The sequence below is a fragment of the Moschus berezovskii genome, chromosome 18 (assembly GCF_049115385.1).
Source record: "Moschus berezovskii isolate FMDL1 chromosome 18, NW_MosBer_1.0, whole genome shotgun sequence".
In the NCBI taxonomy this organism is placed as follows: Eukaryota; Metazoa; Chordata; class Mammalia; order Artiodactyla; family Moschidae; genus Moschus; species Moschus berezovskii.
In genome coordinates, this window is record NC_142477.1 from 40,940,175 (window position 1) to 41,201,939 (window position 261,765).

Below are 261,765 nucleotides of genomic sequence, written 5' to 3' on the forward strand. Positions count from 1 at the left end.
TGACCTCTGCTTCTCCAAACACATGAATTCTTGTGAGATATGAGTCCCATAAACTCTTCATCAGCACAGTTAGCCCACAGAAACAACCTTTACTGGGCTCTAGGACTCCATCTGTCTCTCATCAATTCTTGCTAATGAAAAGCTAGGAGAGCACACGTTTGAGAAATCCATGCACTGTCCATGCATCTCCTTTCAGCAAAATGAGTGTTTATTTGCTTGCCTATTAAGTTCATAAACGACAGATGTCAATCTTTTTGCTTCCTGCCTTCCTCTAAATGGGGCTTCCCAAGTGGTGCAGTGGTAAAGAATCTGCCTGCCAATGCAGGAGACACAGGAGATGAGCAATCAGATGCGGGCTTGATACCTGGGTTGGGAAGATCCCCTGGAGAAGGAAATGGCAACCCACTCTAGCATTCTTGCCTGAAAAGTCCCATGGACATAGGAGCCTGGTGGGCTACAGTCCATGGGGTCGCAAAGAGTCGGACACAACTGAGCATACACATACACACATGCTTGCACGCACATACACATTCCTCTAAACATCTGTGAGCAGAAGTGTTGAACAATTGAAGAGCTGAGAAGTTGGTCAGGGAGCAAACTAAGATGGAGCCTAATCCCTGCAACCACTATCACCCCAATTTTTCATTCATCATCAAAGATCTTGGTCTAATCGTCTCCCATCAACCCACGTAGGCCTCACGTTTACCAGCTGTGTGACCTCAGGCAAGTTACTTACCCTTTCTGTGCCTTAATTTCCTCTTCAAAGAAAGTGGAGATATTTAATTTTAATACCTACTTCATAGGGTAATTTTGAGAAGTAAATGAGTTAAAAAGTATTAGAAAAATACTTGATACTTCACAAGAACAGGATAAATGATAGTTATTGTTAGTTATTAATAAAAATCCTCCATTCCAGTTAGGCCATTTGCACTGTCCCTCAGCCATGCACAAATATTCCCAAATTTTATTTTGCAGTTCTCACCAGCTGAAAAGCTTTCCTTTCTCCCTCCAACTAGGAAGTCCATATAGAACAGCACTGTCCATTAGAAAATGCAAGCCTATATGAAATTTTAAGTTTTTTAATATGGTCATTTAAAAAATAATATGAAACAAAGGAAATTAATTTTAATAATGTATTTTTTAACCCACTGAATCTAAAATATTTTCATTTCAACACATAATCCATATAAATATTAATGAAATATTTTACACTTAAAAAAATCCATTGTCCATTTTGCACTCATAGCATTTCCCGATTTAAATGAGCCGCATTTCAAGTACTGATTAGCCACCAGGCTAGTGCTACTGTATTGAAGTTCACAGGTATATAGAGTTAGCAGGTGGCCCAGGGCTGCCTGTCAGCTGTGAGCTGGGTACATCCCTTACATAATGCTGATCCATGCTGAGTGTTTACTATATGATGATGTTACCGAACCACACGTGAGTCCTCTTATTGGGCTCAGTAAAGCCAATCCACTGCTACTGGGCTGTGGTGAAGGGAAGTGCAATGTTTTTTGCAGGAGCCAATCAAGGCATCCAGGGTAGCTAGTGTTTAAAAGTCCTGAAGACTTTCAGGGAAAGGTTTTTAAACATGTATGGGAAGGGGTTGTAGGGTGTGTGCCCAGCTCCTGGACATTCTTCTGATTGGTTAGTGGTGAGGTAATCAGGAGTCAATATCATCAACCTTCTGGTTCCAGATGGTCTTGGATCTGTGTGCTTGTGGGCAGCATACAGTTAACATCTTCGCCTGGTGAGGGTTTCAGTTGCTGCAAAACAGCTCAAAAGACATGGCTCAGGATATTATCTATATCCCCTGAAGTGAAGTGAAGTGAAAGTCGCTCAGTCATGTACAACTCTTTGCAACTCAATGGACTATATGGTCCATGGAATTCTCCAGGCCAGAATACTGGAGTGGGTAGCCGTTCCCTTCTCCAGGCAATCTTAACCCAGGAATCAACCCAGGTCTCCCACATTGCCGGAGGATTCTTTACCAGCTGGGCACCAGGGAAGCCCTTGAGGGGGAACTAAAATTCCTTGACTTTTTAAAATGGCTTAGCTACTATTATTTTATCTTGTTTGACTTTTTTTTCTTTCTTTCTGCATTGTCTCACTTCTCTGATTACATTTATTCTTTGACTAAAATTTTTCTGGGCTTCCCAGATGGCTCAAGTGGTAAACAATCTGTCTGCCAATGCAGGAGATTTAGGAAAGAGACATGGGTTCTATCCTTGGGTCAGGGAGATTCTCTAGAGGAGGAAATGGCAACTCACTCCAGTATTCTTGTCTGGAAAATTCCATAGACAGAGAAGCGTGGTGGGCTACAGTCCATGGAGTTACCAAGAACCAGACACAACTTAGTAAATGAACACACACACAGAGTTTTTCTACAGCCAGAAGGCAGGCTGAGAACATTAGGGAGTGGGGGTCTTGTACTGGGAAGGTCCCATGAGGTCCTGCTCGGTTACAATGCCAGGCACCGTTGCTGAGGATACAGAGCTCATTTCTCCTTTATGACGGCCCTCTTAAGTAGGTACTTTTATCACCCCATTTTACAGATGAGAAACTAGAGACTTAAAGGGGAGAAATAGCAGCTAGTGAACAATAGAGGCAGGATTTGAATGGCTCAGTCTAGCTCCAGAACTTGTTCTCTTAACCCCTGTATATTGTCCCTTAGGTGGAAGCTCTAAGTCAAGGTCTGCACTCTATAGGGTTCTCAGAAGGACGTGTGAACGTTCAGCAAGTTGGCACAGTTGTGCAATTTTGTGAAGAGTAAGAATGGCTGTGAACAGAGTCTTCTTGGGTTTTCCCATGGCAGTTCACACAACTAGTTGCCCTAAAAATTTATATTTGTTTATTTTGCAAACAGATTGTGAATAGATAGAATATGTGCTCTCCTGACCCCTGGGAACAGGGACTGTCAGGGGAAGGCTTGTTTATGAAACATCTGGCAGGCAGAGTCCTTGAAAATGAACTCCTATATGGGAATCTTTTCACCACAGTCAAGGCCATGCAAGGAAAAGCCAGTTATCTTTAAACAGCACTGAACACTGGCCCTAAAAATGATCTGCTTGCTTTTATCAGCAAGGACCTGCAAATTTTTCCCTGTGATGTCAAATCAAGATGACTTTCGGCAGGAAATGTTCACTCATTTTTATAAATCTTGCTTCCAGTGTTCAAACGCTGTTAGTTTGCATAGCCAGCAAGCTTCCGTTTTTTCCGCTGTTCCTAAACTACTGTTTTTCATTCAGCTTTCCTTTTTTTTTTGTTTTAATCAATAAAGGCCAGATTTCGACAAGAGTTGGACCTCAATCCAAGAACAGATCCAGATGGATTCCATGGTTATCAAGGGCCTCGATCCTGATACCAACTACCAGTTTGCTGTGAGGGCCGTGAATCCGTATGGTCCCAGCCCTCGAAGTCAGCCCAGCAGCACCATCCGAACTGCCCGTGAGTACCGCAGCCCCTCTGAAGGACAGACAGACAGACAGACACAGCTGCCTTGCTGGGCTTGCCTCCTGAGGACCCGATTGGCCGAGGTTTCTTAGCTCCCCACAGCAGGGCTGCCTGCGGTGGGGCTGTCCTCAGCCTTTCATTCTGCGGTTTTCTCACCCCTTTGGAAGTACGAGGCACTCAACAGGGCCAGGCTGCTTCTATGTACAGGAGGTCAGCAGAAGGTTTATTTTTGCATTATCCTTAGGGAGTTTGAGGTCAGTTTCCTTTCATGAGCACAGAACAGACTACATACCAAGACGATGTGCAGCCTCCCCAGCCCCACTCCCTTTTCATCTTGTAAAAAGATGGATTTAGCTTTGAATCATAGGAGAAAAAATACTGATCCAAGACCAATCAGGGTTAGTCTTCACCAGGAAATCAAAGATGCCCAAGTAAAATCGGTCACTCTGAAGGATGGTCAGGGAGGATGCAAGCTGGCTAGCAGGCTGACGTGTAGCTGGGGGTCCTGCCAATGGCATAGCCCCCTCTCTGGGAGGCTGGGGAAGGCTTGGGCCAGTCCATCACATCATCTGGAAGGTCTGTGAAAAGTCAGAGTCTGATTATGGTCTGGGGTTTAAGAAGCTCCCACATGATTCAAGAACTCCATTTTGATTGCTTAGTCCACCTTGCCAATCTGGCTAGGAAACCTTTGTCTTTTGGAAGTGGGGGGTACACGTACATAAACCTAGTACCCTATGTCTTGGGGAGATCTCAGAACTATTGCACTTCTTTTGTCTGAAGACGTCTCATCAATTTTGCCAGTTAAGTTCTTCCAGGTTTTTGTGTCTAAAGAGCCCTATTATCATCCCTGAGAACATCCCATTCTTTACCCAAAAATGGTGCTCTCCGAAAAGAAGCTGACTTAACACTTTCACAGGCTTGCCCCTGGCCAGCACAGAGCCCTGTGTTTATTGATTAGTTCATCTGAATAAAGTCCTCCCCTCTCCCCACACAGCAGTCCAGTAATGGACTTCCTTGCCCACCTGCTGTTTCCAGGGGTGGTGATTCACCAAGTTCCCTAAGCCCCTGGGATTCTGGCTCTTCTGAAAACAGCTTTTACCTTAATCTTGAACATGAGGGCTCTTTCAGATTGAATTGTTGGGGGATATGGTGGGGCCACAGCCTCCACACACCCTACATACAGTATGACAACAATCACCCAGCAATTGTTCCCCTGCTCTTCTTTAGAATTTGGAAGCTAAAACCCCCCAGTTAGGTGGTAAGGATGGAACTTCTCTCTAGAAGAAAGGCTAACAGTTTTATTTCAAATTGAAACAGGGCCACCTTCCACTCTTGCTGGATGAGATCTATGCTGTAATCTTTGGTTAAACTTCGTGATGCATGGCCAAAAATTGGGACAACAGTAGCTGAGTCAAGCCTCAGGGTCTGCCTGTGCTTTGAGACAGGTAGTTTGTCTTTTGGTGTTATAAACTGAGGAGGCACTCTGTGCTGTGCGCCCACCCACCCTTCCCCAGCGTCCAACTCTTCTGCTTCCATTTTGTGAGCTGCCCCATGCTCACTTCTTTCCTTCCATCCCTAGTATCTCCTTCTCCACAGAGACAAGAAAATAGAAGAATGAGCTAGAACAACTGGAGTTGGGAGGGGGCATGAGTGGGGCATCTCTTGAACTTTTTTTTTTAAACTGAAACACTAGACTGGTCTTTGAGTTTTTGATAATTATTTCCCCGTTGGTGGATGCCAGCTTTGTGAATTAAGTGGGATAAGGTATGTGAAAGTGCTTTACAGATGTATAACATTTTGCAACAATTGGTCTCCCATGTGCAGTAAAATTTTATCATTTCAAAGTAGTTGTGTGCAGGAAATGTGGCTGATTGAGTGAAAACTCAGCTGTGAAATAGTCTTAAATCCAATTTAGCTGTTTTTACATAAATATGGTTACTCAAATCAGAATAACAGAAATGGAATTTATTAAATGGCCTGTTTCATGATATGTAAGAATGTGCTGTAATTGGTATTTCAGTTATGATATTTTTGTTGTGATCATTTTTAGTGTTTTAGAAAACTCTGTATTCTGGCACATTCATACTTCTTATTCTGCTGTTTGTCTGGACTATTATTTTACCTCCAAACCCACTATTCCATATATAAAAATGCCTAATTACCAAGTAGCCCTTATTGGAATTACAATAAAGTCCGACCAGCAGAGGTACCACTGGGAAAGCCTCCTAAGAGCTGACGCCATCTGGAGCACTTACCTAGGAAACCCTATTTTAATCCTTGCAAAAATCCTGTGCTTGAGGAATAGCATCCCTTTTTATAGATTTTCAAAAATTGAGTCTTTGAAAGATTATGTATTTAGCCAAGAATTATAATTGCAAAGGCAGGATTTGAACTTGGGTTTGGCTGACTGCTAAAGTCACTTCCCTGTGTGAGATTCAAATTAAACAAGGTTCTTATTCTTCTAGTGCAGAGTAGCATAAGAAAGGTAAGGTTTGCAATTCAATAAAACACAAGGACAGTCTTTGTAGAATCTATGGACTAAGAAGTTCTGACAGCGCAGAACAAACCTCTAAGGATTTTTTTTCTTTCAAAACCTGTAAGGTATATTGTACATACCAAAAGGTAAGTAAAACATTCATACAGGTCTGAAATTCTTCCGGTTAGGCATGGGTATAGCCCTGGTAGTTTACAGCTGGCAGCCCTTGTAATTGGTTAGACCCAAGCCAAGAAGCTATTAAACATTTTGAACACCTCTTAAAGGAATCTGTGAGATGAGTATTTCCACATGTTGGGCTTCCCTTTCTCACATTTCCTGCTTTTCCTCACCTCTAAATCTTTCCTGTGTGGACTTTTTCTTGGTTCACGCCCACTTTGCTCCCTGAGCAGTGAACCTCAGAATGGACATTCAAGTTGACTATCAAGGATCAGAAGACCCCATGGGAACCCCTAGATCCCCACCCCTCTACACCACCACTTGGTGGGTTCCTCTGTCATCTTTTTCATGCTTGCATCCACCACCTTTCCTAAAAAAAATATAACACATCGCCCCTATTAACTTTCAAAATGTTGGCTTCCTCTGGACCTTTTAGTGCAGGACCCTGTTAGCGGCTTAGTTGCTTAACTGGGGTCAGTTGGCAGGTCTCGGGTGCTCTGAGTCTGTAGCTCAGAGCCAGGACCAGTGTTTTCCTTCACTGGTGCACAGCCTGAATGAGGAAGATGGAGGGTTTCGATGGCTTCACCAGGGAATTGTGATGTGTGTTCAGCATCCACACCTTAGCTCCACAACCTTCCAAGTAGGACAGGAAGGAAAAATCCAGGTTCTCTACTGAGAACTAGATCATTTCAGACCTTGAATGACAAAGATGCCAGCCGTATTGAGTCCATGCTGTCAGCAGGGATTTGTCCACACGTCAGCTCCTAATTCTGTTCCTCTAAGGAAATACAGAGATGATGATCACTCTGCCTCACTCTTTACCCCGTCCTATGATACCTGTCTTCTTCAAGAAAGAAATACCATCAGCCATTGTAATTTGCCTATTGTTCCATGGCATTCTTTTTTCCCTTGGTTGATCTTATAAATGAGCCAGTCAGAACAGGGGGCTCATGGAACCTCACGGACACCGGTGCACAAGTGTGACATTGTAATATGTCCTGTATTCTCCCTGTCTGGTGGTCACTTATTCTCTGGGATCCAAGCTCACCTTGGATTAAGAAGGATGGGACAAGTAATAAAGGATATGAACCGTAAACAATAGAAGTGGCAGAAGTCATGTGTTTTCTTTTTTTTCCCATCGACAAATGAAACGAAAAGTCACTTACATGTGTAACCAACTCTAGGATTGTATAACCTTCCCTGGGAACAGAACTTGGTGCTACCACCCTAAAGCATTTAATTTCTCGTATCCTATCCTCATGATATAAGCAGAGAAAGAACCAGTAAGTTTTTTGGTGACGTGAAATTGATATCCTCAGGGCAGTCCCTAGTAAAAGGTGTTCTTCTGTTCCCAGCAAAAGTCATTTTACTTCGTTCTGCCTTGAGGCCTATGCACCTGCTGTTTTCTCTGATTGGAACTGTCTCTCCCCAATCTTTCCGTGTCCCCATGACCTCCCTGCCTTTCTTCTTTAAGACCATAGCTCAAATGTCACTTCCCCAGACAAGCTTCTCGAAACTTCTCACCCTGTTTCCTCAGCCCCATTCCCTGCTTCTCTGCAGCCCTTTCACTGCCCGAAACGATGCAATGCTGTCTCCTCCTCCAGGATAAGCTCCATATGGAGTTGCAGTGACTTAATCAAGGTCGTGTTCCCAATACCCTGTACAAGTTCAGTCCAGTCCAGTTCAGTTCAGTCGCTCAGTCGTGTCCGACTCTCCGTGACTCCATGAATCACAGCACGCCAGGCCTCCCTGTCCATCACCAACTCCCGGAGTTCACTCAAACTCATGTCCACAGAGTCGGTGATGCCATCCAGCCATCTCATTCTCTGTCGTCCCCTTCTCCTCCCGCCCCCAATCCTTCCCAGCATCAGAGTCTTTTCCAGTGAGTCAACTCGTCGCCAAAGGTGGCCAAAGTATTGTAGGTTCTTAATCAACATCGACCGAGTACGTGAATGACTGAATTCCACTTCACCAGCCAAGAGCCTGTGACTGCTTTGGAGACTGATAGCTTTCTGCTGCTGCCATCCGGGAAATTCAAAGGAAGATGTGAGGAGAAAGTTGGTCTAGAGGCCCAGCAGGCCAAAAGCGGGTTTCCCCATTGGCCAGGTTCATCGGGAAAGTCGAGCTCCCGGAATTGCAGTGAGACGCAAGTGAGAACAAAGTGGAGTCAGAGAGCGAGGGAAGGAGGAAGACGGGAAGAAAGGAAGGCCGGCAAGGAGGAAAGGCGGGAGGAAGCAAAGCGGGGGAGTCTACGTTCAAGGCAGTGACTCTTTCAGATCAAGTCCTTACTTCACGCCTGTGTTCCTTCTTAATCATTAGAATAAGCTTTAGCGCTTCTATGCTAAATCAGAGTCCATTTTCCTTTTGGTGCTCACATGTCTCATTGTGGTCTCAGATCCTCAGAGACCTTGTAGGGAGGTATGATGGTGTTAGGTCGTTGCCATACTCTTCTCCCCACCATCCATGTTCTTCCAGTTTCAGAAACTTCCTCTTTTGCTGAACCGAGACAGTCTAACCTGGCCCCAATCAATCAGCTTTCTGCAACACTGTCCACCTGACTCCATGGTGTTCCTCGCCTCCCCACCAACCCATCTCGCCCTTCCTGCCGCGCTGACCTGCTCACTCAGACATCGCTGTGTGTTCAGTTGTTGCTGGGTGTGTATCTGTTGGGGGGGCTTTCCTGATAGCTCAGCTGGTAAAGAACCGGCCTGCACTGCAGGAGACCCCGGTTGAATTCCTGGGTTAGGAAGATCCCCTGGAGAACGGATAGGCTACCCACTCCAGTATTCTTGGGCTTCCCTTGTGGCTCAGCTGGTTAAGAATCCGCCTGCGCTGCTGGAGACCCGGGTTTGATTGCTGGGTTGAGAAGATCCCCTGGGGAAGTTTGCGCCTTTTTGTCATGCAAGAGTCTTCTGGCTTTTGCCTAGTTTTGCTCTGAGATTAGAACCTTTGTAATTACCTGATTCTCTTTCCAGAGACCAGCTCGGCATGCTGGGGCTCCTGGGTACGTGGTCTCATATATGTAGCCACAAAACAGATGTCCATCATCCCCAGTCACTAGAAGGGCTTGTGTTTGGTGGCAGTGCCTTGCATTGACCGTAGTCGTGAGTAGCGAGGAAGCCAGTAGAGGCAGAGCCTGTGGCACCACTGGGGTGGTAGGAACATTAAGGAAGGGCCTGGAACCAACTTTTTCCACAATTTCCATGACTTATCATCCATCACCCTCTGGCAGCTTTCATACAACCTTCGGTCAGTGTCTATGAAAAGTTCCCACCAACCATTGAAAGCTCCTCAATGCCCACTAACACTGTACCTTTGCACAGAGCAGAATCTGGCAGCCATGGCTGTGTCTGAGGGCCAGGGGAACTGTCCTTTCATGACCTGGTTGTGAGACCTTCTTGGAAAATCATTTAATCTCCCTGGGCCTCAGTGTCCATATCTCTAAAAATGGGTACAGTAATGTCTGAGGCAGGTAATATTTTCTACTTCTCAAGATTATTTTGAGGAAATACATGTGAAACAGACATTATGACATCTGCCCACCTTTTTCAAAATGAAGGTGAGGTTGATACTCATTTCCTCCTTGCATAGTTACTGAAGGATGGTGTGACTCACGTAGGTGCCCACCAGCTGGTGTGTCACTTTTTTGTTATGACTCTGTGCCCTGAGCTGTTCTCCTAGGACTTGAAGTCACTGGATCTTCAAATTTTTCTTCTGCAGCTTCTTCACTGTCAGCCTTGTTCTAGGTTAGATTTTGGCTTAAGGAAATGTTGTGGCTGGTATAATCTCTCTAGGAATCAACCTTATTGCTGATATGAAGTATGTTTTAGTGGTCTGAAGTAAGTTTTGAGGTCAAACCAGCAAGATTTACCAAAATCTGACACAAAGTAAGCAAATTCTTTTGAAAAAATTGTGCCAATAGACTTGCTCGACATAGGGTTGCCACAAGCCTTCAATTTGTAAAAAACACATTATCTGTGGAGTATAATAAAGTGAGGTGTGCCTGTAGACTGTATATTTGGTCAAGTGGAACATTTTCAGGGATATGAAAGTTACCTTAAGTTTGGCGTTGCTGATGTAGAAACCCTGGCAGAATTGGCTTCATCATACGCCTAGAAATTTATTTCAACAATCATGTGTTTTAGAAAAACAGGTAGCTGTCCAGATTCGGCCTATGGGATGTAGTTTGCTGATCTCTGTAGTATAATGCCGGGGTTTTCCCCCAAAATTTTAGGAGATTCTCCAGGAAGTTTAAGAAATCCTCTATTTTGTAGCAATTTTGTCAAAATTGCAATGGATTAATTAGTGCGTCCAATACTTTGGCCGCCTCATGCGACGAGTTGACTCACGGGAAAAGACCCTGATGCTGGGAGGGATTGGGGGCAGGAGGAGATGGGGACGACAGAGAATGAGATGGCTGGATGGCATCAGCGACTCAATGGACATGAGTTTGAGTGAACTCTGGGAGTTGGTGATGGACAGGGAGGCCTGGCGTGCTGTGATTCATGGGTTGCAAAGGGTCGGACACGACTGAGCGACTGAACTGAACTGAAGGGAATTGTCCCCTTGATAGAAATTCCGTGACGTAATTTTCACAGGAATATTCTGAGATAAAGAGACCTGGAGAGCCTGTAACCTGTGTTTGGACAGGTTTGCACTGTTGTCAACAGAGAGGGTAGGGGGAGAGGGAGAGAAAAAAGAGGCTTTGCTTGGCATCACTCCAGGATTTGGGACAGGCCTGTAAATTGGTGAGCTTCACTGATTTGTAAATCTTTAGAAGGTAAGATGAAAAAGTGAACAGGAGGAGGAAGAAATCGTTTGCTTCCCTCCTCGCCTAGACATAGCTGCATGTTAAATGTGCAGTTTGTGCATAAACATAATTTCAGGTGTGATTTTACACTTAGGTGCCCTTTGAGGTAATCGCTCCATTGATCTGCTAATGCCTGTAAAGCTGAGCAACACTCATTTGTGCAACTTTATTGGTTCTAAAGGGAATGATTCACTTTGCTGCTTAAATACCTGCTACCTATTAATTGCTCTTCCGAGGCCTTTCTGCATCCTACATTACCATCCATTTACTTATAATCGGCACACCGATGTTTTACCCCCTCCGGCTAGAGCCAGAAGAAAGACTGAAACAAATTATAAGAAAACCTAATTTTCCAAAGAAATGGCACTGATGATGCTCTAGTTTCAGCTGCAGCATCTCTTCGATCAGTCAGCTAGAGTTTCTCAACCACACGGTGAACAACCAGATACGACTTATTCCACTCTGGCTCAGTGGATTTCGAAACATTAATATGTTGACATGAGTAACACACAGATGTTCTTAACTATTTTTCCTTTGTTTCTGCCTATTTCCTTGTTATTCCTCTTGTTCTCTTTCCTTTGTACTCATCATTTCATGGTTCATCTTTTCTGCTCTTGGGAGCACTCCTTGCTCTTACACAATTCTTCATAGGGATTGTTTCTTAGTATTTAGACCTCTGAATCACTTAGATGCTTTGATGAGTGAGAGCTGCAATCATGGTTAGGCACAGAGAAGGAAGTAGAAGAAATCAGCTCGACCCAGTGACAGACACATGGGAGGGACACAGTTCCCACTGGCTGAGTCTGATGGGGCTTGTCTGATTCTGCCACCAAACAGGAAACAGATATGTGCAAATTAGAAGGAACCTAGGGAGAAGGATGACTTTTCTAATGATCTCAGGTGTCTCCCACCTCCCAGCAGGAAACAGAGGCTGTGCGTGCTCAGTTGCTAAGGCGTGTCGACTCTTTGCTTCTCCGTGGACTGTAGCCCACCAGGCTCTTCTGTCTGTGGGATTATCCACACAAGAATTCTGACGTGGGTTGCTATTACATCCTCCAGGGGATCTTCCCAATTCAGGGATCAAAACTGCATCTCCTATAGCTCCTGCATTGTCAGGCAGATTCTTTACCACTGAGCCACCTGGGAAGCCCAACAGAGGCTATGTAATTGGGTAATTTGAAGTGAGCTTAGTGAAGGGACTGTTTGCAAAAGTTTGAGTAGATGTAAGGAAATCAAGAGGGTGCAATTACCAGCTTCTAGAGATAGGGAGATCAAGTGTTGTGACTTTCACACATGTGTCCCATAATAACCTCCTAGGAAGGAAGTTGGAGAGCAAATACTCTGACTCTTTTCTTCTTTCCTTCACTCCCCTGCTAGTGTCCCGGGATAGGCAGATAAAGCAGGAAGTCAGACAGGCCTGCCTCCCAGGACCCAGAGCAGAGGTAGATTAGAGGGGGGACGCTTTCACAAGAAGTAATAGTATCATCTCATATAATAAGAGAATGGTACCTTTTCCATGGATTGCAAAAATATGGATTATTTTTGATCTTTCACTCAGAGAGCACAGATCTTATCTCATTCTTCTTTGCCTATGTAGCTTTGTCAACTGAGAAAAAATGCACGTGGGTGTTGGAGTTAAGTTTTATTTGGGTGCAAAACGAGGACTATAGCCCAGGAGACAGTATTTAAAATAGCTCTGAGAAACTGCTCCAAAGAGGTAAGGGATATGGGATTTGGGGAAGGGAGAGTACATGCAATCAAGCACACTTTTTTTTTTTTTTTTTGCAGAAAGTTGGTGCTAGTCACAAGGAGTAGATGCTACCATGAAAAATTTTAGTGCTTTTGTAGATATGAAAAGATAAAAGAACTGGGCTCATAAAATCTTCCGAAATTATCTATCTGAAGACCTGGTCTGCCCATTTTTCCCAAAGCACAGGGTGTTTCATTCCTGATTTCCACCCTGAACTCTTTTCAGGGGATGAGGGAGGTCAGCAGAGGCCATGATTCATAATTTAATCCTTTAGAGGTAGATGGCCAGTGCTGATTTGTATTAATAGCTTGTGGTTTATTTCCTTGAACACAGGAGATAATGAGGTCTCACAGCCAATATTCATTTACTGAGGGTTTGTAAACTCAGCCCTCAGTGGTGATGCTGGAAAGCACCACCTCCACATTCAGCACCTGAGGGAACTGAGGTGACAGATCCTGGGCAAGATCCCAGGTTGGTGACTATCTTGTTTTCAACTTGATTCTTAACATCCACGGGATTCCTAGTTTCTAAAAAATATCGGCTTCTCAAGTTATTTTGTGATATATCCATTTACTCTTTCAAACAAAGATTTCATGCCCACTATGTGCCAGGCACTGTTTCAGATGCGGGGATTCAGTAGTGAACAAAATCGACAAAATGAATCCCTATGCTCACGGACCTTACAATATAGTCAGGGCAGGCAGAAGGTGAAGAGATAACATTAAAAATGTAGATAGCATGTCAGATGGTGAAAGAGCTGCAGAGAAAAATGAAACAGGGAAGCCTCTGTACAGTCAGAATATGCCTCCTGAGAAGGTGACATCTGAGTGAGAAGGACTGGGTGAACTCTCTGGATAGATCGATGTGTATCCATTGATCTATCTATTGTCTATCCATCCACCTGGAGGGAGAGCTCCAAGGTAAATGCTAAAGCCCTGATAAAGGATCATCCTGGGGTGTTCATGTTCGGGCAGGGGTGACTGTGTGGCTGGGTTAGGGGGTTGTGAGGGTGAAGAGTGAAAGGACATGAGGTCAGAGAGAAAGGGAAGTCACAGTTGGTGGAGGCTGATTAGGACCTTCAGTTCAGTTCAGTCACTCAGTCGTGTCCGACTCTTTGCAACGCCATGAATCGCAGCATGCCACGCCTCCCTGTCCATCACCAACTCCCGGAGTTTACCCAAACTCATGTCCATCAGTGGAGGCCATTGGACTTTGAGTTTTCTTGGAAAGAGATGGGAAGACTTGGATGGAGGGCAGAATGGACTTGACCAGAGGGGCAAAAAGACCTTACTTAGGTTTCAACAAAATAGCTCTCATATACAAGAAAGGACTCTAGATTGCCAAGGATAAAAGCAGCGAGATCATTAAGGAGACCATTGCAGTAATCCCAAAGCAAAATAGCTTTTTTAATTGTCTCTAAATAATAAAAGTAATCCATACTTACGATTAGAAAAATATATGAGCAATATGTGGAAAAGTGAAAAGTCAAGATGAAAATGTTCTCTAATCTTCGCATCCATAACCATTATTAACATTTTGGTCCATAATCATCCAGAATTTTAAAAAAACCAACATGAGATCACAGTGTGTATACTGTATAACAAAAAATTATTCTGTTACACAGGAAAGGGCAACAAACTACTGTGAAAGTGTTAGTCGTTCAGTCATGTCTGACTCTTTGCAACCCTGTGGGCTGTACCTACCAGACTTCTCTGTCCACGGAATTCTCCAGGCAGAAATACTGAAGTGGATTGCCATTCTCTTCTCCAGGGAGTCTTCTTAACCCAGGAAGTTAGAGGTAGATGGCCTCTGCACTGCACTGCAGGCAGATTCTTTACCATCTAAGCCACCAGGAAAGCCCCCAAGTACTGGATACATCTTTAAATATAAATAAGTATAGATCTACATCATTAATTTTAGTGACCACAGTGTATATTACTGTAAAACTCTACCACATTTATTTAATTCATTCCTTATTGATGGACTTTTTGCATTGCTTCACTAAAATATATAAAACTGGGCCACTTGATGGTTCTCTTACTTAACTTTTGGCTTGTCCAAGTTTGCTACCCCTTGGATATCTCTATGAAGGAGGGTAGGTCAGGACTGGTGGTTATCTCTCCCTATGTTTATCAATGGAGAGACCAATGTGTGCAGTCAGTTCATAATATGGATGGCATTTGAAGTCCAACTTTCTTCCTGCTATTCTAACTGTTATTAATAGATTTTTTTGATACATAGTATCCATGGGGCTTCCCTTGTAGCTCAGTCGGTAAAGAAACTGCCAGCAATATAGGAGACTGGGGTTCGATTCCTGGGTTGGGAAGACCTGGAGAAGGAGATGGCAACCCACTCCAGGATTCTTGTCTGGAGAATCCCATGGACAGACGACTCTGGGGGACTACAGTCCATGGGGTCGCAAGAGTTGGATTCGACTTAGTGACCAAACCACCACCATCCATATTAAAGCATGGTGTTCATACACAATTTGGGGACAAAAATCTTAACAAAAATCACCTGCTATGAGGATGTAACTATTTTTGAAGTTCAGGTCTCATAGGAGAGGTTTTGGTGATTACAGCTCCTCCTTCCCACTTGCATGGAGGGTCGTTAGTGTTGCCAACTAAATCTAACCATAAATCTAACCATGCTATCTACCATATTTCCAAATGTAAGTGTATGTCCATTATGGCCCAGTGAAATGTTTTTCCAAACATTAATTTTGATCCCATGGTTATGAAGGGATTCCAAAAACCCGTAGATTCTGAGGATCACAAACATTAGGGAATGACCAACAATTGCTTCTCAGGAGGATGAGTGAAGACTGATCCCCAGGTGGTAGTAGTTCAAAAGTCACCCAGCAGATGGCGATAGTTCACAGACTTTCAGAGCCTGAGAGCCCTCTAGCATCATCGGTTTGAAGTCTCTTGAGGTGATTGAGATGAAGACGAAACAGAGATGTTCCCTAAGTTGCTTCAGATGATTGACTTCTTCCATGGTTAACTAGTTCCACTGAAATGAGAGAAGGCAGCTAATTTTAGCTTTTAACAGTAATGGAAAGAAAAGTCTACAAGCAGAAAGTGAAGTCTCCTGTAATCTGAGACTTTGATAATATTTTACTTATAATCAATGCCAAGCCCTAATGATAAAAAGGACTGATTCAATAAGTTTATCTCTAAAATAAAATGAAATAAAGGGCTGTGAAATTCAGAGAGAATTAAAACAATGAAAAATGGAAGAGTGCGAGATAAGAAAAACTACAAACAACTGGAAATTAAGTCAGATTTTTCTTGATTGTTTTCACATCAGACCTCACCATTGGTCATTCCCTACATTAATCTGGAGACTGTTTTGGTGATGTTCAAGAAAGTAAAGAATTTAGTTTCTGAGCCTACAGTGATTATGTCTCTTGCTTAAACATTCATTTGCAATTCATTTTTTAAAAATGTGTATTAGGTCTTAGCAGTAAGTAGGATACTGGATCTTATATGTGGGAGAATCAGTCCCTGTAAGGAAGTAGAGAATGAAGTAAATAATTATTATATCAGCCCACATGAATAATGGGCTTCCTTTGTAGCTCAGTTGGTAAAGAAACTGCCTGCAATGCAGGAGACCTGGGTTCGATCCCTGAGTTGGGGAGATCCACTGGAGAAGGAAGTGGCAACCCATTCCAGTATTCTTGCTTGGAGAATCCCATGGACAAAGGAGGCTGGCAGGCTACAGTATATGGGGTCGCAAGTGTCGGACATGATTTAGTGACTAAGCCACCACCACCGCATGAATAATATATCTTTAATGTTATGCATTAAGAGGAAAAGAGAGGGGCTGAGAGGGCATGGAGGGTTCAGGAGATACTGTTAGGGATAGGCAACCAAGGAAGTCTTCTCTTCAAGAGAGATTTGAGCAGAGCCCTTCCTTGTGGAAGGAGCAGCATGTGCAAAGGTCCTGGGGTGAGAGCAGGCTTGAGATGTTCTCCAAGCAATAAGGAATATAGTAAGTGAGACGAATGATAGGGAAGTGAGGTCAGAAAGGTAGTCAGAGGCCACAGTCAGATCATGTCCTGTTTTGTTCTGGTGAGGACTTAGGGTTTTATTCTAAGTTAGATGCAAAGATCTTAAAGTGTTTTGAGCAACAGAATGGTTGGTCTGATCTACCTTTAAAACGGGATCACTGGCTACAGTGTGTGGAAATCAGCAGAGAGGAAGGGAGATGAATAGAGAGACAGTATATTGTTTGAAGGAGAAAGAAAAGAGAATCAAACCCAAATTGTGGGATTTGGGGACCCACAGGTTGTTTAAGGACCCAGCCAAGCTTCCACTTCCATTTTCTGATAAGAAACTATCACCAGATCATATGACTAGTTCTAGGTCACTGTTAGTTGCCGCGAGTGTCAGATTCACGGCACTTTCTGTCCGGCGCTCCTGGCATTTCCCTCCCTCCCCTCTGTGTGGAGACCCCTCTTGCATGCATGATCGGGCCTTTCCATGTAAGAGCAGTGTCACTTCTTACCATCTGACGCTTCGTTTCTCACCCATCTCCTGGGGATTTGTAGCTCCTTTTTAGAACTGAGGGACTTTTGTTTCCATGATCCCAAGTGGGGACCTTCCACGTGAGTTTCCTGAGACGCTTCCTCTATTGCAAGACTTTATGTCTTTCAGCCGGAAGTTCTAGGATTCCTTCTCTTCTCTTGGTGCTTCCAAGAGCACCTTCTGATTATGAACATGTACTGAGTCCTGCTGCACACCCGCCTCGTGAAAACCCTGCGCTTAGACTGATAGCATTGTGTGCAGTCAGACAGTGATCTCGAGGGACCTGATTGAAAACCTGATGGAGATTAAGAATCTTTGGGGATCAGTGTTTCCAGATCTTCTGTTGCAATAGGCCCCTGCAGGATCTTTGTTTCAGATCTTTCTCATGCATTTCTTAAATCTGCCTGAACGCTCAGCTTAATTTTGGGCACCATAGGCCATGCTTCTCAACTAAGGGAGATTTGGTCCCTTATGGGGCACTAGGCAGACTCTGGAGACATTTTTGACTGTCTCAGCTGGGTAAAGGTGCTACTGGCCCCTTAGAGAGAGAGGCTGGGGATGCTGCTAAACACCCTACAATGCACAGAAACTCACCCTCAAAACACACGCACACACCAGAAAGTGATTCAGCCCAAACTGTCAGTGGTGCTGAGGCTGAGAAATCCTATTACAAGTCGAAAATAAAATGAGAAAATCTAAGCCTTGCTCAAAATAAAATGGCAATCAGGCTGGAAAATTAACTGACGTTCAGAAAAGCAACTTGAGTGAAGAATTTTTCCCAAACTTTTTTGGATGGCAGCCCACAGTAAGAATATACAATTCTCACAGCAGCCCAGAGCACACAAATATATCTCAAAATACGTGTGTGCGCGTGCAAACGCCTCACAGAGCAGTACTCACGGATGCTAAAATCAGAGCTTTATGTGTTTCATTTGGTTCCGTTTTTGAAAACTGTGGTCAGGTCCCAGTGAGTTATTTTTACTCTCTGCTAATGGGTTTAAAATGTGCAGCTTGAATAATACTGAATCAGATATATAAGGAAATTGAATACAGTTTCATATAAACGACGTATCAGCTCTTTAAGGCACAGAGTGAGGGTGGATTCTCTATCGAAGTCACCAAAAAGGATCAGCCCTTAATTCCACAAATATTTTTGCCACATCCTTGTCAAAGAGAGTTGAGCCAAGCCTTCCCTTCCAAGGTTCAGAACCCAGTCCAGGGAACAGACACATAGCGGGCAGCATTCAGAGGGGCTCTGCCGCATGGGGAGGGGAGTATTTGTTTTGTGGAGCTGGGAGCTGGGAGGTGGGTTGGCAAAGATTCCACGGTGATGTGTTGTTGGGCATGGCTGGGAAGAGTTGAGTGGGACTTCTCCAAAGAGGATGGGAAACAGGAGAATACAAGCAAAAGGATTTCTGGCTTGAGTGATGAGGGAGATCTTCAGGGGTGCAGGAGCCCAAGAGACAGAGGGGCAGAGAGTGAAAAAGTAGAAATCCCCTGCACTCTGTTAGTACGTGTGTGCTCAGGCATGACCGACTCTTTGCCACCCCGTGGACTGTAGCCCTCCAGACTCCTCTGCCCATATGTTTCTCCAGGCAAGAATACTGGAGTGGGTTGCCATTTCCTCTTCCAGGGGATCTTCCTGACCCAGGGACCTAACTCGAGTCTCTGGCGTCTTCTGCATTGCAAGCGGGTTCTTTACCACTGAGCCACCTGGGGCTAATGTAAAAGCGTCTCCATTGGCTGTTACTCTCCTGATCCTCACTGTTTACAGTATCAAGGCCACACCCCTTAGCCCAACATCCAACATCTTCCATGGTCTAGCCCCACCAGCCTCTCTACCTTGTTGTCCTTGGCCTCATAGCATGAAGCCTCTACCCTGGCCGATGGGTCCTAGCTCCGCTCACCGTCCCCAGGAGTCTGCCTGCTCAGTGGTGGTTTAGTCGCTAAGTCGTGTCTGACTCTTGGGATTCCGTGGACTGTAGCCTGCCGGGCTCCTCTGTCCATGGGATTCTCCAGGCAAGAATACTGGAGTGGGTTGCCATTTCCTTCTCCAGGGGATCCTCCTGACCCAGGAATTGAACCCGGGTCTCTTGCATTGCAGGCAGATGATTTACCAACTGAGCTAGGAGGGAAGCTTGCTCTGTCCCTTTCTCTTATTCCCTTGCTCAGCAGATTCTAGATGATATTTTCTCAGGGTGTAGGTTTCAAATCCCTGCAGAAATTCTTCCCTTAGAAAGCGACCCGTGGTGAGTCCACTGGATAATTCCATTTAGACAGTGAATTCTCGGTGTTGGTATGTCATGATTTTCTTTCTGGTGGAGAAAGGCTTGTGAGGCTTCAATGCTTGGAGACCCTCAGTGGCACCCCTGGTTCCTCCTCTATTCTCTGTGTCTTGATTTAATCAATATGCCACAATATCTATTTGAAAACCAGACCAGATGACTCTTGTTTCCATTCATTTTGAAAATCTTTCTTGGGCACATTTAATCTCATGTCTCAGAGAGAGACTGGCTTGCTCCTGCCACAGACTCTCTATGGAGTTTGCAATGAATTGTTGGGCAGGATTGGGGGTTGGATTGATGGCCAAAACCAGCCTCCCTTCCCTGATTTAAGACTGGCTTTTACGACAATATTTACAAGCAGGAGTTGTTTTCATCATGATAGGACACTAATGGGCCCTCCCTGGCTCAGTTATCACCAACTCTTCCACAATGCGGCTGTCTTCTGGGGCCATGCACGCTTTGGGGATGTGCGTTTGCTCAAGATGGTTGAATGTATTTTTCATGTGCTTTTCCTTCCAGTTTCATTGAGATCTAATTGACATACCACACTGTAAAAGTGGAAGGTGTACAGCAGAATGATTTACCACAAATACCTCATGAAAAGATTATCACAGTAAGTTTAGTGAACATCCGTCCTCTCATATAGGTGCAAAATTTAAAGAAATAGAACAAGTTTTTCTTGTGATGAGAACTCATGATTTACTCTCTGAACAGCTTTCATATATAATAAATAGATTGTTTATTATATTTATGATGCTTACATTATATCCCTGGTCCTTATTTATGCTTTAACTGGAAGTTTGTACCTCTTTACTGCCTTCATCTAGTTTTCCCTCCTGCAGTCCCCATCTCTCGTAACCACAAATCTGACGCCTTTTTCTGTGAGTTTGTTTTTCTTTGCTTTGGAAGTAGAATTGACTCACGACACTACGTTTGTTCCTGATGTGATTCCCAACATAGTGATTTCTATACATTTCAAAATGAACACCAGTTATGATATGTCTCTGTAGAAAGCTGTTACGTGACTTAGAGGGTATTCTGTGAAGTGAAATAAGTAAGGCAGGGGAAGATGGATACTGTATGATCTCATTTATATGTGGACTCTAAAAAGCAGAAACAAATGGACAGACATCACAAAGCAGAAACAGAGATGTAGACAAAAAGAACACACAGGTGACTGTCAGAGGGGAGGGGGTGGGTGGGGAGGAAAGAAGTGAGTAAGAAAAGTGAAGAAGAGGTACAAACTTTTATTTGCAAAACAAACGAGTCACAGGTGTGAAGTGGACGGCAAAAGTATTTTTAAATCATTTCTATTTCACTTATGTACAAAGTTGTTTGAGAAAATTTATACACACACACACTCATACATATTAATTAAAAAGAAATACTATGATCAGAAACCAAATAGGTGACACAATTGTTATGAGATGAGATAGTTAAGTCCTGGATGTCACTAAACTCTCAATTTCCTATTAGCAAAGATGAGAAAGAAACCAAGTTCTGAAAGAACTCTCCATGTGTGACCAAACGATGCAAACCAATATTCCAGTGAAAATAATGTTTTTTTTTTCTGGATACAAATGCAGGAAGAAATTACCAAAGGAATCATTATATAAGGAATATTGAGCAATTGTAATGAATACTGACTATAATAGGAAAAGGAGTACTTCAAGGCTATATATTGTCATCCTACTTATTTAACTTACATACAGAGTACATCATGAGGAACCCTGGGCTGGATGAAGCACAAGCTGAAATCAAGATTGCTGGGAGAAATATCAATAGCCTCAGATATGCAGATGACACCACCCTTATGGCAGAAAGTGAAGAGGAACTAAAGAGCCTCTTGATGAAAGTGAAAGAGGAGAGTGAAAAAGTTGGCTTAAAACTCAACATTCAGAAAACTAAGATCATGGCATCCTGTCCCATCACTTCATGGCAAATAGATGGGGAAACAGTGGAAGCAGTGGCAGACTATTTTTCTGGGCTCCAAAATCAGTGCAGCCATGAAATTAAAAGACTCTTACTACTTGGAAGGAAAGTTATGACCAACCTAGACAAAAATGGCAACCCACTCCAGTGTTCTTGCCTGGAGAATCCCAGGGATGGGGGAACCTGGTGGGCTGCCGTCTATGGGGTCACACAGAGTCGGACACAACTGAAGTGATTTAGCAGCAGCAGCAGCAGCAGACAATATATTAAAAAGCAGAGACATTACTTTGTCAACCAATGTCCAGTAGTCATGTATGGATGTGAGAGTTGGACTATAAAGAAAGCTGAGCACAGAATTGATGCTTTTGAACTGCAGTATTGGTGAAGACTCTTGAGAGTCCCTTGGACTGCAAGGAGATCCAACCAGTCTATCCTAAAGGAGATCAGTCCTGAGTGTTCTTTGGAAGGACTGATGCTGAAGCCGAAACTCCAATACTTTGGCCACCGCATGTGAAGAGCTGACTAAATTGAAAAGACCCTGATGCTGAGAAAGATTGAGGGCAGGAGGAGAAGGGGATGACAGAGGATGAGATGGTTGGATGGCATCACCAACTCAATGGACACGAGTTTGGGTAAACTCTGGGAGCTGGTGATGGACAGGGAGGCCTGGCGTGCTGCGGTTCATGGGGTCGCAAAGAGTCAGACACAACTGAACGACTGAACTGAACTGACTATAATAGTGGTTTGAATCGTGGTTTTATAATGAGAAAAAAAATTTTTTGCATGACTCATCTCAGTCTCCCTCTTCTGCCTCCTGATTCTAATTGCAAGATCTGAACCAAGCCCTGTCTGATGCTAAGCCAATTGGAGATTGCTACCTGCACCCCACCCCATCTCCCCACCCCAGTCTCTCCCACACAATCCATTTTTCACTCTCTGCTTTTCTAGATCATTCCCATCAGCATGCAAACATGTATTCCATACTCACAGAAAAGACTTCCTGAACCCCTCAGCCCCTCCACCTACTGTCTCATTTCTCTGCATTCCTTCAGACTAGAGTTATTGAAGCATCTACATTTACTGTTACTACTTTTTTCCAGCCTTCCATTAACTCAGCTCACTCCAATCTGCTTCCAGTCCCACCACTCATGGGAAGAGCACCAAGGACTCCATATGTCCAAGTATAAATTCACCCCATGAACATAGAACATGCCATTAAACTTGTTAAAATAATGTTTTAATGATAATGAATGTTTTTATACATCTATTTTCTTAGGACAAATTGCTAGTAGTATTATAGAATAACAAAATCAGATAAACACTTGATGAAAGTGAAATTGTTAGCCACTCAGTCATATCTGACTCTTTGTGACCCCACAAACTGTATAGCCCTCCAGGCTCCTCTGTCCATAGGATTTCCCAGGCAAGAATACTGGAGTGGGTTTTCACTTCCTTCTCCAAAGGATCTTCCCGACCCAGGGATCAAACCCCAGTCTCCCACATTGGAGGCAGATTCTTTGCTGTTTGAGCCACCAGGGAAGCCAAAACACTTGATATACATCTTGCAGAAAGAGAAGAGTTCTCACTTTTTAAGCTCTGTTATCCTCCCAATGCTATGGACGATGGTCTTCTGTTACTAATAGTCAGTTGAGAATTACTGCTAAACTCCCAGTGAAAGCGAATGATTAGACACTTAGAACATTGCCACATACCAGATTAAAGCTGGTCTTTCAACAGACATTTTACTTCACATTTATCATGTGCAGAGCACTCTGCAAGAAGATCTGGCTCTTACAGAAAACATTCAGTCATTCTCTCACTCTCTTATTTAAATGATAACGAGCCTGCTGTATATGTATCCCTGCCAGACACTATTGCTTGCCTATCTAAATTGTACACTGCCCACTCCACCTCAGGTCCTGAGTAGCCCCACAGAATGTGGTCAGTAAATTAGTATTCATTATTCTCTGAAGTCACAAAGGTTCCACACTTGAAATTTTCAGCACACCATGATGAAAACATGGCCTGAGGTTATACTGCTGTGTTCACAGCCACCTCGCGCATCATGCTTTGCCTATGTATCTCTGCCATCAGCAGGTAGTAGAGAAGCAGGTACCTAATACCTTGGTTTCTGGCCATCTGCTTAGCTTTCCACAGCCCCATTATCTTTAGAAAGGGAGACTCCAGGGGAGAAGGATACAGTGGGTTGTCCTTGGTTGACTGGTTTATGTTCTTCAAAAGACAGCTCTCCACAGGGGTAATGCAATGGGCACCTCCTCTGTGTGTGCCGGCATAAAGATAAAGGAGTCGGGGAAGCTTTGAGGTGAGGGCTCTCGTGGTCATCTGATGCCTGGCATGCCATTCTTGGGCTGTAGTCAAATAAGAGTTTCATGAAGCATGATGAATGGAAAAGAACAAACATATGTGCCTATGGCTGGTTCTTTAGAGCCACTGTCTCCCAACCACCCCATCCCTACCACCATAGAATTGTACCCAGGGATTACTTTCATTTAGGTGGAAAGGAAAGAACCAGAAGATTGTTTGTGGGACAGGGAGGAGTGAAGGAAACCATTCAGCATTCTTGCAGACCCTCTGAGTCCCTATGTCGCCAAGGCTGATGTTGGGGTTTTGAGGATGCTCAGTGATTCACACTTCCTCTCTTTGTCCATTTTCTGAACCAGTTGAGAAATAAGAAATAAACTCAGAAGATACAGAATGGAATATCTTCCATAATTATGATAAAGGCTGGATCAGAGAAAATTGTTTACTCTTAAGGCACAAGCTCACTTTTGCCCAATTCAACCTATGAAACCCACCTGAGGGAAAGTTTGGGCTTGCAGAGAGGTCAGTTTTAATATCTGCCCAGGTCACTGCTTTCCGCTTGTCGAGGCGGAGAGGGAAGGTGGGGGTAACGCATCTGCCCCCAGTTCCTCCCCGCCTCCCAGGTCCTTTGATAGATTAGCTTCACTATATTCGGAAGTATGGACCAAATGCTACTGAGCATCTGTCTCTACATCTGTAGGGAGGTGAAAGTTTGGCCAAGCATCCAACAGTATTCAGGAAACTCTTCTCATGACTGCAGCTTCAGGAGTGGAGAATGAGTGTTCCTTTCTCCTCCTTCATAAGAGTGGTTAAGAAAAGGGTCCCAAATACAATCTGGTTCTTATGAATGAAGATGAACTCTGATAAATGATAGCTCACATCATCTAGGAGGCTTGTAATATTGAGAAAAGTTACAATCCCCAAGGTGTGTAACTTCTGTGCTGAACTAACTCCTTTTTTCTTTTTTATCCACATAAGTGAAATTCCCTAGTTGTTTCTTTTTCAAACTTTCTTGGAGTAACAGATGCCCGTAATATGTCTAAATCAAAAGTGTAAACTTTAGGGTCATAGAATGTTAGTGCCAACAGGTCATCAAATCCAATTCCATTCTTTATTTTATTAGAAAACATGAGACCCAAGGAGATTAAATGACTCATTCAAGGTCACACGGTCACTTATGTCAGTCTCTTTCCCAATTATTGGTTTTCATGACTAGGGTATTTCCAACTATATCATGTTGCTACATCAGAGAAAACCTGTATAACCTCTATAAAAACAAGCACATAGGTTTTTAAAAATAAGTCATCCCTTAATATAGAAATTTGTCTTTTGTTTATCAATTTTCCTCATGGCATTAACCTCTTGAACTTGTTTTGTATTCAGTCAATGGTTTGACTATTCTCGTTCTAAATAAATGGCTCTTTTTTTTAATGTTCTCTTTTCCTAATTAACAAAGTGCCAAGTGGAGAGAGATAAGTTATGCACTTTAATTACAATAACCCCAGGCTATCGGGAGAATGCTTATCACCGGCTTGGACTGTATGTTCTGTGCTCACATAGAAACAGCGTTGGCAAAATCTTCAGAGAAGCAGTGGATTTGAGATCTGAGGTGGTGGGGTCATTAGAAAACAAGAGTGGGGATCTTCATTCCAGCTGTATTCATGCTGTACTTTGTCTCATCCTCTCTCTGCTCGTTTCTTTCCTATTAAAAATGGGAAGTGGTGATGATTGTGAGGGACAAAAACGTTGCAACACATACTGGAGTGCAGGATCAAGAGTCCAGAATTGTAGATCAGCTCTGTCACTGATGAGCTGTCTCTCTGGGCAAGTCACGTGGTCTCTCTGAGCCTCAGCTTACTGCTCTGTGAAACTGACTTGTTGTGCTTGCCAATCTCCAAGGTCTTTCTACAGAAGTTAAGATGTCTTTGACTCTAAGACTTTGTAATTCCACATTCTCATCCCACTCTTATCTCACACCCTTTGTTTCCCCAAACTGAGCAGTAACCTCTGGCTTCAAAGAGATATGTTACATATAGTGTCAAACAGAAGCAATGATTATAGGGACTAAGTAATCTTATTCGTTGAACAGTTCAGTTCAGTTCAGTAGCTCAGTCATGTCCGACTCTTTGCGACCCCATGAATCACAGCGCGCCAGGCCTCCCTGTCCATCACCAACTCCCGGAGTTCACTCAAATTCATGTCCATCCAGTCGGTGATGCCATCCAGCCATCTCATTCTGTCGTCCCCTTCTCCTCCCGCCCCCAACCTTTCCCAGCATCAGAGTCTTTTCCAGTGAGTCAACCTGTCGCATGAGGTGGCCAAAGTATTGGAGTTTCAGCTTTAGCATCAGTCCTTCCAATGAACACCCAGGATTGATCTCCTTTAGAATGGACTGGTTGGATCTCCTTGCAGTATAAGGGACTCTCAAGAGTCTTCTCCAACACCACAGTTCAAAAGCATCAATTCTTTGGCGATCAGCTTTCTTCACAGTCCAACTCTCACATCCATACATGACCACGGGAAAAACCATAGCCTTGACTAGACGGACCTTTGTTGGCAAAGTAATGTCTCTGCTTTTTAATATGCTATCTAGGTTGGTCATAACTTTCCTTCCAAGGAGCAAGCGTCTTTTAATTTCGTGTCTGCAATCAGCATCCACCTTGTCAAAATGAGCAGAGAATTTGGAGTCATTTGTGTTCTCATCATGGTACCATTTCACAGCGGTGGCAATGGCCCTTTCCTTCAAGGTAGAGTTTCCTTCACGTTTTCTTCCTAGGATGAGTTAAGGGGCAGGATGAGGACTCACTTACCTTCACCCCTATCCCTGGCTCCACTATATCCATCTGGCTGACGTGCCTTGTATACTTGGTGTCGAGACATTTGTATGCTAGAGTATTCTGGGTGTTGAATTAGGGGTTGTATGGCCTGCTTCTGGTATTGAATTTTCCACTCATGAGATGCATGACCTTGTATTAAGTTCACAACTCTTTGGTGGCCTGAGTTTCCACATTTATGAAATGAGAATTTTGGACCCGATGGTCTTCCAACTCTAAACATCTAGTTCTGAGCTGGGGAAAGAGACAGGAATGGTGACAGTCTTGGAAGAATGTTTTTGGATTTGGGGTCAGCATCTCACCACACAAGGATTTGTCCCCAATATTCTGCCACTTAAACAGAATTGACCAGGTGGGCTAGGACAGGGCAGAGACAGACCGCCACTGTAGTGCCGTGCTGTGGTGTGAATGTCTCCCATGCCTGGTGGAGGTCTTGACCGTTGGTGAATGTGTGAAGCATTAGTTAAATGGAGGATAGAGTGGCATATCAAGAAATCTAAAATATAGTTCCTGCCCTCAGGGCATTCACATTTGAGTTGAGAAACACAAGGATTCCAGAAAGTGTAAATACCATTTTAGATATCTATTGAGTTCATTAAACTATGGATGCTTATTCTGAGCTCAGGATTAGAGACATATCTGTGGGTGAACAGCCCCACCGAGAAGATGGAAGAATTGTTCTATAGGACTTGGCTGTTCCATCTTTTCTGGAGTCACCATTTTTTCCCCCAGAAAAGGCTGATGTTCTCTTTTTAAAACATTGCTTGATTTTGATCTTTGGATGATACACATTCAGCTCTGTCTCTACAGAGTGCATGCAACTGGAAGGGTAGGTCAACTACAAATTATGATACAGGAGAGGGGAAATTAGGTGATGTGGACAAGAGCATTAACCAAAGTCTCAGGGTAAGGAAACAAGTTTTGTTCACGAAACAGCTGGTAGACCAGTTTGGCCATTGAGACTTTGGAAGAGGGGGAAAAAGAATCAAACTACAATTTGGAGTCAGATCATAAGTGGCATGTAAATGAAATTTGCCCAGTCCTGTCTGACTCTTTGCGACCCCATGGACCGTGTAGTTCATGGAATTCTCCAGGCCAGAATACTGGAGTGGGTAGCCGTTCCCTTCTCCAGGGGATCTTCCCAACCCAGGGATTGAACCCAGGTCTCCCACATTGCAGACTTTACCAGCTAAGCCACAAGTGAAGCCCAAGAACACTGGAGTGGGTAGCCTATTCCTTCTCCAGTGTATCTTTCCGACCCAGGTATCGAACCGAGGTCTCCTGCATTGCAGTCAGATTCTTTATCAACTGAGCTATCAGGGAAGCCCCATAAGTGGTGTAATGTAATCAAAAAGAGACTAAGGATAAAGTTGTTTACTGTCTGTGTGCCTTTGATAAAGTTATTTAATCTTTCTCAGTTGATATATCCACATGGTAAAATGTTAGTAATAATACCAGTTTCACAGGATTTGGCAAGGATAATAGAAAGACTATATGCACAGCTCCTGGCACAATAAAAATGATAAATAAATGTTAATTTTATAAACCCCAGACTCCTCCACAGTTTTTTATTCTCTTACAGGCAATGGGAAAACAGTGACCAGACAAACCTGGCTTTCGGTTAGGTCAGACCTAACTGAAAAAGTATTTATTCTTTTAAAAAGACAGTCTTTTATCTTAGTCAAACTTCTTAACTTGCCTGACTTCAATTTACTTATCTGCAAAATGAAATCTACCAGACTTAGACTTCAGGATAATTGTAAAGTTTAGGAATGTATGATGTACCTGTCTGTATGGAGAGGCAGTAGGTTTCCGTGAACAATGGTGATGGGATAAGGGAGGAGAAAGAGGAGTACTGAACTTTGTTGTTGTTCAGTGGCTCAGTCGTGTCTGACTCTTTGTGACCCCATGGACTGCAGCACGCCAGGCTTCCCTGTCCTTCACCATCTTCCGGAGATTGCTCAAACTCATGTCCATTGAGCTGGTGATGCCATCCAACCATCCCATCCTCTGCTGGCCCTTTCTCCTCCTGCCTTCAATCTTTCCCTGCCTCAGGGTCTTTTCTAATGGGTCGGCTCTTCTCATCTGTGGCCAAAGTATTGGAGGTTCACCTTCAGCATCAGTCCTTCCAGTGAATATTCAGGGTTGATTTCCTTTAGGATTGACTGGTTTGATCTTGCCATCCAAGGGACTCTCAAGAGTCTTCTCCAACACGACAGTTCAAAAGCATTAGATCTTCAGTGCTCAGCCTTCTTTATGGTCCAACACTCACATCCAGACATGACTACTGAAAAAACCATAGTTTTGACTAGATGGACCTTTGCTGGCAAAGTAATGTCTTTGCTTTTTAATATGCTATCTAGGTTGGTCATAGCTTTTCTTCCAAGAAGCAAGCATCTTTTAATTTCATGGCTGCAGTCACCATCTGCAGTGATTTTGGAGACCAAGAAAATAAAGTCTGTCACTGTTTCCATTGCTTCCCCATCTATTTGCCATGAAGTGATGGAACAGGATGCCATGATCTTAGTTTTTTGAATGTTAAGGTTTAAGCCAGAATTTTCACTCTTCTCTTTCACCTTCATCAAGAGGCTCTTTAGTTCCTCTTCACTTTCTGCCATAAGGGTGGTGTCTTCTGTTTATCTAAGGTTATTGATATTTCTCCTGGAAATCTTGATTCCAGCTTGTGCTTCATCTAGCCTGGCATTTCGCATGGTGTACTCTGCATATAAGTTAAATAAGCAGGGTGACAATATGCAGCCTTGACATACTCCTTTCCCAATTTTGAACCAGTCCATTGTTCCATATCCAGTTCTATTGCTTCTTTACAAAAGCATACAGATTTCTCAGGAGGCAGGTAAGGTGGTCTGGTATTCCCATCTCTTTAAGAATTTTACACAGTTTGTTGTATTCCACATAGTCCAAGGCTTTAACTTAGTCAGTGAAGCAGAAGTAGATGTTTTCCTGGAATTCTCTTGCTTTCTCTATGATCCAGTGGATGTTGGCAATCTGGTTCCTCTGTCTTTTCTAAATCTAGCTTGAACATCTGGAAGTTCTTGGTTCACATACTATTGAAGCCTAGCTTGGAAAATTTTGAGTATGACCTTGCTAGCATGTAAAATGTGTGCAATTGTGTAGTAGTTTGAACATTCTTTGGCATTGCCTTTCTTTGGGATGAAATTGAACCTTGGAATTCCAAAGGTTTCATTGGAGTGGAAACGAAACTTTTCCAGTCCTATGGCCACTACTGAGTTTTTCATATTTGCTGGCATATTGAGTGCAGAACTTTAACAGAATCATCTTTTAGGATTTGAAATAGTTCAGCTGGAATTCCATCACCTCTGCTAGGTTTGTTTGTAATGATGCTTCCTAAGGCCCACTTGACTTCACACTCCAGGATGTCTGGCCCTAGGTGAGTGATCACACTGTCGTGGTTATCTGGGTCATGAAGACCTTTTTTTGTATAGTTCTTCTGTGTATTCTTGCCATTTCTTCTTAATATCTTCTGATTCTGTTAGGTCCATAGTATTTCTGTCCTTTATTGTCCCCATCTTTGCATGAAGTGTTCCCTTGATATCTCTGATTTTCTTGAAGTGATCTCTAGTCTTTCCTCTATTGTTTTCCTCAGTTTCTTTGCATTGTTCACTTTATTTAGTGCCCAAATCATGTCCGACTCTTTTGCAACTCCATGGGCTGTAGCTCGCCAGGCTCCTCTGTCCATGGGATTTCCAGGGAAGAATACTGGAGTGAGTTGCCATTTCCTTCTCCAGGATTGTTCACTTAAGAAGGCTTTCTTATTTCTCCTTGTTATTCTTTGGAACTGTGCATTCAGATGGGCATATCTTTCCTTTTCTCCTTTGCCTTCTGCTTCTCTTCTTTTCTCAGCAATTTGTAAGGTGTCTTCAAACAACCATTTTGCCTTTTTGCATTTCTTTTTCCTGGGGATGGTTTTGATCTCCTCCTGTACAAGGTTACAAACCTTCATCCATAGTTCTTCAGGCTCTCTGTTTATCAGATCTAATCTCCTGAATCTATTTGTCATTTCCACTGTATAATCATAAGGAATTTGATTTAGGTCATACCGGAATGGCCTAGTCGTTTTCCCTACTTTCTTCAATCTAAGTTTGAATTTTGCTACAAAGAGTTCATGATCTGAGTCCCAGTCAACTCCTGGTCTTGTTTTGGCTGACTATATAGAGCTTCTCCATCTTCAGCTGCAAAGTATATAATCAGCCTGATTTTGTGATCATTGAGATTCTTGAATTCGTGACCAAAGAGCCAGGATATCTGTTTTGTAAGCAGTGGGAGTCTGAAAATGTTTTTCCAGGTAGAGCGTTATGAGATGACATGCAGAGAATCTTGACATCCATGAGAATAGCATCTGTGTAACAATGACTAGAATGCACAGGGGGCAAGAGTGAACACCCAGGATGCACAGAGACCCACCTACTGAAGGTACAATCCATCTCCCCCGTGTATGTGCTGTATTAGCTCTTTTATTACCATTTGAATTCTTTCTAATGAAATTCACCAATTCTGAAAATACAGAAGAGACAAAGATAAAATCGAGAGTGATGAGGGTGAGAAGAAAGATAGGGAAAGGGTTAGAAAGACACAAAGATGCAGAGAGACAGGAGAAGGGGAGCTGTCCCCAGGGGCATCAGCTGTGCTGATGTTTGTGTGTAGACATCTGGCCCTCAGCTGTGCTGGCTGGATGCAGGTAGCTTGAAAGAATTTGCATCTAGGTATAAATCTGGCACCAGTAGGCTTGATTTTTCATCTGACAAGTGGGCTGCTTTAAATAAAACTAGGAAATTGGCGTGGAGGAGGTGAGAAAAGCCCCACCAAGACATGCCTCATACCTGAGAAGAGGACCTTGCCTGCCGTCTGTGGATCACCTGCTGACCACGTGCTCCGCTTCCTAAGACAGGAGAAGATGTCTGGTCAGCAGTGTGCCCACTGAGCAGCCTTCCCACACTCCCTTTCTGTCATTTCCTTCAGTTTCGTGGTCAATCTGCTTGCTGTTTTTCTTAGAGGAGGGTGAGTTTGCTTTTATGAGAAAGATGTTTGGCTTAGTTTATTCGGAAAGCAGATTTGTCTTTAAGTTCAATTTATGTTTTTGATGTTATTTTTCTTTCTTTTTACCAATCATTCAATAACTAATGAGCATCAGTGACCTACAAAAGTGAGTTTCTGTTGCCAGAGTTGTTACAGCCATAAGGTTCAGTATCTGGTTTGTCTGAATTAAGGAAGGCAGCCGGTACCTGTGCTTACCCTAAGCCGCCAGGAGGATGTGGAGGCGCTATGGAGCAGCACTTTGAAAGACTCTCAGACCTGGGGGTAGGGCTTCCTGTGTCTAGCCTAAGCCGGAACTTTCAGATCAGTAGATTTTTCTGGATGACAGCTGAATAAAACTGTTAATCTGACCATCCCCCAAGATGTGTTGTCCCCTACAAGTTTTTCTCAGCCCATCTTTCAGTTTTGAAAGATCTTCCTGTCCTATGGATGGAAATAGTTGACACCCAAGATGTCACATGGGACCCCTTTTTTTTTCTGGATGTGTTTGCTGTAGTATAATGTCTCTTTCTTATTTTAAAGAACTTTTAATGAAATATGTCATACATCAAAAGTATATTTATACATGTATTAGTTTATGCTTTTGTATAATATATAAATGCTCATGGGTATCCAGCACCTACCTTAAGAAATAGAATATTTTAGAGTACTTTCAAAGACCCTGTATGTCAACCTCATCCATAGTCCTCTTCTAACCTTTCCCAGGTATTTTTGATCATTGCCTTGTTTTTCTTCTCTTTTTTAAAGAATATTTATTTGGCTGCATCGAGTCTTAGTTGCAGCAGCCAGGATCTTCAGGGCATCGTGTGGGATCTTTTTCATTGTGGCTCACAGGCTCAGTAGTTGTGGCACATGGGCTTAGTTGCTCCACCACATGTTGGGTCTTAGTTCCCTGACCAGGGATTGAACCCACGCACCCCGTATTGCAAGGAGGATTCTTAACCACTGGACCACTAGGGAAGCCCCCTGCTTTACTTAAAAGTTTAAATTACATACTTTATGAGTCTTCCATATTGATCTGTGGTCGGTTAAATCCATGGATGCAGAACCTGCAGATACCGAGGGCAAATTGTGTTCTGGCATTTTATATAAAGAACTTGAGCATCTGCAGATATTAGTATCTCAGTGGGTCCTGTACCCTAACCCAAAACACACATGCATGTTTGTGTTAGTTGCTCAATCATGTCCAACTCTTTGCAGTCCCATGCACTATAGCCTGCCAGGCTCCTCTGTCCATGGGATTCTCTAGGCAAGAATGCTGGAGTGGGTTGCCATTCCTTTCTCCAGGAGATCTTTCCAACCCGAGGATCAGACATGGGTCTCCTGAATTGCAGGCAGATTCTTTATCATCTGAGCCACAAGGGAAGTCTGCATGTGTATATGTATCCTTAAATAATATATAGATTTCCTTGTTGCTGATTTTTATATAAGTGGCATCAAACTGGTATGTTCCTTGTCAACTTGCATTTTTTTGAATAAAATCATGTGATATTAAACCATTTTGATGCATTAAACGCCTCAACTAAGCGTTCATTCAGTGCCTCAACTAATGCCTCAATTAAATGTTCATTCATCTTCCCGTTTACGTAGTATTCCACTCCACAGATAAATTTTAACTCACTTATCCATTCTCTGTTGATAGATATTTGGGGTGTTACTGTTATTATAAACAGCAAATTTGACGGGTTCTTTTTTACTATTATAAATTACAATGTTGCAAATGTGTTATGCCCATGTCTCCTAGTTCACATGGGAAAGATTTTCTATATATTTTGTAAGTGGGAGTGAGATTGCTGGGTCAAAAGATATGAACATTTTCTACTTCATTAAGTATTTCCCTGTGTTTTGCAAAGAGGCTATACCAGTTTACACATCTAACTTCAGAGTATGAGTCTCCATTGATTCTATCCTTGGCAATACATTTTATAGTTTTAATTTTTAATTATGAACATATGATAGCACATTTACAAGGGACTTGAAAAATACAGAACAAGGTTACATATAGTTGCACTATATGTTACAATTACTTTTTTTAAGTAGATAAATTAAGGTTTTTAGTTGGAGTTTCAATATCAAAGTCTCAAAAATTAACAGAATGCATGTACATTCTATTATTAACTTCTCTGTAATAGAAGATTCTTCTCTTCTATTACAGAGAAGCAGAATGATATAGTAGACCTGAAAAGCACTATGTCCCAATTCAACAATTAAGATTTATACAATTTTCACGCAACAGTAGGATACAAATCCTGTTCAAGTTCCCATAGACTGTGAACTAGGAGACACTGGAATATATCCAGGGACATAAAACACGGTGCAAACATTTCATGTTCTAAAGGTAGCAATACATTTTTTTTAAGGCCCTGCTGTGCAGCATATAGGATCTTAGTTCCCCAACCAGGGGGTGAACCCGTGCCCCTTGCATTGGGAGTGTAGAGTCTTAACCACTGGGCCACCAAGGAGATCCCCTTGGCAATATTTTTTATTATCTGACTTTTGTGTTTGCCAGTCTTGTTGGTATAAAATGGCAGTTCTTTCTGCTTTTTATGGGCATTTCCTTGATTACTTATGAGATTAAATGTTTTTCATGTTTTTTGCTCAGTATTGCTTCCTCTTCTGTTTTGAATTCCTTGTGTGTTTCTGATGTATCTCCATCCATTCAGTACAGCTGTGTATGGGCTATGTTAGGATAGAAAAGGGAGCAAAGGCAGGTGCTGACTGCAGGGTGCTGCTTTCTCTATGAAGGTCCCGAGGAATCAGGAAGTGGGCGTTATGGACCCCATTATGCAACCGACTCAGAGGCTGGCGAGGATGATGACACATTTGAAGACGACTTAGATTTGGATATTTCCTTTGAGGAGGTAATAAGTCCTGCTTTATAAACCCGGGTGTTTTTGTTTCCTTGCTGAACAAAGCGGTTTAGTCAATGGACCACGAACATCTTACTTAAGAGTTACTTTAATTGGCTCATTTGCTTTTAAAACTTATTTATTTCCTCTGACTATTAGTCTCCAGGTGATTGTAAATGAATATTAACTAGATACTAACTATGCCGATGTTCTAAAGTCAGCCGCTGCTTGCTGACTTCACCATTTGGCAAAAGCATATTTAGATTCCAAGCAAGTGAAATTTTATAGTCAGTATTGATAAAGAAATGAACAATCCCTTGAAAAAGTAATGTGCCTTAATGATGTTGTAATAAAGATAAATCATGTAATATCAGTTTTAGCACTGATTTTCTGAGTAATACAGGGGAAGGTCCTTAAAATTCTTGAGCCTGAAGTTCTTTATCCATAAACTGGAGTCAGTACTATTTGCCGTCTCTACCTCCCAAGGTTTTGGGAAATATTAAAATAACTGTAGTTTCCTGTATTAGACATCAACCATAAATAAGGCAGTCTCATTACTGTGCTCCATGTTAATCCTGAACTTCTTTTCCTTCTCTGTCTTTAGGTTAAACCGCTTCCTGCTATCAAAGAAGGGAATAAGAAATTTTTTGTGGAATCCAAGATGGCACCTAGATCGAACCCAGTGACTGTTTCTAGGCTTGTCCCCCCAACCTCAGCATCTCTCCCCACAACTGCAGTGGCTCCCCAGCCCGCTCCAGTGGACAGGAAAGGAAAGAACGGTGTGGCTATGATGCCAAGGCTTTTTGACATGTCTTGTGATGAAACTCTTTGCTCTGCTGACAGCTTTTGTGTCAATGACTACACCTGGGGGGGCTCTCGATGCCACTGCAATCTGGGCAAAGGTGGTGAGAGCTGCTCAGAAGGTAGGTGCTTGGGGGAGTGGGTGGGAAACATGGTGGTAGGTTGACCCTACCCTCCCTCTCAGGGAGCCAGAGAGCAATCCACAGTGGACCTTGCAGTCCACACAAGGTTCCTTGTCCTTTTCCTATGATAAGCCCTTTCTTCCATGTTTTAGTTATTAAACTAGCTAGTTAGCAATACAGGGCAAATGTGAGTCTTCCATTGCTTCTAGTTGAATAGCAGCCCTATTCCTATATATGCTAAACATGTAGTCCTTTTGGAGCAATGCATAAATCATTCCAGTGGCACCTTGGGGGTGGGTTTACTTTTGTGACACCTCTTTTAAAAAATACAGCAGAAATCTGTTAAGGTTAAGAAGGATACTAGTTGAGCCAATGTATATTACACAATTGTACAATGTGAAAGTAGGTGTCAGTGGCCTTAAAGCCACTAATTTCTTTTTAGAGTGGCAAATAACAATCTCCAAAGATCTGATTTCCCCCTAAGAACTTCAGAAGCTCAATGCCCCCAGGAATGAGAATCCCAGGGGTAAAGAGTAGAGAAATGAAGATGGTAAGCTAGGTTGAACAGACTATCGGGATTTTTACTTAATGATATCCAAGCAATGGTGTTGTGTATTGATGTCTTGCATTTGAAGAAGTGAGCAAACAGTATTCTTTTGTCTTTTCCTTTTTTCAGATATTGTTATACAGTATCCTCAGTTCTTTGGTCATTCCTATGTAACCTTTGAACCTTTGAAGAACTCTTACCAGGCATTTCAAATTACTCTTGAATTTAGGGTAAGAAGGATTAATCCTTTATGAGTGCCCGTTGGACACCTCAACACAGCAGTGTGCTGCATCACAGGGAAAAGGAGAGGGGAGAGGACACAGAGAGTAAACCCATCACAGCGCAGCGAGAATGACGGGCACATTTGCACACTCAGGGGCAGCAGCAAAGGGAGAGTGGGTTGTGTATGTTACTGAACTATGGGAATGTTTGGTCTGAAAGTTCCCAAGGAGAATGTTTGGGTTCCAGCCATATTACGCATGTCAACCTAAAAGTTGACAATTACATTTCATTCAGCAGATTTGCTGAGGACTTGAGCCCAATTGCTGAGGACTTAAAGGGCTTTCCTGGCAGCTCAAATGGTAAAGAATCCACCTGCAATGCGGGAGACCAGGGTTCAGTCCTTGGGTTGGGAAGACCACCTGGAGAAGGGAATGGCAGCCCACTCTAGTACTCTTGCCTAGAGAATCCCATGGATAGAAGAGCCTGTTGGGCTACAGTCCATGAGATCCCAGAGAGGTGAACCCAACTGAGTGACTAACACTTTCACACTTTAAGCCTAATAGCTCTGAGAGACTATTCCCTTGGCATAATGACCTCAAGTCCATCAAATAAAACATAATTCTCAACTCTTAGGTTGTGCACTTTTTTTCTCAGTTGACTTTCATAATCATGACCAAGCCAGGATTTCAGAAGGCATAATTGCATTCTTCATCCCCAAATCCCTTTTAATGGAAGCCCAAACAACAAGCCCTTCCTTGCTACGACTGCACCTGCACAGATAGAAAAACAGCTATATGCAACCCTGGCACATGGTGACAGCCCAACAGATGCTCTTCACTGTGAATCAGCCCCAGTGCCTTCAGCTTAAAGGGATTCCTTTGGGTATCTCAGATGACCGGAATAGGTTTGGAGATATGGAAACAAGTCCCCTTTAAGGTCAGAGTGTTGAGAATCTACAAGAAGACTTGTCCCCATCTAGGACAGGCAGCATGGGTGAAAACCAAACTAGTCTATGGGCTGCTTATATTGTTGTGTTCTCCTAATGCAAGGAAAGATGCAAATTTGCTAGGGAAGTAAAAAGAAAAAAAGGAAAAACTGGAATGCTCTTTGGTGAGAATAGAATTTGACGAGGATGAGAGCAGCCCCTGTGGGACCGCGGTTTCTGTGCACACGGTTTCCTGAGGCTCTGCTGGGGGATCCAGGAAGAGCAAAGAGAGGGTCAGACAAGGGGCCGCCTTCCTCTCACGTCGCTGCTGAATTGAATTCCTCATACACTGTTTGTATCGCTGCCCCTTCTTCATTGAAAATGAACTAGAACTACGTGCCTGGGAATTAATTGGAGTCTGCATGCTTGTAAATAGGACATCAGTAGAGATGCTCGAGTTTCACGTCCGTGAGTGTTTCTGGGTGGCCCTCTGTGGAAGAGGAGATGCTCATTATTCGTGTGACTTTGTTTGTATAATAACAGGCAGAGGCAGAGGACGGCTTACTGCTCTACTGCGGGGAGAATGAGCATGGGAGGGGGGATTTCATGTCCCTGGCTGTCATCCGGCGCTCGCTCCAGTTCAGGTAATTCCTGGCAAAAACCCCTGGAATGTTTAATACTACCCTACAATATGTTTTCCTTGCTGTACTGTGAACAAAACCTATACTTGATTTACAGTGTAAATAAAGGAACTGTGTGTATTATGGAGCCTGGACCAGTCTACTAAATACTGGGGTATCAAGATAGCAGGGTAAACTCTGAAATTTGAGTCTGGAACCTTGTCATCATTCATTCACTCAACAGCAAATGTTTTCCTGAGTCCCCACAGTGTGCCTGGCACTGCGGTAGTGCCTGGGGATGCAGCAGTGAGCCAAAGCCCGTCAAGTTCCTTCTTTCCCGGAGCTCTGGTGGATGCGATGGGAAGAAGGCTGGGACCTTCTCCTTGTCCCCTGTGGTAGATTCAGCTGACAGCCACGGAGCCCAGAGAGGAGCCCACAGCCTCCTGGAGGTTCCTAGAGACTCAGACCGTATCCTCCTCTTCCCTCCAGACTGTGATGGACTGTTTGACTTACCTCCTCTGCCCCGATCATTTGTGTCCCAGTGCATCTTGGAAGCCACCCACCTTTGGTTTCTGTGTGGTTTTCTGGAGGCAGAATTCTGTGGATGTGCGAGTGTTTTAATCATCCTCACAGAGGTGTACGTGGGACTATTTGATGAGGTCAGCCAAGTGTTTCTCCATGGCTTACTGGTCAAGATCCCTATGGTAACATACCCTGGCGACCTGACTTTCAACCAGTGACTTAACCTCTCCAACTCTGTGTTACCTCCCAGGGTTTTACTGTGAGGATGAAATGCATTAATACATCAGAGTACTTAGAGCAGTGCCTGAACCATAGCAAGCACTCAGTAAACACCAACCATTATTGTTTTTTGATTATTTCAGCACAAAAATTACTTTTGGTTACAAGAGATGACTGTCTGTGAAGCATTCCACATGGGTTAGAAAATGCCCCCTGCCCCCTGCATCCTTTGCTAAATGCATTGATTGATGCAAGATTGAGTTCAGCTAGTAGGATCCAGGGCAGTGGTCCCTAACCTCGTGGGCTCTAGGCTTGGAGGATCTGAAGGACTCTGCTAGCCCTGCTGGTTATTTGCTAGTAGCCACTCTCTGTCTCTGCAACTCCTACTGTGTGATTCTGAGATCACCCCCTCTAGGTGAGCCAGTTCTGCAATGCCTCTCCAACCCATTCCTGTCTGTTGAGGATCAGGAGACAAAGGGAGGCCGTGAGAAGCGGGCTGCAATTAGTGCACATCCTGGAAAGGACAACACTATGTGTCATGGCCAGTGTCCCCCTCTGACAGCCTCAGGACCCAAGGGGGAGGTGCTGTGGTGGCTGCTTAGAACTTGGCTGGAAGGGGTCAGAATTCTAGATGTCAGGTGTAGTGACCGGAGGGCACCCCAGGACATACGGAGGTTGGGGGAAAAAAAACAAGAATAATGCAACTGTCTGAGAATGCTCGTTCCCCACCCACACCCGCTCTGAGCCGCAGCTTCCCATGGAAACCACACCTGCACCCAGGCCCAGCTGAACACAGATGGCAGTGCTGCCCAGCTTGCCAAAATAAGTGTGAAGACTCGTTTTGGGGTTTTTTTTTTTCAACATTTTATTAATATCACTGAGACTGTCATTTGGGAGTTGTGGGAAGTCCCCAGAGAAATCCCCGGACGCAGAGTGACTCAAGCTCTAATTCTCCTCACTTTGAATCCATGTTTAATCCAGCCATCTCTGAGAAGGAGAGAGAGGATCTTAGCTGCCCAGGATTCTCTGAGTTATAGAGAAAGTCGGGTTAAAGGAGCTCCCCATGTTGAAAGGTCCTGCAGCCAGATTAAAGACAAGACTGAGGTGATCCTAGGGAAGAGGCATCTGTCTAAGGAAGTTTTTCTGTGTGTGGATTTAAACAGCCCTTGATACCCATAAGCCTAACTCTGAACAGACTGGCTCTCAGCGAAGCTATTACTGCCCTGGAAATGATGTCCATTGAGTCTGAACACAATAGTGAACTTCCCTGGTAGCTCAGCTGGTAAAGAATCCGTCTGCAATGTGGGAGACCTGGGTTCAATCCCTGGGTTGGGAAGATCCCCTGGAGAAGGGAACGGCTACCCACTCCAGTACTCTGGCCTGGAGAATTCCATGGACTATGTAGTCCATGGGGTCACAAAGAGTTGGACACGACTGAGCGACTTTCACTTTCACTTTGATCTAAGACTTATCTTTTCTTCGCCCACAGGTTTAACTGTGGAACTGGGGTCGCCATCATTGTAAGTGAGACCAAAATCAAACTCGGGGGCTGGCACACCGTTACGCTCTACAGAGATGGGCTGAATGGGCTGCTGCAGCTGAACAATGGCACCCCGGTGACAGGCCAGTCCCAGGTGAGTGCATGCCTCACTCCCACCCTCCCGCCCAGCACTCCGGGTGGGTCCCGCTGCAGAGAGCTGGCAGATGGACTGTTTTGCATGGTATACTCAGGCAACCCAGCCCTGCCAGCTTTTCTATTGAAGGTGGGCTTTCAGGGCTCATGCCCATCCCACACCTACTGAGGAGGGGGACTGAATATGCTGACATTGTGGCCCTGGGTGCACAGGGACATGCAGGAGGCCTTGTACCCGAGGACATGTTCTTTTTCTACAAGGACATCAAAGCCAGAGGCGGAGGAAGGCTCCTATTGGAAGAATTGAAGCCATTATTAGTGCCAAACGCAAAGCTTGCTTTTAAAACAGAGGTGTTGCAATCCCGTGACTTGAGAAAATCATCCCGAAAGGGTCACTTGGTTCAATATGCAGGCATAATCCATTCATCCACCTTTTTGGGGGCCATGATTATAGGAAGTGGTAAAACATTTAACTGTTAGGCTACTCAGCGAATCACATAGGTATTCACATATTTGTCATGCTCTGAGCAATTTTAGGACTGTGTTTAGAATAAACAGTTTGGATTAGCAACCTGCCAAGGAACCAAGTCTGTAATTATAATCAGGCAGGTGTTTGTATTCTCTGAGGAAAAAAGTAGCAAGGAAGCCTTTGTGTATATGTGTGTAGCTTTCTCCTTCCTAGGCTCTTCATATTCTTTGCTGACAAGACAGATTGTATAAAGGGTCATGACTTGCTACTAAAAAAAAAAAAAGAATAGGAAAAAATAAACCTCATCATTTGGATCCCAGTGGTTCCAAAGAAACAAGAACACAAACGTAGTGGATGTGAATCCAAGAAGATCATTATACAGATATGCATATGTTTCTAAGAAAGGGAAAGAGAGGATAAATGTACTGCAGACCCAACAAATGCCAGAACAATGGGCCTCGTGTGGTTAAAATTAAATTTGATAGAAATAAAGAAGCTTTGAACTTGGGTTCAAAATACTAACCTGAATAAAAGGTGGAGAAACTGCAACAGAAGTAACACATGTATAAGTATCATATGGTTTAAAACAAGGAAATTCAATGAAGGTTAATAAAAGGGCCATATGACAACAACATGCTAAAGAAGTTATAGGTTATATTAATAAAGGCATAGCATCTAGAAAAATGGAGGTGATAATCCTATTCTATTCTGGTGCCTGTGTATATAGTTTGCAGTGCTCTAACAGTTGGGAAGATCCCCTGGAGTGGGAAATGGCAGCCCACTCCAGTATTCTTGCCTGGAAAGTTCCATGGACAGAGGAGCATGGCAGGCCATAGTCCATGGGGTCACAGTCAGTGAGACATGACTGAGCATGCACAACAGTGATTCTAATCCTCTGATATAATTGCCTTCAGAGTATATGATTTATTGAATATAATAATTAATTACAAAAGGTATATAGTTTTGTGGATACTCAGGGTAACATCTGCCTCTCTACTACCAGGATTTGCTAAGCAAGTTGTATAAGTCAGACTGCAAGTGTAGAGTGTTTTAAGAAACTGTCTTGAGAGAGAGTGATCTGTTTTAAGTCAGGGTTCCCCCAAAACAGACCTGAGTTGATGAGTCTATGCAAATGATTCACTAAGAAAGGAATCCCATAGGAAACCTGTGATAGAAGGGATTAAAATGAACAAGGGAGGGACAGAAATGAGTAAGAATGAGATCTAACGCAAAGTTTACCAGGATCTGGCATTAGCCGATCCTACAGGGGAGCTCTGAAGTTTAAGTTGTATCTCAGAGTAGTGCCAACCCAAAGCAAGGGGGTTGAACTTTCACACTTAATCACCCAATAAAACCTGTTAATAGCTGTGCTGAGGGAATGCAAATCCTAGTACCACCAGTTCTTTCCATAGGCAGGCAATATAGGCTTTAGGGACCCAAAGGTAACCCTCCTTAGAGGAAGATAAAGGCTAGGCTCCAAGACTATTGTCTGGGATGTTGTGAAGGGAGCCTCAGAGGAGCTAATCACCCCTGTGGTGCACTTAATGCTCCAGAAAAGAAGAAAAGGATTTAGCTGTTGGGCTCCTGCTGTGGTCCTAAATCAGGGAATGGGGTCAGAGGGATGGGGTGAGATGAGGATGGGATCCAAAAGAAGTAAATCCTGAGGATCTCGATGAAATAAGCCAACCAGGCACTCAATTCACCTAACAAAAAATGTAAATTATTAACCCTTAAAATCCACTGTAAGTACTTTGAAGCTGCCTAGCTCACAGTTAATATACTATTTATAAATGATTCTTATCTATTCATTAGAAAAGATAAAGTAATGATTCGATGTTTTACTTATTGATAACAAAAGTATAAAGGGTAAAGAATACATTTCAGTGGCTTACATTCTGGAAATTTTATAACTGGCAGCATGCCTTCACCCAGCCCTTCTCTATACCCTTTAATCCAAACAAATGAGATATTTCTGCAATAAAAAACAAATAGTCAAGAGCACCTTAATTTTGTCCCACTTCATGTTCAACTCTGTATTTTATAACCTCAAAACCTACAATCCAGATTGTGGTTTAGTCTAAGATTGGAAATGTCCCTACTTAGCTGTAATAAGACTTTAAAAAAACGTATCTATGAGCAAATTTCAAAATATTTTGCAACTCAGTCTTGGCAATTTCCCTCTCTCTCACAAATGCCTCTTGCAGGACCTAGTATAAAGGTGACTGGGAGTAAAAGGGTAAACGTCAGCGCACGCATACACAAAATTAGCATTATCAACTTTTGAGACACAAAATAGTCCTATGGCCCATCCAAGATACACAGTAAATTGGTGTCAGGATTGGAAAGAGAAAGTTTGTTTTGGATGCCCAGCATGGTGCACTGCCTATTGGCTTGCTCTTGGTTGGACTGACCTTCCTTTCCCCTTGAGGCATTCCAAAGTCATCCCTTCTCAAAACACAGCTCTCTGAGTTTCCAGTGCTAAGTGTGGATTTAATTTTCCAGTAGGACAGTGACTTAAAGATAAATATGGGTGGAAGAAAATCCATAAATTGGATATACGGATATCCATATACATCCATATATATATGATGAATGGATAAAGAAGATGTGGTAATATATAGCTTCCCTGTTGGTTCTGCTGGTAAAGAATCTGCCTGCAGTGCCAGAGACCTGGGCTCGATCCCTGGGTTGGGAAGATCCCCTGGAAAACAGAAAGTCTACCCTGTAGTTTTCCGGCCTGGAGAATTCAATGGACTGTGTAGTCCATGTGGTCATATGGAATACTGCTGCTGCTAAGTCGCTTCAGTTGTGTCCGACTCTGTGCGACCCCATGGACTGCAGCCCACCAGGCTCCTCCGTCCATGGGATTTTCCAGGTGAGAGTACTGGAGTGGGGCGCCATTGTCTTCTCTGTATGGAATACTACTCAGCCATAAAATAAATGAAGCTCTGTCATCTGCAGCAACACAGATGGACCTGAAGAGCATCATACTGGCACTGGATCGCATCTTAGTCGTGTCTCTCATCTGGTGTGCTTTAGCTTTTGGCTTCGCTTGGTGAGTTATGGTTTCCGTCTCTCTTAAAGGGCCAGTACAGTAAAATTACCTTCCGGACACCTCTCTACCTTGGTGGAGCTCCCAGTGCTTACTGGTTGGTGAGAGCCACAGGGACAAACCGAGGCTTTCAAGGCTGTGTGCAGTCACTCACTGTTAACGGGAAGAGAATGGACTTGAGACCCTGGCCGCTGGGGAAAGCCCTCAGCGGGGCCGATGTGGGTAAGTGGTTGAAAGCGGGAGGTATGCTCCTGTAGATTGTTTTTCTGCTTTGGGTCGAGGACAGTTAATACAGAGCTTCAGGAGGGAGGTGAGCTGAGGGGTGAGGTTGGTGCTCTGCAGACCTGTTGACCTTGAATCTGAACACCAAGACACGGGAAATGAGATCAAGGGTACACCAAACCCTCGGTTGTGTCGCACTGCCACCTTGGCCTTCTTCATGAAATGCAGTCTGGTCCCATCTGACAAGGCAATGACAATTGAGTCCTTCTACCCTTCTTCAATACTTTGGCCACCTCATGCGACGAGTTGACTCACTGGAAAAGAGTGTGATGCTGGGAGGGATTGGGGGCGGGAGGAGAAGGGGACGACGGAGAATGAGATGGCTGGATGGCATCACCGACTCGATGGACATGAGTTTGAGTGAACTCCGGGAGTTGGTGATGGACAGGGAGGCCTGGCGTGCTGTGATTCATGGGGTCGCGGAGAGTCGGACACGACTGAGCGACTGAACTGAACTGCCCCCTTCTTCATCCAGTCCAGTGGGAAAACCAACGCAATAACGTGGAAAGATCTTTTGTATACTCTCTGCTTCTAAAAGAAGTGGTTACATTCTAATTTTGACCACTGTGCCAAATGCATTATTGTAGCCCTCTCATTTACTCCTCATTGGAGAAGGAAATGGCAACCCACTCCAGTGTTCTTGCCTGGAGAATTCCATGGATAGAGGAGCCTGGCAGGCTGCAGTCCCTGGGGTCACAAAGAGTTGGACACGACTGAGCCACTAAGCATGCACGCACACACACTTCTCCACATACGATCCTATTTCACCCTCTCTCCGTTCCTGGATCAGAGCGATTTGGTATTCATAACTCCAGGTACAGTTGGTTTATTCTGTTTGTTTGTTTTATAGCTGATTAGCTGAGCACTTGCTACTTATAGCCACCATTTAGAATAACTTTATTCTCCTCAAAATAAAAGGTGTGACAAACCTTGACAGCATATTAAAAAGGAGAGTCATTACTTTGCCAACAAAAGTCTGTTTAGTCAAAGCTATGGTTTTTCCAGTAGTTATGTATGCATGTAAGAGTTGGACCATAAAGAAGGCTGAGCGCCGAAGAATTGATGCTTTTGAACTGTGGTGTTGGAGAAGACTCTTGAGAGTCCCTTGGACTGCAAGGAGATCCAACCAGTCAATCCTAAAGGAAATCAGCCCTGAATATTCATTAGAAGGACTGATGCTGAAGTTGAAGCTCCAATACTTTGGCCACATGGTGGAAAAAGCTGACTCATTTCTCAGAAAACCCTGATGCTGGGAAAGACTGAAGACAGGAGGAAAAAGGGACGACAGAGGATGAGTTGGTTGGATGGCATCACCGACTCAGTGGACGTGAGTTTGAGCAAACTCTGGGAGATGGTGAAGGACAGGGAAGCCTGGTGTGCTGCAGTCCATGGGGTCACAAAGAGTTGAACATGATTGAACAGCTGTAACAACCTCAAAATTCCTACAGTAGGTGCTATGATTAGCCTCAGTGTTTACAGTTGAGAGCTGGTGCTTCAGAACAGTTAAGTAACTTGCCGAAGGTCACACAGCTAGTAGATGGTAAAGCTGATGAATGGTGACCTCATCAGTTCTGGCTCAGTGTCTGCCCTCTTCACCACATCTGCCACATCAAAGCCTCCTGTACTGGCTTCAAATTGCTTCCTTCTACTTTTCTCACTCCTAAAGGTGATACCATTGTTAAAACTATAAACGGTCAAGTTTACTTGAAAAGAAAAGATTACTTCCTTCTATGTTACTTCCCTATGTTACTTTTCCCCTCAATTGATCACTTAGTCAAGCAAACGATCAACAGTAATAACTAGAACTATTATAAAGGCACCCACTGTGGGAATGTAGGAACCAGCAGGCCCATCAGAAGTCTCCTGTGGTGTAGAAAGGTCTGAACTCTGAAGGTAGGTTGCCTGGATCTGGTAGATCAAATCCAGGTAGCTAACTGGTTTGGGACTCAGTACCCCATCTTTGGGATTCCCTGGTGGCTCAGAGTCTGTCTGCAGTATAGTAGACCCGGGTTTGATTCCTGGGTCGGAAAGATACCCTGCGGAAGGGAATGGCTACCCACTCCAGTATTCTTGCCTGGAGAATCCATGGACAAAGGAGCCTGGCAGGCTACAGTCCATGGGGTTGCAAAGGTGATACCACTGAAACTACAACCAATAGAGTTTACTTTAAAGAAAAAGATTACTCTCCTCTTGTTATTCCCTGTGTTACTTTCTCCAACTGAACAGCTAACACCTTTGCCCCATCTATAAACATAACTGCCTTATAAGAGTATCTTGTCTAGATGAGTCATGGTGCATATGGAGTACTTAGAGTAAAGCCTTGCACATAGCAAATATGTTGTAAATGTTTCCTGTTGTTAATATTATTATTATTAATAATGTGGCTTCAGTTTATTAATAACAATAATCACAGAGTATAAGTTGCTGCTCCTTTCTTCATTGAACTATCAGGGAAATAGCCCTGAAGGACAGGTCTGGCAATCTCAGAGCTGTAGAAACCTCTGACAAGAAGTTAAGAAGTTGCAAAGTTGAGCAAGGACCAATTCCTGACAGCGTTTTAAATTCTACAATACCAACCTCTCCATTGAGTGGATAAGCCAGGAGGGTCCACCTTGCAGGCTCTGAGCTCCCTGGGCAGAGCTATGGGCTTATTATTATATGAATCATAATGGCAGGCATCGGTCACTTGACCCTTTTTTGTTTCTTCCCATTTTTTTTTTTCTCTGCGATAGAACAGGGCTAGCTATCCTTTCTCACCCTCCATATTTGCTTCCAAGTGTGTTCTGTTGAAGTCCAAGTTCCTGTAAGTTAATGTGGTCTCAGCACAGTGGAGACAGGGCTCTTGTAAACAGTGGTAATTTCCGGTGGAGATGCAGGCTTCTGGAAGAGGGTGAGGACAGTTGCAGGTCATGGCTCCTCCCTCTGATGTCTAACTTGGCCTTGCTGTCTTCAACCTCAATGTTTTCTCTGTCCCACCTCCTCCCCCACCACTAAACCCATTTCCAGAGGGCCTTTCATTACTCAACCTGTCCCACCTCATTGTCTTCATTAAATTTTTTCCAGTTAGTGGACTCTCTCTGAACTCACATTTTAGAATAGTCAGCAATCTCAGCAAAATTTTGCAAACTTTGGCCCAGTGTTTTCTTTTATTATTTCCACCCAAAATCTCCAACCTAAACCACCACCACTCACTTTTTCCAATCCCATCTTGGATCCCCACACCCTGCCTTGTCATGCAGCCAACTCCCCAAATTATTTGAGATTCATCAAGTCTGCAGGGGCCATGGGTCACACTATGGTTTATCACCCTCTTACTCTTTTTTCCACTCAATAAATACTTAAGCTCCTGCTTAGTGCTGGTCACAGCTCTAGGTGCTTAGGATAAAGGAGTGAACAAGACAGGATCCCAGCTCATTCCTCCTGTACTTGCCATGCGTGTGTGTGTGTGTGTGTGTGTGTGTACGCTAAGTTGCTTCAGTTGTGTCCAACTCTGCAACCCCATGGACTGTAGCCTGCCAGGCTCCTCTGTCCATGGGATTCTCCAGGCAAGGATACTGAAGTGGGTTGCCATTTCCTCCTCTAGGAGATGTTCCCGACCCAGGGATCAAACCCATATCTCTTATGTCTCCTGCACTGGCAGGCAGGTTTTTTACTACTAGTACCAACTGGGAAGCCTGTACCTGCCAATGAAGAGGGAACAAATTAATCAAATAATCATCACTCGAGAAATGTAGAATTACAATTTGGAGTCAGTGTTACAAAGGGAAAGTGCAATGCTAATGTATTATAGGGGGATTTATGGGGTGGGGGTCAAGAAAAGCATTTCTGAGGATGTAATGTGAAGTTGATATCTCAAGCAAGAGTAGGAGTTAGAAAGCAGAGGTGAGAGGGAAGTGCATTCCAGGCTGAGGAAATGGTCTGTCCCAGTGGGAATGTGTTTGTGGGGGTGTGGGTCTTATGATCTAGTTTGTGTTTTGGAAAGATCCCTCTGATGACAGACAGCTTATTGAAAGGGATCCTCCTTCACGGGGGTGCATGTAGACCAGCTGGGAGGCTGTACAGTAGCTCAGATCAGAGATGATTGGTTTTGATCGAGGGTGAGAGGAATGGCAGACTTGTCAGATCTTTAGGAGAGGAAATAGACAAGCCTCATTATTGGGCTGGGTGGGAGACAAGAGGCAGGGAGGCTGCTCACGGTCCATGACTGCTTAGTGTATTCCATTCCACCCTCTCTTTCCTCCACGATACCTCATCTCTCTCCCCCCCACTTCATTATCTTGCATAAACCCGCACAACAGCCGGTGTACAGTAGGTGTCAGTGTCAGTTATTTTATGTACACATGGCCTTGCAACTCCTTCCTCATGCTTTCAGAGTTGAGAGTTCTCTCTAAAAATAAGCTGTTCCTCTCCACTCTGCACCCATCCTTCCCTATACTCCTGGGACCTTGCTGCCGGGATTGTGACTTCTCAGTAACCCAAAGTTTCTTAACCTTTTGTGTGTCATGACCCCTTTGGCAGTCTGGTAAAGTCCATGGAACTCTTCTCAGAAGGATGTTTTCAAATGCAGAAAATAGCATGCCTGATAAGAAACAATTTTATATTGAAATAAAACTATGTAATAAGTGTTGATATTATAGTGCTTATGTTTCTTTTTTTAATGAGCACTTTTAAAGAGATTTTTTAAATGTGTTTATTTTTGGCTGCGCTGGGTCTTTGCTGCTACGTGCGCGTTCTCTCTAGTTGCGGTGAATGGGGCGACGCTCCAGTTGCAGTTCGCGGCCTTCTCATCGCGGTGGCTTCTCCTGTTGTGGAGCACAGGCTGCAGGATGCACGGGCTCAGTAGTTGTGGGTCATGGACTTAGTTGCTCCCTGGGCATGTGGGATATTCCCAGACCAGGGATCAAACCCATGTACTCTGGACTGGCAGATGGATTCTTAACCACTGAACCACCAGGCAAGTCCCTATACGATTCTTTATAAAGCCTTAAAGACACGATTCTTCAACGATGGGTGCAGTAACTACCATGCTTTCAAAGGAGTGGTGCACATAAATGAGACTTTGAAATACCTGCAGTAATACCTCCCTGAGCTTCTGGGAACCCACCTTGTCTGGATCCTCTGGGTCCTTTGTCTGTTCTCACTTTGTCTGCTCTGCTGGCTCCTCTCCCTTCCCTGGTGCTGTGGGAGTTCCAGGGGCCCTTCCATCCTGTCTTCTGTCAAGGAGCCCATGTATTCTTGGTTTCAGGCTCACCCCCAGGTTGCTGCTGTCCCACCAGCCCTCACCTGTGTGCAGGATCTCTTCTTACCCTGGTGCCCAGCAGCAGACACTTCCACCATCACCTTATGTTTAAAGTGAACAAAAGACAGCTTCTCCTCCACTCCTCGGAAGCCCGGTCCTGTTCCCAGCCTCCCTTATTTCTTTCCTCTTGCCTCTCTCCTTTCCATCTTCCAAGCTAGAAGCCTTGAGGTTATGCTGGAGTCTTCCTCCACCTTCAGCCTCCAGAATGAACTGGCTACTCCTCCTTGCCCTGTGCCTCTTTGATTGTTCCCTTTCTCTCCGTTTCCTCTGCCATCAGCCTCTCCAGCCGAGGTTTGCCTCCCCGTGGGCATTTCTCCTCTTCCCCACCCTCATCGCTCACAATCCATCATGCATACCATTGCCAGCACGGTCCTGCTGAAACACTGCTTTCATCGAGTTAACATCTCTGGCTGGCTTTCAAGCCCCCTCCCTGTCAACTCCCACCCATAAAAATTAGTTACAAAGCAAATGTGTAAAATAATTGTTCCCATGTATATCTAAGAAAAACCAAGGACCCCGCTTCTTCCTGTGGCACCAGTACTTCTCTGAGAGACTCCCAGCCCATGGAGATGGTTGGAGTCGGAGGACCTGTTAAGAGTTTGGCTCCCTCAAGCCAAGTCAGCCTCTCTGTGGATGCTGGTGATGTTCTCAGGGCTATGGCTGAAGAAAAAGACCAGTGATCACTTCTGCCTGAACTTACAGTGCCCCCGACCCCCAGCTGGAATTCCTACCTGGCTGGAGAGGCGTGCCATCTGGAAGGGCTGTAATGAAACTGTGTTATCAGGTCTTGAAGTTGGTCTCCTCTCCTGGGTACACAGTGTGCCAAGCCCTTCCCCCTCCTGAGGAGGCTTTGGGAGAAGAAAAGAGTGGATCAGTTCAATCAACACAGATGACTGATGAGAAAAGGATAAGAGACTCATCCTGATTAGGTGAAACAATCATGGCATCAGGGCTCTTCATCTCACGAGGTCGGCAGCGGGGGTGGCAATGTTAGGAGAAGGGGCAGGGGGAGAGCTCCAGGCTCCATCGCATTGGAGACTGTGGGATGCCGAGCTGGACTGCTCACGGCTCAACCACAGATGCACCCCGTTTTCTTCCATCCTGAGGAAATGTGCTTTGGACTCACCTGTATTGTTCTGGGCCAGGTTGTGACCCATCTGCCTAAGTTATTTCTTATACCCAAGGAGAAAAGGAAAAGCAGAGAAGCAGAAGAAAAGCAACCCAGGAAAAGTCAACTTGTTTTCATTTCATCTGGCTGACTACACTTGAAAATGACCAAGAGTACCTTTTACGGGTGTCTCCAATGTGTATTTGTAAAGAGAACTAAGCCTTCTGATATTGAACCTTTCAGCACTTTTTACTTCCGGTCACCTTCCTGTCCCTCATGAGACTGTAACTTGGGGCTGAGAAATAAAGATTCTGGAGCCCCCTGCTAACCCCTGCTCCCTCTCTGCTCCTGTCAGAGGAGTTGACAACCCAGGCAGTTAATAAACTTCGACAAGGCTCCTTGCCTCCCTCTGTGCTTATCTTGCTCACCTCTGCGTTCAGCCAACAAGGCAGGCAGCACTTAAGGTAATTGAGGCCACATAAATGAGAAGGCTTTTTAACATAAAGCCTCTGCTGACATTGGAGGCATGGAAACACACTCTTGTGGGAACAACAGCGAGGTGAATTACAGCAGAAACGGCTCCGTCATCCCTGTCAGGGTTCATAAAATTGCCCGGTAGTTTATTATTTATTATTTGATTTACTGTGTCCACCCTGTTTTAAAGCATCTGTGCGGCTTCTCTTAAAGAATAAGCCAAAATCAGATTAAAATGAAGGGAAAGGTCCACATCTCCTGAAAGCTGGTTTGCAGCTGTGCAGAGGAGCTGATCAACAGGAGAAGGGCATGAGCTGTTTTTGTTCAGAGTCGCAAGTGGTCGGCCTGGCCAGTCTCGGACAGGTTCAGTTGATGAATCAGCTTTGTAATTCTCATTCTATATTTAGGGGAGTGCAGCAGTGGAATCTGTGATGAAGCCTCGTGCATCAATGGTGGCACCTGCACGGCGAGCAAAGCCGATTCCTACATTTGCCTCTGTCCCCTGGGCTTCCGAGGCCGACACTGTGAAGACGGTGAGAAAGATGCAAATTGATGGCGATTTCTGTCTGCATTGTCAATTCACTTTGGTGTAATTTTTCATCAATACCTATTTAGCAAGGTTCCACGTATTTTTATCGGACTAATGTTGCTTCGTTGGGAGGGATGGGAGAATCTGTTTTTTGAACCAAGTGGAAGTGTCTTCAGATGTCAACGTGGCAAACTGGCCAAAAGACAAGTTCATTTTATGATGTTCCTGGGCCGAAGCTTTGGTGAGCTCCTCTTGGCCCTCAAATAACTCTGAAAAGCCTATATTTGTGTGGTTTATGTCAGAATTTGAAGCATTCACAGCTCAGGCTCCTTAGAATATCTGACAGTTTGGAGAAAATGCTGGAAAGCCATGCAAAGAAACATTAACTCTGTGATCTTTCTTTCTCTTTGTACTGTTCTACTGAATTGTTCTACCTCTCAACACTGTTTTGATTGTTAATATATATACATATATACGTATACATACATGCAAACACACATGCATACACAAATACACACAATAATAATGGAACATTTTTAAAAGATTTTGGAAAAAATCAAGCAGGGATGAAAAAGTTTTATCTTTTCTATCAGTGATTCAGATTTGGCCCTAAGACACCATCATCCTGGAGAAAAGTTTTTTTTTAAACACTGTATAATTTCAAATCTCTTGTCACCTTGAAGAGGGTGTTGTGAGTCAGAGCAAGGAAGAGCTGTTCTATTCCATCTTCGTATTTCTGTAGCCTCACATACTAAATGTTGGTCCTTGCTCACATCTCCCAGGTCAGTGGGAGAGGGGTGGCTGTGTTCCACACAGTCAGGGATGCCTTCTAGTGGCCCTGCTAGGATCTTAGAATCCTCCATTGATTTCCATATCCAGCCAGTAGGTGAGAAAGAGCAAGTGGAGGATGGAAGGAAGCTCTAGGGGCCAGACCTGGAAGGCTGTGTACTATTCCCAACCATATTCCACTGGCCAGAGCTCAGCTACACCACCCACTTCTCTTCAGAGCAGCTGAGAAATACCCTTGAGTTCTATACCCAGAAGGAAAAGAAGAAGGCTAGTTCCAGCACGAAGGGGTTTCTAAGCCACACACTTGCTTTTTCAGCTTTCACCCTGACCATTCCTCAGTTCAGAGAGTCTCTGAGGTCCTACGCTGCAACCCCCTGGCCTCTGGAGCCCCGGCATTACCTTTCCTTCATGGAATTTGAGATCACATTTCGGCCAGATTCGGAAGATGGCGTGCTCCTGTACAGCTATGACACGGGCAGCAAAGACTTCCTGTCCATCAACATGGCAGGGGGCCACGTGGAGTTCCGCTTTGACTGTGGCTCTGGGACTGGTGTTCTCAGGTAAGGGCTGAGACTGTCAGGGGCTCTCCTCCCTTCAGTGGCCACTTCAGAGAAAGATTTGTCTTCACCCAGTTGGCTCTCTTCCTGTCTTCTGTACAGTTGTCTTTTTGAAACCTGTCCTGATTAATACTGATGATGTACTTCCTAGAGATCATGCTCTCCTGGTGGCAAGGTTTCCTTTTCTCAAATAATTACCTAGCAGGTAGCGAATCTCTGCTTCAAACTATGGAAAATGGGCTGGCCTCAGATGGGGTAAACTGTCGTCCTCTCCACCTGAGATCATGCAACACAGTCAGTAGAAACTTCATAAATTGTCAATCAGTACCTTGCTCAGAGCATCACTTGGTGAGTACTGCTCACCAAGCACATAATAACTAGTTGAAAAATACATAACAACTAGTTGAAAAAGTAGAGATTTACCGGGTGGAGCTAGTGCTAAAGAACCTGCCTATCAATGCACAAGACTTAAGAGAAACAGGTTCGATCCCTGGGTCAGGAAGGTCCCCTGGAGAAGGAAATGACAACCCACTGCAGTATCCTTGCCTGGGAAATCCCATGGACAGAGCAGCCTGGCGGGCTACAGTCCATGTGGTTGCAGAGAGCAGACAAGACTGAAGTGACATAGCATGCATGCAATAGAAATGTAATAAACAGAAATGTCCTTGGTGGCCTCACTTTTTTTTTTCTCTTTGGCCATTGGAAATGGGATGTATCACAGCCACATTCACCTAGAAACATTAAATCATTATTCATCTGCCCTATTTCCCACAAATGTTCTATTGGCAGAAGCTTACCAGGTCATTTCCATTAGATTAAGAGGATTTCAAAGGACACCAACTTCCTCCCCAGCCTTGAGTGAACACACTGGCATTACATTATACATGCTCACATGCAAATAAATGCATAACTGTCACATAATCATGATGTGACATGATGTCACCTTAAATATCACTGGTCGATTATCAATCAATTGGGATGGTCTCACTTTAAATTGTAACTTTCCTCTTGCATTATTTCTTTGATGGCAACTAGTTATTTAGCATGGCTCTTACCATTCTTCATATAAAGAAGCCGACAGAATCACCAGTGATTGCAAGGACCCTTCCCTGACCAGTGTGCTCAAAAAGGTTGTGTGATGACTGATTTCAATGGCACGGAGAAACTAAGTGCTTCTAAAGGGCTTGCTAGTGTCTGTGGACTTGGTTCTGGGTTATCAAAACTTTGCCTTTGTTCCCTAGTTTGTACTGTTCATCAGCTCAGCAGATCGATTGTCCTCTAGAATGTGGCAGTATCTCTGTGAATCCCTCAGAGCCTGCAGTTGGAGATGCAGGTGTTTTTCTTATTTGTTTATGTTTCCCTCTTCTAACTGTTCCTCCCACGGGAGTTTTTACCTTCCAGCCGGAGGCCTGCTGATCTAATGCACACATACATCTTGTTCCTACATTTCAAGAATTCTCCTCTCTTGAAACTCACTAGGGTGTTTTGTTCAACAGTGCCCTGCAGCAGGAAATTGGTTAGTCTTTGTTGTTGTTTTAAAGGAGATTGCGGGCTGTATTCAGTCACAATTCATACTGCTAGACTGTCATCTCTAGAAAGAGTTCTTTGTGAGATTTTCAAACATGAAGTGAAAGTGAGTCGCTCAGTCGTGCCTGACTCTTTGTGACCCTAGAATTCTCTAGGCTAGAATACTGGAGTGAGTAGCCTTTTTCTTCTCCAGGGGATCTTCCCAATCCAGGGATCGAACCCAGGTCTCCCACATTACAGGCAGATTCTTTACCAGCTGAGCCACAAGGGAAGCCATGCATTGCCCGTAACTGCTGATCATTTTTCTTGGCTGATGGAAAGTGCTTACTGCCTTAGATTTCAACAGTTCTTTAAAAGTACAGTTCATTCTTGTCCTTAAGGTTGAATTCCTACACCTTGGGGAATGGACAAATATTTTTGTGTCTCTGGTTATGCAAGAAGATCCTGTGTCTCAAGACAACTTTGGTGGGTATTTAATCGATTCAATTTACATATGATTATGCAAAACAGCCTAAACAACTCACTTAGAGCAATTTGTCAAGTCAAGAAAGGAAGAAGACACCTTGAATATCATCTTGTACTTTCAAATGGCTTCTTCCTGGATAAGGAATGACTGGAACGGGCTGGAGAGGGTCGTGGCTCATCAGCCCTCCTCCTGAACAAATTGCCTCCTGCCCCCTGCACATCTGCAGCAGCAGCTCCAGCTGCAGGGTCACAGACACGTGGAACCTTAGAAATCCAGCATTTCTCTTTCATAATTCGGTGCCTATTTTTGATAAGAGGTGTTTTTAATTTTTTTTTTAAACATAAGTTATTCCTTCCCTGCTTGTCAGGAAAGGTGCCTGGAAAAAAAAAATCTTTAGCATTAGGTGTGATGAAAAAGAGGCAAGGACTCAGAGTAACCATCATCTGCTCCCCTGGGCCACCCCTCTGCAATGTAACTGACAACACCGATCATGGTTAATGTTTCAGATGGCCCTTTGCAAAATGTTTATTTTGAAAACCATTTCCAAGACTTCCTACTTCATTAAGACAATTCAGTGAAAACTTGAGCTACAGGAAGCTGTGGAGTTGGGCACATCATTTTAACTTTAGGCAGCAGATAAGGTGGTCTAATTTATGATGAACTTGATTCAAAAATCAAGACAATTGAAATGAGCTCATGATGGCAGCGATCAATATCCCTCTGCCGAGGGAGGCAGCGTATCGACAGGGAATGACCTCTACAGGACAAGAACAGGCTCAGATGCTGTTAGTTATTATGGAGATGGGCTGCTGAATGAGATCTTTATTGCATATTTATTGAGCCAAGGTGATTAAATTCTAATTGCTAAGGACAAATGGCAAAAGCATTTGCCAGAGCGAAAAATCAAGTGAGGGGGTGGAGACCTTTCAGTAATTGTGCCCATTGGTATTCTTGGTGGGTTTCTAAAGATGATCCAGGACCACAGAATAATTGGGAGGTTCAGGGAAGGCCAGGAACTATAGATACATCTTTAGAAACACAAATGCAATAATTATACTCTTTTTACACACCTCGCTATAAAATTTAACATGTAAAAATCTTACCAATATCATTTAAACTTCAAGTGCTTCCATCTTGAGTTAATAATTGAATTTTTAAAGTACTTTTCATCTTTTTCACGATATCAGACAATGTGGAATCTGCCTCCCACATATTTTGTTATGAAACACTTCAAACATATGGCAAAGTTGAAAGAATTGTGCAATAAACCTTAGACTCACCAACTATTGTCTACAGTTAGCATTCTGCTGTATTTACTTATCATGTATCTGTTCATTTTTATATTCCCCCATCCATCCATCTTATTTTTTATGCATTTCAAAGGATGCTAAAGACATTACATCAGGGAATCTACTTTACATCATAGCCTATATAGTTTTCTCTTCTTCAAAGATTTCATGCAACTCTGATCATATTTTACCCCCAGTGTAACCCCCTTATCTTGAAAACCAGACTAATCCTACCCCCATTTCATACTTGTGGTAAGGAATAAGCAAAATGATAAGGGAGATACTCCTCCCAAGAAGGAGTCCAATAAATGGAGCTAGCCCTGCTGTGTTTAACAAGGATGAATGAGGTTCTTCTCTTTGCTGAACAGGACGAGGTGCTGAAGGTTGGCACGTTTCATCACAGCCAGATTGGTGGACATTATCTGTAACGCCAGTGATGCTAACCCATGTTCAGTTTCCTTCCTTCAACAGGAGTGAAGAGCCCCTCACCCTGGGCCACTGGCATGAGCTGCATGTGTCCCGCACAGCGAAGAATGGCATCTTACAGGTGGATAAGCAGAAGGCGGTGGAGGGAATGGCAGAGGTAAGAAGGACATCCCCTCCTGATGACACGTGTGAATGGGGTTACTGTTTCCTTCCTGTCCTGGAGATAAAAGCACCAGCACAGTAGTTAATCACATGGACTCTGGTGCCAGTTTACCTGGATTAACACCTGAGCTTCTCACTGGACAAGTTCCTTAGCTTTGCAGTTCCTCAATGGGAATGGGATTGATAATAGGAGGGGCCATCATAGGGGAGTGAGCTAGCACTGGTGTCACTTATGGAACTGCCCACCCACTCCACGCCTCCCTGGCGGCCCATACCTTTGCTCACATTGATGTGTAAGGTAGATCAGAACACAGCTCCAAGGCAGAGCCAGTGAGGGGGTGGGAGTGTGATCACACATCTGACAAGAGCAAAGACTCTGAAACCAGACACCTAGGGTTCAGAATCTAGCTCCATTCCTTATCAGCGATATGAGCTCAAACCAGTCTGATCACTTGATCTCCCAAGATGGTGTTTTTGCATCTAGAAAAATAGGGTAATTGTGATAATAATAGCACTGCATTATAGAGTTGTGAGAATTAGAAAAACTGTATTTCTCAAATACCACAGAACCCAGCATATGATCAGTGTTGTGTAGCTTTACTTATTATTATTGCTTCACAACACTGAAGTGACTTAGCAGCAGCAGCAGCAGCAGCAGTAGCAGTGCTCAGTTCAGTTCAGTCATTCAGTCATGTCCAACTCTTTGTGACCCTGTGTACTGTAGCACACCAGGCTTCCCTGTCCGTCACCAACTCATGGAACCTGCTCAGACTCATGTCCATCAAGTCCGCGATACCATCCAACCATCTTATCCTCTGTCGTCCCCTTCTCCTCCTGCATTCAATCTTTCCCAGCATCAGAGTCTTTTCAAATGAGTCAGCCCTTCGCATCAGGTGGCCAAAGTATTGGAGTTTCATCTTCAGCATCAGTCCTTCTAATGAATATTCAGGACTGATTTCCTTTAGGATTGACTGGTTTGATCTCTTTGCAGTCCAAGGGACTCTCAAGAGTCTTCTCCAACACCACAGTTCAAAAGTATCAATTCTTTGGTGCTCAGCTTTCTTGATAATTCAACTCTTACATCCATACATGACTACTGGAAAACTTTTGTTTTCAGTAGTCAACAAAAGACTTTTGTTGGCAAAGTAATGCTGTCTAGGTTGGTCATAGCTTTCCTTCCAAGGGGCAAGTATCTTTTAATTTCATGGCTGCAGTCACCATCTGCAGGGATTTTGGAGCCCAAGAAAATAAAGTCTGTCACTGTTTCCATTGTTTCCCCATCTATTTGCCATGAAGTGATGGGATCGGATGCCATGATTTTAGTTTTCTGAATGTTGAGTTTTAAGACAGCTTTTAAACTCTCCTGTTTCACTTTCATCTAGAGGCTCTTTAGTTCTTCTTCACTTTCTGCCATAAGGGTGGTGTCATCTGCATATCTGAAATTATTGATATTTCTCCTGGCAATCTTGATTCCAGGTTTTGCTTCATCTAGCTCATCTTTTGCATGATGTAGTCTGCATATAAGTTAAATAAGCAGGGTGACAATATACAGTCTTGATGTACTCCTTTCCCAATTTGGAACCAGTCTGTTGTTCCATGTCCAGTTCTAACTGTTGCTTCTTGACCTGCATATAGATTTCTCAGGAGGCAGGTCAGGTGGTCTGGTATTCCCATCTCTTTAAGAATTTTCCACAGTTTATTGTGATTCACACAGACAAAGGCTTTGGTATAGTCAATAAAGCAGAAGTAGATGTTTTCCTGGAATTCTCTTGCCTTCTCTATGATCCATTGGATGTTGGCAATTTGATCTCTGGTTCCTCTGCCTTTTCTAAATCCAGCTTGAACATCTGGAGGTTTCCTGTTCACATACTGTTGAAGCCTGTCTTGGAGAAGTTTGAGCATTACTTTGCTAGCGTGTGAGATGAGTGGAATTGTGAAGTAGTTTGAACATTCTTTGGCATTGCCTTTCTTTGGGATTGGAATGAAAACTGACCTTTTCCAGTCCTGTGGCCACTGCTGAGTTTTCCAAATTTGCTGGCATATTGAGTATAGCACTTTAACAGAATCATCTTTTAGGATCTGAGATAGCTTAACTGGAATTCCATCACCTCCACTAGCTTTGCTTTTGGTGATATTTCCTAAGACCCACTTGACTTCACGTTCTAGGTTATCTGGCTCTAGGTGAGTGATCACACCATCCTGGTTATCTGGGTCGTGAAGATCTTTTTTGTACAGTTCTTTTGTGTATTCTTGCTACCTCTTCTTAATATCTTTTGCTTCTATTAGGTCCATACCATTTCTGTCCTTTATTGAGCCCATCTTTGCATGTAACGTTCCCTTGGTATCTCTAATTTTCTTGAAGAGCTCTTTAGTCTTTCCCATTCTATTGTTTTCCTCTATTTCTTTGCGTTGATCACTAAAGAAGGCTTTCTTATCTTTCCTTGCTTTTCTTTGGAACTCTGCATTCAAATGGGTATATCTTTCCTTTTCTCCTTTGCCTTCTGCTTCCTTCTTTGGAGAAGGAAATGGCAACCCACTCTAGTATTCTTGCCTAGAGAATCCCATGGAGGGAGGAGCCCAGTAGGCTACAGTCCACGGGGTTGCAAAGAGTCGGACACGACTGAGCTACGTCACTTCCTTTGTTGCTTCTCTTCTTCTCTCAGCTATTTGTAAGGCCTCCTCAGACAACCATTTTGCCGTTTTGCATTTCTTTTTCTTGGGGATGGTCTTGATCACTGCTTACTATACAATGTCACAAACCTCTGTCCATAGTTCTTCAGGCACTGTGTATATCAGATCTAATCCCTTGAATCTGTTTGTCACTCCCACTGTATAATCGTAAGGGATTTGACTTAGGTCATACCTGAATGGTCTAGTGGTTTTCCCCACTTTCTTCAATTTAAGTCTGAATTTGGCAATAAGGCATATTTAAGTCTGAATTTGGCAAACTAGCATGACCTCAACAGTTCAGAATTCCCACTCAGGTTTATAACTTTCATCCATGATTTTATTTCCAAGGTCATGTCTGAAGGAAAATGGCATTTTTTAAGGACAGCTAAGATACATTTGTTTTAAATTACAACCTACTAGCACCTCATGCGACGAGTTGACTCACTGGAAAAGACTCTGATGCTGGGAGGGATTGGGGTCGGGAGGAGAAGGGGACAACAGAGAATGAGATGGCTGGATGGCATCACCGACTCGATGGACATGAGTCTGAGTGAATTCTGGGAGTCGGTGATGGACAGGGAGGCCTGGCGTGCTGTGATTCATGAGGTTGCAAAGAGTCAGACACGACTGAGCGACTGAACTGAACTGAACTGAACTGAAAAACAGAGGGACCTCAGATTTGCCGGGATTTTAATGACAACAGTCTTCACTGTGTGCATCACAGATTTAAAGAAGGTATTGATGAATGTGACTGTTCTGATAAGAAAATGAATTGCTAGGAAAAGAAAGAAAGGGAACGAAAACGGACTCTTGGTGGGGAAGGTGATCTTGGTTGAAGAGGGGAGTAAGAAGGCAACTTATCAGGAAGGCAGCTTCAGGGACGGCAGTGGTGGGAGGTCCTGTGAGAATCAACGGCCTCATTAGGAATCAGAAAAATCCCAACCTGGGCTCTGCTTCAAGAGGCAAGTACCCTAGAAAATGTCCCATATATATTTTAGGAAGGAAGAAAGAGAAAGTAGGGAGGCAGGAAGGAAGATGTGTAAAGGAAAATGGATTTTAAAGCAAGAAGTCACTTTCATGCAGTCCAGAAAACAGCTGATTTTAGTCTTGAGACTGAATTAGAAGCTCACAGGTGTAGATCTGACTGTGTCTTGACTTAATAATATAAATTCACAAAAGCACTGTATCACTCTAGGCCTTCGTTACCCACATCTGTACAACAGTAACAAAAACAGGATGGGCGTGTTTGTAAATAGTGGGGTTAAGGCCTTTGATTATGAATAAGGAACTATCTGGGACACAGTGTTTACCCTTGAGATCCTGTAGTGAAGAGACGGCCCAAGGGTAGAAACCACACGCCTCAGGTTCTATTACTGCCGTACCAGGACTGGTAGAACCAGTGTCCTCTTTATCGGCTTTTTGAGTGGATGGAGCTGCCCACCTGGAAAGCAGTGTAAACAGGTAGGAGGGAAGGCGTGGCTGTTCTGTGTGCCTCTGAGGGTGGTTCTTGGGAGGCCTCCCTGAGACCAGAGTGGGAAGACCCATGCTTGATCTTGGTGAGTTAAACCTTAATCAGATCACCCCCTGGGGGTCTCTGACCTGCAGCTATTATACCCTGTTCAAAGGCTTGGTCAATGGGGTTAGTGGTCTTAGAGCTTAGAGAAGAAGGGGACAGGGGTTACAGGATACGCTGGAGGCTAAGCCAGCCCCTGAGTGTCCAAACCACACCCGACATCACATTGCTCAGCTGGCTGCACTGAGAAACACCCGCAGCCCAGGATGAGTCAAGCTGTGCAAACTCAAAGGGGCAGTGCTCCCAGGGCTTCAGAAAACCCCATCAGGGGGGTTACTCAGGTTTTCCAGCCTCTCTCAGCTTAACGGAAGTGGCGGATCCAGGCACTGAGCGCCTCACTTTGGTGGGTCTGTTTGCTTCCCTCCTGCTGTTCTGCTGCAGCCCCGCCTTTTGTCCACTTCAGGTGGTGGTGGCGGAGGCGTGGGGGGCAGGGGGCAGACTTTGATGAGGAGCCAAAAGAGACTTCTGTCATCCCACAAGACCCCACCCAGTTTGCCTGACACAACCAAGAAACTCCCAAGTTTTTCCAAAATAGCCTGCTTCTCTGAAATCCCTTTGACCTTTCTGCCCTCCTCCTTTCCTCCAAGTATTTTATTTTAAAGACATGATGAAGATGGGTCTCTGTGGGTGTGTCCTGGCAGCTCCTGCCTGTTTCCCTAATCCACAAGGATTCCTGAAATTGCCTCTGATGATTCCCCGCATCCTCATTAGTTAAATAAGAATCTTCAAAACTGCTTGAAGGTTATTAACAGAAGGCAGTTCAGTCTGTCTACTACAAGACCTCTCTGCTGTTACCTGGCTGGACTCAGCCACTCTGAGCACTCCCCTGGATGGAGCATCCTCCTGTCTGCCCCCCCTGTCTCCTCTTCTCCACCCCGACTGGACCCCAAATCCATTCTCCTCCCTCTGGCCAGTGATATTCCTAAAACACAGAGCTGATTACTCTGTCCCTCTTGCTGAAAACTCATTGTTCTTTTGGTGAAGTGTAAGTTTCTATCCATGTGTGATGTGGTCCCTTCTTGCCTTTGCCCTGTACCTACCATGCCCTCCAAGCTCTGACTCGAGCCAGTTTCTAAGACTCAGTTCTGACTCTTCCTACTTCACCTCCCACTCCCTAATTCTGAAGTAGGGTATGAGATGCCCTATCCCTGCCAGGTGCCCCCATAGTCACCTGGACAGTCCTCAGAGGGCTTATCTTGCCTGCCTGTTTACTTGTCTGTGTTGCCCCACAGTGTAAGCCCCTGGAGGGCAGGGACCTCGGCTTTCTTATTTACTGTGGTTTGTGCAACACTTAGTACCTGGGGCACGGTAGGTACCTAATAGTATTTGTTAAATAATTGAATCCTGCTACACTTTGTATTTCTTTTGACCATAAATCAAAGGAAACAATAACTTCAGTTCAGTTCAGTTGCTCAGTCGTGTCTGACTCTTTGCGACCCCATGAATCACAGCACGCCAGGCCTCCCTGTCCATCACCAACTCCCAGAGTTCCCTCAAACTCATGTCCACAAAGTCGGTGATGCCATCCAGCCATCTCATTCTCCGTCGTCCCCTTCTCCTCCCGCCCCCAACCTTTCCCAGCATCAGAGTCTTTTCCAGTGAGTCAACTCGTCGCATGTGTTCATTCCCAGAGGTCTCAAATTTACATGTTATCTTAATGCATGTTAACATTTTGCTTAAGATGTTTGAAGGAGTTTAGACATTAAATCTCACACACAGCTTGTTATCTAGCCCAGCCATTGGGTTTAAGCTGTTGAAATGACCATAAGCAGGAGAAGCCTTTGGGGATTGACAGTGGGGATCTCTAAGAATCTGGAAGGAATCTCTCTGCCCTTTGTATATGATAACAAGGAATGCCTCCCACTCTCCGTTCTTTCCCTTTCTCTTGGCCTACAGAAATTCTGTCTTTACCGTCAGTGAATATATCAGTAAGTGCTGTACTAGAATTTGGATCATGTATCCAAATCTAGGCAAAGTGCTAAGCCAGTGGGATCTCAGTTGCCAGGAGAGGCTCAGGCACACATGCACCCCAAATAGCAGCAGCTTATAATGAGGGGTTATTTCTCATCCACATTACATGTCCATCAACAGTCAGCTGCAGCCTTAATCTGAGACCCAGGCTGAAGGAATAACAGTGATCCCCAACGTTTTTGGCACCAGGGGCCACTTTCATGGAAGACAGTTTTTCCACGGAAGAGGGGTGGGAGGGTAGGGATGTTTTCAAGATTATTCAAGCACATTACATTTACTGTGCACTTTATTTCTATTATTATTACATCAGCTCCATCTCAGATAATCAAGCATTAGATCCTAGAAGTTGGGGACCTCTGGAAATAGGGGTTGAGGAGCAAGGCATAGTGAACCACTCCTGGCTCTGAAAGACTGCCCAGAAGTGATTCATTTCTCACCTGTTCATGTTTTGTTGACCAAAGCAAGTTACATGGCCCCACTTGAGACTGACAGGTTAGAGGTAACCTTCCTTCAGGGAGAGAGTGATACCGATGATATAGTGGTCTACTGTATTCGCTTGCATTTTCTAGATGATGAATCTCAGAAATGTCCAGAAATTTACAAAAAATCAAAAAGGTGGTAAGCAGCAATGAAAAACAAGACAAAGGTCAGGCCAATGTGTATAAAAATTGTCATGATGAGTTTTGAGACTGCCTCAGCCATTTGTTCCCTAACAGGGAACCAGAGGCACAGTTGGTTATACCGTGTTTTGTTTTTAATCTGTTGGCAGGGAGGCTTTACCCAGATTAAGTGCAACTCGGACATTTTCATCGGTGGGGTCCCCAATTATGATGACGTGAAGAAGAACTCGGGCATCTTCAAGCCATTCAGTGGGAGCATCCAGAAGGTACAGGCTGCCCTTCCTCTTGTGCAATGGTGTGACTTTGACTACCGACAATGAAATTGAGAACTGTGATCGGTGCAAACTGCTGTACCCAAGAAAGAAACCTTGAGGAAGTTTTAACATTTTTAAAATTATATTTTTTAATTCTCAGAGCACACCTTTCCAACCCCGCTTTCTTATAGCATCTGCTCCCAGCTGTGCCCAGAGGACATCTCGTGAATGCAACTCAATGAAGATGAATTTTTGCAATAAACTGACTTAGAATATCATAGTATTGTTGAGGGGGCAACTGGCACCAGGTCACTGCAGACACTTGTAAAAAAGGGAAGGAAATGGATGGAGTCTCATAGTGACTCCTGCTTCTCTTTGGGGTCACTTGGCTTTTTGCTCAAGGCAAGACCCAATTGTTTTTGTTGCCTCCACTTCCATCCCCACCACCCTATTTTAATGGTTGTTCATCAGTCATGTAACCAAACTCTTAAGAGCACAGATTAGAGTCCTTCCATAGAAGGTTCGGGAAAAAAAAAACCCAATCAGCTAGTAAGAGACAGGACACTGACCCCATTCATATCTGTCACATGTTCTTTCTCTCGGGGCTGCCCGTGATTTCTCTGGTCATGAGATTATGTTCTGTCTACAACAGACATGTAAGTTGACCCACCAACCCAGAGTTCTAGGACCACTAAATATGGGGAAAAAAGGATTTGAAGAAAAACACATCCGGTTCCTGGATGTCAGCCAAGTCCTATTTCTCTTGGCAACTGGTGAAGGAATGGGGGTCACCCATCCCTGAGGGGGATATGAGGCAAAGTACAGGAGGCGCTAAGATGGTGGAGGGGCAGTGAGAGGAGGTCCTCTCAAGATTGCACAGCTGGGCTCTGAGAAGGGCCCCAGGGACCCTGTCCTTCTCTGTATCCCAGTGTGGGGCCCAGAAAAGGGGCCCAGTCAATATTTCCTTACCCTGCTGTGCTTCCCTTTGCCGCTGAACTGTGAGGTCAGTGACACCTCAGTTCAGACCGTTGTCCCCCCGTGAGTGGGACTGGCCATGTGAAATCATGGGTTTGAAATTCTAGCTTAGGAAGTAAGCTGAGTTGCTGAGAGGCTTCATCTTCCTTCTGAACATGTCAGGCTTTACTCTCTTCACACAACACATACAACCCTTTCCTCCTTACTTCCTGGAAAGCCTCCTCCCCTCCCAGTGACCCAGTCCATAAACGAAAGTGGAAGTGTTAGACGCTCCATTGTTTCCCGACTCTTTGTGACCTCATGGACTATAGCCTGCCAGGCTCCTCTGTCCATGGAATTCTCCAGGCAAGAATAGTGGAGTGGGTAGCTATTACCTTCTTCAGGGGATCTTCCAACCCAGGGATCAAATTCAGGTCTCCCACCTTGCATGCAGATTCTTTACCATCTGAGCCACCACGAAAGCCCCAACGCAGTCATGGCAATTGCCTTGTTCAAGTTCTCGTGACTCGGTTTTACGGTCGTCACTCAGCAAAAACAGTGGGAGAGTGTTGAAAGATTCCGGCTCTTCTCTGGTAGATTATGAGTGGCAGGCCTGGAGGAAGGTTTTCTCCCAGCTTTCCTGACTCTCCAAAAACTAAACAAACCTGTGGAAACATGGATGAGTGGCCAGAAGTACCCTTGCTAACCTCTTAGGATCCCTTGCACGCTGGAGGTTACCCTAGGAGAAGCTCTCTCTGTCTGAGTTCTGCAAAGCCTGAAGAACTCTGAAACACCCACAGCTCAGGGCCAATGCACACTTCATTTATTTGGAGTCAGGGAGCCCAGTGACCTCTCTCTATAATTCATCAGTTTCACTAAAGCCCCATTGCAGGGAAAAGGGGTGAGAGCAAAGAGCTGTCTGTCCTGGTGAATATGCACAGCAGCGCTAAGAATGTGACCTGAGTTTCACTCCGGGGAAGAGGATGTGGAGAGGTGCGGATTCCGGGAGTGCTGGGGAAGGAGGAAGCAGGAGGGAGGGGGGCAGTTGGGGAGACTGTGTTGATGGAGCTGGAAGAGGCTGCAGAGAAAACCAGCCAGGAAGACACAGCAGTACATTTCCACCACCTCCATATTCGATCACCGCCCCCCGCCCCACCTTGGATTCCTGCCTCTGTGACATTTTGTGTTGTATTCTTCCATACTCTGCTTTTTAGCCACATGTCTCAGCCTTGGCTGCATCTTAGAATCGCCTGGGATGTTTCTTTAAACTTACCAGTGACTCAGTTTCACCCACAGAAATTCTGGTTCAGTTGATCTGGGTGAGGCTTGGGCATGAGTATATTTCTTAACCCCCTCAGCATTAGAAACCAAATTTTGTATTAATTGGTTCTTCTTTATGATTTCTCTGAGTGGCCAGGTTTTCCAGAACCAGAGGAAGCGACTTGTTTAGTCTTGTGCATGATGCAGATTCTCCCAAGCACCAAATGTAGTCACTTCCATTCCTGCGTCATTCACAGAATTCTGAAAGCAGTAACCAGACCTTCTCTTTTTATTTTTAAAGCTTCCCCGCCACCCCAGGCGTAGTTCAGGTTGATGTGCTGAGGGAAGCTGTAGAAGACTCCAAAGCTGATTTCTGAATCCCTGAATTTCTTTATGTTTTCTTTCCTAAGATCATCCTGAATGACCGGACCATCCACGTGAAGCATGACTTCACGTGGGGTGTGAACGTGGAGAATGCAGCCCACCCCTGCGTGGGGTCCCCCTGTGCCCACGGGGGCAGCTGCCGACCCAGGAAGGAGGGCTATGAGTGTGACTGCCCCTTGGGCTTCGAGGGGCTGCACTGCCAGAAAGGTACACTGTGTGTGTGTACGCATGCACGCGTGCTGGGGAACTGCTTCCTGGAGCAGAGGGAATGGACACACTGTTTGGGAGACTGCCACTCTTAAAGGACCAGCTGATTACCCTGAGACAGCCATACTGTTTATTTTTATCAACAATGTCAACAGCATATTAGATGATTCTTTACCGGCTGAGTCACAAGGGAAACCCAGATGATTAATTATATATATATATATATATAAACTACTTAAACTATTTAATAAGAATTAAAATGCTGAAACACTTCTGCAAGCAGTAAGTAAATAGCTCCCCATCACAGCTACTATGGCTCCTTCTCTGAAAATTGCCCCATGGTCTAGAATTGAAAGGTTAATTCATAATACTGGGGGGGGGTGGTTTCCAGGACCCCTGATCTGAGCCTCTCCCAGAGCCTATCCTTACAGGTGAATGCCTGGGCTTTATAGGCTGATAAATACTTTGACTAAATATTTTTGACTCCTACCTGTGAATGCTACAAAGGGAACTCTTGCCAAATATGGCACAACATGAACTGCACATTAGTTGCTACAAGCTAAAATATGAATAACCTTCTGCAGACTGCTGTTTTCTATGCTATATATGTTTCCTCTGCACCTCAGTTTCTTCATCTGTAAAATGAGAATAATACAGTGATATTGTTTAACTCAGAGAATGGTAGTGTAGATTACATAAGGCAATGTGTATTCCTTAGAAGAGGAATGAGGCAGTGCTCATATTTCTCAGAATACCTAGTAAGTAACAATAGCACCCATTATCCATTATCTGATGCTGAAGCTGAAGTTAGGCCACCTGATTCGAAGAGCCAACTCACTGGAAGAGACCCTGATGCTGGGGAAGATTGAGGGCAGGAAGAGATGCAGGTGACAGAGGATGAGACAGTTGGATGGCATCACCAATTCAATGGATGTGAGTTTGAGCAAACTCTGGGAGATGGTGAAGGACAGGGGAGCCTGGCGTGCTGCAGTCCATGGGGTCACAAAGAGTTGGACATGACTGAGCAACCGAGCAACAACAAACCATTATTATTCTTGGTGAGAAAAATAAAATCCACCAGCAGGTGCTGTGAGCACTTAACTTCCAACTTGCCCTTGTCTGAAAGCAGAGCAGATCCCAGATTGCAGGTCCTGCTGGACTGTTTTCCATGCCTGCTCAAGGGAGAAGAGAAGGCAATGGCACCCCACTCCAGTACTCTTGCCTGGAAAATCCCATGGACGGAGCCTGGTGGGCTGCAGTCCATGGGGTCACGAAGAGTCGGACACGACTGAGCGACTTCACTTTCACTTTTCACTTTCATGCTTTGGAGAAGGAAATGGCAACCCACTCCAGTGTTCTTGCCTGGAGAATCCCAGGGACGGGGGAGCCTGGTGGGCTGCCGTCTGTGGGCTCGCACAGAGTCAGACACGACTGAAGTGACTTAGCAGCAGCAGCAGCAGCTCAAGGAAGGCAGAGGCCAGGGTGGAGTCTAAAGAAGCCCACATCGTGCAGCTGCATCATGGTGGGCCATATGGGCCTTCTTTTGAACGTCATGGAGGCCTCACCTCTCCAGGAGCTAATAATAAAAGGTAGACAGGCCTGAAGGCAAGAAGGCAGCAGTCCTAAGTGAAGCACTGCTCTCTCTCTTTCCTATTTTTTTTTCCAGGTTTCTTATTTTTCTCAGAAGTAGGGCTTAGAGGAAAACTGTAGACTGCGGGAGTATATTTCAGTATATGGAGTGCTAGGAGAAGTTGTTTTGCAGCAGTCTTGGAAAATATGAAAGATGCCAGTTAGCCAGTTGGAAGATTAAGTAGTATTATATTGAAATGAATTTTGAAACCCTCACGGCAAATCATATGAAAATAGTTTACAAATGTGGCTCACTCTGGTGATGAACCCCTAAAGAAGAGGGACTGAGCCATTTGTGAATGATCCTGATTATAAAGCTAACAGGGAAATCACTGTTTAGCTAACAGCAGGTATTTGGAGAGATTTAGCTCACGAGTGGCCTGTTCATTCAGAAAATTGGATCTAGATTTCACACATCAGCGTTTGAATCTCCTAAGTCTCCAATTTTACCACAGGCAAATGCAACCTTGCTTCTGCTTTAGATGCTAACACTAAGGGTCAATATATAAAGTACAGAATTAAATGAACATTTAGCTTCTGGAATTAAATAGAAAGGAAAAGATAATTGGTATCTTGGTAACCCTTGTTTCCTGTTACAGAACATTAACAATACAGCTGTAAAGAGCTTTGTAACTATAGGTTCAGGTTCAATGAGAAATATACCTCCCCAAAATGAAAGTCAGATCGCTGATGAGGGCCTGGGCCTTCTGGCAAGATCCAAGAGATTGGGCAGTGGCAGTGTGGGGGTGATCTAGGTGGCATTTAGACTCCTTTTTTCTGCAACATCCTAGGCTACAACCAAGACTAAAACTCAGAGCACCAGCTGCTTTCACATTTTATCAGCATTTCCTCCTGCTTTGAAATACGGTATTTCTGGCAAAAGGGCAATTGTTGCCAGTCCTAGGAAGATTCATACATAGGAGGCATGGCCTGTATCATGTAATTTCTTCTGCTATATGGCTTGGGAGGATTAACGGGACTATGGGTACAGGTTAGGGCTATTAAGGACAAGTTTTCAGGCCCCAGCGGGCACATAGAGGTACACAGTTACTGTACAGACTGCTGTGATTGTTCAGTAAGCTTCTAGTCCTGGATAAGTGTCAGAAAGAAAGGAAAGAGAGCTGGCAAACTATACTGTTCTATGGAGATGCAAAAGAACAGTCTAAAAGTTGGGATATGTTCTTAGCAGGAAAGACAAAGAGTGGTTAAGAGCCATCCTTGGTTATCAAAGAGAATCCCACCTGATCCAATAGGTGCTTCTTCAGTTCAGTTCAGTTCAGTCGCTCAGTCATGCCCAACTCTTAGTGACCCCATGGACTGCAGCTCACCAGGCTCCTCCATCCATGGGATTTTCCAGGCTGCTCTCATCCAAATTCGCCCATTTTGTGCCCCAGGCTGTCAGAGCTCTTGTATCTAAGTTACTAACAAGGGAAAGCAGAGTTTCACAAAGCACGGGTGAAAATTTAAGCTCTAAAGGATACTGATGGCTGTTCTGTGCTCGCACAGAGAGACAGACAACATTCACGTGCGCAGAATGGGAAGGGGATTCTGTGGTTTAATAAAGTGAGTAGCTCAGTCGTGTCTGACTCTTTGGGACTCTTTGGACTGTAGCCTGCCAGGCTCCTCTGTCCATGGAATTCTCTAGGCCAGAATACTGAAATGGGTTGCTACTCCCTTCTCCAAGGGATCTTCCCAATCTGGGGATCAAACCCAGGTGTCCTGCACTGTAGGCAGATTCTTTACCGTCTGAGCCTCAAATAAGACTGCGTAATCCTGGGTAAACCACAGCTTCTTCTGCGGGACTTCTCAGAGTCTTTGATATGTTCTGAGTGTCCAAGACAAGGGTGTAGGATGCAGCTGTTTCCTCCAGGGTATCCCCCCAGCCCATGGCAGACAGGCCACTTGGGAAAGAACTGAGCTCTGATGGTACCCCCTTTCCGTCCCTTCCCATATTACTGAGTTCTTACTCAGACGGTGCAGGACCCTTTAGGCCACTAGATGGGAGTGTTTCTCTGCAGCAGCTGAAGTTCCACTCTACCAACACCAAAAGCCACTGGCTTAGGTCACACATTTGTCAGGGACGCACAGTCCTCAAAGATGGGAACCTGCCTGACTCGTAATGATTAACCACATTCTAGAGACTTCACATTGTATTTAGTAAATTCATATCAAATTGCTGGGTCTGATTGGGGGACAGGGGAAAGTCCCAGTGCATTTTTTTAAAAAAGTAGCTTCATTAAATATGATCTGTAATTTAAGAATGCTCAGTATGAAAAAACATAAATTCATAAAACATATAAATTGTGCATACTATAGGGAATTTCTTTTCTTGGGATGGTGTATCCTTAACCAATGGAAAATTTGTAGCCATTCAGCCTGGATGTTGATTTTTAGATAGTTGAAGGCTGGTCGTGTAGAAAACGATTTTTTAGCTATTACTTACTTTGTGGCTGCAGAGTCAGCTTCGTGGGACCAAGATGGCTGCTCCCAGCAGAGCTGTCCAGCAAGGGAGAGTGCTTCCCACCCTGGAAATTGTTCCTTGGGACTGGATTGCCATCGCTCAGGAGGTTGTGCGGAGGAGTCCTGGCTGCTGGAAAAGCTAGGTTACACCCCAGGTCCTTCCTTCACTGGTCCTGGGACTGCGTGAAGGAGCCAGCAAGTTTTCTTCCACTCTTTATAGTCCATTGGGAATTTCAAGTCCCTGAAGTGGAAGATTTGCTTTGCCTGGCTTGCAGGCTGGCTATTCATTTTGTTACCAGATGTCTCAAGCTTTTAGGTCTAAATGTGAGGAAGCACCAAAAACAGTTTTTGAGTGGTGCCTTTGCCATAGGAAAAAAAAAAAAAGACAGTGTAGAAGAAATTAGATATAAAGGGTTAAGATAAAATATACTTGTGCTTACAGTATTTAAACAGACCACAAAAGGCTAGAAATGACTAGATGTTACTTCTAACCGTAATGTTTTAGGATGGAATTAATATTTATCCACATATCCTGATGACATGGAGTATATTTTCACCATGTTTGTGTTCAGTGGTGTCATTTCTAGAGTGTTCCCCAGCTCTTTATCAATCACAAGATCTGAACCTTGTGAAGGGGGTGGGGTGGGAATTAGGGTGGTATTTTCCACTGTGGTAAGAAAAGAGGCAGCTGGCTGGCTTATCATTCATTTTTCACGTGTAGCCGGAAGCCAAGAAAAGGTAGTGGCCATTGACAAGGTAAGTAACTCTCTAGCCAGGAAGTGTTTCTCCAGGTTTAGATTAAGTGGGCATTGTCAGTTCAAGGTCAGGGGAGCCTCAGAGGTTTTAGACATTTATTAGACACAGCTTCCTGTTCCACCACCACCTGTACCCCAGTTACTAAGCCAAGAACTGCGGAGGTGTGTTGGGTGTTGTGGTGCTAACCATGCTGAGAGAAAAGATTTCCAAAGGTTTCTCACGAGGGGAATGAGTGGATTCATGTTCCCTCAGAGGAATGTGAGTTCCTGCAAGGCTTCCCAGGGGCTGTGCGAGGCCACTTTCCAGCTATCTGCAACCACAGTAATTGGGATTTTACAGTGACTGTGAGATTCTGACTTGCCCTGTTCTGTTTCATGCTGGCATCTGGCAGAGTGTGGGAACTACTGCCTCAACAGTAAGTACAGTGAGTCCTCCGAGAAGCTGGGACGGCCCCTGGGCTGGTGCCAGGGCGGGCTCTGGCCAGGCTGCGGGCACAGTGCAGGCCAACCACCTGCAGAGGGTAACGGGGGACACACTTCTCAGAGGGGTTGCAGCCTCCCACCGAGATCGCCAGCCCTGGGAACACACTTGTCTCCCGGCTGGATATTGGGAAGCCCTGAGCTAGGGGGGCTTAGTCAGCAGCTGGACAGGGATCACGCACACACCCCTTTGAGAGTCCAGGTGCAGAGCACGTCCTGATCATTTCCAGGAGTGCAGGGAAATGATGACTATTAGCCACAGACCCATGTCCATGACCAATAACAGCAGGGACGGGCTCTGCTTGGGGCTGAGCCAAACCCAGCAGGGACTCCAGAGTGACTGGGAGGGATGGTTTCTCCTCCTGTCTGGCATCGGCAGCTGGCAATTCAGGGCCTGCCTGCCCAGCTACAAGCTCCCTGTCCTCCTGCATTTCCCCACTCTTACTTCTTATACATTCTCACCCTCTTCTTTCTATATTTTTGCTTCTCCTGGGCTTCTCCCCCAGCCGCACCTTTTTCATCCCCTCTGCATCCCCTGCTTGGGACTGCCGTTCGCTTGGCTCTTCAGTTTTGTGTTGTTTTTTTCCCCCACACCTTCTCCTCCTTTGCTTCTCTGACATTTTCTTTTCTCCTCTTCTAACGTCTGGTTTCCTTTTCTTCTTCTCTCTTCCCACCAACTTTCTACTTGTGTCATTTTGCATCTTTTTTCTTCTCTCAGCTTCCTTTTCTTCCTTCCTCCTCCTCCTCACTTAAACCAGAGGGTGGTGCAGCTCAGCATTTGAGATTAAAGAGCCATTCACTTCCGACTCTAAAACGCCCTCCGGGTCCCTTGTCCTGGGCCATACTGCCTCAGAGGACAAGAAAGTCATTTCTTGGATAGTTACCTCAAAAATTGTCTTTAAAATGTTTGCTTCTCTTCCTCTTCTTTGCTTTCTTTCTTTTACTCTCTCCCTTCCCCAACTTCTCTCTTTTTTCCTTCCTTTTTTTCTTCTTTCTTTTTATGAAGAATACAGGAGCACGCTGTGGGTGACCTGCCAACACAGGAACTTTTGTTTGGAGGCCCAGTGTCATTATGGGCTTCCCTGGTGGCTCAGTGGTAAAGACTCCACCTTCCAATGCAGGAGACGCCAGAGAGGCGAGTTCAATCCCCAAGTGGGGAAGATACCTGGAAGAGGAAATGGCAACCCACTCCAGTACTCTTGCCTGGAAAATCCCGTGGCCAGAGGAGCCTGGTGGGCTACAGTCCATGGGCTTGCAGAGTCCAGACATGACAGCACACACACGCAGCGTCACTGGGTTTTGTGTTTTACTGTTATTCATTTTTCTTTCTTCCTTCCTTCCTTTCTTTCTTTCCTTCCTTCTTTCTTTTTAACGTGTAGAAGTTGATTTTAAACTCTCCTATCATTTGTTCAGTTCAGTTCAGTTGCTCAGTCGTGTCCGACTCTCCGCGACCCCATGAATCACAGCATGCCAGGTCACATTTTTCTCTCCTGGATGTAGAGTCCTTAGTTCAGTGTCTTCTTTGTACCAACCACATATCTTGTGAAACTATGACTTATTTTATAAGCTGGCTTATTTTCTCTCATTTTGCGCATTTCTTTGAACATGAGATTCATTTTACCTTAACTTTTTTAAACTGCCATTTCTCTGTCTTTCTAAAGAGGAAAGTGATATTGCTGTGATCTCTTTAGAAGAAATCCTCTAAATTATCCCTAATTCATGACACCAAATGCGACTACTTAGCTTCTTCTTTTACTCACTGTGTGGAAGAGGGTAATTCCTCAAGAAAGCAAAGTAATAAGAAGGAAACACTTCTAAAATATTGGAAAGTAGGCTGAGGGCCAGAGTTTGGTTCATAGTCTGTTTATTTCTTAGCTGTATAATCTTGGGCAAATCCTTGATGATTTTGTGCCTCATTTTCTTTTTCTATAAAATGGGAACATTCAAGCCGCCCTTCCCCAATACTTCCTGCTCCTTTGTATGACTGTGGTAAAAATTTTGTGAAATAGAACACCAGAAGGTGCTTCACAAAAAAAAGTCAAAGCCTTATCCATTACTAACCAGTATCTGAGGTTGTGACCGAATGGGTTCTGGACCAGGTTGGTTTCGAATAGAGAAATCCTGGTGGATTTTGTTGGGGGACTGTTTGCCTCCCTTGGAGAACTTCTAGGGCTATCCCAGCTGCTCCCCATGTGGCCCAGGGCCTGCCCTTTAGCTTCCAGGAATAACTGGGCACAATTCAAGGTTCAGTATATTGTAGGGCCTTCTCGGTAGGGCTGAGGCAGATAACAGTGACAGCCAATCCCAGGGAGGGACCACCAGGGAGACGCCAACTCCAGGCAATCAGGCCAGGTCATCCCAAACCAGGCCAAGTGCCTGTGCAGCCAAGAGGAAGGGGCTGCCAAGTTGATAAATGCCCTGTTTCCGGGAGCTGGCTTTCTTTGTCTTTTCCTGCCGCCTGGTGGAGTGCTGGGGTCAAGAGAGCCGCATAGCAGGTAACCTCCATTTTCTGTTCTGTCTCAGCGATCACAGAGGCTATTGAGATCCCGCAGTTTATTGGCCGCAGTTACCTGATATATGACAATCCAGATATCCTCAAGAGGTAAGAAGACCCCTCGAGCACCTTCCGTATCTCCTGGGAGGTCAGTTTCTCATTATCTTTCCCAGAGCTTTTCCTTATCTTCCATGCCAGAAGATAATTCTCTAAGAAGGCACGAGAATTTAGCTGTAGTCCCAGGGGAAGAAAACATACAAAATAAACATAGAAACTAGAACAAAACAACACATACAAAAAAAACCCACACACACAAAAATGTAGCCTTTGAACCAACCTCATGACCGACAGCACAGAACCTTTCTGGTCACAGGGCCTGGAGAGAGGGACAGTGGTCAGCCCTGGGATTTCTGATACTCAGGCTTTGAGGAGCAGTGAGAACTCAGTGCTCCTGAAGCCAGGGTTACATGCGTCCGATTCCCCAATAGGGGAGTCAGCTTCATGCTACTCTGTAGCCATGGTCTGCCTAGAGCCAGCCGTGGAAGGATTCTGGCACAGCTCCAACCAAGCAAAGAGCTCCAAGTCCGTGTCCTACTTTGAATCATCATCAGCGAGGTCCACTGTCCTCTTCAGGCTCTTTCCAGTTTGGTGGTGGGGGGCTTCTCAGCTCTCTTCAGGTGGATACAAAAGCATGACCAAAGAGATGCCCACATCACAGCTGGGACTTTTAATTAATTGCTGGTGACCGAAAGTCCAACCCTGCTCCAGAGTCCAGGCTCCTGGTTTCAGTTCAGTTCAGTTCAGTTGCTCAGTCGTGTCCGACTCTTTGTGACCCCATGGACTGCAGCAATCCAGACCTCCCTGTCATCACCAACTCCCGGAGTTTACTCAAACTCATGTCCACTGAGTCAGTGATGCCATCCAACCATCTTATCCTCTGTCGTCCCCTTTTCCTCCCGCCTTCAATCTTTCCCAGCATCAGGGTCTTTTCAAATGAGTCAGTTCTTTGCATCAGGTGGGCAAAGTATTGGAGTTTCAGCTTCAGCATCAGTCCTTCCAATGAATATTCAGGACTGATTTCCTTTAGGATGGACTGGTTGGATCTCCTTGCTGTCCAAGGGTCTCTTAAGAGTCTTCTCCAACACCACAGTTCTTGTAAAGCTCCTGGTTTGGTAGAGCCTGATTAGGCTATTTCCCATGGGGAAGACTGGCTCTGGTGAACCTAGTGAAGCTCGGCTTTGGTGCTTTCAGTTTGCCCTTTTCTCTTTCTTTTCCTTCCCCTCCATTCTTGGTAGTTGCACCACTCCCCACCCCACTGCCAGCACAATCATTCTGGATATTTTCCATTGTCTCAGGTTGATTGCCTCCTCACAGACTGAGGCAACTCTTTAAGCCAAAGGCACACAGTTCTTAGGGTGGAATTTGGTGGTTTTTCAAGGAACAAAGGGGGTTAAGAGACATTTTCCTGGGACGTTGGATGTCCCTGGTGTTTCTGAACACGAACCAGACAGACCCAGCTTTGTTTCTCTAATCACGTGTTGTGTTTATCGAAGTTGTCTTATGTGGGCCTTAGGCACAGTGGCGTCCCAGCCAAGAAACCCTCTTCCTTCTTCAAGTCCTTACGCCCAAGAGATGGGAGGGTGTTCAGTCCCCAGAAACTAGGAGGGTGGTGCTTAGTGAGAAGCACCAGGTCGTTTGGGGGATTGGAAGGGTTTGGTGTAAGTAGGAGGTTCAAAGCCCCAAAGCAGAAAGCTCAATAACACCTGTGTGCGTGTGTATATAGATTGCATCTACGTGTGCAGGTGTGTAAAGCTGCAGCTAGAAGTCAGGTTCAGTCTGTTTCCGTTAGATGCCTTTGGCTGCTAGTAACAGAAAACTCAGGCTTCCTAGGTAGCACAAGAGGTAAAGAACGCACCTGCCAATACAGGAGACATAAGAGACCCAAATTCGATCCCTGGGTCTGGAAGATCCCCTGGAGAAGGGCATGGCAACCCACTCCAGTATTCTTGCCTGAAGAATTCCCTGGACAGAGGAGCCTGGTTGGCTGTACAGTCTGCAGGGTCACGGTCAGACGCGACTGAAGCAGCTGAGGGCACGTACACACACACAACAGAAAACTCAGCTCACAACGTCTTAAACATGAACAGTATGTATTATTTCATATAACAGACTGTCTAGACTTACTCTGGATCCTGGGTTGATTAATTCAGAGAATCAATTGTATTATCAATGACTCATTTTCCTGCCTTGTTATCCTCAACATATTTTCCAACAATCATACCCTTTATGGTAATAAGACAGCTGTTCTAAGATGCTCATTAAATAGTTATAAATCATGGCAATATCCAGTGCAATAAAAAAAAGCCCTTTTTTTCATGTGACTCTCTTTGAAAGGAAGAGACTCTCCTAGAATCCTCCTGATAAATTTCCTCTATCTCACTGGACAACAGTAGGTCACAGACCTACCCCTAAACCAATCACTGCAAAAGAAATGGAACCATGTGATTGACTTGCACCAATGAGTGTATCCGAGGCAAGTGAGGGAAGGAAGGAGCCTTGAACACAAGACTGGGAAAAGCAGATCTCTAGGGAATAGCCCGGAGCTGGGCTGCTCTGCACCTGGTCCACTGGAGAAGTCGCCAGTGTCATGGACCCTGCTCCTCACTCACCGCTCTGAGACCGTGTCTGGGAAGAGCAAGCCTGACCTCTTCCTGTCTATCCCAGGCTCTGGGAAGCCTTAGACAAAAGTCTCCTCCACTGGTCACTGCTGAATGCAGGCCACGTTCATTAGACAGGGGGACACGTGACAGGAAAATGGTCAGGACTTTTCCACTAGTGCCATCTTACACTATGAAGAACAGTATTAAATTGTATTTATTCTTACTTCGCCTTTTATTTAAGCACCTGTTGGTTGCTTTTCTCCCTTCATCGGATGAAACACTGGCCACTTCCTAGTGAAACTGGATCTCTGAACTAGTCTATTCCCAAGAATCAATGAGAATATCCCAACATTGATAGGAACCGATAAGCTGTGATCTTATTCCCAGCCAAGGCTGTAGGACTGGGACCTGACCTTCCTGGGCACCCCTTCCTTCCTCTCAGCTTCCTGTTCCACTCTGCCCTGCCTCTGCCCCAACACCTCTCAAGACCGTTATCCCATCGAGGCACCTTCCTTACCTGACACTCTGCCCCCTGTCCAGTCACTTCTTCTTTCCGTTCAAGGACATCACCTCCACAGATGGCCATCCACAACCACAACCATAGCCCTGAGCATTCGAATCTCTTGGTAATTAAGTAAACCACTTCCTTTTGAGGAGTGGGTAGCACTTTCCCAAGGGCTCGTGAGTGGTAGGACAGGAAGGAGGAAAGGCTGAGGTGTGTACTGGGGGCTCCGGCTGGGACTGTAGCGTTGGCCAGGGTCTGGCTTATCTGTCGCTCATCAAATGCTCTCTTGGGGAGAGAGAGAGACTCCATTGTAGAATGAGGAGTTCAGACGTTTAGACCCATGGCATGGCTCGTAGTGGTGATACCTTTTCTAATCTCCTGATAGTGTCAGAAACATTAGACCATCTTTATAACTGGCAGACAAAACCAGGATTACTCAGAAATGAATGTTGGTGGAGACTGGTTGATTTGGTGTAATGATTTGTGTCTTCCCTCCAGGGTGTCAGGATCAAGATCAAATGCGTTCATGCGGTTTAAGACAACTGCCAAAGATGGCCTGTTGCTGTGGAGGGGAGACAGCCCCATGAGACCCAACAGCGACTTCATTTCCCTGGGCCTTCGGGATGGAGTCCTGGTGTTCAGGTAACCCTTACCCCGGCTGCCGACAGCATCATCTTGTGATTTTTCTCAGCCAGTGCAGATCATGCCAAACAGAGGTTGCAGAGGAGCCAGAACATAGTCAGCCTGAATTAACTGTTGCCTGAAGCTCCAGGTTAATTTGAGGCTCCTGGTCTTTCTTTCCAGTATCCATCTCCAGAGCAGCAGTTGGTCAACTACAGCCTGGTGGCCATATCTGGCCTCCTACCCATTTATGTGGCTCAATGGTAAAGAATCCACCTGCCAATGCAGGAGCCACAGGTGCTGTGGGTTTGATTCCTGGGTTGGGAAGAACCCCTAGAGGAAGGCATGGCAACCCACTCCAATATTCTTGCCTGGAGAATCCCATGGACAGAGGAGTCTGTAAGGCTATAGTCCATAGGGTCGCAAAGAGTTGGACACGACTAAGCACACATACCCACCCATTTGTGTAAATGAAATTTTATTGGAATACTGCCACCTTTATTTATGCATTGTCAGTGACTGTTTTCATGCGACAGTGATACACTTGAGTAGTTTCAATAGGAACTGTATGGCAAAGCCTAAAATATTTATTATTTGGCCCTTTAGAGAACAATTTTGTGGCTTCTGTACTAGTATGTTATTGCCATCTACTCCCCACTTACAAATGAGGAAGTAGTAGAAGGAGGACTTTGATCCTGCCAAGCATGGACATGGGTATTTGGCTCAGTGCTCACCAGCTCAGGAGGATCTGAAGATTTAGTTGAGAGACCTGGCTTTATATTCTGACTCAGCTCCCTAATCCCTGTGGAGCCTTGGGAAGGAGAATGCCTTCTTTCCAATCTCCCACTGCAAAGAACAAAGCACAAACTCATATCTCATTAGAGCAACCCAACATTTCCATTTTTGTAAGTGTTTCTCAGGTGATAAGGGATAAGACAGTTCCAGAAGTTCTACATGAGTTTAGACTGTTCTCAGACTTGTCAATGGGGAAGATCCCCTGGAGAAGGCAATAGCAACCCACTCCAGTATTCTTGCTTGGGAAATTCCATGGACAGAGGAGCCTGGCAGGCTACAGTCCAAGGGGTCACAGAAGAGTCGGACATGACTTAGCAGCTAAAGAACAACAATGACAAGCTATAAAGTAGCTAAAGAATTACGGACAAGATCTCACCACCAGAAGCTGGGTGGCAGCTGGGTGGGAGCCAGATTCCCAAGGGGCAGGGGCCAACTGTATAATATGAAAGAGCTTCTCTAGAGATGGTGATGACACAGCCTCACTTGAGGGTAGAAATATCTTGTTTAGAACTGTGCTTCTCAGAGTGTGCTCCCTGGACCAGCAGCATCAGCATCATCTGGGAACGTGTTAAAAATATACAAATTTTCAGGCCACACCCGTGAACTACTGAACCAGAAAAACTTTAGGGATGAGATCCAGCAATCTGTTAACTGTTTCTTCCGGTGATTCTGATGCCTGCTATGGTTTGAAACCCCTGCTCGCTGTCTAGACCATCTGTTCCATGGGGGAAGCAATTTCTCTGACTTTTCCTTCTTTAATCCCCCACCTGGTGATCTGCACAAGTGTTCACTAAATGTTACGGAATTAACCGGATTTGAAATAGATGAAAGTGAGATAGGGAACTACAGAGAAGAAGAAAGCTGAGTTCTGGGGCTTCAGTGGGTCCTACGCTGGGATTGCTGACAGCCAGGGTACAAGAATAGAAGTCTCGGCAATTTGAATAAAGGACATTTTGAAAGGAAATGTCGCTTGTCCAATGCTTGCCCCTACATAGTTGAGCATGCTCAGTCATGTGACCCTATGGTTGTTGAGGACTTTGGGGAGCAGAATGTGGTTGAAAGCTGGAGGCTGCCCGAGAGCAGTTCGCACCACCTCCACCCCCTCCCCGCGACCCCAAGGTCAAATGCTGAGCTCTTCACACCCCAGTTTCAGGCTGGCTGCTGCAAAGCCATTTTCTTGTGGTTTTCCTGTGGTTAACCTCACCAAGGCCTCAAGTACTTGATTGTGCCCAGAAAAGGGAACTGAAACAGTAGCTCAGCTGTGGGTGGGAGGCCCGACTTCCCCCCTAAACCGCCAGCGAAAACTCAACTGGATGGGGAAACTCAGTCTCCTCCCGGCCGCCCTGCAGCTCCCACTGGTTCTCACACCCTGCCCGGGCCAGACCCCCATGCCCTCTGGGCACCCTTCTTACAACTCCACTTCATCCCGATGTGTTTTTTTGGTTACCAACTCTTTTTCAGGTTTCTGGAAATTGATCCCACATTTCTCTTTTAAGCCTGGAGTTCTGGCCAAGTTCTGAGTAAAGGGCACCCTCCCCCGCTCAGCCCCCACACCCCAGAGCAGACATCTGCGCGCATCCCTGGGCCTGGAACCTGGTGTGGCTGCTTCGCTGCATTTCCTTCCTCTGGGCAACTATTCCCCCGACATGATTCACCCAGCTCAGAAATACGGAAGCCCTGGGGGAGGCTGGGCAGAGAGGTATCAGAGAGTGGCCAGTGGCTTAAGATTGTCAGCCTACACAGAGTCAGCTGCGGGGCTCCTAACCAAGGTTACTGGATTCCTGGGCCCACACCCAGAGATACTGGTGGAGGAGGTCCTGCCGAGTGCCAGAATCTGATTGGAATAAACCAGGAGCCACACCCTGAGAAGCTGAGTCTGGAGTGGTCAGAAACCAGGGCTTCAGAGTCAGACATGCCCGATTCCCACAGCCACGTGATCACCTGCAGGTTATCTGACCTCTGCAAAAGGAAAGGGTTAATCATGAGGGCCCAATGAGTTAATTCACATAAACGGCTTAGTGTAAGGCCCAGCATGTCTAGTTATTAGTGAGTGATAATGATTATCCCTGATCAAGTGTTTTCTCTGTTCAAAAAACTCATATCACGAACATATAAAAGGGAACTGGCACAATATACTATATAAAATTTAGCTATTATTATTGTTATTATTATTTTGAATAAAGCCCTGATGCCATGCAGCTTACATCAATGGAGCCTAGAGAGTAAACCTGCTGATTGGGTAGATGAACCATTTTTGAGGTTTTAGTGTTTGATCCAATTTCAAAGCAAACAACAGGAAATCTAAGATAATGCGGTATAATCTCAACATTCTTCACCTAAATGCTTGTCCTTTTTGCTAACTTAGTGCTCAAAGTGCTTCTGCCAGAGAATAAAGAAAAGCAATGGAATTCTACAAAAACATTATTAATGGTTTTGGTGCAAATTAAAGAAAGGGAATCAGAGTGCTCAGTTGAGAGTGTGGTTTTTGTTGTTTGTTTTGTTTCATTTTGTTTTATGATTATGTATAGGGCATAAAACTAGGTGTGTAAATATCACTTTACTGGGGATATTACCCACTAATTTTCCATGTGACTGATAACATTTTCATGCAGCAGAGAAAGGGAAGCAGTCTGACATTAGCCAAGTACCCTGTGCTACACTTTAAAGGAGGCACGACCAAGTATAAGTGCCACCACGTGGAGGCAGTCAACTGGCTTCCAAGAGGCCTCCCCTGATGGCGTTTCCTGGTGGCCCACCTTTGTGCTCAGACTCCTAGCCTTTCGTCTGTACCAGGTTGAGTAGGTAAACTGGGTTCAAGATAACTGATTCATGCTCACCAGGCACACGGGACATTGTGGAGAAAGCAGACACATTTATTTGTTCGTTTATTCATTCATTCACATATTTTTACCTTTTTTTAAAAAAATTGAGATTTAACTGAGTGAAGTAAGTCAGAGAAAGACAAATTTCATATGCTGTCATTCATATATGGAATCTAAAAAAAAAATGAAGCAAATGAATTTATCTATAAAACAGAACCAGACTCACAGACAGAGAAAACAAACTTACAGTTACAAAAGGAAGGGAGTAGGAGGGATAAATTCGGAGTTTGGAATTAACAGAGACATAGTATATATAAAATAAATAACAAAGTCCTATTTTATAGTACAGGGATCTATATTCAATATCTTGTAATAAGCTATAATGGAAAAGAATCTGAAATCAGACATACACAGATATAATATGTATATCTGAATCAGTTTGGCTGATGTATATCACTGGCTGGTAAAGAATCTGCCTGCAGTGCAGGAGACCCTGGTTCTATTCCTGGGTTGGGAAGATCCCCTGGAGAAGGGACAGGCTACCCAGTCCAGTATTCTTGGGCATCCCTGGTGGCTCAGATGATAAATAATCCACCTGCAATGTGGGAGACATGGGTTTGATTCCTGGGTTGGGAAGATCCCGTGGAGGAGGACATGGTAAACCACTCCAGTATTCTTGCCTGGAGAATCCCATGGACAGATTGGCCTGGCGGGCTACAGTCCATCAGGTCACAGAGCTGGACATGACTGAGCAACTAAACACAGAAATTAACAAAACATTTTAATTTAACTATACTTCAGTTTTTTACATAAAATGTACAAATATTAGGTGTACTGCTCAATTTTTAACATACAAATGCCTGTGTGACCACCACTCGAAACAAAACACAGAACATTTTCTACACCCAGGAAGGCTCCCTCATGCCCTCTCCCAACAAAGGCAATCACTGTTCTTGGCCATTTATTATTATTTAAAAGAAAGAGAAATTCCAGGGGGATGTATATCAGGTGTCTGGGCAAGCAGGAGGTTATTTGAGAAATGAGAGGGAGTCGCTGGGGTTGGAGAGTCAGGCCATCAACGAGCCAACTGGGCCGCTCCCCCACCTGCAGTGTTGGCCAGATTCCTGTCTGCTGGGTTCTGTGTTTGCTCCTTGAGTACAATCTGGATGAACAGGCATGTTACCAGGCTGGAGAATAGAAGAAGAAAGCCTGTCCTTTGTCCAAACACAACTGAAAAGGTTTCCATTCACTGGCTTACAATCCCATTCCATTCTAATGCTGCTGCAGTTCTACCTAAGTCACCTTGTTCTGAGACCTGGGTGTTCCTGGATGTTTTGGTTACATATTCACCGCCTGTTGGTTTACTTTCACACATGACTACTCTTCCAGGAGAGGCTTGACAGGTTTAACTCTGGGTGGCAATTTTCTTCTATTGCCAGTTCCTCTGGGTGTACTCTCGATGCTCTATCCAAGCTGCATTAAGCACTGCATGTATTCCCATGTGGCACTAATGGTAAGGAACTTGCCTGCCAATGCAGAAAGCATAAAAGATGCAGGTTCAAGGCCTGGGTCAGGAAGATCCCCTGGAGAAGGGCGTGGCAACCCACTCCAGTATTCTTGCCAGGAGAATCCAATGGACAGAAGAACCTGGTGGGCTACAGTCTACAGGGTCACACAGTCAGACACGACTGAAGTGACTTAGCATGCACACAGGCATGGGGTTATTTGCTTGGCTCCTACTATATGCTGTGCTCTTTATATATATTATCTTACTGAACCTTCCTTAAGATCCTTCGGGGTAAGTATTATTAACCCATTTCATAGATGAAAAAATGGAGGCTCAGACAAATGGAGCAAATTGCCCAAGATCACAGAGCTAGGAATTGACAAGGCTGGGAATCAAGGCAGATTCCTCCAATTCAAGTGTCTAGGTTCTTTCTATCACCCTGTGCTGCCTCTCATAAAAACCCACATAGTGATTCAGCTGTATTTCTGCCAACCAGCCCTCAGCCTTGCTTTATACTCATTCATTTCTTCAACAAGCATTTGGCCACTAAATAATGAAATCTGAAAATTCCACCTCCAGGCTGCTTCATACAAGGAGACACTTGATGTGGGAAAATTCATTAGAAAACAGTGGATTTTTCTGGGTCAGAGCAACAGCTTTGTCTCAGAGTTTGTCAAGTCACCCGAGTTCTATTCTTAGTTAAATGTCGATGGGCTGTGTGGCTTCTTTGAGACTCCAGTATTAAAGAAAGGACTCATAGTGCTTTCCCTGGGGAAAGCCAAAGCTTTCTATTCTTGCTCTTTTGTTGGCTTGAGCGCCTAGAAGAGCTCAGTGACTAATCTGGGTTTCCTCTCAATTTCCTGTTTCTTGGCCAGTGAGCTAAAGGAGAGACATGTCCTTTTACAACATGGGGAGAGAGTTGTCTGGGTGGAATGCATTTTCATTCAAAAGCATGATTATATGGGCTCTGTCATATTTTCAAGAGGTGAGCTACGCAGCTGGCTCAGTGCCCAGCCTAGAATAGTCACTCACTAAATATTTGTTGTATTTAATTAAATTAGAATAATTGAATGAACACTGGACTAAGAGGGATATTTCTGTCTGGTAAACAACATATGCAAGTCTTCTGATCCCCTTAGCATATCAGGGTATCTGGCAACTGAAACAGAAAACAAAGCTTCAGAGTGGATCTGCTATCCAAGAAAAGGGGGGGGGGGCGCAGGTAAGACCCCCAAGTGCAAGTCCTATACTTTGGCTTTGAGATTTTAGGCAAATTCCCTTAAACTCTTTGGGACTCAGCCTACTCTGCAATGTTTTGTTCTGTTCTGTGTTTTTGAAAAGTGAAAACACATGTATTAGTGTCTGAAGATTGCCGTAACAGATTACCACAGATTGGGTGACAATAGACATGTGTTATCTCGCAGTTCTGGAGGCGAGAAGTCTGACCCGGAGGTGCTGCAGGCTCCCTTCCCTCTGGGGCTCAGAGGACGTCTGCTCTGGGACTGTCTCCTGGGTTCTGGTGATCGCGGGCACTCCTCGGTGCTCCTTGTCTTACCGCTGTATCATTCCAGTCTCTGCTGCTGTCTTCACGTGGTGTTTTTTGTGTGTCTCTGTCTCTGGGTCAAAACTTCCTCTTTTTATAAGGACACTAGTCATACTGGATTTAGGGCTTCACTAACCCCAGATGGGGCTTCCCAGGTGGCTCAGTGGTCAAGAGTCTGCCTGCAATGCAGGAGATGTGGGTTTGATCCCTGGGTCAGGACACTTTCCTGCAGCTTCTCCTGGAGTATTCTTGCCACTCCAGTATTCTTGCCTGGAGAATCCCATGGACATAGGACCCTGGCAGGTTGTAGTCCATGGGGTCGCAAAGAGTCAAACATGACTTAGCAACTAAATACCAACCATAACCACATATGACTTCCTCCCTAACCCCATATAAACCCTCTTAACTAATTACATATGCAAAGACCTTGTTTCCAAATCAGGTCACTTTCTGAGTTTCTGAACCCAGGTTCAATTCCTGGGTTGGGAAGATCCCCTGGAGGAGGGCATGGCAACCCATTCCAGTGCTCTCACCTGGAGAATCCCATGGACAGAGGAGCCTGGTGGGCTAGAGTCTATGGGGTCATAAAGAGTTGGACACAGTTGAGTAACACTTTCACTTTTCATTTAGATTCTGGGTGTTCATTAATTTTGGGGGGATACTGCTCAACCTAGTACAACACACTACAAATGATAAAGTCCTTCTTTTCCTTATACAGTAATACTATACATGGAGCCTAAAATAAAAACTTTGAGGGCATTATGGTAAGTGAAAAAAGCCAGTTACAAACAGACAAAAACTGTTTGACCCTACTATAAGGTACCTAGGATTGTCAGATTTACAGAAAAAGAAAGTAAAATGGTGGTTGTCATGGACTGGGGGAGGAGGAAATGGGAAGTTGTTTGATGGGTACAGATTTTCAATTTTACAGGATGAAAAAGTTCTGGAATTGATTGCTCTGCAATGTGAATATACTTAACACTACTGAACTGAACACTTAAAAATGGTTAAGACTTTACTTAGATAGAGGTCCAGTGGTTAAGACTCCATGCTCCCAATGCAGGGGCAGAGGTTCAATCCCTAGTCAGGGATAAGATCCTGTATGCTGCACAGTATGGCCAAGAAAAGAAAAAAAAAAGTTGATTGTAAATTTTACCACAATTAAAAAATTAAAAAAAAAAACAATTTTGGTCATTCATGGCCTAATTTGGGAACCTAGTGTGTTTTTAGATTGCTTTGTGTTAAAGAAACTACTTTCTGAGCTCCAGAGAACTTTCTCATTGAGAATCATTTATGAATGACCGTCTGCCTGTGCTTCAGTGCTTTATTTCTGTTCTCTGTCTTGTTCTTCTCTGGCGCCTTTAGCTATAACCTGGGCAGTGGTGTGGCATCCATCATGGTGAACGGCTCATTCAATGATGGTCGGTGGCATCGAGTCAAGGCCGTTCGGTGAGTACTTGTCACAGCACGAGGCAGCTGATGGGAGTGCTCTCCAAGTCCCTGTAGTCCCACTTCCTGTTCCCCCACCTGGCCTGGCATCCCAGCCAGTACCCCTGATCCCACTCATTAGATCATCTTGGTACCAACTCCCACGTGTGCCCATCACTAACACTGCAGGTCAGAAAGGCTGAACTCCCAATCTTCACTCAACAAAGGCCTTCTGGAGAAGAAATTTTATGGTGGCCAAACTGGAAGAGGGTCTGGTCATCTAGTGAGATCTAGATATCTCTAGTGAGATAAGATTTCAGGACAGGCAGACTTTGAGGAATGCTTCTAGTCACATTATGCAGGCAATTGCCCCCACCGTTTTTTTTTTTTTTTTGACATTACATTACCTGAATCTTAGAAGCCATGTGTACCCTGCCCCAATTACACATCCTCCCCCTGCTCACAGAGCTCACTATCCTCACTTCTGATTAATTTAGGGTGAATCATTCCTTTGAAATTAGTTTTACTATGTATATATACCTAAAAATATATTTTTAGAAACTGAATAACAGGTCCTAATTCAGCTGTATAAAGAAATATCAATCCTGCCATGCTTAATGCAGGTCTCAGGAGATGACCTGAACAGTCTTTGGCTCAGGTTCCCTGAGAATATACCATAGTACTTTCTGGGGAGGTCAGTAGGTGAAGTCATGAGCGAAGCTTGGGAAACATGGGGCCACCATGGTCAGTTTCCTACTTGGTTCATGTGTAGGCTATGATGGAAGTAGCCTTGCTGGACCTTGTTCTTTCCACTGTGCTTGCCGTTGATTCCAAAGGATGTGGCAGGGTACAGAGGCAGACCTGTGTCCATCAGCTGTCCAGGTGACCTTGAAAGTCCTTGAGAGAGTGATTTTGATGAAGCCCCAACTCTGACTTGTTAAAAAGAAATGTCTTCCCGTAGTGAATATTAACTGGAGTAGGTAGCCATTCCCTTCTCCAGAGGATCCTCCCAACCCAGGGATTGGACCAGGTCTCCCTCATTGCAGGCTGATTCTTTACCACTGAGCCACTGGGGAAGCCTCAAACTGCTCATACTCCAGCTCAATTCCGAGATCCTTCAGACTATGTGGCTTCTATGTTCTTCATTTTTCTCTTATATTTTTCAAATCTAAGATGCCGTTGGTTATAAAGTACATCCTCATTTTGGACATATTAAAAATGAAAAATTCTTAGAACTGATGAAATAAAGTGGGGAAAATGGAATTTTTAGAGTAATGGAGAAAAGCAATCAGAGCAGGCAAGGATTTGCCCATCACATCCTTCCAGTATGAAATTTTGAAAAAGCATATCTAAAACAGGGAAGCTGTGTGGTGTCAAGAGTGATTATAGAACAGGCTAGAAATATCTCTAAAGCTAGTTTCTAGAAGAGTTGTTATCAATAAATGAGGTTTAGGCAACCAGATATCTATCGTTATACCCCACTGCCCCCAAAAAGGAGTAGGGCCCAGAACTTTTTGAAAGGTAAATGAGGGGCTGAAAACAGATTGGCTTAAAAATTTTACTTAGGGTGTTAGACCCCAAGCTCCTTCTATTTCATATAGCTGGCATGCTGCCCTTCCCCTACCCATGGAAGAATAATGAAAGTCAATTCTCTGGAGAAAGTGAATAAGGGTCTTTGAAATGGGAGACATTCAGTTCAGTTCAGTTGCTCATTCGTGACCGACTCTTTGCGACCCCATGAATCACAGCACGCCAGGCCTCCCTGTCCATCACCAACTCCCAGAGTTCACGCAAACTCATCTCCATCAAGTCGGTGATGCCATCCATCCATCTCATTCTCTGTCGTCCCCTTTTCCTCCCGCCCCCAATCCCTCCCAGCATCAGAGTCTTTTCCAGTGAGTCACCTCTTTGCATGAGGTGGCCAAAGTATTGGAGTTTCAGCTTTAGCATCAGTCCTTCCAATGAACACCCAAGATTGATCTCCTTTAGAATGGACTGGTTGGATCTCCTAGCAGTCCAAGGGACTCTCAAGAGTCTTCTCCAGCACCACACTTCAAAAGCATCAATTCTTCAGCGATCAGCTTTCTTCACAGTCCAACTCTCACATCCATACATGACCATGGGAAAAACCATAGCCTTGACTAGACGGACCTTGGTTGGCAGAGTAATGTCTCTGCTTTTTAATATGCTCTCTAGGTTGGTCATAACTTTCCTTCCAAGGAGTAAGCGTCTTTAGACATTCAGTTCAGTTCAGTTCAGTTCAGTCACTCAGTCATGTCCGACTCTCCGCGACCCCATGAATCACAGCACGCCAGGCCTCCCTGTCCATCACCAACTCCCCGAGTTCACTCAAACTCATGTCCACAGAGTCGGTGATGCCATCCAGCCATCTCATTCTCGGTCGTCCCTGTCTCCTCCCACCCCCAATCCCTCCTAGCATCAGAGTCTTTTCCAGTGAGTCAACTCGTCGCATGAGGTGGCCAGAGTATTGCAGTTTCAGCTTTAGCATCAGTCCTTCCAATGAACACCCAGGACTGATCTCCTCTAGAATGGACTGGTTGGATCTCCTTGCAGTCCAAGGGCCTCTCAAGAGTCTTCTCCAGCACCACAGTTCAAAAGCATCAACTTTAGTCATTAGGTACATTGGACTAGCCTACTCTGTCTATATTAATACTGGAAACTATGTGAAAGTTCCTGTGTTGACTATTAAGAGCCCTATAAATCTTCACCCATTGAGATTCCAGAATGCTGAGAGACAGGCCTGTACCCCACAGTAGAGTAGGAAATCCAGGGATCCCCCAGTGTTTGCACCAGGTCACAATACAGCCACAGAAGCCATCCTGCACATGGGGCTCCCACAGGGCTTCCAGTCTCCTCCTCAGTCCTCAGCACTGAACAGTGGAGTGGCAGTCGGGGATCACTAAGCATTTGAAAAAAATCTCCAGTATCAAACATGGATATCAAAAACAGATACACAGAACAAAGCAACTTGGAGGAAACAAACTATGAATGAAAAAAAAATGATATTCACATCATCAGAGAGATAAGAGAGTTTCTTGTTTCTGTTAACCTGAGAAACAAGAAGTGATGGCTATTTTTAAAAAAAAGGAACAGTAAAAGACCAGGAAAGAACTCACTTTAGAAGGAGAAGGAGGAGAAGAAAGAAGAAGAAGAAGAGGTGTGGCTGGTTTTTGGAAACCCCCGTAAAATGCAGAATCCTCGCCACAGATGAGCGCCTCCGTCCTGCTGTCCTCAGAGTCACTTTTGGGTGACTGTGGGTCCTTTGGTTTCCCAGATGGCACAGTGGTAAAGAGTCTGTCTGCCAATGTAGGAGCTGCAGGAGGTGTGGGTTGGGAAGATCCCCTGAAGGAGGAAATGGCTACCCACTCCAGTATTCTTGCCTGGAGAATCCCATGGACAGAGGAGCCTGGTGGGCTACAGTCCATGGGGTCACAGAGAGTCAGACATGCCAGAGCATGCGTGCACCTACCACATGGTCCTTTAGAAGCCTCTAAACCATTCTTCGTTCTCCCCGAGAGTGATCTGCCAATGGGGACTGCCACATTGGTTTCTCACTGTGCTTAGAATAACATCCACACTCACCATGCATCACCGTGTCACCACCACTCCTCCCATTAAAGTTCTCTGGTTCCGTCCACATTCGGAATAAATTCTAAACTCCTTTTGCCCCTCAACATCTGCCCTGGCTTCACATTTTCCTATTCTATTCCCACCTCTGGAATTCTGTATGCTCAGACTGCCCAAACCCCCATGTCTTTTCTCTGTTTGCGGTCGCCACTTCCTGTTTGTATTACCCTTCTCCTTCACCTGACTCACCCAGCCTTCAAAGCGCATCTCAGACAGAATCTTTGCTGAGAAGTTTCCCCTGGCCTTCTCTCCCATCTCCTGTAGGATTTCACAGCACATGGGCATTCTTCTACCACAGAGTGGTGACACTGTGTGATCACTGGCAATTTTTTTTTTTGCCTCAGGAGTTTGGGTGATTTCTTGGTTTGTTTCATTTTGACAGCTCCATCATTTAGTACAGTGCCTGGTGCTTAGTAAGGACTTGAATACATTTCTGTTAACATGACTACACGCTAGTAAAGTCATGCTCAAAATTCTCCAAGCCAGGCTTCAGCAATATGTGAACCATGAACTCCCAGATGTTCAAGCAGGTTGCTGGATCATGGAGAAAGCAAGAGAGTTCCAGAAAAACATCTATTTCTGCTTCATTGACTATGCCAAAGCCTTTGACTATGTGGATCACAATAAACTGTGGAAAATTCTGAAAGAGATGGGAATACCAGACCACCTGACCTACCTCTTGAGAAACCTGTATGCAGGTCAGGAAGCAACAGTCAGAACTGTACATGGAACAACAGACTGGTTCCAAATAGGAAAAGGAGTACGTCAAGGCTGTATATTGTCACCTTGCTTATTTAACTTATATGCAGAGTACATCATGAGGAACGCTGGGCTGGAAGAAGCACAAGCTGGAATCAAGATTGCAGGGAGAAATATCAATAACCTCAGATATGCAGATGACACTACCCTTATGGCAGAAAGTGAAGAGGAACTCAAAAACTTCTTGATGAAAGTGAAAGAGGAGAGTGAAAATGTTGGTTGGAAGCTCAACATTCAGAAAATAAAGATCATGGCATCTGGTCCCATCACTTCATGGGAAATAGATGGAAAAACAGTGGAAACAGTGTCAGACTTTATTGTTTTGGGCTCCAAAATCACTGAAGCCATGAAATTCAAAGACGCTTACTCCTTGGAAGGAAAGTTATGACCAACCTTGATAGTATATTAAAAAGCAGAGACATTACTTTGCCAACAAAGGTCCGTCTAGTCAAGGCTATGGTTTTTCCCGTGGTCATGTATGCATGTGAGAGTTGGACTGTGAAGAAAGCTGATCGCCGAAGAATTGACGCTTTTAAACTGTGGTGTTGGAGAAGACTCTTGAGAGTCCCTTGTACTGCAAGGAGATCCAACCAGTCCATTCTAAAGGAGATCAATCTTGGGTGTTCATTGGAAGGACTGATGCTAAAGCTGAAACTCCAGTACTTTGGCCACCTCATGCAAAGAGTTGACTCACTGGAAAAGACTCTGATGCTGGGAAAGCTTGGGGGAGGGAAGAGAAGGGGACGACCGAGAATGAGATGGCTGGATGGCATCACCGACTCTGTGGACATGAGTTTGCGTGAACTCCGGGAGTTGGTGATGGACAGGGAGGCCTGGCGTGCTGTGATTCATGGGGTCGCGGAGAGTCGGACATGACTGAGCGACTGAACTGAATTGACTACATGATTGAATGATTAAATGAAGCTCCAAAGCTGGTGGTGGTTTTTACAGGGATGGCCAATCAGGAAAGATAACCGTGGATGACTATGGGGCCAGAACAGGCAAGTCACCTGGCATGATGAGACAGCTCAACATCAACGGAGCTCTGTATGTGGGTAAGTGACCTTGACCTTCAACGGAACCTCAACTATCCAGTGCCTTTTCTTCTTAGTCTTCCCTTTATCGTGCTGGGGCTTCCCAAAGGCATGCATTTCACTGGATCAGTCAAATACTTGGAAATCAGGAAACTCTCCAGATATTCCATTCTTCCATTTTCTGAACTTCTGACTCATGGCTGAGGGGTCAGGAAACACTTAGATGCTTTTGTGCTGTGGACCAATCCACCAGGAAAGCCCTGCTTTTCTTGTTTATAGAACAGGAACCTGCTAAATATAGCTCCTGGAATTCTCCTGGAGGAAGGAGTATCTGTCTTTCTGACCCCTCGCAGAATTAGAATGAGTGGTATTTTTATAAATAGCTTAGAACCCACTAAATGCAGACACACAAACATGAAAAGACACTTCTGTCTGTATGATATTTCCTAAAAGTGAACTTAATCAAAAGCATTCAACATCAGTGTTATTTCTTTTGGTTTAAGATGGCATCATCTCTTATCAAATACTACATATTGTTGATATTATACAACATTTCTTTTTTTTTTTCCCAAAATTCACCAGGTACTCAGTGGCTTTAAGTGGTCAGCTAGGTCAGAAAATCATGTATGAGGTAGATACTTAACAGCTCTGATTGTGTATCTCATTGACCCAAGTCAGCTTGTCCCTTCAAGGTTAATTATAAACTAGATGCGATGTCCAAAGTTCTAGGTTCTGCACCCTCACCTGTCCTGTCAGTCGAGGGACGTATTGGTCAGAAGCCACTCAAGCATCCTACAGAGACATCCTCCCCTTTGGCTCAGGTCATCTCCCTCTTGCTTCCTGGCAGGTGGAATGAAGGAAATCGCTCTGCACACTAACAGGCAGTACATGCGCGGCCTCGTGGGCTGCATTTCTCATTTGACACTGTCCACCGATTACCACATTTCCCTGGTGGAAGACGCCGTGGATGGGAAAAACATCAACACTTGCGGAGCTAAGTAACACCAGCTGGCCCTGCCCAAAAGACCGAGCCTTCTATCCTGAGAGTCCCAGGGGCCCGAGACCCTGCCTGACACAGAGGCATGGGGACCAGGAGTGTGTCTTATCCTCAAGGAGCAAGTTCACCCTGATGGGAAACTAGGATCGAGACGGGAGTCCCTCGGTGGCCTTTCCTGCTGACACTCTGTGGGCCAAACCCAACGGAACACTCTGTGTAGGAAGCATGAGACTTTGTCCACTGAGTCTGTGGTGGCTGCCAGAGAGCACACATCAAGGCGAATTTCCGAGCCCGTCTGCTGTAGTCCAATGACTGTGTTGTGATTCATAGTTCATTTTAAAAAAAAAAAGAGAGAGACCCAAAGGGCAGTATTAAAATACTTCTCTCCTCTCCTGACTCATCACACTCTTACTGACAGCAGAATGACTGTAAGACCTTGAACCTCAATTTTCTGACTTCGGCCCATGAATAACTAGGATTAACCCCTTCCCCTCCTCACTGGCTGGTTCAATGTGCTCTAATTATGAAAATAAGGATGAAGGGAGACTAGAGATAGAATCATAATTATGAAGCTGCCCCCCCCAACCCTGAAAAGTTTACCTTTAATGAGAAATCCTTACTTTTTATAATGCAAATGTAAGAAAATGGCACCATGATTTTGTAGCTGTCCTTTTGTATGTGTATATTTTTATAGCGACCGACTGTCCATATAGTATACTTTTGCGAGTTTGGGTGGACGACCCTGAATTCTTCGCACACTTCCTAGAATTTTCTCCCAAAGGAGACTTGTCTGGGCCCTTCGTGGCATCAGTGGTGTGGGGTGGGTCACATGGGTGGGCACCTTGGGGAGCTGACCATTACATCTTGGTAAAGGATGGCTCAAAGAGACAAATATGAAGCTTCCCGAATAAGCAGATGAAAAGGCACCTGTGTTACTGAGGTGGGTCACTGTCGTTTTGGTTTTGAGAGGGGGGCTGTCTGTAGTGCACTTGAATAAAGGAAATGAAGGCTACTGTGCGTTCATTTGGTGGTTCGTTCACCTGTGGAGGGCTTACTGCTCCCTCCCAAGGCCATGTCCAGAAATAGACATAAATACAGTCAGTGTTTCTGAGGCTGGGCAGGGGGCACCCTCGACCTGGTCTGAGCATCTGGACAAGAATCAGGGAAGCAGGGTTGCTTCCTTGGGAGTCATCATGGTGCCGCTCAGCCAGCTCATGAGTGACCCTGGGGACGGTGGGCTCCCTGGTGGATCCCCGTGCTGGGACTTGCTGAGGGAAGTGAGATGAATGCTGCCATCAACCTAAGAGGAGGGAAATATGATCCACCTCACAGAGGCGCCTACGAGTAGCTCCGCCATGACTCTCAGCGAAGGTTTGAAACTTTGCACCAAGCACGATTCTGGGCACATTAAGAGTTCTAAAACATGAATAAATAAACTAGAGATGTTCACCTTGAATTTCAGCCTTCTGCCTCCTGTCTTTGGGGACCTTTGATGACCAGGATGCTTCATCCCAGAGCAATAAAGGTAACAACAAATCGTCCTCTCCTACATAATGTCACCTTGTGAGTGCAGTGTGGAGAAAGTTACATGGTGGAAAGTGGGTGTCACCACCTCCCACCACCCTCACCTCAACACCGTCTCCTTGGAAGCATCCAGGGGCAGTGCTTCCAAGATATAATGGAGTTGCTTTCACTCCTCCAGTTGAGTCACATTTTGAATCAATTGCCTTCAGTCAAAAAAGTGATTTGAGCAAAATATTCAGCTGAGCTTAAGCCAGAAGAGTTGTGCTGCTTTTCTGTGACTGTTATCCAGGGAGACACGCAGTAACCTGGGGGTGGGGACCCGAGAGTATGTGTTAGAGCTGAGGAGGATGCTGAACTGCCTTGGTCTGGGCGGGATGCAAAAGGGGCTGGAAGGGGAGGGGTGACATGTGATGGAGTCAGAGCCTAGAGATGCTATGGGTGAGAGGGCACCAGAGTAGGGGGACCCAAGAGGAGCTGATCACATGGGAGGCTCAGGGTTGGAGAACAGGCTAAAAGCTGGGAGCAAGCTCCTTCACCCTCTCAGTGACCCCAAATCAGGAAACGTGGGGTGACTTTATAAAAGCAGTGGTGGTTGGGAGGATAAAAATTTGTCCTGCTGCTGAGGGATTACATTGGGGTTTAGGTGAGCAAGAGACCCAAGGAGAACTCAGGCTGGCTTTGTGGCTCCCCTGGTTCCTTGCTAAGTGTATCTGCTATCTATTGTCCTGATAATGCTGCCTGACAAGCAACCACAAAACCTCAGTGGCATACCGCAGAAATGTGCTGATTGCCTCCACGCCTGAAGTGGTTGGCTTGGCAGCCCTGCTGATCCGGGTTGGGCTTGACTTGGCGGTTCTTCCAGCCTCAGAGGGACTTGTTCACAAGTGTAGGATGGCTCACTTAGCGTGGCCTTGGCCGGGATGGGGATGTGACCGGGGTCTGCTCCATCCTCCTGCTGGGACCAGTGACCTAGCCTGACATGCCCTTTGCACACCAGTGGAGGAGGGCAAGAGCACCAGAATTGAGGTCTAAGGCCTTTGACAGCCTAGGTTTGGACTGCCTTGTGCCACTCCTGCCACATTGTGTTAGTCCGAGTCCATACAGTCAAGGGATGAAGGAATAGACTTATCTCCATTGTGAGAGCAACTGCAAAGTTGCATGGCCCCGGGCAGGGATTCTGGGAGAGTGAGGAGTCAAGGCCATCAGTGCAAACAGTCCCGGCAGCAAGTCCTGGGAGGTTGCAGTGACAGCCCAGCTGAGGTGGAGAGGGACTATCTCCTCCTCCAGCCCTGCCTGCACCCCTGTTGTCCCCATTCCACCTGCTGTCATGTTCCTTCTGAGGAGGGCCTGGCGGGGGATGGGACCTGTGCGTGGCTTTGTGGCAGTGGCTCTGTGGAAGGCAGGAGGGGGAGGCTGGCCGGACTCTTGGCTGCAAGAAGAGGTTTGAGGAGCAGCCAGTGAGCTCGGAGGTTAACGCCAGCCACCCCTGCCCTGCCCAGGAAGGATATCATGAAGCATGGGTTCCTGAAAAGCTTTTGTCCCACAAGCAGGATTTGAGAAAATTCCCCCAAACTTCCCATGTGTTCTCAGCAAGGACGGCTGGGGTGAGTTCAGGGAGGGGAATGTTCTTGCTTTTCTTAGCAAAACTAACTTTCATGCCCCCTGTGTTTCCTCTCAACTCACCTGTGGGATCTCTCAGGAAGGCCTGTGGGGTCTTCTCTGTCCCCTCGCTGCTCCAGAGTCCAGGGAGCTCGGTGCCCCTGCGGGTCAGGCACACCCTGAGTGGCTGCCCTGCTCCTCCTTGTTTGCCTTCCATTCAGTCCCCAGGCCCCTCCAACACAAACAGGCCCTCCGCTTCCCACACACGCCCAACAGCCCTGGTTTCAGAGCCACTGGTGCTTCCCTTCCGATCCCCTCCCCTTCTGCCCCCCACCGCCCACCTCTCCTCCTCTCCCCCTTGCGAGGAGCTGCCTGCCTCCTCCCTGAGTGGGAGGAAGATCTCGGAAATGTGCCCAGAGCTGGCGGACCCAGTGCTTTCCACTTGGAGGAAATGCTGCATTTTTCACCTTTCACCCAGAAAAATATGGTTCTCAGCGAGCTTGTTTTTATCCCCTGAGAGTTCCCCAAGGAAAAGAGGATCGTGAGTAGGAGGGCTCCTAGCCCGTTTCAGAGCCCTGACAGCCAGCTCCCTGCCCCCCAGCCCCCCTACCCTCCACCCCCAGGGTTGCTTCACCCCTGAGAGGGAACCTGGCTGCTGGGAAAATTAAAGGCAGAGAATTCCAGCTTCTCGCAGAAAAGATGGTTCATCCTTGGGGAGAGGGGCTTGGACCAAACATTCCCTGCTTCCTGTTTCCCTTCCTGTCCTCTTCCAGCTCCTCCCAGTCCAGAGATACACAGCGGCTGCCCTTGAAGGACGAGGTGGAACACACGTGTGCCCTGCGACAGCCAGCCAGTCCCTTAGCCAAAAAGCGTGTTACGTTTGTCATGTCAAAGGCAGGAAAGAAGAGCTCCAGGACTGCCATCACGAAGGCGCCCCGAGGGGAGAGGGCTTGTGGCATGGAGTCAGAATCAGAATCCAAAATAACTCAGCCTGGCCCACAGAGTTACCTCCCAAGACGGAGAAGTGGGGTTAGGGGTGTCATCACCGCATCATCTCTTGGTGTTTCTACAGCGCACCCTAAACACGCACGGAAAATACCAGCCGTCCTGCCTCAGCTTTCATGAGGATGTGGAGTATGAGGTCTGAAGGCATTCAACTGGTGGGTCTCGGTGGAAGTGACAGGCTGCCATTACGAAGTTCCAGTTTATAGGTGGCTGTATGCTTACAGGCAGCAAAATGACTAATCCAGTTCAACAGCATGGTCTGGCTTCTGAGACAGGCCCTGTGAGTAATTGCACTTCAACCTCACATTGTAAGAACATTCAGATATTTGATCTCAAAAACAGCCCTCCTTTGATGATGGCTGGAGCTGACAGGCAAGGCCAATAAGACACACAAAGACAGAAGCTGGCTGGAAGGACCAAGTGACTTGCCCGTGGTCCTTGCACAAGGACACGACCATGGTGCTTCACTGTGGAAGCACCTGACCTGACCTGCAGTCAGATGCAGCGGTTGGTGGACCCCACCCAGACTTGCCCAGTGGCATTCTGGGGCTCCCTCATGTTAGCTGTCGTTGGCAGAAGAGTCTTGTGGATGAGGGGGATTGGGGCCAGTCCCCTCGTGTCTGCCTGCCAGCTTCTCATCACAGCTCCAGATCTGCCTTCTCCCAGAGCTCTCCCATTGCCAGGACTCTGGGTTGAGCAAACCTGGAAGCAGGGAACACAGCTGCTGTGTCAGAGAGGGATTCAGGCCCCCGACAAGCAATGAGGTCTGGGCTGGAAGTCTTTTCCTTCTCTCCTTTGCCTTCTCCACAAATAACCTCCAGCACTCAGGGGGAGTTGCCATAAGCTCTTTCCAGACATCAACGTGCTCCCCCTGGGGCCCCTGCCTGGCCCTGGTCAAGCTGAGAAGTACAAAAGCAGGGAAAGAAGCAGAGAAAACTCCCTGCCTCTCCTCCTATTCCTCCTCCTCCTCCTGCCTTTGCTAAGATGTCTTTATCCTAGAAAGACATTTAGGATAAGATGTCTTTATCCTAGAAAGAGCTCCAGGAGCTCTCGCGTTTTCCTGGAAAGACGTGAGAGAAACTCTGTGTCTCAGCACTCGGGATGAGTGCTCTTTGACTCTTTATCTCTCTGATTTGCTCAAGATCCAAGGCACAGAGATCTTGGATCACGTGTTATCCCTCCCTTCCACCACCGCCCCTGCCACCCACCATGCCCCAGCGGCTCACCTCCAAGCCAGGGCCCGGCTTGAGGCTCTGACCTCCTCAGACAGCCTGGTGCTAAGGGACTGCACTTCCAGCTTGGCTGAAAGAGGACTTGGGTGGGAATATCTGTGAGAAGGAAGATCAAGGAAGTGCAAGGAATTTGATCATCTACACTCATTTAGAAACACCAGTAACAGGCACCAGGCCAGAGGATTAGCTGTAGAAAGCCCTGTTAGGAAATGGCCTGAAGGAAAACAGAAGCAGAGGCCCAGAGGGCTGTGGAGGAGAGCGGGTAGGGGACCGGCTGCATGATGACCGCTCCCCATCCACCCCCTGCCCAGGCTGCAGGCATTCTTTGCTCTCCCAGAACTTAGGGTTCACAGGGCAACTGTGGGTATGAAATGGGGGATACTGTCCAATAGAGTAGAAGTAGTGCCCACTAGTCTGGACCACGTCCCTCAGAAATAAAATAAGCTGAGTGATCTCCAGGTCCAGCCCCTCAGAGAGGGCAGAGGAGGTAAGAGGACTTGCCCAGGGCTGGGGCCTTATTCACTGTCAAGTGACTGGATCTGGTCTGGAAGCCTGTTTGGAGTTTGTTCAGAGGCTTTGAAGTTTTCAGGATGGAGGGTGGGGGTGCCAAATGATTTCCTGGGTCCTCGCAAGCATTGTTGGAGCACTTCTCGACCACCACAGGCACTCACTATATGCAAACCAACCCAGAGGAGATGCAATGAGAATATAAAGGAGAGTGAAGACTCTGTTCCTCAAACCAGCGTGGGCCAGGGCGATGGGGTCATCACAGGCTCAGGCCCTCTTCCAAGTCCATGGGGCACCTTCTCTGTTCTTTCAAAGTCGGCAGTCTTTCTGAAAGTCCTGGTCTGTCTTTAAGAGCTCTCCTGATTAGTTAGGTCCACCCGGGATATCCTCCCTTTATATTAACACACAGTCAACTGACGAGTAACCTAATTATAGGAGTGACTTCCTGTCCTGTACACCAGCTGAGCCACACTCCAGGGTTGAGATTGTACCAGGTATGTGCATCCAGGATCAAGTCTCAGGACCATTTTAGAATCTACCTCCCCTAACCTTCTTCAATCTGATTTCGGTGTTGACCATCTGGTGATGTCCATGTGTAGAGTCTTCTCTTGTGTTGTTGGAAGAGGGTGTTTGCTATGACCAGTGCATTCTCTTGGCAAAACTCTATTAGCCTTTGCCCTGCTTCATTCCGTGCTCCAAGGCCAAATTTGCCTGTCCTTCAAGTGTTTCTTGACTTCCTACTTTTGCATTCCAGTCCCTTATAATGAAAAAGGCATCTTTTTTGGGTGTTAGTTCTAAAGTGTCTTGTAGGTCTTCATAGAACTGTTCAACTTCAGCTTCTTCAGCATTACTGGTTGGGGCATAGGCTTGGATTACCGTGATATTGAATGGTTTGCCTTGGAAACGAACAGAGATCATTCTGTCATTTTTGAGATTGCATCCAAGTACTGCATTTCAGACTCTTTTGTTGACCATGATGGATACTCCATTTCTTCTAAGGGATTCCTGCCCACAGTAGTAGATATAATGGTCATCCGAGTTAAATTCACCCATTCCAGTCCATTTTAGTTCACTGATTCCTAGAATGTCTATGTTCACTCTTGCCATCTCCTGTTTGACCACTTCCAATTTGCCTTGATTCATGGACCTAACATTCCAGGTTCCTATGCAATATTGCTCTTTACAGCATCAGACCTTGCTTCTATCACCAGTCACATCCACAACTGGGTATTGTTTTTGCTTTGGCTCCATCCCTTCATTCTTTCTGGAGTTATTTCTCCACTGATCTCCAGTAGCATATTAGGCACTTACTGACCTGGAGAGTTCCTCTTTCAGTATCCTATCATTTTGCCTTTTCATACTGTTCATGGGGTTCTCAAGGCAAGAATATTGAAGTGGTTTGCCATTCCCTTCTCCAGTGGACCACATTCTGTCAGACCTCTCCACCATGACCCGTTCGTCTTGGGTGGCCCCAAGGGCATGGCTTGGTTTCATTGAGTTAGACAGGGCTGTGGTATGGTTTCAGTGTGTCTGCCCTCTGATGCCCTCTCGCAACACCTACCGTCTTACTTGGGTATCTCTTACCTTGGACGTGGGGTATCTCTTCATGGCTGCTCTAGCAAAGCGCAGCCGCTGCTCTTTACCTTGGATGAGGTCACCCCTCCTGCTACGTGGAGTAGCTCCTCTCAGCCCTCCTGCACCCACGCAGCCACCGCTCCATGGATATGGGTAGCTCCTCTTGGTCGCTGCCCCTGACCTCAGACGTCAAATCAGATTGATTATATTCTTTGCAGCCAAAGATGGAGAAGCTCTATACAGTAAGCAAAAACAAGATCTGGAGCTGACTGTGGCTCAGATCATGAACTTCTTATTGCCAAATTCAGACTTAAATTGAAGAAAGTAGGGAAAACCACTAGACCATTCAGATATGACCTAAATCAAATCCCTTATGATTATAAAGTGGAAGCAAGAAATAGATTTAAGGGACTAGATCTGATAGAGTGCCTGATGAATATGGACAGAGATTCGTGACATTGTACGGGAGACAGGGATTAAGTCCATCCCCATGGAAAAGAAAGGCAAAAAAAAGCAAAATGGCTGTCTGAGGAGGCCTTACAAATAGCTGTGAAAAGAAGAGAAATGAAAAGCAAAGGAGAAAAGGAAAGATATAAGCATCTGAATGCAGAGTTCCAAAGAATCGCAAGGAGAGAAAAGAAAGCCTTCCTCAGCGATAAATGCAAAGGAATAGAGGAGAACAACAGAATGGGAAAGACTAGAGATCTCTTCAAGAAAATTAGAGATTTCAAGGGAACATTTCATGCAAAGATGGGCTCGATAAAGGACAGAAATGGTGTGGACCTAACAGAAGCAGAGATATTAAGAAGAGGTGGCAAGAATACACAGAAGAACTGTACAAAAAAGATCTTCACGGCAAAGATAATCACGATGGCATGATCACTCACCTGGAGCCAGACATCTTGGAATTTGAAGTCAAGTGGGCCTTAGCATCACTAGGAACAAAGCTAGTGGAGGTGATGGAATTCCAATTGAGCTATTTCAAATCCTGAAAGATGATGCTGTGAAAGTGCTGCACTCAATATGCCAGAAAATTTGGAAAACTCAGCAGTGGCCACAGGACTGGAAAAGGTATTCATTCCAATCCCAAAGAAAGGCAATGCCAAAGAATGCTCAAATGACTACACAATTGCACTCATCTCACACGCTAGTAAAGTCATGCTCAAAATTCTCCAAGCCAGGCTTCAGCAATATGTGAACCATGAACTTCCAAGAGATCAAATTGCCAACATCTGCTGGATCATGGAGAAAGCAAGAGAGTTCCAGAAAAACATCTATTTCTGCTTCATTGACTATGCCAAAGCCTTTGACTATGTGAATCACAATAAACTATGGAAAATTCTGAAAGAGATGGGAATCCCAGACCACCTGACCTGCCTCTTGAGAAACCTGTATGCAGGTCAGGAAGCAACAGTTAGAACTGGACATGGAATAACAGACTGGTTCCAAATAGGAAAAGGAGCATGTCAAGGCTGTATATTGTCACCCTGCTTATTTAACTTATATGCAGAGTACATCATGAGAAACACTAGGCTGGATGAAGCACAAGCTGGAATCAAGATTGCAGGGAGAAATATCAATAACCTCAGATACGCAGATGACACCACCCTTATGGCAGAAAGTGAAGAGGAACTCAAAGGCCTCCTGATGAAAGTGAAAGAGGAGAGTGAAAAGTTGGCTTGAAGCTCAACATTCAGAAAAAAAGATCATGGCATCTGGTCCCATCACTTCATGGGAAATAGATGGGGAAACAATGGAAACAGTGTCAGACTTCATTGTTTTGGGCTCCAAAATCACTGCAGATGGTGATTGCAGTCATGAAATTCAAAGACGCTTACTCCTTGGAAGGAAAGTTATGACCAACCTAGAGAGCATATTGAAAAGCAGAGACATTACTTTGCCAACAATGGTTTGTCTAGTCAAGGCTATGGTTTTTCCTGTGGTCATGTATGGATGTGAGAGTTGGACTGTGAAGAAAGCTGAGCGCAGAAGACTTGATGCTTTTGAACTGCGGTGTTGGAGAAGACTCTAGAGAGTCCCTTGGGCTGCAAGGAGATCCAACCAGTCCATTCGAAAGGAGATCAATCCTGGGTGTTCATTGGAAGGACTGATGCTAAAGCTGAAACTGCAATACTTTGGCCACCTCATGCGAAGAGTTGACTCATTGGAAAAGACCCTGATGCTGGGAGGGATTGGGGGCAGGAAGTGAAGGGGATGACAGAGGGTGAGATGGTTGGATGGCATCACCGACTCGATGGACATGAGTTTGGGTGGACTCCAGGAGTTGGTGATGGACAGGGAGGCCTGGCGTGCTGTGATTCATGGGGTCGCAAAGAGTCGGACACGACTGAGCGACTGAACTGAACTGAACTGAACTGAACCCTCTTCAACTCTGGGTCCGAGTGTCTTCCACCTCCAGACCACACTTCACCAGAGGACAGCTTTTTTTTCTTCAAGTGCACACTTAAAGTCATGTGCTGTCCCAACTGAAGAATTGCCACAGTCTGCAACTTACCCAAACCATGAGCCGAACCAAGACTGCCAGGAAAAGAACTATTCCCAGAGAATATAGCAATCTTTTAAAATTTCTACTAAAAAAAAAAAAAAAAAAGACTTCTCTGATGGTCCAGTGGTTAAAATCCACATGCCAATGCCAAGGACACTGGTTTGATCCCTGGTCTGGGAAGATCCCACATGCCACAGAGAAACAAAACATGTATGACACAATTACCGAGGCCCTCTGCCTAAAGCCCATGCCCTGTAACAAGAGAAGCCATTGCAATGAGGAGCCTGAGCATCACAGTAAAGACTAGACCCACTCACCACAACTAGAGAAAGCCTGAACACAGCAACGAAGACCCAGTGCAGTCAAAAAAAGAAAAAAAAAAAAAAGCAAACTTATATCAATAAATTTTGCAAAATCCTATTTCCCCTGGGTCCTGAAACCTTCACCATGACTAGGGGTCCAGCATGGAGTTGAGTGGTTGAGCCCTGAGTAGCCCCCTCCCTGAGCTCCTGCTGGTTGCCCCAACATCTTAGAGGAAACAGCATATAAGTGGGAGAATTCTGCATTAGGTCAGAATCTTCACTAGTCACTCAGTGGTGAAGATTGCACTTACCAGCTTAGGAAATGTGGTTTGGGACTTCCCCAGCATCATGTGCCAACAGCACCTAAATTCAAGTGTTGCTTCCTAGTGCTGGGAAAATCTATGCCAAACGGCTTCATCTGAGCTTAAAGTCCTCTAGTATTTAAGGAAAAGTGTGAACTGTATGAATGTCCAGAATGCTGAATTTAAAGAATTAATCTATACATTGAGATTTTATATATTTGTGAAAAGAATAACGCTATAAGATATTCTATTGATATGCAAAGATTTTCAAAATGTTATGTAAAAGAATCAAGTTTCAAAATAGAATATACAATGTAATTATATATATATGCATATAGGTACAATATATGAAAATATGTGTAAATATATATACACACAGGAAAAATGTCTGAAAGGACAAAAAGTAAAGTGTTAAAAAGAGCTAATCCTGCATCAGAAGACTGAGCAATTTTTTTTCTTTTTCCTTTTATCTACTCTACCTACTCCAGGACTCTTGCCTGGAAAATCCCATGGGTGGAGGAGCCTGGTAGGCTGTAGTCCATGGGGTCGCTGGGGGTCAGACACGACTGAGCGACTTCACTTTCACTTTCCACTTTCACACATTGGAGAGGGAAATGGCAGCCCACTCCAGTGTTCTTGCCTGGAGAATCCCAGAGACGGTGGAGCCTGGTGGGCTACCATCTATGGGGTCGCACAGAGTCGGACACGACTGAAATGACTTAGCAGCAGCAGCAGTAGCTTTACTTCAGTGAGTCTATAGTGATTATTTATTGTTCTGTCCATTCAGAGTATCACCTCCTTTCTTTTGGGGGACTGGTCCTCCTCTAACTTTATGTCATACTTGGAGAAGTAGCCTTTAAATAGAACATCTATTGAACCACAGGACTAGACCAGGGATGGACACATGACAGGTCAGGACAGCCAGAGTCCTTGCTGGAGCTGGGAGGAAGGGTGCCCTCTTCTCTCTGAATGTAAGGCTGTAAACTTGGAGAAGACTGAAACCATGGGTTCAGCTCTTTTGGGGGGATGTCTGGCCTGAGAATTCTGGGTGAGAGAACAGAACCGTGTCAGTTTTGGGGGGAAACAGTGCAGCTGGCAGCAAGTACCAGGATCCCTGCCCACAAAGTAAATGCTGGAGAGGTCAGGCAAGGATTGTCTCCTAAAGAAGCAGATATGCAATTGGGAGAAGAGAGATGGGAAAAGGAATGGATCCCTCCATCATGCAAACTGCCACTTGGAAGGATGTCAAGAACTTGACTGAGAGAGTGAAATACATTTCCAAACAGGAGGAGGTGGGCGATGGGCATTAGGTGGGAGGACTGCAACCTGTGGTCACTTCACATAAAGCCCATTTATCTGCTTTTGTCAGATAACAGCGCAAGGGCAAACTTCCTTTGGGGGAGACAAAAGGGTAACTGCATTTCACAAATACAGGAGCATCTACCATGAACAACAGAAGCTTCCCCCAGCTGACCTGGGAAGCCTCTTCCTCTTCTAAGGGATTCCCAGCTCCAGGAGGACTAGCCTGGCTTCTCCTCTTCCCCTCTGCCCCAGAGACTCTCCAACAGGTGGTCACCTCTCTGTGAGATAACATCTAATATCTAGGAAAACACATTAAACTGCTTTTGCTTTCAAGACACAATTATTTAAAGAATATTCATCAAGTATTTGTGATGTGGCAGACACTATGCTAATCTCTGTGGACACAGCTGTTCAATTCCTGTTATCAAATGAAGCCTTAGGATTGTGCTAGAACCTCAGAGATGTGGGGGTGCTGGGAAGGCAGATGATGGGGTTCCCAGGGTGCTGGAAAGACTTCTCTGAGCAGCACCACCTAAACTGAGACCTGGAAGAAGTTTCCCAAGTGAAGAAAGGTGAAGACTACAGCAGTGACCTGTGAGAAGGGGTCCCGGGCTTTACTCAGCAGGACTCCTGCTGGCTAACCCCCTCTGGGATATGTCAGTAGCCTGAGGCACACCTTAAGCCAGCTTTAAGGCACTGACGTCTTTAGTGCTGGTCAGAAAGTCTTGAGTTGCATCCAAGGCTTCTCAAAGGACAGAGACATGAGTCACATAGTGAAATGTTCTCTTGGGTGCACTGTGGACATTACTTGGAATCCCCACGACCGGTCAAAGGTAGGTAAGACCCACAGCTCAGAGCTGAGAAGAGTGATATGAGAGGTGGAGAAAATTCCCCAGGGTCACCATGGGAGTCAGAGGTGAGACTGGCGGGTAGCCAGGGCAGCTGCTGCCTGGGGTGTGACACCTGCATCAGCCGCAGGAAAAAATGGAGCCTCAGAAGGTGACTGAGAAAATCAGACTCCAGGTACATCTCTAAAGAGGGCGCATTGTCTGCTCTGTCCTTGGGCGATCTGGGACCAGGAGGGGCTGTGTGTTCTTAAAACTCTGCTCCCCCAGTCTTCCTGCCTCTCCACCGACTCAAGGAAAAATGTGGGTGGGGGTGTTTGCAAGGTCTTTAATGCCCGGAAGACACCCAGACTCACCCTGCTTCTGAAGGCTGAGTCCAAGTGAAGACCCAGCTCTGCAGCCAAGATTCAGTTGGCTGAGGAAAGGAGGGGGAAAAGGTTTAAAGTCATGCTCAAAATTCTCCAAGTCAGGCTTCAAAAGTACGTGAACCGTGAACTTCCAGATGTTCAAGCTGGATTTAGAAAAGGCAGAGGAACCAGAGATCAAATTGCCAACATCCGCTGGATCATCGCAAAAGCAAGAGAGTTCCAGAAAAATATCCACTTCTGCTTGATTGACTACATCAAAACCTTTGACTGTGTGGATCACAACAAACTGTGGAAAATTCTTCAAGAGATGGGAATACCAGACCACCTGACCTGCCTCTTGAAAAACCTGTATGCAGGCCAGGAAGCAACAGTTAGAACTGGACATGGAATAAGACTGGTTCCAAATTGGGAAAGGAGTACATCAAGGCTATATATTGTCACCCTGCATATTTAACTTATATGCAGAGTACATCATGAGAAATGCTGGGCTGGATGAAGCACAAGTTAGAATCAAGATTGCCGGGAGAAATATCAATAATTTCAGATATGCAGATGAACCAAACTTATGGCAGAAAGCAAAAAGGAACTAAAGAGTCTCTTGATCAAAGTGAAAGCGGAGAGTTAAAAAGTTGACTTAAATCTCAACATTCAAAAAACTAAGATCATGGCATCTGGTCCCGTTACTTCATGGCAAATAGATGGGGAAACTGTGGAAACAGTGACAGAATTTATTTTTTTGGGCTCCAACATCACTGCAGATGGTGACTGCATCCATGAAGTTAAAAGACGTTTGTTCCTTGGAAGAAAAGTTATGACAAACCTAGACAGCATATTAAAAAGCGGAGACATTACTTTGCCAACAAAGGTCCATCTAGTCAAAACTATGGTTTTTCCAGTAGCCACGTATGGATGTGAGAGTTGGACTAAAAAGAAAGATGAGTGCTGAAGAATTGATGCTTTTGAACTGTGGTGTTGGAGAAGACTCTTGAGAGTCCCTTGGACAGCAAGGAGATCCAACCAATTCATCCTAAAGGAAATCAGTCCTGAATATTCATTGGAAGCTGAAACTTCCATTGAATTGGAATTGGATGCTGAAGCTGAAACCCCCAATACTCTGGCCACCTAATGCGAAGAACTGACTCATTTGGAATAAGACCCTGATGCTGGGAAAGATAGAAGGCAGGAGAAGGGGACAACAGAGGATGAGATGGTTGGATGGCATTGCTGACTCAATGGACAGGATTTTGAGTAAACTCCAGGAGTTGGTGATGGACAGGGAGGCCTGGTGTGCTGTGGTCCATGGGGTCACAGCAAGTCGGACATGACAGAGTGACTGAACTGAGATTTGAAATTCTTTCTCATCTTTCAAACATTTAGGGACATAATTTTGAGCTCCATTCAGGGCATGTGTGTGTGTTCAGTTGTGTTTGACGCTTCGCGATCCCATGGACTGTGCCCGACAGGCTCCTCTGTCCATGGGATTCTCCAGGCAAGAATACAGGAGCGGATTGCTATTTCCTCCTCCAGGGGACCTTTCAGACCCAGGAATCGAATCTGCAACTCTTGCATCTCCTGCATTGGCAGGCGAATTCTTTACCACTGTTCCCCCTGGGAAGCCCTCCATACATGGCAATTGTACTCATTTCAACAGTTTTAACAGTTTCTATCACAATCATCCTTAACAACTTTTGTTTTTTAACCTGAAAGTAATCACTCTGGGATAAAAATCATCTTGGGTTTAATCCCAGATCAGTTCAAGACACCTCTTGTTACTTCAACATCACTGGTTCTTTCAAACTGAATAATACTTTTAATTCAATTTTACTGTTAGTCACTCCAGGGGAAGGGTAATAGATCAAATTTATAGGCCGTTGAAAACTAATTCTTACACAAGCCCTTTGTAAGGAATATGAGTTTGTAAGCTAACATTTAGTGTGATGCTGAATGCTATATATTAAAATAATGATTATTCATATATCTATATTTTGTTTTTCCCTAATAATGACATCATTCCACTCTTTTTTGACCCTTTGAAAAGCTCCCAGGGTTGATCGTGCTATACGTTTTGGCTCAAGAACTCACCATCTGGGAAACCAGATATGCACTGAGGTCTCCCTGAAGGACAGACCACATATATGAGCTCTTCTAGTACTTAAAACACGAACATGTGTTTCACGGTTAATTTAAAATTGGTCAACAGTTTCTTCAGGTTAAATACAGGCCCATTCATAACACATCAGGTGTTACTCTGGGTGAGCAGGGGCAGCATAATGCTAGACTTCACTTCCCCCCCTTTTGAAATTCCACTTAAGATCACTTCATACTTCAGAATTACTGGGGTTTTGCTGAATCAATGATTATATTTCCAAATTCAAAAACTTGACAGTAAAATTTTGATATATTTTTAGAATCTCCAGAAATGTTTAGGTTATCCTCAGAGGAAATAAAAGCCATACTTTAAGGACCAGTATTTATTATTTGTTTTAAAATGCTGGTTCCCCACTACTTGTTTTTATAGTTAACTTCTTTGGTAAATAGAATGTAGATTTAGTGGAATATATGGAAGGTTTTATCAATGACATAGCAATATATTAAAAATTTAGTCACAGCCCTATGTGATTGCTTCACAGCCACTGTAATTTTTGAGACAGAACCAAAAGTGTTAACAACAAAGCAGAAACCACTTCTCCCAAGTGCTTAAAATAGGAGGAAACCATTCCCCCATCCTAAATAATGCCCAAATCTGTCAGTGTAAGAAAATATATTTATTTTTTCCATGACAATACTATGATAAAATTGTTAAATACATGCATGTTTTAAAAACAGACATAAGTAACATCTTTAGAGTTAACAGCCAAGCATACTAGTTTTATATTTAAGTGTCTTAGTAACAGGTTACTTGATAATTCTATGTTCTTGCTATGACCACGTTTCCCAAAAGATACGGACATTAAATTCTGAAATTATACAATGACATAAAATGCCCAGATTTTTCATTTTAACAGCAACATAATTTCCAAATTTTCATTAAGGCAGAAAATACTTCAGTTGTTATCTCTGTAAGTGGAGTTATTTTATTCCATGTTGAACTTGAAATTCTGTGAACCACACTGAAACACACAAATATACTGCAATCTATACAGTTTGCTTCCTGCATATGTGTATTTAAATGTTTCCGGACATGATTAAGCACAATTTTTAGGTACAGAACATTGCAACTGAAAATTCAGGATTGAAAAAAAAAAAGTCTGTAGTGGTAACATTTCAAGAAATTAAACAGTTTTGGATTTGCAGTTTCTCCCTATCTTTCAGCTATATTTGCACACACCTGACCAAACAAAAATTAGTAAACAGTTAACTAGTATTTATAAAAAACTGAAAATATTTAACATATAACATCTCCTTTAAAAAAACACTCATTCTACAAACAACCTTATAAAAGACAAAAACTTATATCTGTTCACAGTATGTGTATTTTGTAAACAGTAATTCACTGTAATGCAATTTTGAAAGTAAAAAATGGTGACTGTCTAGCACTGTAAGGACCTCTGACTTGTAGCTGGCTGACAAAAGAGAAGGAAAGGGAACACGCTTCTATGAGCAAAGCTGAGTGCTTTAAAACAACTCTCCCTTTGGACATACTTTAAGGTGGTACCATCTCAAACTGAGGATGTCTCTCTATCCAGGCCAAATTTTTTCAAGCAATTCTGAATTGAAATGTAAACAAAAAGCCTTTTCCCTTTGGAGGAAATAACTGGATAAATCCCAATCCCAGGAATATCTACCCTTCCACAACCATGAGTGGAAGAGGGTTTCCTTTTTGTGTGGTGTATTCATAACAGTCACATTTTTCTGAAACATGCTGGAGGGAAAAACTGGAATTGAAGGATTTATCATAAATAATGGGGAAAAGTACTTAAAATCAAACTGGGGAGATTTGAAAAAAATTTTATGAGAATTATTGAGTATTGTTTTCGATAATCAACTACAAAAATACTAATGCTAAGGTTAAACCTAACAGTTAACTTGTCCATGTTTTGTAAACTTTACCACCTAGAAATCTTTTGATCTTTTATATTATACCATTGGAATGCTTAGGAAAAAATAGTAAGTTCAGAAACTTAAAGCTACCTATTTAAAATGGGATAATTCTAAAGGGAAGTACATTTTAAATGTATAAAGAAATTCAATACACTTAAGTGAAAGTCAATCAGGTATACAAATTACTTTTGGATTCTGTGCAGTGTAAGGTCTATATCGTTAGATTTTTTTGTTTTAAAGTTCTAATTGGCTACTGCAAAGGCAATTTTAGACAATATATGCATTAATAAATGTAATAAAAATTAATTCCTTATCAATTAAGCATTCATTTTTTTCCCCAATGCATCTTTTAAGTTTTGGGGTATTCAGTTACACCAACCAAAAAGTAATATTTATTACTTTTGTATTTGGTTAATATTCAATCAGTTACTGTTTACTTATTTAAAAGCTTTCAAATTTATTGTTTCTGTATTTCTTCAACTAGGCACTTGCACATTAAAAAAACATTCAGAGGGTTTCTCTCTAAAAACACTACTTTTAATTTTCATAAAAATGTCCCACAGTTAGAATTTGTCTCACACATGTAAATTCTCTTGATAACATGATTTATAATCCAAAATATTAACATTATTAATGTAGGGAGAAAGAAATGCTATTCACGATTAAAAATAATAGAATTCCATCATAATCCAGTATCATAAGGATTTGGATATATTCAAATCACATCCCATGAAACTTTATCATATATAATAGAGCCTGATATCTCAATTAACAGAATATTGTTCTTTAATCTATTACCAGCATTAAAGATAGTTCATCTGTGTTAAAATCAGCATGAATATGATCATGTAACAGTTAAAAGACAAAATGTACTAACTGAAAAGGAATAAAAATCTCACCACCTCATTGAAGTAAGAGGTTTAAATATTAATAGCCTTGGCACATAATCCACGGAGGTATAAATAGACCAAATTCAAAACAAGTCATTTCCAATGATATTCTAAGGTCATGTCTAAAAGCTACATTGCCAGTAAGTTTAGCCACAAATCGTTTTCTTTTGTCAAAGATTTTCTTCTGGATATAAAAAATAAAATGTCCATAGTACCATGAAACTTTGTTTTAGCAGGAAGAATCAGTTTAAAATAAAAGCTTTTAAGAGTTTATCAGGAGAATGAGTGCTCATTCTAATCAGTAAAACTCACACATCAGTGTGTTGATTTGCTAGAACCAACTTAATTGGTTGATACAAACATGTCCCTCATTTAAACCCATCATATAAAAGTTACTGTGAATATTTAAAATTAGATTAGAATAAGATATTTGTGTAAGACCCAAGTTTTCACTCAACCTGTGGGGTCACTTCTACAGTAGATCTGAATCTGTGAGTCGATGGTCTCAGATCTATACAAGCTAGATCTTGGCATGAAGGAGAACTCTATTGAATCTACACATTCTGGGATGGGACTCAGTCAATAAAAAACCTGACCGAATTTCCATTATGTGCCTAGTTGTAGTGATTAACTAATGATCCCACATTTGAGTTTTGAGATGCCCGATTTTATACTTTCAAAATAAGGGGGGCAATGTATGTTATAAAAGATACACAAATTTTAACATGGTTCAAAACAGAAAACAGTAAAATTACCTTAAACAGAAAAAAAAAGTTTTATCAGATTATGTGCCTGAGCAGTAGAAAAATTTGAGATAATATTTTCTGCATATTAACAGGTTAGGGAGCACTTTCATTTCAAACTGTCATTAAAACTGATTCCATATTCCTTTCGGAAGAAAACATTCACATGTCTCCTTCACTAAACTACATCTAATTATTCAAGTACCAAAAAAGGACTGTGATATTCTTTAAATACGGCCAGTATGAAGACAACTAAGAAATTACAGGACTAATTTCCAACAAGAATACAAGTTGCATGAAGGTTTAAGAATGTGACTTTTACCACAGTTTCCGAGAGCCCAACAGGACTAGATGTTCTCAATGCAATCCTTCAGATCCATGAGCCGTGAAAGCAATGCTGGTATGGAAAATGAGGCTGACACTTCTGCCTTTAAACTCTTCTGGGAACGGCTACCACTCTGTGTAAACTGCAGGGATGGAGCACCTCTATCACGAAGCACAAAACACCCAACTATCCAGATACCTGGGCCACAATGTCAAACTCAGGCTCCTACAGGCTTAGCACACTGAGGACTGCAAATATATATGGATGCTCGTCCATGTGATACACAATTTACAAGGCCTATCTAGTGTCTTCCAAGAATATTTTCATGTGAAATATTATTTCAGATGGCCACTCATAAGAGAAATGCAGTCACAAGGACCATCAGAATCTCCATTCCTCACAAGGGAAGTTTGGTTTGCTGGCTTGGAGGAGATGTGAAAATGTATCCTTTACATGGCACTAATCAAGACATACTGGGATATATTTCAGACATTTAGAATTTTCTAACCAATGATTTGGCTTTAACTGGAAACTTTGGCAGGAAAGGTGGGTTTCCCAATCAGGAAGGGCTGGAGGGAAGCGCAACCTCAGAAGAGGAGCTAATCTGACTGCACAGAGCAAGGCCCTATTAGACCACCTCTCACCCATGAGCAGGGCCCTGGCACTGAACATTTACCAGGGTCGGCAGTGACACAGACAACCAGATATGAGACAGAGGGTGTCTTCTGCCCTCTGGCTCCCTCCCCTCTCCCTGTCCCCAGGTGCCCAGAGGTTGAGTGGTAATCACTTCCCACCTGCAGCTCAGGTCTGGCAGTCTTCAACAGGGGAAAGACAGAGTAATCTGTTCTGACCTCAGACCTAAGCCACACTCTTCTAAGGCTGTCATAAGTAATAAGGAGCCTGCCCAGACTTCACAGAGAGACATTCTGCTGCTCATTAACCCAGCGATCCTGTGTGTGGATCCCCAGGGGCAGGGGAGAGGTAAGCTGCACCCTGAATCTTCACACAGAAAAAGCTATGAAGCCTTGGACGGAGTGAGAGGACTTGAGAGCCGTGGTGAAATGCACCATGAGCCGAACAAAGGAGTCGTTATGTAGGTAGACGGTAGCAGCTATGACACACATGATGGAAATCCAAACAGTCTCTTCCGGCCTTTTCCATTATCTCAGGTTAGTGGAGTGAAGATCAATAAACTTTTACCTTGGCCTAAAGAGACACTTTAGAGGCCTGAACACTTACCCTAAAGAGATGAGGTACAGGGCTGGTGAGTTTTGACGGGAAAAGAGGCATGAATTGGGGGAAAGGGTGTGGTAACAACAAGCTTCTGCAGGGAGAGAAGGCAGCCCCAGGTCTCAGTGTCCGGGGTGGAAGCAAAGGGAAGGAGCCCAACAGGAGAAATAACAGGACAGAGCAAACCGTTCAGAGGTGGCTCTGGTTTGATACAACTTTCATTGCGGAAAATATCTATGAGCTATTATATGGTTTTACTGCACTATGTGTATATATAATTAATTGCATTTCACTCCACATGTTCATCTACCAGGAAGCTCTGGGTAAATTTAATTGAATCCTAGCAATTAAAATCAGGATTCATAAAGCAGAGTACTACCTAAGTAGATTCTTGTCCCTTGTTGAGGCTTTTTTCTACAACATGGTTTTTTATAATGATACATCATGGGCTAGAAAAGAAACCTGATCCGTTATGCGCACATACACTACAGAATCTCGAATGATAAATAAAAAGGGACTTATCATGACTTCTTCAGATCTTCCAAATTTTCAAGTACTTTGGCCTTAACTCTCAAAAGATGAAATACAGACAACCTGAGGGCAGGGAAAATATAAGATACAGTTTGTAGTTCTTCAGTCTGCTTTTCCAAGAACCACACTCGTTCCAGACATCACTTGTGAAGATAGGGGGTGGACAGAGAATGCTGTGAGGACCCCACTCTGGACATCTCCCAGAGCCATTGCTGCACCTTTAATATAGGTACGCCCATGGATTCAAATCCGCTGTAATGACATTCTATATGAAAGAGCCCTTGGGCAACTGTCCCTGTTAAGAAGCATTATCTTTTTTAGTTTTATACTGAAAAGCTGAGGACTGAACCACTAGCTTGGACTGATGAAGGGGAAGGAACTGCTAAGAAGTACGAAGAGAAAGAACACCTGCTAACAGGTGTCAGAGATGGTCACACTGCCTGGGCAACCAGGGCTCAAAGCTTGGTCTTCTCAGGAGGAACTGAGGCCAATTGCCCTACACTGACAGCCGATGCTGCCAGATATTGCTTAGTAGTCGTCTCAAATAGTTAAGTCACTGGAATCCTGTGTTTATGAATAATGTTGAATTTGCTCACATATTTATAAAACTGACACTGTCATAAAAAAACCACAATTAAAAACAACTTAAAATCTATAGTCTTAGAAATTTACTTTTAAATATTAGGGCAACCTAGTAAGGAAGCTAGCACAAACACTAAAAAATAATGGGAACAATGTAAAATGCCTACCAAAGCAAGGAGACATGATTCTGATTTGGGCTGGTCAGTGTCACACTCGTTTTCCAAGTTTGTACCCCTGAGAAAACTGTTTGATAACCATTATACAGTAGGCACAGAAATCAGCATACTTTATCAAACAAAACACTAAATAGCTGCTGCTACATTAAAAATTATATTAATTTTCTTAAATGCTGTGGATAAAGAACAATGTCAAAAGTTTCCAAATCTGTGCTTGGTTTTCATCTAGAATGGAGCAAATGTGAGGCAAGTAACATCACCTGTTACTTTGACATTTTACCCCCCTGCCTGCAAATCTGCATGCAATTCCATACATTATATGCGTGAGAAAACCAGATGAACAACAGAACAGCTGCTGTAGGGCTGTTTTGCACGATTGGGCCTGGCACTACTTGTTCTTAAAAAGTTTCTTGAAGGCAGAATAGTGTGAGAATTCTTTGGCTCAAATCCCAAAGAGCTCCAAATTGTGAGTTGTGTGGATCCAATGTCTGAGTTACTGTACTTTGGCTTTGAGGCTGCATGAAAAGCACATTAAAACTTTTTAGTGTAACTTGTGAGAGTGAAGTCCACCCCACTAGCAACACTTCACAGGATTCCTCCAAGATGCCTCGTGTTGATGTGGCAACTCTAGCAATGAGGGCTTATTGAGATGGTGGACTGAAGTGACAGGGGACACTTAATCCTTTGGTTTGTTCTGAAAAAAGTTTGTAAAGGACCATCCTCCTCCACTCGATTTAGGAGAATCTTCATCTTTAGGTGGAATCAAAAATTGTCGGGAGTTAATGGAGCATGGACTTCCAAAAGACACAATCTCACTGCTGCTGTCTGTGGACCTAGGTGAGTCTGGAGATACCAAGTTCCAAGTATTTACATTTGCCTGAGGTCTGTAACCTGCAGTTTTATCTAAGTCATCATCTGCATCCAGATCGTCTACAGTAGAAGTCACGGGGAGGTGCATCTGTGGCTTATAGCCTGCTCCCCCTACAGGGTCACTGTCCAGTTCCTCCTCTGGTTTTGCCTGAGGCTGGTACATGGACTGGACGTCAATGTAAATGACTTGTGAGGCCCCTCCGCCTTCTTCTGCTCCTGGGTTCGCTAGCTCTTCCTCAATGACCGGTGGGCAATAGGACACAACCACATGGTTTTCAGGTTCTGCATCACAGCTATCTTCTGGACGCTCAGCCACTGGAGAAATTATTTCTGTATCTTCTATTTTGGGAGCCACTGACCGAGTTTCCAGAACCTCGACATTATTTGGGGTACAAGGATTCATTTCCAATGTTTTAAGACCACTGTTTCCCTAGAAATAAATTTTAAAAAACAGGGATTAGGGATACCATGAAAAGCTGCTGTGATGCTCCTCCTACAAAAAGAAGCATTATTTTCTATATTTTTCACAGTTGCTTATAAAACTGCATCTCTAGTATTCTTTACCTCATACTAGAGCAAAGCTACTTTTTTCTACATATCAATATTTTCCTTGCTCTTAACAGCAGTGAAAAGAAAAAAGAGCATGCACAATTTAAAATTAATAATTTTACAAGTTCAGCAGATGCTCAAGCACTGCTATTTTCTTAGTACATTTTACTGTGCATGACACTGACATGTTAAAAACTTTTCACAAAAGACTAAAAAAAGGAAGTCAGTACTTCAAAGGTCAATGTAAGAAAATAAAGGATTACCTCACAGACACTCTTCTGAAACTGTAAAGCTTTACAATTTTCTGGGTTTGGAATATCAGGATAGAAGGTTTCTTTAATCCTTTAAATAAAGATGATTAAATACATTTAATAATTATAGGATTATCAGTTAGACAATGAGTTAGTAAGTTATCAGGCTTATTTTGACATTTAATACAAATATGCTAACGAACACCTGAGATAAAAAGGGAAAATCATTTTCAGTGTGATCGGTCACTAGAGCGTTCATACAATGCATTCAGAGGTTCCCATCTGAAAACTATAAACAATGCTTCTATTTCTAGAACTATAATATCTTATGTATCTTATGAAAACAGAAAGTAATGTTAAGATGCTAACTGTGCTATCAAATCAAAGGATACCGGCATTACTCATATAACCAAAATGTTCATACTGCAGACTGGATTCAGTACCATTAACTACTTAAGAACATATTTGCATTTTCAGTTCTCTACTACTCCAGACAGACTTTTCCTGGACTATCAGAAAAAGGAACACTATTAATCTTAAGCAAAAACTAAACACAAAAACGAAATTTGCTTAGTGCTCTATCATAGTTACAGCTGTTAAAAATTTTATCGTTTGAAATCCCTATAGGAAAAAAAAATGTTGTCAATGTATGTCCAAAATGCTCTAACTTCCAATCTATGTCCTTATTTTATCTTTTTTCTGAATTGAAATCGTCTTAAAAATGTGATTTTTGGTAATGAGAATGTGGTTATCAAACAGGGTATTCTGTTACTATATTGATTTATAAGCCAGGATTGCTAGGACACAATCTCTTCTTTACCATGAATGATGGCATTTTGAAGGCCAGTGAGGACCAAAGGAAGACAGCCATTTGCCCGAAGCCCAGCCCAGGACAGCTCCTGCTGGCTGAGCACGAGGCACGATTTCCTCAGCCCGCTCACCTCAGCTCACACCACTCATGTGGTCACTGCACCCAAACACACACTGCTTTCTCCAGAAGATCAAGCTCTTTCCAATTTGCAGGCCCTCAGAGAAGCCCTTCTCTCTGCCTGGCACATCCTCTCCTCTTCCCCTGATCCAGGGGAACCTCCACAGGGAAACCTGACCACCCACAGAGACATGCTTCCCCACTGTTCTCACGCGCCTGCGCTCTTTCCAGCACCCGCTAACACTTCTCCGCATGTATTTATTAAATGATTATGGGTTCAAGTCCATCCTCCCCACTATTCTGTATGTCAAAGGATCATACTGATTTAGTCTACCACTGTACCTCCCTTTACATGGGAGGGCCATTCACATTTGTTAAATAAATGACCAGATTTTCTAAACAGATCACCAGGACAAGTGAGAGCTCAATCATTAAACTACATTTAACCCTGCATATAGCTCCTGACGTATTTATGCCTTTAAATATTTTTTTTTGTAGTACAACGGCTACTACTTTAATTAGTTAATATGCTTTCATGCATGCTCAGTCATGTCTAACTTTCTGTGACCTCATGGACTGCAGCCTGCCAGACCTCCCTGTCCATAGTAGGGAAAATTTACACTTTTCCTTTGTTAAGTTTTAAGACCTGTAAATAATATGCCATGTTCTTGTCTAATATTATCTCCAACATTAATTCTGACCAATATAAATATTACCTCATTTCCACCAAAAAGGTGTACTTGTTATTTTGTTCAGTCTCAAGTTGTGTCAGACTCTCAACACATGAACTAATCAATCATGCCCTTAAGAACAAAACAGGGAGAGTAAATCATTACCATTCTCGTTTCCGATAGCAAAGGATACTTGTTACCACTCCAATGATGACAGCCACTGCCACTGGGATGAGAATGGCAATAATCAAACCCTCAGCTGAAAAGAGAACATTGCAGATGTTAAAATCATCGTTTTCATATATGAACTCAATAAAGTCACATCATAAGACATTTAAGTCAGTAGATTATTTGAAGAAAAGATCCTAACTGCTCCAGAGAAACTGAAAAATTATTAAAACATAACCTTAAAAAGTACTGTAATGATTTTTATACTAACACATAAATTCTTTAGAGCAGGGTTTCCCTACTTTGGCACTCCTAACATTTTAGCGCAGGTATTTCTTTGACATGTGCTGGTGGGGAAGAGGCTGTTCCATGCACCGGAAGATTAACAGCATCCTCAGCCTCTAACCACCAGATACCAATATCGCAACCAAAACGGCACCATACAATGCCAAGTGGCCCTAGGAGGTAAAATCACCCCCAGGTGAGAACTATCCCCACATGGCCCTCCTTTATTTAAAGGCGTGTATGACCTTCAACCCAGGGCTAGAGAACAAGCCTGTGAAAAATGAAAGTTCTTTGCTGTTGACCAACTAATCAAGTCCATCTCCTTTACTTTCCATCTCAAATTTACAAGTGTTGTACTTTACACTTTTTTAAGGCTGTTTCTTACATTCTTCCCTGGATATGTTAAAAATCTCAGAATATTTCGGGCAAAAAATTGTAAACCGGTTGACTGTAAGTTCAACATGAATTTAGAACTCGCAACTTCAGATATATCCTCAATCTCTTAATTTCTCAAGTATGCATTAGACAATAGGTTCAGATAACTGGTAAGAATAAATATGTAGTCATTTCCGGCCTTTCAACACCGCCCTCCACCTACTTTAAAAGTATAACAAAATGTGAAATGTAAAGAAGGGGGGTTTTCTATATAAACAAAAATCACTAGAAACCCAATGCACTTGAGTATGGAAAGCAACGCAATCACAACATGTAACTCACAATTTTCCTTCGTTACCACAAACATGCTCCTCTCGGGGCCCATTCCTGCCCCTGTGTAGGCTCGCAAGACCAGGTGGTAACTTGTTTTACCTTGAAGATCAGCAATCCTCAGTGTCTTCTGGGAAATGTCAGTAATATTCTTAACCTTTATGTCAAAACGACCTGTTTTTCAAGTGAAGAAGATTATTACTGATCTCTATACTATTTTTAAACACCTGGTTACTCAAACCTGTCACATACCATTTTCAAGTGAGTCTGAATGTTAGTCGCCTCCAGGGCCAAGGCCTGTAGTGCCAGTCAGCACCATGTTCAATTCCACCTCTACCAGTTAGTAGCTGGGTTATCTGGACCTGTTATTTGAACCACTCTGAACCTGAGTTTCTCTAACTGTGAAATCCCAAATCATGACTTAGCTCTCAGAGCTGTTTTGAAGCTCTCAGAAATTTCCATGCACATTCTCTAGAATAATGTCTGGCATACAGCAGGCAATCAATAAAAGTCTCTTTTCTTTCTGTTACTAAGAGCATGAAAACCCACTGCAACCCAAACCCATGGGGGCAGGGACACTGTCACTTGAGCTGACCATCTGTCTGTGAGTCAAGTGAGCAACTCAAGGGACTGGAAGAACGAATCAATGGAGATAACTCCAAATTTCTCAGGAAACCAAGGTCTCAAGTGAGACAGCAGTGAGGACGCCTTAGAATTGTTTTAAAAGGAAATGAGGAGAATTGTTTAAACTACTGTTTTTTTAAATTTTAACCAAAATAGTACAGTTCAATAGCTTAAAAACTAAATTATACTATATGACTAATAAAAAGCAGCAGTTGCCTGCCTGCATCTCCCTGCCCCCAACCAATCACTTCAAAATCAAGTTATCAGTTTCTGTGGGTATTCACTTCCATTTTTGAAATAAACTTAGATTGGAGGTGGTTCAGTCACTACGTCATGTCTGACTCTTGCAACCCCATGGACGACAGCCCATGAAACTCCTCTGTCTATGGGATTTCCCAGGCAGGAACACTGGAGTGGGTTGCCATTTCCTTCTCCAGGGACTCTTTCTGACCCAGGAATTGAACCAGGGTCTACTGTACTGCAAGGCAGTCTCCTGCATTGCAGGCATCTTCTTTACTGATTGAGCCACCAGGGAAACCTAAATTGGTAGTGCTTGACTTTTAAATTTTGGATGTTAGCTCTAACACACAACCACTACCCCTTCTCCCCTCAACCCCACATCACTGGCAGAAAAACAGAAAAAGATTTGGTAAATTCAGTGTTTTTATTATCATGATTATATAAATATGAATTATTGCTGACAAACTGCTTGATATGATCATGTTTCCTTTCTTATTTTTCTGTTAACTGCTTTTCTTCCTTCTTTGTTTGATGTACCAGTTACTAATTCTCCCCACACCCTTCAGTGAATAGTCAACACAATTTCCCATGTGATCCAACACAGCTAAGTCCCAGTGCTGTGGCCTACCCCAGCCCCTGTCCGCTCTTCGTCAGGTTGCTTCCCAGGGCGTCTTCTCTGGACTGAAAGCCTTCCAGGGGCCCTTGTCCCAGGACTCCCTGCCCCACTTATTTCCGTGTGTTGAGGCCCACTCTTCTAGTAGCTTCTGGAGAAGGGATAGCTGGGGGAAGTAATATGTGCAGCCTTGCCTGTCTAAAAATGTCTTCTTCTATTCTCACAAAAGTAGTACAGATACTACTGTATCTGTAGATAAATTGGCTTGAGGACAGTATTATTTTAGGTTGAAAACAATTTTTTACTCAGTATTTTAGCCGTAATATCTTCTAGTATCTGGTATGTTGTTGAGAACTGCCATTCTTATTCCTGATCCGGGCACTGTAACTGCTTTTGTTTCTAGGACTTTTTCTTCATATATTAGGTGCTCTGAAAATTCACCATGACATATTCAGCATAGATCTGTTTCTCTATTTCACTGGTGTATTTAATGGCACTTTTTACTGCATACACTGAGGTCTTTTGGTTTTGGGAAATTTTCTTGTGCTATTTCTTCGATAATTTCCTTCTCTCCATTCCACTCTTCTCTCTTAACAGAACTCTTATAAAGGAGGACAGGGTAGGTCTTTGACCCAAGCTGCAACTTTTTTTACCTCCAAGTCTCTTTTGCCTCTGTCTCATTTTCAGAAGAATTTCCCCATTTTCCTTTTTAATATTTCTACTTCTATTTAATTCCTTAAAAATTTCCTCGATCACAGTTTTAATTCTGCGGAATTCATGACCGTCTTCTCTTTGTTCCTTTCTATAACATCGTGTCTCTTCAATAAATAGTTGTGCCTCAACTATCCGAGAATAGTTTGTTTTTTTTATTTCTCTGCCTTCCCACATAACATTTATTTCCTCTGATTCCTCCTGGTGTCTGCCTTGCAGGTTAGAAGCTTTCTCAATCATCCGGTTCTCCCTGGCTGCTCCTCATGTTTGACAGTGAGCCACTAAGAGGCTCACTGGAAGCCTGGTGTGCACAGGTTGGGGTTCATGGTGGGTGGGCTTCACATCTGTTGCTGATAGGAAGTGACCAGCTGGGTTCCTGGCTTTTCATTGGGGTAATCCCCTGAATCTCAGCATATTTTATGTCTTTTCTCAGGAACCATTTAATCCTCTCACCTCTTGTCTGGGAAAGATGCCTAGCTGAAGATCATTAACCGTGTGCAAAGGAGGAAGAAGGAAGGTCACACTGTCTGCTGTGGTGTCCCCTGCCTGGAGGCTCTCTGGTTTGGAATAAATCTGTTTTCATTCAGGGGAGAGGGCACTCATGTGAGCTACATGACACTCTGTAGAAGTCCTACAGAGGACTAACTGTAGCGGGGCTTCTAACTGATGCTTACACAACTCCCGCTGTTCAGCCCAGATTCATCCTAACCACTGGCCTCCACTGCTGGCTCTGCAGGATAAACCAAACTACTTCTAACTGATGTCGCCCGACGGTCCACCGAGACTGTCCACCATCCACTCCTCGAGTTTACTCAGCCCACTTCCATGTTCCAATGTTTCTAGATCCTCTTTTTTGCCTCTCTAGTTCTCTGTCTTTATTGACTTTATGGGTTTTTTGTTTTCCTCTGTTTTACTCTAATTTTAGGGACCAATCCACTCTAACTAGAAGTTTATATGCTATAATTTTAACTGATTCAAGTGCAAAATTTCTGAGAACCTGAGGTTCCAGTGCAAAATTTCTGAACTCCTGAGGGAAATTACACCAGACTCTGGTATAATGTCTGGGCTTCCCTGGTGGCTCAGATGGTAAAGAATCACCTGCAATGCAGGAGACCCGGGTTCAGTCCCTGGGTTGGGAAGATAGCCTGGAGAAGGGAATGGCAACCCACTCCAGTATTTTTGCCTGGAGAATCCCATGGACAGAGGAGCCTGGTGGGCTACAGTCCATGGGGTCGCAAAGAGTTGGACATGACTGAGCACTTTTTTTTTTTCTGGATATTTGCAGAATCTGATAGTTAGGGTTGGCCTCAACTCTGAAGGTTTAGGAAATGCAGAACTCCGTGATTTGGGGGAGGCACACATTTATGCAGCTGTTCTCCAGAGGCGACTAAACTAATGCCCAGGTGGGCAGCATGTCCCTGTGGCACTGTTTGTTCTCTACTTGTCAGACAGTCATTAAATAATTAAAACGGTTTATTTCCAAGAAAAGGTCATAAAGGAAAACAAAAGCTCTCAAACTGAAGAGATGATACATGCTTGTGTTATTCAGTCATAAATAAGAAGCATCTGACTTTGAACAGAAATGTCATTGAGGGTTTAAAGCCAAAAGTCTGCATAAACATTTCTGTATTTGTAAATTTGAGGATTCTCAAAGGTCTCCATGCATACACTTACCAACTGTCAAGACTGACTCTAAGTTTTTAAGATTTAAGGGACACACACATACTCTATCAAGCCAATTAAGTTTCCCAGCTCATTAAGGCCTTGCCTAACTGTGGGGATAGCTCTCTGTCAAATAAAAGGAGGCTCTGAAGCCATTCTTTAGGTTCCTGAGTTTTTACCTCCATCTGCATAAATGCAAGAAGACTTTATTTTTCCTTAAGGTAAACTTCATAAGATGCTTTGTTATGCATCATGCAAGATTAGTAAGAGATGTTCTCTGCCCTGTGGGGATCATAATCAAAGGCCTCAGAATAAATGATTTCTTAAAGACCATATGCCATTTATCACATACTAAAATCTTGAAAAATCTCATATTCATAAAATGACTTCATTTTCACTTTCTTATTGTTCAGAGTTTTGGAGACCAGTTTAAACTATTCAGCAGCATTTTCTTTTACCTTTCTTTCTTCTTTCTCTTCATTTTTTGTAATTGACATAGAACTTCTAAGAAACAGTATATACTTATTCTAGTAATTTACTCACCTGATTCCAAACCCATTATCTTAGATGTGTCTCTCTCTCCTTTTTCAAAGTAAAATAAATATCCTCTTAAAAATCCTCTAAGCTCTTCCACAGGAATTTCTTCCCATTTCACTAATATAGAATCTGCAGATGTATCCTCAACAGTAAAATCTGGAGCAACAGCTGGAGCTGTAAAAGAAAAGAAGCCCACACTTAAAGGAGAATTTACTACTACAGAGCAAGACATTAAGGTTTAATGAGATTTCTAGCCTCAAAAATAGCTGAACCTGGAATTAGAACATTATCCTTTATTTAGTCACAAACTTTTACATATATTATCACAGCACTTTTACTATGAAGATACAAAGGTAGAACTTACAACCTTCAGGTATAAAACATATCTGGGGGGGTTTGCAAAACCTATGCAAAATCTTTAAGTGGCTACTCCAACAGACTATTTCTATTTCCCCTTTTTAGTGATAGTCTTAAACAGTTTTTACAATTTGTAAAAGTACAGAGTAAGTCTTTTTGACATCCAAAATAAGACTTAGTTTTCTCTATGACAAGAGTAAAACTGTCAGTGTAAACATTAAATAAATGAAGAATAATTATAAATAATTTTATAGTTATCATCTAACTTATTTTTCTTCCTTGAACCAACACACATCTCAATTCAATCTATTTTTAGAATTTAATCTTAAAATTGATGTCCACTTATAATTTCTCATGTTATCTTCAACTCTAAGAAAACTTACCCATTTAACTTACCCAATTCTTCTACATATCCAATTATAGAACGTAATAATTGATATCCTTGATTTCTGCACCCATACACCGAAAAATTATATCTTACACCTGGTCGAAAATGATCTACAGGATGAACACAATCAGTAAACTTTCCTAAGTACATATGACTATGAATATCTATTTTAGAAATATCAAACTGATAATAACTCACTTTGAAATTTCCAAAGCTAATTTTACAAAAGTTACGGAAAATACATTTGTGTTTCCAAAACTAGTAAATATTCAGAGTGAAAACTGACTTGACAAAAATTAAATTCACATCTGTTGCAATGAAAAATTTAGTATAACAACATGACATCATCTTGAAGGGAAAAAAATGGTAATCGAGGTTTTCATTTTGTTCCTTCAAATTAAGCAATGACAACTTCTTCCTAGATTTTGTCCTGGGTCAGTTTTTGAAACGGTCCCAGGTCTGTAACACACCTCTGAAAAGCCCTTCCCTAACTAGGGTTATTTGTGGGTTGGAAAGAACCCATTGCTCTTCCCTTGTTCCAAGAAGCAGATACTAAAGCTTCCATTCTACATGACACCTTGGGGTTAAAGGAAATGGGACTTGGAGTCTATTCCTCTTCACAGCATCAGCATTTAGTGCTATTAACTCCACAAGACATACAAGAAAAGCATTTTAACTTCGATCCAAGTTAATCACTTTCAAATGTCTCAATACAATGCAAAGCGGGGTGGATGTAACAGGACCCCTGATCTGGAGCAGCTGGCAGGACAGACGTGAAGGGCTAACAATAAGATGCTATGCGGGGCCTCTGCATCAGAGGCCCTCCTTCTCATCCTACAGGTTTCAATTTCATCTTATATCCCAGATATTCCAGCTAAAGAGACATTTCTCACCTCTCCGCATCATTCCACCCTGCCCCAGTCCATTCTGATCATTCTCAAGGCCAAAGTGACAAAGGAGGGAAGGGGGTCATAATTTATACAGAGCACACTACGGCCGCGTAGGTTGGGCTGTACTTCGCTGGTAAGGGATGATGTACTCAGCAAGAAAAAAAGAAAGGCAACCATTGAGGCCTTGGCCAATTATGTACATGAAAGAATCTGGCTGTATTCCAGGTAGAACTGGAAAAAAAACCTGAAGCTCCATGTAGGAATCCAATGCATGGGGCTCACCCTGACCATCTGACAGTGAACAAAGTAAACGAGCAGCCCGTGATTCCTGGAAGAGAAGGCTCAGCAGCTGCTCGCTCTCCTGAACTTCACTTACACGTGAGGGAGAATGGGGTGGGGGGGGTGATGTCAGAAGCTTCACTACCAAGAGGTTCCACAGTTCCCACAGGTAGAGGCACACTCACTCACGCCAGGGACTCAGAAGCAACAGTGACAGTGCAGAGAGAATAGAGTTCCAAAGGACAAGGCTGCCTCAGCCTGCAGGTAACCGCACACCCTTCTTGGCTGCATCATCTTAGGCTTGCAGCTCCTGAGCTGCCCCCAACCCCTCACTGCGCCCCTGACCGACATCAGGGGAAGTGGTAATGGATGCAAGTCCTTTGTGCTCAGTAACCTGGCTTGTGGGCAAACAAGGGCAAAAAGATGGCAAGTGAGGTCATTATAATTATAAACAACGCTGTGCTGAACATTCTTAGATGTACATCTGTGCAGCTCTTGGATTTTTTTTTTTCCTTAGAATACATTCCTAGACAAGTAACGACGAGATCAAAGTCTATGAATTGTTTCACACACATATTGCCACAAACTACTTTCCAAAAAAGTTAAACCAATCCATGTCCAGCCCAGTGGTGAGTTCACTGCACTGCAACCAGCCACTCCACATATTGCTCTTAAAAAAAATTTATTTTTGGTGGTTAGCCGCTGTAGTGTATACAGAAATAGAAACATAATGGTGTACACATGAAACCTGCATGATATTATAAACCAATGTCACCCCAATAAAAAGTAAATTTAAAAAATATCTTTAAAGAACTCTGAGAGACACCTACCAGATTCTATTACAGTTTCAGTGATATTTGGAGGGACTTTTTTCCAGTCCATGAGGCAGGGTCCAGACTGAGATGAGTTACACCACTTAATTACATAGTCGCAGGTCATGTTGGGGTTGTAATTCCAAGTGAGGAGGATCCTATTTCCTATTCCAACAGTCTGCTCTATTTTGAGATCATCTTCAAGAAAGAAGGATTTTTATTAGTGTTAAAAATAATGTTTTAAGGTAAACCTCAAGAAAATGAGCCAGAATTATACAAATCATTTCATTGTACATACACTGCAAAATGGGGCTAAACTAGATAAACCTTTAGCCAAGTTTAGAAATGCTGCTCTGTGGCAATTACTTGGTCATACAGATCAACTCTGCAGCTGGAAAAAAACAAAACAAAAAAGAACCAAGGATCAGGCAGTGACATAGCTGGGCCGGGACATGAAGCTCAAGAGCCATGATGAATGGGGCACAGGGAATGAGCACTAGAGGTCACGGCACAGCAGCACAGGGACAGGAAGCTGGAGAAGAGCAGGCATGGGGGGTCAGAATCGCCTCTCTCATCATCCATTATGGATGTGAGCTCCACGAGAGCAAACGGGGGCCCCTGCCTGCAGCTCCACTCTGGGCACAGACCACGCCAAACAGGAGCACAACCCCATGCAGTGAGTGAATGAGTGGGTGCGCCAGCCCCTCGCTTCCCTTCAAGGGAGACTGCTGTCCCACGGGTGGGAGGAAGGGATTCTGGAGACAGGACAGGGATGAAAGCTATGGGATGGGATGGCCAGTGTGGACAGAGAGCAGTACGGATGTGTGAGGTGCAGAGGTTGACAGAGGGCGCTGGGGGCCATGGTGAGGTTTGACTTCCCCACCTGCTAGATCTCAGCCTCAGCGATAAGGGAGGCCCAAGGTTGGGAGTAAGTAATTAGTGTGGGTTAGGACAGCGTGGACAAGAGGGAAATTTTCCAGAGAAACAGGGGAAAGAAGTAATTTCTCTAACTGATGCATATTTAAGAGCTCAGTAAAAAGCCATGGAAAGGATTTTTTGAACAAAATTTGCATTCATAAGCAACTACTACTGGATACAAGACAACAATTCGGCTTGGAATACAGAAGACCCTGGATACAACAGCTTCTTGGCTCAATGTGACTAAAAAACCCACACTGTCAGCCTGTGCTGAGGCAGTAAGGCCTTGTTCTGAGTTGCAATAACTGTCTGAAAGCTGATGGCCAGACCATTGTTAGTTCTGTAAATTACTACCTCCTGAGAGACACACAGAAAAGGTAGGAATATAGCTTCTGAATTAAAAGATAACATCAGTTCAGTTCAGTCGCTCAGTCGTGTCTGACTCTTTGCGACCCCATGAATCACAGCACGCCAGGCCTCCCTGTCCATCACCAACTCCCGGAGTTCACTCAAACTCATGTCCATCGAGTTGGTGATGCCATCCAGCCATCTCATTCTCTGTCGTCCCCGTCTCCTCCCACCCCCAATCCCTCCCAGCTTCAGAGTCTTTTCCAGTGAGTCAACTCTTCGCATGAGGTGGCCAAAGTATTGGAGTTTCAGCTTTAGCATCAGTCCTTCCAATGAACACCCAGGACTGATCTCTTTTAGGATGGACTGGCTGGATCTCCTTGCAGTCCAAGGGACTCCCAATAGTTATTGCCTATTATTGTGACAGCCATGAAATACCTAACCTAAACCGGCAGCTTATCTTGCCACGGGTGTTCATACATCTTTCCCTTGTCTTGTTTTTGCCTCCACAGCACTGCCTGTGGACCTCTCCTCTCTAGCATACACTGCTATCTGGGCTCTGGCTGCTGCTGTGTGTCTTGAAACATACTGTGTGTCCCTATTCCTTCCTCCTCATGTGTCCACAACTGACTGGAACAAAGAAACAGTTATGCAACAAGCAGTCAGACACTGCCCAGTGCCCTCAAACAAGAACTGAAAAGGTACTGAGGACCCAAACTGGACCAATTTTTCTTCCTTCAGGAGTGGGTGATCATAGAAAGGTGACCCCATACTTGGGTGGGACAGCAAGTTGGGGGGATCAGATAATGACTCAGAAGAGGAGCTAACTGGGCGAGGAGGCAGAAGTGGCCACTGAGAACTTGGGACTCAAAAAGTTGTCAAGGCAACTGAGCAAGAATGGACAGCTACTGTTCAGTTCAGTCGCTCAGTCGTGTCCGACTCTCTTCGACCCCATGGACTGCAGCATACCAGGCTTCCATGTCCATCACCAACTCCTGAGTTTACTCAAACTCATGTCCACGGAGTCAGTCATGCCATCCAACCATCTCATCTTCTGTCGTCCCCTTCTCCTCCTGCCTTCAATCTTTCCCAGCATCAGGATCTTTTCAAATGAGTCAGTTCTTCACATCAGGTAGTCAAAGTATTGGAGTTTCAGCTTTAGCATCAGTCCTTCCAAGGAATATTCAGGACTGATTTCCTTTAGGATGGACTGGTTGGATCTCCTTGCTGTCCAAGGGACTCTCAAGAGTCTTCTCCAACACCGCAGTTCAAATGCATCAATTCTTTGGCACTCGGCTTTCTTTATAGTCCAACTTTCACATCCATACATGATTACTGGAAAATCCATAGCCTTGACTAGACAAACCTTTGTTGGCAAAGTAATGTCTTTGTTTTTTTAATATCCTGTCTAGGTTGGTCATAGTTTTTCTTCTAAGGAGCAAGCGTCTTTTAATTTCATGGCTGCAGTCACCATCTGCAGTGATTTTGGAGCACCCAAAAATAAAGTCTGCCACTGTTTCCACTGTTTACCCATCTGCCATGAAGTGATGGAACCAGAAGCCATTATCTTAGTTTTCTGAATGTTGAGTTTTAAGCCAGCTTTTAAACTCTCCTCTTTCACTTTCATCAAGAGGCTCTTTAGTTCTTTTTTGCTTTCTGTCATAAGGGTGGTGTCATCTGCATATCTGAGGTTATTGATATTTCTCCTGACAAACTTGTTTCCAGCTTGTGCTTCATCCAGCCCAGCATTTCTCATGATGTACTCTGCATAGAAGTTAAATAAGCAGGGTGACAATATATAGCCTTAATGTACTCCTTTCCCAATCTGGAACCAGTCTGTTATTCCATATCCAGTTCTAACTGCCGCTTCTTGACCTGCATACAGATTTCTCAGAAGGCAGGTCAGGTAGTCTGGTATTCCCATCTCTTGAAGAATTCTCCAGTTTGTTGTGGTCCACATAGTCAAAGGCTTTGGCATAGTCGATAAGGCAGATGTTTTTCTGGAACTCTCTTGCTTTTTCGATGATCCAGCGGATGTTGGCAATTTGATCTCTGGTTCCTCTGCCTTTTCTAAATCCAGTTTGAACATCTGGAAGTTCACGGTTCACATACTGTTGAAGCCTGACTTGGAGAAGTTTGAGCATTACTTTGCTAGGGTGTGAGATGAGTGCAATTGTGTGGTTCAGTTCAGTCGCTCAGTCGTGTCCGACTCTTTGCGACCCCATGAATCACAGCACGCCAGGCCTCCCTGTCCATCACCAACTCCCGGAATTCACTCAGACTCATGTCCATCGAGTCGGTGATACCATCCAGCCATCTCATTTTCTTTCGTCCCCGTCTCCTCCTACCCCCAATCCCTCCCAGCATCAGACTCTCTTCCAGTGAGTCAACTCGTCGCATGAGGTGGCCAAAGTATTGGAGTTTCAGCTTTAGCATCAGTCCTTCCAATGAACACCCAGGATTGATCTCCTCTAGAATGGACTGGTTCGATCTCCTTGCAGTCCAAGGGACTGTCGTAGTTGGAGCATTCTTTGGCACTGCCTTTCTCTGGGATTGGAATGAAAACTGACAGTCACTGTAACTCATCAAATTTAAAGGGTCACTGAGGAATTTTAAAATTATATAAAAATTCTTTTCTAAAGCTTATACTGAAGATGCAATTTAGACTTTAAGAAGAATTTCTTATCAGTAAAAGATTTGTATTAATAAAGAATTGTCTTATCAATGAAGCTGTCATTTAAAATGAGTATTTCTTCCTAACTGTTTAAAAATAGCCTAGCTGATGTGTCAACTGTCATGGTCCTGGGGAGATGTGTGAAAGCAGTTCTGAATAAACTGTTAAAATATTTCTTCCTAAGAGTAGTATCTACCGCCATAACTCTACAACATTATGTGTTAAAGTAATTGGGTTTTGTACTTATTTTCTCCATCAGTGTAGATGCTTCCAGGCAATACTGAAGGCTACTGCCTCTCCCCGAGTATTTGACAGTAATCTGCCTGTTCTTCCTGACTCAGTAGCAGCAGCAGAGGGTTTGAGAGGAAAGCTGACATTATGAGAGCAAGCAACACCATCACAACGTTTCCCCTTGGTTTCCTGCCCTTATATACTACTTTTACCTTAAGCACTTACCATTGGGAATTTCCAGACTAGCTATTTTAGAAGGTGGTGATGAGCCAGCAGAATTTTTTGCCACCACACTGATGATGTAGTCATTTTTATCAAGCTGTAATTCTGCCTTGTGTTGAGGATCAGGAATCTCAGAAAGGGATTGTGTTTCCTCATCGGACGAATATGATACATTATAAGAAAGTATTTTTCCATTAGCTTCATTAATGGGTAAAGGCTATTAAAAAAAGAAAAATAAATTCTGTTATAAAAATTGGCAAAGGTGATGCGACAAGGCAAGGCCACTGAGTCTAAACTTGATATTTCACTAATCCTAACAAAGTAATGTTAGGAAACATGAGTCATTAACAGTGCACAACACAGACTTTAAATCTACTGAGATCTGGATAAACCAGAGAAACGGTGCTGAACAAAAACTACCCCTGCTGTAAGCAGTAGAGTACACAAAAATATAAAAATTAAGTAACAATATTTAGCTTCATATTGTTCAGAAGGAAACCAAAAGAAGAGATGAGAAGCAGTGCTCTACTTAAAAATAAATATTAAAAACTATGGGATCATGTTTTTTAAATAGTTATTGTTTTTTCATTTTAAAGTAGTACTTGCTCATTACAGAAAATGTGGAAAATATTAAAAAGTTGGAAGAAAAATCTCCCATATTCCCATTTCTTAAATATTCTTACATTCTGGTATTTCCTTCAAGCTGTTTTTCTAGATGGAGACTTTTATTAAAATTGCTTCAATCATACTATACAACTGTCTTTTTTTCACTTTTCTACAATACATACTTTTTTTGGATAATACAGCTATGTATATTTCTAACGGCTTTATATTTCATATAGCATTTGTTATTAGTTTACCTGAATATTTCTTAAATAAGTAGAATTTAAGTTGCTGCCATTTTTTTCACAATAAAATGAACCTTTTGGTTTTTCCACAGTTTTTCCCCTAGTTAGGATTAATTCCTTAATGTGGGGTCCCAAATCTGGATTTACAGGAAACAAACATTCAAACGTCTTTATTTATATATCTAAACTGCTTTTCAAAACAATCTCTCCAATTTAAACAGCAGTGCATAGGACCCTCTGATCCAGCCACTAATACTGTGCTGAAGACACAGAGGTCCCCGATAGCTCTCTGATGGCCTGGTCCAGTGAACACGCTACCATCCCAAGAATTGTGGGTTTCATTTGATACTGTCCATTCCTTCACATATTACCCCCATTCCCCTGGTTTCTGCACACTATTTTCTTCTGGTCTTCCTGCCCTTCTAACCTTCCCAATCTCCTCGCTGGATCCTCCTCCTCTGCTGGTTCTTCAGATCCCGCCACCACCCACCGCTCCACAGTTGGCCTCTTTCCACACTGTGTGCTCTGAGTGATCAAGTTACATGCTACTCAAAGCTATGTCTTTAGCTCAGACCTCTCCGGAGCTCCAGAGCCTTACATCAAACTACTGCCTACTGAACTATACTTGATCATTCTAGTGGCACATGTTTTAAATAATCAACATGTCCAAAACAACTTAATTTTCCACCCAAATATGGCAGAACCATAAACTAGTCACTGAAGTTAGAATCTGAATTGCTTCAATATTTTTAATCCTTGGGTCAAACATTCATCTAGTCTGAAAATATCCTAAACTGTCTACATTGAAGTCATTTGTACGATCATTCCTATATTTCTGTACAATCTGACAGACAACTGAGAGCAGCTACGGGATTTTTCCAATTAAAAATAAGAGGGGATGCATAGTCATATACAGACGACCTCCAAGTGATGGAATGTGTACACAACATGCTCACAGACTTCAAAGATTCACTTTAATCAAAGCCATACTGATGTCAAGTGTTTGTAAAAGTTTACTTTAAATAACAAAATGCACTATTTAAAAGAATCTGGTTATAACTGTTCCTATGAAATTTGATGTAGAAAACTGTTTGTGGTTTTGTGTGTGTGTGTGTGTAATTAATTTATTTTTTATTGGAGGCAAATTATTTTACAATATTATATTGGTTGGTTTTGCCATACATTGATATGAATTTGCCCCGGGTTTACATAAGTTCCCCCTCCTGAACCCCCCTCCCACCTCCCTCCTCCCTTTATCCTCCCTCTGGGTCATCCCCGCATGCCAGCCCTGAGCATCCTATAACATGCATTGACCCTGAACTAGTGATTCATTTCACATATGACAACATACGTGTTTCAATGCCATTCTCCCAAATCATCCCACCCTCACCCTCTCCCATAGAGTCCCCAAAGACTGTTCTATACATCTGTGTCTCTTTTGCTGTCTCGTATACAGGGTTATCATTTGTATCTTTCTAAATTCCATATATATGTGTTAGTATACTGTATTGGTGTTTTTCTTTCTGGCTTACTTCACTCTGTATAATAGGCTCCAGTTTCATCCACCTCATTAGAACTGATTCAAATGCATTCTTTTTAATGGCTGAGTAATACTCCATTGTGTATATGTACCAAAGCTTTCTTATCCATTCGTCTGCAGATGGACATCTAGGTTGCTTCCATGTCCTGGCTATTATAAACAGTGCTGCAATGAACACTGGAGTACACGTGTCTCTTTCAATTCTGGTTACCTCGGTGTGTATGCCCAGGAGAGCGATTGCTGGATCATATGGCAGTTCTATTTCCAATTTTTTGAGGAATCTCCACACTGTTCTCCATAGTGGCTGTACTAGTTTGCATTCCCACCAACAGTGTAAGAGGGTTCCTTTCTCTCCACACCCTCTCCAGCATTTATTGCATGTAGACTTTTGGATAGCAGCCATTCTGACTGGTGTGAAATGGTATCTCATTGTGGTTTTGATTTGCATCTCTCTGATTATGAGGGATGTTGAGCATTTTTTCATGTGTTTGTTAGCCATCTTTATGTCTTCTTTGGAAAAATGTCTGTTTAGTTCTTTGGCCCATTTTTTGATTGGGTCATTTATTTTTCTGGAATTGAGCTGCAGGAGCTGCTTGTATAATTTGGAGATTAATCCTTTATCAGTTGCTTCATTTGCTATTATTTTCTCCCATTCTGAAGGCTGTCTTTTCACCTTACTTATAGTTTCCTTTGCTGTGCAGAAGCTTTTGATTTTAATTAGGTCCCATTTGTTTATTTTTGCTTTTATTTCCAATATTCTGGGAGGTGGGTCATGGAGGATCCTGCTGTGATTTATGTCGGAGAGTGTTTTGCCTACGTTCTCCTCTAGGAGTTTTATAGTTTCTGGTCTTACATTTAGCTCTCTAATCCATTTTGAGTTTATTTTGGTGTATGGTGTTAGGAAGTGTTCTAGTTTCATTCTTTTACAAGTGGCTGACCAGTTTTCCCAGCACCACTTGTTAAAGAGACTGTCTTTTCTCCATTTTATATTCTTGCCTCCTTTGTCAAAGATGAGGTGTCCATAAATGCGTGGATTTATCTCTGGGCTTTCTATTTTGTTCCATTGATCTATATTTCTGTCTTTATGCCAGTACCATACTGTCTTGATGACTGTGGCTTTGTAGTAGAGCCTGAAGTCCGGCAGGTTAATTCCCCCAGTTCCATTTTTCTTCCTCAAGATTGCTTTGGCTATTCGAGGTTTTTTGTATTTCCATACAAATTGTGAGATTATTTGTTCTAGTTCTGTGAAAAATATCTTTGGTAGCTTGATAGGGATTGCATTGAATGTATAAATTATTTTGGGTAGTATACTCATTTTTACAATATTTATTCTTCCAATCCATGAACATGGTATATTTATCCATCTATTAGTGTCCTTTTTGATTGCTTTCAGTAGTGTTTTGTAGTTTTCTATGTACAAGTCTTTTGTTTCCTTAGGTAGATATATTCCTAAGTATTTAATTCTTTTCGTTGCAACAGTGAATGGAATAGTTTCCTTAATTTCTCTTTCTATTTTCTCATTATTAGTGTATAGGAATGCAAGGGATTTCTGTGTGTTGATTTTATATCCTGCAACGTTACTGTAATCATTGATTAGCTCTAGTAGTTTTCTGGTAGAGTCTCTATGGTTTTCTGTGTAGAGGATCATGTCATCAGCGAACAGTGGAAGTTTTACTTCTTCTTTTCCAATTTGTATTCCTTTTATGTCTTTTTCTGCTCTGATTGCTGTAGCCAAAACTTCCAGAACTATGTTGAATAGTAGTGGTGAGAGTGGGCACCCTTGTCTTGTTCCTGACTTTAGGGGAAATGCTTTCAGTTTTTCACCATTGAGGATAATGTTTGCTGTGGGTTTGTCATATATAGCTTTTATTATGTTGAGGTATGTCCCTTCTATTCCCACTTTCTGGAGGGTTTTTATCATAAATGGATGTTGAATTTTGTCGAAGGCTTTCTCTGCATCTATTGAGATAATCATATGATTTTTATTTTTCAGTTTGTTTAATGTGGTGTATTACGTTGACTGATTTGCGGATATTGAAGAATCCTTGCATTCCTGGGATAAAGCCCACTTGGTCATGATGTATGATCTTCTTAATATGCTGTTGGATTCTGATTGCTAGAATTTTGTTAAGGATTTTTGCATCTATGTTCATCAGTGATATTGGCCTGTAGTTTTCTTTTTTTGTGGGGTCTTTACCAGGTTTTGGAATTAGGGTGATGGTGGCCTCATAGAATGAGTTTGGAAGTTTCCCTTCCTCAGCAATTTTCTGGAAGAGTTTGAGTAGAATAGGTGTTAGCTCTTCTCTAAATTTTTGGTAGAATTCAGCTGTGAAGCCGTCTGGACCTGGGCTTTTGTTTGCTGGGAGATTTTTGATTACAGTTTCAATTTCTGTGCTTGTGATGGGTCTGTTCAGATTGTCTATTTCTTCCTGGTTCAGTTTTGGAAAGTTGTATTTTTCTAGGAATTTGTCCATTTCTTCCAGGTTATTCATTTTATTGCCATATAATTCCTGATAGTATTCTCTAATAATCCTTTGTATTTCTGTGTTGTCAGTTGTGATCTCTCCATTTTCATTTCTAATTTTATTGATTTGGTTCTTCTCCCTTTGTTTCTTGATAAGTCTGGCTAGTGGTTTGTCAATTTTATTCACCTTCTCAAAGAACCAGCTTTTGGCTTTGTTGATTTTTGCTATAGTCTCTTTTGTTTCTTTTGCATTTATCTCTGCCCTAATTTTTACAATTTCTTTCCTTCTAGTGACCCTGGGGTTCTTCATTTCTTCCTTTTCTAGTTGTTTTAGATGTAGAGTTAGGTTATTTAGTTGACTTTTTTCTTGTTTCTTGAGGTGTGCCTGTATTGCTATGAACTTCCCCCTTAGCACTGCTTTTACAGTGTCCCAGAGGTTTTGGGTTGTTGTGTTTTCATTTTCATTCATTTCTATGCATATTTTGATTTCTCTTTTGATTTCTTCTATGATTTGTTCGTTGTTCAGCAGCGTGTTGTTCAGCCTCCATATGTTGGCATGTTTAATCTGTTTGTGGTTTTGATTTTCATAAATCAGCAATGAAAACATATTCTCCAGTAAGGTTTATGCTCTAGTAAAACATTATGCAATTCATATTTTAGCTAAAATTTTAGAAAACTTTGTAAAACTTTATAATTGCTATACTGTAACACATTTAGGGAACAACAAATTACGCTGACTGATGGATATAAAAAGTTGGTTTCCTATTCACTGAAGAGAAAATACAACATAAACACTTAGGATTCTAACTTGTGGTTTCTGGCTGCATTTCTGACTAAAGTGAGATAGATGAAATTCATGAAATCCTCGGTCCTTTATAAGTCTCATAAAATCAAACTGAAGGATGCCTAGACCTGAGACACAGATCCTCACTACAAGGACTGTGGTATGTCTGCAGTGATGAGGAATCTGGGAATTTTAGAAGTCAGGCTACATTCTCATCAATAATGTCAACTAAGCCAGTCTGGGAAATCCTGGCTCCCTAATAACCCAAGAACCATATGGAATTTAAGTAGTTTAGCATACTAAAGTTACTTAAATATTCAAGGAAAAATAAGACATTTACCTTCCAATATATTATTAGATTTTTTCCATCAGAACTCCACTCCCTCCAAGTATCTGGTCCCTTCGAAGGAACTAGAAAAGAGAGTTAAAATTTAATAAGATCAGTAATTGGCATGGCAGGGTTTAAAATTGAAATTCTCAAGAAAAATGTGAAGCAGTTAGTGCTTCTAAGTCATTTTCCACTTAGAAAATGGAGCAATGGAAAAGCTGAGCTCCGAACACCTACAAAGCACAAGGTCCCTTCAGTTCAGTCACTCAGTTGTGTCCGACTCTCCACAACCCCATGAATCACAGCACGCCAGGCCTCCCTGTCCATCACCAACTCCCGGAGTTCACTCAAACCCATGTCCACAGAGTCGGTGATGCCATCCAGCCATCTCATTCTCTGTCGTCCCCTTCTCCTCCCACCCTCAACCTTTCCCAGCATCTGAGTCTTTTCCAGTGAGTCAACTTGTCGCATGAGGTGGCCAAAGTATTGGAGTTTCAGCTTTAGCATTAGTCCTTCCAATGAACACGCAGGATTGATCTCCTTTGGTCCCTTACAATGGGTTAAAATCACCCTCACATCCCTCAGATGGATTGGGGCTGCCTCTCCATCTCACATCCTCCAACCTCCCCTTACTCAAGCCGGCTCTGGCTATAGGCCAGCTTCCTGATTGTTCTAAAACACGCAGAGGACACCCACTCCAGTCTGTCTGTACTTTCTGTGTTCTCTCTTCCTCTGCCTGGAACTTTCCTCCCCTGAATCAACTATGTAGCTTCCTTCCCTGCCTCCTTTATATCTCAGATCAAGTGTTACCTCATCAGTGAAGTCTTCCCCAGCTATCTTATTTAAAATTTCACCCCCTCTCCCCAACCACTTGGCCTTCATTCCCTAGCCCTCTCTCTAGTTTTTATTCTTTTCCATGGCACTCACTGCCACCCAAAATACACTATATATGTAGTTTAAAAACTCATTTCTAATACTCTATCCTCTACACTCCATGGGCAGAGTGTGCTGTTTTATTCACTGCTCTATTCCTAGTGACTAGATGATTCCTGACACATGGTGGATACTTATAAGTATTTCTTAAGTGAATTAATGCCTTTATTCAATGAGATGTAAATAAAGTGTTTCCTCTTGGCAACAACAGCTCATCAACTAAAGGCAAAAGCTCCTGTGGTAACTAGTTTCCAAAAGGACCAATGGTGCTGGTCACGCCCCCTGACATTCAGTGTGGTGGTCCCTCCTCCACTGTATCAGGCTTGGCTTGTGTGGCCAGTAGGGTACAGGAGACGTGATGCATGTTCCTTCTGAGACTAGGACATAAAGACATTGTGGAAGCTGCTTTGCTTTCTCTTTGATCACTGAATCTGGGTGCTGCTGGCTGCCATTTGAGGACGCTCCAGCAGCCCTATGGAGAGGCCTGCATAGTGAGGAATGGAGACCTCGTGCCAACAGCCATGTGAGTTAACCATCCTGAAAGCCAATCCTCTAGACTCAGTCAAGCCTGCAGCCCCCACTCACATCCTGATTGTAGCCTCCTAAGGAACTCTAAGCCAGAGCCACTCAGCTAAGCTGCTCCTAAATTTCCAATCCAAAGACACCGTGAGATAACAAATGCTTGCAGTTTTAAGCCACTGAGCTCTGGAGTAATTTGTCACAGCAACAAATAACTAGTATATTCTCTGTCGGGACTCAAGCATGATCCAAATAATTCTTGGATGCATTGTAAAGATCCTCTCATTTCTCTCATCTTCGTGTGAAGAGACAAAATCTGGGTTAATATCTATCAGTTTCTGCCTTACTGTTTCTCTGCTTATTGCTTCCCCCGTGGTTCAGACAATAAAGAATCTGCCTGCCATGCCAGGGACCTGGGTTCAACCCCTGGGTCAGGAAGATCCCCTGGAGAAGGGAATGACAACCCACTCCAGTATTCTTGCCTGGGAAACATATGGACAGAGGAGCCTGGCCAGCTACTGTCCATGGGGTCGCAAAGACTTGGACACGACTGAGTGACTAACACACATTACATTTTTTGGAAGAAGTTTGATAATCCCTATATTATATAGTGCAAATAAATCTTTTGTTATCTTTTATTGAATAATTTCTGAAAATTACACCTATTTCTAAATTTTTGCTGTTTGTTTGAAAATTGATATCTGGATCAATCAAGAATAGAATCTCATTCTGTCTTTAGAAATTATCATACTCAGAAAACCAGTTACCTGATTTTATAGATATTTTGATCTGGGTGTACCACAAAAACTAAAGTTCAAGAACTTGTAGTCTCGACCATCTTTAGGCCTAAGTCACAATATTCTACCAAATTAGCTTTATTAATAATTGCTTTCAATAAAGAAACACTCTAAATAGACTATTATAATTAAAATACCAGGAATAGGAAGAAAAAGTGTGAGAAAAATCACCCCATAATCTTACTAAGTTTCAAGTTTGGTTTCCTATGTATCATCCTAATATAGTTATAATCATATTGTGGATAAGGTAGCTTAGACGTTTCACGTAACATAAGCCAAGCATTTTTCCACATTATCACGAAACTAAAACCCATCATTTAAAATCTTTGTATGGTATTTTACTAGTAGGTATTAAATAATTACACAATTTATCTAAACATTCTCCTACTTTTAGTCATTCTGGTGACATTTTCGTTTAAAAAAAAAAAGGTATAAAATTTCAGGATCCATAGTAATAATTAGCCATAAATTATTCAGTTAACTTACCGGCTTCTGTGGTTAAATACTGTTTTTCATTGCTCCATTTGCTCCATTTCCAGAAAGGGTCAGTGGAACAACGAATCCGAAAAGTATACATGGTATATGGATTTAACTTGTCCACAGTAGTAAGATAATTTGAACTTTCTACCCCCCTTATTGTGACATTCCGCTATTATAAAACAAACATATATATTATATATGTAATATCATGTGTATATGAATAAATATATATATACATATATTTTTTAGAAGAAAGCCTCCCAAACTTGCAACATAAATTGACTGAATGTCCTAAGACTTTACCTCTATAAAACCAGACAGTTCATCCACTATATTTTAATTCTTACATAAAATTCAAAATCAGTGAAATTATGTTCTGCAATAGCAAAAAAATTAAGGTATAGTTTTAATCCAAATGTTGAATCTAAGTAATAATGGTCAATTAAATCATGCAGAGATGATGATATTCTGTCAATGGTTAATGGTGATGCAATATACCTTAATATAATTTAGTAATCTAAGATGACCTTGAGTATTAAATAGATTATTCCGATATTCGGAAGCTTACTGGAGGCAGGCAACATTTATGCATTATTTTTTACATGGCACTTAGAACCTCTAGTGCAGTGCTAAACATGTAGAATATCCAACAAATATTTAAACCAAATAAAATGAAGATGAAGCAATCTGAAACAAATTTGAGGATTTGCATGCCTCCAGAAAGTCTCTGAGTTCCCAATTACTTATTGCAAAGTAACTTTTTGTGTTACATTTTGCAGTTTGACTGATTTTCTAGAAATTATCAGTACATTTCCAAATAACTATTTAAGTAGAATGTCATTTATTTTAGATCTACCCCAAATTACAAGATGGTGCAGCATAAAAGTCAACTTAAGTATTTAAAATGTATTAAAAAGTCATGTTTTGACTTATAAGGACCAATTATAACTTGCTCCTATTGCTGCACTTAGCAGTTTTAAAAACCACATCTTCTCTCTGCTGCTGATTAGTCCATTAACTAACACAAAGGCTACAGCAAAAACTACTTATTCATTCACAAATTCATTGAGCGCCAGTAGATCTGGACACGTTCTGAGTAGCAGAAGTCATACTCATATTCTATAATACCTAGTACTACAATCGTTTTTAAGTGCTAAATGCAACACTGTTATGATGTGTGTATACACACACACACACACACACACATAAAATGGCTCTTAGGAAACCTCTATAATAAGTAATCTGAGATTAAATGTGAATTTACTTAATTCTTTCTGAAAACTATGTATCTTATCCAAAATAATGTCAAAGGAAGTTTAGAGGAGAATCTTACTCACCAATTCGTGCTCTGAGTTAGTTTTACTAATTTCAATTTGACATAACAGTTTAATTTTTGTAAAGTTGCCCGGTAAATGCCAGGAAAGTGTCACAGCTGTTGAATTAATGTCCTTTGCTTTGACTGAAGTAGGAATACGGGGATGAACTGTAAATATAATTTTCAAAAATTACTTTAAAAGTTCTTTTCTAATATGACAAATGAGAGCCAAAGAAAACAAAAAACAGGAGATGTGTTATTTAGTGCTGATCAACAATGTTCCATCCAGTGTTTGTGGAAGACAAACCTCACATTTATGGCCTGACACCAGGCCAGCATTGCTTAAGAACCATTCGTGCTCAAGGTTGCTCAGTTAGCACCAGAAATGCTAAAAGGTAGTCTCTACCTTTAAGAAACACCTCCTTTACTTGAGGAATGACAAACAGAAAGAAAGAAAAACAACAAGAGTATATACATTAAGTCCTAATGTGTGGTATAGATATTAACAGGTACTGGAATTTGGCTGTAAGTGTAGATGTGGGCTTCCATGGTAGTTCAGCTGGTAAAGAAGCGGCCTGCAATGTGGGAGACCTTGGTTCGATCCCTGGGTCGGGAAGATCCCCTGGAGAAGGTAATGGCTACCCACTCCAGTATTCTGGCCTGGAGAATGCCATGGACTGTATAGTCCATGGGGTCACAAAGAGTCGGACACGACTGAGTGACTTTCATTTCATTTCAAGTGTAGATGTACAGTGAAGATGGGACTTAAGATAAGCCTTAGAGGATAAACCAAAGGAAATTGGCAAAACTATTGCAGAAAAGCATTTCAGGCTGGTATCCTGGCAAGAACAAAGGCACAGTGAAGCAAACTACACACTACATTGGTTATACTGCATACACCAATTTGAGTGACAGGAAACAATCATGGGAAAGATGGTTGAAATGGCAGAGGGCAGATAAATACATACAAACCTGCCACTCAAATATAAAATGTAGCCTTTCTGATTTTAGGGGGAAAAATCAAGAAACAACGAAGATGAAAAGAAAGAATAACTGATATAAGTGACTTACATTTACAAGTAAGGCAACAGGACCATCTACTAATCACTTGTAGGCTGTCTTCTAATGCAAATGGTTTAAGCCCTTAGGCCCTGACTGTCTCTAAGAGAAGGTTTCTATGCTGCTGCTCCGTATATTGCAGAGCTGGTTTCAGCTGACATATGTGGAAAGACCACAGGAATGAATGCCAAAAAGACTGACCTCTTTTATTTCTGTTTTGATCTATATATTAATAGGGTTGGTAAAAATTCAGAAATTACCAGTATTAAAATGGAACAAACTATTTACTGATACATAAAACTATGTGGATGGATATCAAAGACATCATCCTTAGTAAAAATGCCAACTTCCTGTGGTGCAGTGGTAAAGAGTATGTCTGCCAATGCAGGAGACATAAAAGACAGTTCAATCTCTGGGTGGGGAAGATCCCCTGGAAGAGGAAGTGGCAACCCACTCCAGTCTTCTTGCTTGGAGAATCCCATGGACAGAGGAGCCTGGCAGGCTAGATAGAGTTCATGGGGTTGCACAGAGTCAGAAACAGCACAAACGAACACACGAATGCCAAAGGTTACATAGTGTATGACTCCATTTACACACATTCCCCATATGACAAAACAACAGACGTTAAGAACTGATTAGCTATTTTCCAGGGACAGAGATTCGTGTGTGTGGTGTTTGTGTGTGTGTGTGATTCATGTTTGGGAGGAGGTGGGCTTGCTAAAGTGACAGCAAGAGGCAGTTCCTTTGGGGTGATTATGTACCTTAACTGTACGGGGGGGTTACATGAATCTATACATGGAGCTGACTGCACAAAGCTACACACATAGCACACACAATTAAATGCATAAAAACTGGTGAAAACGGAGCAAGGTCAGTAGTCAGGTTCAGTATCGAACCAGGAGGGTCAATTGCCTAACTGAAGTACAGTTCCGTAAGATGATACTACCGAGAAAGTTGGAAGGAGGACTCTATTATTTTTGCAACCACCCCTGAGTCTACAATTATTTCAAAATAAAAATTTTTTAAAATTGGGCAAAAATATTTTCAGAAAATCAAAATTATTAGATAAAGCCACTTACAGTTTCTATGAAACTAATAAAGTGAAACTTGAAATTTTAAATGAAATTTTAAAAATGCATACTAAGTAACTAAAAAGGAAATAATCAGTAAAAAAAAAAAAATCCCTAGAAGCACTTTTTCATTAACCTCAAGACATTTTAGCACTTCTAGTTATTTTTAAGACACTGACTTATGCAGCAACTTACCTTTTTCAGTTATGTTAACTAAAAGTGTTGATTCTGTCTGACCCAGAAGATTTTGAGCATTCAATGTAAAATTGTATATTTCTTGATTTGAAAGTATTTGAAAGAATAACTGGTAGCTTTCATTTGAGGACACTTCATCTCTGTTAAATCTAACATATTTTCCTGAAAAACTGAAAAAGAGAATATTAAGGAATATTAAAATAATTTCAAAATGGCAAGAGATATATTACAGAAAAAAATGGGTGAGTAAATTTCAAGAGAGTTTTTCCAAAAAGGCTTTATTTCCAAGTGTAGATACTCAGGGAAGAAAATATATATAATGCAAACAACAGAAGAAAATAATCAGCCATATTCCCACTACCCAGAGAGTCTCTGTTCATATTTGAGGGTTCTTCTTTCTAGGCTTTTAAAAAAAGATGACAAGATGTTGAGTCTGCAATGTGTTTAAATTACAGTGTTTATAATATACCTGATTTTCTACAGCATATTTTGTTTTACATCTTTTGTATAAATGAAATAGAACATCTCCTTATGTCATTTAAACATCCTTCCAGTGTGCTCCCTACTGTCTGACAACCTCTCCCAGAGACCTTCACCTTTCAAATAAAGTGTAACTTGTACTGCGTGGGCCCTCCAAGGACGTCGGTCTTCCTGGATTCCAAGTGCAAATGATTTCTTTTAAATCATATGTCTCACAGTTCAGTTTTTGAGGAATGTCTGGTGGATCTAATCAAAAAATGAAAAAAAAAGCAGTTACTTTGGTTACATATACCTTCCCTAAAAAATGTTGCATTTTATAAATGCTAATTACATTTTGGCCAATTTTTTTAAAAATAAAATAATTTGCTTATTACATTTTGAATGATGCAGCAATTACCATTCTTTGTATAGCATGTTGTGTCAGAGTTCATATTACATTAGGAACGATGGATTAAAATATACCTAAGAGTGACTATTAGCTCATTTGGAAACTTCCTCCTGCAACCTTAAGAGATCAACTATCATGTTTTTCCCTTAATCCTATTTCAGAATCCACCAAATCTCTCAAAGGAACCTGTGTGCAACTATTTCAATCAGAAAAATCTACAGGTTAAAAGTATTATCATCTATCATCTTTATACTGTGACTTGAAAAGAAGTACCAAATCATATTATAAGTCAATATAAGTCATGTTACAAGTTTCAGAGTTCTTAAATAAGTTACAAGGACTATTATTCACAAACTAATTCTTGGTAAAATTCTGCATCTCCCTATATTCAAAGTGACTACTACTCTTTTGTTTTTTAATGAAACTATTCTGTTTTTGTAGAGGCAAGACAAGGAAAAGAAAAACAGTTGTCTTTGTTCTGACAGACCTTAGCGTGATAAATTAAAATTCTACAGTGTAACAGTGATTATAGAAAGTCGTATTTCTATAATTTTACCTAACCAAGCATACACAGAAACTTGGTATTTCCTACTGTCATTTTCTTTTTTTTTTTTTTAATTACACATTTAATTGCACATTGTTTTCTTTTTTTTGTTGTTGTTGACAGAGTAATGTCTCTGCTTTTTATTTATTTTTTTAAGTAATTATTTTTTATTGGAGGCAAATTATTTTACAATATTATATTGGTTGGTTTTGCCATATATTGACATGAATTCGCCCCGGGTTTACATAAGTTCCCCCTCCTGAAGCCCCCTCCCACCTCCCTCCTCCCTTTATCCTCCCTCTGGGTCATCCCCACACGCCAGCCCCGAGCATCCTATAACATGCATCGACCCTGAACTAGTGATTCATTTCACATATGACAACATACGTGTTTCAATGCCATTCTCCCAAATCATCCCACCCTCACCCTCTCCCACAGAGTCCCAAAGACTGTTCTATACATCTGTGTCTCAATTGCTGTCTCGTATACAGGGTTATCATTTGCATCTTTCTAAATTCCATATATATGCGTTAGTATACTGTATTGGTGTTTTTCTTTCTGGCTTACTTCACTCTGTATAATAGGCTCCAGTTTCATTCACCTCATTAGAACTGATTCAAATGTATTCTTTTTAATGGCTGAATAATACTCCATTGTGTATATGAACCAAAGCTTTCTTATCCATTCGCCTGCAGATGGACATCTAGGTTGCTTCCATGTCCTGGCTATTATAAACAGTGCTGCAATGAACATTGGAGTTTAAAAAAAATTATTTATTTTTAGCTGCATTGGGTCTTTGTTGCTGCGTGGGCTTTCTCTACTTGCGGCTATCTTCATTTGCAGTGCACAGGCTTCTCATGGCAATGGCCTCTCCCATTGAGGAGCACAGGCTCTAGGCACATGGGCTTCAGGAGTCACAGCACATAGGCTCAGTAGCTGTGGCGCATGGGGCCTAGTTGCTCCTTGGCATGTGGAATCTTCCCAGACCAGGGATCTAACCCGTGTTCCCTGAACTGGCAGACTGATTCTTATCCTCTTAGCTTATCCACCAGAGAAGTCCCTACTGTCATATTTATCTAATCTATCTTCCGAGGAGGTTAAGTTTTTGTTAAATAATTATCTACTCGGTGAAAAACTCTAAAAGATAAATTTATTTTTAAAAACCTGTATTTTTAAAATAGTCCTTAGTTTATCAAACAAGATTTAGAAAATTTCACATACTTTCCCCAGGGATAAGCATTACATCCTTCAAAGTACTTGGGGTAACATTAAGAGAAGTAATGAGTATTTATATGAAAGTTTAACAACTGGTAAATAAAACTAACATTGACTTATTTATTTTGAAAACCATTTTAAACTTAAGGCCAAACTTTTAGTCATTTTATTTAACTCAAATATCCAAAATTTTGGTGATATTTAAAATGCTGATTATTTTAGGATTTGGTAGATTTTTTTAAGTTGAAATACTTAAAATCCAAAATAACAGGAGCAAACTAGACACAAGTGGAAGGAAAAACTGAAGGAGAAAAAAATATGAAAGGGCAGTATTTAAAATGTAATGCTTTTAAAAAAAAACAACTGAGGCTAAGTAAAAAGCCTGGTATAAATCAACTGTCTTTCTATATAGCAGCATATAGAAAATGCAATTAAAAAATCAATTTTTAATAGCACCAGAAAACATCAAACACCTAGAAATAAATTTACAAAAAGATATGAAAGACCTCACCTCACTAAAATAAATGAGACAAAATCTAAATAAATGGAAGGCTATATACCATGTTCATGGATTGGAAGACTCAATATTGTAACAAAAATCTTCCTAAATTGACAGATTTAATGTAGTATCAATCAAAATCCTGGCAGGTTTGAATCTGTATGTGTGTGTAAGGGAAAATTAACAAGCTGATTCTAAAATTCTTTTCAGCCTTTTCAGTAAATAATGGGTTAACAGGATACCCATAAGGGATAGAAAAGTGAATCTTGACCCCTAACTCACACCACAGACCTTGTTACAGGTTTCTAAACACTCTCTCTGAAGTAAAGATTACTGCTGCTCCTGAATTAACAAATGATCAATATTTCAACCTCCAAATGTTAAAAATGAAAGCTAAATTATGAATTAAGTAGATTTTCCTTAGCATTGTAATAAAAATTAGAAAATTGTCAGAAATAATAGTGAATATTATCATCTTTTAAGTTTTAATTTTTACCTCATTCTTTTACATTAATATTTCACTGTTTGGTATCACTTATCAAGTAGTTTCCCTTCACTGGTTCTTAACTTTAGACTTCATGATCATTTATGAGGAATGTTGTAAATCATTTCCTAAAATTCCATTTAGGAAAGAAAATTTAATATTTTAAATTTGTAAAATTTAAATTTGAATGTATCCTCACTCTCACTTGAATTCCAAAATGTTTACTGGGAAGGCAAGAAGTAATTAAGGTTACAGCCATCAATCTGAGAAGAGCACCTAATGCTGGTTATTCCCTTGGAAATCTATCAGCAATTGAATGTAATTCATCATAAGTTTCTATGGAAGTATGAAAAAATGGCTGAAAGCAGCTGATGGAGAGCACCACTGAGAATCATTTAAAAAAAAAAAAGGCATAAGAAAAATCATTCTGTGCCACCAGGGAAGCCCACGTGATCAAAGAAAATCACAAAATCTATTCACTACATTTTATACACTTTACTCATGAGATCCTCGGACCACCCAGAACTTTTAAGTTCAGAATGTGAGGTGGAAGAGAAGCACTGCTAGAGGCAAAACCATCAGTGCTCCTAACAGTACAGTTACCATAAGGGAGGGGAGAGTAAAACTCTACATACAAAATGATCTGTGGATGGGTAACACAAGCCATCTAGGTAGGGCAGTCCACCTACAACTTCTGGAAGCGTCATGGGACAGAGGTATAACCATGTTAAAAGATGCCCCTGCGTTACAGAGTCCACTGTACACAGAACACAGTGAGGGGACCCTTCCTCCCACGTGTCCTCCAGCCACCCTATCATCAGAGAAGTGCAGGTTATGCTTTTGAAAGATTTTGTGCAAAGTCCTTACAATTTCTTTAATTTAGGTACTTTACAAAAAATAAAAGCACACTTTAATCAAGTGGGAAATTAATTTATATGAAAAAATTCCTAAACAATGGAATTAAGAAATATTACATACTAACTGCCTCTGATGCAACATAGCTGTTAACTAAGAATTTAAAAATTAGCAGTTGAATGTCTCAAATCTTATTATAAAATCTACAAATTATATATATATATATATATATACATTCTTATGGGGCTTCCCTTGTAGTTCAGTCAGTAAAGAATCTGCCTACAATGCAGGAGACCCAGGTTCGATTCCTGGGTCAGGAAGATCCACTGGAGAAGGAAATGGCAACCCATTCCAGTATTCTTGCCTGGAGAACCCCATGGACAGAGGAGCCTGGCAGGCTATATAGTCCATGGGGTCACAAGAATCGAACATGACTTAGCGACTAAACCACTACCACATATATTCTTATATGGGGCTTCCCTGGTGGCTCAGATGGTAAAGAATTCTCCTGCAATGTGGGAGACCTGGGTTCAATCCCTGGGTTGGGAAGATCCCCTGGAAACGGGAATGGCTACCCACTCCAGTATTCTTGCCTGTAGAATTCTATGGACAGAGAGGCTTAGCAGGCTATAGCCCATGAGGTTGCAAAGAGCTGGACACAACTGAGCAACTTTCACTTTCACAAATTATACAATTATGTAAAAAACAAGCTTAGAACTCACCTTAACTTGCTTGAAAAAAAGCAAAAATGGGTACCTTCTTATGTTATTCATCAAAGAATAAAAAAAAAAAAACAAGAAAGAAAGAAACTCATCCCCCAGAAATAAACATTAAGGCTTTCCAAGAAGACCCAAAAAACATTAACAGGAACTCTTAAAAAAAAAAAAAAAAAAGTAATATACTTACATCCCGCAAAAACAACTGTTCCAAATATGTTATCTTCTACTGAGAAAACCACATTTGTTCCACTACTTGCAGAAGCAGAAATATTGCGAATCTTGATTGCAACATTTTCCCCATCAAGATGGATAAGGGGACAATGTGTACTGCCAATCTGTGCTGATAACACTTTCTCTTGAGTCACACAACACACTGTTATATCTGAGCCTGCAAGTATCACTTTGTCTTGAGGAAAAACCCTAGTCTGAGAATCAGGAGGCCCTAGAAAGAGCAAAAGGAATTATAAATACTTCAGAAGTCTTTTACATAAATTAGCCCAGTGTACATAAACCACAGTTAGGTACTTTGAAATAATGGTGACTCAAAGAAAAAGTACACCCTCCAGGTTTCAAAGGAGCAAGACATATACAAGAAATAAAAATGTGTGTGATTTTGCTTATTTATGATGGGGTGATAGTGGGGAAGTGGAAGGGATTGCAGATCAATGTATAAGGTTACAGGTTAATATTAATATCTAAGAAGTCCAAAGGTTGATATTAAGCAGGTTTATATCCACCATGTGAAAAATCCATACCAAAAAAAGCTGCATGTTAAATAATCCCACTTCTTTGAAATTACTCTATGTGTTTAGATCAGATGTATTACTTTCCATTAGCCTACATATATGGTTAAGTATTCCACATCCTAAAAAGCACTTTTTGAAAAAAAAAAAGCCCAACTCTCTGTATGTTAATGAAAGCCACCCTTTTGTTTTTATTTTCCTAGCCAATTTAAGAAAAGTATCTCTAGTTTCCTTTCTACCTACTCATTGCTTAATTTCCTGCTTGTACTTTAATACTTACTAAAATGGTTCTCTGGCCCAACTGCTCAATCAAATGGCCACTTCTTAGTAATCTTTCCTTCAACTTCCAGAGCATCTGGTATCTTCCTAAAGTCTTCCTTTTCAAAATTCCCCTCTCTCTTGGGGTGCAGACTACTGACTTTTGCTACTCTTAACCCTCTGGCTGCTATTTGCTTTGCTGGGCTCTTTCCTCCATCATCCCTCCTCATACCAGCTTCTAAGGGATCTGTCCTTGGTCCTCATGCCCCTTTCCTTGAGTTATGTTAGCCTCCAATATTTAAAAAATTTCACATCACGTATATTAATGATCCTCAAACACACAGCTGACCCTTGAACAATACAGGTTTGAACTGCCTGGGCTCACTTATACATGCATTTTTTTCAATAATAAATACAACAGGATTTGTGGTTGGTTGAACCTTTGGGAGTGAAACCACAGATATGGGGGTTTCATGGGTGCGGAGGCCAACTATAAATTATATACGGACTTTCCACTACACAGAGGGTCAGAGCCCCTAACCCCCCAGTTGTTCAGGGATCAACTGGATAACTCCAGTTCCAACTAATCACCTGGATGCTGAACTTGTATTCCCAACTGACAATAAGAAGTTGCTCCCAGATACTTCACAGCTACCTCAAACTTAACACTCAACACATTAAAATGAAACTTATCTTTCCTACCCAGTTTGTTCACATTGTTCTGCCTCATTGGACAGAATCACCAGATGCCCAAACCAATAGCCTTTTTTGGCTCTATTTCTCCCCTACCAAATACAGTCACTAATTCTGTCTTTTTTCAGTGTTTTCATACCTCTCCCCTTTTTTATTTCTAAACCCAGCTGTCCTACTTTATACGTGTCTTTTGCTGAACTACAAGATTCTTAGTAATCTGCTTGCTCCTAGCCCTCCTTCCTCTGGCCATTTCCCCATACTGTCACTACAGTGAATAATCCACAATGATCACCAGCCTTTTTAAGGACTTCATTTTACTGTCAACAGTATTCCAGGCCCTTTCTCACACTGCCAACATTATACCTGCATATGAGTTTTGGTCAATGTACAGATGATTTGGGGTAAACTTGCAGATTCCCATATTCTCTGCAATAACTCTGCAGCTCACAGGGGTCTGCTCTATGGGCAAGAAATTAGGAGCTAATTTTTAAAAATATGGACTTGATAGCATTACATAAAAATCTTAAATGTTCTTTAATGCTGATTCAAACTGATTTTTAAACCTAGACATTTATCCAATCCGTCTAAATGTCCTTTAAGAAAAAAACAATAGATTTCTGAAGCCTCAGAGTTTTTGAATCAAAATGTTCTGGGATGGAAGACTTGGAAGATCCCTAGGTGACCCTTCGTGCATCCAAATGGGGTTCTGAGAACTAAAAGCTTAAACTCAGCCCTACCCTTAAGCAAGACTAATCTAATTCATCTGAAACAAAAATTTTCAAATATGCACTTACAGGAGATGTTCTTCAGTAGGCTCCAGTCACTCCACTCTTTGAGACCAGAGAACTGAGGATCATCAATGTAGCATCTAATCCCCACATAGTGAATGGCACACTCCAGGGGCATGTCTGAAGTCCAGTTCCAATGAAGAACTGTATCTTTGCCATTCAGAGTTGTGCTATAGGTCACCTGCAAAGTAAACAAAAACACAAAACTCTATTTTCAAGTAGTATGCTCTGCTTTCCTTTAGGGTTAAAAAACAAACTGTATATAATTACCAGCAAAGTAAGCAAAACTGTTTTCTATAACATATTAAGGAGAGTTGGAGTAACAATAACTATGATTCACTTATGTTTACTTCTTCAACTTTAGGGCCTACTTCTTTTTATACTGATGTTAATATTATAAAACACTCAATACACTTCATGAGAAAATACACCACTGCCTGAAATGCTCTTCATTTCTCATAGAAAAAAATTAATAGATTTTTACCTCCAAGAGTTAAAATCAGAAAGAGAAGAGCATTTCTACAAAATAAACTATTACTTTAGATTAGATATATTTTTTATAAAAGCACCATACATTTCAAATTTTACTTTTAAATATGCAATTTACAATAATATAAAAATTCTAAGTTCAGTTGTGGAATATGGGGAAGATTTTAATCAAATACATGAAGATATACTAAAAGTGACCTTGGGACTTCTGGTTAAAAATGACAGATTAAATAAATGTATTTCCTTCTTTTTATTTCATGAAATTCCTCTAACAACAGGACAAGATTAAAAAAAAAAAGGCACAGATGCACAAGGGCAAAAAATTAAAAAAAACACCACCAGTAAGATTTTGGACACTGGAAAACAGATGGGCAAAGGTAACTGACTCAGAAGACTCGAGAAGAGTGAATTTTAAGCCTCCACTGAGAAAGTCAGAAACAATGTGATTTCGATCACAAAAAGGTCACAGGGCTCAGGAATTGGTTGTACTAGGTTTTCCTGGAAATGCACAGTGCAGTTAAGGTGCTAAACTGGTAGCCTGCCTAAAAGTTATTTGAAGATATATTAGGCCCTCAAATTCCCTTCCACATTTTGTTCTACCAAAGGATTATTCTTTACCGTGGCTGAAGAATGGAGATTAACCCTTTGTAAAAGTGAAACAGAATTTCTCTGAATTTAATAACCCTAGGAAGAACTAAGAATGGGGAATACCACACTAAAAACAGGGAGGCTGCTAACTATGCATTCTAAAGGCTAGGGCACTCCTCCCTTCCTCCCCTACTCAGCACCTAGGATACTGACAGCCAAGTACATATTCATTAGGTTAAGAGTCTAAACAAACTTTTCTAAGGAGCATATGAACAGGTCAAGATAAAAACCTAAAACAACATTAAGATTTTTACAGTTTGACAGTCCATCCTAAACAAGTATAATGAAGCACTAGTCAACAAGTCCCACCCAGGCAAAAATAAGTTCCAGTTAAAACTTGCTTTATTTTTTAAGACTCACACTTAAACAAGAGCAGCAATCAGAATGACCATCAAGTGAGAAAAAGTTATAATATGAAAGTCAAAGTTCAAAATAAAGAAAAAAAGCAGCTTGAAAAAACAGACTGCATAGAAAGAAAAATAAAAAATTGAAATCTGATATCCTCAAAGAAGAGATACTATATCTATGAAAGAACATGATAAAAAAAATTTTTAAAGGACTAAGAATAAAAATGGGATCTCTTGTATATTAAAAAGTATATTAATAAAAACTTCAAAAGTACAAGATAAAATTTAGGAAAAATTGCTCAGAAAATAAAATACTGATGCTAAGGATGCTAGGAAGTCTTAAAATACTGATGTAAGAATACTAAGAGAATTAGAGAAAGGTTAGAAAGGTCCAGTCTCTAAAGAACAGAAATTCTAAGGAAAAAAATAGAAAACAGAGGAAATCAAAGACATAAAATATGAAAATGCCCCAAGCTGACAGGCATGTGTTTTCAGACTGAAAGGGACCTAATGAATGTCCACTGCAACAGATGAAGATAAATCCATAATAAGCAACAAATAGAACAACGGCTTCAAAATCATGAGAAAATTTCCCAACCTAGAATTCTACACCCAGCTAAACTAGCAATCATGAGTGAATGTAGAATAAAGACATTGTCAGAAATGTCAAGTCTTAATGTTTTTACCAAGTAGCATTTTACATTCCTACCAGAAGGGTATGAAAATTTCGATTTTTCTGTATCTTTTCAACATTTGGAATTAACAGTCTTTTAATTTTGTTGACAACTAATTTAAAATTTTTTAATAAAATATACTTGCAAGCTACCTGCAGTTAGCAGGGCATCAACAATAAACAGCAAATAAATTTAAGCTTCCACCAAAATGAGAAAGTAAGATGAAGACATGGAATTCAGGAAAAAGAGAGCCAATCATAAGAAAAATAAAAAAGGAATCCTCTGGATGAGGATGAACCATAGCTTTCTAACAAATGTGTTGAAACACACAGAGGTTTGTCCTGAATGGGTTATAGGCATGCTCAGGTATTAATCTCTTCAAACCAAGGGTTGGCTACTACAAGTGGAGGCTTCTGGAAACCTCTGGTCACGAGAATACTTATTTATCACACTCTGTGCTTTACAAATATTGGCAGCATCCATGTGAACTCTTATACGACAAAGGTTGGGAAGTAAGTCAGAAGGTCCTCAGAGAGATTTACTCACAAAGGGAAAACTGATAAAATATTAATATGCTTGAACATTTACACAGATTTATACAACCTAGAAAGAATTTAGAATTGAATTAATGAAGCAGACAAGTAAAACTAAAAGCATAAAACAATATGAAAAGATGTACCCCCTCCAAAAAAGGAAAAGTAAGAACAGTATACAGTACATGGTTCAGTTATGAATTGCGTTTATATAAAATACTGATTACTGGCCTACCAAAAATTATAACAGAATGACATTGGAAAAACAGGAAGCAGAAAGAGAGCATGAGCACACGTATAAGTGCATATGCATGTGTCTGCGGCTGGGAAGTGAGACAGGATTAAATTCTTATCTTTCATTGTGGGAAGTTAATAAAACAGTGCTTAAAACTTAAAAAAAAAAGGAAGAGTAACATAAGTGTGCTCACTGGAAAAATGGAGACAAATAATAAACGAATCAGCTAAAAGAACTGAAATGCACTGTTTACAGGCGAGAAAAACAAGAGGAGGAAAGGGGCTGCATAACTTCCAGGTGTCACGCACATTCTGGTCTGTGCAGAGCACAGCTTCCACAGCTGTTTGTGAGGCTGTGGGCAGAAATCTTCAAGTTCTAAGCGAAACACTATAAAAGAAACTTATAAATGAAACATTTGTATTAGTAGTGTTTTATGATCTTTAGTGATCTTTAAACTATTACAAAATAATAGCATTATAATCTGTCGTAGAATGACTGATTACAAGCAATTCTGCCTAAAATACTAATCCTAACAATATAATTACAAATAAAAATGTCACATTTTACTATGCAAAGGAATAACGTTTTAAAATTAATTTGTTCTACTGCTATTTTTCTGGCTTCTTGCTATTCTTCTTCAAAGATCATACTCCCCAAAGTAGGGAATTACTATTTTGACATTGCCATCTTGTTATGCATCTTGTGGCAGTGAGGTACACAACCTTAGAATATTATCTCCATTCATTTCTGCCTGATTTCACTTATATATCAAACAGTATCCTTCTGACTCTAGCATCCGTAAGTTAGGGAAAAAAACATCTATTCCCCAAAGGAAGTAATGACAATGAAGAGCTGTTAAGGAGCTTTATAAATATCATATCATTTACGGCAGCAAATATTAGCACTACTTTACAAATAAGAAAAAGGTTTTGAGAAGTCATCCTAAGTTGGTACTTAGTAACCCAGAATACAAATGTTAGACCATAATAAAAAGCTACACAATACAATTTTAAAGAAGTCATAGTTTTCTAAGACAACAATGCTGCTGCTGCTGGTAAGTCACTTCAGTCGTGTCCGACTCTGTGTGACCCCATAGACGGAAGCCCACCAGGCTCCCCCATCCCTGGGATTCTCCAGGCAAGAACACTGGAGTGGGTTGCCATTTCCTTCTCCAATGTGTGAAAGTGAAAAGGGAAAGTGAAGTCGCTCAGTTGTGTCCAACCCTTAGTGACCCCACGGTCTGCAGCCTACCAGGCTCCTCCATCCATGGGATTTTCTAGGCAATAGTACTGTAGTGGCTTGCCATTGCCTTCTCCGACAATGCTAGATGACATCAAAGTTGGCTGCAAATCATACTGACATTAAAATTGAAGAAAAGAGACAGCATTTTAGATTAAGGTAATTAGAATGGGCTTCAAAATAAGGATCTGACCTGGGTCATGAAATGTGTATTCAGTTTACACAGGTGAAAAGGAGAGGGAGGGCATCTTAGATGAAGATAACAGTACTGATCATGTAATATAAACTTTACTGGTTAACGGAGAGCACAGACTCTGCAATCAACTGTCAGTTGGGGTCTGAGTCTGGCTCCTTCACTTAATGTCTTCCTGAGACTGTATATCTGAATCTGTTAAATGGGGATGACACTAACAGTGCCTCCCCCAGAGGCCTGTTGTGAAGATGCAAATTATTAACATATAGAGAGCTTTCACATCAATGTCAGTAACACCAGAAGCACTGGATACATGATAATCACAATTATGGCTGCTGTTGTTTCAAGGGTATAATATACAGGTTGTCTATAAGGAAAAATAAGATCGTGACTATGAAATACAGAATAATCCTATTTATTATCTGTACTATCCTACCTATAAACTTTGGCAAAAAAAAGTGTAAAATCATGTTCTTCTAATTCTTAAGTCTATAACTAGCTATATATCAAGTGCATTAAAGAGTAAAAGGATAAAGAGGGAATTCCCACATACCAGCTGTCAACCTGTTTTACTACAATGTCTCACTATTCCTCAGACAAAGAACAAAATGAAGACAGACCATAAAGTAACTATTCATATACAGTATTAAAAAAAAGCATGTACTACTAATATAAGAATGTTATTTTGGATTGAGATAAATTCAAACTTACAGATTTATGCAAAATTTCTCAACAATTACTATGCCTAAATATGTTTCGAAACATTTATGTTTATATTTATAGTGTTAGCTAATTTATAATAATAAGCAAATGAAATTATATGTATATTTTTATTCCATTTATGCAAAAATATGCATATAAAAAGGCTAGACAGGAATATACAAATATATTGTTTACTATAAGTGGCAGAATCATGGATTAAACTTCCCTTAATTTCCTAAACTTCCTATGTTACACATTATTTCATTAATTTAGTGATTTTTTATAGCATACAGTTTTTAATGAATTCTAAAGGGATATCTGATCTACTTCATTAATAATCAAAAGGTTCACTTTAAAATTTAAAAAAATTATGCAGTTTCTTTAGTGTCACAGGAAAAAATCTATTTTTGTTTAAACTTACTAATTTTACAATCTCCATATTCTTTTTACGTAGAACTTTAATTTCCCAGATGACATTTGAGTAATGTGGAAAAACAGAACCTTTGTCATTCCACTTTAGGTGTAACGTAGAAGTTGAGAAATCAGCAGACAAATTCAAGATCTCTGGAGTTTCTGGAATTAAGGCTTAAAAAAGGAAACAAAAGATAAAATTTAGTAAAAGAAGTAACGTTCTTCATATTGTAATTCCATTAATCAACGAATTTTAAACTTTATTCCTTCTTGATCCAAAAATAATTAAGCAGTAAAGCAAATTCTTATACCTAGTACTGAAAAGAGAATAAATATATGTATTTATATGAACAAGCAGCTCCCAGTGATTCATCAGCCAAATCTGAGGAAATTATTTACCAGCCAGCTGTTTCAAATCCATAACACAAACAGCAACTGGGTTCCCACAACACTCTGGTGTCACTGGGTCTGGGATCTCCAAACAGGCAACATCAGAGGGAAGTGAAAGAGCTTCCGGTGTATGGATTATGTAAAGTTGGCCTTGGTAAAGCTTTCCATCTGCGTTCTCTGCTCCCTCCCCACTCATCTTCAATGTCACAGTCTCCATACTAGGCAAAGTCACCCACTTCTGGATGCAGTGAACTACAGCTGGCACTGGCACATTGTTATCGCTAAGTTGTGTCTGACTGTTAGCGACCCCAGAGCCCACCAGGCTCCTCTGTCCATGGGATTTCCCAGGCAAGAATACAGGAGTGGGTTCCCATTTCCTTCCCCAGGCGATCTTCCCAACCCAGGGATCGAACCCAAGTCTCTTGCATTGGTAGGCAGATTCTTTACCACTGAGACACCAGAGAAGCCCACAACTGAAAGAGGCAGCAGTAAATAGCAGCAAGATGGTGGTAATGAGATGAGGATGCCAATGGGGTTCCATGAAATCTAAGAAGCACCTGGCAGGATGTGGGAAGTCTTTCAGAAAGGTTAGTTTGCGGTGGTGGGCAAAAGGCCTGTAGGAAACAGAGAAAGAGATAACGTGACCCAGCAGGAGACAGCCAGGCTATGGTAATAAGGATACAGCTCAGGATGTCATACATGGAAAAGAAAGGACAAATCTAATGCACATTTCAAAGAAATGAAGGATTAGATGAAAACATCTAAGATTTCCTCAAGTCACCAGCCAAGAAAGCAAGAAGAAAGGCAAAAGGAACCATGCACCATTGTGAAGGGAGGTGGGAGCCAGGCCATGGCTAAGCGTCAAGGAAGAAGAGACCATCACTGAGGCAGGCAGCAGACAGTAAGAATGGGGACCAGTGAGAGCACACACACAGACTCCAGAGGAACTCACCGAGTGCAGCTCAAGAAATGAACCTAATACACAGATACAAAACAGCCAAAGCTTGAGAGCTAGTGACCCACAGTCACACTTTCAAGAAACCAGAGAACCCAGCAAGAATCCTGAGAGCAAAAGATGTGGAAGCAGCAGAAGGCAGAGAAAAGATCTGGGATCGCCAAGATCAAAAGAAATGGGCTGTCATCCAGGCCCAAGAAAACAGAGTTCAGAAGGTTCAGAAGTTCAGAAGGTCTGAGAAAAGACCACTGATGGTGATGAGGGTACCATCAATTCTTAAGAAGCAATGCTGGCAGGGCAATTGGCGCTGAAGCTGCATTACAAAAGGTAAAGAGAAAAACCATGCTCAAGGATAGGGCCTCTCACAGGGAGAAAATGGTAAACTGGTAAAAAGAAAAAAAAAGCAGAAAGAGTAAGGAATTCTTAAAAATCTTCAAGTCTTTGTACCTACGAGGCATGAGTATCGTATGTAAAAACTCAGGGGGTCAGTGGAAAACACAGACAGTATGAGCCTATTCTATAAAATTCAGGCCTTCTAGTAGGTAGGGCTCTTTCTTGCCTGTGCTCTCCCCAAATGACAGTTAAGGTGAAGGTAAGTTCAAAATCACTGCAGATGGTGACTGCGGCCATGAAATTAAAAGATGCTTGCTTGGTGGAAGAAAAGCCACAACAAACCTAGACAGCATACATATTAAAAAACAGAGACATCACTTTGCTGACAAAGGTCTGTATAGTCAAAGCTATGGTTTTTCCAGTAGTCATGGACAGATGAGAGCTGGACCATCAGAAAGGCAAGTGCGGAAGAACTGACTCTTTCAAACCGTGGTGCTGGAGAAGACTCTTGAAGGGTCCCTTGGACAGCAAGGAGATCAAACCAGTTTATCCTAAAGGAAATCAACCCTGAATATTCATTGGAAGCACCAATGCTGAAGCTGAAGTTCCAACACTTTGGCCACCTGATGTGAAGAGCCGACTCACTGGAAGAGACCCTGATGCTGGGAAAGATTGAGGGCAGGAAGAGAAAGGGGCAACAGAGGATGAGATGGCTGGATGGCATCACCGACTCAATGGGCATGAATCTGAGTGAACCCTCAGATAGTAAAGGACAGGGAAGCCTGGCGTGCTGCAGTCCATGGGGTTGCAAAGAGTTAGACATGACTTAGTAACTGAACTATAACCGTTATATAGCTACATAAATACAGTAGAAGATTCTTTATAAGAGAAGATTAAGTGGGAAACCACTTTTAAAAAAAGGAGCAAATGAGCAACAAGCTGATTCAGAGCCAGAAGGGGCAAGTTCAAGGTGGCAGGGCAACCACCAGAAAGGAGACGCTGCCAAGAATTTAGATCCTTCAAATGTTTCAAGAAGTCACAATGTAGTAACTTAAAATTATGCAACATGAGAGTATTTTATTAAGGCAACACTCATCTATTAAAATACTTCCCTCTCTGAAAAGTACACATAATTAACATTTTATCGAAACAGCAGTAGTCTACTCTTCAAAACCCAAGTCACATCTAATATTTCAAGCTAAAAACAGAAGCAGTCATAATTACAAGTGAAAAGATTAAACACACTTCTTTTCACGATTTCATAGTAAACTGCTTTCATGCACCTGGGAAGCTCCCCTAAGCGCCCATGAACTGTCATCTGCTTTTCTCTCCAGCTAAAATGCACTTGAGGACAATGTTAACTTGCTTTCTAGAAACTAGAAACTTTTCAGCTAGAAAAAAATATCATCAGTCTTATTTGTGAAGCTGGTATATCTTTGCCCATAACCTCCATGTCCCTTCTGCCTTAGGATATCAGAAGATGGGAACTTTCCCAGGTCTTTCTAAAAGGATCCACAGTATTCATTCTGCCTCAGACAGATCCAAATCTTTGTTTTAAGAAACTTAAGAGATTAAAAATCTTACAAAGACTTATTTTTGTTCTTGTCCTTGTCAATTAGAAGTTTATTGTATGTGCTGCTGCTGCTGCGTCGCTTCAGTCGTGTCCGACTCTGTGCGACCCTATGGACTGTAGACCACCAGGCTCCCTGTGCACGGGGATTCTCCAGGCAAGGATATTGGAGGGGGTTGCCATGCCCTCCTCCAGGGGATCTTCCTGACCCAGGGATCAAACACGCATCTCTTCTGTCTCCTGCATTGGCAGGCAGGCTCTTTACCACTGGTGCCACTTGGGAAGCCCAGAAGTTTATTAGATATATGTATATACGTTAAATCTCTTCTTTGCTCTGTATGTATACTTTTGAAAGGATCTTAAGATCTGGAGAAAACTTAATTTATCATAGTTTTATTTAGTAGCAAATTGCCAAAGTACCCAAATCTTCTGATGTACAGCTCCATACCATTTCACAGCATCTCGTGCACATGCTAGATGTTCAAAGGTTTACTGATGGACCCACCTCCCTCTCTTGTATTCATGTAATTTGCTATTTGTTTTCTTGAGTACTGGTAGTAATAACTTAGCATTGGGATACTGCTTATCTAATATTCTAATCATGATCAGAACCATTATTATTAAAAATGCTATCTGGCTCAGTGGTAAAGAACACGCTTGCCAATGTAGGAGACCTGGGTTTGATCCCTGGGTCAGGAAGGTCCCCTGGAGGAGGAAATAGCAACCCATTCCAGTATTCTTGCCTGGGAAATCCCAGGGACAGAGGAGCTGGCAGACTGCAGGGTCAAAGAGTCAGACATGACTAAAGTGACTTAGCATGCACAATAAACTTCTAATTGACAAGGACAAGCACAAAAATAAGTCTTTACAAGATTTTTAATCTCTTAATAACTCTTTGTAAGAGTTGGTCTATTAGTCAAATGTTACCTACAGTCTGTCCTGATTTGCCTTTCTAACACTGTTATCTTCAAGTAGTTTTCCAGATGGAATGTTCTTACTCCCTACTAAAAAAGCAGACAACACAAATTGGCTCTTTGACGGAGTCCTGGGGAAATTTTTTAAAATCTGGAATAAAATTAAGTTAGATTCCTCATACCTCACTACAAAATAATTCCAGATGGATGAAAGATTTAAGCATGATAACAAAACCAAAATCCCCCAAATATCATGAGATTCTGTTATATAAAAATGAAAACTTGTGGTGTTAAAAACACCACAAAGTTTAAATTTGGGAAAATATTTACGGGCAAAGATTTATAACAAATAGGACATAATCAATAATCATACTATGCAGAGAGCGCTTGTGAACGGAGAAGGAAATATGAAATTCCAACATGAGAGAAAACTTACAAAGGACACAGATAGTTCAGAGAAAGAATAAAAGTGACAGAATTTTTTAAAAGTAAACACAGAAATATAAAAACAACAATGCTGTAATTTGGGGGGCCATCAGATTGCAGTGGCCAAACTAAGAGAGAAGGACGATATGTGTAGTCCTGGCCTGGATGCAGACGAGCAGGCATGCTCTAATATGATGTCTGCGAGAATGCAAAAAGATTCAAAATTTTGGAGGAACAACTGGTAATGGATATCAAGAGTCATAAAAAGGAAATGTTTCCAACACAGCATTCCCAATTCTACAAATTTAGCTTAAGAGTATCATCACACAAATTCAGCAATGTAGATGTGCAAAAAATGTTCACTAAAGCACTGGACATAATATTGAAAAACTAGAAGTAAAAATCTCAATGATAATAATCACTGACAATCCCAAACTCCCTAACTGTCCCTTCCTGCTACCCTTCCCACCTGGTCTGGAACTGGTATGCACACAGTACTATATTTCAAACGGATAACTAATAAGGACCCACTGTCCACATAATCAAAGCTATGGTTTTTCCAGTAGCCATGTATGAACGTGAGAGTTGGACTATAAAGAAGACTGAGCGCCAAAGAATTGATGCTTTTGAACTATGGTGCTGGAGAAGACTCTTCAGAGTCCCTTGTCACAGCAAGGAGATCAATCCTGAATATTCATCTGAAGGACTGAGGCTGAAGTTGAAACTCCAATACTTTGGCCACCTGATGGGAAGAGCTGACTCACTGGAAAAGACCCTGATGCTAGGAAAGATTGAGGATACAGGAGGAGAAGGGGATGGCAGAGAATGAGATGGCTGGATGGCATCACCAACTCAATGCACCTGAGTTTGAGCAAACTCTGGGAGATAGTGAAGGACAGGGAAGCCTGGTGTGCTGCAGTCCATGGGGTAGTGTAGAGTTGGACAGGACTTAAGTGACTGAACAATAATAGTAACTGTATAGAACAGGGAACTCTGCTCAGTATTATGTAACAACCTAAATGGGAAAAGAATCTGAAAAGAACAGATCCATGTATATGCATAAATGGAAAGAAAAAAAGACATCAATCTCGTTCAGCTTTACAAGGCCTCTAATTAAAATGAGAAAGTGGCTCAGATGGTAAAGAATCTGCAACAATGAAGGGGATCTGGGTGCAATCTCTGGGTCAGGAAGATCCTCTGGAGAAGGGAATGTCTACCTATTCCAGTATTTTTACCTAGAGAATTCCATGGTCAGAGGACCCTGGTGGTCTTCAGTCCATGGGGTTGCAGAGTCAGACGCAACTAACACACACACACACATTTGATTATAATAAATAGTATAATAAGCAAAAAAATAAAATGTAACTTGCTAAAAATAAAATACAATTTGCTAAAAAAAAAAAATCAATGACAAAGTAATTATGGTATTCCTCCATTCAATGGAATACTATGCAACCTATAAAAATGGAGATTTACATAATGGTTTGAAAATCTGTATATTCTGGTAAGCCTATTATAAAGTAACAAACTTTACTGTTTATACGCACACACACAGAAAATACATGTAATTAACACTATTTAACAAAATACAAGTATTAACAGTATTTCTCCGCAGGTACTGGCATCGTAGCTGATCTATACAAAATAATCTCACATGGATCTCATGTACAACAACAGAAACATGGCTCTTCTCTCTTTTATCTTGAAGACAACGTTAAATAGCACTTTCCCTAGACCAGCCAGAAAATGAGAGAAAATGAGACAGGTTCGAAATTCCTGGACAGCATGCTTGTTATTATCCTTTCAAAATCTGTGTTATCTCAGACACAGAGCACTCCAAACATGCATTCTGTCTGTAAAACTGGACAGATCGCTTATATTTCCTTTCCCTTGCTTCAGCGTAAGTCATCCTTATAAGACTCACTGTAATATCATTATGACACCATCCCATAATAGTTGTCAGAAGGGAACACACCTGTTTAGCCAACCATTAAAAGAGTGAAGACAACTAGGGTTTTTAAGATCTCACTGCACAGAAAAATTTCCATTTCCATCAGCCTGTGTTTATTCATGCTTCCACCCAGCTCGAAGCATTATATCCTAGGTATTCGGTCAACACATCTGTAAAAGATACCGGCGCAGTGCAAAGCACTGGACTAGACACTCGCGGCAGAAGACAGAGTCTCTGCCCTCGGGGAGCCCATTTTCTTGTAAGGGAAACACACAGGGAGCACCGACTTACATAATAAATTATTTATGCAATTGTGAGAAATGAAACAAAAGAGGAAACACAGACTGCCGAAAGGAATGGGGTCTCCTCTGGGCAGGGATGGTCAATGACGAGTTCCCTGAGACGGCTGAAGAATTCTGAAAGGTGTGCAGGAATCTACAAAGTAGACGGGGAGGAAAGTTTCCAACTGCGGGAAGGACCTTAACCTCTGCAGCATCTGTTTGCGTGACCAGAGGAAGAGTCTGCTTTCATTGTGACCTTCCACAGGTGGAAGTGTGATCACTGGGTACATGGGACTATTAGTATAACAACAGATATCAAAGATTTCTGTCAACTACAAAGCACTGCAATGCTAACAAAGGCACCATTCTGAGATATTTTCAAATCAATTTTCTTTCCAAATACTTACAAACATTTTTTTCATTTAGTATGAATCTACTTTTGGAACTTCCAGACTCATATAAAGGGTTTACTGTTATTTCATAATCACCAGGAAAAAGAGGTGGGAGTTTGGTATTTTTCTCCAGTCGATAACAAGAATGGGACCTGAAATATAAGAAATCAAAATTCAATTAGCAGATAAAATTGAGTGCATTTTCATAAAAACTTGATTGACAAAAGATGCACTGAAAAATACTTTATGTTCTTTTGTATACAAAAATATGACAGATCATATTGCTGAAATATAAGAGATCAAAATTCAACTAGCAGATAAAATTGAGTGCATTTTCATAAAAACTTGATTGACAAAAGATGCACTGAAAAATACTTTATGTTCTTTTGTATACAAAAATATGACAGATCATATTGCATTTCAAGACTGAAAAAAGAGAGCAAAGTGGTAAGTCCATCAATGTAGTGGTAGTAACACTAACTACACTGGATCAGAAAATAAATGGAGTAAGCAGAGATGATTCTCTCCAGAAACTCAGGATTTCAGCATGCCCTTCAAAGCCCCATCCCAACTCTCTCTGTGCAGGCTTGTCCCCCACCTCACACACCTGCCCCCCACTTGTGGACCACACCATCGCAGGGTTTCCATCACTGGGACTTCAACTCAGCCTGTCTGCTCCTCTGTCTTGGCTCACGGTTCAGTCATTCAAAACGTTCTCATCAGCTCTGCTTTCAAAGAGCTTCTAGTTTCCCACCCATTACCTCTCAGACAAAAGTGCGTTTTTCCTCTGTGGTTCCACGGGCTTTTGTATCTTTACAGGGCATGTTTACACACTCTGTTATTCACATACATTTCTAACTTCCCATAAAAATTTTAATTCAAGCAAAAGGACTTTGGGTGCCTACTGCATCCCCGCCCTGTTCCACACAGGCTTCCTCACATTACTCACTTAGGACTGAGGACTTGAAAGGGTCGGCTCGCCTCCTCTCAACCTCACCTGTGAGGTTTCTTTATGCGCCAGCAACACAAAACCACCTGAATTCTAAAAATCAGGCTTTTCACACATTGATACCATTGTACCCAATATCCTCCCTGGCTGGAATGGCTTTCTGTCCTATTTCTGCTGAGCAAATTGAGTATTCTGACTCCACAACCATGCTGACAGCCTCTCTGGACCTCATACTCCTTAGTTAGTGCTCCCTCAGGCCATCAGAGACAATTTCCATCAGCACTTAATCCACAGCATCGTTATGATCTGCTTCTTGTGAACTCCTGGGGCCAGGATAACTTCCTCTCTGTGGGGCCTGTGGTGGTTATTAGTGTGATTTACCAGATTTTTCGGATTCTCCCCTTCTGGGTTCAGAGAAGGATGGCCCTTCCCTGCTCCTCTGAAGCAAGGCATGGCCATGTGACACTGTTCATGGAGAAACTGAGTGGAAGTCACATCTCTCATGTCAGGAAGGAAGCTCTGCAAGGCTGTGCTCCCCTTTTGCCTCGTCCCAATGTATTAAAAGATGAGGGTCCCCTGGCCTGGGTCCCTGAGGGCAGGACGAGGGGCAGAGATGCCAGATGACCCGACGATAGACACAAGACACAAGCAAGAGTAATCCTTTATTTTCACTGCAGAAAACAAGGATATAAAACCTGAGGGTTGTCTCTGTAACAAAACCAAGCTCAACTTGGCTGATAAACGAGCACAACACCTAGACTAATGCCCGATAAATCTACACGCACTGGGAAAAAACTTGAGTGTACTTAAACCCACATTTATGTCACTTTACAGTAGGACCACTCATCAGTACATGGTGCTTGGAGCTCTGTACCGAACTTCTCTGGCACTGCTAAACAGCTCCAAGGCCTGCTGGGGTCAGGGAGGAGCACGCAGAGTATTCTGGCTTGCAGACACCCTGAGGGCTTCCACTGCAGGCTCCAGGACTTGTAGCTACTGCAAGATCACCTGAGAGATAAGGTGGTGTGACAGAACCTGCCACTTGCTTCCTAGCACCCACCTCCCCACTCCCCTGAGTGACATTACCCCAGGTTTACTCAGGCACATTGCCATCAGCTCTGAGAACACATCACCCAGCCTCTCACGCAAATAGGTTTGGCCACTGGATGAAGTTCTGCCAATGAGATGGAGGCGGACATCTCTTTAGGGAGTCTCTAAAGAAAATCACTTCTCCCTGAAGAAAATCAGCCTGTCTGTCCTTCCGGCTTCCTGGAATGCAGACATGACAGCCACCCTGGAGCATAATCGTGAACCAGGAGATTACACACTCAAGATGGCAGAGCACCACGGGAAACAAGAAGCTGGGTGGCCATGTGCACCCGCGTCAGCCTTGAACCGCCCACTCCGGACCTTTTACGTGAAAGTAAATGCCTATCTACTAAACTGCTACTGCTACTACTGACATCTTCTACTGGAATCTAAACTCGAACCTCACTGATACAGGCAGGCATTGGTTTAGGACAGACCAGTAAAACTTCCCCACAGCTTATCAGAAGCCACAGCCCATGAGAAGTATGTCCCATACTCAAAATTCCCACGACAAAAGTATCAAAGTCACAGCCAAGAGAAGGGTTTGTTTCCAACCCAACTGAAGTTAAGAGTCGCCTTTTTAGGAAATAGAGAGCTAGGATTTAAAATTTCTTTCAAAAATTTCCAGAATAAAATCTTTATGTTCTAAAATGAAAGACAAGGAACCTTTAGGTTATAACTGTAAATTAACCAAAGTATTTCCATTACCGGTTTTCAATGCAAACTTCATAAGCAGCACCATGACCTGCTCCAGAAGGTGCTCTCCAAGAACAGTCCCACACTTGTAAATTGTTAGTTACACATTTCAAATCATGAGGGGTCCCTGGAGAAGGAGAAACAACACACACACACACACACAATGCATATTAATTTAACTGCACTGTAAAGGTCAACAAGTCAAACCATCCCCAGATATAAGTACAAGCTATGTGTCTGCAGAGGGCCCAAGTTCTTTATGCAGAGATGAAGCTGCAGTCACAGGAGGTGACTGGTTTTCTATTTCTTTTTTGTAGCTTTGGTTTAAAGAAGCTAGCGAGTAAACTGATGAAAGTGGGCCAACCACTAGGCCACTTAGGGGTTAGGCCTCTCTCAAAAATTCCACGTCCAGGCAACTAATATAAATAGAGGGAGTGAATGTACAGATTCGATGAAGGGACCAAGAAAGGGCCTGGGAGAATTTTAATCTACAGTGACCCCATTTGCAAAAAACAAACAAACAAACAAAAAACGTTTTTTAAATAACTCTAAGTAAAAATAAAAACTTTGTGTCTCTTATACCACAAACACAGCTTCGAAGCACTCTTAACCACTACTGCTTCACAGCTTCCTACCAGACTGCCACCTATACAGAAATCCCATAGCCAATCTTTAGGTTTTTATGAAGCACATCACATACATGGTAATAAACTCACATGAGTCTCTAGGAAATAGACATTTTGTGTAGGCCTAAACAACTAAAAGGTGACACATAATTCAGAAGATGATAGTCCTAATAGTACCGACTGACACAACATTGGCTCATGGAGTACATAAACACTATACAATGAAAAACTGTCATTCTAAAAACACAATGGAAAAGAAGGAAAGGAGAGGACAGAAGGAGGGAAACAGGGAGGAAAAATGGAAGGAGGGAGAAAAGAGAAGGAGGGAAAGCAATCAGAGTGTGAAAAAAGGCATTCTATCTCAGATTCTCCATATAAATATCTATTAAAAAGGCTTCTTCCTTAATTTTTACATTATTGGTATGATATTCACTATAGCAATAAATTATAAAGCTATAAGAAAACATTAATGGTGAAATCTGCTTTGGCTATTAAAAAAAATTTTTTTTTTACAATTAAAAGTCAAAATAGAGTAGCTATGGTTCAGACATCCTGGGAAATAACTATTTCCCAGATATCCTGAAAAATGATATTATGGGTGTGATTTCAGATTAGACGCTGTGACCTAATGTAGAACTTAATGCTCCTGTAATGCATTTTTGCTTCTGTACTTTGCTTGCTGCTCGTAAAACCAAAGTTACTCCATTTTAAGATAAGGTTGTTCTTAAGTAAAGATTCCTAAAATTGTTTTTGAAAAAAAAAAAAAATTAAATAGATGGAAAAAAAAGAAAACAAAAACATCAGAAACACATTATAAATCATTAGTAACATAATAATGTTATTTAATAGTAATTTGGGGGGAAGAAAAGGTATGTTTTATTATGAAAATAATATAAAAACTAAGTTCAGAGGCAGAGGATGAAAATGTTCTTTGTACAGTAAGCTACGGAACACCTACAAACATTCTTAATGCTTTTAAATAAGATTAAAATGAATAATATAAAATTCAAAGTAGATATTTGGATTTCACTTATGTGACATTCTGAAAGGCAAAATTACAGACAGAAAATAGACCAGTGTCGGCTGGAGGTGGGGAAGGGAGGGGCTCACAGCAGAGGAGCAGGGGCATTTTCTGGAATGATGGATCTGCCCTGAATCTTGATTGTGCAGGCGGTTACATGACTGTATGCATTTGTCAAAACTTCCCTGGTGGCTCAGAGGTTAACGCGTCTGCCTCCAATGCGGGAGACCCAGGTTCGTTCCCTGGGTCGGGAAGATCCCCTGGAGAAGGAAATGGTAACCCACTCCAGTATTCTTGCCTGGAGAATCCCATGGATGGAGAAGCCTGGTAGGCTACAGTCCACGGGGTCGCAAAGAGTCGGACACGACTGAGTGACTGAACAGAACAGAACAGAACTTTATCCTAAAAGGGTGAATTTTATTTTATTCTAACAGGAAGTCATACCTTACTTTTTTAAAGGGGGAAGAATACTTAGATCTATCTCTTTAAGGGCTTTTTTAAAAGAAACCAAAAGTACGTTTTAAAACATGACAAAGAAATGAAGTTTAACCACAACCTGAAGGGTTCCATATAGACTCAAGATCACTTCCTGATCAAAGCAATAATGATGCTGCAATCAGTTCATCTTCTCTCACTCTGATGCACTTACTTTTTTTCTGGCTGTTTACTTGATCTGTCAAATACAGAAGCAGAACTGTGAATAGGAGCCACTGGAAACCTGAAGCCATCCTCACTCTTTTGCTGTCCACCAGCCTGGACGGTCGTTTCAAACATAAAGAAATGTCCATCATCCGTGCGCTGCAATCAGTTCTGCATAAGGAGGAGAATTTCAAATGGTGTTCAAACTGGTTCAAGACACTCCTTATCCTGTGCACATCAGCACTGAAAATGGATACTGACAAATACCAAAACCTGCTGCGCATTAAAGCCAAGGACAGACAACTAGACTCAGCTGCCCTGGCTTTGGGGGACGTGCCAGTCGGACACAGCTGCTGCTCCGGGAGCTGTTATAGGGTCAATTTTCAAATGACAGGCTTCAAGTTCAAGAATACAACAGAGCACATACTTATCAACCCTCAGTACTGCTAGAATAGAGAAGAGCAGTGCCTAAAACCGAGGTCTTAACAATTTTAAGTCATACATGAAATGGCATTTTTAATTAGTATATATTAACTTTTACAGTCACTTATTTACGAGAAGTCATACTGGTTTTCTTTTCCATGTGCATTGTGATGTTAAGTTTCTATTTCACGTACTTTTAAACAGTTTAAAGAAAACAGTAGGGTCATTAGTCACATATGGGGGACTGCAGATGTGGCAAAAATACTGACAATGACACACACATGACTGAAACGGAGCAAACACTCCAACAGCACCAGCGGGGAAGGGACCACGGGCAAATGAGATTTCAACCCTATCTGTTGAAAACTGAAAGCACAAGGACGAACAGAGACCGGCCCTGGTGAGCAGTAGTGGGGGCTGCAAGAGGGAGGCACTGCTCAACCTGAGAGCTCCCAGAGGTACCTGTCAGCCCACCCAGCACCAGGGCCCCCTCTAGACACCAGAAAGTGAGCCAGACAAAGTCCCTGCCATCGAGGACCTTAGATGCTAGTTCTGGAGATACATAAGTAAACAAGAAAGAAATTTAAGGTCCTGATAAAAACTTTAAAAACCAGAGTAAGTCGATGTGCATGGAAGTGTGTGAGTGACTGTCTATTCTCTGGGCTGGGATGTGACTGACCAGAAGCCTGACGTGATAAGATCAGGGAAAGAGTGGCAAGAGCAAATACAAGGACCCTAAGGCGAGGACAGGTCCATCTAGTCAAGGCTATGGTTTTCCCGTGGTCATGTATGGATGTGAGAGTTGGACTGTGAAGAAAGCTGATCACCGAAGAATTGATGCTTTTGAACTGTGGTGTTGGAGAAGACTCTTGAGAGTCCCTTGGACTGCAAGGAGATCCAATCAGTCCATTCTAGAGGAGATCAGTCCTGGGTGTTCATTGGAAGGACTGATGCTAAAGCTGAAGTTCCAATACTTTGGCCACCTCATGCAACGAGTTGACTCACTGGAAAAGAGTCTGATGCTGGGAGGGATTGGGGGCGGGAGGAGAAGGGGACGACAGAGAATGAGATGGCTGGATGGCATCACCAACTCGATGGACATGAGTTTGAGTGAACTCCGGGAGTTGGGGATGTACAGGGAGGCCTGGTGTGCTGTGATTCATGGGGTCGCAAAGAGTCGGGACACGACTGAGCGACTGAACTGAACTGAAGGCGAGGACAGCTCACCAGGTTCAAAGGTCAGGAAGAGGGGCTGAGAGGATGTGGGCTGGTCATCTAAAGGACACGTGCTTTTATGGGGTCGAGAGATAAGCCACTGGAGTGTTTTCATCAGGGGACATCCACGATTCGATCTGCACTTTGGGAAGATTTCTCTCACTTCTACATGGAGCACAGACTCTAGGGGATAATGGAGGCTGGGGAACCAACGTCCAAAAAAGATAATCAGTGATGAGGACTAGGGTTCTAAAAGGAGGTGCTGACAGGCCATCAGATACAGGATCTGTTCCAGAGATGCGGGCTTCCCTGGTGGCTCAGAGGTTAAAGCGTCTGCCTCCAATGCGGGAGACCCGGGTTCGATCCCTGGGTCGGGAAGATCCCCTGGAGAAGGAAATGGTAACCCACTCCAGTATTCTTGCCTGGAGAATCCCGTGGACGGAGAAGCCTGGTAGGCTACTGTCCACGGGGTCGCAGAGAGTCGGACACGACCGAGCGACAGAACGGAACGGAACGGAACAAGCCATTATAGGCAGGGCAGGGTGGTGGTTAAAGACAGACAGGTTCTGAATCTCAGCTTCTGTACCTACTGTGTAACTTGAACCACTCTATGCTTCAGCTTCCCCATAGGTAAAGTAGGGATGATAACTGTATCTTTCTTGTAAGTCTGTTGTGAAGATTAAACTGTAAACATATGCAAATCACTTGGAATAGTGCCAACGACATATAAGTGCTATAAGTGTATTTTGTATGTTATGTAAGGTGAAGAGAGAAGTCAAAAATGACACTAGATTGGGTGGAAAAATAACTCTGGATGGACAGTGCATGCTCAGTCACTCAGTCATGTGTGATTCTTTGTGACCCCAGGGACTGCAGCCCGCCAGGCTCCTCCATCCATGGGACTTCCCAGGCAAGAACACTGGAGCGCATTGCAATGTTCCACTCCAAGGGATCTTTCCAGCCCAGGGATCGAACCCATGTCTCCTGCACTGACAGGCAAATTCTCTGCCACTGAGCCACCTGGGAAGTCCCTGGATGGATGTGCTGTTCTTAGTCGCTCAGTGGTGTCAGACTCTTCATGGCCCCATGACTGTAGCCTGCCAGACTCCTCTGTCCATGAGGATTTTCCATGCAAGAATACTGAAGTGGGTTACCATGTCCTACTCCAGGGGATCTCCCCGACCCAGGGATTGAACCCAGGTTTCCTATATTGAAGGCAGATTCTTTACCAACTGAGCTACCTAGGAAGCCCAAGAATACCAGATTGGGTAGCCTATCCCTTCTCCAGGGAATCTTCCCAACCCAGGAATCGAACTGGGGTCTCCTGTATTACAGGTGGATTCTTTACCAGCTGAGATATCAGGGAAGCCCCCTTGGATGGACAGTGGTACCATTTAAGTTCTCTCTGCCTGCATGAAGGTGGAGGCAGTGATTCATGGAGCCAAAGCTCAAGGATTCCAAGATCTGTTAGAGAAGTCAACTTTGACCTGCACCTATGCCCTACTCCCAATAGAAGTGTCCTCCCTGCAGAACATCAAGGAAATGCTGAGGACACAGAACACTAACAAAGACGTGGCTGTCAGAGCAAAGCCCTTCCCAACTGGCCCTGATGCCGTCCTCTAAGTCACGATGTTCCCAGCCACTGTTACTTAATGAAACCTGCCGGCCAACAAGTCCTCAAAGCGTGCTGAAAATTCCTTGCCAGACCTAATATTACCTCACTGTATATTGGAACAGACAACTAAGGATCATAAAACATATAAAAAAGCCTAAGTCGTTAGAGAAATTCAGGATAAAAAGTATCCCAAAGGAAAATAAAAATTACTCCCAGAGGAAATAGGGATAACATGAGACACAGGAAAACTAGAGACACACACACATACACACACAAAATAAACAGAAAGCCACCTCTAAATAGTATTCTCTAAGTAGACATGGCACAGTCACAAAAACAAGAAGAGGATGCAATAAAAAAGGAAAAATCAGAAACAAAAATAGCTCTTACACATTACATACATTGGCTGATATTAAAAGACTTCCAATGAAAGATAAAACATTGAGTAATCTTTCAGAATAAACAAAAGACAGAAAAATGTGAGAAGAGATAAAAGCAACAGGAAATTGGGGGGGGGGACACAGTGAATGAACATCTGAAAAACTGGAGCCTACTAACTTACTAACTCAGTGAAAGCAAATGACAAGATGGCCGCCTGTCAACTGCTGAGCACTGTCACACATGGTCCTAACCAAACAAATACGAGGGACAAGCATACAATTCAAGTTTTCACCATTAGTTTCTGGATGAACAACTTCCTAATCAATCTCAGGGTTGCTGAGTTTACTTATTAGAGTGAAAATGTATTCATGTAATGTCTAAAGTTAGGTGGCGTGTACAGGAAGAGCTGAATAAAGAGACCAAACATGACCATACCATGACTAAAACAACCACAACCCATATTCACAGACTGGCTATACATTATCTTGAAATAAAACAATCCTTCGCTACAAGATTACATTTGTTCTAGAAAAGAGGAGAGTGTCCCATTAAGTGGCAGGTGGGGGATGGAGGCGGCTGAGGACAGCTCTGGATGGGGGTGCTGTGGACTTAAGACTTTCATCCTGGCTCCGTTACTAATGATGGTGTGACGTGAGTGCAAATCACTCGATCCCTCCTGGCTTCAGCCTCAACCAGGGTGGCATGGAGACAAGCTCTGCCCAGGGTCTCTATGAGAGATGCCCCCGAGGTAGGCAGGGATATTCCATTCCCTGCGGGCAGGCACAATCACACGGTGGCAACAGTCCCGTTAGGGACTCCACTGAGCAGGTCTGCGAGGGTCAGGGTCGGGGTGCTCAGGAACAGAAGAATCAACGCCACTGTCACCAAGGTCGGCTTAACTGAAAATAGCCAAGACGATAAAAAGGACTTTCTTGTTACAACATTTACACAGAAAACCTTGAGGAAGACATTTAGGCCATACAGTATCAGTATGCTCATAAAATATCTGACTTCTCTACCAAAGGGACTGACTGGAGGCTGGAGCAACAGTGAACCGAGCTTTCCAGTGAACAGGAAAATGAGGACACAGGAAACTTGTCTCTACTCCCTCCCGATAGATACACTGTCAGAACTTACTTTTTTCCACCAATGCCTTATTCCTTAGAGGAAAGCAGACCTTTTATTGAATTTCAGGAGCTAATTTTCAAAACTAGGCGAGCTGTCTCTCAACACATCCGTTCCGTTCTGTCGCTCAGTCGTGACCGACTCTTTGCGACCCCGTGGACTGTAGCCTACCAGGCTTCTCCGTCCATGGGATTCTCCAGGCAAGAATACTGGAGTGGGTTACCGTTTCCTTCTCCAGGGGATCTTCCCAACCCAGGGATCGAACCCGGGTCTCCCGCATTGGAGGCAGATGCTTTAACCTCTGAGCCACCAGGGAAGCTCTCAACACATAGAAGAACACAAATGTAAATGCCAAAAGGGTAAGAGGGAAGAAATTACACAGCAGGTGCCAACTAGAGCCCTGTGTCCTTGCATGGGGGAGAGCCACCTACTTCAAAAGTGGCAGCTATGGGCCTTGTTTTGCCAGATTTTCTTCTTTTTCAAGATTAGATAGAAATCTGGGATTTTACATGAAACACTGAAATCTTTAAGCATAAGCAGCTCATTCATATTTTTCAAACATCCTAAAGGCCAAACAGTGGACTCATTAGAAAAGGCCCTAATGCTGGGAAAGACTGAGGGCTGCAGGAGAAGGGGGTGACAGAAGGTGAGATGGCTGGATGGCATCACTGACTCAATGCACATAGGTTTGCGCAAACTCTGGGAGACAGTGAAGGACAGGGAAGCCTGGAGTGCTGCAGTCCATGGGGTTGCAAAGGGTCGGATACGACTGAGTGACTGAACAATAACGAAAGGCCAAACGAGGTATGTCTTTGGGCTGCCCAAGGGCTACCAGTGTGTCTCTTGAAAGATGTAATTACCTTAAAGGATTCCAAAATGTTGATAAATCTTTCTGTTTAGGAAAACTGATCATGCAGAATCAATTTATAAAACTGCTGACCTGAAAAAAAAAAAAAAAAGATCTATCCTTTGCTTGTTTGTTCACATGTCTTTGAATATATGGGCCCTGAGTGTGTATCCTGAGAGCCGGGGTGCAGAGCTCGGCCCCTCCCACAGAAGCTCCACACAGGTGCTGTTTTCATTCCCCTAGGCTCTGAGAACTCTGCCTCCAGGATGCGTGAGGTCCCAGGTCTTTCTGCTGAGGACAGTTAGAAAAAAAAATGGAGAAAAGCAAAGCTAAAGACAAAAGAGTACCAGGAACTGCAGTCCTGATAAACTCGGTTTAGTTCTGATAGCTTGTTTGTTTTTTCTTTTCAGGGGGTGAAGGGGAGACAGGAGGGCAGAGAGGGGGTGGGAATGTGACAGCAACTGAGCGCATTTGGTTGACGCAAGTCTATCCTGCCCTGAGACAGGGCTTGAGAAACACCTGCTTAGGTGGGGGGAGGTGAGTAAAAACCCAAAGCATCTTTACCCTGATCCCCTATCCTGTCATCACAGTGAGACAACTCCCCTGTCATTAACTCATCAAAGGAATGCGACACCTGAAGGAGAAAGCTGCTTAACTGTAAGACAGCAAAACAAATGTGCAAGCAGGTGGCTTAGTCTGCAGGAGAGGAGATGTCTGGATGGTCACCCCGAGGAAGGGAGACTAGACGGAAAGCAGACAGTGTCCTACTGCTGGGTCCCATCCTACCAGTGTCCCTTTTCTTACTGTTTTCTATTAGGGAAGATAAAAATCATAAAAAAAAAAAAAAATCCCTCTGATCATCATCCACTTTCTTAATTCCACTTCTCACTCGTACCCCCTACTCATAAGATCTCCAGTTCCTCAAGCTCAGCCCCCTGGATAAGGCTCCCCAGGAACAGAAACTGCAGGTAGGTAGACTCTACTGTATTATTAAAGTCAAATGCAGGGATTTAAGTAAAACGAGATGTACCCATGGAAAACCCCAACCTGGCTGAACTGGGAAGCAGGGAGCAGTGAGGAGAGGGAAACAGACTTCTCAACACTGAGAGCTTAGAGGCCGTCTTTCAAAAGCTAACTGAAAAGTATTTCCACACTTGAATTCTTTACTCAGACCACTAACTGAGAGAATAAAATATATTTTAGAAAGACATACCAGATCTCAGAAGGTACTTCTTCCTTGTGGCCATTCTTTGGAGGCTATTAGAGGATGCTGTCTGTTGTGTAGTCACTAAGTCGTGTCCGGCTTTTTGCCACCCTATGGACTGTAGCCTGTCAGGCTCGTCTATGGGATTCTCCAGGCAAGAATACTGGAGTGGGTTGCCATGCCCTCCTCCAGGGGATCTTCCCCTCCCAGGGACTGAACCCGTTTCTCCTGCATTAGCAGGTGGAATTTGACCCTCTCTTTCCAGGCCACACTAAGATGGATTCCATTCTCCTAGCTGCCCGGACCCCTTCATGACACTATTTGTGTGTTTTCCCTTCTGCCTGGTGTTCCCTCTGTACTCCTTTCTGCCACCCTCTGCTCAGTTCACCTGGAGACTCCTGGTAGGCAGCAGGATGAGCTCACCATCACCTCCGTGATCCCTCCCGGGATTCCCTGAAGGTCTGCTGCTCCTTCTGCTTCCATGACACCATGATTCCATCTCTACGACAGAGGCTGCACAAACTCTGGCTGGTGGGCCAGACAGGACTCATTTCGGCTTTTAGAAATAAAGTTTCACTAGACAGAGCCAAGCCCATCTGTGTACACCACGCCCGTCACATCACATCACCGCACTGGGACTGAATGGCTCCCACAGAGACTGCGGGCCCAAGCCTAAAATAATGTCCACCTGGTCCCTTCCAGAAAACCTGCTGACCCCTTCCCCATTCTGTAATTCTTCCCACAGACGACAAGCTCCTTGAGAGAAAACACTGTCTCTCTCTTCACTGTAAGCCATAGCCCCCTACTCCCGCCTTGGATGAGCACAGTGCCTGGCACTGAGCAGACCCTCAAAATTCCAGCTGGCTGATTCGTGACGGGACACCAACAGGAACGTGAATATGTGTACGTGTGCACACTATGCTCTGGCTGCTGGCTCCATACTAACTCACGTACTACCAACACTGGGAACATAGGCTGGAACTGTAGCTCCCATACCATGCACTCAAGTGCCCCAAGGCACAGAAGCAAATGAACTCAGGTACGATATTACATTTTAAATTTTCGGAGGTAACAAAGTGACATCTGTCCAACACTGTCAGGACCTTCAGTTCAGTGTAGTTCGGCCTGAACACTAGGTCATGCCACAGTCCTCTCAATGGAGTCCTATCTTTGTAAAGCCGGAGGGAAGGCTTGTTGGATGCTGTGATAAAGCATAAGTATCACCCAAAGACCAATGGAGAGGTGTGGAAACGAGCTGGCAGTGCCCAATCTATTCCCAAGTTTTGAGAAGTTATGGAGTACACAGCAGATTCATACACATGACTTTTAAAGAAAGATATGATTTCCTTTAGGTTGATGTACATTATTTTTTCAAACTGCTACTTTAAGTGTCAGGTCATACACACTTGCTAAGTTGTCAGGACCTAACAAATTCATAAAAAGAACTGTAAGGTATTTCTTTTGACCTGGGGCACTATAAAAACATCAGTGAAACACTAAGGACACTATGGACCGAGAAAACTTGGGACTTACATTAGAGAACAGCTGAAGTGCTCAGGAAATTCCAGTATCTTATTTTAGCCTGCCTTCTGCGTGCGGAGAGTGATGCTGAAATTCAGGCTTTGCTACGGTGTAAGACTCTAGCTGCTGTTTTTCTGAATTTCCTAGGAATATTTTATACACTCTCATCCTGATGTTTCGTTTCTTGGGATCCTGACATTCCTGTCACTTTTGGTCATCTCCATTCCAGCAAGAACGTCCTTGTTAATTCAACAGTCTGTTCCTTATCAACTTCAGCATGTGACAACAAATTTGAGCAGTGACTAAAATGCTTTGAAGGTTCCCACTGCTCCAACATCAGGCAGGGCCTTGTTCTGCCTGGCAGGACGAACCTCCACACTTCCATAGTCTCAGGTCTCCTCCCAAACTGTGACTAGGGAATGGCCCCTTCCACCCACCAACATTCTCCATACCTCAATGCTTCCCAAGCTTCGGAGGCCCCTGGAAGCTCCACCCCACTGAAGAGAGACATTCGCCCACTCCAATGTCACCTCAGCTCAGCCATAGCAGCAGTGACCTCAACAGCCTTCAAGAAATGTCAACGAGCATCTATCAGACAAACAAACTTGTTCTTCCCTGAAAACTCTACTACTACAGTAAAGAAACAACCTGAAGAACATTCCTTCTTGTTCAAAAACATGTCAAGAGATCTTCAACATGCAAGAAAGCATGATACAAGTTCACCTTCAGAAAGAACCAAGAGCAGCTCCATTCCCCAGTCCATGCTTGCCCACACTCTTGCTGTATTAAGGGTTACCTCTTCTTTTCTACAAAATTTTAATCTCTTCCAACTGTTAGCCAAACATCTCATTTTCTTGCTTATGTAATCAAAATACATTTTCATATGTTTACTGGTGATTTACAATGCTTTATTTGCAAACTGCCTGTTCTATCTTTTGCCTCTCTTTTTAATTAGGCATTATTCCTTACTGCTCAATTAGAAAGAAACATCACAATTCACATTAACTCTGTCATGTATATTGCAAATATATGTCCCAGTTTGCTTTCTTACTTTCCAGTGAAGTTTCTGTTTGACCTTCAGACTTCTCAATTCTGTTCTTTACAGTTTCTGACTGCAAACTTCTTTCTCATGCAAAGATTCTATAAATCGCCACCTTTGAGAAATCTGTGAAATATCTAATCTTTGTCACTGTCTTCAAGTACAATTGAGACTTTTAACATTTTAGACTTGAATCCATATGAAATTAACTGTGGTGAACAGTAAGGGCCAGGGACCCAGCTCTCCCCTCTCCCCATTGTCCCAATGCTGGTTATTAAATAACACAATCTTTCCTCCGCTGACTTGAGATGCAATTAGGACTCCATTCCTTCTCAACTTCCTCGTGGAACTCCTTTAACCCCCTGCTCCTTCATCACACATTCTTTCACTGAACAGCAGACTCTATTCTTGTGGCTTTAACCATCACTCATAACTAATGTGCTAATGGTAAAGAACCCACTTGCCAGTGCAGGAGACGTGAGAGACGTGGGTTCTATTCCTGGGTCAGGACGATCCCGTGAAGGAGGGCCTAACAACCCACTCCAGTGTTCTTGCCTGGGAAATGCCATGGACAGAAGGAGCCTGGTGGACTATGGTCCACAGGGTGGCAGAGGTGGACACAACTGAAGCAACCTGGCCTGACACGGCGTAACTAATGACTTTTAAATGTGTATTTCCAGAATTGTTATCTTCCCAGTTACAGATTAAGCATCGACTGGACAACTTCTTATCTGCAGAAACCCATGCAAAGGAGGTCTTTGAGGAATGACAAACTATTTTGATGCTACATACCCACTTAGATATTTCACAGATTCCTTAAAAACTCCACACGTGCAGAATTAAACTCACTTCCCCTTCCAAATCTACCCCTTGCCAAGCCCTATTCCTATGCATGGCACCAGCCTCTCCTGGGTCACACTCAACTTCTCCCCACTCCTTCCACCTATTCAGCAGTTCTACCTCCACAACATGCCTTGACTCTTTGCCCTAGAACCGACCCCCCACTTCCACCCCCACTGCTCTGGCAGGCCCTCATCAGAATCTCTGCCACAGGTCACTCACATCACTACCTGACTAATCCCATGGCCTTGGGCAGGGGTTTCCCACATCCATCTTCCACAGTGACTCACCTAGCTCTGAACAGCATGACCATCTAAGTTTCATCATTCATCCAAACTCTAGGCTGAATGCCTGGAGATTGTCACATCTACCACCCTTCTATTCCTGTCCCTGGGGCATCTCTGCCTCCTGGCTCTTTCCAAGACCTGCATGTCCAGACACTGATGGTCTCCTGATGTTCCTGCTGCATTGTGGTGCATTTCTATTTTGGTCATTTATCACATCGTACCAGGTATCTCAAAGATTATTCTTGCCCTCCTTCCCACCCCCATTAAAAGTTCCCTAAGAGCAGAGATTGGGAAAGGTTGGGAGGAGAAGGGGACGACAGAGAATGAGATGGCTGGATGGCATCACCGACTCTGTGGACATGAGTTTGAGTGTACTCCGGGAGTTGGTGATGGACAGGGAGTCGCGGAGAGTCGGACACGACTGAGCGACTGAACTGAACTGAACTGAAGAGCAGAGATTCGTCTTAACAACACTCCTGCATCTAAGAGAGCTTTATATGCAATACACGTTTATTTAGTGAACTGAACAAATCCACCCAAATGGCATCTTGGGTAAGGACTTACAATATTTTGATGATACCCAATTATTTCTTTACATTCTGACGAGAAAGCTGAATGCTATGCTTTTGAATGCACCTATCTGCTATAGATAAATTTATGAATTAAAAAAACAATATTGGCTCACACTGCTAGAGGATTTTTTAAAAAACATATGAAATAAAACTATCCTTAAAGCTCTTTCTAAACTCTAAAATGAAAAAATTGATAATTATATCATAGTTTTGAGCTGGTGAAATGGTGGGTTTAACTGAGTCAACCTGAATATGTAATTCATAACTACTATTTTTCAGATATCATGCATTGTTTATATATTATTTATAATAGGCAAGGCACTGTTTTAAGTTCTTCAAATCCAAGAGTGGATTTAACCCCCATAACAACATTATGGAGGTCGTATCATGATTGTCCTTCTTTGTATAACAAGAAAACTGAGATACAAGAGGCTTCTGACATTTGCTTGAGGTCACACAGCTAGTCAGGAGTGGAACTTGGATTTAGATCCAGGTCTGACTACAAACCTCATCTCTAGACCATTACACTAAATGTGGAGCAGAAGTCACTGAAGTGGGGCAGTGGGTCCAGGGCTCCAGTCCCCATTCCACTCACGAGGCAGCAGGCATGGAGCCTTGGACAAAGCCCCTCATGTCTCTAAAATCACACAGCTATGACCCAGGCCCCTACAGCTGTTTTCCTCATGGGATACCTTGCCTGTCATGTCTGTGAACTGGGAGATCTAGAATGTCAACAGGAATGCTGCTCCCCAACCCTGGCCAGCTGAGCACTGTTCCTGGTGGAAATACCCCTCACTCTACCAAGCCCTTCCAACCATCACAGCAGGCCAAAGGTCAGACAGTCAGTGTCAGGGGGCAACACAGCAAACTGCTACCATCTTACTATTCTCCTTCCAGCTCAAAGTACATTTCCCATTGGTCAGCTGTGACTCAGCAGGTGCTGAGACATACCACAAGGGCTAGCCTGATGAAGGGGGCGACGCTGGCCCCAGGAGTGCAGTGAGGATGGGAGAGCTGAGGTGGGCAGTCCCCAGTTAGCACCTTACTTCCATATTACCACCAGGCAGGAGAGTCTGGTAGAGTCACAGATCTTCAAGGTTTTCACAAAGAGGCAGAAATGCAGGGGTTTTGGTGTTTGGTTTTTTTCCCCTTTAATGTGAAATCTTTATTTTTAAATGTTGGCAACTAATTCCTTCTTCAAAAATCAGTAGGTAAGTCAAACAAAACACATTTGCAGGCCAACTACAATTCTTAAGGCACCAGTTAGCAACCTGTTTCAGAACTCATCAGCATGAAAAAAATCTTGTCTTGCTGTTGAAATAACCCTAAAATATAAACTGAAGACATGTATTTCAGGGCACAGATATTGACCAAAATGTGCCTACATGTTTTCTAAACATTCTTCAGGGTCGGACTTTGAAGATTCCCTTCTCCAAATGAATTCAAATACCTTTTCAACTGGTTGTATTCTTCAATTCCAGATCTTAATATCATAGGCATCATTTTAGAATACAAATGCTTATCAAAAAGACAAATGAAAACTGAAATAAAACCTTGAGCATATGACCAGGGTTATAAGGTTTTCTAAGTATGAAGCACAGCACTTACCTAATGTTATATTTGAGTCTTCTACATAAGGCGGAACAGAGTATGACAAAACAGAACCTGAAATAATTGGCATTTGTCAAAACTATCCTGGAAAGGGGCATTCAATCAGGACAGCAGATACTATCAACACCTAAGCTTGACGTTGATCCTGGATAAGATTACAAAACGCATTAGGCAAGGAGCCCTAATTCAACGGAACGCAGTCCCACCTAACCCCCTACTTGATGAGGCCAATGAGCTGGAAAAGCCAGTGTCAGAATCACACACGAAGGGTTTGGCTCTGAAAAGACCTTTCCTGACATCAGAAAGGTGTTTATGAGCAAGACGGAGGGATACAGGTTGTATAAAAAGAGGGACGAGGGCTCTTTCCCCATGTGATCAATCCCACCCAAGGGGTGCTAATTAATCTAGGACGCCAAGCTAGATCAAGATTATGGAAAGATGTGGCAGAGTTCTGTATTCCTTGACATTTTCGTTAATGAAATGGAAGATGATTCAGGAATCATATTCATCAAATTTGTGGACCAAAATATGGGCAAAAATAACAAATATACTGGATGCAATAATGAAGATTCTCACAATTAATTTAACAAACTAATTCAATAAGATAAATTTAGCATTAATAATTTCATGGTCTCAAATAAAATGATGGTGATGATGACAATAACACATAAAACACTGTACAGTTTGGAGGAGCTGTGACTTAACAGCAACATGTGGGAAAAAAAAAAAGAAGAAAAAAACGCTGGCTGATGCAGTAGGCCAATAATGTAACAGAACTGCCAAAATAACAAGGAGAGGGACAACTCCACCGTCTACTTATTTTATCATCATGTCTGAAATCTTGTCCTCTTGTGACATTAAAATTGAGGGATTCATTTTTAGTCTAAAAAAGTAATAAGCAGATAATCTAACATTAAAGTATTATTAATATAAAACATAAACTATTACTGTTATCTTTATTACTGTCCAAATTATTATAAATTCTTACTTCAATATAAACCATACTCTAAGTATCCGTATCTTTTCTCTTCACTGGTGCAATCTACTCCCTATTTTTCCCCCAGCTTTACTGGGATATAATCTGACAAACAGAACTGTATGGATGTGAAGTACGCAGCGTGATGATTCGATACGTAGATGTGTACAATGTGAAATGATTACCACACCCAAGCTCCTGTCACCTCACAGCGGTCTTCTCTTCTGGGTGTAGTAAAAATGCTTAGGATTTACTCTCAGAACAAATTTTAGGTATACAATACTGTACAGTAGTTCAGTTCAGTTCAGTTCAGTTCAGTCGCTCAGTCGTGTCCGACTCTCCGCGACCCCATGAGTAGTACTGACTATCAATTCCCAGACTTCATCTTATAACTGACAGTTTTTGCCTTTTGACCAACATCTTTAGCTTAAGTGGCTACCTCCTCACTTCCACGTCACGTACTCCGTTTTATAACCACCCACACTAAGAATCACTTGCGCTTTTAAACTTTTAAGGGTGAGGCCTCAGCAGATCTGCATCTGAGAGCTTTAAACACACTGTCACCAACTAGCAAACTCTGGGAGAGAATGAAGGACAGGGAAACCTGGCACGCTGCACTCCCTGGGGTCGCTGAGAGTCAGACACGACTTAGTCACTGAACAGAAGTTTAAGAAAAGGGTGTGATGAACTGAGCGTGGGAAGAGCAGAGCCACTACTGCTGCACATGTCATTATTAGGAAATACTGCCTCAACATTATTAGGAAAATAAAGACAAATTTCTAGGGCCAGGCCTGGCTGGGGCCCTGTTGGGGCATCTTCCCTTTGGTCTACACTTCTGCCAGGTTGCTGGATTCCTAGTTTCCAGGTTGTTGGATTCCCAGGCCTCCCTGACACAACCTGGAGTCACCCTCTGAACCAATGGTCTCACATGCCTGAAATTTCCCCTGGCTCTCCCTGGCCCATGGAGAAGGTGCCAGCTGTCATCATGGCAGGAGGCTCTCTGCTGTTCCAAGCTGTCTAACTTCAGGCCTTTGCTCGCACCGGCCCTGTATTCAAGTTCCAACGAAAGCACCAGGCTCTGTTGTCCTCTGTCATTGCACACCTTACCCTCTACCCATGTCTTTCCCACTCTTCCTTATCCACTTAACAAACACCAACGTGTCCTTCAAAACTCCGCTCACACTGCTAGTGATCCAACCCTCCTCAGTATCTTTCCTTATGGATTCCCCAAACTGAGACAAATTTCAGTTGCCATGCATCCAGTGTTGTCTACCATGCAGCAGAATTAAGAAGAAAGTAAAAATATCAAATATTTCATATGGCTTTTATCAAAAGCATAAAGACAAAAGGCAGATCACACCCACTCAGCAACATCTGTGACCTGTTCTGTCGCTGTAAGCATTTGAGTTTTTGATCCCAGCAATGCAGCCCATGGAATGCGTGAGTACAGCAATCACAACTTTGACGATTTGTGAATTGAAAAGTTCCAAACCACGGTTGTCTGTAATTTTATTGAAGCTGGCATTTGAGAAAACAGTGAGTTGGCTAAACTCTACACCCAGCCAACAGAGCCAACAGTCTAATGTCTACAGGTCAACACAGCTTTGTTGCTCTGCATTTACTATTACATACTCAGTATATCTCAAGACAGGTAAAGAGTATTTGTGACAAGGGAACCCCCCACCCGAATCAAAACAAGAAAGCCAACTGCTGGTTCCAGCAGAGGCCGGGGGAGCAGAGTGGGCCATGGAAAGCAGTGGTATAGATGGAAAAATTGTGAGATAAAGAAGGAATAAAATGTCGGCTTTGCGAGTGGCTCCAATCTGTGACATAACTTCTACATGCATTCTCCACAGGGATAAGAAAAAAATGATTTATGATACCATCTTATTAGGCTATATGAGAAAAATAAAATGCAAGGTCAGTATTTGTCATCAAGGTCCTGAGACATTTTCCATGAACACTGAGGATTTATTTTACATCAAAATATTTACAGCTGCTACCAACTTTAAAAGAACTGTCCCGACTCAAAAAACAAATTACAAAATTAATGTATTTTGATATACTGTCAAATGGAAACCTCACTTTAAACTGCAGGTTTTACTGCCTCATCCTCAGTGAGACCATGTGCTAGAATTTTTCAAATGGTATATCCATGGATATCCATCCATCCTAAATTCATGAATAGGAACCTATTTTAGTAATTTTACATAAAATAATCTCAAAAAGCCATGTCCTTCACAGAAGACACATAGTAGCAATTTTAAGACTGTTAGCCCAGGATATTCTAACAGACGTGTAACACAAGTCATCACTAAATCATCAGAGAATGTCAAGGTGAAATAACCTAGTCAGCACCTCATGTACTTGGTGTAAAAAGCAGGAGGCAATGTCTGTGTTCACTGAAAAGTAACATTACAACATAGTTTCTTTCAAAATTGCAGGAGAGGAAATGAGGCCCACTTGATTGTCAGCAGTGGTAACACAGGTTTACTGAGTAGTTATGCCTCCTAGCCTTGGACTGCCCTGGTCACTTTCCATGTCATTCAAGTAGTGAGGGCGTGTCTGCCCTGGGCACTGCTGCCTATTTGATGCCTACCCACTGGGGAAAAAAAGCCCTCAATAGTTGTTGAATGAATGAATCACATTTCAACAACTAACTCTGTGAGTAAAAAAGATTGGACCCTGACATACAAGAACTTATACAGGACTGTTAAAGACGATAACAAAAGGGGGGAAAAAAGCTTTTGACTCAAAAAATCTCTTGGCAATGGAAAGCATTGCAGTTTTAAAGTAAATAATAACTCAACAAAGTATTTCTCAGTGACCAGAAGCAATGAAATATTTCATCAGAATGCCTTAAAATGCTTCTTACAAGAGTTGATAAAAGTTATCTGATTAGAAATCTGTCTTAGTAGGAATATCAGCCTTAATCGTAACAGAATTGTGAAGGCAAGGTAGCATTTACCTAACACATACTAGCTGTGGGCACCATGAGCTGGATATTATTATTACCTTTTACAGGTAAGAAATCAGACACAGAAAGTACCCAAGTTCATACAACCAGCAGATCAAAAAGGGAATCTGTTCTCATTCCCTTCACTACAAAATATGCTTTAAATGTTGGAAATCCAGGAAACCAAAAATGTTTAGTCGTTAAGTCTTGTCTGACTCTTTGGCGACCCCTATGGACTGTAGCCCTCTAGACTCTAAAAATAGCAGTCACCTGTACTTTCAACACAAAACACATAGCATTTGGTGTATAGTCTTCCTGGCATTTTTCTACATAACAGGTAGAAAACTGAGGCTCTGACTTGCTTGCTTGAGCTCTCTCTCTGCCTCTTTCTCCAAGAACAACAACAACAACAAAAAACACAAAACACTCCTAGATCAAGTTACATATACTGTTTGGCAGTTTGCTTTTTCAGTTTACAAACTCAGAATATCTTTCTATATCAAAACATACTTCCCTACCTCAGTGTCAATGAAGAAAGGGTTTTCCATTACATGTGTATGCCACATTTTATGTAATCAATATCCCTATTATTGAGCATTTAAGTTGTTTCTAGTTTATAACTATCATAAACAAAGCTGCAAAAATCATTTTTGCAAATTAGAGGTTGGGTTTTTTGGTGTACTTTTCATGGAGGTCACCAAAATTTGGAGATGAGGTTTTTCCCTAATTTGGAAGAGAACTCCCCCACCCAATGTTAAGATACCCACTACGTGGGCTTCCCATCAAGGGAAGAATCACGGTGCCAGGAGAAAGTGACCGACAGGAACATGGGGCCCACATGCCTATGTAGGCGAGAACTGCTGCTATAGATTGGTCTCCATACACAGGCTTTATTTTTTTTTCCCCTTAGTTTAAATTCCTAGTGGTGGAAATGCCTGACTAAGGGACATGGCACATTTTTGAGGCTTTCGATGAGTAATGCGAAATTACCCTCCTGGAAAGTTGTAACAATTGAAAATACCCACCAGCAGCATTCGAAAGTGACAATCCCCCAAACCTAATAGTTAGCAAGATTTGTTTTTGAACAGTCAAATCCCTATACGGCTCTAAGTTTTAAAAACAGTGAAACTATTGATAAAACATATCGAGAAAAATAGCAACCAATGTGGACAATAAGTGTTGGATTTTACAGTACACATGTTTTCAAATACAAAATATAAAACTTTGACAGCAGATCCCAGCAGAATGAACAGAATGAATGTTAAAAAATCGAGTGACACTGGGCCCTGAAAAGTGCCAAGCCAGTAAGACTGCACATCTTTGTCTGCCCACCTGGTTAATATCAGGTTTCACTGCTGGGCTCTAACAGTAACATGCTCTATTGTTTACAAGAAAAGAAACTCACAAAATTGTATATTCTCTCAAATTTTATAAGGACTATCTTATAGTTAAGGTGCAATCTTAAGTTCTCAAAATTCTTACAATAAATAAATATCTGAATGTCTACTGTGGGCTGGGCACTGTTCTATGGAGACAAAGCAGTGAACCCCACGGATCCCCTGCTGTTCCAGAGTGGAGCGCAGAGCCCTGCCGTTAGGAATTAGCAAATCATAGTTACAATGCCAGTCTGGAACTCCTGGATTCTTAGGCAAATGAGAACACCTCTGGGGCTTGGTTTCTGCAGCAGTAAACTTACAGTTGACCAGAAGATCCAAGGCCCTTTCTGGCTCTTAAATTCTCTACCTTCTTTGGTTTTGTTTGAATGCTGAAGCTCCTATTGCTCGTCAGTACTTGGCATTTTAAGCTATATATAAGACTACATATAGTCCTTCCTTAGAAATCAGAACCAGGCTCTCAGCCCCTTCCTCCCAAATTTTACATCTAGAGTAAAACTCTGGTGATCCAGGTAACTTCAAGGGATAATATAATAGGATCAGGTTTTACTCACATGAAGATTTATGCTCCCAATTTAACTGTTTCTTTGAAAAGGATCCTAAAATGTTCCTGTATCCTTCGCTTTTCCACTGCACTATAAATACTACAGCATGAAACGTGAAACAGGACCCAGTGCCGTGGCGGCTGGTCTCCAGGCCTGTGGCTGGGAAGGCTGGCACCCAGCTTTAAGGTGGCGTGCCGGCAGCTGCAGCACTGGGGTTGTGGCACTGGAGTCTCAGCTCGCTCCAGCTTACTCTCACCCCCAATTCACAGGCACATTCTGTCCACAGAATGTCTGCAACTCACTGCCCCACCAGCATTTCTAACAGGAGAAATGGGGGCATGCCTTCTGCCACCACTTGTTATTTTTCACCACATGTTCCCACCCCCACCATTTCAACTGTCCTCCAATCCAGGGTCTCCGTAGAGAAGCCTGCTTCTGCAAGCTGTGAAAGGAAGGCAAGGGGCCTCAGTATTCCAAGTCACCCATTGAGAAGAACCACACACTTTCTACAAGCATTAGCACCTTTCTGGAGGTCTTTCAGGATACTACCACTTAATAGTACAGGTGCAGATTCTCAGCTTTGGGTATGTGATTTCAAGTCTTCCTCTGTACCTGCCCTACAAACCAGAAGAATGTGTAGAGGCAAGGTTTTCTCATATTTCTGCAAAAGTACATGAAAAACTCACCTACTAAAAGGTTTTCTTCAACTTCCAACATAAAAGCATAAAACAGTAAAGGATACACACAACCTCTGCCCGCAGAAGCAAACGGGAGCAGCCAGGACTGGTAAGAATGTATGTGTTGTCAATTGCAGACAATGTAAAGTCAACCTAGAAGTCCTGCATCTCTAGAGTTCACAAAGGAAATGGAAAGGTAGTAGTACCTGTACTTTGACTCAAGCACCTAGGCCTGTACATGTTCCGGTGACCTATAAAACAGATGCTGACGGGCTTCTGCTAGTTTGCCTGAAGGGTTTTTGCTGCAAGGAGCCGGACAAAAGACTAAAGGAACTTGATTTAAGATTTCAGAGTCACAGAATCCATCCTTTACACAGCACGTGCGCAGAGTTTATGAGAGAACACTGGAAGATAAAATTATCTTACATGGGAGCAACTTACTGGGTTCAGGTATCAACCAATTAGAACAGGAAATAAAAACATCAAATCCCCTCATTCTGCAAGATCATAGCTCCCAAGGTTGGACAGGACCTCAAGTCACAGTTAAGAAAAAGGCAACAGATTCTAATTAGGCATCTACAACAATTGCTTGGCACAACACTCATTTCCCAAGATTTCAGTTAATCTAAAGGAACATATATTTAGAATGACAAACAGATTAGAAGTTGGGAAGAGGAAATACCACAGTTCCTGATACTCCCTAAAATAGAACAGGCACACATTCTTCCTGTGAGAATAAAAGTACCTGCATAAAGTACATATATTTTATGGGCTCATTAGTCTGTAATCTGCCCCCAAAGAATTCAAACATTCACTATAATAAAAAAGGCCTCTCTGAAATTTTTACACTTAAGCAAAGGGCTAATACACTAAAATCGAAGATGGAACTTCTGACTGAATTACTCAGATATCACTATAACGTCCTGGAAAATTAGGCACATTTTTAAGGCTTCATAGTTTAATCTCAGGGAACAGAAACAAAATGCAACTCACTTAAAGCTACAATCTGAGAAGATGCTTTAACAGTGGGATGGATCTGGTAATGTCAAGGGCCACAGCCAAGATGGGGAAAACTCAGCTCAAAGACTCCCAAATCTAAGTATTTTGAGAAAAACCAGACAAGATTATTTCTTAAACTCTCTAATTATTAGTTAATTCTCTAAATATTCACAGCACATTATGACCCTGGCTAAGCAATGAAGAAGCAGCAGATCCACAACTGCCCTCCTCGAGCTTCCAGCAGGTGGAGGAACCCCACCATCCAAGGTCTCTCTTCCATGTCATTGAACCTTCCCTGCCATTTACAGATGCCCAGGACACCCATCCCAGCGCCTGCTCTCTCCCACCAGCCACTTTTTGATCAGAAACTCCAGCCACACTGGCGGCCATCTGTGCCTCTGCTGTGCGAGGCTTGGTCCCACCGCCTGGCCTTTGCACAAGCCATGCCCTCTGCGTATGTCATGCCCTCTGCCTGAGCCACCACTCCTCCAGATCTCCAAGAACACACTCAACTCTCGGTTTAAATTCACTTCAGAGAGGCTCCCAGAGCTGCTCAGTCTGAAACCGTGGCCCCACCCTGTCCCCCCTTTATCTCAGCAACCCGATTTTATCAATTCTCCAGCACGCCTTGCTCTCTGACCTTATTGTCTTATTGCTTCTCTGCTTTGTATCCATCTCCCTCACTAAGAGGTGAATTCATTAGAATGGGGTCTCTGTCCTGTGCATTGCTACATTTTTAGTCTCTAGAAAGTTGCCTGGGATGTAACAGATGCTCGGTAAATACTTATTTAAGAAGAGCAAATACAGCCAATATTAGCAGTTTTGTACAATGACAGATACTAAATAACAAAGGAAAAACAAAACACCTTAAACATGAAAAGGTTTCCTTGGTCATTTAAAAAAAGGATTATTATAGTTTCTTACATTAGCTCTAAAAACACTTTCAAAAAGAAGCATAATGGAAATATAAAGCTCAGCACTGAAAACTACTCAAATTTGATAATGTATCTGGCTCAACTGCTAGCTAGCATGAGTCTTCAACAATTTATTGTTTTAAAAGCACTCTAAGAGACCTCAATTTTTAATTTAAAAGGGCCAAATATTTTCTAAAAGCATACTTCTCCTTAAGAGTTACCAGTAACCTTCTCTCAAAGTGTACAATTTATAAACATATTATAGCAACATTAAAATATGAGATACCAGTGATCTTTCGCAGAAGGCAGGGGTGTCGGTGCCTAATGGCAAACAAGTTTTACGAAACACAACCTGCCTTTATCTCCAACTTAACCAAAGGTATGAGCCTCTTCTCTATGTTCAAAATATTTAAACTCCTAAGAATTTTTCTTACAGATTATTCTTAAAATTTTATATCTGTTCTTCTATTTCTTTTGTTGAGACAAAGAGCTAAGGTGTTAATCAAGGAATGCCACCTTAGTAACTGGCCCTGGTGTCCCAGGCTTCACCACAAAGACACCAGAGACCCTTATGGATCACTTTGAAATTATATAAAAGGAAAGAGTGTACACTGGAGAGAAGGGGCATTCATTTCCTGGAACATGATGCAAAGAAATAAGTTACCACTGCCTTTGGGAATAATTGAAACTCACTTAAAAACCTCAGAAACTAATGTTTTACAACAGTTCTATAGCAAAATAGTAGAAACAATCTACTACACATACCTCAATAAAGAAGAGGTTAAATAAATGATGGCTCATCCTTAATGGGGTACTCCGCAGCTGTTGAAGAAGAGACAGCTCTGAGGTACTGATGCAGAGACTGCCAAGATTTAGTACTCTGCCGGGAGGGGAGGGTAGGGAAGGGGAGGGCGGGGAGCTGGTGCAGAATAGAGTATACAATGTGTCCTCAATTGTGGAAAGTCAAATAAAAAGAACACATACAAAATGTTTATACTAGCATAGGCTTTATCTGGAAAGGTATACACAGGGTTCTGGGGAGAACAGGGTGCAGTGGGGGACGGGGGGTGGGGAAAGGAGATACACTTTTCACTCCATAGCTTTTTATACATGCTGAATCTTCTAGAGGGTGCATAGGCAGCTGGTCCCACAAATAATGGTGATAAATTTTAATGTTATAATAATTTATATCATTGCCAACATATTATTGAACAATGACCATCAATAAGCAGGTTTCAAAAATCACAGAAGTTTGTTCTCTTTGACAGCAAAGTTCCTGATCCTTATTTCCCAGAAAAGAATCCAACTCTCCAGTAATTAGAGAGGCGAGCTTGTGATCTCACCTATTACAAAGCAAATAAACCTCAATTCAATTCTTGGAAGGGAAATTTAAATCGAGCTTGTAACTACCTAATGAAGTCTCCAAATCAACAGTTTCCCCTTGGCTATAAAACAGAAAGTCAACCTATGAAACAAGTAAGAGGACAGTGTTTTTAAAAACATACTCTATACTTAGGTTTCCTTTCCCCTGCCAGGCTAAGACAAGGAACCCTCTGATATTAGTGAAATGTGATTTCAGATCTGTGGCAAAATCAGCGTTTAAGGGAAGGGACAAGCATCATTTGCACTAAACAAACGCTTTCACTTTTCTAGGAAAGGGAATTTGCTTTAAATTTAATTTAGGAATCATTTTTGGACCCCTGACTAAATGATACTACTAAGTCACTTCATTTTACTCCAAGCAAGTTTTTTTTTAATTAAATACAAATTTGAAACTGAAAACAAACAAAGCAGAAGGCAAACTTTAAACTGAAACCTTTCCGTCAGAAAACGTATCTTAAATGAACACATTAAAAAATGCAGAGAAATTCATTTCCATACAAATGTTATTCAGTAGCAGCAAATATGCTATATCAATATTTGAGTGTAATAACACACCCATACAAAAAAGAGCACAGAGGTACCCAACCGCAAATAAAACACCTCATATATTTTTCGTAGCCAAAGGTGAGGATGCAGAAGGTGGAGACCAGAATCACATTATTCAAGGCGTAAATTCACAACATGTGAAGTGCAGAATTTTCTGTCGGTCAGGACTTATGATTCCAGCTCTGTCTTTTGAAACGATGCATTTAAAACTGGAATCTATTATGAAGCCTAAGTTTGACGGTCAACTCCTTAAACTCTGGATTCAATCAGTATAGCACCTTCGGATACAAGCACATAAAATCAAGGTAAATCAAATACACCATGAATACAGAAGGGACAGCGAAGTAGCCTTAATGAAGAGATGAGGCACGGGGGTCATTTGGTTGATCGCATCACTTAAGAAAAATAAAAATTAAAGCTCCTTCCCATCCCCCAGGTAGCCTGTGGCCTCAGAACTTGCTGCCCTACGTGCGGCACAAGTTCGCGGCCGGGGAGTCGGCGTCCTCCGGGAGCCCGGGTGGCCCAAGGGCGCGGAAAGCGGCGCGACCCGGTGCGCCCCATCCCCCGCCCGGGTCAGTCCTCTCGGGCGCTCCCGGACCCCGGGGCCAAAGCCGGCCCGGGCGCTGCCCCCAGCCCCGCGCCGGCCGCCCGGCGCCGGCGCCGGTGCGCCCAGGGGACCCGGCTGCGGGGCCCGCTGCTCCCACCGCCCACGCCTCGCGCGCGCCCGCCCGCTCCCAGTACTCACGGGCCGCCCGCGCGCCGCTATCTAGCCATCCTCGGCCGCCGCCCGGGGGCTGCGCGGAGTTCGCAGTCGCCCGCGGGCTGGAGGCGTAGAGGAGCGGGGCCGGGCACCACCCGCCGCCTCCGCCGTCCCGCCTCCCCCAGGCCCAGCACAGGGCTGCTGCAGGCGGCCGCGGGCGAGGGGCGGCCCGCTGCCCTCCGCGAGCTCCGCGAGACGCCGCCGCCGCCGCAGACGCGCGGAGGCAACAGTCACGGCCGCCGCGGTTGGCGAGACGCTCCAGCCCCGACTGCGGCGCGCGGGGGCGGGGCCTGCACGCCGCTCGGCGGGGGGCGCCGCGGCCCGGGTCCCGGCCCCGCCCCCGGCCCCGCCCCGCGCGCCCCCGCCGGAAGCCGCCCGCGCGCCCCCGCCGTCACCCCTCCTCGGGGCCGCGCGCGCCCGGCGCTCTTCGCGGGGCCGCCCCCTGGAGCCGGGGGAGAGCGGCCGCGCGCGGGGCTCCAGCGCCGAGGGTGGTGCTTCCGCGGAGAGTCCCGTCGCGAGGCCCGTCTCGGAAGGTCACGGAAGAGTCGGGGAGAGGAGCGGCCTGGCCCGTGCAAATGGTCGGGAAGGCCGGCCTAGCGCGCGGCGGCCCTGCAAGGAGAGCGGCTCCCGAGACGCTGTCAAAGCGCATTGCAAACGTTGCATGGAGGAGAGGACGACCTGCGGCCGTGATTTAGCTTCCTCTGTAAATACACTCGAAAACTAGCCTCTGTGCCGGGGCGCGGATGGTTGGGGGCGAGGGAAACGACACGGGAGCGATTGCTTAGATTTTATGAATAACTTATAATATCCCAGGGCTGGGGCGCTGCCACTCCGGGCACTTTCCTCCTGCCCACGCAGGGCTCGCTCGGCCGGAGAGGGCCTGCGGGGGCATTCGGAGTCATCTAGTCTTGCCTCCAAGGCGTGGTGGGCTTATTCGTGCGGAGAAAAAACGGAACTCTTATTGGGGTGAGATTTTTCTTCCTTGCATTGTTCCCATTTCCGCAGTTTCACTTGGCCTCGGTTTTCGTGCAGAGTAATGCACCAAATGTAATTAGCTGGAGAGCGTTTGATGGCGCAGAATCATGGTTTGAAGATGTTTACCCTCTATGCCGGACACGTTTGATGATGTTCTCTTCAGCACAATTAATTTTGCAAAGTTCAGAAATGTGCCAGATGGAGCCCCTGGCACGCAGAGTCACAGGACTCTGCAGACACACCTTCGATAGGAAGCCAACTTGTTTGTTTCATTTGTGATTTATTTGATGCACCAGCACAAAGCCCAACGTGTTTTTATAAGAGACCTTTGGATGAAATTCCAAAGCATTTTCTAAATTGGCAAAACGAACCTTATTTTCTGAGGCAGTATTTCCCTGTTGATAATGTAACCAAAATGGGCACAAAAACACCATCAGGTACACTGAAAAGTAGTCTCCCTAAATGAAAGTGTGTGTTTCACAGTAAGACATGGACCCCACTTGTGTTCTAACGGCCAGCTTCATTCATATGCGTATTGTAAACGCCAAAACTAATGCTTCCTATTATCTCGGAGACCTTGTTTGCAAAACAGGCTTCCAAAATGTGTACTCGAACCCCTGTTTTAGATGCTGCTTTTTGTGTTACCCTGTTCTTGAGTCCTTGGTGGTTTGGGACATTTATCTCATTTAAAGAGATTTTAATGGATGAAGGGGTTCAACAAAGAGGCACAAGTGCCTAGGGTCTAAGAAAATTGTGATGTAGCCCCTACGTGAGGTGGAGAAATTTCTTTTGTGGGGAAAAATCATAGTTTTTAAGCGTATTACATAGAATGCTTACTTCTGTGACTTAGACATAGAAACTCTTGGGGGAATAATAATGCCTAGCAACTATTGGATACACTCTGTGCCTGGCACCATCCGTCAGCTCTTTTAACCTGCACAATACACCTGTAAAACAGGTACTGTTATCACACGAAGGGGTACGTTGATGCAGATTTTATGAGAAATTTATGCAATTTGGGTGGTCCTCCCAAAGGAAAAGGAAAAACAAAACAATGCAGCACACCCAAGCTGCTCCTGCACCACCCAACCCGAGGGAAAGTGACAAAGGGAAAACTGAAAGGGAAGGAGATCTCAGTCTCAGCTGATGGTGGTTAAAATATCTTACTTTTGCCAATTGTACAAAAACACGACCATGTGAATGTATTGCCTTGTCTCCTGCCAGGGACTTGGATGTAGGGCTGGAACCATGCCTTAAAGCTTATGCTTTAATTAGATTCAGAAAACTTGCCTCCAGTGCACACCCCCATATCACAAGTCAGGGAACTCAGGAACTTGCCACAGTTTTCAAGAAGCACCCCAGGACCCACACCATACCGAGGTCTGGTTTGAAGAGCCGTGTTACACACACTTTTCATGAGAAAAAGTAGATTTTATATTTCCATAAGAAAGCAGGGGCTTTAAAAATATCTTAGCAATTTTCTGATTACAACCAGAAACTCAGTTTTGCAGCACTTGATATGGTCCTGCTGAGTTGATAGTAGGAAATTTTCCTTAATGATTGTATAAAAGGTGGATTAACCACTTTGGATTCTTAAAGGAATTTAACTTAAAGTGCCACGGATTGACACTGTTATCTCCCTTGTCATAGACAAGTCTGTTTTGGAAATACTATTTTATATAATAATTAAGTTTGTAAACAAACAGATATTGCAAAATAAATATCAAAACATACAATTTGTTTGATGCTTATGTTGTATAATATGAAGAGTCTGACAGTAGTTCTTATTCACTGTTTGTGTTGAACCAATAAAGAAGGAAATGGAAATGACTACATAATTAGAAGCAAGAAGGTAAGGTATATAATAAGCTAAAGTTGAATGGGAATAAAGCAGCAAAATGTTGAACGTAAAATACTTATTGGGTAGCTAGAATTGATTTCCTTGTTAATTATTTTACGCCCAAGATTTGTGTTCTTCTTTCTAGCTATTCTCCCTGCTTTTCTATTGTGTTCATTTCTTTCTTTTTTTTTTATAAGATTTCGTTTGAAATATTTAAACATAAAAATAATCTTTAAGTGAAATAAAAATCATCACCACACCTGTAATGGAAATTTTGGAAATGAAAGGCATTGTTCTTTGAAGGGATCCATCACTCCCAAAAGCAGCAAATGTGAGGTGATGGGGTTTTGTTATTAAGTTACTCATATCTTGGCTCACATGCGGGCTTCTTGGGATGTGTGATCTAACTCATGTGCTGTTATCAATCAGTGGGACAAGATATGGCTTTCTTCCTGGAAGAAATTTTGGAACCAAATAAAACTACAAATTAAGCATGGTTATTAGCCAGAGAATAGTTGAAATGAGTGAAGCCATTCTTCATTTTAAGCCTGACTGATAAATGTAGACTTAAAAATTGGTTTATTTTAGAAAGTAGTTTTGGACAAGGTACAAAACTTTAATTAGATACATGACAAGAAGATAGATGAGAATAATCAGATAATTTTCCCTCCATGTTATGTTCTGAGTAACCGAAGTAGTTTGAAATGTGGTGTGAGGGGCATGAAAAATGCAATAAACACCATGAAAGATAATATCTTCCTGGGATTCTGTTTAAAATACTCTCTTTCAAATAGATTTTGGGGGTGTTATGTAAACTGTTTTGGTTTATATCCTCAGCATGGCCCCAACAAGATTGTATTTTGTCTTTTGCTTATTTTTACCAAAGTCTTCTTCCAAGGAGACTTCAGGTGGTTTATATGAAAAACAAATATTTTTCTAAAAAAGGAAAAAAAAAAAACTTCTGGCTAAGACAAACAATAGCATTTGAGCACAAAATTTAGCTCCAGGCTTCCTCACAGCCAAATGAAGTAGAGGGAAATGAAGATTTTTGTAACTTTTATTGTTAAGTGCAAGGAATGGCAAAGTAGAGTTTATTTTGAAGAAAGTCTTTCCTGGCTCACGCTGGGAGAGAAATTTGTCATAAGGGACCTTATATGATGGATATTCCAGAGTCTTAAGTTAACAGGACACTACAATCCACTTCAGTGGTTTCAGCCATCCTTTGATGGCAGGCAGGGCCGGCTTTTTTTTTTGTTTTTCTGGTGGAAACCTTTGAAATTGCTATTGTCGTAAGTGGAGATACTCATACAGGGTTATTTTCTTTTTTCTAATACTGCCCCGTGAAGGCAAACCAAAGACAATATCGAATCTTGGAGCCGACTTTTTTTTTTTTTTTCCTGGTGGAAACCTTTGAAATTGCTGTTGTCGTAAGTGGAGGGACTCATACAGGGTTCTTTTCTTTTTTTTTAAGACTGCCCGTGAAGGCAAACCAAAGACATAATATCAAATCTTGGTTTCCCCAGTTTCTTTGTGAAAAGGACTTCTTTAAAATACCTCTCAGAAGGTGGCAGAGAAGACAAATGAATTCATTTCTATAAAGCCTCTTGTTGCACTGTGTTTGCAGTTTTCCTCAGGCAAAGTGTGTGTGTATAGTTTTTCCTCCTCTCTTATAATGTCTGTTACAGTAAATCACCTCGGATCCCTTTCTGAAGACTGCGCTGAGTATGTGACTGACACAAGGTAAGCAATGAATATTAGTTACAAATTGTATCCTTATCACCACTTCTACTATCACTTCTAAATCAATCAAAGCAGGTAGCTGAGTCTCTTCGGGACTGTCTCTGGTAGTTGCTGCTGCTGCTAAGTCGCTTCAGTCGTGTCCGACTCTGTGCGACCCCATAAACAGCAGCCCACCAGGCTCCCCCGTCCCTGGGATTCTCCAGGCAAGAACACCGGAGCGGGTTACCATTTCCCTCTCCAATGCAATGCATGAAAGTGAAAAGTGAAAGTGAAGTTGCTCAGTCGTATCCGACTCTTAGCGACCCCATGGATCGCAGCCTACCAGGCTCCTCCGTCCATGGGATTTTCCAAGCAAGAGTACTGGAGTGGGGTGCCATTGCCTTTGGGTTAAATCCTGTTATCCTCAGTGAGTAAAGCTTAGAAATTGATTTGAGGAGCACTGAGTAAGGACTGAACTGAGAAAGGACAGTCCTTTCCCCCAACAGACTAACATTTAGTTAATTCCCTGGTAGACCCAGGCTTCCCAGGTGGCTCAGTGGTAAAGATTCTGCCTGCAGTGCAGGAGCCCCAGGTTCAATCCCTACATAGGGATGATCCCCCCGGAGGAGGGCATGCACCCCACTCCAGTATTATTGCCTGGAGAATTCCATGGACAGAGACGCCTGGTGGGCCCCAGTCAATGGGGTCAAAAAGAGTCGGACACCACTGAAGCGACTGAGCACAAGATCTGTCACCTCAAGAATCCTATTAAAATTCTTACACTTCTGAGAGGTTAAACATCTTAAGCTGTTGAGGTTGCCCCTGAACCAGAGCCTGGGGCTTGGGGGTACCAGGAATGTAGAGAAGGAGCCACTGAAGACAGCAAACCCTCACCTGGAATGAACCCTGCCCCACGGCTCTGCTCTGCTTTGCTGCAATCGCCTTCCTTCCGGCTGGATACTGATGAGCTACTGTCTGATGGAAACTTCACTTCAAAGCCTTGCCTTCATCTCCCTCATCTCCTCGTTTTCCTTCCTGCCTCTTCCGTCTTCTCGTTTCTGCTCTGTCTCCACTCACACCACACGTCTTATCTGTTGGTCCTCCATCCCTTCAACTGCAGCTCTTTTTTTTTTACTTACCAAGCTCTCTCCTCTGGCCTTGCTTGTCTTTTTCTTTCCCTATATTCTTTATCTGTTGTCTAGAGTCATTGAGGGTCAAAGCAAGACGTTAAAATTGACGCAATGCTATTCCGTATAGTCCATCATAGACCCAGAATCCTGTGCTGTTACTCAGTTCAGCTAATGGATCCCGCAAAAGAGCTATTTACTCCAATCTTGGTGGTGATATTAAGCCCATTATTTAATTTGTTCCTCCAGTTACTGCACTCAGTGTGTTGCCAGAGGCATCTTGCACAGATGGATAAAGAAGCCAAAAGATTAAGGAATTGAGCTGAGGTCAAGCCAGAGGCAGTGGAGCGGTTCGAATTTGGACCCAAATTCCTTAAATCCTTGGATATATTATTCTAACTAATGCACTTAATCCACAGCCTTCGATGTTCTGTACAAGACCAAAAAAATCTAAAACCAAACGAGAGTGAGTTTTTGTTTCCAGTTTCTGACTGTGGAGAATTTTTAATGGTTACACATTTGCCAGCAGAGCTAACTCAAGGTCTCTAACACATCAGGTAGCTGAAAAATAACGAGTCAGTTATATAATTAATTTTAATAACTGCAATGTCCCTGGGGTTTCCTTTGGGCACCTCACTTGATACACCGCCTGGGTCTCACATCGGAAAACAAAAGTGGCCATCACTATGGAAGCTCTGGCCAATAGGGACGTTGCTGTTGATGATTTCCATGCTGGAACTTAAAGGTAACTGAGGACAACACTCTCAAAGGAGAAGTCCACAGCTCTCAGATTCTCTTCTGTGACATGCCCAAGAAATCTGAGGTTTCTGACTGTTTTGTTTCATTACAGAATATTACATTTAAAGAGCTGACAGAAAACACTGCCGGAATTAAGATATCATCCAAATCAAACTTCAGTGCATTTAGAATTTTGTTCTACTCACCTCGATAGGCCTAACATGGACTACATCAATTAATCTAGCCTCACTAGATGTTTTTTTCTTTAGGAAAGAGAAACAGGTGTATAGGTGGCCCTCAAGTTGGGAGATGAGTATTAATTGATTATTAGCATGAATAGTCTCAGCGCAGGGCACTTTGTGTTATATGTATTAGTCCCACTGACATACATGACGAAACCAAAGCTCAATAGCAAAAGAAGGAAAATAACAAAGGTCTGAATTTCAGGCTAATTCAAAAGCTTCATTATTCTAAATTAAAAGACATTAACTAAAAGTAAGGTTCAAAACACTTACTTGCTAGATACCAGCAATGAACATTTATTGAGCACTTACAGGGTTCCGGGTTATACCAAGTTGCTCCATGCTCCCTGCAACCTAGTGAGTTTCAAGGAGGGCTGTCATTCACATTTACAAATGAGGCTGCATGGATGTTGACAACAGTTTATTTCAAACCACTGCAGTGTGCCTCCAAAACCCACACTCCTGATTACTGGGCTCTGTGTTCCGCTATCAGTGCCAGCCTGGCTGCTCACCCCTGCACTGCTTCCAGTTTGTTGCAGCTGCCGTCGTTTTGACCCAGTGCTTTGCAAAGCCCTTCTCAGTCCGAAGCCACACTCTGAATGTTCTCCCGTCTCTCCTGAGTCCAGTTTGCTCCTCCCCTTTGCCTCCGTCAGCACAAACCTCTTTCTCTCATATACCCCTATTTCAGTTTTTCTTACTCAGTGAGACAGATGAATTGCTATTTCTTCTGGGTATTGTTTGCATTCTGCCATCTCATGCAGGACCAAACCCAAGTTTCTCCTCTCTGCATTGAGACCTCATGATCAGATATTCACACTAACATCTACCTCTGTGGGGTTACTGCTTCCTCAAAGTGAAAGTGTCTCTATACTCAGAACCCCAACAGCCAGGAGCACCCCAGATACTTCCAATGGATTAAGAGAGTCGCTTTTGCCTATGCCTTCCAACGGTATTTTTATTTCACGTAGAGCAGTTTTGTTAGGAGTTTCTTAGAATTACCATATAATTATATCTGTTGAATCCTGAATTTTCAATACATGTTTCCATCTTTAGAAAATAAGAAATTTCAGTTAAAGAACAAAGAAGATTAGTAATTCACAGATACAGTTTTAAGTATAATAGACATCCATGAAGAGAGGATGAGACGGTTGGATGGCATCACTGACTTGATGGACATCAGTTTGAGCAGGCTCCGGGAGTTGGTGATGGACAGGGAAGCCCGGCATGCTGCAGTCCTTGGGGTAGCAAAATTCGGACACAACTGAACGACTGAACTGATTGTCATTTTTAGATTTTTAAACTCAATATTCAACACTTACTCATTGAACGCTTACTACATACAAATGTGAAGGGTTCAACAGTGAGCGAAACAAAGCCCTTATCCTCATGAAATTTTCATTGTTAAGACTCTTTCAAAACACAGAATGTAATTAACTTCCTATTAGTTAAGTATTAACTAATAGAAATTACTTTGCTGGTAGCTCAGCTGGTTAAGAATCCACCTGTATTGCAGGAGCTAAGTTCAATTCCTGGGTTGGGAAGATCTGCTGGAGAAGGGAAAGGCTACCTACTCCAGTATTCTTGGGCTTCCCTGGTGGCTCAGCTGGTAAAGAATCTACCCACAATGCAGGAGACCCGGGTTTGGTCCCTGGGTTGGGAAGATCTGCTAGAGGAGCCTGGCGGGCTATAGTCCATGGGGTCACAAAGAGTCGGACATGACTGAGCAACTCAGCATTGCAGTTTTCTATTGCTCTGTTTGGGCTTTCCAGGTGATGCTAGTGGTAAAGAACCCGCCTTCCAATGCAGGAGATATAAGAGATGTGGGTTCTATCCCTGGGTTGGGAAGATCCCCTAGAGGAAGTTATGGCAACCCACTCCAGTATTCTTGCCTGGGAAATCCCATGGACAGAGGAGCCTGGTGGGCTACAGTCCAAGGGTCGAAAAGAGCGAGACTCAACTGAAAACCTCAGCACAGAGTACACTGCATAACTAGACTGAGTTTCATATCTAAATGCTTAAAGCCTTAACGTTTGATTTCTCAAAGGCCCCAGGTTAATTACAGCTCATAAAAGTACTAGAAATTAACATATACTATCTAGCCTAAAATATATAGGGAATTTGTTATTCCTTTGATTTTAAACCATTTTTTACTGGCTAAAAGTCAAAATATGCATACATCTCAGTTGGCATAAAGTCAACACTTTCTTCACTTTAGATATTTTCTAGTTTCTGCTTAAGAGACAGTGAACCAGAAAATAATTGTGGGCTTTCCCCCCCCAGCCACTAACACACAATAGGTCTACATATTATTTTCCTTCTTAGTTCTTTTATGTTCTGTCTCTAAAGTCTGGTTCACTAATTTCCAAAGATGTTAGGAAGTTAATTAGCGCTTCATGAAAACAAGGGACTCCTGAATCACAGAAGTTTGGGTGACAAGGAGTTACATAATGTGATGTGATGCGATGTGATAATACAATATAACATAACATACAGTGTAGAGGACACTGCCCAATAGTCATCCTCTCATCTTTCAGTAACAGTATCCTGATTTCTGGTTAGGGAGCCACTCCCCCGCCATGCCTACTCTTTCAGTTCTGGGGGTCCATTTTCCATTCCTTGGCTTTACAAGTGATCATAAGACAAGTGAGGTGTTCCTGGCTATTTAACAACTCATTCTGCAAAGAAAAAGAGCCTTGATTCACAGTACTTGCCAGTTTCCATGGCGTAAATACTCCCACCATGGCCAATGTCGGGCTACCAAGTGAAATCGCTGAATGTGGAATTGGAGAGGCACACACTTGAGTTGTGGGAGCCCCTAGCAGACTGTATCAGACATACTGAGACTCAGAACCAGGACACTTAGCCCTCCGGGCACGTGACTCGAGCCAGACCAGCTCCTTAGGCCCAATTCCTTGACATTTTTTGGTGGGGGGAAATTGTTGTGGAAGGCGTACTGTCTTTAGCTAGGTTTGCTGACTGAAGGGACTGGAGCTGATGCTGGTGATCTGCTTCCCATGTGGCCCATTTCAAAGGAGGCTAGCTGAGAGTGCAGTCGATGCAGAGGGGTGGAGAGAGACCAAGTTCTGGTATCACTCTTTGAGTCCCTGGATCTGTACCAGCCCGAGCCTCTTGATTTTGCAGTCACATGAGTCAACAAATCCCCTTTCCCGGCCTTTCTTTCTTTGTCTCTCTGTCTCCCTCTATCTCTCTCTTTGCTTATTTTTCTTTTAATACATCTGTTTGCATTGGGCTGCCCATGTGGCTCAGCTGGTAAAGAATCCGCCTGCAATGTGGGAGACCTGGGTTTGATACCTGGGTTGGGAAGATCCCCTGGGGAAGGGAAAGGCTACCCACTGCGGTATTCTGGCCTGGAGAATTCCATGGACTGTATAGTCCATGGGGTCACAAAGAGTTGGACACGACTGAGTGGCTGTCACTTTCACTTTTCTGAAGTAGGTTCTATTCTTATTTTCAAAGAGAGACTCACTAGTCTCTCCTGAGATTAACATTTCGCAGAGCAACCTGGGAACTGCTCTTCAGGTTCATCCCCCACCCCACGCCCCCATTCACTTTACAGGGTACTGGACACTCTGAGGAACTTCCTCGTCTCTGTCTTTACCTAGAAGCCAAAATTGGTAACTGTCTTCTAAACTTCTGGTGTAACTGTTCTAAAGACTGTTCAGACTCGACATATTTGAAATGAAACTCATGTTTTCTACTGAAAGTACACTCCTTGTATGTCCCTGATTTTCACTAACTTCTGCACAAACTATGTTCCTGACTAGGGATACAACAGAGAAGAACACAGTGTTCTTGTCCTTACAGAGCACTCATGCTAGAGAGAAAAAAAAAAAACACCAACAAACAGGTTAAATAATACAAAGTCAACGTCAACTTGAAATAACTGCTTTGGGGGGAAAAATGAGTTTCAGGGATAGAAAATGACACAGGTCGATATTCTAAGTGGGGTAATTGGGCTGCCTCCCAGAGAAGGAGTTTTTGAGGAAAGAGGTATAAATGAGGAATAAGTGACAGATGTAACCTTGGGAATATCTGGGGACTGTGGGATATGGTTGAAATGTTCCAGAAATGAACAGAGGCCAGGGTGGTGGAGCATGGAGAGGTTGGAGAAACATCAGGGAGTCAGATTAGGTAGAACACTGTAGGAAGAGCAAGGAATTTTCATTTTCTTCTGTATATGATCCCTCTGGTGTACATGTGAAGAGGGGACCATTTCTATGATGGTCAAGAAGAGAAATAAGGAGGTCATTAAGGGGTATTTTACAGTTGTCTGGAAGGACTGATGCTAAAGCTGAAACTGCAATACTTTGGCCACCTCATGCGACGACTTGACTCACTGGAAAAGACTCTGATGCTGGGAAAGGTTGGGGGCGGGAGGAGAAGGGGACGACAGAGAATGAGATGGCTGGATGGCATCACCAACTCGATGGACATGAGTTTGAGTGAACTCCGGGAGTTGGTGATGGACAGGGAGGCCTGGCGTGCTGTGATTCATGGGGTCGCGGAGAGTCGGACACGACTGAGCGAGTGAACTGAACTGAACTGACAGTTGTCCAAGGAAGGCATCAGGCTTCCCAGGTGGCCCTAGTGGTAAAGAGTCCCATGGACAGAGGAGCCTGGTGGGCTTCAGTCCATGGGACCACAAAGAGTCGAACATGACTGAAGTGACTTAGTACACACGGGGGACAGCATGCTAGCTTAGACCATCAAACTTCTAGCTACCTTGTTTGGGCATCTTCTTTGACTTGCCTTCTCTTTCACTTACTACATGCCCAACTGTGGGTTTTATTCCTACAGAGCACCAACAGTCATTGGAAGCAGGTGGAGTTTCCCAGAATGCAGACTTTAAGGTATGAAGGAGGAGGTGAATTAGGGAGAGCTCTTGGGATAATCGGAGAAGGCAATGGCAAGCCACTCCAGTACTCTTGCCTAGAAAATCCCATGGATGGAGGAGCCTGGTAGGCTGTAGTCCATGGGGTCGCTAAGGGTCGGACACGACTGAGCGACTTCACTTTCACTTTTCACTTTCACACATTGGAGAAGGAAATGGCAACCCACTCCAGTGTTCTTGCCTGGAGAATCCCAGGGACGGGGGAGCCTGGTGGGCTTCCGTCTATGGGGTCACACAGAGTCGGACACGACTGAAGTGACTTAGCAGCAGCAGCAGCAGCTTGGGATAATGGCCTTTCAAAGAGAAGAGGAAGGGGATGGGACTGGGCAGAGAAAGAATTTCAACAGCAGAGTAAGGAGTTCTGAAGCTGGGATGATCCTTCAGAGTTGTTCCCAGCTGGAGTGAGAGATGAGGGCCTTTATACCCCCACAATAGTCAGTCACTGGATGCCAGTCATTCTAGGAGGAGGAAGGCATGACCTTAGGTAAAGGGGCTTCACAGCTGAGGGATCTCTGATGGCATCATTCCCAGTGAGGAGGAGAGTAAGACTTTTATTCCTGAAAGGGGGTCTGCATACCATATCACAACTAACCCATCCCGTTTTACATTTGTCACTAAAACTTCCCTGAATTAATTAATTCCTCATTCCTCCTGCTTAGGATAGAGCCCACCATGCTATCTCCAGAATTATACTCCAAGTAAAAGTCACATTGGGCTTCCCCAGTGGCTCAGCAGTAAAGAATCCACCTGCTATGCAGGAGACTTGTGGGAGACGCTGGCAATAAAACAACAATAAAATCCATCTAGGTGGCTCAGTGATAAAGAATCTGTCTGCCAATGCCGGAAATGCGGGTTCAATCCCTGGGTCAGAAAGATCCCCTGGAGGAGGAAATGGCAACCCTGCTCTGGTATTCTTGCCTGGGAAATCCCGTGGACAGAGGAGCCTGGGGGCTACAGTTCATGGGGGTAGCAAAAGAGTTGGTCAGGATTTAGTGACTAAACAACATGACAGCAACAAAATCCTCACTGTTGCTTGAACCTGCAATGCTCTCCTCCCACTTAATCTGATAAAATCCATCCCTCAGGGCTCACTCAAATTCTACCTCCTCTTTCCCCAGAATTTCTAATCTAGTCATCGGTTCCATTCTGCTGGGAGCAAGTTGCTTGTGTTTTAGCTGGGTAAGCAGAGCAGAGGCCAGGGCCGGCGGCCGAGAGGAGCTACCCCACGTCCAACAGGCGGTGGCTGCGCGGGCGTAGGAGGGCCGAGAGGAGCTACTCCGCGTTCAAGGTCAGGAGGGGCGGCCTTGAGGAGATACCCCTCGTCCAAGGTAAGGTACAGCAGCTGCACTTTGCTGGAGCGGCTGTGAAGAGATTTTCCACGACCAAGGTAAGAGAAACCCAAATAAGACGGTAGGTATTGCTAGGGGGCACCAGAGGGCAGACAAACTGAAATCATAATCACAGGAAACTAGCCGATCTGATCACATGGACCACAGCCGAATGTGGTCCACTGGAGAAGGGAATGGCAAACCACTTCAGTATACTTGCCTTGAGAACCCCATGAACAGTGACAAAGGGCAAAATGATAGGATAATGAATGAGGAATTCCCCAGGTCGGTAGGTGCCCAGTATGCTACTGGAGCTCAGTGGAGAAATAACTATAGAAGGAATAAAGGGATGGAGCAAAAGCAAAACCAATACCCAGTTGTGGATGTGACCAGTGATAGAAGCAAGGTCCGGTGCTGTAAAGAGCAATATTGCATAGGAACCTGGAATGTTAGGTCCATGAATCAAGGCAAATTGGAAGTGGTCAAACAGGAGATGGCAAGAGTGAACGTCGACATTCTAGGAATCAGTGAATTAAAATGGACTGGAATGGGTGAATTTAACTCAGATGACCATTATATCTACTACTGTGGGCAGGAATCCCTTAGAAGAAATGGAGTAGCCATCATGGTCAACAAAAGAGTCCGAAATGCAGTACTTGGATGCAATCTTGAAAATGACAGGATGATTTCTGTTCGTTTCCAAGGCAAACCATTCAGTATTACAGTAATCCAGGCCTATGCCCCAACCAGTAATGCTGAAGAAGCTGAAGTTAATCGGTTCTATGAAGACCTACAAGACCTTTTAGAACTAACACCCAAAAAAGATGTCCTTTTCATTATCGGGGACTGGAATGCAAAAGTAGGAAGTCAAGAAACACCTGGAGTAACTGGCAAATTTGGCCTTGGAGCACGGAATGAAGCAGGGCAAAGGCTAATAGAGTTTTGTCAAGAGAATTCACTGGTCATAGCAACACCCTCTTCCAACAACACAAGAGAAGACTCTACACATGGACATCACCAGATGGTCAACACCGAAATCAGATTGATTATATTCTTTGCAGCCAAAGATGGAGAAGCTCTATACAGTCAGCAAAAACAAGACCAGGAGCTGACTGTGGCTCAGATCATGAACTCCTTATTGCGAAGTTCAGACTTAAATTGAAGAAAGTAGGGAAAACCACTAGACCATTCAGATATGACCTCAATCAAATCCCTTATGATTATACAGTGGAAGTGAGAAATAGATTTAAGGGACTAGATCTGATAGATAGAGTGCCTGATGAACTCTGGACGGAGGTTTGTGACATTGTACAGGAGACAGGGACCAAGACCATCCCCATGGAAAAGAAATGCAAAAGAGCGAAATGGCTGTCTGAGGAGGCCTTACAAATAGCTGTGAAAAGAAGAGAAGCGAAAAGCAAAGGAGAAAAGGAAAGATATAAGCATCTGAATGCAGAGTTCCAAAGAATAGCAAGGAGAGATAAGAAAGACTTCCTCAGTGATCAATGCAAAGAAATAGAGGAAAACAACAGAATAGGAAAAACAAGAGACCTCTTCAAGAAAATTAGAGATTCCAAGGGAACATTCCATGCAAAGATGGGCTCAATAAAGGACAGAAATGGTATGGACCTAACAGAAGCAGAAGATATTAAGAAGAGGTGGCAAGAATACACAGAAGAACTGTACAAAAAAGATCTTCCCGACCAAGATAGTCACGATAACGTGATCACTGACCTAGAGCCAGACATCTTGGAATGTGAAGTCAAGTGGGCCTTAGAAAGCATCACTACTAACAAAGCTAGTGGAGGTGATGGAACTCCAGTTGAGCTATTACAAGTCTTGAAAGATGATGCTGTGAAAGTGCTGCACTCAATATGCCAGCAGATTTGGAAAACTCAGCAGTGGCCACAGGACTGGAAGAGGTCAGTCTTCATTCCAATCCCAAAGAAAGGCAATGCCAAAGAATGCTCAAACTACCGCACAATTGCACTCATCTCACACGCTAGCAAAGTCATGCTCAAAATTCTCCAAGCCAGGCTTCAGCAATATGTAAACCGTGAACTCCCAGATGTTCAAGCAGGTTTTAGAAAAGGCAGAGGCACCAGAGATCAAATTGCCCACATCCGCTGGATCATGGAGAAAGCAAGAGAGTTTCAGAAAAACATCTATTTCTGCTTCATTGACTATGCCAAAGCCTTTGACTGTGTGGATCACAATAAACTGTGGAACATTCTGAAAGAGATGGGAATCCCAGACCACCTGACCTGCCTCTTGAGAAACCTGTATGCAGGTCAGGAAGCAACAGTTAGAACTGGACATGGAACAACAGATTGGTTCCAAATAGGAAAAGGTGTACGTCAAGGTTGTATATTGTCACCTTGCTTATTTAACTTATATGCAGAGTACATCATGAGGAACGCTGGGCTGGAAGAAGCACAAGCTGGAATCAAGATTGCTGGGAGAAATATCAATAACCTCAGATATGCAGATGACACTACCCTTATGGCAGAGAGTGAGGAGGAACTCAAAAGCCTCTTGATGAAAGTGAAAGAGGAGAGTGTGAAAAGGTTGACTTGAAGCTCAACATTCAGAAAACAAAGATCATGGCATCTGGTCCCATCACTCCATGGGAAATAGATGGAAAAACAGTGGAAACAGTGTCAGACTTTGTTTTTTTGGGCTCCAAAATCACTGCAGATGCTGATTGCAGCCATGAAATTAAAAGACGCTTGCTCCTTGGAAGGAAAGTTATGACCAACCTTGATAGTATATTAAAAAGCAGAGACATTACTTTGCCAACACAGGTCCGTCTAGTCAAGGCAATGGTTTTTCCTGTGGTCATGTATGGATGTGAGAGTTGGACTGTGAAGAAGGCTGATCGCCGAAGAATTGATGCTTTTGAACTGTGGTGTTGGAGAAGACTCTTGAGAGTCCCTTATACTGCAAGGAGATCCAACCAGTCCATTCTAAAGGAGATCAATCCTGGATGTTCATTGGAGGGACTGATGCTAAAGCTGAAACTCCAATACTTTGGCCACCTCATGCGACGAGGTGACTCACTGGAAAAGACCCTGATGCTGGGAAAGGTTGGGGGCGGGAGGAGAAGGGGACGACGGAGAATGAGATGGCTGGATGGCATCACCGACTCTGTGGACATGAGTTTGCGTGAATTCCGGGAGTTGGTGATGGACAGGGAGGCCTGGCGTTCTGTGATTCATGGGGTCGCGGAGAGTCGGACACGACTGAGCGACTGAACTGAACTGAACTGAAGCAGAGCAGTGAAGTCCTCACTGTTTCACCACTCCTCCATCCCCAGCAGCATTAGCACAGGGGGCTTCTCATAAAGTGTGGAGTGACTTGTCTATTTCAGCCTTCATCAGTGGCTTAACGATACCCTGAACAGAGGGCAGCAGAACAGAGGGTCAAGCAGAACTTCTGGATCTCTACCACTTAGGTTCAAATTTACCTCCATCACTTACTAGATCCATAATCCTGGGAAAATTTAACCTTTTATGCCCCAGTTTGGGCTTCCCTGGTGGCTCAGAGGCAAAGAATATGCCTGTAACGCAGGAGACGTGGGTTCAATCCCTGGGTTGGGAAGATCCCCTGGAGGAGGGCATGGCAACCACTCCAGTATTCTTGCCTGGAGAATCCCATGAACAGAGGAGCCTGGTGGGCTATAGTCATACACGGCTAAGGCGACTGAGCGTGCATGCACACCCCAGGCTATCCATCGGTGAAACCCTCATTTTCATAATCATAACACCTACTTCATATGATTGTTGTCAGGAATAAACTAGTGTAATTAGAGCATTTAGAACAGCGGCTCCTACTCAGTAAGCACATATAAGTGTTGCCCCTATTAGGGCCTGTGCCACACCAGTCCACTTGTTGACCCGTGCTCACCCATGGTCATCAAGATGGCCACAGAGGAGACCACTGCCCTCTCTAGGCAATATATATTCAGTGAAAGGGCCTTCACACAGCTCTTCTGCAGGGAAATCTGTTAACAGAGCTCTTGTTTTTCTCTTATGAACATTCCTTTAATGAGTGAAGAAATTCTTGCAAAATGTCCTGGAATTCTCTGCTTTCCTGGGGCCCTTTCAGTCTGGACTCTGACCTGATTTTATAATGAAGATTATGCACTTTTCCAGTGTTGCAAGGGGGAAAAAAAAAGCAACAAAGCATCACATTTATAAGTGAATAGATTCAGACACTTTTGACCTGAGAAGAACTTTAGAGATCACCTAGTCCTGGAGTCAAGAAAACAAGGAGATTATGTGACTTGTCTAATTCATACAAATTTATCCAAGTTATTAAAGGAAAAAGTTACTCAATAACATTATCCAGTTTCTGCCCAAAGATGCTATTTTCTTTAGTATGTATAATTCAAACAAATGTAGGTCTAACTTATTAATTCTCCACAGAACAAAAAAAAAGAAATCTCATTTATTTCTCAGACTTACTGTTTAATTAAAAACGTCTCCTTGGTTTGGTGCAATACCTAGTGGTTTCATAATCAGCTTTTCTTGTGAGAACAAATAGTAACCATTATCATTCTTTTAGTTATGTATTCATTCATTTACTCAAAAGTTATTTGTGAAGTGTCTTTTATGTACCAAGCAGTCAACTGAAAGTTGGAAACTTTTAAAATGAATGAGCCTTAGTGTTCTGTGACTGGCCCACATCTGTGGGATCTGTGTGTCTGCTGGGTCATTCAGATTCAAGCAACTTCAGAACATCTGTTCAGGCTCGGAATTGTCAGTCACAAAGCCAGTGATTGGACTCAGAGCAAAGTTGCCATTTATACAACCAATTCTCATTAAGTAAGAATTGTTCTCTTAAAAAAAATACTGTGGACTGGTCTCTGCCTACCTCTGTCTCTCTTTCTCACTGATGGAGCTCTACAAACACCAGGACCAAAAAACATGGCATTCTAAATTTTGTAGTACAGCATCATGTTATTATAACACAATTATCAATGCAGATATTATCATGTTCCTATGATAATAATGTTCAATTCAGTTCAGTCGCTCAGTTGTGACCAACTCTTTGCAACCCCATGAATCGCAGAACGCCAGGCCTCCCTGTCCATCACCAACTCCCAGAGTTCACTCAAACTCATGTCCACAGAGTCGGTGATGCCATCCAGCCATCTCATTGTCTGTCATCCCCTTCTCCTCCCGCCCCCAATCCTTCCCAGCATCAGAGTCTTTTCCAGTGAGTCAACTCGTCGCGTGAGGTGGCCAAAGGATTGGAGTTTCAGCTTCAGCATCAGTCCTTCCAATGAACATCCAGGATCGACCTCCTTTAGAATGGACTGGTTGGATCTCCTTGCAGTCCAAGGGACTCTCAAGAGTCTTCTCCAACACCACAGTTCAAAAGCATCAATTCTTCGGTGATCAGCTTTCTTCACAGTCCAACTCTCACATCCATACATGACCACGGGAAAAACCATAGCCTTGACTAGACGGACCTGTGTTGGCAAAGTAATGTCTCTGCTTTTTAATATACTATCTAGGTTGGTCATAACTTTCCTTCCAAAGAGTAAGCGTCTTTTAATTTCCTCACTGCAATCAGCATCCACAGTGATTTTGGAGCCCAAAAAAATAAAGTCTGACACTGTTTCCACTGTTTCCCCATCTATTTCCCAGGAAGTGATGGAACCAGATGCCATGATCTTTGTTTTCTGAATGTTGAGCTTCAAGCCAACCTTTTCACTCTCCTCTTCCGCTTTCATCAAGAGGCTTTTTAGTTCTTCTTCACTTTCTGCCATAAGGGTGGTGTCATCTGCATATCTGAGGTTATTGATATTTCTCCCGGAAATCTTGATTCCAGTTTGTGCTTCTTCTGAAAAAAAATTCCATGGTCACCTCAACTTGGAAAATTCTGGGTGCGGTGATGGACAGGGAGGCCTGGTGTGCTGTGATTCATGGGGTCGCAAAGAGTCAGACATGACTGAGCAACTGAACAGAACTGAACTGAACATTAAAGAGGTTCCTTGTAGTGTGCTTTATTTCCTGAAACTTTAACATTCTGATATGCATTATGGATCTCTACGAGGAGAATAAAGGATTTGACCTAAGTCAAACTAACTTGCCCGTGGAACCCAGTGTTTGCAGTACATTGTCCATGAATATGTCCAAACCCAAGGTCAGTTTAGTCAGTTTCTACAATCCACCATCCATCAGGTACTTGCTTTTATCTAATTAAAAATATCCTTGTATAGTTTAAGCCTACTTTTGTATTCTATATTTCATGCTACATTTTAATATTTTTATAGAGAAAAATGACTCAAAGTCATCTGTGTGAGAATCTTATCTGTACTTGAAGATCATTATGAAAGCACCCCTCGGCATTGTGCTACTAGCTGCTGATGCAGCTCCCATGGCAGACATCTCCAATCCATCACAGAACTCTTTACCCAAGTGAAGTTCCACTCGGGTCTGAAAGAAGGCTCATAATCTTTCTCAAAACCATGCTTTAGACAACAGTTTCCAGTCCATGAAATTTAGGCTGCTGGATTGAATTGATCTTGCCTTCTTTGTTCACAATATCCACTCATGACAAGGTACCTACTATGTGCCAAGTATTTTGCAAGTTCTCCTATTGAGAATCTCTCACTTCACCTCCATTTGGACTGGTAGCATCTCACACCCAAATTATTTCAATCACCTCCTAACCAATCATACTGCTTCCTTCTGCACTAAGAGGATGATCTGAACTACTTCCACGTTCTCCAAGGCCTGCAGGATTTGAACCCTGCCTACTGCCCCCCACCCTGGTCTCTACTTCTATCACTCTCCTGAGATGCAGTCATGGAACCACAGCTGTATCGGCAGGTCTGGAAGCTCAGCCATCTCACTACACTATTAGGAAATCGAATCACACTAAGGCACTCGCTAGAGGTGAATGTGCACAACACACGCTAATTTATTAATTTACGGTGAGAAGTGGAGCAACCCGACCAACCGGAAGTTTGTGTTGGCATGTTTATCACCTCTTTCTGGAGGCTATAAAGAGTAGTCACTGAGAGCTTGTGGGCTGGAATCAGACTGCCTGAGAGTGAATCCTGCCTCTGTACTTCCGTTCCGTTCCGTCGCTCAGTCGTGTCCGACTCTTTGCGACCCCGTGGACTGTAGCCTACCAGGTGTCTCCGTCCAGGGGATTTCCCAGGCATGAATACTGGAGTGGGTTACCATTTCCTTCTCCAGGGGATCTTCCCGACCCAGAGATCGAACCCGGGTCTCCCGCATTGGAGGCAGACGCTTTAACCTCTGAGCTTACTAATGGTGATTTCAGGCAAGTGGGTCAGTGTGTCTTCAGTGTCTATTTCCCTATCAGTAAAATGAGCATAATAATAAAAATGTACCTGCCTGGATTGTTATGATGAGGATTGAATGAGATTATATACTTGTTGGGCTTCCCAGGTGGTGCAGTGGTAAAGAATCTGCCTACCAATGCAGAGACGCAGGTTGGATCCTCGGGTCAGAAGAGCCCTCTGGAGGAGAAAATGACAACCTGTTCCAGTATTCTTGCCTGGAGATTCCCATGGACAGAGGACCCTGGTGAGCTACAGTCCCTGAGGTTGCAGTCAGACCAGAATGAGCACACACACATACACTTGTTACGTGCCACTTAGAACAGACGTTGAAGCATAACAACATAATAAATACTTGTTGTTCCTAGAGTGGAGATCTAGCTAAACTAAGTTAATATCATAGCAAAAGGAATGAAATAATGTTAAACAGATTTGTTTCAAGTTGCATTAACCTTGTATATTACTATTTCTGTATTCATCCATTTAATAGTTATTGATATCTAAGTAATTTCAGATATACCAGATTCACTTGGTAGTCCCACATCCCATAAATGTAAATAAATTCTTTGATAGATATAGAAATGCAAATGCACAAATTAATCTATATTTTTGCACTTAACTAATTCTGTCCATTTCCTGACCCCAAACTCTCCTTACCTTCTGTTTAACATTTTTAAAAATCAACTTGATGTCAGTTTCATCACCTAAAAACCCTGTCTGCCCCTTCACCCATCTTCCCCCTCCTCCACGTGCCTTCTGCCTGCACACTCGCTGTCCCTTTTCCTCACACGTGCCAAGATCCTTCCCTCCTTAGAATTCCCTCACGCTGTTTCATCTGCCTGGAATTTCTCACCTCCAACTCTTGTCCTGGCTCATGTCTGCTTGGTCCCAGAAAAGCCTCCCTGGTGCCCAGACTAGGTTCCGTTCCGTTCCGTTCCGTCGCTCAGTCGTGTCCGACTCTTTGCGACCCCGTGGACTGTAGCCTACCAGGCTTCTCCGTCCATGGGATTCTCCAGGCAAGAATACTGGAGTGGGTTACCGTTTCCTTCTCCAGGGGATCTTCCCGACCCAGGGATCGAACCCGGGTCTCCCACATTGGAGGCAGACGCGTTAACCTCTGAGCCACCAGGGAAGCCCCAGACTAGGTTAGATCCCTTCATTGCACTTAACCATGATTGTAATTAACTGATCATTGTTTACTGTATTATGCCCAGTAAAATCAATGAGCACAGGACCGTTTTCTATTGTTCACCACTGAGCCCCCAATACCCTGAACAGAGGTAGATATTCAATCAATAGGTGTTGAATGAATGAATTTAGTCTTCTCAATAATCTATATTTCCTGCAATGGAAAAGTCAAAGACTGGAGCTGCCAAGTGATACACCCAAGTCACACAGTCAGGTGTTTCTGATTCCTATCTAAGCTCCTTATTACCCCACACGACTGCCACTTGATTTCTGCACACTACCTGCCTATCTGCACGCAATTTCTTTCCATGGCTTTAACTACACTCTGCATCCTTGCTGTCACATTGTTTTCCATCCTGGGATCTGGACTTTTCCTTTCACCCTTGAACCAATTCAGATCTTCCCTGTCATATTTATACAACTTGCAGCTCTAGCATATGCTATATTTCGTTTTACTCAGACCTCTCTTCTCTCCGACAATCTTGCAATTCCACTCTTAGATGTATACCAACCATAAATGTGTGTGTCACCAAAAGTCACGCACTGTAATTTTCATAAAGCACTACTCATAATAATCCCAAACAAGAAGTTACCCAAATGCCCATCCAAGTAGAATAGACCGACTCTTTTGTATCCACACAATGGCATATAATATAATGTCATATAATGTGACAATGAGAATGAATGCTTTACAACTTTACATGACAACTTGGGTGAATCTTACAAACGTAATGTTGAGGGGGAAAATGTCAAGTACATGTTATTAATATATAATTCTATTTATAAAACGTTCAGAGGCTTCCCGGGCCGGTCAGTGGTGAAGATTCTACTTCCCAACTCAGGAGACATGAGTTTGATCCCTGGTCTGGGAAGATCGCACGTGCTGCAGAGCAACTGAGCCTGGGCTCCACAACTATCGAGCCTGTACTCTAGAGGCTGGGAACCACGACTACCGAGACTTCGTGCCACAACTAGTGAAGGCCATGCACCCTAGAGCCTGTGCTCTGCAACAGGAGAAGCCACTGCAGTGAGAAGTCTGTGCACCGCTACTAGAGTGTAGCTCCTGCTGGCCGCAATTTGAGAAAAGCCCACATAGCAATGAAGACTCAGGACAGCCAAAAATAAATAAATAAATTCAATACTTAAAAAGTTCAAAAATAGGCCAACTATAATATTACAGGTCAGGATAGTGGCTACTCTGGGAAAAATAGCTATTAGAGGAGATGACGAAGATTTTCAGGGCACGGATGATGTTCTGTTTCTTGATCTATGTGTTACTTAGGTATCCGTGTTTTGCTTGCAGAGATACATCAATATGTGCATTCATAGTGTGTATACTGTTCTTTATGTATATTAGACTTTAATAATAGGCTTTATGAAATGACTTCGTATCTGTTTGTTTCTGACAACTTCAATTTACAGAGGCCAGTTTGAAATCTAATGCTACTGTCCAACATGCTGCCTGCTTTTTTTCCAAGTGGGAACTTCCTGTGCATGCAAAGAGCCTCCTTTGAATTGCTCAAAATCTCACTTGAAAAAAAAAAAGCTGCTAATGGTGACAACAAAAATGTTCTCAGGAAACAAACTGACCCCAGTTGAGAACCACTGGCCTAATAGGGCTTAAATGATTTCCCCACATGTATCCCTTTCCAGCTTCCTCTCTCACCCACTTTTCTGTCCCTGACCTGTCAAATCCAGCCACCTGGCCTCCTTGGTGTCCTCTGAATAGTCCAGACATGTTCTCACCTCACTTCTGCACCAGCTGTTTCCTCTGCCTGTAACATTCCCCTCCAGGTATCTGGAGTTTCACCCTCTCACCTCCTTCAAGGATATGCCCAGAGGTCACCTTCTCAGTGAGGCTTTCCCTGGCCTCCTTATGTAAAATTTGAATCCTCTGTACTCTCTATCTGTCTGCTGCTGCTAAGTCACTTCAGTCGTGTCCGACTCTGTGCGACCCCATAGACGGAAGCCCACCAGGCTCCCCCTTCCCTGGGATTCTCCAGGCAAGAACACTGGAGTGGGTTGCCATTTCCTTCTCCAATGTGTGAAAGTGAAAAGTGAAAGTGAAGTCGCTCAGTCGTGTCCGACCCTTAGCGACCCCACAGACTGCAGCCCACCAGGCTCCTCCGTCCGTGGGATTTTCTAGGCAAGAGTACTGGAGTGGCTTGCCATTGCCTTCTCCGCTCTATCTGTCTAGCTTGCTTTATTTCTATCCAGAGCACTTATAACCTGATCATCTAGCATAAAACTTATTTCGTTTGATATCTGTCTCCCTTAAGAAAATATAAGATCCTAAAGGGCAAGAATTTTGTTTTCTTCACTGCTCTGTCCCCTGTGCCTAGAACAGTGCTTGACACATAGTAGATGCTCAATTAAAATTTGTTGAATAAATGAATGAATACAGTTGAGAGCCCAGTTCAGTGTCTGACATCCAGATTAATTTAGGATTTAACCACTGTCTTACTGTTCTTCTTGTAAACTCCATCCCCCCAAGATTAGGGTCTACCCCTTACCTCCACGTGGCGCCATGACTTTGGTAGACTAGCACTCTTGATTGTGACTACTTCCTTCCTTCCCACCTCCTCTGGTCATGCTTAGTCCACCTGCCAGGATGTTCACCTGTCCCTCCCTCACCTCCACCATCCTAGTGCAGGCTATCTGTCTGGATCACCACCTTCCTGTCCCTAGAGTCTCCCAGTGCTGTGATCCTCTGGTTTCTCTCCTTCCCTGCCCTGCCCCTGCACACTGTCCCCCTCCCTCCTCTTGTCCCAGCAAACCCTCACCCTGGTACCACCTTCCCAGAGGTGGACATGGTTCTGTTCTCCAGCTTTAACACAACCTACTTACGTCCCCAACTCTATAACTTCCATGTGCCAAAATCTTGGAAAAGTCAAGACATGATGTCTCTCTTTTTCCTCTGTTCATTTACCATGAAACCTGAAATTGTGGCAGGCCTGTCTTTCCATGAAAGGCTGCCTGAGTTTTCTTGCTTCCCCTTGACTATAACATGAGCCAGTGTTCAGAGCCACAGAAACCTGACACTGTTCAATAAGCAAGCAGCTGTAAACGCCAAGAGTCAAGATGCCTCAAATGAAGGGGAACTTGGAGTCAAGGTTGGTCATCATTTTTGTTGCATTAATGTGACAATAGACAGTTTCTTTAGCAGACGTCACAATAATGTCAGCAGGGACGTCTCTAGATATGGTAGTTAGTTGCCTGTGATAAGTAAGAATCAAATAACCAGACACATGATTCTTCTACATAAGGTTTGTTTGTATGCCTGTTGTAGGAAGGCGTTTGGGCCAAAATCCAGATACACCCAAAGCACAAACCTAGAAAAATTGGCAAAGCAACACTTTAAATTTTTACCTAGAAATAGATCTGTGGACATAATCCCGAAGTGCTCAATAAACAAAACAACTGATTGAACCATAATGCATTTGCCTGAGTTAAAACTGAAGATCATTTATCAAACTGTCCACAGAATCCGTGATTTGAACTGACACTGATGACATAAACAGATAATCAAGATTTGGAGAATTTCATGGCTAGCTCAAGGAATTCAAGGACACTAGTTGAAAAGATGATTATGATTTGGTTTCTGGACATCTGGCCATGGGATCCAGCCAACCCTCCTCTCACCTCCCTCCTCTCTCTTCCCATGCTGACTTCTAACAGTTTTCCTATGAGCTACCAAGGAAGGAGCTGACAGATAAGTCCTCCATGCCCTTGAACTTTTCAATGCCTGAGTGCTATGTGGGAAGACAGCCATTTATCACCTTCACAATGGCCAGGAGGCTGCAGGGGCAGGACAGGAGTCTTATTTCCTGGTTGGTTCTCTGTTTTCTACAATGGTCTGAAAATGATAAATACACATGTTATCATATCAGCCCTGCCGAGGAGGAAATGTGACACGGGAAAGGGCAGAAATAGCTCAATTTGCGTGATCACACAAGTTATGTATGGATTATATGCATCAGATCTATTTCTCTACAGTCAGATGTTGAAATATTGAGTGTTAAGGTTGTCAAGATCTGCATAGAGTTTAATAGTCTTCCTAAATAGACCTCATTTTATTAATTGCACTCCCTTTACATTTGAACTTTAAGAAATAAAAGTGACAGTTATGTTTTTCTTTTTCTAAAAAAAGGAAGCCATATTTTACAAAAATCTCATGTTTGGAATTTCCCAAGTCTCTGATAAAATGCCCAAATACCTAGATCTTGGCAGAATTCCAAGTCATCTAAGAAATGACTCCACAGTGCTTCAGTGAATGGTGGCATAATGCAAAACATGTTGAGCCTGTGTTGAGCCATTAATTAGTGACATTTATTGAACACTCATTGTATACAAGGCATCATATTAATGCAATATACAAACAAAAATATGAGAAAGGGAGTCTAATTATACTAACACAATAGGTAAAGGATGCCTTTTTTTAGATAAAAGGAATAGGGTAATGAAGAAACAACTTTATTTATGAACCTCCTTACCTTAACATTGTTCCCTGATAATAAGTGAAAATATGAACTATAAACAGACAGACACAGCAAACTCCAAACCTGTTTTTGTCAAGAAACTTGATGTGAAGCCTCTTGGTTAACACTCATAAGTGAGTCAGTAAAGGTCATAATGAAGACCGAATTGCTTTCCTCTGTGATATTTTGAGAACTCTGTAGCAAACAGCTCTGATGTCAGCCTTTTAATAATTGACTTAAGGGACAAAAGGTTGCCAGCACTTTTTTCCCCTTAACTTTATGCATCTATAGAAAATCTGGCCCCCATGGAAACTAAATAATTATGAATTTCAAGCAAGATTAATAGGTATGCAGGCTTAACATATCTAGTGGGGAAAAAATTCATTAACGTGCAACCTTGAAGTAGAAAACACAGGTTCCTATGACTGCAATTAGACCTAACTGAAATCTACAACACTGGGTCCCTTGCAGATATTTTCCAAGAGGGAATAGGCAGTTTGCTTAATTCAAGCACTTTGGAATATAATTGCTTGCTTTGTTCGTTTTAGAGGGAAAAGTCCTCTTTTCGGGAAAGGGGAATCCAGTGTGTGAGTTTCCTTCCCTGTCAGATTGCTAATCCAGAGCAGAAGTGTCATCAGCTGCAGTAGACAGATTGAATTTTCCCTGCCCTGTCTTCATTGCCCCCTTCCTGCTGGGAATAACATGAACCTTTTTCTTTCGGGGAAACCTTTGTGATTCAGTAGCTGTAACCCATTCCTGTCTCCAGAGATGAATGCAGGGCTCAAAAGGTCAATCTCTGGCCTCAGTGATTGAGTCAAAGATTGGCATTGACCCAAGCCAGACCGATGATGCCCAGTTTGGGGATAACTAAATTGGTGGCCGCCATCTTGCTTCTCATGGGAGAATCTTCCTGAGAGTGAAGCTAACACAGAAGAAAGCAGAGCTGAGAGATGGAAGAAAAACAAAACAAAATATACTTGAAACCATCTTTGAAAATATTTTGGCCATGCCATGTGACATGTGGGATATAATTTCCCAGACCAGAGATCGAACCCACACCCCCTGCATTGGAAGCCTGGACTTTTAACTACTAGACCACCAGGGAAGTCCCTTGAAGTTGTTTTCTGAGCGTCTAGATCCAGCTATAGGTGAAGGCTTGATTCTGGCTGACTGACATTCTTAACTCTGTTCCTTACCTGCTCAGGTTTGGGACTTCAACTTGATCACATCCTGCCAAACTTCTTTGGTACAAACTACCTGCCTAGATTCCACTCCCAGCCTTCTAGCCCCCAATACTCCAGGTAGTGCCCTGGAGAGCCCCCTCCATAATCTTCCTCCCATGAGAACCTGCACACCACCCTCATTTTGCTCTCTTACGTACAACCTCCCCCACTCCCAACCATCCCATAGGTAGGTCTGGCCTCCAGTTTTAACATGTCCAACTTGTTCAACCAGCAACTAAACTTCATTCCCTCAAAACCATGCACATTTAGTTGTATAACCAATAAATCTATTTTGTTGCGGGTGGTTCAAATTCAGTTTCTGTCACTTGCAACTGAACGTCCTTAATCATCATCTGTTCTGTTCTGTTAAGTCGCTCAGTCGTGTCCGACTCTTTGCGACCCCGTGGACTGTAGCCTACCAGGCTTCTCCGTCCATGGGATTCTCCAGGCAAGAATACTGGAGTGGGTTACCGTTTCCTTCTCCAGGGATCTTCCCGACCCAGGGATCGAACCCAGGTCTCCCGCATTGGAGGCAGACGCTTTAACCTCTGAGCCACCAGGGAAGCCCCCTTAATCATCATAGATGGCAGATAATTTTTTTCAAGCATGTTGGTTATTTTGGAAGAGTCAAGGGTCACCTAGAATCAGGTTTTTTGAATGTGATAGTCATTCAAGCAGAGAGTACCATTGTGTGCATGAAATATTTTGTGGTCAAATATAACGAAATATAATTAATATGAACTAAAATGTGAAACTAATTATATATGCTTCTAGTAATTCCAAAGAGGAGTCTCCATGGTGCCTCTTTAAATTGAAATGGTTGAATACATGTTATCATAAGATTGGTAAATAAGTGAATAGCTTTAGAGTAACACACTCAAGTATGGCTGACAGGCCACCTGCACTGGTACTTTCTTGGGAGGATGGTTTAAAATTCAGATTCCATGGACCCATTCCAAGCTCATTGAATCAGCATCTCTGAGAATTGGACATGAGAATGTTCATTTTAGATAAAATTCCAGGGTATTTTCTAGGCATACAAGAGTTTGAGTATAATTTGCTTCTAAGTTCTGCTTCATATATATATATTTAGTAAACTTTCAAGTGTCACTGTGTGAATCTAATGAATAATTTTAAGAACATCTCATCATTGATAAGAGTGAAGCTGAATGGGCACACCTATAAAAAGCAGTAAGGTTCAGGTAATTTACAAAGGCTTAGAGGCAAGATGTAGTCAGCTCAGGCCAAGTTCTCTGTGGTAGCTCAGCTCAGTTCAGTCGCTCAGTCGTGTCTGACTCTTTGTGACCCAATGAACCACAGCATGCCAGGCCTCCCTGTCCATCACCAACTCCCGGCATTTACCCTAATTCATGTCCGTTGAGTTGGTGATGCCATCCAACTGTCTCATCCTCGGTTGTCCCCTTCTCCTCCTGCCCTCAATCTTTCCCAGCATCAGAGTCTTTTCAAATGAGTCAGCTCTTTGCATGAGGTGGCCAAAGTATTGGAGTTTCAGCTTCAACATCAGTCCTTTCAGTGAAGACCCAGGACTGATCTCCTTTAGGATGGACTGGTTGGATCTCCTTGCAGTCCAAGGGACTCTCAAGAGTCTTCTCCAGCACCACAGTTCAGAAGCATCAATTCTTGGGCTCTCAGCCTTCTTTATAGTCCAACTCTCACATCCATACATGACTATTGGAAAAACCAGAGCCTTGACTAGACTGACCTTTGTTGACAAAGTAATGTCTCTGCTTTTTAATATGCTGCCCAGGTTGGTCATAACTTTCCTTCCAAGGAGTAAGCGTCTTTTAATTTCATGGTTGCAGTCACCATCTGCAGTGATTTTGGAGCCCAGAAAAATAAAGTCTGACACTGTTTTCACTGTTTCCCCATCTATTTCCCATGAAATGATGGGACCAGATGCCATGATCTTAGTTTTCTGAATGTTGAACTGTAAACCAACTTTTTCACTCTTCTCTTTTGCTTTCACCAAGAGGCTCTTTAGTTCTTCTCTGCTTTCTGCCATAAGGGTGGTGTCATCTGCATATCTGAGGTTATTGATATTTCTCCCGGCAATCTTGATTCCAGCTTGTGCTTCTTCCAGCCCAGCGTTCCTCATGATGTACTCTGCATATAAGTTAAATAAGCAGGGTGACAATATACAACCTTGACGTACTCTTTTCCCTATTTGGAACCAGTCTGTTGTTCCATGTCCAGTTCTAACTGTTGCTTCCTGACCTGCATACAGGTTTCTCAAGAGGCAGGTCAGGTGGTATGGTATTCCCATATCTTTCAGATTTTTCCACAGTTTATTGTGATCCACACAGTCAAGGACTTTCGCATAGTCAATAAAGCAGAAATAGATGTTTTTCTGGAACTCTCTTGCTTTTTGATGATCCAGCGAATGTTGGCCATTTGATCTCTGGTTCCTCTGCCTTTTATAAAACCAGTTTGAACATCTGGAAGTTCATAGTTCACATATTACTGAAGCCTGGCTTGGAGAATTTTGACCATCACTTTACTAACGTGTGAGATGAGTGCAATTGTGTGGTAGTTTGAGAGTTCTTTGACATTGCCTTTCTTTGGGATTGGAATGAAGACTGACCTTTTCCAGTCCTGTGGCCACTGCTGAGTTTTCCAAATTTGCTAACATATTGAGTGCAGCACTTTCACCGCATCATCTTTTAGGATTTGAAATAGCTCAACTGGAATTCCATCACCTCCACTAGCTTTGCTCGTAGTGATACTCTTTAAGGCCCACTTCACATTCCTAAGGACTCCACTCCACTTCCTAAGGACTTCACATTCCAGGATGTCTGGCTCTAGGTGAGTGATCACACCATCGTGATCATCTGGTTCACGAAGATCTTTTTGGTGTGTATTCTTGCTACCTCTTGTTAATATCTTCTGCTTCTGTTAGGTCCATACCATTTCTGTCCTTTATTGAGCCCATCTTTGCATGATATGTTCCCTTGGTATCTCTAATTTTCTTGAAGAGATCTCTAGTCTTTCCCATTCTATTATTTTCCTCTATTTCTTTGCATTGATCGCTGAGGACGGCTTTCTTATTCTCCTTACTATTCTTTGGAACTCCGCATTCAAATGGGTATATCTTTCCTTTTCTCCTTTGCTCTTTGCTTCTTTTCTTTTCACAGCTATTTGTAAGGCCTCCTCAGACAGCCATTTTGCTTTTTTGCATTTCTTTTCCTTGGGGATGGTCTTGCTCCCTGTCTCCTGTACAATGTCATGAACCTCCATCCATAGTTCATCAGGCACTCTATCAGATCTAGTCCCTTAAATCTATTTCTCACTTCCACTGTGTAATCAGAAGGGGTTTGATTTAGGTCCTACCTGAATGGTCTAGTGGTTTTCCCCACTTTCTTCAATTTAAGTCTGAATTTGGCAATAAGGAGCTCATGATCTGAGCCACAGTCAGCTCCTGGTCTTGTTTTTGCTGACTGTATAGAGCTTCTCCATCTTTGGCTGCAAAGAATATAATCAATCTGATTTTGGTGTTGACCATCTGGTGATGTCCATGTGTAGAGTCTTCTCTTGTGTTGTTAGAAAAGGGTGTTTGCTATGACCAGTGCGTTCTCTTGGAAAAACTCTATTAGCCTTTGCCCTGATTTATTCTGTACTCCAAGGCCAAATTTGCCTATTATTCCAGGTGTTTGTTGACTTCCTACTTTTGCATTCCAGTCACCAAAATGAAAAGGACGTCTTTTCTGGGTGTTAGTTCTAAAAGGTCTTGTAGGTCTTCATCAGTTCAGTTCAGTTCAGTCGCTCAGTCGTGTCTGACTCTTTGCGACCCCATGGATCACAGCACACCAGGCCTCCCTGTCCATCACCAACTCCCAGAGTTTACTCAAACTCATGTCCATCGAGTCGGTGATGCCATCCAGCCACCTCATTCTCTGTCGTCCCCTTCTCCTCCCTCCCCCAATCCCTCCCAGCATCAGAGTCTTTTCCAGTGAGTCAACTCATCGCATGAGATGGCCAAAGTATTGGAGTTTCAGCTTTAGCATCAGTCCTTCCAATGAACACCCAGGATTGATTTCCTTTAGAGTGAACTGGTTGGATCTCCTTGCAGTTCAAGGGACTCTCAAGAGTCTTCTCTAGCACCACAGTTCAAAAGAATCAATTCTTCAGCGATCAGTTTTCTTCACTGCTGCTGCTGCTGCTGCTAAGTCACTTCAGTCGTGTCTGACTATGAACCATTCAATTTCAGCTTCTTCAGTGTTACTGGTCGGGGCATAGACTTGGATTACCGTGATACTGAACGGTTTGCCTTGGAAACAGAGATCATTCTGTCGTTTTTGAGAATCTCTGTGGTAACAAGTGGCTTAAAATATTAATGGCTTACAATATCAAAGGTTGACTTTTATGCATTTACATATCCATCACAGAACACTCTAGAACTCACGGCTATTGGAACCATCCTTCTCTGGGACATAGCTGGTCCTGTAATGGAGGGTAAATGGCATAGGGGGATCTCAGGCTGGCTCTTAAAGTCTCTGCTCAGAAGTGATACATGTTACTTCCAGCCATATTCCATTGACCAAAGCAGGTCACATCACTGTTCTTGTGCTCAGTGGAGTAGGGAAGGATAATTCTATAGAAAAAGACATTAAGGGGAAGAGCAGCGAACATTTTGAATGGAAATATCATCTACTCCATAGGACATTTGATCAAGAAGGTTATGCACTCTTGAAAAACATGGGGGAACCTATGGTCAGATAAGGGAGAAGGCAATGGCATCCCACTCCAGTACTCTTGCCTGGAAAATCCCATGGATGGAGGAGCCTGGAAAGCTGCGGTCCATGGGGTCGCTGAGGGTCAGACACGACTGAGCGACTTCACTTTCACTTTTCATTTTCATGCATTGGAGAAGGAAATGGCAACCCACTCCAGAATTCTTGCCTGGAGAATCCCAGAGACGGGGGAGCCTGGTGGGCTGCCGTTTTTGGAGTCGCACAGAGTCGGACACGACTGAAGTGACTTAGCAGCAGCATGGTCAGATAAGTTTGAGGACTGCTGCTTACTCTAGCCACTTCTGGAGCTGCACAATGTAACCCAGCATATTAAAGGCTTTCAGAAGTCCTGCAGTAGAAAACAACTAATATTATTAACCCCAAGTTTCCAAGCTTTCTTTCCATGGTGTTTTCAAACACCATCTCAACACATGTCAACAATTTGACATTGGACAAAGACATCATTTGTGCTGTAGACAAAATAATATTTTCTTCTTCTACGACTACAAGGTAGGCATGTGGGATGTTCCTAGTAGAATCTTGCATAATAAATTTTGTGTTCAGTTTAGTTCAGTTGCTCAGTCATGTCCGCCTCTCCACGACCCCATGAATCACAGAACACCAGGCCTCCCTGTCCATCACCAACTCCCGGAGTTCACTCAAACTCATGTCCACAGAGTCGGTGATGCCATCCAGCCATCTCATTCTCTGTCATCCCCTTCTCCTCCCGCCCCCAACCCTTCCCAGCATCAGAGTCTCTTCCAGTGAGTCAAGTCGTCGCATGAGGTGGCCAAAGTATTGCAGTTTCAGCTTTAGCATCAGTCCTTCCAATGAACACCCAGGATTGATCTCCTTTAGAATGGACTGGTTGGATCTCCTTGCAGTATAAGGGACTCTCAAGAGTCTTCTCCAGCACCACAGTTCAAAAGCATCAATTCTTCGGTGATCAGCTTTCTTCACAGTCCAACTCTCACATCCATACATGATCACAGGAAAAACCATAGCCTTGACTAGACGGACCTTTGTTGGCAAAATAATGTCTCTGCTTTTCAATATACTATCAAGGTGTAGCTTCAAGCTATTCATGTGTTTAAAAAAAATTCTGATATTCTACTAAGTCATCAAAAAAGCCTGGGGAATTCTATGCAAATATCTTTCTTGTTATTCTTTTTTTTTTTAATTAATTAATTAATTTTAATTGGAGGCTAATTATTTTACAATATTGTAGTGGTTTTTGCCATACATTGACATGAATCAGCCATGGGTGTACATGTGTTCCCCATCCTGAACCCCCCTCCCACCTCCCTCCCCATCCCATCCCTCAGGGTCATCCCAGTGCACCAGCCCCAAGCACCCTGTCTCATGCATCGAACCTGGACTGGCAATCTGTTTCACATATGGTAATATACATATACATCACATTTTCAAAAAACCTTTTTTGTACTGGGGTATAGCCAACTAACAAACAATGTGATAGTTTCAGGTGAACTGCAAAGGAACTCGGACTTACATATACATGTATCCATTTTCCCCTAAACTCCCCACCAGTTCAGGCTGCCACATAACATTGAGCAGAGTTCCATGTGCTATAAGGTAGATCCTTGTTGGTTATTCATTTTCTTTTTCTTTTCTTTTTTTCTTTTTTCAAAAACAATTTTAGGAATCTTTACTTAAAAACAATCTTATCTTAAAATGGAGTAACTTTGGTTTTACGAGCAGCAAGCAAAGTACAGAAGCAAAAATGCATTACAGGAGCATTAAGTTCTACATTAGGTCAGAGCGTCTAATCTGAAATCACACCCATAATATCATTTTTCAGGATATCTGGGAAATAGTTATTTCCCAGGATGTCTGAACCATAGCTACTCTATTTTGACTTTTAATTGTAAAAAAAAATTTTTTTTTTTTAAATAGCCAAAGCTGATTTCACCATTAATGACGTCAGTGTTTTTCTAGGTATGAGAAGATGCAAGAATTGGAACTCATAAAACCTTTTTCTGAAAAGATCTAACTATCTGAAGGCCTGTTCTGCCAGTTTTTGTTTTTTTTTTTTCAGAGCACAGAGTGCCTCATTCCTGATTTTCACCCTGAACTTCTTTCACGGGGTGTTGAAGGTCAGCAGCTTGCAATGGTCATGATGTAATCTTTGTAGAGGCAGCTGGCAAGTACCAACTTCCAGTCAGCAGGGTCCCTTCATAGCCACATATCTGAACTAGTTAAAGTCTGTTGAAATTTAGTAGCATTATTAGAGAGCACTTAAGAAGTAAATCTAATAAACCAGTTCTTCCAGGTATGATGAGAGTATTCCAGAAAAGATTTTACTTTAAAATCTTCCTCATTACCATGTTTGGGATTAGACAATTCCTGTAAATTGAAGCAATACACTTTTTTTTCCGCATTTATGGGAACTTGTCATTTTACAAGTTGATCAGCAGTTCTGTAGTTACAAATAAACATGAAAGTACTCAAATCTTTCAGCATCATGATGGGGGAGGTCATTTCCTACTTTTTCTCTACCTCCACCCAATGCATCCTTGTATCCCTGCTGGGATGCTGGTGATGTACAATGTTTTTGCTGCTGTGTAAGTGGAGGGTGTTGTTTCTCAAGTTACTGTGTGGCTAGAGCATGCCACAAACAGAGGTGGTTGTGGTCATTGCCCAATTTTTCCACAGTTAAGTCACTGGTGGCGAACACCATTTTTGAAAACCCATGTTCTGTTCTCTGTTGCTTTCCTCTGCTTTATCACTGCCTCTCAGTCTTTCCCTGGCTCCTCTTCCTGATCTATTCATCACATAATGGAGTTCTTCTGATTAGTCCCTTGACCTTTTCTCAACTCACTCTGCATATGCCTGCCAATGTGAATGAGTCCACTTTCTAGGCTTGGGCCCCACCTGGATCTATCTCCAGCTTGCCCCTGAGGTTTAGTGTGTGTGTGTGTGTGTGTATGTGTGTGTGTGTGTTAGTTGCTCAGTCATGTCTGATTCTTTGTGACCCCATGGACTACACCCACCAGGCTCCTTTGTCCATGGAATTCTCCAAGCAAGAATACTGGAGTGGGTTGCCATTTCCTCCTCTAGAGGATCTTCCCAACCCAGGGATTGAACCTGGGTCTCCTGCATTGGCAGGCAGGTTCTTTGCCATCTGAACAATCGGACATGCCTCCCGCCCTGAGCTTTGGTATCATATTCTAATTGCCGAGAGATGGTCTCCCCTTGGTGCTGCATATCTGCCTCAAAGTGAACGTATCCGAAACAAAACTCTTCATCTTCCTCCCAAACTTGTTTTGATATTCCATTTCCCATTCATTGTTTCACTATTTAGTCTCCTGATTAAAAATGGGACATTATCTCTGACCCCTCCATTTCTTCTACCTAAGACTCCAACTCACGCCCATATTCAGTGCAATCTCAGAAGTATGAGACTTGAGACTTCCTCTCTATCTCCATGTACTGTCTTGATTCAGATGCCGATCCCATCTGCCTGGATACTGAGAGTGTGGTATCGTGGTGAAAAGTATGGGTTCTGGCAGCCAGACAGCTTGGGATGGAATTCTGACTCTAACCACTTCTTATAGACTGATGAAGCCAAGTTATTTAACCTCCCTGTGCCTGAGTTTCCTCTTCTACAAAGAAGGATCATTACGTCATGCTGTGCTTAGCCACTCAGTCATGTCTGACTCTTTGTGACCTCATGGACTATACCTCGCTAGGCTCCTCCATCCATGGAATTTTCTAGGCAAGAATACTAGATCAGTTGCCATTTCCTACTCCAGGGATCTTCCCTACTCAGGGATCAAACCTGCATCTCCTGCATTGGCAGGCAGATTCTTTATCACTGTACCACTGGGAAGCATAAAGATCCTTCTGGTCACTAAATGGGGCTGTTGTGAGGATTACTTTGGTAAATATATGCAAAATGTCTCCGTTCCGTTCCGTCGCTCAGTCGTGTCCGACTCTATGCGACCCCGTGGACTGTAGTCTACCAGGTTTCTCCGTCCATGGGCAAGAATACTGGAGTGGGTTACCCTTTCCTTCTCCAGGGGATCTTCCCGACCCAGGGATCGAACCCGGGTCTCCTGGATTGGAGGCAGACGCTTTAACCTCTGAGCCACCAGGGAAAATGTCTAGCACATTATAAATGCACTTTGAGTGTTAGTTACTAGTAGCATAACAACATCTTGGCTCATTTCACTGGTACTAGTATTTTTCCATTCTCATTAGAACCACCTTCCTATGAGATAAATCTTATCATGTCACTCCTTAGCTTCTACTGACTTTCTATCATTTAAAGAATAAAGTTAACTTTCCTAGCAGGACATGTAAGACCCTTCAAAAACCTCTTCCTTACTGCCCTTTTGGGTTTATTTCTGGCCACATGAGGCTTTAAATACCGGGTCTGCACTAAACTCACCGTTTCTCAAACACTCTATATCCACCTGATACTTCTGCACCTTTGCATGTACTGCTTGCATGTTTGTCAGCTTTCCTAAGTTGTGCTGCTTTAACGACCATCCGCAGGTCTCAATGGTTTTCAATAACATAAATTTACTTCATACTTAAATTATAGGCTGTCTGGAGGGCAGCTTCAACTCTACTCCAGAAGTCTCCTTTACTCTGAGATCTACACTGAATAAGCAGTCCCTTTCTGAAAATGGTTTATCATGTGGCAGAGGGGAAAGAGTGACCTTGGAATGTTATGACAGATCTTAAAGGTTTTGTTTAGAAGTGGCACAAAACACTTCTATGCAGATTTTATTGGCCAAAGTAAGTAACTTGGCTAAGCCTGACCTTAATTAGGGTGGGGAGATTCAACCTCTCCTGTCCCTACATATCTCTCCCTATATTAGGAAGAAGAAACTAACAATTAGAAGCAATAATATAGTCTCCCATCATTCCCTATATTTGAAACACCCTCACATGTCCCTGCTTTCCCCATTTTTCAAAATCTTCTAAGCCTTGTTATCACTTCCCTTATGGAATTTTTCTGTTGGCACCAGACAGCTCATTTCTCATCATTCTTTCAGGACTCCAGCCCCATTTTTAATAAAGTGCTTGTCAAGCTGTTATTAAAAGTATGTGTTTACATCCTCTTTTCTCTCATGGGCAAAGGCTACAACTTCTCGATTTCTCTATCCCTGGCTCTAAGCATCCTAGGACTTGGAACACGTCAACAGAATGAATGAATGAGGCAGTTTGTTGCTTGGCCATTTATAGGCAAGGTTGGTTAAGCTTTTCTGCTAATACACAGTGGGAGGTGGCCAAGTAACTAAGTAACTCCTTTATGCAGGCAGAAAGGAGACTTAAAGACCAGTGAAAAACGCATGTGCTTTTTTTCCCTCCACACCCACCAAATATTATGTCATTTTCTTATTTTGCCCTTAGTCCATGGCTATGCACCAAGACAAAATGCTTTGGAAATACACTATCTGTGCACGTAGCCTTGGAAATTTGTATACATGCAATATTCAAATGAAAGCAGATTGTGCCTATATAGTTTGTTAAAACTTTGTTTCAAATCCAGTTATCTACTGAAAAGACTGTACCAGTAAAACTGTCTTGATGAACTATCAATAAGTCTTACCGTCAGCAGCTTTTTGGGAAGATACTAAATCAAACTGACAAAGTATTCGGTTTCACCTCCTAAGTATTGCAGACTTATTCTCTGTCATCTCTCTCCTCTGGTACCGTCTCAGTTCAGGTTCTTATCACTCCTTGCACACACGCGTGCTAAGTTGCTTCAGTAATGTCTGACTCTTTGCAACCCTATGGACTGTAACCCACCAGGCTCCTCTGTCTATGGGATTCTCCAAGCGAGAATACTGGTGTGGGTTGCCATTTCCCCTTGTGGGGGATCTTCCCAGCCCAGGGATTGAACTGGCATCTCATATGTCTCCTGCATCGACAGGCAGGTTCTTTATCACTGAGCCACCTGGGAAGCCCTCATCACTCCTTACCTGCACTTTTACTACAAACTCCTTCTTGGTTTCTCTCTGCCCAGAATACCCTCCTCTAATCAAGCATGACTTAATTGATGAAGGATGCATTTCCGTTAGGCATCACCTTCCTTCTACACTCTCTCCAATGCCCTCTTTTTCAGTTCAGTTCAGTTACTCAGTCGTGTCCGACTCTTTGTGACCCCATGAACCGCAGCACGCCAGGCCTCCCTGTCCATCACCAACTCCAGGAGTCTACCTAAACCCATGTCCATTGAGCCGGTGATGCCATCCAACCATCTCATCCTCTGTCATCCCCTTCTCCTCCTCCCCTCAATCTTTCCCAGCATCAGGGTCTTTTCAAATGAGTCAGCCCTTCGCATCAGGTGGCCAAAGTATTGGAGTTTCAGCTTCAACATCAGCCCTCTGTTTACAAGTCCTCCAATAGGGTTAAATCTTCTCCCTGTATATCTTTTTATCATCATGTTTTATCACATCACATTGTTTGTTTATATGTCTGTTTACTCTTAATGGAATAAGAGTTTTCCGAGAGTAAGTATTGTGGTGTAAGATTCATCTCTTAATCAGAGCAAAGTGCCTTTGAACACACATAAGGTGCTCAATTAATGTTTGGTACATTGAGGTACTGTTGAACTGAAGGCAAAAATTACAGCTTACACATTTTGTGCTAAATAATACAGTACAATTAAAAGGAGATTTTGATCTGGGCTTTTAATGTGTGATTTTCATGATTCAAGAAGAATGCAGTGTTTATGTTTTGATTTAATTTATATGAATTTTAACTTTTACATATAAGCTTTGTGCAAAACTTTTTGGAAATGAACTAATTCTCATGAGAATTTTAGTTGACTAAGAAAAAAGTCTATGAAAATTACCCTTGTATGGCTAAAGAAAATTTAGAAGATACAATGCTTCTTTATTATCCTTGCCACTGAAAACAAAAATGAAATTTTTACTGAGATATAAAAACTAAAGAAAGAAAGAGAATTTAAGTTATGTGTGCCTTAGAAAAACAGTATGACATGCTAATTTGGCCAGATCTCTTGAAAGAAAAGAAGCCAAGTGCAAATTACGTTTATCTAATTTAGCTCAAGAATGAAATTTTCAGTTTTGGTAACTCTAACACATGTTATGTAAGAGATCATGGGTATAAGAGGGAGAGAAAAAGGGCGAAAGAAGTTGTAATTAAAGTAAATCTTCCCAGAACCCTGGATTGCACCAGGAACGTGGCCAGAATAAGCAAGGCTACTGACTTCTGCCAGGGTCATGTTTAGAGGTTACTTTATCATAGCCCTTGCTTGAAAAACATAATTTGAGCAAAAAAGGGTTCCCAGTGTTCAGTGATCTCCATGTGCTTCCCATTAGGGTCGGAAGAAGAAATGCTGTGGTGTCTTCCGCAAACGGAATGGAATGGGAGTTTTCAGGTCTCTTTCCTATTTGGCAAGAGATGCCAGCCTGGACATCAGGAAGGCCCAGCTATTTCTAGAGTACAGGGGCACACAGCCATAGTGACACCTAGGAAGCACTGCAAATAGTTACTTACTCCTTTTCCAGACAGGAAAGCATCTAGTTCAGCTCAGAATTGCTATCTACCTTAATCTAAACAACACTATGATTTTTGAAGTCTAAGTTAAGAGCAAAATATTATTAGTGATCTCCTTTGCTAGCTAAGCTCAGATTTGAAAGCCCCCTGAAATGGCCTGTCAAATCTTCACTCCAACCACTCCCTACCAAGAGAGAAGGGCAGATCACACAGGCCAATTAAAACCTTTTTCTCCCTCCCATCAGCAACCAGGATAGTGTGAAGGCCAAACCAAGGGAAGCATCATGGTCAGTTGCTTATCCAATATCCACTTCCCTCTTTTTCCTCACTTAACGCTTGTCCAGCTAAATATTCTCTTTTCCAGCCAATAAAATACAAGGAGATGTTTGCCTGGGAGTTCTGATAAAGCCTTTGCCTTCCTGTTAGAAGGAGACAGAGATAACATTCTCTTCCTGCTTTCACAGCACATATGATGTCAACTACAGCAAACATCTTGGAACATCTTGAAACATAAGGCTCTAAGGATAACAGAGCAGAAAGATAGAATGACCTGGGTCCCTCACAGCATTATGAACTATAAACAACTCCAGCAATCACTTAACTCTGGATTTTTGTAATGAGTGAATCCCCTATGCATTGAAGCTACTATGGTTTGGGTTTTCAGTCAAACATATCCCTAACTTATATACCAAGTCTATCAACAGAAGCTCAATTAGGGATTCTCAGAAGAAAGCCAGTCTCAGGCTACTAGCAGTAGAGAGATAACAGTTTAGAAGAGGTAGAAGCTAGTCAGATTTTTCTCCCCATTTCCAAATGTCCCTTCATTTCCCCTGCAACATCCTCATGAAATTTTGGACCAGTCGTCTTGCTCGTGCTTAGTTTCTCAGTGGTGTCTAACTCTTTGCAATGCTATGGACTGAGGCCCATCAGGCTCCTCTGTCCATGGGTTTTTCCAGGAAATAATTCTGGAGTAGGTTGCCTATTCCTCCTCCAGGGAATCTTCCTGACCCAGCGAGGAAACCCACATACCCTGCATCTTCTGCATGGGCAGGTGGATTCTTTACCACTGAACCACCTGGGAAACCCCAGACCATTCATAGAAGATGGAATTAAACATTCCCATTTAAAGATATCAGTCCTGATATATGAGGTACCAATACTATGACTTCATTGCTTTGAATCATAAAGTTTCTTCCAGTACTAAGAATCATTAGCATCTATTCTGCCCCTGTAAGATTTCAGCAGAGTTTGCAACTTAAGAGGCTGAGTTAAATGAAAATAATAGAAGTCTTACACTTATTTATAATTTTAAATAAAAGAAGATATGGCTTTATCCCATAAAATTTTACATAATCGCATCTCTATTAGGAAAACTCTAAATTCCAGTGGGAGGTACAGTTTTAACCTTTTATTACTCAAGTTTAAGATTCAGGTATAAGACTTTCATGTGGATTCTATAATTATCTTTTGCAAATTATGTTTTTATATGATATTCATTGCCATCATTTTCCGAGTGCTAACATGTAGGTTTCTATAGGCATAGGTCATATTTCTGTATTTTTTTAATAAAAAAATAAACCTGGTAACATCTGTTGATGGACTGGGTTATGGATGTGTGCACCTGGAGTACAGCCAGGCGCATGCAAACATACAATTACACTCGAACCATCACATCAAAGCCATTTTCTATCCTGGCTCCAATTTTGGTTTGGCACATTGTTTCATCTCGTTCTGCTCCAGAACTCTGCAATAGTATTGTAAAGAATGGATAGAAATGGGCAACTTGCTAATCTTCTTTTAACTCTCCCAGTTGGAGAGGTGCCCACCGAAGAATTTAGAAATGAAACAAATTCATCACTAAACATTTCTATTAATGATAACAGCCACCATTGGCTGAGATATTTACCAGGTGCTGAGAGAGGTTCTGAACTCTGTGCAGACATCTGGCCCTCACACGTCTGGGAGGAGATCTCAGTCTCCCGATACAAAGTCCTTCATGCATCCAGTCAGTGCGTGTTAGAAGCAGCCTCTGGGCTGGACTCTGGGACTGCAGCAGAGCAAAAGGCAAACCTGCCGCTCCCCAGTCCATGCTGGGCACCACTTTCTGCATATACACAGATGTATCATGCAGTCTAATGGAGGGCTGGGAGAGGAGATATCCCAGTGCAACAATAGGGAAGAAAGGGAAACTAGGAGCATAACGACAAGCCCTAAATTAGAGGGGGACAGGAGGTAAAATCTTACTGAGAAAACGATGTTTAAACCTAGACATTCAGGGTTACTCACTTAATGGGAGAAGAGGTACTGGCACTGGGGATGAAATACTTCCAGGCAGATGAGACAAGACATGGTTGGTAACACAGTATCAAGAAAGGGCCAGAGAGCACTTCTGGGGACTGAAAAGGGGCACTGTTGGGGGAGCTAAGAGAACCAGGGATCTATGTAAGAGGGACGCTACTTTGTGGGGCCATGTTTGGGACTTCATCCTAAAGGCAAGGTGAAGCCATCTAGAGGGGTAATTGTCACAGTTTTGTGCGGGTGTGAATGTGTGTGTGTGGGGTGGGGTGGTGGGAGTAAAAACCGTGGGTGAGTAGGGAGAAGAATAATCAGATTTAAATGAAGAATCAGAGAAACTCCCGCCTTTGTCCAAAGTCACTCCAAAGCCAGAATCTGCTGTCAGGGCGCTTGATTCCCACCCTCTGCTCTGCACCCATCATTCTCTGCCGTCTTCTAACTTTGCCAGCTCTCTGCTAGGCAGGGTGCGTGCATGCTCAGTTGCTCAGTCACATCCAACTCTTTGTGACCCCATGGACCGTAGCCCGCCAGGCTCTACCGTCCATGGGATTCTCCAGGCAAGACTACTGAAGTGGGTAGCCATACCCTTCTCCAGGGGATCTTCCCCACCCAGGGATGGAACCCTTGTATTGTAGGCAGATTCTTTACCATTTGAGCCACTCGGAAAGCCAAAGCATGATATGAGACTCTTCAATTAGTCCCCTTGGCTTTAAGTATTTTTAACCAAACTTATTGTTATAAAGCCCCATGAAAGTCATTACTTCATAGAAAAAGAAAAATGGATTTTCAATTCTCGCTAAATCCCAAAGTACATTTTTAACTTTCCAATTTTTTTTTTCTTTTAGGTTAGAAGTTGTATCCACTTAGAATTGTTAGTAGGACATATGACTTTGCTCAGACAAATAAGGAATAAAATATAAAGTTCAGAGGTAATATTTGCTTAGATCTTTGAGTACCTTTTTAAAAAGGCCTTAGTTCCCTGAGGATTAATCAAGCACCTCTCAGATTTTGTCTTTCAAAGCTCAAGAGAGGAATGGTTTCTAATAGGATAAAAGGTATATTAAGACCTGAACTGGGGAACTTGCCTGAATGTTGTTCTTCAGAACGAGGTTTGCTTTGGCAAATTTTATAAAATACGCCAAGCTTTTCACTTTGTTTTCCAGATTATTTACCCAGTCTAAATCATCTGTCTGTAGGTTAGCAACATTTTTATATACTCTATCTATCAGAATTAAATGGATCAGATTATGCACATATTTCTTAGTATTAATTTAAATTGAGGAGATCTATGATACTACCGTCATGTATCACAATTGTGTTCTTTAGAATACTGCCTTCTTAAAGTGTCAAGCTAACCCCTCCCCCATTTTTTTACAAGTAACTACTGATCTTGCTAGATCATGTTTAAACCTGAACTAGTAATGCATAGTGTTATACTTCAAAGAACTACAAATCTTAAAGTGCATGCTCCTTAATCATAAAAAAGAATAAAATGGATCAAAATAACTTTGCTTATTAAAAATAATTAGATTTTTAACAACAGTCAGTTCTCAAATAAGTGAAATTGAATCCCACATTGTATGGGAAAAAACTTGTTCTTGAAATGCTATAAAATTCAAAACTGGTGTTATTAAATCTAGCAAATTAGGGGAGAGGGTAAGGATAAGATTTGATTGCCTTATTCAATTAAAGAACATTGTGTAGAAAATATTGGAATGCATGATTCAAAGTTTACTTACAAATTGGAAAGGAGGTCAGAAGGCAAAAAAGAAAGTGTGTGTGCATGTGTGTGTGTGTGTTTGTCCTTCCCCGCCCCTGCTTTGTCCTCAGGCAGGATGTAGCCCCACCATTTAAAAACGGGGTCCCTAGGGAAAGGAAAAAGCCCTTAGCTAAATCTTCCAGATCAACGTGGAAACTCAGAATGACTACGGTGGGTGTGGTGAAATTTGTTCTTTTCACAATTTAGAAACTCTCTTCTCTTAATTAGAACTAGGTCTTTTGCATGTTTTTCTCATTTAACTTTCAAAAGCTCAGAGGTGGATTACATATTGATTAGTACCATCTGATGTTATTCTGAGACACATTCCATCCAGCAACTTACCTTCTGGATGATTAAGTGACTTTACTAAGTGACTTAGTAAAGGCAAGATCTAGAATTAGTTTCAAGTATTGTTTCTTATTTTCCCTTTCTGTCCTAAATATAAAGATACAGAATTTTATCGCTTACCTTCTGGCAATAAATTATTTCCATGAGAGAACAGATTGCTAAAAAGGATCCTTCAACTCTGATGGGTAGAGACAGATCCTGTAGGGGAGGCTGATTTGCAAACTGGGGACTTTCTGGGATGATTGGTCAAAGAGAGATGAGAGGAGGGTATTGGAGGTGAGAAAGGAATGATGTAATGTAGGAAGGTGAATTATTTTGTAACTTTTCCTTGGACCCTAAAGACCCATGTACCATTGTGAACAGCATTTTGATGTTTATTTGACATGATGTCTCCACCCTTGTGCTGGGCATAGCATACAGAGGGAAAGCAGCCATCCTATTCTAGTAATACACATAACTGGGGACCTGCATATAACTGCTACTTCAACAGGGAAAAACACTTTCAATAATGATAGCAAATAGGAAGAAGAAATGTCATTTATGAAGCACTTCAGTTCAGTTCAGTTCAGTCGCTCAGTCGTGTCCAACTCTCCGCGACCCCATGAATCACAGCACGCCAGGCCTCCCTGTCCATCACCAACTTCCGGAGTTCACTCAAACTCATGTCCACAGAGTCGGTGATGCCATCCAGCCATCTCATTCTCTGTCGTCCCCTTCTCCTCCCGCCCCCAACCTTTCCCAGCATCAGAGTCTTTTCCAGTGAGTCAAGTCGTCGCATGAGGTGGCCAAAGTATTGCAGTTTCAGCTTTAGCATCAGTCCCTCCAATGAACACCCAGGATTGATCTCCTTTAGAATGGACTGGTTGGATCTCCTTGCAGTCCAAGGGACTCTCAAGAGTCTTCTCCAGCACCACAGTTCAAAATCATCAATTTTTCGGCGATCAGCTTTCTTCACAGTCCAAGTCTCACATCCATACATGACCACGGGAAAGAAAAACATCTATTTCTGCTTCATTGACTATGCCAAAGCCTTTGACTGTGTCGATCACAATAAACTGTGGAACATTCTGAAAGAGATGGGAATCCCAGACCACCTGACCTGCCTTTTGAGAAACCTGTATACAGGTCAGGAAGCAACAGTTAGAACTGGACATGGAACAACAGACTGGTTCCAAATAGGAAAAGGTGTACGTCAAGGTTGTATATTGTCACCTTGCTTATTTAACTTATATGCAGAGTACATCATGAGGAACGCTGGGCTGGAAGAAGCACAAGCTGGAATCAAGATTGCTGGGAGAAATATCAATAACCTCAGATATGCAGATGACACTACCCTTATGGCAGAAAGTGAAGAGGAACTCAAAAGCCTCTTGATGAAAGTGAAAGAGGAGAGTGAAAAGGTTGGCTTGAAGCTCAACATTCAGAAAACAAAGATCATGGCATCTAGTCCCATCATTTCATGGGAAATAGATGGAAAAACAGTGGAAATAGTGTCAGACTTTATTTTTTTGGGCTCCAAAATCACTGCAGATGCTGATTGCAGCCATGAAATTAAAAGACGCTTGCTCCTTGGAAGGAAAGTTATGACCAACCTTGAAGGTATGTTGAAAAGCAGAGACATTACTTTGCCAACCAGGGTCCGTCTAGTCAAGGCAATGAAGCACTTACTACACATCAAATATCGTCATCGTTAAAAATTATTAACATTTATTGGGTCTTATGTACCAGACACTGTTCTAAGATCTTTGCATGTATCATCTCACTTAATTCCCATAATTACTCAATCAAGTAGACACCACCACTATCTTCCTTCAGAGAAGAAGAAACAAAGACACAGGCAGGAAAGCTACTTGTCTAAGAACCCAGGAGCCAATTCCAGGGATCTGACTCTGAGGACTCTAGATGATTTACACGTTGCATTCAAAACATTTGTGATGACTCCTTCCTCCATGCCAGACTCTGAGAAAAGCTGACACAGACCCTGCTCTCTTGGAACTTACACTTTAGCAGGGAGAGACAGTAGGCAAGCGATGATATAAACAAATGGGTCACTGCAATGGCGCTGAAGCCTCTGAAGGGTTTATACAGTGCTCTGCCCTGGTCTCCCGTAGTCATCACTGCTATTCCTATTCTTCACCGCAGAAGCAGGGTTTAGGGAGAGAAAACATACTTGAGCACTTGGCTGAGGACAATTGACTCAAACTCTCCCAAGTTAGGAATCAATTATTTTACTCAGGGGTATGTCACATTTAGTGGCCATTAGCAAATCACTTAACTTAGAATCCTAAATGGTAATTACATGCACATTAAGATTTCCAGAACATGAGTTTTACTTTAGCACAACTCACCCTATTTTCAAATGCAGAGACTTCCTACTGCTTATATAACAGAGACCAGACATTTAACTGACCACTCGCATGGGCATACAGGCAAGGCAGACTCAGCCAGGGAGGCCGCGCTTATACTGCAACTTTTCATCTGTTTTGTGGAATGTAGGCTTTGGATGAAAGACTGTGTTTATCTCTGTCCAAAGCACTGGAAATAAAAGGTCTGTGCAGATGTTTTAAGGACACCGTATAGACTATTCACAAACTTTTGTGGTCAGTTGAGCCACTAGAGTCAGGACCAATGACTCACTCTGAACTGGGTTCCGTTGGTTCTTAAAATATTGTTTCAGTCTTCTCCTTAGCAAAGTTAATGTGTTCATCATCAACACTGCTAGTTGGGGAAGTGGGTGGTGGGGGTGAGATTGTGTGAAGTATTCCATGTGATCACAGCCTGTTTCCAGGGCCCTAGTCATTCCCAGGCTACTATTAACCCAAGGAACGTCTTAATGTGGGAGGCAGGTCAAACCAGAGCCTCTGGTTCAGATCCTTCCTTCTATGAAGGAGAAAGCTGAGCCTCCAGTATGACCAAGGTCATGGGCCTGCTTGTGGCACAGAGAGCCAGCCTCCTGAGAACCCCCAGCCACAACTCCTGACTCACACCATGCTGACTCCTGAGACGAAACTCTTAATTCCCTTTATTTCCTTTGATGTTATTCTTTCTTCTCTTCCTCCTCTTTCAACGCTTCAAAGTTGTGCCACAATCTTCTAAAATGGCATGTAGTAGCCCACTTACAATGGCTTACAGTGACTGCCAACTAAAGCATGAGTTACGTAATGCTACTCTGTTTTCTAGGGGTATGGAGTCTAAAACATTTAACAGAGAGAGACATAAAAAGGCATAGACAAGGAATGTTGGGAGAACCTCATACATTAAGTATATTTTATAAGACATCTTCATGTTCTGGGTAAGAAAATAATATATTTGATGGTGATAAATGTGACCGATGTGAGAGCTGTGTATTTTAGTGATGAACGGGGTCAGGCAGAATTCAGTTACTTTTCTAATTTGTCAGGGAGGATTCAAGAGGACAGGGAGGATTCAAGTATGAAGCAGGGGAAATTCTGAATGCTATCAGCATGGATGATCTGGCTGATGCAAAAACTTCAGTCTTCACTGTCCAGTACAGTAGCTATTGGCCACATGGGCTATTTAAATTAAAATTATTAACATTAAATAGAATGAAAAAATTCAGTCCCTTTATTGTATTAGCCACATTCCAAGTGCTCAATAAGTAACATGAAACTAGTGGCTACTGTATTGGGTGGCAGAGATGTAGAGCATTCTCATCACTGCCGAAAGGTCTTTGGGATAAACTGACACAGAAGATGCATCGGAGAAGGCGGGGGGATGGCTAAATGGAGAAAGGGGACCATAAAGTAATTAAAAAACGGGGTATAGATAAGAAGAAATGAGGGAAATGGTATACATAGACAGGTTCCCGAGAAAGAACTAAAACTAGATTTCCTCTTTGATTCCAGGCATTGACTAATTTTTTAAAAAAATGGTATGTCTCTGGGCAGAAGCAACCTGGTGGTTTTAGCTGGTAGATATTCCTCTGTACAAAGAAAAGTATACCTTCAACCAAACTCTGGAACAGTAAAAAGATCAATGGTTTCTAGGGCCTGGGGAAGGGAAGCAAGGGAGGGCATTATGGGAAGTGAAACACAGGGGGTTTTTAGAGCAGGGAAACTCTTCTGTGTGATACAAACGTGGTGACTACAAGACATTGTATACTTGCCAAAACCTGTACAACTACAAAGAGGGAGACCTAATGTAAACTATGGGTTTCAGTTCATAATAATGGATTAATATTGGCTCATCCATCATAACAGATGTACCCCAACTAGTGCAAGATGTTAAGAATAGAGGAAATGGGAGGTGGGGTGGGAGGCGGTGGGTGGGAACATGCTGGAACGCTCTGTACTTTCTGTTCAGTTTTTCTGTAAACCTAAAACTGCCCTAAGAAATAAAACTTATGAGTTAACTCTTTCTCATAAAATATTTTCAAGCGCTCTCAAAGTCTTCATCTTCACGTAAACACTGAGATGACAATAAAACACATTAACCTAGTCTCAGCTGATAATCTAATGTAATATTTAGAGAGATATACGTATATACATACTTGTCATGTAGAGAGAAAACAAAAGACTGTACCTTCTTGCAACTGTCCACAGCACAGTGTCAGGCGCTCATCCTGGTGAGCACGAGCTGGATTTGAGTCCACACTTGCTGCCTTCTTCGGGTGTCTTTGTGCAGTGCACGAACTGCACAGCTGTACACAGCGGCCCTAGAGGACCCCAGCCATTGCTATTATGGGGTTCCAGCCAGTGACTGGGGACAAAGGAGGACCCTGTGTCTAGGATGCCGAACTGAAGAAAGAGTCTGTTAAGAAGAGATCATAGTAAACCACATAAGGAAAAATAAAAGAACCTGACATTCAGAAACAGCAGAAAAGTTAAGTGGTAAAACGTCAAAAAGGATGAGAGAAACAAAACCAGGAAGACAGGAGCCAAACCACGGAATACTGTACCTGGAAGCCTACATACAGCAGCAGCCACAGCTCCCTCTCGGAGCTGGAATTCAGAGCTGATAGTGGTCTTGGCGAGTGTAGTTCTGCACGGTGAAAGGCAGGGTATCTGGTGGGAGAGACAACTTTGAGAGAGGGTTAGGATTTGAGGATGGTCACTCCAGGAGGCTATATATACTCATATGGCATAGGCTGGGGGGCGGAGGAAAAGAGGAGAAAACAATGCATCCCAACAATGCCTGGAATGCTTCAGTTGTGCAAACCAAAACACATGGGAAAACCAAGCTATGTCTTGGATTGTGGTTCAAGGAACTAGTAATGGGATACAAAGCTTTTCCTTCCAGGCTAGTGGCGTGAGCCCAGCACAGGATAGGAGTTAGCAAAGTGCTTTAGACGGCAGAGTGAAAGGAAATGATGCGGCCAGCCTGACCTTCTAGTATTTTGAGTAATCCTGAAAAGAACCACCTGCCACAATAGGTAACCCTAGCAGCCAGCTTCATGGAATGTCTGGGAAGGGAAGCTGAATTGTGATACCTACTTCATTCTCAGCACCCAGGGGAGTCTCTCCAGAACAGAACTAGAGCACTGTAGAAAATTTCTACTGCCCCTGGGAAGAGAGATCAGGGCTTCCCTAAACTTGGGCCTTGGACTCTGCATTCAAATCACCCTGGGATACTTATTAACAAGGCAGGCTTCTCAGGGCCCAATCTAGACCAAGTGAAGCTGTGTCTTAGGGATGGGGCTCTGGACACCTGCATTTTCATCAGGTACCTATGTGTTTCTTAGGTACTGGGCATTTTGAGGGTTACAGATAGAGACATGTTTCTCAGCTTGCACTAAAATCACCGGGAGGGCTGGGTAGCGCAGATGCTGGCCTCACCTCTGGAAGTGCCAAATGCACTCTCTGGGATGGAGCTAGAGAATCAACATTTCTAACAAGTTCCCAGGTGATGCTGCCGGCTTTTGGGCCTGCACTTTGAGAACCACTGCAACACAGAGAGAATCTCTTCACCTGGAAATTTCTTAAAAGCTACGGAAAGTATAAAACTCCACTAATCATTCATCCGCATAGTTGAACTAGTTCCTACCACTCCGGTATTCAGATGACTAATACCCATGACCTCTTTCTCACCTTGTTAGATAACTTGAAGCTGTAAACTGACAACATGAAAAGGGATCTCACCTGGCCAGCCCTAATCTTGTCTCTTGTCCTGCTTCCAAATATTTATATTATCACCAGCCCCGTCCTTTCCTCCTGTTTGGCGGTGACCTGCAGAAAATCACTCAGCTTTGTGTTATCCTGGACTTCAGCAACTCAAATCAACCCTTTTCTTTCCTTGCCATAAAGAGATAAGCTGCAAAACAAAACAAAAAATAAATTAAAAAAAAAAAACAACGCTTATGAAAAAACGAAAAAGAGAAACCTGAAAATATTCTGAAATTCATAAAGTGTTATTTTGGGGAGTCTTCTGGGACAGGATGTCCCCATCATTAGCGAGAGGAAGCTCAGCTTCTGATAAGCACTATTTGGCCTCTCACAGATCAAAGAGAGCCATTTACTGAAGGAAGGGATGGAAGTATTTGATGGGGCCCTTCGGCAGACTCCTCGTAAACAGGATAGGCTCTATCAATGAAAGCATATACGCAGCCAGGCCACCGTCCCCAGAAACAATGGGACAGCAACAACAGTAGGTGGCAAGGAAAGAGCCTCGGTCCTGGCAAGATTGTTCTGCCAAGAGAGTGGCCGTAAACAGGATTAGTCGTAATGAGATTATCAACTCAGGACCTGGAGGTCTGAGTTGGAGAGTTCAGTGTTGCACGAAGGAAAGACACAGAAGTAGCTTGTAGGGTGAGAGGATGACAAGGCAAGGGGCAGGGTCTTCCCCTTCCTGAAACCCACTGGACCAGGGATGCCCTCTCTCCTGGGCTGAAAACGTAGTATGATGGCAAACACTTTTTGGAAGGAGCAGAAGAGCCAGGAGCTAAAGCCTTAAGCGGTTCTCAATCAGGGGACATGAGCAGTATCTGGAGAGATTTTTGGTTGTCACAACTGGTGGGGGCAGGGTGCTATTAGCATCTAAAGGCAGAGGCCAGGGAAGATGCTCAGCATCACACAATGCACAGGACAGCCTCCCACTTCCAACAAAGAATTACCCAGCTCCAAATGCTTGAGAGGGCTTCCCCGATGGCTCAGTGGTAAAGAATCCACCTGGTAAAGAACCTGCAGGAGATGCAGGTTTGATCCCTGAGACAGGAAAATCCCCTGGAGGAGGAAATGCAACCCACTCCAGTGTTCTTGCCAGGAAATTCCATGGGCAGAGGAGTCTGAGGGGCTACATCCATGGGGTAGCAAAGAGTCAGACACAACTGAGCCACTGAGCTCGCACGCATGCATGAAAATGCTTGAGAATACCTGTGTTGGGGTGGTTACGAGGGACTCCAGACAGGATTTTGATAAATGACAAGCTGGATACTGAGCATGAGAAGCGACAGGAGGTGAGAGGTGGCAGGAGGGAGGAGGGGGTGGGAAGAGCAGGCAAGCACTTATTAAACCTGAAACTTGAGGTCATCACTTCCCAGGTGAAAACTGGTTCAAAACACAGAATCATTTATGTATAAAGCACAGATATGTCCATGGCACCTAAACACATGAATATTTTCTGTGATATTAAAATTTCATAGGAGCCAGCAGAGTGATTAGGGGAAAAAAATGTCTCAAAAGGCTCCTTAGGGAGATGATAATGAAACAAAGGTTGAGAGACAGAGGGCCATTGGTCTAGATTAGAATCGAGACTGAAATGCTTTCTCCAGCTGCAGCCAGGAATCACGTGGTGGGATCTTACTAAGAGCTGAATCGGCGGCAATGGCTCCAGGACTGAAGATTGGTTTCTTTTTGCTTTAGAGATAAAATATAAAGAGCCTTGTGCTTGAAGGCACACTTTCCACCTGGCCCCATCACACTGAAACCCAGCACTCTTGGTCTCAACCACAGTGAATCACTCCTGTGCTGCTCGCCCCTCCCAGGTCCTTTCCTCTCCTTCCCCCAGCATCTCTCAGTGTCTAACTGCAGCTCCTCCACCAAGGACAAAGGACTGAGAGCAACTCTAACTCCCTCAACCCTTGGCTGCTTGCCCCTTCTCCATGCTTCCCTGGGGAAGAACAGTAGTTTACTCCTATTGTAGCATTGTTTCCACTTTATTGTAATAATTCACTACCTCAGTGGCAGGCATTTGCACCCAACACAATGCCTGGTCCATAGTGGCCCCTCAATTTTTTGTTTAGTCACTAAGTCATGTCCAACTCTTGCGACCCCATGGACCCTCCAAACCTGTTGGTTAAAACATGAAAGAATTTGCGCTTACTACTCTTGGTGGCTCAGAGGTTAAAGTGTCTGCCTCCAATGTGGGAGACCCAGTTTCGATCCCTGGGTCAGGAAGATCCCCTGGAGAAGGAAACGGTAACCCACTCCAGTATTCTTGCCTGGAGAATCCCATGGACGGAGAAGCCTGGTAGGCTACAGTCCACGGGATCGCAAAGAGTCAGACACGACTGAGCAACGGAACGGAACGGAACTCGCTTTGAGACAGTAATAACCTTCCTCGTCCTACAGAGTGGTCTCTGGATTTCCCAGATGAGGAACAGGTGTGCCCTTTCGTGCCACTTCCTGGGTCTTCAGGTTCACCTAGACCTTGGCCAAGAAGGGGCTTCCCTGGTAGCTCAGCTGGTAAAGAATCTGCCTGCAATGCAGGAGACCCTGGTTCTATTCCTGGGTCAAGAAGATTTCCTGGAGAAGGGATAGGCTACCCACTCCACTATTCTTGGGCTTCCCTGGTGGCTCAAATGGTAAAGAATCTGCCTGAAATGTGGTAAACTTGGGCTTGATCCCTGTGTTGGGAAGATCCCCTGAAGAAGGGAATGGCTACCCACTCTAGTATTCTTGTCTGGAGAATTCCATGGAGAATGGAGCCTGGCAAGCTACACTCAATGGGGTTGCAAAGAACTGGACATGACTGAGCAACTTTCACTTTCACTTTTGGTCCAGAGAGACACGGCAGGCTTCTTCAGAGCTGTGCTTCCAGCAAGAGTGCATCACTTAGAAATGGGTTACAGAACCAAGAACAAGGACAGAAAGTGAGTCAGGGTAGGAGTTTTACAAAGTCAAGGCCTTTTAAGACTCCTTTTAGAGGAGACACAAATACTTTGGCCACCTGAGACTCCAATACTTTGGCCACCTGATGAGAACTGACTCATCAGAAAAGACCCTGATGCTGGGGAAAACTGAAGGCAGGAGGAGAAGGGGACGACAGACGATGAGATGGTTGGATGGCATCACCGACTCGATGGACATGAGTTAGAGCAAGCTCCGGGAGTTGGTGATGGACATATGGGGAAGCCTGGCGTGCTGGAGTCCACAGGGTCACAGAGTCAGACATGACTGAGCGACTGAACTGAACTGAGAAGGGACACCAAAGGCCATGCCACTTAAGAGGTCTCCACTTAACAGAGTTTGAAAATCACTGCCTTGAAATCTTAGAGCTAAGTCAAGCATTTTTTTGTAAAGTGGCCCCTAGTTTGACTGTAAGTGTTCTGGCACCAGTACTAACAGGCTCACCAGCCCAAGTGCAGAGTCCATTGGGCAGAGTAGTAATAGTGGAGATGGTAGGCAGGCAGAAATGCCATCTGGAGACTGAAGCGCAGGTTTCAAGGTGTAGCTCTGTGTTGTCATTAGTACAGAGAGGGCTGTGTCACAGGTGGTCCCTGAAACTGTGGGAGTGGGTGCAATCACAGAGGGATGAACGTGCAGAGTGACAACAGGACTGAGCAGGGAAGACGGCAAACAGTTCCTCAGTGTCTTATATTTTCAGTTAATTTTTTAAAAAATTTTAATTGAAGGACAATTGCTTTACCATGTTGTGTTGGTTTCTGCCATATATCAACACGAATCAGCCACAGGTAAACATATGTCCCCTCCCTCTTGAACCTCCCTCCCACCCCACTCCCCATCCCACCCCGTGAGGCTGTCACTCAGTGCTGAGCTGAGCTCCTTGTGTTATGGAGCAACTTCCCACTCACTGTCTATCTTCCAGACGGTGATATATATGGATCTATGCAGATGCTGATTGCAGCCAGGAAATTAAAAGACACTTACTCCTTGGAAGGAAAGTTATGACCAACCTAGGTAGCATATTAAAAAGCAGAGACATTACTTTGCCAACCAAGGTCTGTCTAGTCAAGGCTATGGTTTTTCCAGTGGTCATGTATGGATGTGAGAGTTGGACTGTGAAGAAAGCTGAGCTCCGAAGACTTGATGCTTTTAAACTGTGGTGTTGGAGAAGACTCTTGAGAGTCCCTTGGACTGCAAGGAGATCCAACCAGTCCATTCTAAAGGAGATCAATCCTGGGTGTTCATTGGAAGGGCTGATGCTAAAGCTGAAGCTCCAATACTTTGGTCACCTCATGCGACGAGTTGACTCACTGGAAAAGAGTCTGATGCTGGGAGGGATTGAGGGCGGAGGAGAAGGGGACGACAGAGAATGAGATGGCTGGATGGCATCACCGACTCGATGGACATGAGTTTGAGTGAACTCCGGGAGTTGGTAATGGACAGGGAGGCCTGGCGTGCTGTGATTCATGGGGTAGCAGAGGGTCGGACACAACTGAGCAACGGAACTGACTGATGCCGCCCTCTCAGCTGGCCGCACCCTCTCCGTCCCCACGTGTCCACAAGCCTCCTCTCTCTGCCTGTGTCTCTATTGCTGCCCTGTGGTTTTTATGTGCAGCTTATCCTCTCAATTAGATTGCGGATGCCTTGCTGTTGTGGAAAACGTTGGATATATAAAATATTTTTTGCTTGTTTTGTTTTTCATCATATTATTGCTTAATAAATAAGAATTAATTTATTGCCTAATAAATCAAGAATTAAACAAATGAATGAATTAGAACTGTTTCCTCCATCTTTAAATTTCTGAAAAGAGTTTTCTTTTTCACCTCCGCTTCCCTTACTTTCAACAGTTTGGGTTCTCCACCCTCATGTGAGTGACACAGCTCTTTAGCAAGTTGCATGTGACTTCTGCTTGCTGAATCCATTGACCTCTTCTCGATCACTGTTATCAAATTCAGGTTCAGCGTCTCACTGCTCAAAATCCAGTAATTTGAGAGGCAAATGTCAATAGAAAGGAAAGATGTTTTAATCAGAAAAGCCAATTATCTGGGGAGATTGTGGAATCATGCCCTGAGATCAACTTCAAAGACTGCTCAACCATGATAGAGAAAAGTGGGGAATAAAACAGAGATATCACTTTGCTGACAAAGGTCCGTCTAGTCAAAGCTATGGTTTTTCGGTAGTCATGTATAGATGTGAGAGTTGGACCATGAAGAAGGCAGAGCGCTGAAGAACTGATGCTTTAGAACTGTGGTGTGGGAGAAGACTCCTGGACAGCAAGGAGATCCAACCAGTCAATCTTAAAGGAAATCAACTCTGAATATTCATTGGAAGGACTCATGCTGAAGCTCCAATACTTTGGCCTCGTGATGCAAAGAGCTGACTCATTGGAAGAGACCCTGATGCTGGGAAAGATTGAGGGCAGGAGGAGAGAGGGATGCCAGAGGATGAGATGGTTGGATGCATCATCAACTCAATGAACATGAGTTTGAGCAAACTCTGGGAGACAGTGAATGACAGAGGAGCCTGGCGTGCTGCAGTTCATGGGGTCGCAAAGAGCTGGACGTGACTCAGTGCCTGAACAACAACAACGATCACAGTCAGTCACTGAGGCAGGAGGTTGGATTCTGTGTAATTCTGCATTGTACCAGGCTGGCCGACTCTTTCTTCAGGTGTTATTTTATTTGCATGATCTGCCTATAGGATTGCTAAGGGGACTGTTGGGGGTGGAGAGTCATTTTTTTAACAGCTTAATTCTTCATTCTTACTTCATTTTATCTAGGGAAAAAACCAACAGTTTTAGCAAGGCTTGGTGTGCATTCAGGAGAGCATAAGTCAGAAGTATGGTTAAATTGCCTTGTGATCTCATTCATATAATTAGGTTCTTTCAAGGTTAGAGGGGATAGAAATGGACAGAAAGGAAAGGGGCAGAAGAACTGCTATCAGTTCCCCACCAGCAAACATCATTCCATTTCTATGGGATTAGGGGCAAAGGTCCATCTTCTGTAACTTCATCCTGACACAGCGTGCTGTATACTCAGAGTGGAAGATGGCATCAGGGATTTGTAGCATCTCTTTTCTGACAACTTTAGCTGCCGACTTACATATGCAGGTAGAGCAAGCTACAATTATTTTTGATGTCTGCAAAGATATAGATTATTATGAGCAATAATGTTAATTCCAGGGCTTCCTTGGTAGATCAGTGGTAAAGAATTCTGCCTGCCAATGCAGAAGACAAGGGTTCAATCCTTGGGTTGGGAAGATGCCCTGGAGAAGGGAATAGCAACCCACTCCAGTATTCTTGCCTGGAGAATTCCATGCACAGGGAGCCTGGTGGGCTACAGTCCATGGGGTCACAAAGGAGTTGGATATGACTTAATGACTAAAGAACAACAACAATATTAATCCCATTCTCTTAAAGCCAGCTCTTGGGATTGTACTGGCCATAGATTCAGTATTGCTCAAGATGAAGCAGCTTATGTCATAGCTACAGTCTGGTCATCAAGAAGTTAGCTTTTTTCCTCTCTCTGGAGGCAGTTATAGTATCTGTAAAACAACTCAGGAATGTGCATCAGACAGAGTTTGTGATTCTATTGTCTAATCATTAATCGATCAGTTTTGTACTTGCTGGGGGAGGAGAACTCCAGGGTTCTGCTTGGTTCAAATCCCCCCTTTTCTTTGATTTTCCTCAATCCTTAGAAGGAACAGGTGCAGAACCCGGAAAAGGCATATAGTTTTAAATCAATAGGTTAATCATACCTTGGCAGAAGAACCCACAGGGTCAATACTCAGTTTTACCATCAGACACTACTTTGAGAATTACTGGTAGCATCCGAGTCTGATACAGCTCAGAAAATTCAAGTTCTCAGCAATACCAGAAAGTACTGAAATCATATCTACAATGGCCACCTAGTTTTACCTTGGATGTCTGAACCACTACCCAATTTTGACTTTCAAATGCATTTTTCTCTTTGATGACCAAAACTGATGTCACTGTTAATGATTTCAGTGCTTCTCTAGATATGAGGAGGTACAAGAATTTGGGTTCATAAAATCTCTTGGAAATATCTAACAATCTGAAGCTCTATTCTGAGAGTTTTTCTCAGCACACTGATCTCCATCCTGAGCTCCTTTCAGGGTGTGTTGAAGGTCAGTGGCTGCAGCAACTTGTGACTTAATCCTTGTAGAGGTAGATGGCAAGTGCCAAGTTTTAGTTGGCAGGGCCCCCAAATGGTCATAAATTCAATCATGACTTGGGAGGCATTTCATAACCGTTTCATACTGTGGTGTTTGGAATGCTTATTCCAAGGTCAGGACTAGGACTTTTTGTGTGCTTGTGCTCAGTCTCTCAGTCATGTCTGACTCTGTGCAAATACAGGGATTGTAATCTGCCAGGCTCCTCTGTCCTTGGAATTTTCCAGGTAAGAATACTGGACTGGGTTTCCATTTCCTACTGCAGGGGATCTTCCTGACCCAGGTATCGAACCCACATCTCTTACATCGCCTGCATTGGCAGGTAGGTTCTTTAGCACTGTGCCACCTAGGAAGCCCTAACAGTGGCCAAAAGTCTCTGGGTCGCCTGTCTTACTAGTCTGTTATAGTCCAGGAAAGATAATGCTTCATGTTTCTTCTTCCCAAAATCTAGAGTTACACTACTGCAATCATTGATCTCATATAGAACTACATATCTGACCAAATGCTTCAAGTCTTCTAATCATCATTATTTTTGTCAGAGGCCCAATCACACATTTGGTGATATAAGCAGTAACAATTTTGCAAAACAGGCAATATATTAATAATATAGTTAGCAGTATTAGTAAGATCATAAGTAAGAATTTAAGTCAAGAGGTTCCATTAGGTACATCCCAGTATAATTCCCAAGTCATCTGATTTAGTCTGCTCTGTATCAATCCTAATCTTTAAGGGAAATTATATATTGGCATTGTACATAAGGCACTCAGCCCAATTTCCCCATGTTACTAGACTGGCTATCCTTACTATGGCTTAATTATTCCCAACATAAGGGAGTCCTTAAGCTTAAACGACCATAGCCTGGTGTTAACCACATAAGTCCATCCCATAGCTGTGAGAGGACTTTGTTATGGCTAAGGTCAGAGAAGGTATTATTAATCAGTCAGGAGAGGGGATCTCACCTAGTAATAATATCAATAGTGGTCTGAGCAGAGGTATAATTTCTTTCTTCAAGAATAAATTTCCTAAGGGCTGTGGAGTAGAGAAATCCACCAACGTAACCCAGAAGTACTGGATATAGGATTGGATTGACGATTGGATTTGTTTTAACTCTGCATAATATTGTGAAATACAGTTGGTTCATAAGCAAAGTATAAGCAGTTATCAAAGTAGCTGGTACACAGGCCTGATCTGGCATCTTGGGCCAGCTGTCCACTTCAGATGTCATCATCTGCTCATCCTGGTCTGGTAGCTTCCCCTGAGTTTGAGCTTTGTTTTAAGATTACTTTGAGGCTGGCAGTCCTCTCTATAGGCCAGTCCAGTGCAGGGGCCCTTTTTAAGTGGAAATGTTAATACGAGAGTCAACTCCCTTCAGTTTTGCTGTGCATGAGCTAGTTTGTTGTTGTTTGTTGTTGCTTGGTGTCTCAGTCATGTCCAATTCTTTGTGACCCCATGGACTATAGCCCGCCAGGCTCCTCTGTCCATGGGATGCCCCAACAAAAATAATAGAATGGGTTGCCATTTCCTTCTCCAGGGGATCTTCTGGATCCAGGGATCGAACCCATGTCTCCTGCATCGGCAGGCGGTTTCTTTACCACTGAAACACAAGGGAAGCCCATGAGCTAGTTAAGAGTATTGAATAAAGGTCCTTTCATCAAGGTTGGAGTCAGTCCTTTAAATTATGCCTTTTCTATATGCATAGGGCTTTCCAGGTAGTGCTAGTGGTAAAGAACCCGCCTGCCAATGGAGGAGATGTAAGAGAAACAGGTTTGATCCCTGGGGCGGGGGAAGATCCCTTGGAGGAGGAAATCATAACCCACTCCAGTACTCATGCCTGGAGAATCCCGTGGACAGAGGAGGTTGGTCCATAATGTCGCAGAGTCAGACATGACTGAAGCAACTTAGCATGCACACAGTATGCATAATCTCCTGGTTGCAAGTCTGATCTCTCCAAAGATAGATTACAAGATAAGCTTCAGAATCAAACTGGGAGTATTCTTTTAATAATTCAGTTAAGCATTGCAACAATCTGACATAAGAGCAAGGCACTATCTGGGGAGTGAGTGGCTGCTCAGGCTTAGCTGCGGTGTGTGGGATCTGTGTTGCGCCACATGGCATCTTCCATCGTGCACAGACCCTCTAGTTGTAGCCGCGGTGTGGAGGCTCAGTAGTTGTGCTGCGAGGGCCTTTAAGTCGTCTGAATTTGCTTTTAATATCTTTTGTCACTTTAGTTCAGGGAATAAATATTGTCTTATGGTGACCTATGATTTTATTTCACCAAATGTTTTGAAGCTTTTGACAAACTTCCCAAATTTCCAATTTATTTGAAGTTCTTTTAATCTCTCACTAACTGTGGGATGCTTTAGAGGACCCCTGAGGCATCCCAGAAGGAAATATTTAACCAAGATAACAAATAAAATTATAACATTATACCAGGACATATCCAAATTTTAGAAACTTTATATCATTTCCAGAATGTTTCTATTAATAATACCCATACAGTATATTCTAAGGTTTACCACTCAGGTGATAATGTACTCCATATAATTTAACATAAATAATCTTAGTTAAATTTAGGTTTGTGAAAGTCTTAATCACTCAGTTGTGTCCTATTCTTTGTGACCCCCATCTACTATAGCCTGCCAGGCTCCTCTGTCCACTGAATTCTCCAGGCAAGGATACTGGAGTGAGTAGCAATTCCTTTCTCCATCTTCCTGACCCAGGGATCGAACCTGGGTTTCTTGCATTGCAGGGAGATTCTTTACCATTTGAGCCCTCAGGGAAACCTCAAGTAAACTTATATAAGCACTGAATTTCCTTTAAGCAAGTGAAGTAGAGTTTATTGACAAATTAATTTTGATAATACCATACAAAGATAGTTTACACATAGACATATAAACAGACACAACCAGAGCTCTCATAGCTGCATTTTCTAAACTTAGTCATGAATCAGGTAGTATAATATAAAACTCACAGTTTATAAATAATAGTTGGAATAAGTTTAAGTTTACAGGGCTCCTCTCCTCATTTCCCCCTTCAATCTCAAGACTTAGAGATGATCTAGATAAGATAAATGTTTCTGAGAGTCCTGGTTTCAAGGCACAGAGAGAGAAAAGCAAGTTCTCCTAGAAGGACGTTTTCCCTCAGGGTCACAATTCTGAAAAGATGTTTTATCAAGCTAATATTTTTTCTAACTGCGTATGCAAAAAGAACCAGTTTGAGAATTTTTCAAAAGAGGTTCACCTTCATCAACTTTCTATGAAATCTAATATTGTGGCCACATCATGTTATAATAAAATATCATCTTTTTCTTAGTCATAGGCTCATAGTTAAAATTTTTCCATTGAGACTGAATTCACCCAAGAGGGCTATGCACTAAACAGAACCAGAATTCCCTATTTCAGAAGGCGAAATGGTGATCACAGATCACAACACAGAACACCAAGTACAAAGAACACACATGCACGGCCGTCACAGACAGACCAGACCTTGCCCTAATCAGCCACTCCCCGAGATACAAATAACTCAACAGCATATGCACATCAGAACAAACTGTCCCCCAAGACAGCACTGCTTGCCCAAGGGTGGTGCTCAAAAACCACCCTGAATGTCAGCTACACATCAGGATCAACTGACCACAGAAGGAGGCTGCCTGGGCACTGTCCAGTGGACAAATCCAGTTCCTGGAGCTTTTAAACTTGTCTCAAGTGCACTATTCCATTTCCGTGGACCTCCTAAAGCAAAAATTAGCAGTCAGTGCAAAGCAGTAGAGACCGGAGAATCCCCAGAACTGATAGTTCCAGCGGCTACTGAGACCTCCCTGAGAAGTCCCCCTCTCAAGGCCACCACAAGCAGATGGCTCATCATGACTATTCCGAAGGGCTGCTGCAGCCATTGGCCTTACTCTGGAAAGCCCAGAGGAGCCAGACAACATGAGAGCACAGGCCCACGGTGGAAACCAGAATCCATCGCCCAACTCAGGTTTGGCTTAGAAAGCCAATACTTTGAGAGGCAAGGGTCGATAGAAAGGAAAAGTGCTTTAATTAGAAAAGTCAGCAATCTGAGGAGAAGATGGATTCATGTGCCAGGACCAACTCCAAAGATTCTGCTCAGCCATGACAGTTTGCAAAGGAAAAAGAGTGGGAAGAAAGAATCTCAGTGAATCCTTAAGGCAGGAAGTTGAATATCACATCATTCACCGTTGCATGCAGACTGGCTGACTTTTTATTTGGAAGCTATTTAGTTTTCATGATCTGCCTGCAGGATTGCTAAGGGCACTCTTGGGACTAGAGAGTTAGTCATGTTTTTAACTGCTTAATTCTTCATTTTTATATCATTTTATCTAGAAGAAGAATCAACAGGTTAGGAAAGGCATGGTGTGCATTCAGGAGACCGTAAGTCAGGAGTTAGGTTAAATTGCCTAGTGATCTCATTCCTATAATTAGATTCTTTAAAGGTTAGAGGGTAACAGAATTGGACAAACAGGGGCAAGAGAGCTGCTTTCATCATCTTCTGTAAACTCTGCAGCATTCAGCACAGTAACCACACCTCCTTCATTTACTATTGCCTTCCGTGGTTTCCACGTCACCATGTTCTCTGTTCTTTTTGATCTTCCTGAATATTACTGTATAGCCTCTCTTGCTGGCTCTGTTCCTCTCTTGGTACCCTGAAAACTGAGGATTTCTCAAATTTCTTTTTGTCCCTCTCCTCTCCTTTTTCAAACTCTACCTTGACAATGGCATTCATGGTCTTAGCGACAACTTCTATGAAAATATCTTCCATGAAGATGTCTTCTGTGAAGATGTCTTCTAAGAAGATGTCTTCTATAAAGATGTCTTCTCTGAATCTAAGATTCAAACCCTGATGTGTTTCCTGATCACTCTGGACCTAGTCCTCTGGACTTTAGGAAAGGAGCAGAGTGCAGACTCCCTTCCACAAAGTGACCATTAGGCCTGGGTTAATGCTGAAAGCCTACACTGCCCTGGTGGAATAGACAAGGTCAGAGGCTGAACAGCCCACTGAAAGGAGTGGCAGCAGGAGAGCTGACTTTAGAAGAACCCATCAACCAGGACACACACTTGAAGGACTGGAGTAAAGATGGGAAAAGGAAGAGATGAAAGGTACAGGTAGAAGTGGTGACACCTTAAGAGTTCTCTCATGGACCTGGAGTTCTGACCATGGCACAGCTCTTAAATGGGTTAGGGTGCCCCTTACAGGATCAGGAACAAGACTTGGGCACTGATTTCCAGACCATGTTTCCATGGGGCTCTGCCACACCACTGCACTGGTACTCTGACTTAACATTGCCACATCGTTACACTGGGACCTACTTCCTCCTTCAGGTTCATTTGGCATCTGCTCTCCAGGGTTCTGCACTTGGCTTCCCTCTTTTTCATTTCCTATTTTACTTTGCTAGGCCATCTCATTTACTCCCACAGCTTCAGATGCTATTTTTAGGTTGAAAACTTCCAAAGATATATATCTCCAGCCTGAAATCCAGATCAGTAATCCTACCTATAGATTCCACAGAAACCTAAAAAATTGACATGCCCAAATGGAAACCATTGCCTTCTCCTTCAAGCTGACTGTTCCTAAACTTGTCCTCTCTTTCCTGATAATGACACAAGCAACCACCTGATTATTCAAACCAGAAACTTCAGAGTCATCTCTGACTCATCCATCTTCCTCCATCCCTAAGTCAACTCTGTCTCTTAATCAGTTGCTCATTTTTCATACTTTCCCTTCTCCACGGCTCGTTTGTTGGTTATCTGCCATCATCTTTCATGTGGATATTCCAGCAGTCTTCCAACCAGTTACTTGCGTCTTTTTACAACCTCCCAATCTGTCCTCCAGGCCACTGTAGTTTGCTTTTCAAAGCAGGAAGTTGAACTTGCTCCATGGTTCAGTAACTCCTTGGTGCTCACTGCCAGATAAAATTTAAACACAATGTCTGGCACAGTCTCCTTCCTCATTTGCCCTCTTCCTTCTAGATTTATTTACAGCCATTTCCCAAATAGTACCTGGGGCTTCATCTACATCTATTGACAATCTCCTGAATGGCCCTGCTGTTTCCTAATGCCATACGTTTGCGCATGCACGCCACTAGCTCAAATGCCTTTTTCCTTTATCCTAGTGGTCTGCCAACTCATCCTTCAACACTCAGCTCTTATGTCAGCTTCTCTTTGAAGCCTTCTCTGACCTTTTCTTATTTCTCTAATCCTTCCACCATCACATCAGTGTACATACCTGGAATCTAGCACTTAGCCGAATGAGTTGTAATTTCTCATTGAGGCTTTTATCTTCTCCACTAAAATCTGAGCTCCTGTCTTCTGATTTCCCTTTGCTCCTCAGCCAGCACCAGTCTTCTAAACCATGTTTTTTTAGAATCCTAGTCCTATGAATTATTAAAAGGTATTCTTCAAGGGAGAATCTAAGGTCAAATATATGTCGGGGGAAAGCTACATATTGACAATACACACAAGCTTAGGGACTGTTCAGCAGAAACTTGCTTGAACTGGTTTAACTCAGTCCCTCCAAATGTCAGGGCAAGAGGAAAGCCTTGTGAAGATCCTTATAACGCACAGGCAAGGGACCAAGGTAGGGATGTGACCTGGGTGACCCTAGAGAACAGAGAAGGCTCAAGGGGCTCTGGAGCACATCTGGAGAAAGCAACCTCCAGCTCTCACAACAGGAGAGTCACCAGTTTAACCCCCAGGGGGGAAACTCTCTGGTAGCCTAATACTTCCAGAGACTGACCTTCAGGATTGGATGTGAATATCAGAAGCATTTTATTATACAAAGAAAGTCAACTCTTCTTGGATGGCCCCCTCATGTCTTTGTTTTGGTCAGATTCAGCTTTGAAATGGCCTTCCCCAGGCTGAATTCCATCCCTAAACTCAACTCACTTCACACCTTCCAGCTGTTATCCTATGTTGTTTCTATTTTTCTGCATATGACATGTGCTGTGTGCTGTGCTAAGTCATTTTAGTTGTGTCCGACTCTTTGAGACCCTATGGACTGTGGCCCTCCAGGCTCCTCTGTCCATGGAGTTCTTCAGGCAAGAATACCGGAGTGGGTTGCTATTTCCTTCTCCAGGAGGTCTTCCTGACCCAGGGATTGAAACCATGGTTCTTACATCTCCCGCATTGGCATGCAGGTTGCTTACCCCTAGTACCACCTGGAACTTGGGTACTTGGAGGACGTGTGGGACATTTTCAGCAGCTGCTGAGGCTGAGGGGACAGGTCTTTTTTGTACTGCTTCTGCCCAGAAGAAAGAGAATTCACTAGGTCCTATTTAACTCCCAGATCCATGGATGGAAGAAGGGAGCAGAGTAGCACCTCTGACTTGGATGTCCAGTGCATTCCCCCACAGAAGGCCAACCATTTAAAAGACAGGTTTGCATGGAGGCAGCCCCACATAGGGCTGTAGGACAGGGACTGCACTCAGGATTGCATGGACTGCAAGCCTGGCTTCTCCACTTACTTCTCTGTGACTCTGGGGAAATTACTTGATCCCTCTTGTGTTTTCTTATCCGTAAAATGAAGATAATCATCCTAGTAGCTACCTCCAAGGAATCTTATAAGAACTAAATGAATTAAAATTTATGTGGAATTTAGAAGAGTGCCTAGCTTGCGGAAAAGGCTATTTAAGTGTTATAAAATCCATCAATCAGTATTAGTTTCTGCATTGGGGCAGACCCAAGATGAGACAAATAATGGCCACATAGTACAAATTAGCTATAGTTCCAGCACCTACTGTTTAAAAACAGTAGTAAAAGCTAGTAGTTCTATTGTCTGATTCCATCCCCAGACAACTTATGAAGTGGGTATTATTTTCATGCTTTAGAGAGAAAAGAGGGTCAGAGGTTACCATGTTCAATGATGTACAGATCCACATTAGGTGAGGGAGCCAAGCTTCAAATTCATGTCTGTCCCAATTCCAAGACTTTCTCATCAGGTGATGACTTTTTCTCATTGGCGATGTTTGCTGCTGCTGCTGCTAATTCGCTTCAGTCATGTCTGATTCTGTGCGACCCCATAGATGGCAGCCCACCAGGCTCCCCCATCCCTGGGAGTCTCCAGGCAAGAACACTGGAGTGTTCCAATGCGTGAAAGTGAAGTCGTTCAGTCCTGTCTGACTCTGTGCGACCCCGTGGACTCGGGTTACTCTGTTTGGGTCAGAGGCAACCTGTTACTTCCCTTGACTTACTAGTCAGGAAGTGGTTCATAAACCTCTTTAATTACACAATTCATACCATAGCTCAACTATATGTTTAGAGTTAATTAATACTTTTATTAGAAAAGTTAAACTTTCATGTGACACATTTTTTTCCCACATACCACAATGAAAAGGAAGACTCTTGGCTCCTTCAGCTTCTCCATTCCCACCAGTTCCATTCCCCAAAGTTCTGGATAACATTTCAAAAACAATCTATGCATTTGTAAACATCTTATTATAATCTCTAGAAATGAGATCCTACTTCATACATGGGTGTCTTCCTATTTGCAGACCATCATAAGGAGTGATGGTTCATTAACCCAGGGTGAGTGAAGCAGGGGATCAACACACCTTACTTAACAACACTCCACTCATGACTCATTGTGACCATTGAATATGAGACCTGGAAGCCCCAGAGATGAACCTACTTCTCCCTTTCCATTAGACAAGCAAGTAAATCAATTCCCAGAGAGGGTAAGTAACTTTCCCTGTCTCACAGTAAGTCAGTGGTAGAGAATCACGAGAAGACTGGCAGTCAGGTGCATTGGGTTATATGCAGTAGTATAGGTAACAAGTGTCACAAACTTGGAATTGACTTAGAGGTAATCATGATGATATCAATGATATCTTTAACCTGTCAATCAGAATTCTGGATTGTGCATCTACCCTACATCTGTCTCTAGAGAAGCTGCTTCTATCAGAAATAATCTATGCATTTGTAAACATTTTTTAGAGAATAGACAAATGAGATCATAGTTTCACAGTGATACAGGCTTCATTGCTTATATTCCCAATGTACAGATGAGAAAAAAGAGGTACTAGGAATGACTCAGCAGCTCACCACAAGAATCTCCTGGATGCCTGCCTGGCCTTCTGTCAGATGCACTTGGTTGAATTGCTTTTCAGTATTATTACTGAGGTCTTATTGTTGAGAACACCTTCTTTGGGTTTCCTGCTTATTTCTAAGCTGAATAAAATGTGTGTGTGTGTTATTTATTTTTTTTTCTGTTTGCTTTCTCAACCTTCAGCTTCCATGACCTTAAAAAAAGAGAAAAAAAAAAAAAAAGGAAGTACAGCTGTGCTGGTCTAAAAGCAGCCTGTTTGCAACATGATATGGGACCTGGACCGCGAGCTGCTAAACCCTGGTGTAGGGTTCTCTAAACATACTTCAACCGTTTTTTCCAAGTGGCAATTGGTTTATTTCCATTGAAACACTTGAAGATGATGAATTTACAGTATATTTCCTACTCTACTGAATGAGCAATGATAAAAGGGTAATTATGTATATAAGAAAGGAAAATAACTAATGGATTTTTTTAAGAACAGACACTCTTTAGCAGTCCTCACATTTAGCCAAATTCTTTGTTAAAGTTAGAATTGGTTAATACAACATTCTCATGGTTCATAGTTTTTATTAAGATTGATATTTGATGGACCCAACAGTCCAACATCACTTTCTACTTTAAAATGTATGATTCTTTATACAAAATCATTTGCTCCATAAACCTGGGAAACCTGGTGAATATGTGAACCAGTTCTGGAAATTGTTTCTGAGTTGTTTTTCTATTTGATTCAAAGAGTTTACTGTATGTGTGTGTGTGTGTGTGTGTGTGTGTGTGTGTGTATGTGTGTGTGTGTGTACACATATATATAATATAATATAACATATGTGATATTATCTATGGTTTTGCCAAAGCCATAATCTCCTCTTTCAGTGTAGGCATAATGAGTGATCTTTCTGTATGAGAATAGCACAGAAAAGCACAAAGTGATAGTTCCTTCCAAGTCCAAATGGTAGAATTATATGATTTAAGTTGTGGAGTCAGGACTAATCTCATAGGCTTTGGAAATTGCTCCCTCTCATCCTCTCTAACCTCCTTCCTCTCTTTTATCTAAGGAGAGTGAAGTAGGTAAATATGACTAAATTTATGAGAGTGGAAGGAAATGCGGTGAAACTTTTAAGGTCCTACTTTAATACCCATGACTAATGAAACATTCATTATGGTGTTAAATAAATCTTCAGGAGATTTCAAAGCAGAGTCTGCTGTTCTTTTCATCCCATTATCTTACCATCCAGGAGCCCTACCTTATCAAGGATTGCTTCTTCGCATTGGTTGTCCTTAACAGTCCAGTCTAAATACGACATTTTAGTTCTTCAAAAGTGGCATTTGAGTCCCCTCCCAACCCTTCTACATGCCTCACACCACTATGATCACCTTTAGGGTTCTTCTTGCTGCCTTGGGTAAAATTCCCATCCTCACAGCCAGACTTGCCTTCCTTTGCCAAATACTTACAAAAGCGATGCCCTCCCGGTCGCCACCAAATTCTCCATAGGAGCTTCTGCTGCTATATTTCTAAAATATGTCACCCAAGGGTGACTTTGCTTCCCCTCCTCCCCACCCAACAGGGGGTCATTTGACAATGTCTGCAGACAGTTTTGGTTGTCACAACTATAGGAGGAGAGTGTTATTGGCATTTAGTGGGTAAAGGGTGCTGACTTATAATGCACAGGACAGCCCCTCACTACAAAGAAGCATCCAGACCCAAATGTCAACAGAGCCGAGGCTGAAAAACCCTGTTCTGAGTGATAGTGGAGGCCTCTATTCTCTTCTACGACCTTTGGCAGAGAAACGAAAACACACCCAAATAAAATCTATCCTCCAGGCACACGTAGCGGGACCCACTGTTCTCTCCCTCACTTCGTAGCTCAGGACTGGAGGAAACAAGCAGGCTCTTGTAGCACCAGTCTCTTCCTTCGTCATGTCGTTTCTTCTCCCTGCTGGACAGGAATTGGGACAGAGGGGCTCCATCCAGAGAGAAGAACCCCTTCAGATCAATGGTTTTCAACCCAAGCTATATCAATGTTCATGTCATTTCAAATATTTTAAATATTTAGAATGTGGATATGCAGAATTCAAACTGAATTGTTCTGGGATGGGGTCTGGGTGATATTTTAAAAAAACTCACCTGATAATACCACTGTGTAGCCAGGGTTAATAGCCCCCTGAGCTGGCTGCCTGGTCATGGTGGGGAGAGCAGATCTCCCCAAAGAGTTGTGGGAAGTTATTCTTCCGGGGCCCTTTAACATCACAGAACATCCAACCTTCTAGCAGAAGGGAAGTCTTTCAACAGTATGGTCAGTGTGGGAAGTCTTTCAACTTGGTCATCTGGGAAAATGCAGATTATCTGAGTGTCTTTGTTCAAAGTCTTTCTATATCTCCAACTTGGATTTACTGTAATTTTTAAATATTTATCAAAATCAGGAAGAGAGTAAATCAAAGGTTAAAAGCTATCTCCATAATTAAGCATTTCCTGCTAGCTATTTATTTATTAGAGAAAAAATATCTTTTCCTCTTTCAGATAGATAAAATAATCCTAAATTAAAGCTTTCAGATGAATTACAGCTTATGAAACATAATGGGATAGTAGCATAAATCACAAACATTGTCTCTATGAAATATGCAGTCTCTGTACATTTCCTCTCCAATTCAAAACAATGGAGTCTTTACAAGGCAAATTCATCTAGCGTTAAACTGGGAATCATTACCGTGTTCTCACTGATGAAACTGTTAAAAATCCTTCTTGATGCTCAAGAATCCTATTAAATAATCTATAAATTAAGTATATCATATCTAATTTCAGTTTATTTCCTATTCTACTGCAGCCACGCACTCGACATTCCAGAGTAGAATAAGCACGAGAAGTTGAGAAGCATGAAACCTAGTTCACACTACAGTATCACTTTAACAAGTCACTTTCCCTAGGCTGCTTCTGAGTCACAAAAGTGATGGTATCCCCAGGTGATAGGTAAAATCCGTTTCAAGTTAAGGAATTAGCAAGAAGGCAGATTAACAGTTTGAGTGTGTTAGTCACTCAGTAGTGTCTGACTCTTTGGGACCCCATGGACTGTAGCACACCAGGCTCCTCTGTCCAGCATTGCAGACAGATTCTTTTACTAACTGAGTAAGTAACAATGAACTGTCTGGTTTTCAGTCTTGGCATATAGTGTGGAAACATGGTATGTATCAATTTAATAAATATTTACTGAACCCTCTTGCTAAAAAAAATTTGGAGCATTGCTATGGAGGATTCAAAAGAAATAGCAATTATATCTCTGAAGTTTTACTATAAATAAGATTATAATTTGGTTGCAGAGATACAGTCACATCAGGTAAAAACCATTTAGAAATACCAAATGGCATTTCATTAAATTGGTGAACATTTTTTGGAAATCTACTGCATGAATTAGATCCTACCCTAATGAATATCACAGATAACAGTGCTGACAGGTTTAGGGAGCAGTGGAAACTTTTCTTCTTTTCTGTAAGCTGCAGTAACCCACTCCACTGACATTGCAGTTAGTGGCCTGCTGTTATCTACTGTATCGAGTATCCTTCAAGTACTTAGCTTACTACTGTGGAAATAACACCTGTTTCTCCTATTCCCGGGTAATTCTAAAATTTCTCTCCCTATCAGTTGCTCCACCAGCTGAGAGGAGCACCTCTTCTGGGTTCCACTGTATGCTTCTAAGTTGAGAGTTGGTTCAGTTCAGTTCAGTTCAGTTCAGTCACTCAGTCGTGTCCGACTCTTTGCAACCCCATGAATCACAGCACGCCAGGCCTCCCTGTCCATCACCAACTCCCGGAGTTCACTCAAACTCATGTCCATCGAGTCCGTGATGCCATCCAGCCATCTCATTCTCTGTCATCAAGGAGGCCGATGCACACACACACACCTGAAGCTTGGGGATGGGCACAGGGCTGGGGACAAAAATGTACAAACCTCTGGCAATGGCATGGTGTCAGAGGATAGGAACAGGTTGCCAGGCACAGAATTAGAGAAGGAGCCTTGTACCGAGTAATTCCAACATTCACAGAAGCTAAACCATGTGCTCTGCCCAAGGTCCCTGGAATTGTCTCTTGTCACCATGTG

General features: G+C 43.0%; 2 protein-coding genes across 8 annotated transcripts in view; one reads left to right on the forward strand and one right to left on the reverse strand.

Annotated features, from left to right (window-relative positions):
- EGFLAM (EGF like, fibronectin type III and laminin G domains) overlaps positions 1-94,449 on the forward strand; it is a 197,702-nt gene extending 103,253 nt beyond the window's left edge. The window contains exons 7-23 of one of the 4 annotated variants that reach the window (XM_055422153.2): positions 3,281-3,447; positions 34,387-34,502; positions 35,095-35,413; positions 36,090-36,190; positions 37,651-37,751; positions 39,958-40,102; positions 43,655-43,844; positions 51,193-51,318; positions 52,420-52,663; positions 56,414-56,525; positions 63,514-63,630; positions 66,243-66,423; positions 74,271-74,349; positions 77,905-78,048; positions 86,060-86,143; positions 91,481-91,584; positions 92,411-94,449. In XM_055422153.2, the coding sequence (XP_055278128.2) occupies positions 3,281-3,447; positions 34,387-34,502; positions 35,095-35,413; positions 36,090-36,190; positions 37,651-37,751; positions 39,958-40,102; positions 43,655-43,844; positions 51,193-51,318; positions 52,420-52,663; positions 56,414-56,525; positions 63,514-63,630; positions 66,243-66,423; positions 74,271-74,349; positions 77,905-78,048; positions 86,060-86,143; positions 91,481-91,584; positions 92,411-92,565 (2,485 nt within the window). In that variant the 3' untranslated portion in view covers positions 92,566-94,449. Of the gene's footprint in view, positions 1-3,280; positions 3,448-34,386; positions 34,503-35,094; positions 35,414-36,089; positions 36,191-37,650; positions 37,752-39,957; positions 40,103-43,654; positions 43,845-51,192; positions 51,319-52,419; positions 52,664-56,413; positions 56,526-60,534; positions 60,662-63,513; positions 63,631-66,242; positions 66,424-74,270; positions 74,350-77,904; positions 78,049-86,059; positions 86,144-91,480; positions 91,585-92,410 lie in introns of those variants that run through there. The other 3 variants (XR_008685426.2, XM_088827661.1, XM_088827660.1) reach the window with 3 other exon arrangements.
- Positions 94,450-108,373: 13,924 nt separating this feature from the next.
- LIFR (LIF receptor subunit alpha) lies at positions 108,374-240,597 on the reverse strand. Of its 4 annotated transcripts, none has more exons than XM_055422146.2 (21): positions 240,266-240,597; positions 239,890-240,117; positions 167,790-167,950; positions 165,506-165,620; positions 162,775-162,911; positions 155,558-155,721; positions 150,083-150,257; positions 147,782-148,036; positions 143,007-143,136; positions 142,411-142,580; positions 140,109-140,254; positions 138,778-138,940; positions 136,055-136,125; positions 130,082-130,295; positions 125,704-125,883; positions 123,713-123,814; positions 122,966-123,133; positions 118,585-118,746; positions 117,580-117,673; positions 115,828-115,906; positions 108,374-115,445 (listed from the first exon to the last, which is right to left on the reverse strand). In XM_055422146.2, exons 3-21 carry the CDS (start codon positions 167,929-167,931, stop codon positions 114,822-114,824), a joined length of 3,291 nt encoding a protein of 1,096 aa, XP_055278121.2. In that variant the 5' UTR covers positions 167,932-167,950; positions 239,890-240,117; positions 240,266-240,597; the 3' UTR covers positions 108,374-114,821. The 4 variants fall into 4 exon arrangements, with proteins under 4 accessions (XP_055278121.2, XP_055278118.2, XP_055278119.2 ...); XM_055422143.2 differs by lacking the exons at positions 239,890-240,117; positions 240,266-240,597 and adding exons at positions 173,399-173,478; positions 191,595-191,877; XM_055422144.2 differs by lacking the exons at positions 239,890-240,117; positions 240,266-240,597 and adding an exon at positions 191,595-191,877.
- Between the last annotated feature and the right edge of the window lie 21,168 nt (positions 240,598-261,765).

What these genes read in the sequence shown, in the direction of transcription:
- LIFR (XM_055422143.2), bottom strand. Translation starts at nt 173,451, where the DNA reads ATGATCAGTTTTCCTAAACAGAAAGATTTATCAACATTTTGGAATCCT. An exon ending in ACTAAATGAAAAAAATGTTT is followed by an intron (nt 155,722 to 162,774) that starts GTAAGTATTTGG and finishes TCCTTTTTTAAG; the next exon opens with CCTTAATTCCAGAAACTCCA. An exon ending in AACAGTTGTTTTTGCGGGAT is followed by an intron (nt 143,137 to 147,781) that starts GTAAGTATATTA and finishes TTTTTTGATTAG; the next exon opens with ATCCACCAGACATTCCTCAA.